Source organism: Tachypleus tridentatus, chromosome 7, assembly GCF_004210375.1.
Source record: "Tachypleus tridentatus isolate NWPU-2018 chromosome 7, ASM421037v1, whole genome shotgun sequence".
Lineage (NCBI taxonomy): Eukaryota > Metazoa > Arthropoda > Merostomata > Xiphosura > Limulidae > Tachypleus > Tachypleus tridentatus.
This window is the reverse complement of record NC_134831.1, coordinates 182,673,192-182,961,549: the sequence shown is the minus strand read 5'-3', so window position 1 is coordinate 182,961,549 and position 288,358 is coordinate 182,673,192. Positions and strand designations below refer to the sequence as shown.

The 288,358-nt window shown below is 33.5% G+C and overlaps 7 protein-coding genes across 29 annotated transcripts; 3 read left to right on the top strand and 4 right to left on the bottom strand.

Moving 5' to 3' along the window:
- The first annotated feature begins 33,041 nt into the window (after positions 1–33,041).
- On the top strand, positions 33,042–40,063 carry LOC143257420 (protein TRC8 homolog). The gene is made up of 3 exons (XM_076516074.1): positions 33,042–33,489; positions 36,528–36,757; positions 37,545–40,063. The coding sequence occupies exons 2-3, from the start codon at positions 36,541–36,543 to the stop codon at positions 39,230–39,232; spliced, it is 1,905 nt and encodes a 634-aa protein (XP_076372189.1). The 5' UTR covers positions 33,042–33,489; positions 36,528–36,540; the 3' UTR covers positions 39,233–40,063.
- A 3,635-nt stretch (positions 40,064–43,698) lies between these two features.
- On the bottom strand, positions 43,699–48,011 carry SNRPG (small nuclear ribonucleoprotein G). The gene is made up of 4 exons (XM_076516075.1): positions 47,869–48,011; positions 47,186–47,208; positions 45,143–45,267; positions 43,699–43,865 (listed from the first exon to the last, which is right to left on the bottom strand). The coding sequence occupies exons 1-4, from the start codon at positions 47,898–47,900 to the stop codon at positions 43,812–43,814; spliced, it is 234 nt and encodes a 77-aa protein (XP_076372190.1). The 5' UTR covers positions 47,901–48,011; the 3' UTR covers positions 43,699–43,811.
- Positions 48,012–55,342: 7,331 nt separating this feature from the next.
- LOC143257419 (C-terminal-binding protein-like) lies at positions 55,343–106,517 on the bottom strand. 7 transcript variants are annotated; one of them, XM_076516072.1, is made up of 10 exons: positions 106,165–106,500; positions 104,991–105,116; positions 66,473–66,620; positions 64,765–64,933; positions 64,279–64,436; positions 63,375–63,519; positions 61,288–61,494; positions 60,375–60,599; positions 58,704–58,835; positions 55,343–58,051 (listed from the first exon to the last, which is right to left on the bottom strand). In XM_076516072.1, the coding sequence occupies exons 4-10, from the start codon at positions 64,811–64,813 to the stop codon at positions 57,693–57,695; spliced, it is 1,275 nt and encodes a 424-aa protein (XP_076372187.1). In that variant the 5' UTR covers positions 64,814–64,933; positions 66,473–66,620; positions 104,991–105,116; positions 106,165–106,500; the 3' UTR covers positions 55,343–57,692. The 7 variants fall into 7 exon arrangements, with proteins under 7 accessions (XP_076372187.1, XP_076372181.1, XP_076372184.1 ...); XM_076516066.1 differs by lacking the exon at positions 104,991–105,116 and having other exon boundaries at positions 106,165–106,517; XM_076516069.1 differs by lacking the exons at positions 104,991–105,116; positions 106,165–106,500 and adding an exon at positions 91,845–92,181.
- A 14,825-nt stretch (positions 106,518–121,342) lies between these two features.
- LOC143257418 (dynactin subunit 1-like) lies at positions 121,343–175,292 on the bottom strand. 5 transcript variants are annotated; one of them, XM_076516064.1, is made up of 33 exons: positions 175,126–175,255; positions 170,006–170,062; positions 169,205–169,235; positions 164,913–165,139; positions 163,948–164,155; positions 161,954–162,051; positions 161,112–161,333; positions 160,128–160,199; positions 159,584–159,691; positions 158,651–158,747; positions 157,166–157,244; positions 155,013–155,172; positions 152,952–153,056; positions 150,207–150,308; positions 149,809–150,018; positions 148,337–148,436; positions 146,220–146,305; positions 145,178–145,305; positions 143,731–143,845; positions 143,230–143,283; positions 142,516–142,647; positions 141,998–142,081; positions 139,958–140,014; positions 139,040–139,239; positions 137,316–137,409; positions 132,695–132,823; positions 132,428–132,570; positions 131,834–131,979; positions 130,630–130,787; positions 129,736–129,909; positions 127,747–127,896; positions 125,603–125,698; positions 121,343–121,988 (listed from the first exon to the last, which is right to left on the bottom strand). In XM_076516064.1, exons 4-33 carry the CDS (start codon positions 165,126–165,128, stop codon positions 121,833–121,835), a joined length of 3,879 nt encoding a protein of 1,292 aa, XP_076372179.1. In that variant the 5' UTR covers positions 165,129–165,139; positions 169,205–169,235; positions 170,006–170,062; positions 175,126–175,255; the 3' UTR covers positions 121,343–121,832. The 5 variants fall into 5 exon arrangements, with proteins under 5 accessions (XP_076372179.1, XP_076372176.1, XP_076372177.1 ...); XM_076516061.1 differs by lacking the exon at positions 170,006–170,062 and having other exon boundaries at positions 175,126–175,264; XM_076516062.1 differs by lacking the exon at positions 169,205–169,235 and having other exon boundaries at positions 175,126–175,256.
- Positions 175,293–182,275: 6,983 nt separating this feature from the next.
- Positions 182,276–196,220, top strand: LOC143257412 (uncharacterized). The gene is made up of 2 exons (XM_076516051.1): positions 182,276–182,836; positions 193,600–196,220. The coding sequence occupies exons 1-2, from the start codon at positions 182,758–182,760 to the stop codon at positions 195,420–195,422; spliced, it is 1,902 nt and encodes a 633-aa protein (XP_076372166.1). The 5' UTR covers positions 182,276–182,757; the 3' UTR covers positions 195,423–196,220.
- A 786-nt stretch (positions 196,221–197,006) lies between these two features.
- LOC143257411 (protein D3-like) lies at positions 197,007–216,140 on the bottom strand. 2 transcript variants are annotated; one of them, XM_076516049.1, is made up of 5 exons: positions 215,910–216,140; positions 209,523–209,623; positions 204,154–204,277; positions 201,651–201,788; positions 197,007–199,019 (listed from the first exon to the last, which is right to left on the bottom strand). In XM_076516049.1, the coding sequence occupies exons 1-5, from the start codon at positions 215,968–215,970 to the stop codon at positions 198,805–198,807; spliced, it is 639 nt and encodes a 212-aa protein (XP_076372164.1). In that variant the 5' UTR covers positions 215,971–216,140; the 3' UTR covers positions 197,007–198,804. The 2 variants fall into 2 exon arrangements, with proteins under 2 accessions (XP_076372164.1, XP_076372165.1); XM_076516050.1 differs by lacking the exon at positions 215,910–216,140 and adding an exon at positions 210,371–210,648.
- HPS1 (Hermansky-Pudlak syndrome 1 protein) lies at positions 200,954–262,402 on the top strand. Of its 12 annotated transcripts, XM_076516040.1 has the most exons (18): positions 217,572–217,608; positions 219,614–220,041; positions 224,485–224,671; positions 227,116–227,310; positions 227,901–228,022; positions 229,523–229,628; positions 240,042–240,199; positions 240,778–240,946; positions 242,447–242,498; positions 245,259–245,284; positions 245,671–245,823; positions 248,837–248,989; positions 251,093–251,208; positions 252,135–252,341; positions 254,554–254,680; positions 255,232–255,345; positions 258,751–258,845; positions 260,358–262,402. In XM_076516040.1, exons 3-18 carry the CDS (start codon positions 224,555–224,557, stop codon positions 260,533–260,535), a joined length of 2,088 nt encoding a protein of 695 aa, XP_076372155.1. In that variant the 5' UTR covers positions 217,572–217,608; positions 219,614–220,041; positions 224,485–224,554; the 3' UTR covers positions 260,536–262,402. The 12 variants fall into 12 exon arrangements, with proteins under 12 accessions (XP_076372162.1, XP_076372159.1, XP_076372160.1 ...); XM_076516047.1 differs by lacking the exons at positions 217,572–217,608; positions 219,614–220,041 and adding an exon at positions 200,954–200,976; XM_076516044.1 differs by lacking the exons at positions 217,572–217,608; positions 219,614–220,041 and adding an exon at positions 216,231–216,367.
- Positions 262,403–288,358: the final 25,956 nt, after the last annotated feature.

Here is a 288,358-nt window from a genome sequence, read left to right as displayed (position 1 = left end):
CGGTGGGTGGTGATGACTAGCTGCCTTGCTTCTAGTCTTACACTGCTCAATTAGGGTAGCTTTGCTTTGCGAAATTCAAAACAAATCAAACTTTAAATAAAAAAAAGGAATCCTTCATGTAAATACATGTAAGTACACACGGCATTGGTAACAGGAGTTTTGAGCTGTAACAAGGACTGGTACTTTACTCATTAATTGTTACAAAATGCCAGATATGTAAATGCAGTTGATAAAACCATAAAATATTTTAAAACACAACAATTTGTTTTGAAAGCGAAAAGTTTTAAGAATGTTTTAGAGCTAGCGGAAATCCTTGAAAGACTGATTATTGAAAGACTGATTAAAACCTACACTAAATTATTTCAAAGACAAATTAATTAAAAAGAAGTAGAGACTGAGTTTTTTGAGATAAACTAATCTAATTTATCTTCTGTTGATAACCTCTCATTACAACTATGAGGAATTCCTCAAAGAACCTCTTACGAATCGAGCGAAACAAAGGGAAAATCAGGATTGTTCGGTTTGTTTTGAATTTCATGCAAAGCTACATGAGGATTATCTGCGCAAGCCGTCCCTAATTGTGCAGTGTAGGACTTGAGGGAAGGCAGCTAGTCATCACCACCCACCGCCAACTCTTGGGCCACTCTTTTACCAACGGATAGTGGGATTGACCGTTCCATTACAACGCTCCCACGGCTGAAATGGCAAGCATGTTGTCATTAATCTGACAACAATAGTAACGTTAAAAATAATGTTGCTTCTTTAGGAGAGTCAGTAGATAGCTGATGTGGCTTTGTTATAAGAAAACACACACACGCACACTCTAGAAGAGTCAGTAGATAGCCCGATGTGACTTTGTTATAAGAAAACACACACACGCACACTCTAGGAGAGTCAGTAGATAGCCCGATGTGGCTTTGTGCACACTCTAGGAGAGTCAATAGATAGCCCGATGTGGCTTTGTGCACACTCTAGGAGAGTCAGTAGATAGCCCGATGTAGCTTTGTGCACACTCTAGGAGAGTCAGTAGATAGCCCGATGTGGCTTTGTGCACACGCTAGGAGAGTCAGTAGATAGCCCGATGTGGCTTTGTTATGAGAAATCACACACACGCACACTCTATGAGAGTCAGTAGATAGCCTGATGTGGCTTTGTTATAAGAAAACACACACACCCACACTCTAGGAGAGTCAGAAGATAACCCAATGTGGCTTTGTTATGAGAAAACACATACACGCACACTCTAGGAGAGTCAGAAGATAACCTGATGTGGCTTTGTTATGAGAAAAAACACACACGCACACTCTAGGAGAGTCAGTAGATAGCCCGATGTGGCTTTGTTATGAGAAAACACATACACGCACACTCTAGGAGAGTCAGAAGATAACCCGATGTGGCTTTGTTATGAGAAAACACACACACACACACTCTAGGAGAGTCAGTAGATAGCCCGATGTGGCTTTGTTATAAGAAAACACACACACGCACACTCTTAGAGAGTCACTAGATAGCCCGATGTGGCTTTGCTATAAGAAAACACACACGCACACACTCTATGAGAGTCACTAGATAGCCCGATGTGGCTTTGTGCACACTCTAGGAGAGTCAGTAGATAGCCCGATGTGGCTTTGCTATAAGAAAACACACACACGCACACTCTATGAGAGTCACTAGATAGCCCGATGTGGCTTTGTGCACACTCTAGGAGAGTCAGTAGATAGCCCGATGTGGCTTTGCTATAAGAAAACACACATACGTACTCTCTAGGAGAGTCAGTAGATAGCCCGATGTGGCTTTGCTGTAAGAAAACACACACACGCACTCTCTAGGAGAGTCAGTAGATAGCCCGATGTGGCTTTGCTATAAGAAAACACACACACGCACACTCTAGGAGAGAGGCTTGGGAACCGAACACTTTAACAAATTTAACGAATCATCCAATTGCAGATAAGAGCAGGCATAATTTGTCTTGTATGATTTTAATAGAAACGCAAAAGAGAAGATTCTAGCTCGTAGGCAAGACTAAAAATTAATCTAAGTTAAACAGAGAAATATTACAACATTTTTAAGCTGTTAACTCTAACAGAATGACAAGGAAGGTAATTTAATGTGTATCTTTTTAACCTGTACAAGTCTTTTCTTCGTATTTCTATTGTATCTTTCTTTATTAACTTTTTATCTTTGACATCATTAATTTTTCTGGTTTTATAAGCAAACCATACGCAAGTGAAAACAGTTTGGTAACACGATATTAAAGAAAAACATATGTAAAAAATTAAATTATTCCAACAGTAGCTTTCCATTGCGACATTATGGCTAAAACTATCCATCCTCACAAAACTGACGAACACCTGCTCATCGTAACAGTGACCCTCCATTGTGATATCATGGCTAAAACTATCCATCCTCACAAAACTGACGAACACCTGCTCATTTTAACAGTAACCTTCCATTGTGATATCATGCCTAAGTTCATCCATTTCCACTTAATAGACAAACACCAATTCGTTTTACCAGTAACCATCCATTAAATCAATATGGCTAAGGCCATCCATCTTCTCTTAATAGACGAATACCGACGCACATCCGGGTTTTACGAAAACTTATTTGAAAATATTGATTTTTAAAACAAACACCAAAAACACAATTGAGAGAAAGTTATAATCCTGCTATTTCTACAAACACGTCGTGATGCAGAGAAATTGTTTGAGCTGAAAAACTTCAGCAACATTAAACGAGGAAGTAGAAACGTAATTAATTATGTTTTTTTTCTCATTTTCACATATTTTTAATTTACCAGCCATGAATGAATACAGATCTAGGCAAATATACACTGCACCGAGAGAGTTTAACCCTGAAATATCAGCGTGGTTGAGTTTTGTTTAACAGTTTTCTGAAATTTAAAAACATTTACATATATATATATATATAAAACAATATAAGCTTTGCACTTAACAACAACAAAGGAAACTGTGAGTTAGGCCTTTATGTAATAGCGTGGTACAACACTGCAGTGTCTAGTGTGATTTCAATAATCTTATAAGAAACTGATCATTTTTAGCGTTAGATAAACAACAGTTTTTTAAATATTTTGTTTAATGTTTTGTTTTTATTGCATTATCAATGTGAAAATGTCTCCGCTGGTACAACACTAAAATCAGGAGTTCGATTCCCCTCGGTAAACTCCCCAGATAACGTGATGTGGCTTTGGTGTAAGGAAACACACACACTATGTGGAAATAATAGTATGAAAACTCATTTTTAAAATAATTTTTACTAAATATTTGAACGTTTTTAAAGTCTGATGTAGAACATAATGTTGTACATTATTTGTGCTGTTCATTGCAGGGATTGAAACTCAAACCTTAGCCTTATAATTTCCCAGACTTACTGTTGAACCACCGGTGTTGTTAGACATTTAATAAAACATGTTACAAATACACTTTTTTTTCTTCCAAGGTGAACATATCTAAAGAAACGTTCATAAATAATGTTATTTCCCTAATTATTTTCAGCATAACTTCTGAAATAAATAAATTCCTAGGCCCGGCATGGCCTAGCGCGTAAGGCGTGCGACTCGTAATCCGAGGGTTCGCGCCCGCGTCGCGCTAAACATACTCGCCCTCCCAGCCGTGGGGGCGTTATAATGTGACGGTCAATCCCACTTTTCGTTGGTAAAAGAGTAGCCCAAGAGTTGGCGGTGGGTGGTGATGACTAGCTGCCTTCCCTCTAGTCTTACACTGCTAAATTAGGGACGGCTAGCACAGATAGCCCTCGAGTAGCTTTGTGCGAAATTCCCAAACAAACAAAATAAATTCCTAAATCGAATGTGCTAAATAACCACCTAGTATAATACACAACTGTTTTTTTTAAATTAATTAACAGTAACTGATTATTTGTTAACGAAACAAAGAGTATATTTTAAGTGATTATGATTTGCTGGAGATATTCTTAAGTAATTACGATTGGTTAGCCGGTCCAATAATTTTATCCAACTTCCGTGAGAGGATGGAAGAAGATTTACAATTATGAGATGGTTGTTGTTATTGTTGTTTTAAGTGAAAAAAGTTTAGTTTAATTTGTTTGTTTTGAATTTCGTGCGAAGTTACATGGGGCTATCGGCGTTAGCCATCCCTAATGCAACAGTGATAGAATAGAAGTAATTAGCATGAGCACCTACAGAAATTTCTAGAGAAGGAGGAGCAAAGTCTAAATCAATGATATATATATATATAGTGAAATTAATAAATACATTTAAATGAAGTTAAATAAGTTAATAAAATCATGAGAAAGGACTGCGTTAGAAACAGTAAATCCCAACCTCTGATTAATTATATTATAAACATAATTTCTGAGCCAAAACAAAACAAATCATGGTTATTATATATATATATATATATATAAAAACCATAAATGTTTAAGACATAAATAAAACACATTAAAGTTAAACAAAATACGCTGCATATTTTTAAAAAGGTCCCAGGGTACAAGTTACAACGTGTGATTACAAAATATGTCCTAGGTTTTGGTGACTTCTCAGTCACCTCCAAAACCTATGATACATTTTTAAAAATATGCAGCGTATTTTGTTTAATTTTAATATGTTTTGTTTATGGCTTAAACATTTATGGTTTCATATGTTTATTATAATCATAATGTGTTTTGTTTATGGCTCAAAAATTTATGGTTATAATGTAATTAATCAGAGGTTGGGATTTTCTGTTTTTACGCAGTCCTTTCTCATAATTGTATTTACTTATTTGGCTTCATTTGGATGTAATTATTTACTGTCACCAATATATATATTGAATTAATAAAAAATATATTTGTCATTTTTCCAGGAGGGGCAACCCCCTGCGAATGCCCATGACAAATAGTCTACACCACTCACTGCCAACTCTTAGACTACTCTTTTATCAACGAATAGTGGAAATGATGGTGACATCATAATGACCTCACGACTGAAAGAACGAACGTGTTCAGTGACGGGGACTCAAACCCACGACGTCATACTCATAAGGGAAAAAACACGGTAGTTAATGATTCGGTGAAACTAACAATCCAATCTATGTTTGGTCCAAAACATTGAAACTCTGTTTTAACAAACTATAGTGCCATTTTTGTTTTACCTACTCACAAAAAGTAGACATCTGTCTTTGCAGTCAATGCAATGACATTATATAATGATAGCATTATTCTACAGGTTTTATCGAAATAATGTTTGTTTGTTTTGTTTTTGAATATCGTGCAAAGTTACTCGAGGGCTATCTGCGCTAGCCCTCCCTAATTTAGCAGTGTAAGACTAAAGGGAAGGCAGCTAGTCATCACCACCCCTCACAAGTAGCCCAAGAGTTGGCGGTGGGTGGTGATGACTAGCTGCCTTCCCTTTAGTCGTACACTGCTAAATTAAGGACGGCTAGCGCAAATAGCCCTCGAGTAGCTTTGCGCAAAATTCAAAACAAACTTTACGCGAAATTCATAAGTTGTCGGTGGGTGGTGTGGATTAGCTGCTTTCTCTCTAGTAGATCGGTGTATACTTCAAACGAATAGTGGGATTGGAATGCACCCGTTCTTCTCCATCTCCGAAAAAATAAGTAAGTAAAAATTTGAGAAAAGTTTGTTTGTTTTTCTCCCTTAAACATTGGTAGCAGGTGTGAACACATCTACTTTCAAAATATAAATACAAATCTTTTCAGGCAACATTTTTCGCTAAGAAAAATACTGACATCATTTACACTCTCAAACCCATGCCGTTTAATGTTCCAAAATAAAGTACTTCGAATAATTAATTTAAAATAGATTCGTTTTTTATCTTATTTCAAGCACTTTCTGTAAATTATATCAAAAAGACACTTCCTTTAACTGCATTGATCAATTCAATGAAACATACGTGCACACAAAGACCGTTTTAAGGATAAAATTAAATCATGTGACAGCGTATACATTACTCTTATTGGCTTGGGTGTTTCAATGCTATTATAACTAAGCGTTAGGTTTGACACATCCGAAACCACTCAATTTTATCGTTCAGTATATGCTAGATATTGTTGTTTTGGTTTTGTTTTTTAATGCAGAGTTGACATGAATTCTGCATAACAGTCTTCACAATGATTTGTGGTGATTCGAATCTTGTTTCAGCTTTTTCTTTTCGTTCAATTTTTTTTACTAGTTCCATAGATTATAAAAACTCGTCTTTCTATAAGTGAAGATTAAAACATTGAAGTTGTCATGGTCTTCCTAAACATTTGTTGATACTTCACTTTCTTCATGAAAATATGTATGGAAAATGGATAATTTTATAGATTTTTTCTTCTTTCAAATCTACCAACGAAAAGTGATAGTTATACAGAATTGATTGCTGCACGGCACGCGATTTTTTGAAACGTTGAGTTCAATCTTCCATCTCCAACTTTCAGTATATTTCTTTAAAAAAAAAAAAACACATTGTGGAATGGAAATAAACGTAAGAGTCGAGGCTACAAAATCGATATCGTTTTCTGTATACTAGGGAGGTAATAAACAATGTTGTAAATATTTATGTATACGAAAAGTGAAACCAGATACCTAAGCGTATATTAAGAGTGATTATTTATAATATTATTCGGTTTACTTTGTACTTAAAAAAGATGTAAAAATAACCTGTACATCCGAAAGTAATACAAATGAAGTAACTAGTTATTTCCCCGAAAAATAACCAAAGGTTGTCTGGGGGTGTTACTTGTTTTAACAGCTATACAGTAGTGTGTTTCTGTCAGTCAGTCAGTAGACACTAAAATATCAATATAGAGACGTTTAATGTTAAAATTTGTACTGTTGTGACGTCAGTAAAACATGCGCATGCCATGAATCATAAGAAGAATTATGCACTCCATAGACTACAATACAACAATACATACGAAATTTAAAAGCAAGAAATAAAAATATTTGTTACATTTAAGTTGGGTTTTATTTACTCTTGAAATACCAATTTTAGGGATCCGACGGAATCATATCTAGTAGATATCGTCATCAAAGTTATTCGGTTAACGCGTCATTGAAAAAATAATGGAAGTGGAAATTATTTGCATTGTTTGAAAAAAATGAAAAATCAGTTACACCTGTCATTCAACATTAGTATTAGGCCCATTTTTTTCTAGCTCTACATTGTTTATTTAGTCTTTAGGGGTTTTAAAGAAGAAAAGTGATAGTAACATTTTAATTATATTATATCTGCTTAATATTGTATCGTATCTTCGTTTGTCTTAACGTTCTAAGTCTGTAGATTTACCTCTCTCCATTGGGGGAGCTGTTTCATATGACGAGCATAATTAATTATAGCCATGCTTCACCACCTTGTAAAAGGCGCTCACACCATAACAGCTGTTGTTGTAACAAATGGCTTATATAATTAGTGTTTTATATTTGACGTGTTCTAAGCCGGTCTAGTGAGCTCTGTATTGAGCGAAACGCGTCGTCGGCAATGGCCATAAACAAAGTATGACTGAAATATAATTATATTCTCTTCGTCTTTTTTAAAAAATCTAAGGGACTGGATAAAGAATGTGTTGTTTACAAATAAAGTAGGCCTAATGATAATGTCGTATGACAAGTATAATTTAATTCTAAACTGAATTTATCCATTTTAAGAAAGGAATATCATGTGAGAATATTATTGTTTTTTTTATTCACTCTATTCCTTTATTATAAAAGAATGTTACATGTTTCAATTACTGTTAGAGAACACAGCCAACTTTCTGTTGTAACATATTTTAGGCATGTGACTGTGTTCGTGAACAGAGATTTTGTCTAAAATAGAAGTAATGCATCACTTTAACATATATACATATTACGTATATAAAATTATAATTAAATAAGTTAAGCAAAATATCATCTAAAAGTAAAACATTTCCAAGAATCTTCTAAGTTAAACCATTTGAACATATTCGTCTTACTTTATTAATTCAAACAGCTGAAATGTCTTAAAACATTTAATTTGATTGGTTTAAACAATAAGAGAAAAAAACGATAGAAAATGCCTAGCCTAATAAATAAATGAATAAAATGTATGATTTTACATTTGTAATGAATTAACTTCAACGGAAAATACATTGTTGTTTTTTCTTTTTAAAACAAGAGGATTATCTGAAGCAAGACTTTAAAGTTATTTTCGTCTGAGGTATAATCAAACTACACTCATTTTCTTTCAACTAACACAAACTTGTTTCTGCAGATCATGAATAAAACATCACATTTAAAAACCATCGTAACGTAACTGCATTTGATATCCATCAGTTACGTTTTAGAAATACTGAACTTAATTTAAGCAGTGTGCTTAAGTAACAGCAACATAAACTTTCATCTACAAGAAGAAGAAAATAAAGCAATGTCTGATTTGATTACTTTCTTTATAAATATAATTTTGACAGTTTTCTGGATATACGTTAAGTGCAGAATCTGAAATTGTTCAAATTAAGTCCAACATAAATTGATTTAGGCTTAATAAAACTAACCATCGATTTCAGGCCTAAAATATGAATACCAAAATATCTTAGGCTTAAATATGGGTGGCATTTGAGATTTTGTTCATTTATATATTCTTTTTACACCGTTAAATATTGTATTATTTCCTAATAAAAGAATAATTCTTCTTTTCAATTGTATAACTATATTTCGAGACCTACAAACATTTTCAGAAAGTCTTCTTAAAAAGAAATGAAAGGTAATTTTAATATATTTAATAATAGCGTCGCACTTCAATTATTTATCACAGGCCTATAGAATGTTTGCGTACAGTTTTCGCAATTGTGCAAAAAAAAAAAGAGATCATTTTGCACTGAATTGACAGTACCCTAAAACCGATGAATAGTTTTATTAAGCCTAAATCAATTAATGCTGGATTTAAATACAGAATCTGAAATAATTCAATTGTCAAAATTATATTTATAAAGAAAGCCATCAAATCAGCTGTTGCTTTTTTTTCCTGGGTGAAACTTTTTGTTGTTGCTACTTTCATCAAAGCACGTGGATGACATTTGTTCTCAATTGTGATAACACAGACAGATCCAAGACATTTGTGTTATAGTTCAAAATAAAATTAGGCAAAAAAGAGATTAACAACTGGAGAGCCATTCGACAGATATAAGTAGTAGTTGTTATTGTTTTTATTCGCCTGCTACACGTACACAACAGTCTGGCCCATGCTAGACCTGCTAACGATGTATTATAAACAAGTAGTAGCTCTTTTTGTGTGTCACGCCCTATCAATAAGATGGTGGTGACAGAAAACAAGCAATCTCTCGGTTCGAAGGATAAAAATAACTTAGGTGTTGGCTCATCTCCAAACGACCATTATCTCCTGATTTCATAAATTACTTGCTTTAATAAAAATCAAACACCGTAAGTTATAAGAAATATATATATGTATGTATAAATGTCCTACGCTGGTTTTGATGTTAACGTGGACATTATGTATTTTAAAAGTAAAATTAAATAGCCAAAAATGTGACGTTACATTCAATAGCCAATAAAATAAATCACCGTGGTTTAATTGATTTGTTCAGATACATCTCAAAATATAACACATTTAGCAACTTAATATACATTATTTTAACTTCTGGCTTTCATAGTGTCAATGCCATATGATAAAAGATGGATAATAATAATATTGTTGCTCATGCTAAAGACGATATAATTATTGACTATTAAATATTTACCGTTAATTGTTCAATAAAGCCATATTTTTTTCTTAGTCTATTTCTGTGCTTGAGTAAGTGTCACTTGACAAGTAGTCTCTGTTTATATTATCGATGGTTCTGTTACTACATAATAAAAAACTTGTACGTATAACATTAGTTCTTAACTGAAGTCAGAAAGGTTTTAGCTTGTGGAAAAACAAACTTACATTTGAAAATCTTACATTTGATATAATTACTTAATACGTTATTATGAATAAACAAGTGTGATATAACTTAATATTTATTTAACAGGAGCTGGTTGGTTGTTATTATAAAACGTCAAAGAGAGGATATGTGAAAAATCACAGTAGTTCCATATATTTTCACCAGAAGCTAGTTCACTTGCCTCAAATGTTGCAAATGTGAATATAAAAAGGATATGTGGGTATTTAATTGTTTTTAAGTACCAACGACCCACATCCATACCATCTTTTATTGTCTGTAGCTGTTGTGGGCAGATGGCTGTTTAAAAACAAAGTAAATCAAGAAAGTCACCAAGTAATTATATTTTTCCACACTTGTAACTTGGCATGTTTATTGTTTTGTACTGTGTGTGTTTATTTGTTTTTAGTTTACTGAACTAATACCTGTCACAGGTTTGAAAGTGCTATTTTCAAACTTTCCTCCTTATGTCTTTTTAAAGTTTGTTTTTTTTTTGCTTTCTTTATATGTGTATTTTTATAAATTATACCTACATAATCTTTTGTTCTCAAAATTTAGTTTATCGAAAGGATTTGCTGCTAATCAAAATACTTTGAAAGTTATAACTGTGTTATTGATTATTGTATTTAAAGATATTCTATTTTTAGCGAATATTTTATTTTAGTTTGCTTCTTAAATCACTTTTAAAAGCAGGTTCTGGTTAATTCTTTATATATTTAACTGTATCTTTCATACAGCAGCATTGATACAAAGTTAACCTAACTACAAATTTCAATGACACAAAAATAAATAATTTATCATTTTTAAAAACGTCAGATCTCTTCGTTATTTAAAAATAAGACTAAAATTAACATTTCGAAAATGTCAAATTGTAATAACGCTATGTTCAAGTCGACTACAGGTAGGCAAAACCAGATTGAGCATAAGACAAAGTAAGCAGTTGCACATTTGACCTTGGTATCAAGAAGTCCACGATGTCTGTTTTTTTTAATACCAATTTAAAACTGATATATGAGGGTAAGTCCCTCCCTGTTCCTCTCCAAACTAACCAAAAATGAGTTCATAATAGCCTTCCCAGATAATTTTTCGGTTATAAACTATATTATTTTAAAAGTATAATATTTATAAAAGAGTAAACTTTCAATGAAAAAAAAAAGAGCTCGTGGAAAATAAAGTGACGCAGAAATGAAATTTCCTATTGGCCAACTGTGATCTTAATGTGGTCCTGCTGGTAGATTAGAGGTACGACTGAGGTCTTATAACGTTAACATTTTGGATTCGATCTTTGCAATGGGCAGAGCACAGATAGCCTATTGTACACTCTGTACTTAATGACTAACAAGTAATATCAAAATTTTCTTACTATACATAAGGTCTCTTTCACTCTATATCAAACGAAACTTCACTCATTTTATATTAAAGTCAACTAATTATTCTTTAAACTACTTGCTTCACAGTACAAACCGACAGAGGGCGCATTCTTAACTCACTTTATCAAACTTTCCCAGTGCACGTAGACGTACAAGGTCTGTTCAAAAAATACGCGGACTGTTTGAATTGCGCGGCTCCAATTGATTCCAGGGGAATCCGCTTGGTGTCGCTAGGTTTGCACAGATCAGCTGATTACGACGCCATTTCTCGATTGCAGATATCTTCATTTGTGTATGAGCTACGCGATTTTAAGTGAAGTGCGATTTTTTCGTTTGGCGGATTTCAGAATGAATGACCTGAAGGAGCAACGACGTGCTGTGAAATTTTGTGTTAAACTTGGAAAATCTGCGACTGAAACTTTGCTATGCTTAACACGGCTTACGGTGATGTTGCTATGAATCGTACGGCATGTTTCAAGTGGCATGAACGTTTTAAGGGTGGTCGACAGTCCATTGAAGATGATGAGCATCCTGGACGTCCTTCCACGTCAACTGACGACCCACACGTCGACAAAATCAACACCCTGGTGCGGGCAAATCGACGTCTGACTGTCAGGGAGCTTGCTGCAGAGTGTGGGATATCAGTTGGATCTTGTTACGAGATTTTGACCGAAAAATTGAAGATGCACCGCGTTGCTGCGAAATTTGTGCCTCAGCACTCGTGAGTTTTTGGCCAAACACTCGATCACTGTTCTTCCCCACCCCCCACCCCTACTCACCTGACCTTGCTCCTTGCGATTTTTCTTGTTCCCCAAACTCAAAAGACCCTTGAAAGAAAGAAGATTTGAGACGATTCCCGAGATTAAGGCAAATGCGACGAAGGAGCTGGAGGACATTACAAAAGAAGCGTACCAGGACGGTTCCAACAAGTGGAAACACCGTTGGGATAAGTGTGTGCGTTGGGGAGGAGAGTACTTTGAAGGGGTCCCAGACCTGTAACTTCTAAATAAAGTACATTTTGTTTTATGACGTCAGTCCGCGTATTTTTTGAACAGCCCTCGTACTTCAATTGATATGTCGTGTATTTATTGGCAGTTTTCCTAATTTATTAATTAAAGAAGGCTTTTAATACCTATTTTAGTCACGGCTCAAAAGAAAATTAGATTTTTGGTTTTTATTTCTATTTGTGTATATGTATGTGGGTGACACGTTGCTACTAGTTTAATATCTCACAGACTTTGGTCATTAGACTGTTGACTAAGATAGGTCTATAACTTCGTTGAATGGCCTGGCATGACCAGGTGGTTAAGGCACTAGACCCGTAATCTGAGGGTCGCGGGTTCGAATCCCCGTCACACCAAACATGCTCGTCCTTTCAGCCGTGGGGGCGTTATGATGTGACGGTCAATCCCACTATTCGTTGGTAAAAGAGTAGCCCAAGAGTTGGCGGTGAGTGGTGATGACTGTCTGCCTTTCTTCTAGTCTTACACTGCTAAATTAGGGACGGCTAGCGCAAATAGCCCTCGAGTAGCTTTGCGCGAAATTCAAAACAAACAAACAATACTTCGTTTAATATTATTTCAGAGAAGATAAATATTGACGTTACTTCTTGTTATTCGTGTACACTGTCTATTATCTGCAACTTCTGAAATATGTCATTTTTTCTGTACCTGATGCTTTGACAAGACCATGCTTGAAAGAATAACGAAATCTATAATTTTATAGTTAGGGTTAGGTGAAAATCAGTGTAACAAAATAGTATACAATTATCTTCGGATAACGTGTATCTGACTATTAGTCACGTGAAATGAAAAGCCAATTGTTGGTCATTCGACCCAAAATCGTAAATGAATATTTGGCGGATGTGGTTTCACGTATTTTCAGTTCTTGGTATTTCACTGTGTGATCACTTCAAATAATCAACTTTATACGTTGATTATAAATTAATAATCAACACCTGTGATCTTAATGTGGTCCTGCTGGTAGATTAGAGGTACGACTGAGGTCTTATAACGTTAACATTTTGGATTCGATCTTTGCAATGGGCACAGCACAGATAGCCTATTGTACAGCTCTGTACTTAATGACAGATCCTTAATTGTTCTTTACAGTCTGACATTCCCTTTCGTCACAGCTATAATTTATGAAGTTACGATTTTCGTTTAACTGTTTTGAGCAGCATGTGTCACGCATGAGTCAAAAGTCACACATTCTCCAGAATTGTCATTAAAAAACATTGTGATACTAAAAAACGAACTATTATTTCAAAGTTTGTTAACTTTGAACAAAATATTTTCCAACACGTATAACGACCCATGGTTCGACACTGGTTATTGTGACACACGTGAATTAAACGTGATATACCTTCTAAGCCTTCCCTAAAATTTAATATCAACCAATCTGTATGATGAAATTTTGTGTTTGAGATCATGTAATTTTTTTTACCAAATTTGTGCGTTCTTTAGCGAAGATAGAAAATGTGTAACCAGGAAATATAAAACACTAAACATAAAATGAAAATGTTTCCCTCGATTTATCGTGAAAAATTCTTTGTTAAAATATTCATATCGATTATTTCAACCTGACTACTTGGTTGGTTTAATGAATTAACTCGGTACAATAAAATCCTGGTTTGATCTGTTTGTTGTAAAGCTCAAGTTACACAATGGGATATCTGTACTCTGCACACCACGGTTATCGAAACCCGATTTTTAATGTCATAAACCTGAAGATGTGCTGCTGAGCCACTGTGAGGCGTGGAAATCTATCAATTATATTTTCGTGCAGGCTTTCTTACTGATAATTAAATTATTTGTCTTAAGACCATTCGATAATAGGAGGTTGACATGCACAAGAGAAAGATTGTATACTTTTAAATGTTTTTAGAAAAGCCTTTACTTTAATTAACAGGAAATTAATTTAAAATATGTACTTTTTCATTGAATTTAGAAAATAGTTTGCTTTTACTGAAAGGAAATTAGTTTAAAATATATGTAGTAGATACTGGTGAGAGTGGTTAGAACTGTGTATCAAGATGTTAGATTAACAGTTTTTGAATGATAGCTTATGATGATGTCATGTGTGTCCCATCTGACAAATGAGACAAGTCTGTATAAATTCATCCAGCGGGTTTGCATCCCCCTCAAACCAAACATGCTCGCCTTTTCAGCCGTGGGTGTGTTATGCTATAACGGTCAATCCCACTATTCGTTGATAAAAGAGTAGCCCAAGAGTTGGCGGTGGGTAGCGATGACTAGCTGCCTTCTCTATAGTCTTACACAGCTAAATTAGGGACAGCTGGCACAGATAGCTCTCGTGCAGCTTTGTGCGAAATTCAAAATAAACCAAACTTTCATCCAACGGTAGTTTAGCGGGAAGCTTGAGAACTAATAATGACTCTAAAATCAGAATTCAATACCCGTTGTGGAAACGGCGCAGATATCCAATTTTTGTAGCTTTGTAGAAAAGATAAGTTGTTTTTAATATATTTATCAGAGCAAGTAGATATTAAATGAAACCATGCATAATGGGAAAATTATAAGAATGTTATCATATGCGACTGATTTAGCTTCTTTTTTCTCATTGATTTGAAACAGAAATACTAGTGTTTCATCAACACAATACAAGACTTTAACAGAAGGAGATTACCGAAGGTTACAAACAAACACATCTTATTCCATGTGCAAACGCCATATTTATTAGTTTATGCCTGAAGTCATAAATAGTGCACCACGTTTCGTGGAATACATGACGTGCTTTGGTGTCATATAAAAACCGCTGTGAGTTTGCTCTCTGAAAAGTATTTAGTTTAAAAGTTACAGTAGTTGAAACATATGGCTACGTACGAATTACAATTTTTCATAGTTTTTATGAAGACCCGTTTTCAAACTCTCTTATCAAAACAAATTATCAGGTTGGTACGGAAAAATATATTCCAAATGATGCCGATATTAGCTAGTTGAAAAGGAATTAGAATATAACTTCAGCAGTTGTCATATGTGAAATAAAAGTTTGTAGACACTATTCGTATTAACTGCTTAGAATTTTAATTCACAATAATGACAAGTACAAACAATCTGAGTTCCTTACTCGGTTAATTAAAGAAGCTGCTAAGAAAGACAATTCAATTGAAGTGCATCTTTCGGTGGGGAAAGATCGATAAAATGACGGAATTTACACAGCGCCATCTGTCGAACACTATATATATTTAGTTAGTTAGTTAATTAATTAAATGTAATGTGCAGAGTTAGATCGACAGATTCCGACCGAATGGATCTGGACATTGAATCAACTCTACATGTAGTTAGTGAATCTTAATGTATAGCTAGTGAAATATGATAAATAGAATTTATCTGAATATCATATGAATTGACGAGTAGTTAAATATATGCAACGCATATTAAGTGAGCCACGTGATTTTTCGAACATCTAATCATAGGCCTCTCTGAAGTACTATCCGCCCCGTGGCAGATACGCTAAGTCCCAGAGTAAAGAAAAACCAATGGCGCCGAAACTGGAGGATGGGGTATGCACCTACTAGTGATGTTTTAAAATAATAATATTCCTTTTAGATTGTCTAGTTTTAAAATTTCATGGTAAACCTCATATAAACATTGTTACAAGAAATGTGGCTGAAACCATTTTATACTTAAATTGATAAACATTTATGGACCAGGACTTTGATAAATCTTATTCGACACTAAGAGTAAGTGTGTTGTAGCAAAAACCACAGAGGGCTATTTGTTGTGTCAACTAAGGAGAATCGAACCACTGACTTTAATATAGTAAATCCGAAGATTTACTGCTGTCCCACCGAGGGACCACACAAGAAGTAATCGAAACATTAAGAATAGAATTCTTTAAAGCTAAACAGTGTTTATTAAAACAAAGTATCCGCTATTCAAAAACCTCTAGTCTGATTTTCACAAACAATGCGTTTAGACCTAAAAACAACAACAAACAAAAAAAGATTTCTAACTGGACAATATAGTTTTGATACAAGTTAGGAAAACAAACCAGATTTCCTACGACACCACTAGATTACAGCTTATCACGAGACGGTTGTTGACAAAACATCTGATCAATGCATTTACATGAAGTGAAACGTTAGTTATACACATGCGGTCAAGTTTTGTAGTTAACGCGACAAAATCCTCAGCGTCACCCAGTGGCAGTAATTTTGTATCAATGTGAAAATAATATTAATTTGGTGACTCTAGCCCTCCCTAGTGGCACAGTGGCATGTCTGCAGACTCGCACCGCTGTAAACAGGGCATCGATACCCATGGTGAGCACAGCACAAATAGCCCATTGTGTAGCTTTGTGATTAATTCCAATCAGTTGTCGGCTCTAACGGTATAAGAGTCGTCAATACACACTAACAATCTCAAACTAAAACTTAACGAAACAATAGGAGAAAGAATTACGTAAATATGAACATAATAATAATTAACAAAAATGAAATAATACGTCGTCACAACTTCGTTTTATTAACACGTTTTAACATTAATAATCTAGGGTGAACCGACAGATGTTTTGTTGTATGGTTTTCTCAAAATCCACAAGATGGCAGTGTTGATGATGAATGCCAATTTGTGTTACAGAAAATTACTACTATTATAGTTTGTTAACACGATATGAGTTTTTACATCATCTTTAGAGTCAACCGGCCAGTTTCACTTCAGTAGTAATAACAAAGTTTTTGAATAGTAAAATTAGTATGTTTTGTTTATGTTTTACAGTTTGAATAATTTTGTATATAGTTCGTGGATATTCATATACTATACTCTTCAAAAAGAGAAACGCAAAAGGGATATTTTTGTTATTTTAAAGAGAAATATATATAATAACGTTACAAGCTCAGAGTATGTGATGTTACACGTGTTAAGGCACTGATTGTCAGACCAAAATGACAATAAAAGTTGTGCACTTTGAAAACGCATTCGTGTCCAATAAATTTGTTTGAGAGATCTGCATGTTCTCCAAGTGCAACATGTGCAAAATCCCTATAAAAGTAACGGGTTCTCTGTTTCCATAGCTCAGTGTTAAGCCACCGACACGCAATACAGTTATGCCAAGACTGACTGAAGCACAACGCAACAACGCTATTGGTCGCTTAGAAGCAGGCGAATCTCGATCAGATGTTGGACAGAGCTGTGAATGTCCACCCAAGCACCATCACAAGGCTATGGAATCATCACCAACAACATGGATCAACTTGTGACCGTCCACGATCTAGCAGACCTCGTGTGACCACGCCCGCACAAGATCGCTACATCCGGTTACGTCACCTTCGGGATAGGACCACCACTGCGACGTCTATTGCCTCAACCATACCAGGGCTGCGTAGGATTTCCGATCAGACCGTACGCAACCGTCGACGAGATTCTTAGGCCCCATGTGCAACCCATCATGGTGAACGTCAACGACGTTTTTCAACATGACAACGCCCGTCCTCACACAGCCCGACTCACCACTGTCTTCTTGAGACACCACAACATCAACGTTCTTCCTGGCCCTCCAGATTACCAGATTTAAACCCCATCAAACATCTTTGGGACGAGTTGGACCGACGTCTGCGACGGCGACAACCTCAACCACAGACTCTACCTCAGCTTGCAGCAGCTTTGCAGGCTGAGTGGACAGCCATTCCACAGGATGTGATTCGTCATCTCATCGCTTCCATGGACAGGAGATGCCAAGCAGTTATTGATGTTCACGGGGGGCATACTCGTTATTGACGTTGATTGACGTTAAACTTCAACTAGTGAGCGTGGACTTCGCCTTTGCAGACTTTGGATGTTCAGCAGTGAATGTACAAAGTTTCACACATGTCATACAGAACTACCCGGAATAAACTTGTTAACAATATGTCTCAAATTTTTCCTTTTGCGTTTATTTTTTTGAAGAGTATATCTTAACTAACTTACAATCTATAGATGCCTGTTTCCATATTAACAAAAGAACATCCAAACCCTATATATGTATTCTATACATCATAATCACATCTATAATTAACTTAGCCTATAATTTACGTATTCCTAAAACTATAAGCCCGTCATAGCCAGGTGGTTAAGGCACCCGACTCGTAATCTGAGGGATGCGAGTTCGAATTCCCGTCACATTAAACATGCTCTCCCTTGCAGTCGTGAGGGCGTTATATTGTACGGTCAATCCCACTATTCGTTGGTGAAAGAGTAGCCTAAACGTTGGCGATGGATGGTGATGACTAGCTGCCTTCCCTCTAGTCTTAAACTGCTAAATTATGGACGGCTAACACAAATAGCCCTCGAGTAGCTTTGCGCGAAATTCAAAACAAACCAAAACCTAAAACTGTTTCATGTCATGTTATAAAGTGAACTGTTCAAACACGACGTAACTATAATATGTATTACATTAAGTAATTGTAACATAGTACACTTTGAATATATGGTTTACGTAAATGACAATATCTACTGTCAATCATTACGTAGTCTTAAAATGTACTATTTTACTGTTAATCTATAGTGTTAAAAAATTATATATTGTCGTGCCTGGATGATAAGATAGACAGAACGTCTGTATTCATTTCAATATAGCCTATACAGACACCTTTTTTCACTCCTCAGTGGCTCAGAGATAAATATGTAGACTTGTTATGCGAAAAATTGGGTTTCGATACCTTTGGTGAGCACCTTTATGTAGCTTTGTGCTTAACGACAACCAGTCAGCTTCGCCTTCTTTTTCATTCTTAAGTCATGTTCTGCCCACAACCTATTAAACTCTTGAAAAATAATTATGTTCCATTTAAATATAATGAAAATGATATTATAACTTGCTAAATGGTTTTCTAACTGAATAATTCACTGCAAACTTATTCCAATCACCTCCGTAAACTTTTCAAAAAAGAAATATAGTGTTACGAAACACTTAACATTATATGGCTTCTTGTAACATAAGTAGTGTATCACAACTGTAGAACTTCTGAGGTACAAACACTAAATCACTTAGATAATCATCAAATGTTACACCTCTGTATTAACCATTAAGCAAAGTAAGCACGTGATTAAGGCAACAAGGGAAGGGGGGGCACCACAAGAGTTTTCCCCCTAGCTATCATGCTTTCAACTCTTTCACTGCTACACTCAGCTTTAGTCGATTGTTTTGTAATTGTTCTTATCTGCCGTGTTCGACTTTACTCTTCATTGTTAAAAAAAAAAAAACTTTTCTTTGGCTCGGTTAGTGACTAAAGTTTCGAGAATCTACTAAACTATGTATCTGAAGTAAGAAGTAATTAATTTGCGAAAGATTACTGTAAAGAGCAGTACAAAATGTTGATAAAACTTCAGGTAAAAGATGATCGCATGTTATGATGTCTAACCTTGCAGATGAAATATTTTCTCAATCATTCCTTCTGTTGTGGGTATTTTATAACAAATTATAGGCAGTGGAACTGTTTTGTTTTACCTTTTACAGCTTTATTCAGTCACATCTACAGAAAAATAAAACTATAATACCACAGAAACATAAGTCAAACGAAAGGGTGACAGATGTGTACAGAGACGTGTTTTATGTTGTTTTCGGCTTCTGTTTTCCTACATTATATTTGGGTTATTGTTTGTTTTAGTTTTATTTGTTAGTATTGAATTATTCATGTGTGTTTTGTAATATTTTTATAAGTGTGTTCCCACTGAAGCTTTTCTGAGCCATAATTTTTTTAGCTTCAAACAACTTGCTGTTAAAAAACCTCCTTTGTGTGTGAGTACATATTTTTAAATTTATGATATCAAGAAAAAAATTAGAAAGGAATACCACCGTTCATAGATTACGCGTAACCTATAAGAGTATTTAGTCATGTATATATATGACTAAATTATGTGTTTATGTAATAATATAAACAGATCTGAAGCTGAGGTTTACTTTGGGGATAAAAAACAAGGGTATTCGGTCTTAAATCACATTGATAAATAGCCAACAAAATTTTGTCAAGTATGCCATTTTTAGACCCAAAAATGAAGATCACAATTATATTCTCCTTACTTCTTCCTTGATCCTATCTTGACGTCATAATGCCCTGACCCGGCCCTGCCCTCTGATGATATTTTTATGAGACGAACGAACGATCCGAGACAGAAACACAGAGACAACGACGACAAACTTTTAGGTGTAATTAAACTATTTCGCGACTATAAATTCAGATCATTATGTGTTCTATTACATTTCTGAAAAAACTCAATTTAAGGATTGTCTGAAAAAGTGCATGAATTGAACAAGTTCACGTGACCAAGGTTAGCACTGAGCATCAGGCTTAATGTCAGTGGCCTGGGGTCTGAGCTGCAAGAAAACTGAAGAAGGGTTATAAATTTTCAAACTTTCATTTTACTTTCAGCATTTATTGAATCTTAATGTCTTATCAATTAAGCAATGGAGGGGCCGAGGGGGGCACCATTGTTGGGCTGTGTTTAGAGCAACAGTTGCCCTTAATCCGACCCTGAGAACTGTACAACCAATGAACAAAGGTCAATAAGAGGATCTAAATTAGTACAAAGTATACAATAATTGTACACTAACTGAAAACTGTTAGAAAGTTAATTTAATCTTGACCTGTTTCAGTTTGTGTTATTCCTATAAGTGGAATTTTCCCCTCGGATAAATTTGAAAAATAACCAAAATCGTAAGGTGGGCATTACTCATTTTCTTCTACACCCTGAAGGAGTTAAACTATACACAGTTCATGGTGAGTTATGTAGCTGTTTAAACTACAAACATGTGAGTTATTTTCCAGATCAAAACACACAAAATAGCTTTCTAATTTACTCTCAACTCTTGAGAATGTCGTCAATGTACATTTATGTTTGTGTGTCGTCATGTAAAATGGAAGAATAGATAAATTTAACTTTTTATTGAATGTCAAGTTTAGTGACATATCTCCTCCATTTTTAGATTAACATACACTTATTTTGGTTGTAAAGTATATTTTGTAATTATAAAAAGTAAGTGTAAAAGAGTTGCCTTCATTTGTAGACCATATCTTTTATCGTAAGAAGCAACAATTTTACTGCAATTTATTAAAATATGATAAATTCAGTGTTTTTACGTAATGTTACTGAATAAAAAATATAGACTAATTGAAAAAGTAAAAGAAAGTAATGGGACAAAAATTGTGTGAAAACTATTTCAATATTTTACTAATTAAGATGTTAATGTAAATAGTATATTATTGTATCTTGAAGTTTTGTTAATAAATGTTTCGGTATGGTTGCAAAGTCTATGATTTTACATTGCTTTTGTAAAGTTTATTCTCTAGTGATAATGGCCTAGCGCGTAAGGCGTGCGACTCGTAATTCGCGGGTTCGCACCCGCATCGCGCCAAACATTCTCGCCCTCCCAGCCGTTGGGGCGGTATAATGTGACGGTCAATCCCACTATTCGTTGGTAAAAGAGTAACCTAAGAGTTGGCGGTGGGTGGTGATGACTAGCTGCCTTCCCTCTAGTCTTACACTGCTAAATTATGGACGGCTAGCACAGATAGCCCTCGAGTAGCTTTGTGCGAAAAAAACAAACTCTAGTGATAAACAGTAAATATAATGTATTCATACAACGTAAAAGAATAGTCACTTGATATGTAATTAAAGGTCCTTTTAGGATTACGGTTATCAACTCTGTTTTTTTCGGGCATAAATTATGTTCATTTGTGGAAAATGTATTTGATGCTTTGGTGAACTATTAAAATTTAATATTATAGTATAAGGTAATTTCTGATTTTTTTAACAGATTATTAATAGATATACGTTTAAATTATTATAGTGGCATGAATTTACAAACTAGAAATAGCATATTTTACCCCCACCCCCAAACGTTTATAATTACAGTTCTTTTATTCTTCCAGTTTTAAGAGTGGACTGGTTACCTGGCTACGTGACGACCTTTCATGTCCATGACCTTTCGTATTTCATAAAGGTCAAAGTTTATCGACGTCATTTGAGGTGAACCTCTTAGACAGTATTAACGTGAGTCAGCAATATGTGAAAGTTTATCATTGTAAATATATTAAATTACGCATAAAGAAAATTCGTTTGTAAGCTGTACTCTAAAACCAAAATGTTTTATAAATATTAATTGTATAATATGTTTTGTACTACAATTGAACGTTTGATATAAATTCATAAAGGTGTATGTGTTGATATTTTAAATAGCAGAATAATTGGCTAAACAATAAGTCATATGTTTCTCACATTTACTTGTAACAAAATGATTTATCATCGAGTTTATTAACCATTGATTAAAACTAGAAATACGACTGAATAGTGAATTTTCACATAGAAAAAGAACATGTTTTAAGACAAGCGTTCTAACCAGTGAAACATGTTGTATGCGTTAGGTTTAGTTATAAAGTGAATGAGTAGTCTTGAATATTAAATTATTTTATATTATTTACACATCTAAATAATTATCCTATGATGAAAAATCCTTACTTTTCAGGGTAATAATTGTAAAAACTATGTTATGCACATTAAACGTAGAAGCAAAAATATTACATTCAATGTGTACCAAATCGAAACTTAGAAAGTGTCTCATTCAGTATTGATAAAAATGAAACATTAATTATAATGAAATTATTTCAGGACAGATAAATGTATATTTATGTAAAGTAGATTACTGACTATAATATTTGTCTCTTTCAAATAATGGATAAGTTAAGATAGGATGTGTAATAAAACTTACATACACAATACACTATGTTATAATAGTTGACTCATTGAGTCTCCCGTTAGAACTGCGGAAAGTCTACGAATTTACAACGCTAAAATCAAGGGTTCGATTTCCCCTCGGTAGACACGGCAAACAACCAGATGAGAGTTTGCTATAAAAAAACGCACAAACTCGTTGAAATAATGTTTTTTACTTTTAGCTTTTCAGAAAAGATAATTAAATTTAGAAAATTAGCTCACAATGTTAATTAACTATCTGTTTATAGCCTTTTGATTTACAATGCTGAAATCAGGTGTTCAATTTCTGCGGGTGGGCACAGCAGATAGCCCAAAGTGGCTTTGCAATAAAAAAACATACACACACACTATTCTGTTTATAGAGACACCATCCGCTCTAGCAAAACTATCTTAGTAAAACAACCTCCTAGGTGATACCATCCGCTGATAAAACCTTGCTAATACAGTCCATCTAATAACACCATCTGCCTTTATAAAACGCATGTAATACAGTTAAATATACAAATGAAAACTATAAACATAAGTTGAGACAACTTGAAATCAGTCCTATGGAAGTATAGCAATGCTGTTTTCCTACATAAACACCACAGTGAGACAATCCACGACACTATTCTTAGTTAGATCATCCACCATCCATCTGCAGAACCTAAGTAACACCTTCCGTCAATAGAACATTGGTAACACCGTCTGCCTGTATAGCCTTAGTAACAGCATCACCTTATAGACTCTTGATAACAGCATCCGCCTCTAGCAAAGCGCTTTCTGTTTCCGCTTTGTGAAACTTTGACTCCTACCATCGTGCCCTCTGTTAAGTAACACCTGAACTACATTACTTATGATATCTAACAAAACACTCTCTTGCAACAGACAACTTTCTGTCGTCAAGTGTCATGGTGGCAGAACAACTTCCGTTTCTCTATTACGTCACTTCCACCACATCTATTACATAATAATTGAGTGATCCCAGACGGTGACATCCTTTAGACGCTGAACAGGCCCGGTAACTGTTAACATTGATTTAAATGCACTGAAGTTGTTCATGAAGAAACGAACTTAGGATACAGCTTGAAGCTCAGGAAACACAAACTTAACTTGAAAAAGAAATCTAATACTGATTTACAGAACTTCTTAACAAGTCAATGTTGTAATTCATCGTCTTGACGTCCGTGATGCTCTGTAGGAAGGCTGAGCAGGACGCCATCATGACGTCAACGTTACATCACTTTGTTCTTGTACCAATAAGTGCAGTGATAAACCTTTAGAACGTCCAGTTATAATTATTTAAAAAAACCTATGTCAAGTCTTACCCACAAGGAAACTTTATCATCCGATTGATGTCATGAAAATTTTACTATTTGCACGGAAGAACGATTTTCGCTACCAACTTTAGCGGTTCGATGAAGAAGGAGCTTTTATTAGAACCTGGGTGAAAATAATATACTTGTAAGTATTTTCAACCTTTTCAAAGGACATATAGGTATATGTTTTGAATATTAAACAGGAAGGTTCAGGATGGCTGAGCACTGAAAGACACCAGAATCAAAACAATAAACTCCATACTGAAAAAGAAAGTCCTGAAATAAGTGTTTCTAAACTGGCTCCAAAATGAGTTTAGGTACAAAAGTCATCTGACGTGTGTGTCATCTGTAGAAGAGTATTATACGTTAATGTCTGGTTCTTCTAAGATTATTACAAATCTAACCTTAATAAACAACGAAGTCATTGCTTTCCACTGGAAACACAGACTTAATCATCTTCCTCAGCAAGATGAGAGGAATATATTTTTGGTTAATTTCATTATCATTTACGCTCTCCCGAAGATGTTTATTCTTCACTCGGTTGTCTTAGTTACTCTTGGAAAAAAAAAAACACAAATACTTTGTGAACATAAAGATGATAAATGACTAAGTTTATCTCGAGCGCGTGACGTTCACAAATTATGATGCGATACCTACTCACGTGAAATCAATAAGAAAAGGACAGCTTGGTCCGATTCTTATATGAAAATTTATACATCTGTAAACCCTGATTCAGTCCTTTTGATTATGAAAGATAAAATCAATTCGTTCTTTTTCTCATCTTCACAAGTTCTATATAATAGATTAGGCAAGCATTTGAGCATACTTACACTTGATAAAAAAAAGAAACAATTCTAACCAAACAGTTCAGGAGTCGATATCTATTTGTTGGACTCCTAAATGTGAAGGTTTTGTTAAGTTGTAGTAAAGTCCCCCGCTGGTACAGCGGTAAGTCTACGGATTTACAACGCTAAAATCAGCAGTTCAATTCTCCTCGGTGGACTCAGCAGATAGCCCGATGTGGCTTTGCTATAAGAAAACACACACACTTATCATAACAGAAGATCAGAAAACGATGCGTAGAAAGACACACTCACAAACATGCATATATAATTAAATCTAGACAGATATATGTGTATCTGTTGTGGTCGAGTTGAAATAATAAAACATTAACAAGAGAATTACTGAAATCCATTTACAGATGCATGTTCTCACAATCAAGCAGTTAACAGTTTATTGGGTTTTTCTTTTTGTTAACAAGAAGTATTTCCCCCACCCGTTTCTCTTCAATTCAAACACTGTTTGTGATATTAAGATCATACGTCAATACACAGGTATTGCAAAAACTCGAAATGAAAACAGAAACGAATAGAGAAAGTGTGAAAAATAAGGGAAAAAGTAAATATCGAATTAACGTCTAACAAAACCAAAACAGCCTCTCAGTGGCACAGCGGCATGTCTGCGGACTTACACCGCTAAATATCGAGTTTTGATACCCGTGGTGGGCAGAGCACAGATAGCCCATTGAGTTGCTTTATGCTTAATTACAAACAAACGTTATGTCGTCTAATGATAAAATATTGGCAAAGTCAACACCACCTGTCAATCCAGTGCTATAAAAATCGTGTCACCATCTTCCCCTACCGCTAAGATTTGAAACGGTGTTGTTGCAAATACAAGTTGGATTCACCTTAGCAACCTCTTAAAAGCAAAATAGTGAGAGGGCTAAACTATGTTGATTACAACTGTTATGATTGGCTACAGGGATCAATAAATGACAGAAAACTAATTTCATTGAATCAATTCTTACCTTTTTTATACCTTCATCTTTTCAGCAAGGATCATCTCCATATTTTTGTCTGAATTTTAATTTAATAACCATCATATTCTTCCATCCCATAATTCAATTGATATTATAAAAAGTTAACATATTTTTATAGAAAATGATGGCACCCTATTCTTAAAGAATGAAAGGTTTAGGCAATAATACACACACACGTACGCAGATAAACAGAAGGTAGTGTATATTATATCGCAAGGATTTTGATTACGCAAGTCAACTAATTACATAACAACCACGCCCAATATAAATCTGTGGGTTTGTTTTGGAACTTCGCACAAAGCTACTCGAGGGCTATCTGTGCTAGCCGTCCCTAATTTAGCATTGTAAGACTAGAGGGAAGGCAGCTAGTCATCACCACCCACCGCCAACTCTTGGGCTACTCTTTTACCAACGAATAGTGGGATTGACCGTCACATTATACGCCCCCACGGCTGGGAGGGCGAGCATATTTAGCGCGACGCGGGCGCGAACCCGCGACCCTCGGATTACGAGTCGCACGCCTTACGTGCTTGGCCATGCCAGGCCATAAATCTGTGAGGGGTAGGATGTATCAGAACTACATGTCGTCACCGAAAATCGATCGTATTGAGGAATGGTGCGTAACAGCCACTTCAATATTCATACACTCAGACAGATAAAGAAGATGTATTCAGATTGGGAATGACAAAATTTCAAGAGAGATGTTTCTTACACTTAACTGCATTAGAAAACATTGGTATGTAGATCAACTTCGGGTTCCAGAACCATTAAGAAAGTGACCTCCAGCAAATTATACTAAAGCAGTAGTAAACAAAGTGCAGCTCCTTGAAATAGGTAAGAATCCACTAATATAATAGTCGGTGACAAAATCCGCTCATGTGTCCTAGGCAATACAGTCAAGAAGGATCTACGTCTGGAAAAACGATACAAGTCATGTGCACGTAAGCCACTTTTCTGACTTCTCTGGAAAAGGAAGACCAATTGTAGAAAAGTATGTGATTGCTATCTAGTTGGAGAGGCGTGGAGGAAAAAGAATGGCAGCACGTGATGAAATTCGATGAAATATATTTGTTTCTTAATAACCGTACCGTGTCTCCTGCCTTATTTTTACCTAAACTGCATTAAGGACAGGTTAAGGATCAGGAGGGTAGATACAAAGGTCAAAATAAACTATCTTTGTTTCTAAGACTGTAACGTAGGTAAATTAGTATGTTAAATCATACACGGGCCGTTACCTACGTTAACTTTTTATTAGTCTATGAGTTTTCAGTATTCTTGCTGAAGCCTTCATGCGGCAACAACATACTGAGCCATGAACAAAAATACAAATACGTTTATCTGTGGAACACTGCTTTAATACAGGTTTCCGGGCAACAATCTGGTGTTTGAAAGCAGCATTTTACAAATGAATACGAATTTATATCACTCAGTCTACTGCTGCCCTATAAAGTCTTCGGTAAGAGGGTCAAATGTTCATAAGTGAAAGAAAAATATTTTAACACAGAGAAAAGTCCTTATACTCTCCTTCCTATCAGACTAATACTTTGGACCACATAAATACACTGACTTTGCACGGATACAAAGCAAACAGGATTTGGGCTTACCAAGATAAGGCATTTAGTCATAGAGCCCATTCAACTGTCGCATGCCCCCAGCAGCTGGAGATCGAAACGGGTATTCTCGCTATTCCATAAGACATTCCAGTCAAGCATATGAATCTCTGTATGATCAGACTGTTGAAATGGGCGTTGGGAAACAATTGATCTTGTCCATTATAAGGATTATGGATAGCAAGCAGAGAACAGTGATGTGCTTCGGATAAGTCAACCTTATGACAAAGCCTTTTGCAATAGAACTGCGCTGGAGAGCTGTTGTCAAGATGCACGGTCGTCAGAAACAGCATGACCAGACGTGATGACAAGGACCGTAGCGATGTGGCGAGTCTTTAAAATATTTTAAATAGATGATGAAACCCTAACTATTTACTTTTCTCACAAAACTTTAAACTACAGCTTAAGTCCATTTATATTAATTTCGTCTAGTACATTCTTCTTGTTGAAATTCATTATATTTCAAAATCAGTTTCTTACACTCGACTACGTCACTTGAGACTCAAAAATGTTAACTCGATATATTCGAACAATAAAAAGTGAAGGTTTTGTTATAGTTAAAACAGATCTATTGCTTAGTGGTATGCCTTGAGGTCTTATAACGTTCACAACTTTGCAAATAAACTGGTTGTGTGCTAAAACAAACTTAGAACTTGGTAACAATCGCATGTAACTCACTCAAAATCTCATTTTATGAAGAAAAAAATCGAAAAACAATAAAAAGAACGAATTGGGTACATTTAGGTTGAAACAAATCCTTTGAGAAATCAGCTGGTAAGTAAGCAAAAAATCATATTGAGAATTAATACTGGTGAAAAAATAAAAACCGATGTTTCCAGTTATGTAATCTTCTGGAAATAAACAAAAACTACCTCATTTCTAGTGCACCAAGTAGAACAGGCCACAGATGTGAAATACATTCCACTAAGAAGAGGTAACGTAATGAAGGCACAGGAGATGAGATGACCCTGATAAAATGATGGTCACAAGAGATGATCCTCGTGTAATGATGGCCACAAGATATGATCCTGATGTAATGATAGCCACAAGAGATGATCGTGATTTAATAATAGCCAGAAGAGATGACCCTGATGTAACAATGACCACAAGATACTGTTCTGATGTAATGATGACTACAAGAAATGACCCTCTTACAGAACGTTGTTTCTACTAAAACTCCTTACACTATGCACACTATAGTTGAATCTTAAAGAACAGCCAAGGAAGTTCAAGTTTTCTACAACCAGTAAATGAAATATTTCGAAATTTGCCATCGATTAATTTTCAACACTATAGAAGAAGAAAAATACAAAATTAGTTACATGTTAGGCTTAATAAGAAGTGTTTCCTACATTATAGCTTGGAGAAACATTTGAATAAAGCGAGTTTCATAAATATTTATCACAAGAAGATGAATAAGAGCCTTCAGTAATAGATATTAAACGGGCCGGCATGGCGTGTTAAGGCGTTCTACTCGTAATCTGAGGGTCGCGGGTTCGAATCCCCGTCGCACCAAACATGCTCGCCCTTTCAGCCGTGGGGGCGTTATAATATTATGATCAATCCCACTATTTGTTGGTAGCCCAAAAATTGGCGGTGGGTGGTAATGACTAGGTGCTTTCCCTCCACTCTTACACTGCTAAATTAGGGACGGGTAGCGCAGATAGCCCTCGTGTAGCTTTGCGCGAAATTAAAAAAAAACAAAAACAATTATTAGATGTTTATTCTTGTTAATGAAAAAATCAAAGTTTGACTTCAATTTCGCGTAAAGCTTCTTTCGTGTTATTTGTGCTCGCCGTTCCTCATTTAACGGGGAAGGCTGTTAGTTAGTCAACCCCACCTACCGCTAACTAGAGGGTTAATCTTTTACTAACGAAATAGTGGGATCGACAAGTTTCCGGTAAGCGCATATAATAATAATAATAATGTATTAACTATATAGTTATTTAATTTCGTGTGACAGGCTCACCAGCAGATTTGAAGACTTATAACACTAAAAAACCGAATTTCGATACCCGTGACGGGCACAGCACGAAGAGCCAATTGTGTCAATTCGTGCTTAACAACGAACAAACAGATAACCAATATAGGCAAGTTTTTGTGTTAAAAATTACTGTTATTTTGAATTTTTAAATAATTATTCATTTCAGTAAAGTTATTAAGGCTCAATAAACATTACTATTATGAGTATTTTGATGATGCGATAAGGTTTTAGGCTTAAAACAAGGTATTTAAACAAAAGATACGACAGTGGTTACCTGAATCGACGATGAATTTACGTTTGTCATTGAGCACAAAGCTATCCAATGAGTTATCTGCGTCACGGGTGTTGGCCGTTGAACCACCAGGGGGCCTTACTGTTCGTAGCTATGTAGTTATCATACGTAGCATCAAACACATCTACATAGCTAACTTTCTTGTTTTCTTATTTAATATGTAAGAAAAAAAAGAATAAAACGTGATTAGTGTTAACGTATTTTGAAACTATATTACATATAAATGAAATACAAGTATTTCCAACCATACATGAGCTAGTAGGTATAGTGATGTCATCAGCAAATCATACAAGTGAAGAATCAAACCTTCATCTGGTAATGTGTCCAGAACTTTCAAAGATGAAACTTTGTCATAACATTAACGTTGATCTTTATATAGAAACCGGAAACAACGTCTGCTACGCGACATTATTGGTTTGTCTTGTTTGGAACTAAGCGTAATATTGGGATTGACCGTCACATTATAACGTTTCCTCAGCGAGTATGCTCAGTAACAGGGAAATAAACTTGCGACCCACAGAATCGAACGCCCTGCCTAACAGGCCACGACGTTTCGTTATTCATATACTTTGGAGACTTATCCCAAATTATGATATTTGAAATACCTTCATATGTTATCTTAGCAAATATTCCCCCCCCCTTCCCAGAAAAAAACACTTTAATTACACCGTAATTAGTTTGTCTGAAATACTTAGTAACTGGGAGAAACCAAAACTCGTTTCTCACAAAGGATAGGATTTGCTTGTTTTGTTTGTTTTGGATTTCGCACAAAGCTACACAAGGGCTATCCACTCTAGCCGTCCCTAACTTAGCAGTGTAAGACTAGAGGGAAGGCAGCTCGTCATCACCACCCACCGCCAACTCTTTGGCTACTCTTTTACCATCAAATAGTGTGATTGACCGTAGAATTATAATGCCCCCACAATCTTCAGATTGCGAGTCGAGCGCTCTAACCACCTGGCCATGCTGGACTCGTTAATTAGGGAATATAATGTATTCCACATTTGTTTTTCTACTTTTAATACTATTTTACCCATCATTGTAATTTTAGCTGACTGGCACACCTACTCTATCATGTAATGTTTGCTACATGCTACACAGTGATCACGTTATTCAAAGCGTTCGAATTTTTGCTGTGTATGTTATTTTAAATGATCGATAATAAAATGATTTTCATACAAAGAAAAACTAGCAAGAATTTAAATTCCTTTTGAGACCCGAATTGTTTAAGTAAAATTCCCTAAAACTACACTGATTTGATGTATTTCGTATTATAGAAATGTGGTTGTAAGGTTAATGTGGTTAATAGAAAGTCCCTGATAAACATATTCTCGAATAACGAAATTTCTTGGATTTAAGGCCTAACAAAGGAATTTTCTTTTATGGAGAAAATTGTTTTAATGGTTAAATACAAGCAGATTCGTAAAACAAAGTTTCAAGTAATGTGGCTACTATATTTCTGTCTTGAGCTATCGATAATGAACTATTTTCACTGGTATTCTTTTCCGAAACTCAATTTTCTGCATGTTTGTTATGTACTTTTATACCTAAGAATTTGTATAGTTAAATAGTAGCTCTTTAACATAAACAATCTTTTCTGCAAAGATACAAGTGATAGAAATAATACGTCTTTATCGACTATTACAATGGTACATTTGACACACATATCTTTAATGTTTACCGATTCCTTTGTTTAAAATACACCTATCGTATTATGTCAAAATTTCTTCTAGATAAACAATAATATAAATATCTAAATTTAAACAAAAACACAACAGAAATTTTTTTAAATACCTCGGTAATTAACATATAAATACAATAAGTTCTGTATTTCTTAATATTTGGAAAGAATACATACAGTTTAATCCCAAGCTAAACAGTAAAACTTGTCTAAGGCGGAATCGCACGGGAGCGAGTAAAATTTCCGGCTTAGACAGTGAACATATATTTCCTTAATTATTTATAATATTTTAGCGGAACGTTGTACTTGATTGACTCAAGAGAAGTAAGACGTTTGTGAATAAAGTTATTGTACTGTTTATACTATATTTATTAAAATAAGAACAAAACTAGACATTCAATATATACATAGATACACAAAATCTTAATCACATTTATTTGAAGAAAGTATCCTATTTCAACTGTTTCGGTTTTTTAATGGGCTTTCTCACGTGGTTAAAAGAGAACACCAAGTCTGCGGCCTTTTCATGAAGTTCATTTTTCCTCTTCATTTTTGCATACAATTTGATGACATTAATATGACTTAATTTCTAATAATGATATATGGTCATCTGCAAAACACAAAAATTCTAGAATTAATTCTTTCCAAAATTTTATATGTATTGAATAATTGAGTGGGTACCTAAAGAAAATCTTTAGACTCTGTTGTGTATATAACTTGTTTTGCTTAAGGTAATTTAAACTAATTGTGTATATTTTAATATTTCAATCTTATAATGTGTTTTAAGAGTTGATTCAGACAGTTGTTTAGTAGATACGAGTTAAAGCTCTTTTTCTTTCAGCATGTCATTTGAAATATTCGTTGATGTAGGTAATCTATAGATTATATAATGTCACAGTATAACCCTTTGTTTGTCTTGAAAATTTGGTAAGGATTATTATCCTGGCCTTTGGCCTATGTGAACATGTTTGGAAATCTTTCTCCGACTCTAGCAATTCCATGAGTGGAAACTAACAAGAACATGGCTAGCTTTATGTGAATATTTTTTTTTTACATCTGTGTTTGTTTTTCCTTTGTTTTCTTTATGCAATTAATTCTTTTACTGACGTTTCTTGTACCTATATTTTTGCAGAAATTTCTGGCTACCTGTTTGATATCAGTGTGCTTAAATACCACACATCCATGTTTATTCTAGGTCGTCTGATTTTTATATAGTTCACTAATAATGAAAAGACGAATATAACATAACTTAATTTATCGTTTTAGTCTTATTTAATGGGACTATAAAGTTATTTAAATTAAAATTTAGATTTGGGGCGTATTTTGTCTTTGATTTTATGTTTTAAATGTGTTCTTATTACTCATTTTAATGCTAATTTTAAAATCGTCAAAAGGTGTCTCTAACGTAGCGTAAAATATTCCGGAAGTAGGGAAACGGATAATAGCGGTTACTTAACAATAATTAATTACTGAATTAGACTCTTCCAAAGCTATTTAAACTTAAGTGTTTCTGTATTAGACTTGAAAAATCGTTTTATTGTATCTATTTGTTCGAACTTAGACAATAAAAATTAAAACTAGTTTATAGGTTTATTGTTAAACTCCTACTAGTAGTGTAGTATAATTTATAAGCCTAGGGCACTGTAGTCGGCAGAAAGTGAAGTTGAAAAAGCACCTAACTTAGACTGTGTTGATGCTTTAACGTCTGCAATTTATTGTATTTTAAGAATTAAAAACTTAAAAAGATATATTAATAGGTTTATAGCTACTCATCGTGTTAGTTAGACGTCACCAGCTGGGTGTCGTCGGCTACACACGCTGTTAGACGTCGTCGCTTTTACAGTTTCTGGTAAGTTGTTGGCAATATAATTCAATTATCTGATAGTATTAGAATTGAACTTCTAAATCTTTATTTTGAAGTTGAAATATATTACTTACCTATCGTTTAAACCCAGCTAACTAATATTTCTGTATGGCCTACTAAATGACAATTAACTAAGCTTGAGAATGTGTCAGTACATTTATTTTAAAGAAGTGACTGCTGTTAGGGACATTTTTTTCCTTAAAAAAGTAAATTACATTGTTGATTAGAAAATTCTTAAATTCTATGTGAGAATGTAAATTAAACTTGTAATACTTTAATGCAGTTTTAAATACGTATGATTCTTGAGTGTAATACAGTTTAAAACAAATAATAGTTACTATAGCAGAAATAATTACACTGACATGCCACTAACACTAAATTAGATTTTTTTGTTTTCTGTGTTAATATTCTGGACTTGAGGTATCGTAGACTCTACATTACGTAAGGGAGTATCTTGTTCATTCAAATTTGAAAGCCTGTTCCTGTAATATTATGGACTGCAGTTTGTTCACATTTGATGTAAGATGAACTTAATCATAAATTAATGTTCAAGTTTGTTTCAAATATATTTAATCAAATTGTGTGTTAGCTAAAGAAGATTGTACAAAGGCCATGAGCATTTTCTTCAAACAACTCTGAACAAGATGTATGGTGAATTGTTGCATTACTATCTTCAAAGTCTTTATTTCTCACATGGACACAATTAGTAGGGAATGTACTGTTTTGTATAATGTTAATATTAAATAAGTCTATTCCACAAAATGAGTTAAAATATGCAGGTTTATGTAATGGATTCATTCTTTGTAATGAGTGTATTTTAGTTATAGATCAACTGCATAACAAGTGGAGATGCATACTAGTAGTCATTTGCTTTGCAATAGGAATCAGTTTACTGGCAAAAACAAGTCCCCTCGCTATTATATCACTTTTGTATTTTTTATTTTCAGTTCACAAAATGTGAAATGTAATTCATGAGATGACGGGTTTGTGTATTTCTTATTCAGTGTCGGTATGAGTTACCATACATAATATGGCATGTTTTTAAAGGAAACGCTCAACCATGATGTAGTCTGTCACTTGTAGGTGCCTTCCTTATAACTCGATCCATTTAACTTTTTCCATGGTCAGTTACCAGTAGTTGTCAGACACTGTTTTTCCTAATAGCTGACTTAATTTTTTTTAAATTGCCAGACTTGATGATGGATGTCATTGAACAGCTGGTCAAAAATAAACTTTATTACAGTGCTCCTCATAGCCAGGTTTTATATATATATGTAAAAACAGCTGGTATGGGTTGAAAGTTTTGTGCAGAGGAGTAAACAATGTTTCAACCGTATCCAAGAAACATTCTTCGCTCCTCTACATAGAGCTTTCTCTGACCGCACCAGCTGTTTTTACATGTATTTTTTTTCTACAAGTGGATTTTCTCATCATCACAGATGGGTTTTACTTATCAAGCTCTCTCTGAAGGTAGATATCCTTGTTCTGAATGTGGAAAGGGTTGTAAAAAGTGGCCAGTTAGTGTATAGCTAAGTATAATATTTCAGTGTTACAAGAAAAATGTATTAAGTGTTATCCAATGAATTGGTAATAATGATATGTGATATTAATAATTTAAATTACTTTTGCTAATACCATCAGACAGCATGCCATTAAAACTTGAACATAATTGGCTAAAATCTCAAGTTGTTTGTTAGATTATATCAAAAAAGTTCTAAATATTAAAGGTAAGATCTCAAAGAAATTTTCCAATAAACTTTAAAGTTAGTTATATTATGTGCTAGGCTACAAAATAACTAGAAGTCATTATTATATATTTGTCTTAAGTCATATTGTAAGAAATTGCATGGAATTACCCATTTAAAATTTTCATTGACTGATCAGATATGCAGAACCCCTGTTTAATAATAATGTTATTGCTTATTATATAAGAAAAGACATGAAACTTGGAGTTGTAATAGAGAAAATAATTACTTCGTAACTAAACATGGTATCTTTAGTATTATAATAAATGGTAAAACATTTTTGGGATCTGACAAGTTTTGAATTACTTTTACACATAGCACCACAATATTACTCGGTCATCAAAATTTGGAATGCTAAATTTTGATAACAGATTTCTTAAATATAAAATGACCTATTTCAATTTTTTTGCATTTTTTTTTTTTTTTTAATATGAAACTAAATATTAAATTTAAGTGTCACTGGGGTGTAATTTCAATTTTATCATAAAAACAAATGGGATATTTACTACTGTTTCAAAATAGTTTCATAATGCTTAAATTGCTTCCATTTTACTTTAGCTGAATATCAGTAACATAACAATAGCATATGTTAATCAAAAGAATATAAAACATATACTGTTCATCTTGCATTTTGTTTGTTGTATTGAAAAACAATTGTTTAGAAATCAGTAATCTTTCTGGCAATATATTATTTCCGTATTGAGAATATTAGTAAAATGTAGCTACATGCTTTTAATGGTCCATTTATTCAAGCTCAGTACTATATCTAAAAAATATTGGTTATGGTTTTAACCTTCCATAACAGATCTGTGAAGTGTGAGCAGTTCTTAGAAAAGACTGTATTGGTTTTATTAGTTTAAAATATTTTTTTAATTGACACAAATATACTATAGTACTAATTACTTTAAATTAAGACGATGTTTCTATAAATTTACTGACTGCTTTTTATCCAGAAAATGCTTATTGTGTGGGTCCTTTATGAATTTTATCCAGAAAAATGAATGATTTCAAATACTTGTGTCGATCTTCAATAAATTTTACACAGGAAATGAGTTATTTTGAATACTTATTGTGTGGGTTCTCATTGGATTTCAGACAGAAAACGAGTGATTTAGAAAACTGAGTGTTCTAACTATTGGAATCATGACATTTATTAATGCATGGATCCCATTAGTAGTAACCAGTAAAGGGTGTATAGATAAGTCAGTAAATTGAATGTTAATATTTATTTTTCAAATTTAATATTTTAACGTACATGGAATGTCTGTACTATTTTAGTTTTTGTATCGTCATGTCCCTACAATCAAAAGTCTGGTCTTTGCTGAATGTCGTGCTCAGAGTTCCTCCAGTATTTATCATGGATGCCTTATTGAATGCTCGCTTGGGACTTTCACCGTACAAACCTGAAAAAGATGACTACCAGGCAGTGGTATCTAACTCGACAGAAGATCAAGATACCATTGATGTTGATGGATCTGTATTGACTTGGTTTTCTCTTTATTCTTCAGGTGACTAGCAAACGCACGTTGTGTGTGTGTGTGTGTGTGTATACTATGTTTTAAAAGATCCTTAAAAATGTATTTCTATAAATATTTGTGCAGTAATTATTAGTGCTTCATAATTCATTTCTATCAGTTTCATTTGGAATTGATTTCTAAGAAACATTTGATATTTTCTGTACTTCATATTCATACTTGCATCGCTTATAGAATTAATATAATGTATGTGAAATTTTAAGAATTATAAAAACAGTATGCATTCAGTTCTTGTAACAAAGACAAAAGGAAAATAATTATGAAAATAAAAACCTGTATGGCTATTTTTGTGTTTTGTTTTTAAAGCTAAAACAGAAATACTTAATAGATTATCTGAAATTTCTGATACAAAGTTAAAATTATCTTATCCTTTCCCTATGTGACATGTTATTGTTTATTCTACTTGTGTGTGCATGTATATTGAACTATGAATGCTTTCTGTAACAGTACTTTCAAGTAAATATAAGAAATTAGTGGCTTTCAAAGTTCTTTAACTGTACTTTTAATCTTGAATCTCTAACTGAGCAAATGTATCAGTTTTTTATGGCTTTATTATTGAAATATTTAGTTGATTACAAACAATATATTGGCTTATTTGGACTACATTAAGGTTGAAAATAAAACTTTCTGTATAATTTTTATATATTTTTAATGAATATAAGTATTTCTTTGACTGATGTGAAAATCTAGTTTAATAAACATTAGTTTGAAATCAGAGCTTTAGTATTATATTCCTAAAAACATTTTTCACATTTTGTAGGTTTCTGTGCTGCATTTTTCGTGTTTCTTCTGAACACCAAGCAATTGCTCTCAGTTTACTTATGGTTAGCATCAACTGGAGTCATCTTGTGGTCGTACATTGGTAATGAAGAGTACATGAAGTATGCAATTGGTCTCGGAGAAAAAAATAGTAATGTTGGTTATGAACTTTTGAACATAAACCTTCAGGCTTTTCTGAAGTTTGGTGGAAACTACCTGCTGCAAGTTTTCTTGGCCATGGTATTCTGTTTTTCTAATAACTCTTTTCAGAATATCCCACCTAAGAGAATAGTTGGACTATCCTTCATAGGACCTACAATAATCAGTCTTTTACCTTTCCCTGCTTCTGTTCTCCAATGCACACCACTGTTATCATCTGCTGTAGCATTTTTATACATTTTCATATCATTGTTAAGTCATGGAAGACTAATTGTGGAAACTCTTATAAGCGAGTTTCAGTGGTGTAATGATGTAATCAAACATTATGGCTTATACATGTTGCTTGAAAACCAGTGGTTAAGACTGCAAGTTCCACAGGTTTTAAGAGTCTTCTGGCTAACTAGAGTAATAGAACAAGCAGTGTTACTCCTGGCAGACACTTTCCATGGAACTAATGCCACTGGTAGTGTGTTTAGCATGTTATTTGACAATTCCTACATCATTACAAAAGAACTGCTGATTCGAGGCTGTGAAACTCTTGTGGCAGTCCTCGGAATGACAAGTGTGGTTTCTTCTATCTCTCACTATATTGGATACAGCATGCAATGTTTTCTACATCTAGAAGACCCAGAAGATAGGAGTATTGGAACTGTCTCTGCCATTCTCTTTTTTATTCTTGCTTTACAAACAGGCCTAACAGGAATGGAACCTGAAAAGAGATTCCAGCGGCTTTACCGGAACATATGCCTTCTCTTTACTGCAATTATGCACTTTGTTCACAATATGGTTAACCCTCTTCTACTCTCGTTGAGTGCCTCCAAAAATACATCTTACAACAAGCATGGTCGTGCTCTCACTGTTTGTGCCTTCCTGATTGTTTTCCCCTGCTGGTTTCTTGCTTATCTGTGGAGCAAACACACCATAAGCACGTGGCTCCTTGCTGTCTCTGCATTTAGTATTGAAGTCGTGATTAAAGTAGTCATTTCTCTCCTGGTCTATTTACTCTTCATGATCGATGCTTACCGCAATACATTCTGGGAAAAACTAGACGACTATGTGTACTATATACGTGCAACCGGCAACACCATAGAGTTCATCTTTGGTATATTTCTTTTCTTCAATGGTGCATGGATACTACTGTTTGAGTCAGGTGGAACAATCAGAGCTTTTATGATGTGCATTCATGCTTATTTCAATATATGGCTGCAGGCAAAATCTGGGTGGAAGGTTTTCATGAAACGGCAATCTGCTGTGAAGAAGATTAATTCCTTGCCGGAAGCCTCAGAAGACCAATTGAGAAACTTTGATGATGTTTGTGCTATCTGTTACCAGGAGCTAAATAATGCTAGAATTACTCGGTGTAACCACTACTTCCATGGTGTTTGCTTACGAAAATGGCTGTACTTACAGGACATATGTCCACTGTGTCATAAGACCTTGTATAATCTAGAGTTTGAAGAATCTCACCCAGAAAATGCGAATGAAAATTCTGTTGTAGAAAATGAAATATTACACGAACACCAAGATTAATTAAGGCTAAATTTATAACACCTAAGAAGATATTTATTAAAAATTTGGTAATTTATAATTTTTAAAAAAGTAATTACTCTTCATCCAATCTGTGTGTAATACTTTTCAAACATTGATAAAATATAACTCTGTATGGAGCATCATTCTTGTTTTAGTGTGCATTTTTGTGGCTCTGTCGTTTTATGAAAACATAAGTGTGCAAGTATCTATCTCTAGGGGTTACTGATCAACCTCAATGAAAATGTGCATGGCCACAAATCATAATGTGGCCAGTTTTTCCTTGGTCATTCTAAGAAATTATTGTTATTGGTGTTGTTGTACAGCTGTTGTGACTTGGAAATATGATTTTTATTACTTAGTGTTTATTGTACTTCTAGTGAATTTTGTCTTTGTAATATTAGTAATTATTAAGTTACTACTTTGAATATCTAAGGTATTACACCAGAAAGTATAAATGTTGTATTTATCATTATTTTAAAACATTAACTAGAATCATCCTTCTGGCAGACTTTGCATTAAACCTAATGCAAGATATAAAAATGTTTTAGTTGTTTGTATTCAAAGTTTTCAGAATTTTATGTTCTATACACATGTTGAAAGTTTAGTGTCAAAGGTCTATTTAACAAGTTTAACTCAGTAATTGAAAAAAAAAAACATTTTTTCACTATCATATTTTTGTTTAAATTTTCAGGATTTTTATAACATACAGCTGTAGCTACACTAATTTGTATGGGTATCTGGCTTAGTTTGTATTAGTGGTATTACTTTCTTGAACCAAATAAACATCTTAAACTTAATGTCTTAATAAATTTTGTTACAGTACTGCTCCTTTCATCAGTTTTTGTTGTCATTTCTGTACTTAATGGAAGGGAAAAATGTTAAAATTAGTGCTTAGCAAGGTAACTTAGTTTTTCATTTCCTTCTGAAAAACAAATTTTGTATTTTGTGTAACTTATCATAGAACACTTTCTTGACTTAGGTGTACAAAATATTAATCTTGAAGAAATTGTTCATTGGTAAGGAAAAGTTGGCTGGATGTTACCTGGGGACACTCTAAATTCAGTGAGGTTCTTTTACATCTATTTAATGGTCTAAATTGGGAATGCAGTGGTGACTTGTTTTCTTGATTTGACTAGTTTACATAAATGTAAACTTATCTGGTTATACAGAGCTGTTAGTCCCCACTGCGACTTTAATGGAAGTGGTTGTGATGTTTCAGCAGTATGTGATACCCTTATTTCCTAGTATATATTCCTTAAAAACTGTGCAACACCTAATGATCTGTTTAGAAAGCAGCTTCTTTGGATGTGCTTACACCTGTTTGATTCAGTGGTTAAAGTTGGGCAGTGTGTACTGACAAGAAACGAAATTGCAAAACAAAAGATACTGCTACAAAATGTATGCCTCAGTTCACAAATAACTTTCACTTTAACAAATTTATTCACTGATTTATACTATGATTAATATACAAAACGTTGTACAATTTCATGCTAAGTAGCTAAACATTCACCACATCTTCCATTAATCCAAATACTTCACTCTGCTAACTGAAAACTTGACTCAGTGCTTCACTAATTTTCATATTTATAATAGTCTTGTCTCTAGACACTTCACAAAATCTCTTGATCATTAATGCTACAAACATTCTAGGATTATCTTCATAAACTTACTTGATCGTAGCATTGCATCCTTTAATTAATACCTAAATTAAAATACTGAAAATATAGCTTGCAACCAAGTTGTATTCTTTAGTAAACCTTTGATTTGTTAGTTATTTCCTTGAATTAGATGATTTATACAACACTGTTCAGTACATCCACAATGGTACCCGAAAATTTCGAGAACTGCCTTTTCAACCTAAGTTTTAAAGGAAACGTGATTGTTATCCACTAGACTTAACTTTTAGAACTTGGCTGGACTGTACACTGTATTCTCAACCAATTACTGTGTAAATGATATGCTTAATTTCCTTCATTTGATACCTGTTGTTTGTAGGTGAATGTCCAATTTTATTTAGGTTATAACTGATTAAGGGCAAGAGAATTTTTTTACATTTTAGTTTGTAGTTTATGATCATTTATAGCTACTGGTTCATGTAATAAATGGATATATACAGCCAGTGCTTCAGCTTACAACTGGAGTCAGTGTTGTTGTTACAAGCCAGGTTGTATGCTAATGTCACAGTTACTTTAATCTGTAAATAAATATTAATCAAATTTTGTATAGTTAGCCTTCTGCAGTTTATAAGTGATACCTAGCCAGATTATATGGCTTCTTTCTTCATTAGTTCATGAATACTTCAGGGCCAAGTTGTTTTAGTTGATAACTGATTAATGGCCAGCTGTATTAAAACTTTATGTAAGTAATAAACAAATGGCCACATTGTGTTGGTCTACATTCTTCCTTAGTTACATATTGTGTTAGTCGATAAACAGTTACTGCTCAAGTTTTCTGATGAAGATTATTGTCTGAGATGTATCCTTATTTTTCTTTTGAGTATGTTATATTTAAATTATTTAAAACATTCAACTAATGCCAACCATAGCTAACAAACTATTCCATTGAATAATGTACATCAAAAACACGTTTTGAAATTGTTTGGTATTCATGAGTAGTTGGATAACAGTAATTTTTCACTATATATTCAAATCACAGGACTGGAATCTCTCTCTCAGTTAATCTTACTGAGAATCAAAGAAACATGAATGACACCTGTACTATATGCCTCATCCCTGGTATGTTGAGAGTTCAGTAACAAAAGGTTTCTACATGTCTTGAGCAGTAGTAGAAGGATCATATACCACAATAAGATACAAGAATGACTTTAAATGTTTCACTTAACATTTGAGCAATACATGTGCAATTTCACACATGATACATTTGGAATTAGGGAGTGAGAAGGTGCAAAATAGTTTGCCAGTTTAAACTACCACATCCTAGGCATACCTCACACAGTCCACCTGCTTCCATGCTCCTAAACTATGCAAAAAATGTGTGGACACTAACGTAACAGGCATTAATATAATATATTGCTGTATAACATAGGCCTTTTTATGCAATAGTTGGTGCTCCTTAGAAGTCCAATGACTTGTTTGTTTCTAAGTACAGTTAAACCTCTAATAAAAATTGAGTTTTAAGGATCATATTAGAGTTAAGTTGTTAATAAATGTACTGTAACATCCTCAAACCCAGCCAGTAAAGCTGTTAATGGAAGATGTTCTCTTATTCATGGGGGTGAATGTTAACACCAGTACAAACAAACTATAGCATTAATGTTGTTGACTAACAGAGCTTTTACTGAAGTGAAATATTCCAAAACAGTTTTCATAGGATTGTGGAATAAATTAATACAGTTCTACCAGGGGACCTAAGTTTAATTATGATCTGAAGTTATTCTGTAAGGAGCTGTTGACTAAAATAATGTGTATTATATTTTGAATTTTAAAAGATATTAGCTGTACTGTAGTACACATGTTCTGATATTAACTAAGGGTGAATAGACTTAGCTTATTTGGTAAAAGTTTAGTCAAGTCACTTAAGTATTTAAAGTGAAAGAACATAAGTATACATGTAACAAAACTAGTAGTTTGTTGTTTTATTCTTATACAAATAAAAACTTGCCATTCATCTTCATTATGTGACAGAAATAACAGTTGATTGTAAATAAACTCATTATCATCATGTTCTGTTTAGTGTTGTCTTTTAACATGTCTGAACAAAATAACAATTTGATACCAATCAGTCTTAACACAATACCCATCCACGTTTAACATTTCTTCTCCTGGAGTGTGATTGACTTTATAAAAAAAATTATGTTACTTTATTTCAATTCACTTTTCACAAATCTAAATGACAGATGTACTTTTGTCCATTCTGTAGATCTTAACCACTTTATCCCCAGTTTTCTCAAAATTTTGATATACAAATTTATTTAAGGTTGAAACTTGTGTATAAAAAAAGTTCCTGGTGGCAAGCAAAAGAACTAGTTACATATACACATCCTTAATGTGTAGTACCTATTAAACTGTTTCAGCAAAATGTTAGGTTTTAGCAGTTTTGAAGTTAGAAAGTCATGTTTATTGGGTAATACACTATAAAACTTTTCTATTAAGTTGTGGGAGTGTGCTCCATTAAGTGTTAGATACTATTGTTAGTAATTAAACTATCTTAAAAGCTAACCCTAATGGGCTCTGGTATTGAGCAAAAGACAGTGCTATTTAAAATGCCATTAACATTGCACTAATTTTATACAACAATTTAAAAAAATTCTAAAAATCCAGACTTTAATTATGTGTACAGTATTAAAACTAATGCAACGACGTAAATTTTAAATGAGACTCCATATTATATACTCGTACAAAATAAACTGCATTATGACAGTTAAGCACGCATTGGTTAACACAGCTACAGCCATAATGTCAATTTCAGACATGATTAGTACTTATACTAACAGACAGAGAAACTAATTTCCACACAAAATTTTATTGGTATATAAAAACAAGATGAAATATTTAAACATATTGATCAAAACTTAAAAGACTATGATATAATCCATGATATACTGCAATATCCTTTCCTGTCAGCCAACCCGATCTAAGGCTTCTAGTAAAACAATACTGTTACCCCGAACAACCTATAATAGGTAATGTTATTAAAAATTCTCAATAATTATGTTGACATTAGTTCACCCAGAATGACAATAAACTCAATAGAAAACATCTCTTTGCACATATTACTTTGAAATATTAAAGGGGGAAAAAAACCAACATGTTACATATTAGCAGCTCATAAGTACATCAAGGTAGGACTATACCTTAATTCTAAAAAATGTAAGGACTTTTTACATGTGATAAAATCTACATTAATCTGCTAATAGAGATCAATACTGTTTGTGCTACACCTATTCACAAGATAAACTACTGTTCTTAATTCTAACCTGTACAAGTAGCTCCCTCTAATTTAAAATTAGTGATTAAAAAATAAAAATTTCAAATAAACCTAGTTACAGTAATTTCAACAAAATATACACCTTTCCTCCCTGATAAATTTGTTTTTAATCTTATGAAGATATATGAATGTATCATTACAAGATTTTATAAATACAGAATTATTTATCTCATTACTTATATTTATTAATTTTATTAAAGAGAAACTTTCTATCAGTCATGAATTAAAATATGAAGAAAAATACTAGGATTTTACAAAAGCTCTCTGTATCTAAAGATTTCAAATTAAAAAACTTTCATAAATGCCAAAAAAAGCATTTATTAATTTAAATAAAAAATGCTTGTTACACTACACCATGTTTAAGTTTTCTGCTCACTGCACTTATTGGATAAAATCTATTAACAGTAATTATAGGCTTCTAATTTTCATGCTACCTTCTAAAAATAACACAACCTTATGATTTCAAAATGTCAAGCTAAACTTGAGTTGTACCATTTATTTAAGTGGGTGATGGTTTATGGAATAAGCTATCTACAAGTAATGAGGTCTGGAGTTTAAAAGAGAACACTTATCTCCTTAAAAATAAAGGGTTAGTTTCCATATTTATTTTTTTAAACAGTGGGTGTACAAGAAACAACTATAAGGATTAATTACATTGTCGTTGTCCATATGCACGCTATCTTCCAATAAGGTCCTGATATCTAGTTCTTTATATATATACAATCCAAGTTTATTGTCACCACATGTACCTTATTACTCTGTAATATGGCACTTTGTTTACATAAAATACACCTCATATCATGTACAGCTTACAATTAAAGCCTTTTGTCATTAAAACAGTGCTACACATATTTTTTTAATCTGAGAGTGGCCTCAATGGTTGTGTTTATTTTCTATCACCTTGTACTTTCTTATTATATAACTGAAGTAACTGAAGACATATCTCACCAGATATCTACTTACAATCATTCCAATGTTATGCTTTTCTCCACCTTTAGTTTCTTCAACAGCTTCATCAATAACTAGATTCATGAAAGGATCAAACCCTCGTAGAATACCAGTCACAGTTCTGGCTCCGTTAAGTCTCACTAAACGTGAAAACTTTTAGCTATACACAAACTTTATTCAATAGAAATTGTTTACAATATTTTGTACTTTCATCACTTAGCTATAAAATTTATTTTTAAAAAGTCTCATCTTTTCTAACAAAAACATTCACTACCATCTTACTTTTCTGTATTACTGGTTCTTCCTTCCTTATGAACTCAAGTTAATGTTACAGTATGACCACAGAAACTAAAATACTGTGAACACAGTTTTACAGATAGCCGTTTAGTTTTAGTTCTATTAACAATACATACAATATATCCTGAATCATTTTGTACAGTTTAACACTATCCATGACAGACTTGGTTTTAACAATATGAAAAGCATATTTCACTTTAGTCCAAGGGATTATATCTCTTCTATGTAAAAAAGAATTATATAATAATGATGTAATTTTGGTTATACAAAGTCCTTTCATGTCTAATATACCCAAAGTTGTATGGCCGAGCTGTTAAATTTAACACAAAGCTTCTCTTAACCTTTCATTTCTTACTTATACCAAACAGAAACAGCAGTTATTAACTTTTCAGTTCACCCTATACAATGTTTTATAAAGGACAACCTTGAAAACATTGTGGCCTTTGGTTGTTCACGTCATGGAATTTATTCAATGTGTGATATTGTTGTTAAATTATTAGCATGTTCACATATTTAAATACTTTAAATCTTTACAAATGTGCCAACCTCCTCGTAAGACTGCTATACTAACAAAACATTACTAACCCTAACTGATGACTGAAGTTCTTATCTAAACACACTACTTCCTGTTACAACTTCGATGAGTGTCAATGTCCCTATGTGAATTTTTTAAGTTTTGATTTTAACATTTTAACAACATTTGTCACGGTGAGTAAAAATGGTTGGTGTACTTGTAAAAATCAAAGGAAAACTAATAAATTACAGCAATAGATCTAAACGTTGGAGTGTATTATTATGCATCCAGATTTCTGTGTTAAAAGTACTTGTCAGATTAATTTGCTAATTTAAAAGTTTAAAACACAAAAGTACTGGGTTGGTCACAAAATAATTTAATAGATGCAATAAAATTACCATTTTATAGAAACATGAGTGATGCCTTGAAGAACAAAATCTTTTCCAACCATTTTCCATATTCACCTAATTCAAATTACTTTCCGCCATCATTTTAAAATAGATATTTTTATAGAAGTTTTGCATTGTACTTTAAATTTTATTTTCAGAATATTACTGAATATTTTGCCTGTTTCTCTCCAAATGGCTCAAATGTAGCATAAGAGCAGGTAATGCTTAAGTTTGAGATTCAATACCTGTACTAGGTACAGTTCCTATAGCCCCTCATGTAACACTGTGCTTAACAAACCAATGAAAAATATGCTAAGCTCTTACTGTAATTCCTGTAATACAATGAAAAAGAAAGTCTCGAGAGATAAACGTGTCAGTAATTTCTCGAACTAAATACTACCCAATACTGAAGTAGTGATACATAATTAGTAACTTAATAATAAAATCTCCCATACTTAAGATTTACAGAAACAATTTATACATTATTACAACATAACCATAGTACTTTTTGTCAGTGCTACCATATTTCAGTTAATCATTCAAAAACTGGTTGCATAAAGTAATTTTGAAACTCTATCACCCCTCCATAAAAAACAAAAGATTCAGTGATTGTTTAACAAATTACAAAAAGAATCTCTAATATCAGGAACTGTTTGAGTAAAATATTCAAGACTGACTGATGGATTAGGTGGCTGTTAAATTTCTGGAGATATAACAAACATTTGAGTTGATTAATAATCATTACAGACAAATCACAAACCCTTCATGGCTCGAACATCAACAAATTTCCAGTAGAAAACACCTACTTCTTAAATAACAACTGTCTCTGCAGTATTAACCATGGATAAAAATACTTACACGACAATTTCTTGTCCATGTACCTGAAAAATAAAAAGGTTTGAAATCTATATTTGATGACACTGACAAGGTTAAACAAAATGAATATTTCTGAACTAATAGCATTGCTTTTATTATTTATTTCTAAAATACATGTTCCTTCTAAATCTAATATTTTTATAGATATGAAAAAAAAACAATTTGGGAATTTCCAAATGTTTCAACAGAATATTCAATAGCATATACATGTAACATTCTAAGTTACTCCAGTTATTACACATATTTACAATTACTTAAAGCAGTGAAAAAACAGTCAACAGTTCTACAGAAAAATGCAAATTCTAAAATAAAAATATTTCTTTGCTACGTATACACGTGTATATGCAGTCATTAAAAGAAACGAAACTTATTCAAGGGAATTTGCAAATATTATGCATCATTTTGTAAAGATAATTTATAGATTTACCATTCAACTATGTACATACAAATTAGTATGGAAGAACGCTTGCTTTATGAAAGGAAAGCGTCTTCCAAAAACACAAAACACCCATTCACCTTTGTACAATTATAGTAACGTTATTTGTACTATAAGATTAGGCCTAGCACTGCACAAGAAAATTTAAAATATTACTGTAATTCGCGTGGTGGATGTGTGTCATAAATATATATCAAGTATTTAAAATAAAAAAAACTATATAACTTACCTTTTGAGTTCTGGTGGATGAGCTTTACTCATTGTGAAAGTATTAAGACTATTGTTTTACACCTTTTAATACTTTTCAACCAAAGAATGCTTTCAACTTAGAAGCGGCAGAAATAATGAGTGATACCCGCGACCTCTGCCGTTTTACAACATTATAATTTATGTTATTATTATTTTCAACAATGCGAATCACTAATTAATAATTAAACAAATAACTAAGGATCAATACAATAAGTCAATATTTTTAACTTATGTTTTCCTAACACCAATTAGCAAATTGCAAGCAAATTCGTATTAATGATTGGGAAAATGGCATCCCTCTATACAGAAATATCTTCTCAGCAAATGCATTACTGATAATCCCCCAAAAAATAATATTAATTTCCTCCAATTATCAAATATGTTTTACAGACTCCGTAATGAAAGAGATTCTTTCTAGACAGCTGTTTTTTTTTAAATCTGACACATGCTTCAGACTCTGACGCGATAGATTTTACGGATTGTTGTTAGATTGTTAACTGCAAACAAATAGACTAGTAATAATAACTGAATTTATAAACTTGTCGTCTTGAATAATAATTTTTAACAGAAAACAAACTCAAGCTAAATGTTAAAATTGATAAATTACTTTTATAAGTAAGTAAAACCTACTCACTAGTACCAAGTCAAGATAACAACTTAAAATAGATATTAAGGTTTACTTTAAAAAATGTGTTACTAGGCTTAAAATTACTATGTATAAATATACTATCACGCCACGCATTTTCTACCTTATTATTCATTTAATATCATTTTGAGTATGGATAGTTTTCATAAAACGCGCAGTCCAAAAAGATGTTAATTAATTTCTTGTTACCTTTATTCTTTTGAATATCGCGCAAAGCTACACGAGAGCTCTCTGCGTCAGCAGTTCATAACTTAGCAGTTTAAGACTAGAGGGAAGGCAGCTAATCGTCGCCACCCACAGTTTACTCTTACCATCACAATAATCACATTAACTAACGTCATATTATAACGCCTTTACGACTTAAAACGTAAAATGTCTGGTGCCACTGCGATTCGAACCTATGACCCTCAGATTACAAGTCGAGTGCTTTAACCATCTGGCCTTTAGTTTCTCTGTTGAAGTCACTTATGTTCTTCCCACAAAACAAAGGTGTAATGCTACAAGTTGAGCTCTTATGTAGACGTAAATATCCTTCAATGCTAATTCAGGTAGTATATCGAGATTACGTCTCTGCTGTGTTTGAATAAGAATTACCGTTCCTGTGATAGTCACACTTGGTACGTCTGACGTTACCTATGAATTTAGGAAACAAGTACACGATCTGTGTTAATGTAATATTTTATAATAAAAATGACGTTTATTTTCTATTTTACAAAATCAAGCGTTCATAGAAACTAGTATTACTTTTTAATATACACGTAATCAATCGGTCCTTCTGTTTTTCAGCATGTCTATTCAAATATAGACATAATAGATATAGAAATAATTAATTTTTACATGAGTATATAACATACAAAGTACTACTAGAATGAAATATAATACTTCACAATGTAAAACAGTTAGTGGACATAAAGATGTAACGATTAGACTATGCTAATCCATGATTTGAACACTACTTTTTAAACATAATACTATTAATATTTCAAAGCACTTGTTCATAATACGTTTGGATTAGGTTCAAAATTTCTAAAATAAAGAATTGTGCAAAGCACTTAGTAACCAAACTAAATGCATACATGATTATTTAATTCATTTGAAAATTCAACAAAAATGGTAAATTCAAAGCACGAAAGCTACACTGATCATCTCTTTATAAGCACAAAACCTTCTAATACACATAAAATCAACACATTTAATCACTGTGACTTTACAATTGTGATGCCAGTTTCGTAAATGAAAACATGTATGATGGAAATTAAATAGTTTTCATCGAACTATATTGTTATTTGGCACTTGTTAAATTAATGTTAGATTAGGAATTTATCATACACTCTGCTTTGTAGATGGGGATGGCATAGCTTACTGGTTAGGATTACAGGTCCAAGGTTAAAACTGCGACGTACTTTCGGTTGTTTTGGGGGTCATAGCTGTTACATCAATCCTACCATTCGATTATAAGTAGTCGAATTAGTTGGAGTTTTGCTAATTGATATCTCCCTTCGTTTTTAGTAGTTCTAAATTAGGTATAGCTATGCTTGAAGCTTAAGTGTCTCAACATTTAGCTCGAGCACTCCGTAAATTGCCGTTCAAATTTAAAATGTTATATGTATAATTTAGCTGTAGTTAGATACGTTAGGAAGGTATTACTGTTTGCTTTATATGGTAAGCGTCCCAGACAGGAAAAATCTCTAGAAGATAGCTATGGTGGATGCTTCGTGTTTCATTTTTTTTTGTGCGTATTTTGTTGTTGGGTTTTTGGTTTTTAACTTTTTTTTCTGTTTATTTACAAGTCCATGATCTTGCCAGGTAAAAAACCTGCTTTGCGAAAGAATCTTGTTTTATGCAGTTGCAGTTATAAATGTTATGTTTTTAATGAAGAAGAGATACGCCAAAACCTGCCTATGTTATCCAACTTGATCCGTTATAAAAACAAACAAACGAAGATAATATAACCAAGCAATAACTAGTGACCCCATATAAAAATTGTATCATGGAACTCGTTGCAAATGAATTAAATAGCTCATAAAGATAATTTAATTTTAAATAAATACATCAGTTGTGCTATTTACAAAGCCATTTTAATGTCAACAAATATACCAGTTGTGATACTTACAAAACCTGATTTAATGTCAAATAAACAGGGGTTTTCCTTGATTAGAAATTGTGCACCTTTAAGAATATTTGTGCATTTGAAAGTTTACCTATACAAGTAAATTGAATTAAACAAATATTTAAAAAACATATTTAGTATTATAAAATTGTATTCCAGAGTTGATAAATAACTGTATTTACTAAAATATTCCCATTTTTTACTGAGCCTGTATGTGTGTGGTGCAATGGGGAGCTATGTACTAAAATATGATGAAGTTAAAATATAATTGTTTAATAGAAAAACAGAATCATTAGGAAAAACTGTGCAAAGAAATGCACAATTTGTGCCATTTACAAAACTTTTTTTAATGTCAATAAGCGCTTTCTCTACCGTGGGGATTCATATCCCAACTTTTAGCATTTTAAGTCCGTAAACTTACCGCTGACTCATCAGAGGATATTTTAATAATTACAATCGTCTCTTAACATTTCCTTCAATAACAGTGAAGAAGAAGTAATAGTTGTTAATTACTTTAATAAACAATAATCTATATAGTACTTAATGGTAATAGACTGGAATAAGTGCAAAAAACATTTATTCGAATCTGTTACTATTACGTTCTATATAGATTAGAATTAAAAATTGGCACAATAATTAATATAGCTGGACTAAATTTCTTTTTATGACTTGGTTTTGTTAAATGCAAAGCCAAAGAATGGGCTACCTGGGCGCTGTCCACCATGGGTATTGAAACTCGATTTTTATCGCCGTAATGGGGGTACTTATGGCAAAGCTAACGTCTAATTTTTAATCGACCACTGGCCAGAGATAAAATAGCCAGTCAGCAGTATTCTACCATACATGTGTGCTTTCTTATCGTAAAGCCACATTGGGCTATCTTCCTAGTGCTCCGAGGGGAATCGAATCCCTGATTTTAAGGTTACAAATCCGGAGACTTACCGCTGTACCAGCGGAAGACACTCCACCATATCTTCTAAGAGATGCAGTCATTCTTATAACGAACTCGTATCTTAAGGTAAGGAAAATATTTAGTAATATTGAAAGCTATCCAGTGCCTGTAGTTAATTTTATATACGTCTAAGTACATGTGTACACGAGGTGTAACATTGTAAGCTATTTCTTCGTCAGACGAAACGTGCTTTCAAAGTGAACCTGCGTGCTCCGTTCCACTAGGTTCACGATTCTGGTGAAATGCTTGAGAGGCCGAAAACAAGTTCTCCTGTATCTACGTGGATGCAGCAATTTCACTGGCAGAATGGGTGGTTTTTAGGTCACATTTGCAACAGAAAAACTCAAAACAGACTTTCGTACTCTTTTAGAGACCCAGTATACATTTGTACTGTCTGTCTGGCGTATTGTACAAATTCTTGTGTGGAAAGTGCACAGAATAGAACCTGACCCTATATCAACGATGTATTGGGAAAAATAAGTACTACAGAACTAGTACTAATAAGTTATAAATGCAACTGTGCAAAGGTTAAATGCGCCGAATCCACGATAATGTCTCACATTCATGATCACCGACTTTCGCTTGAAAACAGACTTTTGATGTTGCATTCCTAAATACCGAGTTTTTTTGCGAAATTTGGAGTTGCTTCGATAAAGCATAAGATGCATACATTATGCACAATTATAGCTATAAGACTTGAATGCGATAACCAAACGACGTTAAGCACCAGTTTCTCTAATTTATAAATATTCAAGACGTTTTTTTTAACAGTGTTTCAATTGCTCTAAGAGTTTCTTTACATGAATTGAATTGTCATATTTTTTGTTTTGTGTTCAAACAAAACTGTTTTTCTTGCATATCTTTTGTACTTTACAATCATTATTTTGAAAAATATTAGTATCCTGTATTCGACTAAAAATGTGTTTGAGAGTTGTTTTATTGAAATAGAACATTTCTTTCTAATAAGATGCTAATTTTATGTAACAATGTACCGAAGCTTTTGCAACAATGTGTAATTTCTTATCTTCAAAAATATAAGTCATAATTACCATATTTCTTACCTAGTTATATTCTCACTTTGAAACAAATAAACTTGAAATGTTTTAGAAAAACAAAATGTAATTAAAAAAGTAGACTATAATAAAATATTTGGGTGAGACACTTTCCGTATACTAAATGCGCTATCTCATGCTTTTAAATTGAATAATATAAATTAAATGAAGAATCTAAATGATACAAAACTACATTTTTACAAATAAGATATAAAATAAAAATAAAATAAAAACAAAGATTCACTGCCGTTAACATGGTATTATCAGGTACTTAGTGTAACTAAACACGACAATTAAATGTACTAATTGACACTGTTGACGTTAGAAACATAACCTTGAGCTATTTAGTTTTTGGTTGTTTTTTTATTTGCGCCAAGCTACACGAGGGTTATCTGCGCTAGCCATCCCTAATTTAGTAGTGTAAGATTATAAGGAAGGCAGATAGTCATCACCAACTACCGCTAACTCTTTTACCAGCGAATAGTGGGATTGATCGTTACACTGTACGCCCCCACGGCTGAAAGGGGCGAGCATATATGGTGTGACGAGGATTCGAATCCGCGACCCTCAGATTACGAATCGAGTGCCTTAACCAACTGGCGATGCCGGGCTCCACTTTGTCGAAACGTTATAATACTTCTTTCACTACCCATTCAAGCTGTTTCCAGATATGTAAAGTTAAATGTGTTTCTAAGGTGTTTGTGTCTCTTATAAAACTTTTACGATATCCATTACGTTCATACACGATTTAGATTTTATTACTTGAGGTTCTAAACGTGTGAGGTACACATGCAATATATCTTAATTACATCATACTGTTTTTTGATTTACACTACTAACAAACAAAGAATACAAGAAACAAAAATAATTGGTCATTTGGCTTTTCACGGTTTATCCTTCACACCCACCCTCCAGAAAAGGAAAAATTTAAACCCACCTTTTACTTATAATTGATTACACTTTTTAAAACTGATAAAATGCCTGCCCCCTCTGACGCTGACGGAAACTCATACCAAAATTCAATATTTTTGTTAAGGAAATAAAATTGCCTTAACCGGATCATAGCCTGTCTTTTCCAAACCTAAGACTTGTGCCCTGCTGTTTTATTCCTAAGAATATAATGAGTAATTGATGGATTTCTGTCGTCAAAAAGATATACTTAGCGACGAACCTAACGCATTCACATGCCGCAGATTTATGGACAACCAACAAGAACATGCTTTCGATATAACACTTATGAAAGTTAACAAATGTTTAATTTTAATAATTAATTTTACAACATTTTAACCGTAATTGTGAACTTATTTTCACTGATGCACTATATTTTTAATTTAACAGCACGTTTTACAATACACAGTAATAAAATAGTTAACTTTCTTAAGAATAATTTGAGAAATTAATATTGAAAAGCAAACGCCATTGATATGTGTTTAATGTTCACAAATTTGTCGCATTTTTCACAAATAGGTACTATTATAATTTATTGAAACAAAATGTTTACTATAAGTTTTAACAAAGTACTACAAAAACATTTCCAACTGAAACATACAATGAAATACATATTTTATGTTGAACTTTTTTACCACAAAATTAAATTTTATTTGTTTATTAAGCACTCCATAGATTTTATGCTCGGTAGTCAACACGAATATTAAAATCACGTTTTGAGCGGTGTGAAGCCTAAGACTTTCCGACGAGCTTCTGTGGTCAAAAGTTTAGGAAGGGCAGATGAAACTCAATAGACCAATATGGAACTAAATCATATGGTATTTATGCTCTATCGTATTATCATTCTGAAAAACACTAGAAATGTTACTGCTACACAGTTTTAGGTTATTTCTCTTCAAACTTTAAAATGACTTAATCCATCAGCATGTAATCTAGTTTCCCGTTTCTAACAAGTAATCTTATAAAAAGATAATTTAAGGTAAAGCAAAACTATGTTTGTATTGCTATTAAATTAACAGTGAGCCCTTCAAGTTTAACTTCAATATTCAAAAATAAATACACAACTAATTTAAAATTATTATTAGTAAAATATTCTGAGTGAAAGTGAAGAACATAACATGCCAAACACTATATCTGCTTCATCCAGCGTTGATAAGGCCTTTCGCACAATATTAGGGATAATCAATCAGCCCGGCTGGTATACCAGAGAGATAGATAGTAGTGGTTGATATTCTGTTTACATTTGGAAATTCCCCGAGAACAGCTATTATCACATGAACCGATTAAAACTGAAGTGTAACTAGATTGTTCAAACTTCAAAGAACCTTCAAAATTAAAATGATTATTAAAGTACCACTTAGTTGTAGTCTATCATGTGATGAAATAAAGTTGTGGACTGAAGATTTCAAAATCTTCAAAATAACTTAACATCGACGTCTTTCTTTATTTCTTAAAAGCATGTACATACGAGTTTCTTTATTCAATACACAATTTCACACCGCTTTACCCGCCATGACTTTTTAAACACAAGTTGATCTTCCCATATGTACTGGGAAATTGTGTTCAGACAAATTATTATTGTAACATATGGCTTACGTCAGAAACTCCAAGAAACACTTATAAGTTGTTATTTTTCAGTTGCAAGACAGAGTAGTTGGTTTTTTTAATGAAATAATTTTGCTAATAGAACACACGGTTATTTAATTTCTATCGACATATTTCAATAATAAAAAAGACAAAAATCAATCAGGAATGTAAAAGTGCTAAATTTATTATTTACTTCCACCAAATTGTTTGATTAATTCACACATGACAATGATAAAAGATTAGGTGACACAGGGAAAAAGGCCAGTCACTACACAACTATACTAAAATCTAAATTTTTCCATCCAAATAAACATTCATTGTTACAACTAACAAGGAAAGCTTGTCACAAAAAGCAAAAACTTTCTTTATGCAAAAACAATAAACCAAAAAAATTAAACAAAAACTGAAACCATAACGCTGTTCTGTGGCCATATGAAAGCATATGACATAAAAACATCAACTACCAAACAGTTAAGTAAAAACACGCATATATTGACACTAATTGTAAATCTAAACTCAAATATTTAAAATTACCTAAAATAAAATAATTCTAAAAAGAGGCACTGTGGAAAAAATAATGAAACCACATCAAAGGGAAGCTCCTAGTAGTTTTTATTTTCAATTCTTAATTACACCATGTGGACCAATACCCAGCCTCAACAACAAAGTTAGACGTAAAACTGCAAAGTTATTAATAACAGTCAATATTACTACTATCCTAGATGAAAACATCATACATTATGTACCTATATCCCTTGCCAAAACCTGGAACGGTGAACTAGATTGGAATGATACTCTCACGATATGTAGAACTTGCGGTACAAGGCAAGGAAACGATACATAAGAAAAAGATGTACAAAAGGTTATTCTCTGTCCTGGAAGAAACAAGTGACACAATGTCATCTTTCAAAGATTTTTATAAAAAAAACTTACCCTTTCCTTGGATAACAAACAGTATGAATAACCAAAGTTAATATTCTTTAAACTTAAATGAAATGACAGAATATAGAACAAAGTCGGTGTCTTATAGTCTCCATCCTTTTTAAACAGATTTTATCAAAATAAATAGCTTAAAAAATTATACTTACAATTCTTAACTCTGATAAATTTACTATAATACTATTAAAGAGCTGTAACAAATAGAAACTAGAAACACGACCACCACTCTTTAGTCTCTGCACTATAGAACCTACATGGAAATCTGCTTGTTAATTAAGTTAAGAAAACTCGAAAAATCAAGTTCGTATTTCTCATATATTGATGCTACTTTAACAAGTTTTTAAAATTCGTTACCTAACGCCTGAAAAAGTTGCAGCAAGATAAAAGTTTTGATTTTAAAACAAGCATGACAACACTCTTGAAGTCAAATTTCTTATCTTTAAAAAACGTTTTCAAGTCAAGCAGCAGACCAATAAACACAGATGATTGACTGACTGTCACACTATACAAACAACAGAAGGAAGAAATACAAATAACAGAATTTTGTAACACAAAAAGAAATAACCATTCATCTTCGTTTCCTACAGTAAACCATCACTAAATCTTAAAATCATGCATGTTTCTTAAACCCCTTATTTGGCAGATGGTAGCTACTGGCTACGGGTTTAATGTTTCGTCAACTGTTCAAGGAACTATTTACAAAGAACACTAAAGCTTCGTGACTATGACAACAAGATTTAAAATATTTGTGATGTCAGTATGATATAGAAACGAAGAGGAAAGAAAAGAGACGGACCAGCATAACCTGAACATTAAAAATTCAGTTTGCATTTCATGAAAGAAAAATTCTGTTTTGTCTTCTTTTTCTAAACATACGCACGCACGCACACACACACACACACACACAGTCTGGGCAAATGCCAAATGAAAACACAGTACAACTGATGAGGCAGAGATGTCTTCAATCATAATTCTATCCCTAGGTATAGATAACAAGTAGTAACCTCATTCAATTATCATATGCAGAGAGAACTTGACTTATATTATTCACTCTATTAATGCTTTAGGACTTTTCCATTTCAGCTTTCAAATTTTATTATCACATACAATAGGTACTCTATTCTGACCAAAAGCTGAATGAAAATTTGGGCAACTGACATGAGGTAATAGTTTTTTCTGTAAGCTCTTCATGTGTCTCTTAACTTTTTTTAAATAGTTTTATTAAACAATGGAAAATTTTTATATTAAAAGAATTTAGACAATATACCCTCTTACTTAACAATTGACAAACAGAGGCTTAACAAGAAAAAAAATGTTTGGTGTGAAACATTAATGAAACGAAGTGCAACAATCTAGACCACATGTATTATATCCACACATTCACATAAATGCACTTGCACGCACACACACACACTCTAAAAAGGGCAATGCTTTTCTATGGCCACAGCACTGGAGGGTTTCCGACATTTTTGGCATTACCAGAAAAAGGGAGGTTTCATTTTGTTCGTTTTTTTTTTTTTTCAACTCTCCCAAGGTCTATACATGCATCAGAAGTGGTGGTTTGATGGCACTAGTGAACTTCAGAGCTCTCTGGCTTCACAGGTAGGTGGTTAGGTGTGTCTTGGAGGGTGGAGTGGGGTGCTGAATGAGAGGTGGGGATGGCAGAGGTGGATAAGGGCTCTAGAGTAGTTGAGTGGGCCACACTCAGAGGGTTGTAGTTGTAACCTGTGGCTCCATTTATAGTTTCTCCAAACCCACTGCTACCAAAGTATCCTTTGTTGACACAGTTACGTAAAGATTCAGGAATGCGACCCACAATGGCTCTTCTTATCTCGGAAGCTGCCATCTCTCGAAGCTCAGTGGAACTTGCATCACTATACCATGCAGCATGTGGTGTACAAATGAGATTTGGTGCATCCTTCAGAGGACCTGATGAGAAAAAGTCAAGTTAAAAAGTAACAAAACAGATGTGAAAACAAAAAGTTAAAAAATTAATTTACACCAAGCTTACCAGAAATGCAACTAAATGCCTTAAAATAGGACAAAAGAACGTTTTTAAAATATAACAAGGATTTTTCCACCTTAATTATATATATAATTTTTTTTATAAAATTGGTTTCCAGTTGTTTTCTTCACACTTCAAAAAATAGTTATCTGTGAAGCATGATGGTTGTTAACTAAGTGAATAGCCACACACACACACAACAACAAAAAATCAGTAGAAACAGAAATATTAAAACCACCAAGAATCCAACCATTACAAATATCAATAAAAGAATGCTTAGAGACTGGTAGTTGAGAAGCAATGGCCTAAAATTGGCAATCTTGCAGAGTCATGCATCTTTGCAAAAACAAACGAAGAAAAGAAACTGGGAAAATGTTCGTACATAAGATGCAATTGTTTTTCATCACACTTGCATTTTTGTGGTCTGCAACCATTTAGGTATGCAGCAAGCAAGTCATTATTGTTAAAAAAAAGTTGCAGAAAAACTATTTTAAACAATATCTTTTCATACTTTGATGTTTATTAAATACTGAATTATCACATAAAACATGCTTTACTTAACTTAATTAAACCTACCACTAACTGCACTGAAAGGCTCGTTTTCATGAACATCTAAAGCAGCAGCTCGAATCCGACCATCTTTTAAAGCAGAAGCAAGTGCAGCTTCATCTACAAGCCCTCCTCTTGCTGTGTTAACTAGAAAGGCACCTACAAATATCCAAGCATTATCTCATTATAAAAATCAATCTATATTGTAAACAGATAGAATTAAAACAACAAGCTCTATGGCAATATTAAACATTACTCGCCGATAATTGTAAACAGCCATAAATAGATACGCAGAAATACAGACTATTTCAAATGACTGAGCGTAATGATTGCAGACAGAGCCCTTTATCATTTGCTGCTACTAGGCCTGACCAATGTCTCTAAGCTGTTTATTATTATAACTATTATTATTCATTACTGCTATAGATTGCTCATTTATTAGCCATATTTTTTCGCTATATCACAGTCTGGGAACATTTTTCTGAATAGGTGTCCTGCATGATTGGCTACAGCTAGGGGTAAATTATGAGCAACGACAAATTGTATGAACATCACTTCTGCATTTATGGTTTCATATTCTGAATTCTTACACATAAATGTCATTATCTGCATTGTTTTTGTCTTTGCCTCAGCCTTTTGTTGGCAAGATGCTGATTTTGTATCTTTGGAACAATTGCTTATCCTGCCATGCGCCACAGAAAAATCGATGTGACAAACTGTACAAAATGCATGACTGCCACTGACTTTTGATGCAATGACTGGATATTTTGCACTATACTCTTTCCTAAATTTTTGATTCACAGTTTTAGTCCTTTTAGATTTGTCGAGGCCTCTTTTTTCCATCTTGTGAGTGATCGCATTGGTGTTTCTATGCCTCTTAGAAAACGAGAAATACCCATCTACACGAGCGCCGATTGGCTGACAAGCACTGATGATGTAACTATAGATTCCCCCAAGTACCCAGTTTGTAAAAGCACCACACTCAAACTATTGGTAGACGTCGGAGATACAAATATTTTTTATTATTTCAAGCACAAACATGATTATCGCAAGTAGCCATTTGGACTGTCTTTTATTTATTATTAAAATTTATTTGTATCTCACTAGAAATTTACTTTTCACCCCTTTCAAGCTCTGGGGGAACAATTTATCACTTTATTGTACAGGCCTATATAATATGTAATAATTTGAGAGTTGCAACAAGTCGTAATATTTGTCTGTATGACCGTATAGTCGTAATGTATACACCAAAATAATAATGGTTTGCATCTCTGGATAAGTGACCAAACAAGTTGTTTTTTTTTCATTGATTTTACTGCAACCTGGACATCTTTTATCTGTACATTTTTAATATTAAGAATAAAATTGCCCAATCTTGTATCTATCTTCATTCTATTTTTAGCTATGAATTTTTAATCGACACCTGAAATAAGATCTTAGCATAATCTTTGAGATTTTATTGATTTAGTAAAAAAGCCACCATTATAAAAGCTTGTGAATGGGAAAATCAACTACTATCAAATGCATAAAAACTATATTAAAAACATTTCTAAAGTTAGTTACCCTTATTTTACTTATTTCTAGAACTTTATCATTTCATAAAACAATTAAGAAATAACATTTCCAATAAGTTTCACCTTTTACAAGATGGTACAAAAATGACAAATTAAATAATAGGAACGTCTCAAAGCACCTTACCTGGCCTCATTTGTTTTATAGTGTACTCATTAATCAAGTGGTGGTTGTGCTCATTTAAAGTGCAGTGAAGTGAAACACAGTCGCTTTGAAACAGGAGATCCTGGAGGGTGTAAACTCTGCTTAAACCGTAGGATCGTTCTATGCCATCAGGAAGATATGGATCATAGAAAGTGACGTTAAACCCAAATGCTTTGGCTCGTAATGCTACAGCCGTACCAACTCGACCTAGGATGACAAACATAGAATATATTAGAATTCAAGTATAGTGTACAGCAAATTTAATAATCAAATAACAAACTAAGCAATAGTAAGTCCAAAATCTTGAAATAAATAGAAACTTTGCCAATGAAACTGCTTATATTTTTTCAACAACAACAAAAATGTACAAAAAACCCTCATATATCTACATCAAAATAAAAACCTGAAAATATTTCACACCCGTAGATACTGGTAGTATAATAATTTTAGTTCATAAATATATAAATAATTTTGAGGAAAATACTTCTTTTTCAGTTATTATACAATGCTCTGCAATGCATTTTAGTTTGTTTTTTTCACACAAACCATGCAAATAATAACTTTTTGAACTATTTTAAATAATTGAACTGACTTGTTTTCACACACTGTTTATAAGATTAAGAATTTAATGTTTAAATAAATGATCAAGTATTTTTTTACTTTACAAATTTTGTATGAAAACAAAGCATGTATTTCTGTATTAATACGTTAAAGAAAGGTTGTAATTTAAGACCCTCGAGGAAAGTTGTAAGATAGGTCCCAAATTAGTTTGATGAAAGACTAAAAATGCATTGAAAATGTTTAGTTTATTTTAAATCCTATAAAAAAAAAAAAAGGGAGATACAGTTTTACAGAAGCTTCCATGCAGAAAAGTCTTATACTGTAGTGCTCCTACCTAACCCTACAATGCCCAGTGTGTCTCCTCTGATTCGTGCACAGCCTTGTGCTGCCTCTCGAACCTGTTCAGGTCCTTGAAACTTCTTTCCTTCTCTCAACATATTAGCCAACCAATACGTTCGCCTGTAAAGATTGAGTATCAGGCACAATGTTGTGTCAGCAACTTCTTCTACTCCGTAACCAGGAACGTTACTCACTGCTATGCCTAAAATTGAAAGAAAAATAATTATACACACACACACACACTCAAACCTAAAAAACAATTTAAAAAAAGAATGATAACAAATAAATTGGAATAAAGATTATACATTTGACAGATGAATTAGGCAGTCTTCATGGTGAAAAAAGAACACATTATGGACTTAAATAAATATGAAAGCACTTAATCTTCCAGAGTAAAGTCACTGGGCAATCATGCCATAACCAAGATCTCATAGGACTCCATGAGACAGGTTATGGATGTTACTTGAAACTTAATTACCTTTTGCCTCATACAGAGGATTCAGCACTTCCATGGCTGTTAAAGTCCACTTTAGTTTCCTTATTCCATGCATAAAAAAGATATAATCTGCACTTTTGCAGGTCCTTGGAGTTTTTACTCAAAAACACATACATAAATACCTAATCATATAAAAGTCTCAGACTGGCTACCTTTCTTGCTATGGAATAGTATATAAGGCAGGTACAACACTTGGGAAAAGTTATACCTTGAAAATCACTACTTGCAACATACACAAACAAGTGTTTCCAAGCTGCACAAAAGTGTAGATCACTAGTTCCAAATTATTAATATCTTTTACCATAGTTGGATTTATACACTATACTGCTGGGTCCTATTTGTATTTGTACAAGCTTTTTACATACCACCTGAAGGTAACCCATGGAATGCTGGAGATCCACTGACCACACACTAAGAACTGTTGGTGTATGTTATTTTAAAATCACTCTAAGCTAGATAAACATTGTTCTAAGACTTCTATCAGTATCAAGATTATCTAATTCTCTCCTCTCCTTGTAATGCTGTATACAAAGTTAGTTAGGTACTGCTGAAAACAAGTTGATTTATAGTTTATTCACAGCACAGATAGCTTATTTATTAGTGAAATATTTACAGGTAATAATTTCTTATGATACGTTTGAAATAACGTAACACAAAGATAGTTAAAGTAAACCCATATTCCGCTGGTGGCAAATAATGTTAATTACGAGAAGGATATAGCCTTACAATGTATACCAGTTTTTGCTTTGTTTTGAATTTTGCACAAAGCTCCACAAGGGTTATCTACACTACCTCTCACTAATTTAGCAGTGAAAGACTAAAAGGAAGGCAGCTTATCATCATCACTCACTGCCAACTCTTGGACTACCATTTTACTAATGGATAGCAGGATTAACTGTAATACTATAATGACCCCATGGCTGAAACTGGAAAGCATGTTTGGTGGGATGGGAATTCAAATCCCCAGATTGTGTGTTGAGTGCCTTAACCACTTGGCCATGCAAGACCTCAGTATATACTAACTAGTAACACTGAATGCTTTACAGAAATGTACTTACTTCTTTATTGTTTTTATTTAAATTAAAAGCAACCCTTTAAATAATTCTTCAGTTTCGAGACAAACTGATAATTCTTTTGTATCAATTAATGTTTATCAAGTCTATGAAAATGAAAATATTACTCTGTGGATATTGACCCTTAATTAATTATAAATACCATTTTTTTTCTCAATTTTAAAATGACACTTAGAAAATGATGGTACAATTAAATGGTTATTGAAAGGCTGAAGCTCAGATTTAAAATCATTTCACTGAAATTTCAAATAGGCCAAGTTACAAGGCTGAATATATTATAGCTTACCTATTTCTTTGTATACATGTTAATTAGACTTGCAAGATACCTTAATTTGATATAGTGTATACAAGGTGAGCCTAATATCTTGATTCATTTCTTGCAAATTAACAAAGTTTAATAATTTCTTTTACTTAATAGATTGACCTATTAAGATTACTGGCAAGTTAATGATACAAAATATTTGAAACTAAGTTACTAAAAATAAAATCTTTATCACAAGCTAATTTACTTACCAAGTTCCCCTGCTGCCTTGATGTCAATATTATCTACACCAGAACCAATACGAACTATAATGCGCAAAGCTTTGAATTTTTCCAGATCTTCTTTAGCTAGTGTGATAGTATGCCACATGAGGGCACCCACTGCTTCATTCAGAACCTGTAACAAAATAATTCCTAAACTCTTAAGACATATAATTATTTAATTTACAAGCATTTCAACATGACTTGTATAAACAAGAAATGTCACTTCTAATTTGAATTTTGAAATGTGTTGAAGAGAAGCATTGTTGGTATAACTGTAAAAATACCACCAGTGAAGTTAGAACACAAATTGAAAATCATTTTATTCTTGTGCTTAAACGTTTAGATAAAACACTAATGTTAGCTACAAATGGCATATTCTATTGCAACAGAAAAGGTCAGTTTCAGTAGGTGAATAAAAAGATGACAAAATAATCTGGGGAAGAATACAAGTATTCACTAAAAATTAGACAGTCTTCCACTTGGATCTGCTTGTGTTTCCAATGGGGGTAGGAGGAATTATGCACTATTCAAATTAAGCAAACTGTTTAGCTTTCAAGTTTTTACTTAGTTCCTAAAAACACATCTGTCAAGAGCAACATTCATGGACATTAGGATTTGTAACCTATTAAAAAATTTGAAGAATATGGTTTCTCTAGAATGGTACACAACTGTGCGTATCTATCAGTCAACATGAGATTATTACAATGTAAAATAAGAACACTCCAATGATCAACCTTACTTGTACATTAGATGAAACATTCAACCTATCAATTACAACTAAAACACCAATAATCACACCTTTTATGCTCTTTCTAACAGAACATCTCTAACTGTTTATGCAAGATTTAGTAAATGGTTCATTCTATAAACTAAGAGTTGCTAAACTTTGTACCTTTTCATGAATCTCCTGAGTGGACTGAGCATCACAAAATGCCACTGTTGCCACATCCTTCAAGATGGGCATCTCGACAGAACAGTCTCGGCCATCCAAAAGTGCCACAAGAGGCCTGGTGTGCAAAGGGCCATTGGCTATAGGACCACGTGCACCTACTGAAAAGCCACACAAGTAGACATGAAACTTAAGAATATACAAGAACTACAAATTATGCTTTTAAAGCTTTATTTAAATTAAACTCGTTCATTAAACTAAGTTAGTATCTTCTTATATAAAAGTATTTAGTAACTTTTCTAACTCTGAACAAAATAAAACAAAAAAGTATTAAATATAATACACACAGAAGATCTTTTAACATATAAAACAAATTGTTGAATGAAAGTTTTCATTTCAAAACAGTACAACAATTGCTTTCCAAATTTTCAATTACTCATATTTTCTTGTGCAGTTGGGTTAAGAGTCAAATGAGTGAAAAATACTGACTTGGAGGATTATCCATACGTGGCCTTTTAAGAGGTTTCTTTTTATCCATATGTGGGGACCAGGCGTTGGCAGGCGGGCCACCCTGCGGCGAGATTCCCAGTTGCAAATCAATGGTTGCGGTTTGGTTTGGCCTCTTTCCTTATCAAATACTGTCACAACGAACAGATACCTGAAGCAGGATTCACGAAATATTAAACTAAAATCAACCAATTCATAAGAACTTGCACAGCTATTTCATTCAACCCATGTTTTATATATTCTGAAGAAGAGCAAAATATTCTTCTGAACAAGGGTTGAAAGGGTAGGGTTACAATTTTAAGATTGTGAACATTTTGGATGAGAGAAAAAGGAGAGAGAGAGAGAACCAAAAATTGTAAAGGAGATGGAAAAAGTGCATTATACTTATTAATTTCTGTGACTGAAACTATGTCCTAGCACTGTTGTCAACATAGAAATGGTGAAAAATGTGGAAAGAATTTTATGGGCCTTAATTAATGTTAAAAAATTCCAAAAATATCTACTCCCCATAATTCAAATACATGCAAAAATTTTTAATCTATAGTACATATAGTAAAATCAGAAAGACTAAGATACCATAAAGTTATTTTTTATGAAAGATTTTCAAGAATTATTTGTCTCTTCAATTAATAAACTAGAAACCAGACCAAGTTACAGTTTGGAAAATAAATTTCCAAGACTACTTGATATTAAGTTAACAGTATATAAATAGTTTTAGTAGTGTGAATATCATATTAGGATGTAAATGTTATTATTCATGGGGCTTACTGAGATTCTTTCTCACTGTTTGACTTGTCTACTTCTATTATAAGTGTAATTTTTTTAAAGTACTTTTAAAATACAGTGTAAATTAGGTTAGCATTTTCCAGTTTCTCTTTACACTACCAAACAAGTAAAGATTACCTGGCTTACAAACCAAGAATTGATCAAAACTTCACTGCAGATTTTATATACATTTTTTTTTTTTTTTTATAATTTTACTGCTCTAAATCTAATCTTATTTCACTGTAAATAAATTATACAACAAAAAGATATAGTTTGATGTGAATATTTTTATTCCAATTAAGGAAGAAGACTGGTCACTTGTTTTAAAAATACATAATTAATATTCCTCCAAAAATGTTTTTATAATAAACATGCAGAAGAAAATCTCGACTGTTGTAGACCATACATGTAGAAACAGAACATAAACTTTCAAAATAACATGTTATAAAAAGATCGCGTTTCAATCACAACAAGTTGCTCTTTAGTTATTGTTTACATAGAAAAGAGACTTAGATAAACTTTCTGAATTTATAAATGTACATGAAATCTACAGTATATAGTTTAAGTGATAAGTTGCTCAGATTTAGAAAAGTTAATATCCTATTTAACATTTTAATACAATAATCTGTCAAACAACCTGAATTTTGATGAGGAAAATGTATATTATACATATATAATCTGATTTAATTAAGATAACCATTTGTTTATGCAATGTATGGATTTATAACCCTGAAGAAATAAAAATACTTTTTACCCTGTATTTAATATAAAATTAATTAGTTTAATAAATAAAAGATGAAGTGTAGGAAAAAAACAATTTTTAATGAGAAAATATATATTTTGTTCTTTTTCACTTAATTATAATTTGTCACACAACTTGTAAAAATAACTAAAACCACCAATCAAAAGCCACGTTTTTGCTTACCTGTTATACACTACCAAGTTTGTTAGTAACTTGGGAACCACAGTTGTTTATTGTTTTGATGCTTGTAACTCAAAGATGTGAAAAAACGTGTCAAGAAAGAACTATTGTATGATCATAATGCATTTCTAAATTGGATGAAATTCTTCCCCTGGAAGAGAAAAACAGATGGCAAAATAATAAATGTCTTCTGCATGAACAATAAAAGAATTAACACACATTTGTTTCATTCCTAAGGAGAAAGAAAATAATTTCACAAAATTATTATTTTTCCATAATCTAAACTACTTCCCAATTTTTCACCAAGTTTGTCTTAACAGCAGAGTAATAGAACAGAACAGTCAGAGTAATAAAATTCAGTACTGTCAATATACAGTTTCTCCTCATCAGTGACCAAAAACTTCACAAATTTTCAAAATCTCAAATTATTCCAATTCCTTCAAAACAGCTACTCTTATGCTACATCAAAAGTCCAACACAATTTCTTCACTACTTCACTCTAGATATTAAAAGACAATAATTCTTATGATGAAAACACATACCAAGAACCACGTTTAATTTTTACCGAATGAAATCTTACCTACAAAGAAGAAAATTATCAATAACTTTACTTTTTTTACCAACAAATCAGTGATCGTAACGATCTTTCGTTTTTTCACAATTTTTTAAAAATTATTTTTCAAGGACAACCATAATTAGACCTTCTGAAATGACAAACACTTTGCAATAAAAATGACAACCTATACTTTTAGTTTTTTTACGTGTTTACCAAATGTATATGTTAAATCTAAACTTTCTTGTAAAACTGTTTTCTAGCCTCTTCACTACAGACCCATTCCCTCCTTGCACACGCTAAACAAGATAGACTCGCAGAATAGCTCAACTTTATACAGTACTAGATGAAAACATCTAAAATAGTTATTTTAATTTTCATATATGTATGATGACTTAAAAGTATGATAACTTTGCAAAAAAAGGTAAAATACAACATCAATAATTTCAGTTTAATTATAAAAGAATAACTAAATTAGATTGAAGAAATCAGTACATTTACTAAAGTTCACATTTCAAGTCTGAAAAAGTCATTCAACAGGATATGACTTTAACGTTAAATAACACTGTCTCAAAGCAATTAAATGTACACACAGATGTAAAAATGTATTGAGTTCTTTTAAACCCCCTTTTCTGTGTGCATGTACTTACAAGTGCTACTAAGGCTACCCACCACAATCCCTAATTTGGAACTACTGATTAAAGGAAACGAAATCAAACAGCAACTACATATCACTCACCATCCCTGTCACCCTTATAAAATACCCACATCTTAGTGCAGGAAATTTATCATCCATGGCAAAACCTGGCCCTCCTGTTCCAACATCGACTAGTACACAAAAGAGCCAACCCACCCATTTTTCTTCAATCCTCAGAAAAAAAAATCCTTATAGTTAAAGTGCATAAAAGTTCATAATTTATCTCGTTTTCCCATATTCTTAACATTTAATAGACATACACAAATCAGGTATAGACAGTATTATGCACATCAGAAAAGACCTTGAAATGAGGAAAAAGGTACGGATATCACTATATATGATAAAACTACAAAAATGAACAATGATTCTAAACTCCATGAATCAGAGTTTAGTTTAAAAGCATATTAAAAATTGCTCTAAAATCTACAAAATACTTCTATGTTTCTTTACGACGCTGTGTATACATTATGTTTTGTGTTTGCTAAGCCGCTGTGATTGTGGTTTCGTAGTTTTAAAACTTTCCCTTTAATAATATAACAGGGAATACTCTCAAAACTATTGGCGACAAATCCAGTCATATTTTCATTATTAATTAAAAGTTGAAACCTTGCTTAATTAACGTGATATTCATCAACAAATAAAACAAACCTAACTTAAAACAAGGAAAAAAAAGTCTCAATCAAACAATTACTACTACTGCTTAGTAATACTAAACAGTTTTTCTTTACCTAATAACTAATTATTACCTAAAAGTTACAGAAGTCAGAAAAACGAGCGTTTCTGTAGGCATTCTTGCAATCCGTTTTTATTGATATCAATAGCTAGGAAATCCCAAGACTCCTGCAGCATTACTCACCATTATTAAAATATGTTCTCCCGGTAGCCATTCAACGTGAACGGTATATAAGAATAAAATAACACACGCCTTTTCTATAGGCTGCCAGGATGTACAGCCTTATGCTTCAGCTATGACGATCAATAAGTATTCCTTCAAAGCACAAGTTTTGTTCCTTAGCGTCCGCTATTGTAGCGTCTATCAATATTCAGTTCTATTTCACTTCCAGCTCAAGCAACAGTAACGGTTTGGCTTGCTCAGTGCTAGCCTCATGCAGCACTGAACAAAGAACGTCAAGGCGACTACAGCATGGTGTGGCGGCAATGTCACGAACGGAGTGGGGAGGGTTGGGGGATAAGGGAGAGAATCGCATGGACGTCGTTGCGTTGGTCTGTCACTTGGCGCTTCTCTAAGTGTAAAGCCCACTCACTACTAAATAAAAAAACCTTCAAAGCATCAGAGCTACTCAACGAAAACGCCAACTCAGCGAGAGTATCTCGATCCGACTTCATAACTAAATAATATTTGTCGACTTCAAAAATAATGATGTTCAACGTAAAATATAACTTGAAACAAAACACCGAAATAAAAACTTTGATATATTTACTTAAAAATTAGTTTTCACGAGAAATGTCTTTAAACTGTTGGAAAAAAACAACAACAACATCTAAAGCAGTGCCGATTTTAAAATTTCAAATAGTTTCGTCTTAAAAACGCACTTTAAGAAACACGTCAAGTTTGGCTTACAACTTGCTTAGATTGGCCATAGACGATGTTTGAGGTTACTCGAAACATTGTCCATCTTAAAAGCAATAATAAATAGATATTACATAAGCATCGTACATATTGTCCTTTAAAATCTTTTAAATTTTTATGTGTAAAATACATCGTATGGTAGTGTTGTTACTCATACGAAACAAACAAAATAGAAAAACCTAAATCTACATTATGAATTCCAGGAATAGACATCGTCAACTCATTTATGACAACATCTAAATACCCGACAGCTTATTTATAGAACACACACGACTGCATTTACAAATCGGAGCCCTCATAACTTCCTTCAAGTTTTTATCAATTTCAGTACCTTGGAAGTGCCTATAATCAAATTTGTATATGTAATCAATTTCGCACAACTAAACATGTTCCACAGGAATTCTATACGCCCTCTCTTACAGTTACACGTAGAAGTAACACTGTGTCGTGTATAAATCCAGTACATACGTTACAGATTCATAGTTTTTGTAATTTATTTACTTTTGCTTAGGGCCATATAATTATAATGAATAGACAGTCTGGGGTGGTACAAACCATAAGCCAGGGTTTTAAGGAGCTAATTATGACCCAAGGGCTACCACTTGGGTAAAACGTAGAAAAGTAATCAAATAACCCACAAAACACTTGAAAAATATCAGAAATAGAAATATATATATATATTTGTTTTATTTATTTTACAACAATATTAATGTAAAACAAGGGGAGAAATATTACAAGATTCAGACAAAATACCACGTAGCAGTCGTTATACACTTTACTTTGGTGAGAGGAACTACGTTTAAATTTCAAATTTATTAACAGAACCTCGTTAACGAAATAGCTATTTAATTCAACAGGAATAGATTATTTATTATAGAATTCACATTAAGAAAATAACACGCCAAGTCAAGAATTATATTAAATGCAAGCGAGATAAAGCAACACAGTATTAATTAATTCATAACAAATATTTATATTGAGAAAATTGTTGTATTAAAATATATTATTAAAATTAAAAAAATCTACAAAAGAAATGAATATTAAATTGGAACATTTCAAATATCGTGTGTTCAGTTTTTCAGCTCTCTTCAGTAAAGCTCCTGGAAATACGATATCTCCATTCATTATAAATAATTTTGACGGTCAAGTAATTAGCGACAATTTTTAGCTCGTGAGCTCCGATATTCGATTGCATGTAATCAACACAAATTGTTTTATATTAATTTTACATAAGCGAAAAACCTACCTTAGAACTGGCATTTGCTTTACTTTTTTCTGGAATTTAATTATGTGTTTGTTTGTTTGTTGTTTTGTTACATGTAACTCCAGTAAGTTAATATAAATCATACTTGTATACCACTCAATTCCGCATATTTCTAATTTTTCACGACTATCAAATAATTGTTTCTTTTGTCAAAAGGATTTTTTTTTTCAAAACTAACAGTTTGAAAGCCGATAAACTTCATTTAAAACAACGTAAAATAACAACAGTGAAATCATCAAACTTTGACATTCGTTAATTCAAAAGTGAAAACAACCTTGCTCCCAAGCGTGCGTTCAAACTCAACCGGATCTGAACACGCCAGAACGTGCATACCAAAATATATTTATTCTCAGTCTGTCTGGTTAGCCAGCTTTACTTAGTTTAAATATGACGTCACAGCTAAATTGATACACGTATAACCTATGGTGGCTATACTTGACACACTAGATGAAACAAGCTTTACCCGTCCACTCCCCTTCTATATACAAGAGCAGGTGAGACTGTCGGCTGCTTTCTTCATTTTACGTATGACTGCAGCTTCGCCGAATGATTTGCGCACCTTTTACTCTCTACAGAGTTAGCCATGACTGTATAAGGCTTAGAAGGTCAATGGACTATGGAACCGTCGATGGTGGTGATGCGATAAGTACACTGGCAAAGAAAACAAGTAGACTTCTCTATCTGCATCTGATCACCAAATAGCGAGCACACAAATAATATCAAGTGTTTTTAAGGCCTATGAACCATACACTTATATATATGTGCTCTTATATTCACATCTGTTTCATACAAGTGAAACATTAAAAGTTTATGCTGGATTTAATACCGTTTTATACTGGAAGAAGTAACCAGTTTACATTATGCTGGTATCTACGTTTTGCTTTCTCGTTTTAAAAGAACTGAGTTTCAAAAAACAAACAAACATAATATGTGTATGTATTATTTACTTATAGCAAAGCCACATCAGACTATTCGCTGAGCCCACCGAGGGAAATCGAACCCCTTATTTTAGCATTGTAAATCCGTATACTTACCGCTGTACTAGCGGGGGGCGACAAACATAATTAAAAGTTTAATATTTGGTTTACAGGAACTATGGCGTTTATTTATCAAACCCGAATTTAAAATTGGGTTTAGAGGTGAACTTGGATTATAAATTGAAGGCTGTTCTTATCCTGCGATATATTGAAACACAAGTTACCGTGTTCATAAGATAGCTTTTCTGAACATTCAACAACACAAGTAGGCCTAACACCAACTCAAGGTCATCACATAAATAATTAAAACATTATAATGCAAAGTGTCAAAAAATCTGTTGCTATTCTGGTATATAATAAAATGGATCTACAATCTTCAACATTTATACAGGAGAGTACTAGGTTTACTAAATACATATATTTTTAAAACTATCAATCTATCTGTAGTATTCAACTTTGATTTGTATTACTTTTTATTATTAATAATGTCTCATTTATTTCAAACAAATTACAACATTTAATCAATACTTGACATCTATATACTTTTTTTTCTGTTGGTAAATATGTTGTTAAAGAACGTATCTCAGAACAGCTGGTATGGGTATTAACACTTTAACTGATAAAGCATAGAACAACGTTGCGACCTGAAGATGACTTAGGAAGGTAGAAACGCAGCTCTCTGCTTTATTAGTAAAAGTGATATCCATACCAACCGTTCCAAGAAACATTTTTACTTCAGGTGGATTTCTCGTCCTCAAGTATGTTCAAAAATGTTGTATTTTGCACTTAAACACGCGTTTTAACTTAACTGTTCAATAAAAATAATGTAAACGTTCAGTCCACTTAATGCATAAAAAGCGTTTTATTTCTTTAACTGAAAATTGTACGACTTAACAGTTTCATGATAATAAAGCGATAGGCTTAACTCAAAAACAAAATAGTCACTTGTTACAATTTCTTCTCGTATTTACGACAGAAACTCAAAAAATGTAAAACACACGCTAACTCAGTAACCGATCAATAATTTTGACAGACTTACCTCAAAGACTTACTAATTTCGTGCCTGATCAAAGTATCAACAACTTAGTCTTATACGCGCACGCACACACACAATACCCTTTCCTAAAACAATGTTTAAAATATCTTAAACGTCACAGATCATTAGGAAACTCTAAATTACAATTTTAAAAACACAGCTTACAACCAATTTTAACCGGTTTATCATTTCTTGGTGTGTATGAATTACGAGTCTAAATAAATTAGATTTTTTGTTTTTTGGTAAATCCAACCAGTTAAACTTTTGGAGATGTGTACGAATTTATCGTACACGTGTATTGTGTATTAAAACTGATATCGCTGTTTCAATGTTACCCTGCTTCTCCGATCGGATCAGGTTTGGTCAAGGATAGCAGCGTTTGTTTGCTTTTTGAAAACGTACTTAGACGTCATGAGTGAAAAGAAGTGAATATGCTGTTGTAATTTATTTCGCATAATTGCAGTATTATTCAAGTAATTATCTGCAAAAATGCAAACCATAACAATACGTATAAACATTCACAAATTAAATTATCAAAAATGGTTCAAAAAACTTTTCAGTTGGAGGTGTTAGGCCTTGTAATGTAAAAAACTCGTAATATTTTGTCATTTTAAATTCTGTTTTGTTATTAAATACAATAAACCGAAACATTTTACCCTACTGATAGAGGTTAATACATTTAATAAAAAATATGCTACCCAGACATTTTCCTGAAATAAAAAATAAAATCTTATAATGCTATAAAGGAAGTCTATTAACACGAAATGACTAAATAAATCCTATTGTTTAAATTCAAAAATCACCTTATTAAATAATACTGTCAAATCAAAAGCGCCAAAATTATATTCTACTTACGGACAAGACTAGGCTTAGAAAAATCGGTTTTAGAGCAATCACAAGAGTGGACGAGATACACTTACAACAAGGAAGTTTAAAATCAGTACAACATTGTAACAGAACTTTTTTTTAATTTTGACAGCAAGTATATGCAAAACGTTATTTCTAACGATACGTTTATTCAGTTCTGTAGATGTCGCACCTGAAAACGTACAGATACAATTTTTTCGTCCAATGTACTTATATAACTATATTTACATTTAAAACAGGTGGTTTATTCTCGAACGAAGAAAACGGTGCGGTATGAGTATGTCCGTGAAATGAACAAAAAGATATATGTTACGGTTCCAGACATTTGACGTTACTTTCATAAATAAAACACGTTTCATGAAAGTAAACAGAGTATGATTCATATAAAAAAGTATATATTACGCAAGTAACGTTATATATTATATATATACCTTCAGATCAACTCACGCTACGTAAGTCGATCATAAAAAATATCAACATGGATAAGCACAGCTAATTAACTGTATGTTGATTACTTATACATTTAAATACATTGTTCTCAACGAGTCTTTAGACTATCCGTTCTATGTACAACGAGAGGTTAAATTTGTTATTTTTAACAGAAACCTCTTTTCAATTATGAAATCGGAAAAAAACTCAGTTTTACTGTTAAAATAATTTAAATGCATTAATGAGAAACTGTTTGCGTTTTATGTAAGAAATGTACTAAATGTGGTCAACATAATAAGTATTACACCCACATTTTTAGCGTTATAAGCTATCAAGTTTAGCGGTAACCCAACGGAGGGCCAACAAGTTATCAAAAAGTTTAAAAAATGGTAATTTTAATCCCATTATCAAAATGTATTTTCAAAAAGATGTAAAAACGCTAAAATCTTGCGAGATTAAGAAAAACAAATGTTTATCAAATTAGAAAAAACAACAATGTATTTTCAACTGTTGTCATATTAATGCTTTTTGCTAGTGAAGCGCGATTATAACCAACTATATTTTTCCTGACACAATACCATTTGGTTTAACGTTCTTATAAAAACAATTGTTTATTCGGTCACATTTTGTTTTTTAATGTGTGTAACACTATTCCAACCACTCATTTTCTAAGAAAACCGCTGAAAGACCGTTTAAATAAAGTATTATTTATAAATAGAATAAGCCGAATATCAATACCCGTCTTATGACAAATATAACCAATTATAATCAAGCTTCGCTCCCAAGAGGCAGTTCTTACCGTAACAATTCTTATCCTAACATGTATGACGAGCGTCCAGAACACTTGTGTTTTTTTATATCTCAGCCAAGAAAAAAAAAAGTAATGGACGAAACACCTCGTCGGTAATAGATACGGCGAACATAGTATAGTGTAACACTATTTTACGTTATTTTTCTTTGTGAAGAATCAAAGAGAACAACTGATTAAAGAATGTATCATTCAAAAATGCAATAAAGCTCATATTATTGTCTTAATGACAATTTATATTTTTACCCACTTCGAACAGTCTTAAAACAAAACCAACAACTTCAAAAAGATGAAAATTTCCTGAACTAAACTGTATTTTAGAAGAGAAAATTGCTAATTAATGTCAAATATTAGAAGAAAAAATTATTCGAGAGCGTTCTAAAATATTCCAGTACAGAAGCCGTGATGCAAATACTAGAAATAATTTTGTTTGTTTGTATCAGATGAAAAACTGTACACTGTACATCTAGAGTGCAGCTAACCGTAAAAGTTTACGCATATAACTAAATATATACCAATGGTTGGCAAAGTCTGTTCAGTTTTTTTGTTTTTTTTTCTTTGGCGGAAAATTCTGTCCCTAGTCATTACACATGACAACATCATGGTGGAATCAATGTTGTAGAAAGAGGGACAGCGTGTAGTCTCACCTCTACATCCCTGAAGTTATTTAAAATTCACACTAGATGATGTGCACAGTCAACAATCAGAAAAAATACAAGGCCTTCCGGAAATGACAGTTGTGGATGAGGTATAAATACAAACATCGACTCTCGTATAATACTCTCGGAGGATCAGTCTTAAAGGTGCATGTTAAGTTTGATGAAAATCAGTTGTAAGCAAACACACATACACAGACTTTTGTCAAACAATAGTTTTAAATTGATAACTCAAAGGCCACGTTTACAAAGTGGTACAATTTTATCATATCATGGCACTATATTCCAGTCAGCTAATAACCCATAAAAAAATACGTATTAACTACATATTTTCCTTTTTAAAGAAGCACATAATTCTGTGAAATTGGTTTTTTATATTGCAAGCATGCTTGCAATACAGATTTTTTTCTCCCCGTAGGGTAAGAACATTAAACTACACGCGTTAATTATTATATTTTAATAATATGAATAATAACAAAACGAGTTTTGTATTATCAACAGTGTAAAGTAGTTGCGTATCTGGAAGGCATTGTTAAGTCATAGCCCTCTAGTGACAAGTAGATACAACCAACAAATATTCTTTTAAAACATCTGGAGCTTGCAACAATAATAATTTTAAAAAATAGCAAAAACAAACTTGGATCGTCTGCTGCGATTATATTAACATCTCGCAAGGCGAAAGGAAGTTCCATCTAAGTCTATATAAAGTTACCGGAAAAAGCTAAATAATGTACGTGTGTACACAAACATACGAATTTAATTATATTAGAAAACATTAAACATTAAAGCGTTTATTTTGGTATAAATCCTATATATGACCAGGTTTAGTATTAAGAGGCGCTTCTTGCTATAATTATTGGATTTATTTTTTAACAACGCAAAAGGTATTTCAATAAACGAAGATTGTAGTATCAAATGAAATGAAACAGTCAAAGCGTGGGGAAGTGACACGGATTAAAGACAATTCACAATCACCTACTGAAGCAAGTTGTTTGTTCAAAATTTATTGTTGAAAAAGAAATTAAAAACTATAACCGGGTCTGTATTTTTAAGGGTTGTATAATATTCCGAGTTTTTTTTAATAACCGTGACAATATTAATATCAGATTTCTTGAGAAAATGAAATAAAAAAATTAAAAAGGTATTAAACTTGTTATAATACAGGAATAATATACAAGGAGAACATGATTCATCGGTATCATTGTCCTCACTTTTGTTTGTTTTTGAAATTCGCGCAAAGCTACACGAGGGTTATCTGTGCTAGTCGTCTCTAACTTAGCACGAGGGCTATCTATGCTAACCATCCCTAACTTAGCAGCGTAAGACTAGAGAGAGAGCAGCTAGTCATCACCATCCACCATCGACTCTTAGGCTACTCTTTTATAAACGAATAGTGGGATTGACCGTCACACTATAACGTCCCCACGGCTGAAAGGGCAAGCATGTTTGGTGTGACGGAGGTTCGCACCCGCAACCTTCGGATTACGAGTTGAATGCCTTAACCACCGGGCTATGCCGGGCCTCCTCACTTTTCAACAGCTTACGTATTTGAGTCACAGGATGTCTTCCAGACCCCCTTACACAGACACGCACACACAAAAGAAATAAAAGTTATTACGCCCCTGTGAAGCTAGTACAGAAAAAATAGGCTTCTGGAAAATTTCTTTGGTATTTTACCATCCTTATTAGCGGATGAAAGTTAATTTAATAATAATAATAATAATAATAGTAATAATAGCTACAATAAGAATAGTGTTTTGAAAGTTAGTTTATTTAACATAGTAGAAAGGCGACAAAACAATCTTTGAAAAAAACGTAATTCAACGAAATCGGGGTTAAAATGGCACGCGCTTAGCAATAACACCGTCACGGAACATATATAATTTATAAGTTCTGATGTCTCCAGAGTTTGAAGTTTACTTATTTATTTAACCTGTTAAAAAAAACAAAGGCATTAAGGAAGGAGTTTTATACATAAATAAAAGCGTTACATAACAAATAAAAATGGCACAAACTAAACAATGAAAAGTATTATTTTCTCAAATGATAACAAGATGTCCACGCGGGCGTCTAACAAAAGTTCAAATTACCGTAACGTACACATATAGTTAATTGCTAGAAATCGACTTATCTCAATGTCTTATAAAGGGGTGTCTGAATTGATGTAAAAATTTTAATTTATGGTAAGATTTTATAGCTAAACTATACGTTATTAGGGGTGCGCAAGGGAAAGCAAAAGGTTTATCAGTTAGTTGTACAGAGATACAAGTGTTAGAGGTGAAGGTAACTTATCGTTTTTCTTGTAATTTTTCGGATATTAATACGTTCGTTATGAAGCACAAAGCTATGTAATGGATTACGTGTGCTTACCGATTACTAGAGGGCTACGGGGTTAGAGAGAAGCGTCGATAAAATCGCATTGTGCCAAGATATTTGGACTTTCTGAATCAGTGTTCCCATATCGTCAAACGTGTGCCAATGAACACCACAACTTTATCTACTGAACTATATTATTTAATCAGACCACGTGATATACAAGGTAAAATAAAAAGGACGGTAACGATGGGTCATCCGTGTTGTACCCACACCACTGGTATCTAAACCCCCTTTTTAACACTAAGCTGCCAGAATTACAGTTGAAGTACCGTAGGGGGTGGAGAGGCCGCCGATAATATATATCCGTTCGAATTCCTCCTTGAAACAGCCGATTCCGGCTCTTAACGGATACAAAAAAGTATGACAAAACTGTGTCGACGATATCAAGTGGAGAAGTACTCAAATCAACCTTTGAACGACCCCAATTAAACAAGCACGCACACACATACCAGCTTGTATATTATTTACAATATTTTTTTTCGTCCAAAGTTGCTAGGGTTATCCGGGTATTTCACATACTGAAATTTATCATTCATAAACCTGGTACGCTTTGCTTCAATCTGTGCATCCGTTTATTTAATTTTTAATCGTTTTTGTTTTATTCCGAAGAGAGAGGAGAGATGGCGCTTATTTAGTAAAATTTTTTAAACAGCTTAAGCTCAGTGTACAAATTCTTTATCTCTAAGTTTTGTTACCGATTTATCACAACGTCACACCGTGAATTCTTTACTGGGGGAGTTCATTCACATGTAAAGACTGAACCAACAGATAAGTAACAACAATGGGAGATTCGAAATCAAATTGTACTTGAATAAAATAGTTGTTTACGCCTAAAAATCGTTTAACTCCTAAATGTAGAGTAACCGTTCAATAACAACACTACAGACTGTTAGGTTTCTTCACTATCTAAGAACAAAGGCGATTCTGATTATGTAAGCCTTGTTCGAGACGTTTCTACGCGTACATTTTTTTATTTATTTTTGTTTTCTTGTGCTAGTTTCTTCTTACCGTCTTCTTTCTTCGATCACACATAAACAAAGTTGGCGATTTTTACAATCCAGATTTGAAAGTGAAATAAATTTAATTTTTGCCTGCAACTTATATTATTATTAAACAGGTTTTAGTTAAATATCAGTTGTTACAGCTGACACTACAAACGAGGAAAATGAAATATTATATGAATAAGAATGAAAAAACAACAACAAATTTTTATCACGTGACCATTCACAACAGTTAAGCCTAACCCTTGATAACGTTTGTTCAACTAAATTAAACATTGCCGTAATGTTACTCGGTTTTAGTCGGGTTTTTTTTTTAGCTCTTCTTTGACGAAAGATTTGCCTCTTACAGTCCCAGAAGGCCTTTATTGTTCACGTTAGATATCAACCACTACATCTCCCGGTTTTTTCCCCAGTTATTGTTGTTTTTTCTCACGCATCTACTATATTGATAAAGCTATACATGACCCGCGAGCCGGCTGGCTAGCCCCAAACAATAGAAGGATCACTCAAAATAAAACAAAAAAACTCAAGACACCTACCTGCTAAATAACCCCCAACAGCAGGATTAAGGTAAGCTAAGCTCCACTCACATGGGCGCTAAGTAGAATGAAAAACTTAAAAAAGGTATGGAAAAGTTTCTTGAAATATTTTTTTATTTAAATGATACGAAAAGGGTAAAACTATAATAGCTTTTACCTTTAACATAGGGAAGGAGAAGCAACAGTGTACAATGTATTTTATAATTTCTGAGAAGGAAGATCATATTTCTCTCACACTGCCCACTTCTCTGTCCGTATTAAAAACGTTAAATGGACTTCAAAGTTTGGAATTCAACGCATTTTAGATTTTTGTACAAGTCAATGGAAATGTGTAGTTGAGGAGAGGAGGGGCGGAGGTGTCTAACCTACTAAGTCATTCCTCTTAGAAAATTATATAAAATCAACCGTCCAGTATGTAACCAGGAGAAGCGTCGTGGGGAATTTTTAGCTGAGAGGGATGAACCTCCCTGGACCAAATCTCACTTCAAATCACTGCTTATAGAATTTCCTCACCTTAAATCAGCAGCGAAGATAAGAAAAATGTAGGTAATGCGTGTTTTATAAGCAAGGGCACCCCCAAAGGAAATCGAGCCCTCCGAGTCAAGCGTTGTAAAATCTGTAGACTCGCCGCTGGCTCACTGGGGAACAAAGTGGATTTTGGCTGTTGGTGCTGACAAGCTGATACTCGTAAATAAAATTTGGTGTTCACACGTCTTGTCTGTTCGTTTAATATTAATTTTTGTTGTTTCATAAAAGCTAAGACCTGTAAATAACAAACATGGCGTTTCTCCTGTTTCGTTGCACATTTGTACGCTTTAAGAAAAAAGTACATATTTTTTACAATAAAACATATCAACAAAATATGTCGAATATTTTATCTGTTCTGATTATAGAAATACTATCTCTTGTTTACAGTTAACGTGTCGCTAGTTTCAGCATCCTTATTTGCGACGCCTTCCTCGTAAAATGTCATATTTACCCCTTTCCTTTTAAAGGCAAATCTATATATCTCTAGTTGGATACCTGTCAAAATAGCCTTTTAGGCTCAGGATTCTATTTGTTTCTCGTAGTAACGAATTACTTTCCACTTAAAAGTTGAAAAAGTTTGAAATTTATTTATTCAGAATAATTGTTAGACCGGGAAGAGTGGACTGCCTAGACTTTGAATTAGAGAGTTTGTTGGTTCCCACTAATATGCGCTATCAGAATGATCGTAAACTCCCACTATTCGATAAGAGAAAAGTAGCCCAGGAGTTAGCCCTCCAGTGTGCAAGGTCAAATTTAGAGTAGATATAAGCAGATGGTCCATGTCGGAGGAAATAATCATGGAATACCTTCGTGACAACAGGCTAAGTGAAACTTCAAGCAACAAGACAAGTTTTCTTTTAAAAACTATTGGAGAAATATTCAATCTTTGGGTTTAACACGGCCATTCGCCTTTTCTGCGAGTACTTTTTTGTCGCATTAATGTTATTCGCCATTACTCTACGACGCTAACAAAGCGAACCACTAACCTTTCATATATTCGTGTTTTATTGTTCGTTTGAAGCGAGGCATAAAGCTACACAATGGGCTGTCTATGCTCTGCCCATCACGGGTATCGAAATCCGGTTCCTAACGTCATAAATCTTCAGACATACCGCTGCGCCACTGTGTGTGCGTGTGTGAGCGAGGCTCGTTTTATTATACCAGTCAACTTTTAAACCAACAGTGACGTATGACATATTTCCTTCGAATAGTTATATTTCCGAAAATTTCGAAGTTAAGGTACTGACGCGAGGAACCGAGAGTTAATTATGTAGTTATGGTAACTACAGACTGAACATGTACTTCAATAGAAAATTCAGAATACGTCAAATTTAAACCGCCACCAGTTTTAAGCACATTTCAAACTGTAATTATCTAATTGAATTAATTTTCCACTCAATTTTCATAACATTAGGGATTCACACACTTTCAGTTGTGAAATCTTTGTTGTCTATCGGCATTTGTTAAGAGTTGAACCACTGTAATAGTTTGAAAGGGGCCTTTACGTTATTCATTTATCGCTAGTTAAACTTCAGATGTTTATTACGCACATAACAGGGTTTGCTAGAAATTAGATACGTAATCCTATGTCAACAACAGTCGAGGCAATCTTTCATACTTCAATGCCATAACCACTGGGGCTCAAACCCCGGGGACGTAAGTCCTCGTTTATACGTTGTTCCATCACTGAAATATGTTTGTCGATTATTATTTTAAAGCTAAAATCTTTTTTTTTTTTAATTTCCAAAGACAATAACCTTCTACACGCACCATTTTCAGGTTTGTTTGTTTTTAAACAGTTTGCACATAATCTACTGCTTCTATCGGATTAGCCGAGATGTGCACTTATAAAACACTATTGCGAATTTTTCACGTTTTTAATGATAAAGCACACTAGACTGTTTTAAATAAATTAAGAGAAAATATTAAAACAGTAGATAAACAGTATGATTAGCTATTTGTTAGCTGGAATTAGAATTTTGTTATCCTAAGACCCTTCGAAACTCAAATCAACCTAGCCTTTTGTAAGCTACTTCAGTATTTTCATTTTTTCTGCAAAACGTAACAGCATAAAATGTTATGCAAAAGGAATAAGCAAACATATACAAACCGATTGTTATTACAACCAATATTTTGTAGAGCTTTCTGTCGCGGATTCGAATCCCGTCGCACCAAACATGTTCGCTCTTTCAGCCGTGGGGGCGTTATAATGTCACGGTCAATCCCACTATTCGTAGGTAAAAGAGTAAACCAAGAGTTGTCGATGGGTGGCGATGACTAGCTGCTTTCCCTCTAGTCTTACACTACTAAATTAGGAACGGCTAGCGCAGATAGCCCTCGTGTAGCTTTGAGCGAAATTCAAAACAAACCAAACCTTATTTTTTTGTGTTAAATATACAGAATAAACTTCGAAGGGTGAAATGTAGATAATAATGCCGGAATCTATATTAGAGATAATATTAGTGTCGACAGAAACATAATTACACGCGCTATAGAGACTAGGTCACGTTATCCTGTTACCCCGTGAAAGCCTTAAAGTACGTGTGTTTAATAGCTACTCCAGGAAAGCAGAAAGCACGTTTCATGTTAAATCCCACCGATAGAGGGAGATGTATTTATTTACCTAAACACTGTTTCAAATAGTTAACTTCTGTATGCAATCACTGTTTAATACACGGAATTTTCAGGAGAAAATAAAATACTGATACTCCATCTACCGGTTTAACGAGACAGTAGAAAAGTTAATGATACAAGTTTCCCAATTTTAATTTTTTCAATGCTTTGTAAAACAGTTTGGTTTCTTAATATTTATTTATATCGAATATGTATTTGCATGTACATTCATTTAATACTTATTTGTTAACTATATAAAAATGTGAATTACCCCTTCCCCCTTTAGTAGCTGTCACGCCAGATACAAACCTAGATTTTCTTATCAATTGCTAGGCCCCAAATAGAAAGCTAGCGTCCCTCCTTCCCCAAACCGTCGAGGAACAAACAACAACAAGACTGGATCGTCGTAAAAGTAAGTAACATTCCTGACAGACCCCATTTATAACCCGCAGTCCCACTGTATCTAAAAACTTGTTGCAGTTATAACTCCCCCCCCTCACTTCCAAACCCATCCCTGTTTTTCTAGTCTCGCATAAACGAACAAGTTCACAAAAACGAACAAATGGCCCCGAAAGGCACCAATACGCGGTGTACACACGGACGACATCCTATACCCCTAGGTGGCACGTCATGCGTTACTCCAAATGGACGGAATTTCTGAAGGCTAGTATCTAGTAACTTTTATACACATAAATTATTCAGTTTTCTGTTTTGCAAGTAGTTCTTCAGAGTAAAGCAGTCCGAGATTAGCGCGTGTATATTAAACCAGTTCCAGAGGCAGATCGTCTGGTGGGTCACATAATAATAGAGGCTCCCTACAGTCGGGAATACGAGACCACGGCAAGAATTGTCGATTTACATTCATTGCTCTGATCACAGAACGTGCTTTGATAGAACAAAGAAGAAACCAGGTTGCAACTGGTTGCACTGAGTTTAATACGTATCTATATATCATTATCTTCAATTTATAGTTCATTATTTATTATTTGTACACAATATTTTACTTCTAATTTTTCCCCGATGACCTTAACTTCTATTGTACGATCTTCACAAATATTAAAACACGTCTAATATATTGTTATTAAAAACTGTAAATTATTATAAGTCTGTTCACTGCTGTCCCCGAATGAACAATTTGTGAAATAAGTTACATAGTACAAACACTAGATTAATATATTTCAACATGTACTAAAAACGTGTTCACAAATAAACGTTAAGTTAAATATAGTAATTAACTATAATTAACGAAAACGGAAGTTAAAACGTGAGCAAAATATTGTGAGGTAACATCGCTATTCTAACTATAAGCGACTCAACAGAAGTGTTTTATTAACCTTTTATCTTGCTTTTAAGATGTGTGTACGCCCTCTGGCTACATGCATAGATATCATACACAGATTGAGGTCCGTAGTAGCTTAGCCTTTTTATTAATCTCCACCAAGAGATTATGACACAAGCTGTAACTCGCCCATCACATGAATAACATTTTAAAACCACATTTCATGTTTATCACAATACTCTATTTCTTACAACTTTTTCTTTTGAAACGTTTACTGGTAACTTCCGGAAACGCGCGGGGGAAGGAAATTACGAGATACATAGGAGACTTCACCTTTAGTTAGTAGAAAACAAAAACGTCCGAGTAATTAGAATTATTACGTTGATGAACGTTTTTTTCAGCTGCGGCATAAAGGCTCGGAGAATGGTTCCGAGTTTTTTTGTTGTTTGTTTTTTTAACTTTTAGTTGATGTCTCGACCGATTTGATATCCGCTTACAGCTTTGGACTTGGGAGGTTAAACCCTTTCTAATGATGAATTTGACAACACCCAATGAATCGTAGATTAATTTACTCTAACCCTGCCCGAAAAAAGAACTTTAATTTGAGGGCAGGCTGGTAGAGATCCTGATGAGTAATAAAATAAAGTCGGTTATACACACGTCCTATGTTTAGTATTGTTAGCGCACAAAAAATAGTGCTAATTAAAAAAGGAAACATAGATCTCTTAAGTGAATTTACTCTAATCCTGTGCCGCGGCTACTGATGATTCCCGTTTGTTAGACTGCAAAAACTAATGGCACGTGTATTAAAAATGATCAAAAATAAACTGACGGATGCATCTTTCGTTCCTCTATTTTCTATAGTGCACAGACACACACTCCTGTACGTCACAGTACAGACCGGAAAGATGGGCACACCTATAATCTAGGAACTCTCGAAAATAAGTCTTGATTTGTTTTTAATACTTCTTTAAAAAAAAAGAAAACAACCATACATGGTGAACATTGGTAACGCATGGTATAGAATATTAAAGCAGATTCAAACCGAAATGCTAATAATGATGTAAACTATACGCATCCTGCAAACTAACCGACATCCATACTGTTCGTAACGCCTGCAATTGCTGACAAAGCGTACAATACGTTGAGACAAACTCAAGAATTCTGTCGTGAGAACGTATATGATTACATAATATGCCTTAATACGAAAAAAGCAACTGACGACGAACAATAGCTGAATCAATCGTTTGTCTATTCCAAATATTCACATCCCCCCCACTCAGTGGCACAGTTGCGTGCCTGCGAACTTATAATAAAGTGGAACCCCTCTAAAGCAGCCACCTTCGGGACTGAAACAAACTGGCCTGATTAGAGTGGTTCTACTGTACATAATTCGGGATTATGTAAACAAAAAAGGGACTGTGATTGAATGACCGCTTTCAAGGGGTGACCGAATCTGAGGGTGGCCGCTTAGAGGGGTTCCACTGTACTTGAAACCGTGTTTCGATGCTAGTGGTGGGCAGAGCACAGATAGCCCATTGTGTAGCTTTGCGCTTAGTTACAAACAAAATCGGATATTCGCAAAACGATATACAAGTGTTGTACGCACTAGACGTTCCTGACTTTGATTATGTTATATATATTTACATGTACAATATATACACATAAACCTGATTTTTTTTATTCTTTTAAATGTCTTGTAAACCTTAATATTTGTATAATAGTTCTTGTCCGCAGCCGAACATCCCAAATTTGGAACACAATTTGGGTTAGTCGAAAGTGTAATATTTTAAATAATAGTAAAATCATGTATTATCGGTCAGCTTAGCGAAGATTACGACACTGTTAATCTAAAAGTTTCCAAAACTCAATAATTTCAAGGCTTAAGTCTAATGAAGGTTGGTCATTACATGGCCTTGAACTTTTAAAAAAAAAGCACGTGTAAGGCAGAATTTGATGTCTTCTTGATACGAGAAACAGAAATAAAAACAACGCCAAATCGTGTTTTTGTAAGCGCGCGCGTGTTGGATGTTTTAAGAACAAAATTCAAAAGCAAACGTGAGGCTCGTGATTATAGAAGACAGTCTTTTTTTATAATTATACATGAAGTGCAATCAAAGAAAGACAAGCCAAAATATCTATCTGTATTTTTTTACTGACGATTAAAAAAAATTCAACCGCGCATATTTCATCACGTCGCAAGATTCCAGCCGGTGACGAACCATGCGAGCTGTATTCGACAAACATTCCTAATATAACACAATTCACATTCCTACCTTAGCCCTCCAGAAATAAGTCAGTGACGCACGCGCTTGTCTTTATGACCTAAGTAGGAAAGTTTAGCTAAGTTTATGTCCAGTGGAAAGACAGAAACTACTGCACACTTACTTAATGTTGAAGTACACCAGAAAACAAACGCACGTGTTTTACAATTCCCTTGCGGCCATTTTAAAACTTATTCAAAATACAATTGGTACTGAACACAATTAAGCTCAATTTCGATACATGATCTCACGGTTAAAAGTAAAATTTGATACATACCATGCAAAAACACGCACATGCGTACATGTACACATGAGCGTTCTGCTGGATTCTCCGACGCAGAAGGAATACAAGAAAAATTTCAAGTAAAACGATTTAACACACCGTAGGTAAAACTTTTGGTTTTGTAGAACAGGCACAACTCCTCCATCACGAGTGTATTTGAAAATAATCGCATAATTGGTCGAAATGTCGAACCTAATAACAAATTTTACCATCAAAACTGGAAACTGTAATATTATTAATTAGCGAAGAAAGTCAAAACGAAAGTTTATATCTTTGTTCTCCTTAACACATCACACGTATCTTATGTTCATCAACATTTTACAGAAAAACAACTAAAATTTGAGTTTCTTTGATAAGTTAACAAAGAGAGATAGAAAACAAAAACACCTCTGGCCTAGCGATATCTACACTGGATGTATGAAATATACACAGAATAGAGTTCAAATACTTCTAGTAGTCTTTCACTAATGACCAAACTATGGATGAAATTTGGACAGAATCCAGCACAGTTTTCGTTACAAAATTTACATTGCATTGTAAGACACGTGCAAAAATACATAAAGAAGTTAATACACGATTTATCTGTATTTATCTATATTCTTGTCCACTCAACAACAGAGAGGGTCAGGAACCCGCGGCGTACAGACAATAAACAGATGGGGAGTTTTTTTTATTTGTCCAATTCTGCCGGTACAGTTTGAAAAACATCAGATAAAACTAAAGGTTTAGAATGCTGCGACTCCACGTACACGTAAAGACGTCACTTGGGTAACACTGTATAATTTTATGTACACAGGAGCGCTATTTATATAACTTTATATACACATACACAAACGTAGGTTTCAGTGTCTTTGGTTGACTAAGGTGAAATAACGGAATATCTTCCGGAATGGATACCCTAATTTCGAACATCCAAGAAAGTACACGACCACTGTAGAAGTGTCACCATTATTGGCGGTGTGTCGATTTACAGTGAAGTACATGATGGACTCTGGTAGCATTGTTCACTTGAAGTAAAAATGTATTCTCAAGACGGCTGGTATGGGTGTTAGTACTTTTTAATTACGATAAAATACAGAACAACGCTTCGACCTTGTTAACCTGAAGATGACCTAAGAAGGTCGAAACGTTGTACTGTATACCCATACCAGCCGTCTTAAGAATACATTTCTACTTCGAGTTTCTCGTTATCACGCATTATTATTAGCTTGCTAAACGACGCAACTTATGAACACAATACGTTAACTACAGCCTACAACTTTTTTTTTTTTCAATACATTTATCAAAATTCTTTGTACGAATGGAAAAAGAGAAATGAATATTATTTATGATTGGAGTACAGGTACTTTCTCCAGTATACACTCCTGTATTTTCACTCTGATCTATACATACTTCCATCCATGTGGCTGCTGCGGCTGCATTCACGTGTTTTATGGCGTTCCTTCTTCCACCGTTTACTTGCATTTTCTCTTGTGCGGCGCACGTGTTCATGCTAGCGCGTGGTTTCTTTTATCTTCTAGTATTCCCTCATATGGTTGACCACTTGTGTTGTAATATTGAAAGCTGATGTTGTGAACAAACTAGTCTGTCAGTGGAATAGTAGACGAATTTAAATAATTTTTCCAAACATCCAAACTGAAAGCGCGTGAGAAAACGTGTACTCCAAGAGAAATGGAAGAACTGTATTATCTTAGTAGAATACACAACAACGGTCAGAAAAACCGCTTATCCCGATTACGTAAAACTCGAGCGCAGCACTGGAAAGTAAAAGTAAGCCTTTTCTTCGAAATTATGTGCATCGTGGATCCCTTCTTCGTAACGAGGAATTTGTAACTGAGAAGCTCGGTTTTCGACGTAATAATACCATAATTCATTACAAACCCTCTTCTTCTACGTTGAAAGCGTGTAACTGACGACCCCAAGGCTTCGAAATGGTGATTATATACCAGAATGGCGAATACATGGCAACACTTGCTGCATCATTGTTTTCTCCAGTAACGGTTTTCTATTTGTATATATTGTACTGCTATATACAGCAGTATATTGGATTTGGTACTTCGGTGGTCTACCGCTGCTCATATAAGGGTGGTGACGCCATGACCTCTCCCTCTCTGTGTGTGCGTGTGGTTTATGGTGAAATCCTGATCAGTCAAAATTACAGTAGCTCTTGGATAACCAGTGGCTGGAGAAATGCGCCATAAACACGTTTTGAGGAAGTTTCAATGTTTCTTTAAAAGTGGAAAACACACATATAGAAAAGAGAATACGACTGTAGCGGGTTTCAAAAACATCCAAGCCACGAAATGCTGTGGTCACGAAAGAGAACATTTCAACCCAAAGAACAACTGGGTATGTCCCCTGGTACTGTTAACAAAACAAACAAGGGTGCTTCCATGAGAAAGATGGCAAAAGAACCTAGAATCACAGTTATCCAGTAAATATTTGTTAAGTCTCCAATGAATTTCCAAAAGATTTTTTGTGCCTCTGATGGCCCTGGGAGACAACTTTTCTGTATAACTTTTTTTTTTTTTACCAACTGTAAAGCTCTTCACTGGGTTATATGTACTGTGCCCACCGAGTGTATATAAACCCGATATTTAGTGTTTTACTTTCCTCAGACTTACCACTGAGACACCAGGAGACACTCGTATAATGTACAGACTGAAAAGTTATAAAGATGCAGAGCCTAATATTATCTTTCAGACGAGCTTGTTATAATTGAAACTTCGGTGTCGGATAATACTTCATAACTTCAAATATCAGATGAAGCGATAATGGGCAAAAGTAATTCTAAGGTAACATCGTCGTTACACAGTCTCATATTGCGATGCCCTTGATATCATTCCTTTTTAAAATTTCAATATCACACTGACTTTCTACCATTTTAAAACTTAATACCATGCTGTGATATCTAAAACTTTAATCTTGTAATTTATCAAAGATTAATACAAATTCCACGACTTGGTTAAGTACATAACTGGCCACTTAAACATTATGATCTTTAAAATATCTCACTTTGCTAGATGACATGAATTTAAAAATACATCCGTATTCCCACTAACCTGCTAGGCCTGAGTGACCTGGAAATTGACCAGTTCAAATGTTATCGAAGGGACAAGTTTTACCTAACTGGTGGCGCTAGTACAGGTTGCGCTTTTTGTTTTGTTTCGACAGATGGCGTCATTGAAGTTCGCCTGTCTCTTGCGAGACTTTTATAACTGAATTATCTCGCAATACTTGAAAATATGGTTAAGAACAAGTTGACAAAATTACTCACTAAATTACGATGTGCTGTGGATCGGAACAGAGAATGCAACGACAGCTCCACGAAACCAAACAGCTGCATATTGTAGTCCAAGTTCCGTTTATGTCACATTTACGTAGCAAAGCTGATTCGACACAAGAATCGACCCATAACTTTAGGAACATAGATAGCAATTTTCAACCCCGAAGGAAGTAAACACGAAAAATAATTAATTTGAAACCACTCCCTTAACTCCAGGCGATGGGAGAAATCGCTAAATATCCACATTAACAACGTTGAATTTAAAATTACATTAATATATTTAGACATATTTTGATGATGTCTCTAATCGATACAACAAATTGCATGATATTAACTGTTCAACGTACTATTATAGCCATGATATATTAAACACGTTCTTAGGCTCCCGTTTCCTATAGAGTGTAATTACCCAACTGCTCAATGATTTAAGATACAGCTTCGTGATTGTATGAATAACAATGGCATGACAGCATACTTTAAATTATTTGTAATGTCAATATGACATGGAAACGAAGAGGGAAAAAACAAAACAAAACCAGACGGACCAGCATGACTCGAACATTAAAAAATCAGTTTGGTTTTATGCAAGTAACTCCTGTACTTTCATTTTTTAAAATTGCGCACACACGCACAGATAGTTTGGGCACAATTCTAGTGCAACCCGCAAAACAGACTTGATTAACGATTCGCGAAATTTCCTCATAATTATTATCCAAAATAAAGAACGTCAAACCTGCCACCAGGGGGTGTTATTATAGCACAATTATATATACTTGCATAGTTTAAGAACTTGTCAGTGAAAAATACGGAATAATATATTACAATATGTCGATCATACTACATCTGCCATATTCAGTGCCGAAGAAGTCTTTCTTACAAAGCCAAAACTCATCATATTGGCAGGGATACAACTTGAATAATAGCTTTCTAAGCGCTACTTTTATAATTAACGTTCATGAAAAACGACTAACGATGTGAATGATATTAAGTATGTAAGCATGGGCGTTCGCAAGGGGAGCAGGGTACTTGCCCCTCTCGATTATCAACTATTCTATTCCCTAATCAGAGCCTTGATATTTTGTCATCTTATCCACCTCTGTAATATATCCTGCAAACGCCCACGTACGTAAGTTCTAATTATTAAATTTTAGATAATTCACAACTCAGATTTTTAGGGTAAGAATTAATGACACGATATGTTTTAACACCGATTATTTATTTGAAATTACTACACATTCTGAAGAGCTGAAGAACCACTAGGCTTAGTGTTGCTGCAGTGTCTACAGATTCAACGATATCGATGACACATTAATGTCATTTAAGTTTTAAATAGAAAGGGCATTTGAGCTAAAACACTAACAAACATTTTAACATTTTTTTTTCTTAACAAGGCTATTTAGGGGGCGACACTGTTGTCAAACTGCAAAACAGAAAAGTCCGTTAACAGCTCCCCTTCGAGCACACTTGAGGATATTTATGTTGACAATGCAATAACGCTTATATTCATCAGTAATTGTTTATAGATAAGAGCTTCCAATAAACCGACATCGTCATAATTGTGATAGAACCAGAACCATTGATTAAGAATTACAGCCACACGGTTACATACCAGCTATTCTGCCCCAGTCCAGGTATCGATTTTTCATGACATTTTGACGTAGTGAGTAGAACAATTATACAGACGAAATTTCTCATTGGAACGTCCTCGCGCAGTTATTATGAAGTAACGTAAGAAATCTCGTCACTCTTAGTCGGGGGAAGGGGGAGACAAAGACAACCGCCATTATGTTCTCACAAACAACAATGAAGATAGTTATAGTGTCTCGAATAATATGCGTCAAGAGGCGAAATATTTACAGATTTATTAACGTTTCTTATTTTAAAAAATCATAACCCCACCATTTTTCTTAAATGCAGAACTATCAGTTGATGTATTTTACGCAAGAAATCGGATATTTTTTAATTTTTTTAAAGAGACGTGTGTATGTTTTCTTATAGCAAAGACATATCGATGGGAATCAAGCCCTTGATTTCAGCGTTCTAAATCCGAAAACCTACAGTGTTGTCGCTAATAATTCTTAAAAGAAAAACAACAAACCGAAACCGCACTTGAGCCAAGGATACTTGAACCAAGACATAACTGGTTTTCAATAAGCAGACTTACTGAGCCCTGTTGTTGGTTGTCGCATTATCGGTTTTAACACAAAAACTGATTTTTGTCACGTCAGTGTAGGGAAAAATAAGACTAGCTTGCATGTTATTTCAAATAATAAGTGTTATTAGAAAGAAATAATATTTCATTATTAATACCTGTCATAATTCACTTACTTAATGTAGTCCAAAACAACAACAGGTGCTGTCCATGATATTTATCATGAAAACAGCGTCTCGACTGCTATTTATTACCACATCTCTCGTATCCTAGCCAGTCCGATGAACCGTAGTAGCAAACAAAAGGCCTCGTCGGCACTGGATATGGCAGATAAAGTATGGTTGACGTATTGTTACACAGTTTATATTAAACTTTTACTCACGAGTTCCTAGAATTAACAGTGTAATTCAACAAGTCGGGTAGAATTTCTTGTGCTACTGAGAACTGGACGTATGCCTGTAATATAATAAAATGTCACACTAACGTTACTGCAAAACTCAATAACACGTCCCTGTTATGGCATTTACCCAAGAAGACAATCTTCTAATTGCGCATACCGGGGCGGCTAGTAGTGATAAATGTCTCGAATGTTTCGTAACCGATACTGCATATCGTACATTGGTAAACGTATTAGTTCTACCAGTTATATCAGCGTTTTGGTTGTTTTTGTTTTTTTCGCATAAGAGTCAAACCCTAATTTCTACAAAGTTACACGAATTGTTGACGACGAAACACATTTCCGAGTTCAGACATCAACTATTAATAACGAAAAACCAGAGACTTATGAGAAACAAACAAACAAACAAAAAACAACCAGAAATTTCAACTTCATATTTTGTACATCTTATTAATATCATTTCATAAACATATCCCATTAACCAGACAATTTTGTTGTTTTTCTGAGAAATGTAAAGGCTTGGGTGAGGCAGGGTCTCCCTACCATTACAAAAAACAAATTGGCGCCATTCACTGCTATGAAGATTTGTTATTGATAAGGTATCTAATGGTACAAGTTATGGATTGATCGAGAAAAGTGTGACGTAGGATTATATAGGCAGTTTTGTTGTTTTTTTTTGTCTGCGCGAGGGAGCAGGTAGTAGAAAGGATATCCTCACCAATTACAACTAAAGGGGGAATCGTCCGAGGGGAAGGAGGGCACCTCTCAATATTCCTATCAAATTTAAACCAAGGGAAACTACAAGCATGATTGTAATTGAGGTCACATGACTCCCCAAAGAAAAATGTGCTTATAAATTATAATCCCAGAAGCCTCATACGCTTGCATACTTCCAAACAGTTATTTCACACACACACAAATAAAGCCAACTTGTATCACAACACACCACCACAAAAGATAACTACTACGTGTACAAACAAAAATCAACTTATTACAGTTTGAAACGGTTTGGTTTCTTATGAATTGTTCGCTACACCAAGGTTAGCCATCCGTGATTTAGCAGTGTTAAAAATAGTAGGAAGACAACTAGTCATCACCACCCACCGCTAACTCATGGGCTACTCTTTTACCAACGAATAGTAAAAATGATTTTCACATTGTAATGCCCCCACGGCTAAAGGGGCGAGCTTGTCTGGCGGGACGGAGATTTGAACCTACGATCCGCAGGTTGCGAGTCGAGCGCACTAAACGCCTAACCATGCCGAGATGTTTGAAACGGATATATTATTATATAAAAGTTATATAAATATACGAATTCAAATATGTTTGTTTGTCTTAGAGCAAAGTTACGTTAAACTATGTGCTGTGTCTACCGCGGGGAACTGAACCCCATATCATAGATTACCTTACCACTAACTCACAAGGGGACATGAATAAAAAATTTGGACAAACCCATGTACTCTCTCTAGTGACTTAAAAAAAAATTCCAATCTATATCGAAGCTTTATTTCAGATAAATGCGTCAGAATAGATAGTTAAGTCGTGATACGTCAATACTTTAACAAGAGAATAAAGTGTTAACATACAATCGCGTTGAAAAGGTGTTTGTATTTCTTAATATTTAACAACAACACATTCATGTCAGTATTTAGAATTCGTTAAACATGCCTTTCGATTGTTTCGCAGCAAGTTTGTAAAATACCATAATTCACGGTTCGATTTTATATTCAATTTAGGTCAACGCAAATAGCCCATTGTGTAGCTTTGAAACCAACCATACAATATAGTTTTTTAAAAACATTATTTCCAATTCATAAAAAATATATTTAAAAATTCAGTCAGCATTAAGATATAAAAAATTCCAAATATATTGGATATATTATAGTTTCGTTTTCAAATACGCCCCCTTTTAATGTTTTAAACTTTAAAACATCACCCATCAATTAATGTTGCTACCTACAACATTCCCACTGTTTAAGGGTTAAACCATCATTGGAAATATTGTAGAAAGTCTGTAATTCATTATATTAAATCAAAATCCTTTCAAATTCTTACCATTCTAAATTATTGAATAATATATTTATGAAGTACACCGTTTCAATTAAAAAGAACACCACTCAAGCGTTCACATTTGTTTTCTCGAATACTTCTAAAACTGCTTTTTCGAGCAGTTTAATATCTCTGTAAAAACGAATCCCGTAACAATCCTATTCAAAGCACGATTCATTTTTAAAACATTTTTACAATTCGTTAATGGTATTTTTATTCCGATATTTTTATTTTCTCTGGTACTCGTTGCTTCAGAGTAGACTCGGTTAATTTTGTTTTTCGGTATTATCATTTCTTCGATTGTTTATACGTGACTGAAGTCCAAACGGTTTTAATATCTGCATGGAAAGCGACATCTGAAAGTGAATTTGAGTATTACCATGAAGCTTGGAGTTCCGTGTCTCCCCAAGGAAGAGTAGGATAGTACTGCGAGGATGACTGTTGACTCCAATACCTGTAACGTTGGTGTAAGCACTTTCTGAATTATTCATGGAAGCTTCGAGGTTGGAAAGTAACAGTTCCGTTTGCACACACCTAGGGGACCCTGATGTTAGCTGGACATTTACTTCGTTTGGTTTGTTTTGAATTCCGCACAAAGCTATACGAGGGCTATTTGCGCTAGACGTCCCTAATTTAGCAGTGTAAGACAAGAAGGAAGGCAGCTAGCTAGTCATCACCGCCCACCGCCAACTCTTGGGCTACTCTTTTACCAACGAATAAATGGGATTGACCGTTAATTATAATACCCCCACGATTGAAAGAGCGAGCATATATGGTGCGACGGGGGATTCGAACCCGCGACCCTGAGATTACGAGTCGAGTGCCTTAATCACCTGGCCATGCCAGTCCATTTATTTCGTAAAAATTTAACCCACAAAGAAATCGCTCCGATTTTCAGTTGCCACACAGCATCTGCTCAAAATAACAACTTGAGCAATCCAGTGAGATCTAGATATTCAAGCTGATTACTCGTTTTCAACGTATACAGTAATTTGTTTTCTTCTAAATTTAACATTCACGACGTTTAACGATTTGTTTGTTGTTGTTTTTCTTTTATGCGCAAAGCTACACAATGCGTTACATGCATTCTATCCACAGCGAAGAATCGAATTCCGGATATTAGAGTTGCTTGCCCAGAGACTTACCATTGATCCAATGACTAGACAATCTTATACAGGGGTTGAGTGGTAATGACCTCCAATGTTCAGGAGGAAAACTGAGCATGGTAACCTTTAGACTGGTATCAAAAACTAACAATGGATAAAATAAACCTGACCAGGACAGACTGGTGTAAAAATTAGCAATGGAATCTGACCACGACAAGTCTCGTCTAATTTTAATTTTCCTTCTGACTGGGTCTACAATTTATAAACCTCAAGTAACTCAGTTCCTTGATGGAACAGCAGAGAGTTTACGAACTTCAAAACGCTAAAATCCGGAGCTTGATTCTCCGTAGTGGACACAGGAAAGAACCTAAAGAAGTTTTGCTCTAAAAACAAATAGTTACATTCGGCAGTGGCTTCGTTGAAAGGTAAGCTGGCTGCGAATTTGAATATTTTCTAAGAGAAATAATATGACTGAAACAATTTGTGTTGTTTTACGGATTTTGTTACTAATTACAAACATATTGTCGCATGTAGACGAATTCGAGAACAATACGTTATTTTCAAGAGACACCCGTAACTCTCATTGTATTTAATTTCACTCGAGAAGTACACAGAGTCAGTTATTAAAGGCCTAAATATAGTATACTTCCACGACAAAACACACTTTACACAGCTGCTCTTGTATACAACAATTGTATTCAAGTTTGTTTTTTTTTCTAACTGGGAGCACTCAACGTTTCTCTTTATAGTTTCTTCGAGAGTTCAACTAAAGTAGAGTTAGTATCCGTTTTCAATCACACAACAATCTTATTTGATTGAAAACGATACAACCGAAAATAGAACAACATTCTAAATTATATTTTAAGTGTAGGAATAATAATAAAAACGGTTTCCACACAGAAACATGTCTGTCATCCATGGATGATATGAAGGAAGATTACACTACTTATCTTCTTACCGCAAGTAACAGAAATTAGTGTGTGTGTTTTCTTACAGCAAAGCCACAAAGGGCTATCTGCTCAGCCCATCGAGGGGAATCAAACCCCTGATTTTAGCGTTGTAAATCCGGAGACATACCGCTGTACTAGCGGGGGGCTAGAAATTAGTCATTCATGTTATATAGGTTGGATTACTCTATTACTAACATTTAAAGTCGTGCCTTTCCATACATGTAAACACAGCCTGTAAAAACATACAAGTTCAACAGCTCAGCAATTATTATTAATTATTATTCACACGTTTGTTTCAATCATTTTATTCGTACGTAGCAAGCACAGCCCTACAGTTCTTACTTCAGACATCAAAAGTGTGCGTTTGTTTATCATCAATATTTATCAAAATATATTCTGACAGTAGTTTGTATACATCTGGACTATGACCATCTTAGAACTGATTAGCTTTCAGAGGGTCAAGGCCACAGCAAGGTAAAGAAAAAAAATCCCTACATGATAACGTGGAGACAAAATTTTCACACTAAGTGTGGTCCAAGAGCCGGTTAAATAACGAATATTATCCCCTCATTGTCCTACCAAAAACGGTTAAGTAAATTAATACCAATGCAAGAGTAAAATATCCGACAACATCACCCCTTGTGCTAATTTTCGAGTACTAATTATCAAATGTTAATCCTATCTTCCTGCTGCGTTTTTCCCCCTTTGTTGCAAAGCTCTCGCTCTGTCCACCACAAAATATCGAAACCCGGATCTGAACGTTATTAATTCCGTGAAATAACTACCGCCCCAGTGGATAAGCGAAAGAATTAGTATTATAATCACCTAACCCATAGAAATGATAATATATACATTGGTTATGTCTCAGGATATTATCTTATTTTCAGAATATTTGTTGGAAATCTGATGATTTCCGCACGAAGTTAGTTAACAATATTTATTTTAAAGGGTTGAGACCCTTTAAACGGTGTTTTGTTTCCCAGTTAAACAAAACAAGATCAGGTAGTCATGGATGGAAAGACCGAGACCAATTTTGTATAAAAACAGTAAAATTCGGTTCTTGGAAAACAAATTAGCATTTGTTTCACATTTCAAATTTTTCGTATGCACACCGCAATAAAACAAAAGAAAGAAGCAGTAAACGAAAAAAAGAACCACCATGAAAAAGAAACGGTAAAGAGAAATCTACTCGTTTTCAGTTTCTTTATCATTTCTGAAAAAAACCCCCCAAAAAAACAGGCATATTGATTGTTTTGTTTGTTTTTCAATTTCGCACGAAGCTACACGAGGGCTATCTGCGCTAGCTGTCCCTAATTTAACAATGAAAGACTACAAGGAAGGCTGCTAGTCAATCGCATCCCGTCGCAAACTCTTGGGCTCCTCTTTACTGTCACATTAAAATCCCCCGCGACTTGAAGAGCAAGCATGTTTGGTGTAACGGAATTCGAACACGCAACCCTCAGATTGCAAAAATTAGAAGTTACTGAAAATTATATATTTAAAAACGGATTTGTTCGTCATCACGGATTAGAAGTTACCGAGCTCGTCGCTGGTTTTGTTTAGTTACACTTGTGTTTTTTCTTTTCTAATCACAACACTAGATGCATTTCTGTATGGTCTCCCAAAAAATTATGTTTCTAGGGTACATAAAACCCAAATTTGGAGTTTAAATTTTTATTATTATTATTATTTCCTACTTTTGAAGTTCATATGTTATACTATATTGTAGTCCACCAAATGCATAGTTCTCAATTTTACTGGTGTCATTTTAGTGTCTACTTACTGACTGACTGATTGACAGACAAAAACACATTACTATATAGAGAAGAGAGTCGTAACAACAGACTACGCCTCCTTCGACCCCCTTTTCGGGAAAACAAAAAATTCCATAAACCTGATCAAACCACTCGGGTTGTTCAAGTTAAGCCTCGCTTCAAGATCTCTACAACACACAAAGTAACAACACTGTTGCTGCTCTGTCTTCTGACAAGGAACCCCAAAGAAAAATGAAATCGTAGCTTAGCATGTCCGACAAGCGGTATGACTACTTCACGTGTCTCGTGGGTTAGTATTAAGCAGAAGAATACGAGGGAATTACGTCTTTCTTCTAGGAAAGGCGATAAGCACTGCCATTTTCAACAAACATCCTAATTTAAACGGAAACGTACACCTCGTAATCAAATTCTACATTTACCATTTACCCTTGCGTGGATTACAACACGACGGCCTGGATAATATTTGTATCTATTACACGCAGCGTAAACTTCCATTGCTAACATTTTGGTTCATCTTCCGGTTGGACACGTGGACTATATTATATGTTCATAGCAGTTGAACTGGCTAAATGATTTGTACAAGTTAATCTCGAGTGTCATGATCATGAATATTCACGTATATCAATGATTCACAGAAAAACTATCTCACTCTTCTGCTGACTTAGCGACCACGTGAAATTGATGTAAATCTGTCGTAAAAATAAATAAATAAAGGGAACTAGCACGTGAAACGGTGCTTCTCTGCGGCCAACTCAATCTGTTATACATGCAGGACAGTAAGAGCACAAAAACATAGTTCAAAAACCATACAGGTGTTGTTTGTTTCATCTGATCAATATCAGTTTGCTTGGAGGAGAACAAGAAAAAACAAAACGCAATGGACCAATATAAGCGACACTTTAATAACTCGCGTATGAAGTTCATACAGGCTGGAAATTAGAACGCGAAACGTGACGTTCTCGGCACTTTTAATAGATCTTTAATGGCTATCGAACAAGTTGTTGATGTAATTTTTCATACGAAATGATAATTACATCGAATGCCAAGGGCCTCCGGCACGTGACTGGGCAGTCATAGTTACAAAGGGACTTTGCTTCGCTTTTATTTTTGGTATGTTACAAGCATTATGAAAATATATAGTGGGGGGAAAAACAGTTTTTCTTTTAATTTCTTACTGAAGTAGATCTGTACCTCCAACCACCCTCAAAAATATACGTTTCTGTGAAATTGTGTTTTGGTAAGTTAATAAATTGGTATGTTACCATGAAGTTAAATTGTTCAGTTGAAGAAACAACAAAAATAACACCATAATTTAATTACACTGGTACCTGGAACTAAAAGCACCTACAAATCTGAATTATTTGTATTAAGCAACAAAGATTTGTTACACGTACGCTACAATACGCAGCGCAGGGTTAGCACATTTTGTTAAACACCGAATTATATTTAAACAAAAAAACTACTAGAATGTCTTAAACCTGATTTTTTTCATTTTTTATTTAATTTTCGCTTTTATTCAACAGCTTTAGAAAATAGTAACAGGAAACGAGAGGCTGATACTTTAATTTGTCATAAATTAAATAGACCCATGCCATTAAACACTATTGTGTCACTTATCACGGATTCAAATTATACAATGTATTTTGGCCTATCGACCCGGATCACGTGCATGCACATATTAACGAACAAGTTTTACGGGACTCGGTGATAGGATCTTTGATTGAAGTCATTGCGTTTTTAAATTTCGATTACGCCAATCCCAGATTTTGCGAAATCATCGCCGAAATGTATTGTGTGTATCATTAAATTACCAGACATCTTTGACGTGAATTCTCAAGAAATATTTATAGTAAAAACACCTTTAACTAGCATAAAGTAGATACAAAATCAAAACAATTACCATCAATTTGGATACATGAAGGTTAACTTCATAAATATACAATATCTCACATTAAAGTGTCTGACTTTCAACCGGTATTTCCTACAGAAGTTTAATTAAGTCTGTGTATGTCTTCTGACACTTTCACTAAAAGCAAAAGTTGTATACAATATTATAAAAGTGAATATTTGAAATGCAGATATTTGAGAATTGTAACTGTTAGAACAAGTTTAATGATATTACACAGATGTTCCATGTCAGAAAGTGACTCCTAAAACGTAAAATAAAATCTAGAAACGCAAATTCAAACAATCTGAAAATATTCAAACTTTAACGTCTATCATGTGGTATGTTTGTTTTGAATTAAGCATAATGGGCTATTTGTGCTCCACGGGTACCGAAACTCGGTTTCTTGCAGTGCGAGTCCGCAGTTGTACCGATGCGCCACAGAGGGGCAGCCGCTATATCACTAGGGGGCTCCAATTATATGAAATGCGCGTCCACCCCGACTACGAGTTTTATATGTTTACAATAAATATTGTAAACAAAAAAACAATCGGGCCAATTCGTGCAGCAGTTTTCTACACACAATTTTCAAAAAAATCAAAATTTCCCTCTAAGCGTTTTTAACGAAGTATTGAATATCTTGTGATAAATTAACCACTAATCCTCCGTGTAATGTCTTACGAGTTGATTATGAGGAAACAATACAACCTAAACACTATGTAACAACAGCATGTTAGCTGTGTTCATTATGAGAAACAGTACATTCTAAACACTGCCAATAGGAACAGTACGTTAATTATATTAATTATCTAAAGTCTGAACACAAAGAAACAAGAGTATATTAGTTGTATTCGTTGTTAGATTGATTTTTGGTCTTAATTTACGTCGATAGATTGCTTTGTTTATTTTTAAGCACAAGGCTACAACATGAGCTATTGTGTTTACACTTAAATAAGTCCCAAGGTTCTTCTATTAACACTAAACCTTTTCTTTCTTTGCCTTTGACCACGATGTACCTGCTTGTTACAATGATATATGTAATAATATCAAGTAACAAGTTTCAGCCTCATTATTTGATAACGTGTTTTCTACCACTGTACCAGTTGGTTTACGGTGTACTTCGTTCGATATAATTCTTTTGTTGAGGGGGTGAAAAACACTACTCTGTTTTGTGTCACCTGTTCTTATATAAAGTAGTGAATTTCAAATTTGAAAAACGTAAAATTCTTCAGGATTGTGTTTTGTTAGAAACCATGAGATAGTTGTTTTGTGTTGTTTTTTAATCAGTAAAATCAAAACCATCAAAATATTGTTCCATCATTTGCAAAAAAGCAAACTCAACATCCCTTCAAAAATGTATCGTCCTAGCGTGAAGATCAACAACCTTTATTTGTTACGTTAATCTGTTTTCGCTCACTATTACCTATAAAATATTTCACCCCCATAATCTAACCCATACAGTTATACTGTGTTTAAGTAATCATACATTGAGTAATAATAATAAAGACGTCAGTGAAATGAACAATTGTTCCTCCCGTCAAAGCGTTAGCTTTTGTTTGGTTCGTTAATAGATATAGCGTGTGCATTTTAAAAGCTATGTATCTCCTGCACAAAAACGAAATTTTAATTATTTTAAAATTACGACCTTGACCTTTTGACCTCAAAGCCAAAAGATTTCATCCTTTGCCGTATGGAATGTGTGACCCGTGAAAAGTTTGATTAAAATCTGCTGTTTGAAATTATTTGTCATGACTCAAGGGGGCTGGCATGGGCAGGTGGTTAAGGCACTCGACTTGTAATTTGAGGGTCGCGGGTTCGAATACCCGTCACACCAAACATGCTCGCCCTTTCACTCATGGAAGTGTTATAGTGTTAATTCCACCATTTGTTGGTAAAAGAGTAGCCCAATAGTTGGCGGTGGGTGGTGATGACTAACTGCCTTCCCTCTAGTCTTACACTACTAAATTAGGGATGGCTAGCGCAGATATCCCTCGTGTAGCATTGCGCGAAATTCTAAACAAACATCGTGCTCAAAGTTGAAGTCCACAAACGAACGGACACGATCGTTGGAATATCCTGTGGGCTCATAGAGAATGTTCCACGTCTTTGGGAAGGCCACAATCAACAAAATTGAAGATAACCAAATCATATCTGTCCAAAATGCCAAAACGTCATCGGGGGCTTATAGAACAGTTTGAAATTCGTTTAACAATCGAAATGGAGAAATAAAAATTTGATTATTTTGATGGCAAATGATGATAAAAATTTTCTTTCTTATGAGACCCGATTTAATGCTGTAGTTACCTCAAACTTACTGGCAGATATCCAGACACTTGGATTCAAACATTTTCCGACATCGCAGTAAAACCCAACAGTACTTCTATGACTGGCATTTCCACTGATAGACATACAGTAAAACCAAACAGTACCTCTGACGCTGGCGTTGACATTGCTGTACATTTAACAACATCAGTATTGTGATATATGTACAATTTAGCTTGCATCATAACAATTGTAACTTGATGAAAGACCAGCAATCACTACCAGCTAGTTAATTAAAACCACTGTAGGGTGTTCTTTCCATTACAGGTCTTGAAGGAAATCAAAACTGTTGAAATAAGTGACCCTTTATTATGATTTTGTAGTTTTTTTACAATAGAAATCAGTTTCGTATTCAATGAACTTGATAATATCACAACCCACTAGAAGTGAGATAGACATTCATACATCTAATATAATGTTCATACTAATGAAATATTAAACACAGCGTCCTAACTGTTGGCACAGATAGCCTAGCTGCTTTGTGCCATAAATCACTAAACCTAACTGTTGGAGGGGACTAAATTTTATCCAGTTCAATACTTTAGCTGTTGTTAATAATTAACATAATATTGGTGGCGAGTTATGACTGTTAATGATCCAAACCTAACCTCTATAGTAGCAGGCTTAGATGTTATAAAGAAAATTAATTAGAGGATTATAATTTATCCAACAGATGTCGACCGACTTCCGGAACGTTTCGGAGCAGAGTAGCTCCAAACGAGAGAGAGTTCGTTAAAACCATTCACAAAACACGTACAAGTTGAATTTAGGCTTAGGGAGACGATTACCATTTGTTACATTACTTCAGAAAACATAAAATATTAACTAAATGGGGGACCCTTGAATTTAAAAATATAAAAATAATATAACAGATAATGGTTATGTGCCAGGTAGTATGAAATGAGAGAAAACTAAATAAATTATAGCAAAATTATTAACTTTATATAAAAGTCTTCACTCTTATTAGTCTTGCTTTAACAAACATTAGAAAGTAATAATTCTCCCAAAACGTATTTACGCTAACAAATAATCAGTTATCTACATTTCATATACAACACAATGTCAGAGGTATGTATTAAAGACCACTATATTATGTACACGTAAACGACCACATTCGTCAAGCTGTGTTGAAACAGTAATTTTTCTCCAACTGTTCTACTTTATGGTACTAAGTTCGTATGTTTTTATCTTGTTTCCTGAACAGATACACTTGTTTTAATATTGGTCCAATCGTCAAAGCATTAACGATCAAAAGTTATCATTTCTCGCAAATTTTCACTATATACGAGATATCAAATGGAACATATCCACCATCTGTATTTCTTGTCAGTTTCCCTTATATGCGGTTTTTCTTTTTATCATAAAAATTTACGAAATACTTAACGGCACAGAGGTAATGTACAGCAACGCTTACATGAGAATCGAGTGCCATCATTACCAGCGTAAGCGTGATAATCGATTTTGTAATGGCCTCAAGCTATTCTAGCAGAACGGGTACATCAGGTATTCTTGTGAGGCTCACAGTGAAACATTGTATACTACAGAATGTACGTTCACAAAAAGCCCAGAGAGTTTCTTATTAAAGCTCCGAGGTATGTAAACAAACACAGCTTGGAACTTTAGCAACATTTATATTTTTCAGGCTTTTGTTGAAACACTAACTATTCACCATTAGTTTGTCAATACACGAGTAAATTATATATATATATATCCAAGTTTATTGTACAAACTGGCTTATTTGCAGTGTGGACGGTAATAGTTTTAACTGGCGATAACTAGTGTTAAACGACTAAGTTTGAAATATTGATAAAATATCAAATCAATGAATTAAACTCAGGCAAGTCTGAAATGGATATGATTGGTTTATGAACAGTTTTTCACATTATTTTGTGCTAATACCGTTGTTTACGTAAACAATAAGGTTATATAAATTACCAGCAAGACTTAATCACATTTCAATAAAAAGGAATTATTAACTTATGAACATAAATAAGAAAGTAAAAATTTAAACCGAAATAAGTTAAAATAAAACCATGCACGAATAACAGATTTCGTAACAGTTAACAATCCAAAACTATTGGTTATTACAGTACATTAACTGAAAATACGACAAAAACAATTATTTTAATACTATGTACAATGTAAAGTAGTTAGAGTTCTAGAAAACCCACCGAATTATCACATATGTATTTTACAACAATGTTGTTATTCAACAGCAATGCCACACAGAGTAGAACACAAAGGGTTACAGCAGTTACCAATCTAGTCCGCCGCTAGAACTTTGGCACCGAACAAACTGTCGTTTCAGCAAAAACGTAACAACAAACATGATATAATTGAAATACTTTTATCTATCTTTATTGGAAACCCTGTTTAATTTTTAAGGCAGTAAACACAACGTGACTTAAATTGTTAACACTGTCAGATGTGTATTAACAATATGAACAGCGCTGACCTTTTACACGGAATTGTTAGTTACATAGTTATAATAATATGTTAACGTAATATTCCAAAATGAACTCCTACAATAAGCATAATTCCAACCATTAATGTTTATAAAATGTCAAAAATGCTTAACATTGCTGAATACAAGTAGCAGAATATATTTTTAATTATACTTGTCATATGACATTAGGGTTAGGCCTATTACATTTTTAAATATTGAATTTTTTATCTTATCCCTTAAGATTTATTAAAGTGTATAACCGTATTCTAATAACATCACATTTGTCACAACCACTGTCGACGACGCGTTTTCTTCAATCCAGAACTCTTCAGGCCAGCTGGTATACGACAATTACAAGTGTTTGAAATACTATTATAGTAAGTCATTATTACCGTTTGTAGAATCCCATCAAAACTTGCACAGCTTTGGATTGAGCGAAACTCGTTGTCGACAAAGGATATGAAAAATATCGTGGGGTGTAAAACAATTACCTCACACTGCTCTAATTCTTGAAAGTCCTTCATAAAATACATAAAGAATGCAGTATTTAAAAATATAATAGGCTTAATAACTAATATCTTATGATAAGCATAATTCTTCTTCTTCGACAAAAAAACAACAACAAAACACACACCGTAATAACTGCCGGATCTTACAATTCTGTACAAATTCGAAATCCACCTCTTTAAATACACAACAAATTTGTATAGACCATTTTTGTTCTCTAAAATATCTGTATTTTGCTAGGTTCTACATAACTTATGCAAAACGGTTAAGAATATTTTATATTAGCATTTTGAAACAAAATAGTTTTAATACCATAAATTTGACGAATAAATAAATATATTATAAACATAATTATAATAAAACAAGCATTAATTGTTTACATACGATATAATGGCTATTGAATGATAATACTTAAAATAATATGCCCTTGTTAAATTAGTTACTAATCGTTTGAAAATTAACAATAGTCTTGTATTTTACTACTCTATTACACGTTTAATATTTGTCAACAGCACAAACGACTCCATCTCAGCATTATAAACAATACGGTATCCCATTTTTAATAGTTCGAATTATATATATAAAGCTTAGTTTTTCTACAAAAATGCACTCAATTGTAAATAAATGCCAGCAAGAGTGGAGTAGTATATTGTATCTGCTAATACAAATTGCTACACGTCACCTGTAATTACGAATAACAGTATTACACTATAAATTATACAAACGCAATAAAACACGAGCTTCAAACTCAAGACGGAGCTGGTAACACGTGTCAAATAAAAGTATTGTTATCGTATTAATTGTTTATACCATTTCACTTTCAGATTATTAATATTGTTTCTTTTTCGCTTTTATTGTTACAGGAACATATTGTTAGCATAATAAGAACAACAATACAAATTTACGAAACGTGACAAACAATACTCAATGGTATAAAATAAAAATGTAAATAAATTTCACAAACGTAAGACCCAATAAGCGCAACCTGCATATTATTATATAATTGTAGTCATAAGTGAATTTTTAAGGTAGAATATAAGGAAAACGTCTACAACTTACCTTTGCTTTATAGCTTAAAACAGTTGCCTCCGCGTTTAAACAAAGTTGGCTTTTGTGACCACTTAGACTGCACTGTCGGGACAACAAACCCACTGAACGACTAGCTAACACAGTGCCGATCTTTCAAACCAGTACACAGACTAGAGCTACAAAACATGGAGACGTTGGGGAAGGGAACTAAACCCCTTGATCTTTTCTCCTTGTTGTCTCTCTCTCTGGCGTTTCAGTCGCCAGCTAGCATTCTTCCTGTCTATGAATGTATGTGCACAAGCGGTAACACTAATACATTCCCTTCTACCCCACAGCGTCGTGCTCAAGCTTCAAGGTCATCCAACAGTGGTGGCGGCCATGCGCTTGCTCTGTAATAAACAATGGCGGCAGAGATGGTGTTATGTGGGGAAAATAACATAATTAATGCACGTGACTGCGATAGATGAGAAGAAAAGTGGTAGTCACTTGCTTTTCAAACGCAACATAGCTATATGATGACGATTCATGATCAAAAGTAGCAATCAGGATACGTTATTATTTTTAACGGTTTCTCAAAAACCTTTTTGCATTTTTTTATTTACGGAAAACGTGATAAACGTCTAAAATAATAGATGTTTTAACCATGTTGTCGTTTCAGGACTGATTATTGAATTTTGCTATTTGAGTGAATAAAAATTACGATTTATCAATAACAATAACATGCTCTCAGGATCAAGTTACGTCAACAATTTATTACACATCCAACTCTTGAACATCATATATAAAAAATAAATTTTTACATTGTTACCGCTGCTAAGCTTTGTTGAGTAACAAGAATAATAAATAAAACTATTGTTTCTGTTACATCAAAGTAGTACTGTTGAGTTATAAATTACTATCATGAATAATGACAATTTGAAATACGATTTCACACATCTTTAAAACTCTCAGTTCGACATGCAACCATGTTGCACATTGCATTTACAAATTGTTTCGTAATTTAAATTTCGTAGAAAGCGAACAGTATTCTAAATGCAGCGCTATCTAGTGACATTTTTCTGACACCTACTCCATTTTTTTTATATTGGCTTTGATTTCAGTAACGTCTAACTAATCCGTCTCTGATACGACAACTTTTATAACATGCCATTGTTTACTAATGTGGAGATTTAACCGCACGTAATAAATCGGATTAAAACGAAGAATTCGGAGTACTTTTAACTTGTAAAAAAATAAAATAAAATATACAAATTTTAGGTATGTAGCGACATCTGTTAGCAGTTCATTGAAATTAAGTTACATTTTTATTTTGTTTTGTTTTTTTATGTATACACATTTTAGTAACACAGCTTCTAAACCCAAAAGTAAGAGTTAATAATGTTAATTAAATCATTAAGATTAGGCCTTATTAATGTTAGTAAATTGCAATGTAAATATAATTTTCAGGATAGTTATTAAGATGTATTATCCAGTGATCATATTTTTTATTTTAATATTGAAGAACTGTTTGTTTTTGGAATTTCGCACAAAGCTACTCGAGGGCTATCTGTGCTAGCCGTCCCTAATTTAGCAGTGTAAGACTAGAGAGAAGGCAGTTAGTCATCACCACCCACCGCCAACTCTTGGGCTACTCTTTTACCGACGAAAAGTGGGATTGATCGTATCATTATAACGCCCCTACGGCTGGGAGGGCGAGCATGTTTGGCACGACTCGGGCGCGAACCCGCGACCCTCAAATTACGAAGCGCACGCCTTAACGCGCTAGGCCATGCCAGGCCCTATGTTGAAGAACTAACTCTCTCTGTGTGCGTGCGTGCGTGCGTTTTCATATAGCAAAGCCATATCAGACTATCTGCTGTATCCACCGAGGGTCATCAAGCCCCTGAATATAGGGTCGTAATCCGTAGACTTACCTTTGTCCCAGCGGGGAACAGGAACTAATTAAACGACTTCTTAAGTCTGGTTAATTATTATGCAAATTCATCATATATTGAAACATCTTTTTTTATGCTTTTATGAAAGTTTTGCTTTATTCAGTACTTTTAGTCAGTACGAGAAGCTCGTGTTTGGATTTTGTTTTTTAAAATATATTTTTACTTGTATAATACATTAAAATTTTAAAATAATAAATATTTCAGTAAAAATGAGTTAGAAAACAAAAAGGCAATTCTTTTCTATACTATACTCATGCATATTAATATTTTAAATCTCTAAATAATTTTGTGTTTTTTAAATGAACTTAAAACAGGTTCCCAGCATTGTTTAATACGTTTATATTTCATTGTAATATAATGTTTCAAAGGTTGAACAAATGAAGTTGTTAGTTACTTACAAAATTTGTTAGACATGAATTTATTATTCTAGAACTACACTCCAGAATATTAACGTGGGGCTACACTTCAGTTCATTACTTTAGGTTTATGTATTAATTTGCTATTCTATGCATTAATTCATTATTCTAGATCTATTAACCAATTTACCATCTTATGGTTACGCATCTAATTATTCTAAGGCTACGCATTCATTTATTGCTTTAGGAGCAGAGAAGTTTATTAATCTATTACTAAGTGCACAACTTACTGTTCTATGGCCTAGTGTCATGTTTTTATCCTAGGAAAAAGTAATAACTTTTCATCTGATGACTAAGAAACAGATTATTTTATAGAAGTAAGAACAATTTATTGCTCAAAGTTAAACCATTAATTAATTCTTATATTCCTAGGACTAAGGATCATCTGCTTTTTGTTCTAACACTAAAAATTAATTACTTATTTTATGACCAAGCGTCAACTATTCGTCGTACTCTTAGAACTAAGCATCAACTTGTTTTCGTTTGATATCGCGCAAAACTACTCGAATAATTAAAAAAAGCAGTTAATTAGCTCTACCTGCCACCGTCTGTTGGGTTATTCTTGTTAAAACCAAACAATGGAATTTGACCGCTACTGTTATAATACAGCTACCAAGTACTTTTTTTTTTTTTTCCAGCGACAGGACGTGAACCACAGCTACATATTTAATCGTTGAGCAGAGCTCGGATCACTAATTTATGATATAGGACTACACATCAGATCATTGTCTCTGGTTAAAAACATTTATTTTACAACAAGAAATGTGCTAAGAACCGGGTTTCGATACCCGTGGTGGGCGGAACACAGACAATCCATTGTGTAAGTGTGTGTTTAATTATAAACAAACAAACAAGAAATGTGAAGTACGAAGATTTGAGAAACCACATATAAAACACATATAAATGGTTTCAATATATTATATTGTTACATAATTTTTTTCAGGTAAATATTCTCACGAAAAGACGATATAATTGCTAAAATTTATTATTGGTATTTTAATTCTGTGTTGTTTTTTAGTGCAAAGCTACTCAGTTCGGCGTCTGCACTTTTTTCAACGAGGGGAATCGAACTCTACAATTTAACGTTTTGAGTCTGTAAACTTACTGTAGACCCACACAGGATGGCAGTTCTGTGCGTTCTTCCACTTTTATGGTCGGGAAAAATATTGATTTTTAATTTTTTGTTTGTTTGTTATTAGAATTAATTCATGGAGACAAGGATAACTGTCATTTTATTTGTTTTGTCCATTCTAAAATAATAAGGACAAACGCACAGCATTTATAATTATTACTATATTTCTTTTATATATAAAAAATATGAAATTCATCAAAATTTGGCTTAAAAGTATCACGGATGTACTTTGTGTCACATTATATATATATAATTGAGTGTTCTTGTTTTTTTTGTAATTATTATATCGAATGTGGGCCTGGCATAGCCTGCTAGTGAGAACGCTCAACTCGCAATCTGTGGGTAGTTGGTTCGAATTCAATCACCGAACATCTCGCCATTTCAGTTGTAAAGGCTTTGTACTGTAACGGTCAATCCCACTAATTGATTAGCATAACCAGTGAGTTGGCGTTTGGTGGTGTTAATTAGCTGCCTTCTCTCTAGTTTAACTTTACTTGTAAAGTAAGGAGAGCGAGCGAAGTAGTTCTTGTCTAGTTTTGCAAGCTACACAATAAACAAACAATTATTTAAGACGTCGTCACTTAGAAATGTTTCAAATTATCAAATACGCATTAATATTTTTAAAACAATCTGTATTATATATTATCAGTACAATGGAACATAATTCCTGAACTTTTTTAAGTTATGTAATTAAAAACAGTATACCAGTAGTATTATTTTCTTACTAAAAGCTTAAGTAACTTTTCAGGCATATTTTAATACGTAGCATATATAATTTAATAATAATGTAATGGTTTGGTTTGGTTTGAATTTCGCGCAAATATACTCAAGGGCTATCAACGCTAGTCGTCCCTAAATTAGTAATGTAAAACTAAAGGGAAGGCTGTTAGTCATCGTCATTTACCGCCAACTCTGCGCTACTCTTTTACCCACCAGTAGTGAGAGTGACTGTTACATTATAATGCCCCCACAGCTTAAAGGGCTAATATATTCTGGTGTGAGGGAGATTCAAACCCGTGACTCTCACATTAAGAGTCAAGTGCTTTAACCACCTTGTCCATGGACCTAGATTTATAGTGAAACATGTTTCTTGATCAAAAACTTTTATTACAGCTATTAGTTGTTTGTTTAGGATCAAACATGGCTTAGATTATAAATTATACACTTCGATGTTACTAGGAATATTTTTGGTTCACCCTGTAGCCATATACTTTTTCTGAAGCAAAGAAAGTCAGTTATTCGAGCAAGTAATTATCAAAACAAGGCGTGGTCGTGTTTCCGTTAACACGAGCTTTGAAAAAACAAAACAAACATATTATAGTTAGTTTTATAACGGTAAACATGCTTGTGACGAAAGGGTTTCCATGGAAACAAGCCACACACACACACACAAAAGCTAGCTGTCCTGTAACGAACAAATCTCGACACAAAGATTAACGTATAGCTTATAAGCTCGTTGTGTGAGAAAAATGTTATAATTATAGACAGTGAAACAATTTGTTCGCTTCGAACACAAAACATGTGCATGAGACAGAAAGAACTAAACTGTAAAATTGAAATAACCAATTAAAATGATAAAAAATACTGAAATAAAAAAATAAAACAAAAATATATGAATTACATTTAAACAACTCAAGAAAATAAAAATGGTTTGCATATAATAACAATTACATTCATAATTAAATTAATAGAACAGTGATGTTACGGTTGAATCATAATGCTGCTGTCCGTCTTATACATTTAAAACATGGGTCTTACATGACCTAGCAGTTTAGAACGCTCGAATCGCTATCTGCCACACGCGAGATAGAAACTCGTCATTGAACGTGTTTGCTCTTTCAGTCATGTGAGCGTTATAATGTGATGGTCAATGTCACTATTTGTTGGTAAAGAGCAATGGCGTCGCAAGGTACTTAAAAGATTTGTGGCTCGAGTCCATAGGTGCGAGATTTGTTCGGCATTTGAGCATGATATCAATCATGGTTTTCTATTCTGATTTTTTTCAGGACATCGGCTGGGAATTCGGGACAGTGCCCAATAAAAATCGAGGCACAAGCGCCTTGTATCAGTGTCTAGAGACGATAAGTCTGTTTCTTCTAAATTAGGGACATCTAGGGCAGAAAAGCTTTGCTCAAACTGAAATAAAACAACATGCATTAGAATAGCTTTTAATGTACTTTCACTGGCTTAACAACACAAAATAAGATAACAGCCAGTAACTTTATGTATGAGTTTGTGTTTGGCGTTTATATATATAATTAATATTTACACTGATAACTAGTTCAATCAAAGACAGACAAGTGGAAATGCTCTACACAGGGTAATCTATCCAATTAAGAGGTGCATTGAATTACCTAATTTTTCTATTATATTTTTAATAATTCGTTTGTGATTGAGGACAATGCTACCCAACTGGCTGGCTGTGCTCAGTATACAATACATAAATGGCAAGTCTTTAAAAACAAAAACAGACCTATTTCAATTTAACATAAAACATTCATGTAAATATTATGACAATGTGTATACGAAGTAAAGATGCCATGGTTCGAAGGTAATATTTATAACAGGGTATTTTAGAACAACTGAAATAGATAACACTAACGTGTTAGTACCAAGAGCCGAAAACAGCAAAATATCGACCAAGTCCTAGCATCCACACTGTGAAGCATCACAGAGACATTTATAACACTTTCTCCTTGCGATGAAAAATTGAACTTGCAGTCTCTTTCAATACAGTGATTTTTGTTCGTTTGTCCCCATCAGTCGATGGCGTTATGATAAATAGACTTTTACTTGAATGGAGGTGGAACTTAAATATATATACAATTGGGATTCTTTCTGATTGCTCTTTCTAATTGAAATAATAAAAAAACCTTTTTAACTTCAATCTTGCACTGTAGAAAAACAAAACTCAGATATTTACACAGGGACACATGAGTGGAAGTTAATTTAAAAATCGAGAGTAGAGTATTTAAATCAGTAGTTCTTACGATTGATATATTTTTAGAGATACAATATAGGGTTAACGATTCATATTGCTGGCGGGTCATCGACCTTTACACTAAGTGAAAATTACGAGTGTATAGGTGGGGCCTATGTTATAGTTACTCATGGTATGAAGAAATTTAATTCCCTATGTCATATAAATAGTGCTTTATAACGTGATAAAATTACCGAAGTACAACAAAAATGTAGATTAAACATTTTATCACAATTTGAGCTTAAAAACTACAGCCGTTCATGAATACAAATAGGAAATACAATAAGAGTAAAAACCTCTCCAAATTAAGTAATATATGAATTTCTCTCGCCAACGCAATTCTTTTACTACAAGTTATGGTGGACAAGATTGACTGGAAAATAATCAATCAACATGCATCACGTGAGTGTAGACGTGAAAACAGAAGTGTCTTAAAGACTTCGAAAAATGTTGAAATGTTGGACACAAAACACAGAAAAACGTATTTTGGTCTTATACTGCTAATATACGGACGACTGGCGCAGATAGTCCTCGTGTAGCTTTGCGCGAAATTAAAAAAAACAACAAAACTAAGACATTCATTAAATTATTACTTCCCGTTATTAAAAATTATAATAATAAACAATATGGAAATAGCCCTTGGGGTCATATCTATAATTACGGACCTACACCTCTAATATCAGGAGTATTCGATTTCTTGCAGTGGTCAGAGCAGTAACTTTGCGCTATAAGAAATAAACCATTAACTGTCCTCCTTCCCCAGTGCTAAACACATAAAAACATGGTTTCGAAGCCCATGGTGGACACGGTACAAATAGCCCATTGTGTAAGTTTGAGTTTAACAACAAACAGATAAAGTATGCTCTATTTTAAAAAGCGGCTGGCGGTTTAAAATGTAACAGTTAACATCACTTGTTTATTGCGAGACCTGAACCCAAGTTTACAATTAAATGACACGAAGTAAGAACCATTACAAACAACGATCAGTCTTCTGTAAATCCGGCTGTGACACTGATGTCGGTATATTATCAATTTTTAAACTTCATCATATCGTTAAGTTCAAAGCCGTTCACGATCTATCTGACGACTGTGCATCTTCACTATAGTGCTGAAGCGTAGTTTCCATTGTAAAAGGTTCCGTCGTAAAGTTATCATGCCAAAAGTACATACTGCTCCTTGAATGCTTTCCATAAGCCATACAGCAACGGTTTCTCAACGGTCGTTTCAGCTGTTCGATCACACGGTATGTCTTCGTATGAAACAGCGTGAATCCAAGTTTCATTCTCCAGCTGCTCACGGTATGCGACGGTTGAACAGACAAGTCGTGGAAGCAACACGTATACATGTGACTTATGTCTTCTTTTCTACATTGAGAATCTTCTCGATTAGTTTTCGTAGAATTAACAAGGACATATAGGCAGCTTTTACTAGTGACCTCTATGTTCATGTATTCTTAACTGTTTGATAACGTCACACTGTGCGCAACAATAACTGGGGTAATACTTGTTGCGCGTATTATCCATACATCTTTGAATTCCAGTACACAATCCACATTACTACAGAGGCCCAGCATGGCCAGGGCGCCCGACTCGTAATCTGCAAGTCACGGGTTCGAATCCCCGTCTCACCAAACAGGCTCGCCTTTTCAGTTGTGGGGGGTGTTATAATGTTATGGAGTAAAATAGTCCAAGAGTTGGCGGTTGGTGGTGGTGGCTAACTTTTCTCTTTAGTCTTACACTGCTAAATTAGGGACGGCTAGGATAGATAGCCCTCGTGCAGCTTTGCGCAAAATTCAAAACAAACAAACGTTACTACAGGACGTAAGACTTCAACCATTAGTGTCATCAGGGTGTTAAATTACAAGTATTACCTGTTTGTAACGTCATGTATTATCCTGTTGTCATCAATTATATGGAAGGGTTCGTCGGTTCGTGGCGATTTTTGGTTTTGCTTTCGAAACACACGTTGTTTGTCTGGAATATCACGTAAAAGATAATTCTCTTTTATTTATTTTATTATAAAATTTCCATTAATTGTCCGTTAAAGTTAATGATTTTGCGATTTGTTTTAAGAATCTTTTTAGGCTGTCAGGCTTTTGTGACTGCTTAAATAATTTATTAATATTGTAATTCACTCTTCTGATATGTTACGTTTTACATGGTGGTATCACTACAGCACGTGCTCAACGAGAAACGGTGCCAAGTGTTTGGCATGACGTAATAGCGTGTATCTCAACTCACATGAGAGTACTTACTACTAACCACATACGACAACTTTGTCACGCATAAGCAAGGAAGATCAAATTATTTCACATTGTGTGAGTGTGCAAATTAGTACACACGTAAATTAAATTTTGCCCACCGTATCAAAATGTCAAAACGCATATAAAAATGCTCCAACATAACTGTAAGCACTTATCAACCAAATAACATTTTCTGTTTGTCCCCTACGGACTGAAACGCGTAGACACGGGTCAACGAGAAGTATTATTGAAAACGTTAATAGCCACGTAGGCTTATGACGTCATACTTTGTTGATCCAGGTTATTTTAAGAAGTGTCACGTGAAAGGCTTAAAGTGAAAAAATGTAATGTAAACTAACCAGTCAGGGCGGGCGTTTTGTTCGCTACAATTTGTTCACACCAACGTGGAAAACAAACAAAAAATACATTCGTCGGGCGTGGCCTACTTGTTTTCGGGGTTCGGACTCGTAATCCGAGGATTCACGGTCCGCGGCCTACTGCCGCAAAAAAAAACAAACAAGCAAAAACAAATTCTAGTATTTTATTGTACAGAGTGCTATAAGAGTAGCAGTTAATTCTTAGTCTTCAGACAACAGTATAATCTAGGAGTTAACAGTAGGCGATGTTATTTTTCCCTCTAACCCTATCAGCTCAAAATTGGTGAGGGCTAGTTCAAATAACCTTTGTGTAGTTTTGCACGAAAACCTTAAACAAACAAATAAACGAATATCATATTTAGTCATTATTCTGAATCTCAAAGAGGGCGACACTGTTTTTATAATGATACATTTCGCACAAACAAGGTAAACTATTAAATGCTACAATAACAGTTATACTAGGGGCAGACACTAGCGTGGAGTGGGAGACAATCTAATGCGTTCGTTATTTATCTAACTTTATATCAAGTGTCTCAATGCCTCCTACCCCAGTTTAGAAAAAGCCCGGGATTGTTTTGAAAACGTACAACCCTTTCTTAAACCACGCGATTTTCCCTGTATAACGTCTTCATGGCATGACTGATACGCTGAACAGTATCTGAGGGTACACATCAGTTAAACGACCAGGTCAAAGGATAACTCCCGCCTTCCCTAATTTTTACCTATGGACCAGAAGGTAATTTTTGTGTGAAACTCATTTTCTTTTTAGTTAAAAGACAGACTAAATTTATGGTTAGAATATAAATTTTTAAGCCATAAACAAAACACATTAAAATTAAACAAAATATGCTGCATATTTTTGTAAAAAAATCCTAGGGTACAAGCTACAACATGGGATTATAAAATTTATCCTAGATTTTGGAAGTGATTGCAGAAGTAGGACCCACATTGCGGTGGGGATACAACATTTTCATTCTTGGCTGTGATTTCGTTAGATAGTAAATAGGGACAGTGGGAATCTTGTTAATCGATTCATGCGCTTCACTAATTAGATGACGAGGCATTTGGCTACCGTAAGAGATTCATACGTGACAAGAGAGAAAGGAGCCAGTCAGAAGCAATCTAACACCCGTGCTAAGGAATTGACTGTCACCCTTATAACGCATCCACAGCTTAACAAATGTGTGGAATATTTTGTGGTATTTCATAGATTCGCCCATTCTTAAATCAGAGCTCTTAATTTCACGGGTCCAAATCGCGCCCTTGCGCTATATTCAGAATATACCAAATGCGATCAGTGGTAATAACCTCAGATTATTTTTTTAATCTGTGAAGAAACAAATCCACTTAGAACATATACAAGGAACTACTTTATCGATAGCAGTGGTTGTTACACTTGAAAACAAATTGTTTGTTGTAAATTTTGAGCAAAGCTACACGATGGCTATCTGCACTAGCTGTCCCTAATTTAGCAGTGTAAGATTAGAGGGAAGGCAGCTACTCATCATCACCCACCGCCAACTATTGTGCTACTATTTTACCAGCGAATAGTGGGGTTGACCGTCATATAATAGCTTCCCCACGGCTGAAAGGACGAGTAAATTTGATGGAACGGGGATTCGAACCCGCAACCCTAATATTACTGCTCGAGCGCCCTCGCCAATCTGGACCAAGTACAAAGCGAGACAATGCTGTGTCCACAATTGTTATCGAAACATTATTTGTTACATTATAAGCTCTCGGAATTACCAGTAATGCAGCCAGGGAGTTACCTTTACTTCATTTTTGTTGAATTTCACGCAAAATGACGAAAGGACTGCAATATTTGTGAAACACATGAGGGGAAAGCAGCTAGCAACTATCATCAACCGCCAATTCTTGAGCTACTTTGATCAAATAATGGGATAAACCGTCACATTATAACCCCCCCCCCAAGGTTGAAAGGAAGAGCACTTTCAGTGAGGAGATTCAAACCTACAACCCTCGACGAGTTTTAAGATCTCACCACCAGGTCCAGTTCCTATTAAGAGAAAGAAACTACATTTTTTAAACGTCACCTTGTGAGCATATAGGCCAAAACAGTCAGGTCAGATATTCCCTAAGATCCAAGCATAGTCGTCCCTAATTTTGAACAACTGACCGAAATGGATTTGTCTTTTATTTTTTAAATCGGAAAATAAAACTTTCATTACGAGCCCACAACGGAGAACGATATAACATTCTCTACAGCAGCCCAAAACGTCGTCCACGAAACCACGTTCTGTTCATTCAGAGAAAGCCACTTTCATTGTGTACCCTTTCGACTTCTGAATTTACGAAGGCTCTTCTTTTCACACTCATGACAGTCGTGGTAAATTACAGTGGCGGCGCCAGGATATTTTCGTTGGGGGGGAGGGGCTGAGGTAAACTGTAGATGGGCTTTCCAAAATGACATCAATATGAAGTATAGATGGTAAATTATAATAATGTAAATACCAAGGTACATTTCAGAAAGGTGTGCTATTTTGAACTGCGTTTTCAATGTAATTTTCATTGGAAACTCATACTCTGATTAATAATTCATTATTACAAATTAGAAATAATCTGTTTATGAAAATATGCATATATATAAAAGAGGAAGCTCACCTAAATTCCACCCAGAATTTAGAAAATCAAGATAAGCTTAGATTGAACATTTAATATACCATTAAGAGTAAAGCTACAAATCAAAAGAAATATAACATAAAGACATAGTTTACATAGCAGAAACGAATTATCCCATGTGAAATTAATACACTCTGAGGAAAAGTAAAGTCACTATCAGGTTAACTATCTTTCATCATGTTGTGTTTATAATCAATATTACTTCAAAACAATGCACCTGTTCTGTTGTAACTTAAAATCAACGTTGTTGTCTAATCTTCGCCAAAGCTCAAGATAGAATGGCATTACACAAGGAACGGCAATACAGCGCATGAGTTTCAGTGCATTCAGTATGTTGCTATGGGACGCATGACACATACTTCCGTCTTAATGAAGACGTTGAGTTCTACAGATCTATGTCTCTTTGGTGTTAATTGTTAAGCAACAACGACAATTGTGTTTTCCATATTTTATGAATATATGTAGGTAACAATATTGGGGGGTGGACTTGGCTCATTTTGGGGGCTCAAGAACCCCCTGGTGCCGCCACTGGTAAATTTAGATTAGCTCCTAACAAAAATTCGCTATTAGTACTATTAAGTTGACTGTGATAATTCAGTTAAAATTAACAAAAATTATCAAGTAAATTCTGGGTTGATGACAAAAGCAAGTTCGTAAATTAATTATAATTTTTATAAAGCTCTCTTCTGTATACAAGGGCTTGGTGTAGCTACCACAAGATTAAAGGTCAAAGATTTACTAAAGTTTTGTTTTTTAAATTTCGTGCATGGTTCTAATCACAAAAGATAGCCGTTCCTCGTTTTGAAATGATAGGCTGAAGAGAAGGAACCTAGTTAACAGCACGCACCGCCAACTCTAGGCTTACTCTTATTGGGTAATGGGATTTGGCCACTATTTTTATAAACCACTCACGGCTTCGAAGTGCGGAGCGCTTTTTTTGTTTTTGGCAATGGAAAGTGAACCATAGAATCACAAATTCATAAACAGTCTGGTACGACAACTACAGGGTCATGCCTGATCTAATTAGCTTGTTTATTTATTGTTGTTAAGTTAAAAGGTATACAACGACGAGCTATTTGTGCTGTGTCTCCTGTGGATATTGAAACACGTTTTTAATGTTATAAACTCTGTAATAAAGTTCGCCACGCGGTACCAATGGTAACACTCAGAATAAGTATGTAGACCTTGTATTTTTATTCTTTTAAACACACATGTGAAGAAAATGAACAAAATTTTAATCAGTTTTACACGTTAAACCTCGGAAGAGTTGTCGAGTACTAGAACACTGGACTCGTCCTCCGAATCCCCAGTTGGTGTCTTTAAAATCAGAATAGAAAACCACGATCGATATCGCACTGAAACACGAAAAGCTCCGAATCTTTTAAAGGACCCAGCGACACCGCTGGTGAGCTTCAGTATATCCCCCCCTACTAAATAGGATATTCTGTAGCAGAAAAAAACATACTAGCGGATATGATTTTATTCAGAACTTATGGATGTAATAGCGTTGTGACTGAACCTACACGAGGGCTATCTGCGCTAGCCGTCCCTAATTTAGCAGTGTATAACTATAGGGAAGTCATCACCACCCACCGCCAATTCTTACTAACAAATAGTGGGATTGACCGTAACATTATAATGCCCCCACGGCTGAAAGGACGATCATGTTTAATGTGATGGGGATTCGAACACGCGATCCTCAAATTACGAGTCAAGTGCCTTCACCAACTGGCCACGATAAGCCCTAAGCGATCCTTGTATTCGTTTTAAAGGTTTGTTTAGAATTAAGTACAAAGCTACACAATGAGCTATCTGTGTTCTGCCCACCGCGAATATAGAAACCCGATTTCTGACAGTGCGAGTCCGTAAACATACCTCTGTGCCTCTGCGGGAAGCAATTTTAAAGAAATAAGCACAAATAGTTTTTATCTACCATCCAATGTATTTTTTTATGGAAAATGACCGAGTGAAATCACACAGTTAAGAGAAAATATTTGTATACATATACAAATACACACATATACATACACCCGAAAATATGATTGTAACGAAAATGTCCCATGTTCTCGTGTTGTTTAACGTTCAGTAACAAAACGAACACTGTCTCGATTAAGCCAACTTCAACAGGTCAAGTAATGGTACACCAACACGGTGATTTATTGACTTCCATATATCGTCACGTCATACACGACTTGTGTGGTCTCGTATGATAAATTCATGACCACAATTCTTACATTCTTGATGACGAGAGACCCACTTGAAATAAAAACGTATCTCAGAACGGCTGGTATGGGTATTAACATTTTTACTGATAGAGCAGAGAACAACGTCGACCTTTTTAGGTCATCTTCAGGTTAAGAAAAACTTGGAAGCAGCTTTCCCCAACATTTGTTTCTTGCATATGAAAAACGATTTTTTCAAAGTAGAAATTAAAGTCTTTTAATGTTTTTTTTTTCAATTTAAAGATAAAATCGCTGTTTATTAGTTAACAAAAGATTACATATTTTATATACGATTTCTTAAGCGTGGACTTCCAGATGCCGATTATAATAATGCTTGAGAAGGCGTGTTTGACTGTGTTGTCCTCAAACGTGGTCAAAACCAGTTTCTAACTTTTAATTTTATGTCCCAAAACCAAGGTGTTGTTGGAGTTGCTCTCAAGTCTAGGTTTGACATTACACATGGAGTAATTTTCAATTCGTAATTAAAAGTTATGATTTTGCAAGCTACAAGTCATTTGTCATAAAACACACGACAATAAAATAACGAAAGTTGGTCCTATAGTTATGCGGTGTTGCTTACATTACAATGATGCGTTACCTCAATAATCTACATACCGCATTCAAATTTATGTGATGAAAATATCCTCTGAAACTAAAATAAAATAAACGGTGCCATAAAAGTTAATGCGATATATCATCCTGAATACAGTTCAGTGTCATGAAAATTAAAAATAGAAAAACATATATAACCTCAGTTGTCACTAAACGTTTCTTTTTGTAAAGTTTGAGATGACCAAGACATTAAAGCTCGTGAATATTCAGAAGGCAGAAGATAAAGCTTCCTTTGAATACAGACATACAGATATAAAAATACTATCTACAGCCCTAAACAGTTAACACTTAAATGTTTTAGTTCTTTACTATTCTCATGTTTCAACTTTGGATAATATTACCTAGACTGTCATGTTTCAACACAGGATAATACTTGAGGAAGTGTCATGTTTAGATTTACTGAAGCGTTATGTTTCAACTGAGATAATGACTGCTTGGAAGGTCATGCTTCCATAAACACACTTCTTTCTAAAATATCACATATAGTACCAGAATATGTTCATCCTTCTTCATAGCTTCTTAGAAGCTTTAAGTAACTAGATTACTTCATAACTTTCCAACTCAAGCATTTACTATTCTTTTCACATAGAAGTGTGTGAAAGTTAGTACCAGTAAATATGTTTACACAAATAAAAACACCAAACGGGTGATAAACTGTAAAGTTCTTTTACCATTAGAATCTTTATTTATCATTTATGCTGTGAAATCCAAGAACAAAATATTAAGAATTTTATTAACAATATTATTGTATTAATACATAGTTGACATTCTTGTGAACCAACAAAGATACTTCAAAATATCCAGTACACCCAAAACATCACAAAACTTGAAGGCAAAACAATTATATTATTGGTAAGACTAGCTAAGAACAACAGATGTGTTTCACAGATACATTACTATAGACGTGTCTGTGTTTTACAGATACATTACTATAGATGTGTTTGTGTGATGTGGTTTAGGGATATGTTACAAGCCTATCAGAAGTATTTAGAGTTAAACTTTAGCATCCATACCTCCAACTGGTTATGGTTAAAAGTGACAAACACGTACAGATAGTTATAGGTAATGAACAATAAATATGCCCAACAACTAGAAGCTTCTGCACAGCTCAAGTATCTCTTCTTTTTAAAGAAAGGTGCATCAACTTATCATCTTTGAATGAAGCTGACGAAGTTCTTGAACGGTCAACATAACTGCAACAGTCTGTTCCGATTTGCTACTCTGGCTCCCACCAACCATTCCCTTACATGGAATTCTTAGCCTTGCTATAAGCTCTCCATCTTTTTCTGCCAAAGCCTTAGGATGAAAACAAACAATGCATAAGCACTCCTGATGACAATTTGGTTCTACTATACATCTTTCTGAAAGACTAGATGTAAATATTAAATAAACCAAGATGTTTCAATTAGCTTGCAAAATGACATTAACAACAAGTAAGTTTCTAGATAACAGTTATAAGTTTCAAGATCAGTCTTGTAGGTTTCTAGATTACAGCTGTAGGTTTCTAGATTAGAATTCTAGGTTTGAAGATCAACCTGGTACATTTCTAGTTTAAATGTGTAGGTTTCAACCTGGTAGATTTTTAGATTATAGATTTCAAGATCTGTCTAATAGGTTTCTATATTATATATAGAGATGTATGTTTCAAGATAAACCTGGCAAGTGTCTAGATTAAAGTGGTAGGTTTTGATATTAGAATGGTAAGTTTCAAGCCATACTTGTAGGTGTTTAGGATATTATAATTAAAAAGGTAAAAAAGAAAAAATATTTGAAGCTAGATAATTCAAATAATCTAAGTTGTAGAAACCTTTCTTATAGTAAAAGAAATATGGTTAAACATGTAACCAACTTAGAGAAATATAGTTTTTACTTTATTGACCGATAACATACCGAGTAGTAAAACTGAATCAAAGAAACAAGTGAAAATGTCATTACATTCACTAGAACTAAACATAAATCTATCTTTTGAGCTCCAAAACTGTTTAATTGAATTAGATCAAACCTAGAGCAACTAAATCTCTTATGGTTTTAAAAACCATACACAGGTAAGTCAAGCCCACAGAAAATTGTTTTAACACAGGATTTTAATACATATTGTTAATGGTAATAAAATTGTATTATTTTAATAAAACTGCTCTTAATAAATCCTCAGCATTTAAAAATTATCTTTGCTATGAAAACAATAAGATATTTTACTGTATAACAACGTTTCACACAGTGTTTCACCAGGTTTACTTGGCATCATTACGTAAGATACAAGACTTAAGAGAATCTAATATTAAAAAGGATCACAAAAGTCTATAGCAAATACTAATGTTATTAAGGAATTGTAACAAATAGAGTAATTTAACAATTAACTGTAAAATTTAGGTATAATAAATAAAACGTTTAGGCCTGAATCTAAGTGTGGAAATTCATTTTGTATAGGAGAGTTGGGAATTAAAACAGATATAAATAAACTGTTTTGTATTTGTTCAGAATAGGGTTATATATATATATATTTGGTAATAGGGTTTCCTTTCATTTTTATCATATTCATCTTGTCTTTTCTGGTCAGGATTTTTACTGTAGAAAAATCAAAACAATGTTTCAAGATCTGTGTTCTAAAACATGAGATGGATATTTTAAAATGTTACTGCAAAAGAGTAGAAAGTTTTCTGTTTGTCTCACTGATACAACAGCATTTGCAATCTGTACGTTCAATTGTATAAAATTTACTGAAGTATCATTATCATATATTTTTTTACGGATAGCAGTTGACCTAGCTTTTTTGCATGTAAAAATATAAGTTGTACTTCAATATTATATTTGTATTCTCTGAAGTTTTTAACCAGGATTTTTTTATAGCATAAGTTTGGTAAGAATAGTAAACAACAGGTGACAAAGACATCTATAGAAGAATAATTTTATGTTAGTTTGTAGGTTATTTTCAAAAAGGGAAATTACTTTATTAACAGTAGTGGAAGGGAAAATGTTTAGTTTATAAAAGAGAAATAAAAGGTTTTCCTTTTCTTTTTAAAACAGTGTTGTAACGTGTGAATTTACCTGCATGAATAACATCTTTTAGTATGCCTAACTTTTGATATTGGTCAAAAGAGAATTCCAAGGAACATGAGGTCAAGTATGAGTGTTCTTGGAAAATATGGTCGTTTGGAAGCCTGGGTTTATCTTTTTAATATGAACACTGAAATAACAAGCTGCCATTAGATGCTTTTTCCATCATGAATTCTATGTCTGATTAAACCTGGTTTGGATGAGAGAAAAACTTGTTAATAATATTAAGATTCTCAAAGGCCAAAAAATGTCAACAGTGTATTGAAACCAACAAAATTGGTTTCAATAAAATGAATTTTAGATAGCAATGTCTTCAATTCTTATATAAATAAGTGCTGGAACTACAGAGTTTCTCAAACTCAAGCCTTTAATTTGGATATAATTCATACCTTTAAACTGGAAGGAAAATTTGATATGAAGGAGAAACTACTTTCACATAATTTCTATGTTTAGGTAACATTCCTGGGTAGCATTTATTGCTTCAAGAAGGGGAACATGAGTGAACAGATTTAGTTACATGAAATGTGACTAACTAAACAAAGTGACTCAAATTCTCAAATATTTGGATAAGCATTTCAAAATATTTTTTGCTCACAAAAAGCAGTTTTCAAGTCTAAAGTGAAAGCAGTTTTTGTGGACTATGTTTATTGACCAAAAGCAGTTTTCAAGCCTAAAGTGAAAGTGGTTGTTGTGGATCGCATTTATTGACCAAAAACATATCTCAAGCCTAAAGTGAAAGTGGTTGTTGTGGATCGCATTTATTGACCAAAAACATATCTCAAGCCTAAAGTGGAAGTGGTTGTTGTGTCCATTACCAAAAGCAGTTTTTAAGCCTTAATTTTTTTTATGGAGGAAGAAGCACAAGAAACATATATATTGAAAACATTCAAGTGAAAAATTTGTCTACAGTGTAAATGTAAGCTTTGTATGCTGAAACAATGACACACAAGGAGAAACCAAGTCATGAGTTTTGTGGATCTCGTAAATTTGAGAAGTACGGGAAACTGAGGGATGAAGAAATTGATATAAACCAGCAGAAAAGTTGAATAGTTCTTTCTAATTGTAAAATAAATTTTAATTCCTCTTTTTGGGGAGGGTTAAGTTAGTTTCCATTTTTTTTGGAAATAAGATGAATTATCAAGGAGTGTGGGCATCTTTTTGGTATGCCACATGATCCACGATGATGATAGTTTTACCTTTGTGAGATTTCAGTAAATTTTATTTTTGACACTTTTTAATATTTTCAGTGCTTTACGTTCCTTTGAATAAAGGTTTGATTGTAGGAGTCTTGGAGGTGAAAACACATGAATGGAAAGCACTAAAGAACAAGTAGAATTTGAGTGGTTTCTTGAATTTTGGAACAAGACAGAATGGGTACCTGTACACTTTCAGAAAGAGTGCTTTGGTTGTTTAACAAACAATTTTCATTACGTGTACTTCTGCGAGTGATGTCAGAACTTCTATCACAAATATTTCAACCTGAAGTGACATGAGAAGACGTAGGTTTATTTAATTAAGTAAAACAATCCTGAAAAGGTATTTTGCCAGTAAAGTCTTCAAATCCTGTCTAGAATTCAGGTGTAAGGACAGTCCTGGGTGCAACACAATAACTGAAACCTATTTCTAAGAACTGAATTTCATCAATGCTGACTCCAGGTAAACATGGTGAAATGTTGTGTGTAAAAATAAACAAATAGATGCAATCAACAAAATATATGTGAATATTAAAAATGTCGTTTCTTCTCAGATTTAGTTTCAGAACAAAGTCACATTGGGCTACCTGCTGTGTCTACCACAGGGAACTGTAAATTTACTGCTGTCCTATCAGTATAATATCAATAAAAAAAATACTGTACCTTGGAGAATGAAGGAGATGGAAAGTCAGTAAAGTCTGATGAAACATGGCCACCCTGTTTCTGTGCTGCTACTAAATTGGTAACTTCAAACCGCAGCTATAAAAGAGTAATAATTATTTTCTAAGTGAATGTTTTCCTAGACAAGGAAAAGAACAGATGTAATTAAGTTTTTCTGAACAATTATAACACAACGTTGTGTTTCTCACCCATTTACTGAAAACTTGCTGGTACTATTATTGAACACATTTTCTATATAAAAAACAACTTCATACAGTTTATTTCTAAAGATACGAAACTCAACAATAGTTGACTTCTAATGAAGAATTTGCTTTGAGAACTATTTTGATAACCACAATCATTCTCATTAAAATTTTAACAGCTCATGAAGAGTTTCACGTAAGAGAAAAACTGTGTAACAGGAATTTAATTATACTTTATACCAATAAGGCTTTTTTTTTGTCTAGTGCTCGAGTACATCAGGTTAATCAGATTGTATCACACAAAAATATCTTGCACCAGCTGTGTAAGAGACTTCACATGTTAAGGTGTATAACACATAGCATTATCTTTACTAGGCAAAAACCTAAAAATTCACAAGAGAAATTGGAGAAAATGTCAACCGTAATTCACATCAAGTGCCAATAACTTCTGCTAAACATCAAAGCTCTTCACACTGGCTGGTATATGAAAGATATAGCACTGGTCTATGTGATATATATATATAAATTTTCATAAACAATGACTCTTATGGTGTAAACCAGTTTAAGAGTTGTAATTATCAGCTTTATTTAAGATTTTTCAAACTATATTGTCATGACAACAATTAATAACACAACATTAGTTTAATTTCAACAATGATTATTTATACTTATTATTATTATTATTATTACAATATTGTTTGAGAACACAATTTTATGTCCTTCACTGGACTACCAAAAATTTCGAGTAGTAAGAGTGTATAACAGAATTTCAACTATGCTTCTCAAGTGTCCTATGCTTTTCCTCTTGTGGAAAATACTTAAGGGTCTACATACATAAAATTTATATTCTTAAATCTAAAACAGTAAGTAGAATAAAAACATTGCTCAGAAATGTACAAAAATAGTATTCGTTTTGTTTGTTTGTTTTTGAAATTTCCACAAAGCTACTCAAGGGCTATCTGCACTAGCTGTCCCTAATTTAGCAGTGTTAGACTAAAGGGGAAGGCAGCTAGTCATCATCACCCACTGCAAACTCTTGGGCTATTCCTTTACCAACGAATAGTGGAATTTACCATCACATTATAATGCCTCCGCAGCTGAAAGGGTGATCATGTTTGGTGTGATGGGGATTCAAATCTGCAATCCTCAGATTATGAGTCAAGTGCCTTAAAAGGTAGTGAAAAGAATAAAATTATGTTCCACAGCTGTCTTAACAAATCCATACTAATGACCATTTTTTACCATATTTGTATTAACAAATCCATACTAATGACCATTTTGTACCATATTTGTATTAACAAATCCATACTAATGACCATTTTTTACCATATTTGTATTAAACACTTGTAGACTAAAAAAACGTCAGTACATTATCAATTCAACCAAAACTTGAGCTTATAAAAAACTATAAATTACACAGGCCCACAAATTTAATCTTCATAAATGCTGTTTTCACTGAAATAATGCATTTTCAATAATTCAGCTGTGCAGATTTCTAAAATAATATTCATTTTTCTAGTACATAAGGATTTCTTTTAGAAATTGGGAAGAAAAAAAAAGAGCTATTAATTTGATCAAATTATTATTTTGTTTAGCACAATGAACATTGTTTATCAGTATTATGTTTGTTAACAAAAAATACAATCAAACCGAAGAAAGGGGAAGAACACTAATGTCAAATGATTATTCATCCTCATTCGTCCCAACTTTTTGCTTTTGAAATCCATGTCTTTTATTCTCAAAATTGTGTGCCGTGGTCTTTCATCTACTGTTTTATGACATTTTCTGAAAAATCTGTATGCAGTGGAGAAATGATGGACATCATTTTTTGATTCACCATACTGGAATTACTGTAGAACATGTGAATTTTAAAACAATAAAACTATTGCAGGCCTGTGTTATAAAAAAATAAAGATTCTACTTCTTACTCATCTGATCACTTACCTGTTGAGCTTCCTTTTGTAAATTCCTTAGCTTAGCTGTAGATTCCAGTAGAGAATTTATCGGCATAGATTTTCCAAGAACTGGCTCGCTTCCTGGCTTTCTGAGGCTAATGTCCACAACTTGTGGATTAGCACTTAATTTATACAGCTCCTATCACAAATGTAAGAAGAAAAAGTTTTAGTGTCTTGCTCTAACCAAATTTTTCCTTTTGTGCACCACAGTGTTATAGAAGTGAAAGATCTTGATGCAATAGTCAAAGTCTCTAAAGTCATTCAAACAGCATCACACAGACAAATAGTATTTCAGTTTATATCTACAAAAATATCAAACACAAGTATAAGGTTATAATTTCATTGCATATAGGTCATTCATTGTCAGATTACCTTTGGAATATTGTGTCAAGTCTCAGGCTCCTTACACTGAATTGCTGGACAGTTTAGAGGAGGGTTACTAGAATGGTGTCTGGGATGGAGGGGTTGTCCTTTTAGGATAGAATAACATCTCTGAAATTGTTTTTTCTTGACAAACAAAGAGTTAGAGGGGATTTGATTGAGATGTTTAAGTTTCTATAAAGAATTAAGTGTTGATTTATGAAATGTTTTCCATATTTAATGTCAGGCTATAAATTTTGGTATCTTCAGCTAACACTTATTTTTCTAACAGGGAGGTTTGTCCTTTGGAATTAGTTACCTTCAAATATAGTAGATGTTCAAGGGTATTTAACATAAAGCTTGATAAATACTTGAATGAAAGGAGCCTTGAGTACTTTCATTAGAGTTGAGTTTAGTAGATGGGATGGCCTAGATGGATCAACAGGTCCTTTTTTGTCTTTAAACTGTATGTAGTAGTAGAAGAGAACTAACAAAATCACTGGCCAGAAGTTAATTCTGCAGTTAGTATTCAAACGTTATCTCACTGAAATGTACCAATGTAAATCTTGACTGTTTAAGTTCTGTATTTGTGGACTTGTTTTATTCTTGTTGCATGTTATAAGACACACAAAATTAATTTCACCTCTGGATGTGTTAGGGTTACAAAGGTCCAAATTAACATCTTACATAATACCCACTTGTTGTGCTTCTTTATGGTCCCATGGTTTATTTGATCTTTGTCCCCCCTATATTTCAACTTCCATTACTTATATATTTTAAAGTGTTATGAAGTTTCCTATGAAAACGTTAAAATCAGAGATAGTATTAGGGGGGCTGCCCACCAAGTTCATTCTCCCAAAAATTTAAAAACCTTTTATCAATTAAAAAAATAGTACAACTTTTATATTACTAAATAAAGTTGACAAAACTACAGTGATTCTCCTTAAGGTGATGAGCTGGAGCCAGGCCTGGTTAAAATATGATTCAAACACTTAAACCTGTATGTCTAGTATCATGGCATGGCATTAAAGCTTTTGCCTTAAGCCAGTAGTTTATATAATTTTGTCTTGAGAAGGACAAAAATACAAAAATCTCAGGCTAGCTCTGAGTGTTCCTTATAATACCTTGCAAGATTCTGTTAAAGTTTATAAGTACTTTGTATACAGAGTAAGATGTTATTTTAATTAGTTTTTCTTATAAAAAAGTTATTTATTCACAGCAGTTATTTGCAATCTAGCTATTACAGTGTGAAGAGCTGAGGATAAAGGGACATACAAGTCTAGTTATTGCTAGTCTGAAGTTGGCCTTTAATCAATAGCATTTAACATGACCATCCTCTCTTAATCTTGTGGGCTATTTGTTGTTACATTACCTGATTATTCAGCTAACACAATACCTTAACAATATACACTTCAACTTTAAATCTCTTTCTCTGTATATCAATACTGTATCTTGCAGAATTGATGCAAATTAATACAAGTTATTGTAAATTTGTTTGTTGGTATTTTACTTTCATCTGTTAAATGTTAATAGATTTCATCTTTTCCTAATTAAAATTATTACAGTGATATCTATAACTGAACTCTAACTTTGATTTACTAACAAATACTCTACTTACATTGAGAAGAGTAGTGGCCCGTTTTCCCAAATGACTTATCTTTTCTCTACCCTGCATGGACTGTTTCCCATCTATTTGTTTCTCAAAGTCCACCATATTTTTCAAGCCTGTCAAGGAACCAAGTCCTGTAGGTTTTGTAGGAAGTACCAGTGGTGGAAGAGCTGCAAGTTGGTTCTGAGGGAAATTTACTGATATTAACTTTATAAACATGTTATACAAAAATTACCCTAATAATAAGAAATTAAAATACTGATACTGGGAACAATTAATTTTTACAGGCGTTTTGTTTTCAAGAAGGATAAAATGGACAGGAGAAGTCCAAAACTCTACTGTACATTACAGATTGTAATGTTTTCAAACAAGGTCCAAAACTCAAGTGCTTTTGAAAAGTTATTCTTCTTCTTCAAAAAAACAAAAAACAGTAAACTATTTGAAAGTGCTCAGATCTTGAATCTCATTTGATGACATTACAACTTTTGTATGTGATCTCATGTGAAAACTTCTCAAGTGACTTTACAGGTTTTCTGGCTAAAATACTTACCATACTTTTCTTTTTACCTTTTCACTGTTTATAAGTTTCTAATCTCAAAAAGTACATGTTTATTGACACATGCAGACTGGCATTAAAGCCACAGAAACATCACTATCAGAATCACAGCAATTTTTCACATACTGCATATTGTAACTTTTGAGAATGCATCAGCCTGCCAGGCAGTTGCCCAGTGTCCCTATGGTCCAATCTGCCCATTTATTGGAACTAAAGTGTGATGTAGTGATTAATAAACTCTAAGGAGAGTTATATGTCTTGTCAATATCTACAAAGAAGTAAAAATGATTTTAAACATGTGGGCAGATGAAAGCTTTGTTAACTACTTGCCAAGTATATCAGATTACCTGCATGAACTTTGTTTGAAGCCTGATATTTTTATTCTTTACATGCTTTAAAGCAGTTCGCAAGTCTTGGATCTGTTGGATAAGCATAGGAGATTCACTGGCACCAGTGCCACCAGATGAAGCTGTTCCAGATGAAGTGGGAATTGTGGGAGATGACACTACAGAAATAGTAAAACAATGATTTCTAGGATGCAATATTTTAAAAACAAAAACAGTAACATGAAATATAATTTAGGACAAAAATGAACCATTTGGTCTGTACAGGCTGTTCTGTCCTTGCACATCTACCCTTGATAAAATTAAAACTTAAAAAATTTTTTTTTAGTCTTAAACTTTCATAAATAGGGTAACTAACATCTACAAGAATAGGACAGTCACATTCTGTACAGACATTCAAAAAATGTCTTGGTAAAGGCTGGCAGAATATGTGGATGGCCTATTTTTCAGTTCTAACTTGTCACCCAAATTAAGCGTTAAGAAATCAAAGACTTATCTCTTTCAATATCGGGTCTATATGACTGACCATGTGACCTCTTTGCAGTTGTTTAAAGTCTTTGTGGATTTAATACTTTTAACTTTCAGAACAGTTTGTATATCTTCACAACATTTGGCAGTATTTCCCCTAATATTATAGGTCTTTAACGTACAAAAAATCTTTTGGTGAAATATTTCTAATAAAATAAAATAAAGAATTGTTCATAATAAAAAAATACAGCACCAAGAAATCAGAGGCTATTATCCTGTCATTCCTCCTGGATAACCTTGTGAACTTCTATAAATCTCTTTTACTATTTTCTTGAAATTATAGAGAAATCTTAACCTTTCTGCACAACGTAATCCTTACCTTCCTGGTTTGATATTTTCATCCTTTACAACTTAATTCCTGTAAAATTATAATAATTGGATAACTTTTTGAAAATTTTTTAAAACTTGCATTTCAACACAAATTATCATTACTAATTATTTAATGCAGTTCTACAAAACTTTTACCCAAACAATTAAGTGTGTAATACTGTACAGAAACTACCACAATATAAAAGTTTAAAACTAGCATAAAGAAACTTACTTATTAAGAAAATGTTGACTTATAATTATCTGAATAATATAACAGACATCAAATGACATAACACAAGTCTTATCCATGCTAGCTAGATCAAATGAATAATACAATACACACTAAGCTATGTACCAACTAAACTCTCACCAATGCTAGCTAGACCTGCAGACTTGGTCAGCCCCTCAAGAAGTGCTTTCTTGGATAACATTTTCAGTTTATCCTTCAGTTCTCCCCTCTCTGTTTCTAATGCATCAATGTCAGCCTGGAGATGGTCAAGTGTCTCTTCAAAATCCCTGAAGCAACAAATGACCAAAATGCAGAACGTTAGATACAGTAAGGTCACATGTAACTGAATTTGTTACATTCAAGTAGAAGTACACAAAACTCTATAATACATATAACTGCTGACTGTGTTTACTGAGCATTCTCATGAGCGTGTGCATCTTGATCTGCATAAACACACACACACTTTAGTACATTTTAATTTCATATCATATGTGTACCAGTAAAACTTATTTCATCTTTAATAAATGATAATAAATACTTTGATGTTTAAAGATACTGCTGTTTTAGCTTTTAATTAAAGACAACATGTTTAATCAGCCAACCATTTCATGATCAATAAAAAATAAATAAAGACTGAAAATCTTAATTTTTAATCTAATAACAATTAATGTTTTTATAGACCTTAGCCTGTACACAGTCAATGTTGTTGTTCCTCAGTTTAAGACTGTCACTTACTTTTCTTTCTTCTTGAGCACCATTTTGGTTTCATCTAACTGACGCTGTATTCTTTCCACCCTTTCATCACTGTCCCGAGAAGCAAGTTCCAGTTTTTTCTCAGCCATTTCTTTTCTCACATGCATCTCACTCACTTCCTCACTCTATTCAACAAATACAGCAAAATCAATTTGAAAAACACTCACCTGAACAAAACTTAAAAACATTAAATACATTTCATCACATTAATTGAAATTTTGTTTTAACAACAAATATTTACTTCCTTACCTTGATTTTCAGTGCTTTTTTCAGTTCAATAATATCAGTTTCTCGAGTTTCTAGTTTGAACTTATATGCCTCAAGGTCCTTAGCTTCTCCTTTAACTGCTTGAGATCGCACAGTAACAGGTGGACTAGGCTATTGGAGACAAGAAAAACATCATACAAAAGAAATTTCTGGCCAGGAACCAGCTCTTGGTTTACAGAATAGATACAACAAATGTACTTTATTTAGACATTTAATTTTTTCTAATCTTTCTAATCTTTTCTTAATTAGTAAAATGTAATTCATACACTTATTACTCTTTAAATTTATAGTTCAATGTTAAATTTTCACACTAAATGTTCAATGTTTATTCCACATCTGTCATTATGTGAGAAAATGCCTTGAAATTCTCATTCTTGGATCACAGTAAGTCGTAATTGTAACGTGTATAAACAACTTTAAATACTTATGGTTAAGATAACACATAAGACTACCACAGAGAGAGACATGGAAATGGGTAAAAGATATACAAGTATGAGATCACAGATGCTGGCTTAGCTTGATTAATTCTTGCTCTGTGTTTTTCCACAACAAACTGATAGGTAACATAGCCAATTCTTATATTATATAAGAACTTGAAGAAACAACAACAACACGACTGTAAATGCAGGAAGTAAGAATAAATTACATCTACATCAGAAATATGCTGGATGACATCAGACTGTGGTCATGTATAATCAGATACATCAGAAAATTTCAATGAATCCAAGTTAATTTAAGTGTTATAATCCAACCCATGTGATAAACAAAATTATAGTTCACCTATATCCAGGATTAAATGCAACTCTAACATACTGAGACTAATCTAATCTTATTTGTAAAAGTGAAAGTTGATTCTGGCATATACAACAGAAAATAAAACAAGAGCAGGATCCACGCCATACTCAAATATAAGAACAGAAAATGTAGTCCTCATGAATAGAAACAAACTTTCATAATGTATCAGTTCATCCCAAAAGTTATGTACGAAAATTTAATACAGAAAGTGAATCATCATTTCTATATTTGTAGAAGGCTTTGATAACTAAATTATGTTGTAGGACATGTATAAAAATGTTCAGACAAATAAAAGAAACTAACCCAACTCCACTTTTTCAGATCATTAATCAAATAAACCCTTATGAAGATGGATGTGTCTGAAGAGCACGTTAGGCATATAATGCTTTATGAGTTTAAAAAAATGCAATAGTGCAGCAGAAACTACATGAAACATTCAAGGTGTTTATGGTACAGAATCTCTCAATGAAAGAAAATGCTGAAGGTGGTTTCAGAAGTTCAGATCAGGTGACAACAGCTTAAGTGATGCATCACATTCAGATCATCCTGTTGAATTTAATGATGACTTGCTGCTGGCTGCACTTGATGAAGAGTGTGCTGTAACAGTTGAAGGACTAGCACAGAAACTTAATTTAACCCATTCAACAGTTCACTGACATCTGCAACAGTTTGAAAAGGTGTCAAAACTTGGAAAATGAATCCCCCATGATTTAACAGAAAACAACCTTAGACCAAGAGTGGACATTTGCACATCTCTGCACTCTCGTGAACCTAACTCACTTGTTTTGGACAGGTTAGTGACTGTATATGAAAAACTGATATTTTATAAAAATGTTAAGTGCTGCAGACAATGGCTCAGTGCAGGTAAACTGGCTAAATCACAGCCCAAAATGGATCTCCACCCTAGGAAAGTCTTGTTAAGCATTTGGTGGGATATTGTTGGTGTGATCCACTTTGAGTTGTTGCCACTCAGTGTAACGATTACATCAGACTTCTGTTGTCAACAGTTAGAGTGCTTGAATGTTGCACTGAAAGAAAAGAGGCCTGCTTTGATCAATCATAAAGGTGTTGTGTTGCACCAGGATAATGCACGGCCCCATACAGCAAGGATCACATCTGCAAAGACAAAAGAGCTAGAGTGGGAAAAACTTTCACATCTTCCTTATTCTCCGGATTTTGCTCCATTTGATCATCGTCTATTCCAATGTTTGTAGAACTATCTTGATAGAAAAGAGCTTGGAACATATGAAGATGTCAAAACTACCCTCTCTACATTCTTGTCCTCCAAACCTCAAGAATTTTATAGAAGTGGCATTCAGAAGCTTGTGAATCATGGGCTGGAAGTAATTAATACGAGGTCTGTTCAAAAAATACACGGACTCTTTGAATTGCGTGGCTCCAGTTGGTTCCAGGGGAATCCGCTTGGTGTCGCTAGCTTCGCACAGATCAGCTGATTACGACGTCATTTCTCGATTGCAGATATCTTCATTTGTGTATTAGCTAGGCGGTTTTAAGTGAAGTGTGATTTTTTCATTTGGCGGATTTCAGAATGAATGACCTGAAGGAGCAACGACTTGCTGTGAAATTTTGTGTTAAACTTGGAAAATCTGCGACTGAAACTTTTGCTATGCTTAACACGGCTTACGGTGATGTTGCTATAAGCGTACGGCATGTTTCAAGTGACATGAACGTTTTAAGGATGGTCGACAGTCCATTGAAGATGATGAGCGTCCTGGACACCCTTCCACGTCAACTGACGACCCACACGTCGACAAAATCAACACCCTGGTGTGGGCAAATCGACGTCTGACTGTCAGGGAGCTTGCTGAAGAGTGTAAGATATCAGTTGGATCTTGTTACGAGATTTTGACAGAAAAATTGAAGATGCATTGCGTTGCTGCGAAATTTGTGCCTCAGAACTCGTGAGTTTTTGGCCAAACACTCGATCACTGTTCTTCCCCACCACCTTACTCACCTGACCTTGCTCCTTGCGATTTGTTCTTGTTCCCCAAATTCAAAAGAAGAAGATTTGAGACGATTCCCAAGATTAAGGCAAATGTGACGAAGGAGCTGGAGGACATTACAAAAGAAGCGTACCAGAACTGTTTCAACAATTGGAAACACCGTTGGGATAAGTGTGTGCGTTGGGGAGGAGAGTACTTTGAAGGGGTCCCAGACCTGTAACTTCTAAATAAAGTACATTTTGTTTTATGACGTCAGTCCGCGTATTTTTTGAAAAGCCCTCGTAATAATGAAACATACACTATTGATTAAATAATATTAAAAGACATTTGAAATCCTCTCTCTTTTTTGCACCTAAAATCAGACATTACTTAAGGGATGACCTGTTATATAAGCACACAATATATTAGATTAAGTTAAAAATCTTTTATATATTTCTTTAATCCTGAAAATAAATAAGCTACTATACCAAATTTAATAAACCTATCACAAGTTCTCACTGGCTATCTGTATGAGTCCAACAAGAGGTTAAAAATAAAATCACACAGAAATTTTGCACTAAATTACAACCATAATGTTATACAGAATGTTATCAGCTTTGTATTCAACCAAATGGCAGCACATTTCAACTGCCACTGGAGAAAACATTTGAGAAATGAGCAGACTGACCAGTGAAGAATCAGAGTTGTCAGTGACTCAATGGTTGCAACAGCTAACTGACCAGTGAATAATCAGTATAGTTGTTGACGACTCAGTAGTTGAGTATAATGTACAAACTTCACTGGCATGAACACTAAAGTGTTACTTTTAATTCATGGACAAAGTGAGGAATGGACAGTACAATACAAGAAGTCAGAGGACAGCATGATATGAGTAGTCCAACATCATAGGAAGAGTCATGAAATCAGAAGGCAGTATAGAATAAGTAGAGTTATACAGCTACAGCTGAAGAGGATATACAACCTCACTTCCTTGATTAGTACTGTGTCATGAAATCAGACGGCAGTATAGAATAAGTAGAGTTATACAGCTACAGCTGAAGAGGATATTCAACCTCACTTCCTAAACAATAATGTATGGGGCTTTAGAAGAATAGGAAGAACTATGGAAGTGGAATTTAAATAAAGAGCCAAAATGGAAAGGACTGACAAAATAAAGATAACTTTCCATAAGAAACTGGACAGTGAAACTATATAGACAAAACTCCACTTATCTTGTCATTACATGAATATGATTAAATGCATACCTCTAAGTTTGTTTTATTACTGCTGAATATTTGGATGGTAACAAAATAAGCTACATTATATTCTATGGCCAGCGTTTTTTAGTTCTGGTTGTAAAACTATCTATCAAAAGTTTTTTTTACCTTCTTATTTCAAAAATGTCTAACTATGGAAAGCACTGATTTTTAAATTCATTTTCATTATTAAAATCATTTATGTGGCAATGAATACACAGGCAATAATAACAATATTAAAACATAAAGACTGTAATTCGAATAGAAATTGCCCATTGGACAAATTACCAAAAATACATAAAACTTGAAAAGGAAGCAAACAACATGATCATAGTTTTTTGATTCTTTAAAACTCCATTCTGAACACATTTGATTAGTAATATTAAAAAAAAAATCTTGCTGAGTAAAAGAACCTTTTTTTTATAATTTGACTTTCATTAAAATTTCAACAACTTTAAAACTTTAGAAAAAAAATAAATTCACAACTTAAAGAATTTGTAGACATTAAATCATATGTTCACTTTCTTTACTAAAGAAACTGAAGAATATTTGTGAAACAATTTATTTTGAATGATTATTCCAACTAATGAAAACAACTGAGAATTAAACCTTCTGATCCTGGCTGATGTTGTGGTCAAATTCACCTTCCTGCATAGCAGTGCTAATCTCGTTCATTGCCGCAACGACAACATTCATGGAATTCCTAGGGAGATAAAACAGTCTGTGTATAAGGTCAACACAGTAAGCCCTGTCATTAAAGAAACTATTTTCTGTACTCAGATAACAGGTCAGAAAGATCAGGCATAACACTAAAGCACACACACAGAGTCTACAGTTATTCTATAAAAACAAGGAAAGGTCAAATGTTGACACTATCAACATATGCTTGGCAATCCTATAGAGTGTACAATACATATTTTGATAAAGTTGATAAGAACACATAATTAGCCTCAAACTTTCATAATAACTACTGTAAAAAATCCTTGTATAAAAAACAATTGTTAACATTTACCAACTGACATCTTTTTGACTCAAATATTTTTAATACATTAACTTATTACTAAAATCTCGCTGATCACTTATAAAATTCTATTTACATTTGCACACGTTCTTTAGAGTACACTACATTTCAAAGTGTCTCGACTACAACATAGAAAGTTGTGGTGGTAGGGACATTTAAAAAATTTAATTTTGATGCCTGAGTAAAACAAAACATATCTAAACACGTAAACATTTAGTTTCTAAAATACATGAACAAAGTCAAAATTTACACAACTACGCTGACAGAACCAGCTTTTAGAATGGCTGTTTACACAAGTCTAAAACAACAGAAAGTGACATAACCAACTTACTATATATTAACACTTCTTTTAAAAGTCAAGGGCATGAACAAACAATGTTAAGTTCTATGAACCTGTTCACAAGGGCATTGCTTTCATTCTATTGATGTTTGAATTGAAAGTTCTCACATTTCAAAATCTCTCAATGTTTTTATTTTGCTGTCTGTTAGCGACTTTAGTAATAAAAGATTGTAACGTTCCAGAAGTATTCCTGTTTTCTGTGTGTACCTGTTATGTTACTAGTGGGTCTATAACCAAAAATGTTAGGGACCCCCAAGAAATTTTGGTACATACATTGTTTATAGCAATTTGTTTAAAAACATAAATGAAGCTACATGGATTTAAAGAAACAAACTTGTTTAAAAAGTGAATGAGGGAATATAGTCCTCATCTGTAACTCTATGGTTTATGATGAGTTCAATAATTGTATATGTTCCAACATTTGCACAGCCTATAATGAAAGTTTGTGAGAAAAACAGAAAAAAAATTCCTATTAAAGTTGAACAAGAAAATGAATAACTAAACAGGACATTATATGTTGGTCAAATGTGATGTCACCCTGGCACACATAGAACCTCATATTATACCTGAAAAGTAGGGTAAATGCAAAGTTACAACAATTCTGCACTTTGTACAGCATCTAACTATATTTTGCTGACCACATTGAACTTGTATTTATATATGTTTTATGGTGAGTAAATTACACCTAAAATCAATATACACATATACCGAAGTTCATGTTACATGTTGCTAAGCCTTGTTTTTTGATTTTCCATCACTTGGGGTGGAATTCTCTGAAATCAGTATAATTCAGTGATATATATTAACCAAATGGCAGACTGGATTTCATATTTACTTTCACACTGCCCAGTTTACTTTCTTAACTGTGTCTGTTATGAGAAACATGTTGTAATCAATAAACTGACCAGTGTCAGATCATGAAGTGTACAACTACAAAATAAAATTAATAATTCCGTAAAACATTTGAATTACTTTAAACAGTCAGGCCCACTATCTTCCTTTCCGTAAGCACGATCTGTAGCTTCATGGGCAAGTTCTTTCAATTTTTGAGCTTCAATGTGGCCAGCTTCGCCAGAGACAACAACTTGTTGGATGGCAGCTAAACGTAGCAGGTAAACAGCATGAATTACTCGAGAAAGGTGGGTTCCACTATCTATCAGATCTTCTTGGACCTAGAATTATGACTCAGATCACATTACTGATGACCTTTCTTATTTCTCTTCACTAAAATGTGTAATTTCAGTGACAAAAAAGAAGAAACAATCCATAAATAAAACAAAACTCTTTTAACCCTGGCTTTACACAGACCTCATCATTCCCAAATACTCCTACACATTTGACCAGTTACAGTAAATCTATTTTCTTCCTATAGTCTAATATCCAGTTTAGGATTTTATTTATGAGTTAATGTTAATTACTATTTGAAATATTGTACTTTATCAATGGAATACTTTTTTTTAAATAAGAAAAAATACAGTTCAATTGTTTCCAGTAAAAAAAACAACTGTTACAGAATTAAAAGTGGCTCTGAAGTGTATAGGACAGATAATAATAATAATAATAATAATAATAATAAAATAATAATAATAATAAAAGCACAAAATAGAAGAGCTTCTCAAAAGTTGGTCCTTGAAAACACAAAGAGACTATTTTTTATGTAATCAAAATCCTAATAAGCTACTTGTGACCTTATAAACCATATTAGTCTACTCAGAATTATCACATAATATACTTGAAAATGTATGTATAAGTAAACATGTAAATTCTGATATAACTTTCTGTGCCAATTTAACACACTTAACTGAATATTTCAATCTTAAAGTGGAGAGAAATGAGACTGATATAAATGTATGGGGTAATCATAAATATAAACATTATACGTTTGCCTACCTCTTCAGGAAACCGTAACTCTATGAGGCCTTTCTCTTGGGGAAGCCTTCGTTTAACCTAGATAACATGTACTTGTGTAACTATTGTGGTCAAACTTTAAATATAAAATCAAGTATGTATATAAATGTTTACAAAAGGTAGTCAAGCCATTTCAGAACTACAAATAATTTATTTAAAGAAACAAATACACTTCATTAACATTCTGCAGCATATTCACACTTTAACACAATCCTGCTTTAAGAGCAAAACTGTATCAATGAATAAAAACAAAAAACTTGTAGTCATTCTTACACAATCACACACAAACAAATACAAGTTCATAGTTGAAACTGATCTAATTTTATAGTTAAAAATTAAATAAACTGCAAATTGTTGATGAGTTGATTTCAGTATGCTCCAATAAAAACACCAGCATCTGTGAATTTTCTGAATTTTTCAACATAATACACCATTTTTTGGCCACTAGGAAGAATGTCACATTGCTTTTTAATAAAATAACACCAGCTTGAACTTGTATCTTCAATAAAACGTATAATTTTATCAGTTTTAAACAATCACTGTTAAAACCTTGTTGTATTTGAAAAGTCATAGAATAGTATTTTGAACATTTCTTTGTCCTTTTCTAATTGCAGAATCAATATGATTTCCAATTCAGTGGAATTTTATGGAGATTAGAGCAAAATGTTAAAGGCTTAGCTTTATGACACTATAATAAGAGATTAAGAGCAACATTCACAACAATTACAGTCCAGATTGTTTAAAGTTTGGAAACATCTTTATCTTTTTCTAATTCATTTGAATTATAATATTGTATATGATAGGAAAAGATGTTTTACAGAACTATCTGAAGTAGGCTTAGCTAAATCATTTCATACTTAACCCTAATCAACAGTCGTGTTAAGCCATTTTTACATTAGGTTTAATTAGAAATGAAATGTAAAAACAATATATACAAATAAATATAAAATGCATATAAATTTTACTGCATATGCTAAATCAAATCTTCTGATTAACAAAATAAGAAAATTTGACTTACTTAAAATATTTTGTTATATTGTAAATAAAAAAAAAGCAACCAGTGAATCTAAAAATACACAAAAAACTACAAGTAATGTTTCAGGTCAAAGATTGAAAACTTTAGAGGAAACGCTTAAAATGATGTAGACAGACATAATAAACGTTAGTAATTTGAACTTGTAAAAAAATAAACATTTTAAATTATTATAAAAAATATATATATCATAATGAAAATTTTCCAATTCTTAAAGTTGTGAATTCATTTCATATCGCATATAGAAATAAGATATAACTTCATAACCTGTAGAAAATTCTGAAGATTAAAACTATTTCTTCCAGTAATTTGTCTGAAAAGTAATAAATCAAACAATACAAAAAACTGTTTCAATTCAATGCATCCAGGGTACAAAGAAGTTACGTATCAAATAAGTCTCACTAAAGTTTGTAGACAAAAACAGAAATGTAAATATCATACATGAATACACATTAACTGCAAGCTCTTGAAAAACTTATTACATTATTTATACTAATCTTACTGTAATATTTTACATTGTTCCTATCAATAAAGGTTATTACAAAGCCCTTGGTATTTTTTTTAGGTGCAACTTTCACAGTAACCCTTCTATAAAGTTTCAGAGAAAATATTGTTAATTTTTCACTTTTTTATAATTATAAATTAAAACACATGGAATAATAATAAGAGTGTATCGTTCATCATACTCTTAAAGTAATCCACACTGAACACTGACTGATGCTCATTATTCAGGATGTCATTCACGTGAAAACAAAGCTTTAAAACTGAATATATTTGTCGTCACTAACAAGCCTCAGGAGAAAATGAAAGAAACATTTTTCAACTCTTCCCAATTAACCACTGAAGTTGCTTAGATTGCTGGTTACTTCTTTTGTGATTGTTCCAAATGAACAGTTTCCTAAAAACTAAAATTTTATGATAATTTGTACTGTTACAATCAAACATGCTGTCTACTTAAACTAGAAAGAAAGAAAGAATTTCAAGCTGACCTTTTTGATGAACTGCTTGATATCATCTGTGGATGTTCTCACTTCTTTTAGTAAAACTCCGACATCACTCTCTCTCTGGTTTGTCTAAGGCACAAAGAAATTTTTAGACTAACTTGGAACACACAAGAAAAAATTGCTATTTTCACACATTATTGTATAGAAGGTTTAAAAACTGAAACTCTTGCATATATACATAAACTACAGATCAATTAAAGGTTTACAACAGTGCATTTATTAGCTGATTTTAGTGCTTTCATCAACACTAGGTAAACTGTTCAGTATCTTAAACATAAGCAGTAAAATTAGCATCTATTAATTTATTAACTTTTTTAATACTTTATATATTTTTTGGAAAAAATGTAACAAAGTTTTCACCTTCAGGAAACAATTTAACCACAGTGAAAAAAACATTAGTTAAATTGTTCCCACTTGAGGATTCCAAATATATACTGAATGTCTTGCATTTCTGATTTCCTTGAAGCCACAAAGTGTTGTCTTATTTTCTAAAAGTAGCTGACCTGAAGAAGGGAACATATTGCTGAAACATCGGTATGAATAGCATCACTTGCTGCACCCATAAGTTGCATGGAGTCTGCCATCAGTGCTGTGCAGTCCACTTTTTCTGAAGCCAAGTGGACACTGTAAAGACTCTGAAAAGTTTAAACAAAATATATAATGTGAACTACTTCTTGAATACATATACTTAAATACAAACTCAGAGAAATAGTGAAAGCCGACCTTTATGACATTATAAAGTTCAGATTATAAACAAAATATTAATCCTTGTTTAGAAACAGAGCTCAGACAGTAAGTGTTTGTGAAAATGGAGCTATGTAAGCAAGCAAAACATTACTATTGCTAATGCATTCTAAGAATACAAAGCCAAAAATAAGTGAAAATGTGTTTTCTTATAGCAAAGCCACATCAGGCTATCTGCAGAGTTCACTGAGGGGAAACAAAAAGTGAAAATGTAACCCTCCTTTTAAACTACCTACAAATATAATCTGCATTTACTACAATGAATTGTTTTATTCTTTATTGGTTTAGATTCCTTACCTGTTCGTTTTGGACATTTTACTTCTAACTTTATCACACAAAATTTAAGATTACATTTTAGCTTATCAAAACTCAGGGAAAAATACTGTACCAATTTAGTTGCCCTAGACGTCACTTAAACCATAAATCATACATAGGTATATAATGCTAACACCATTAGTGATAAAAAAATGTACCTGAAAGTAGCTGACTGCCTTCTTTAAGGTTTCCAAAGGGATGTTTTCATCGAGCTGAAATGCAATTCAAAACAATCAAGCTGAATGCATGCAATAGAAAGTTTAAATTTTATAGCATAACTACTTGAAGGTATATGCTAAGGATACTCTTTAAAGTAAGAAAGAATAAAAAAAAACTGTTACAAAATGACACAATGCCAAAATAAGTCACCATTACAACTGTTTAGTGGAAATCAAAATCTAACATACTTAAACTGAAACCTTCCAAGTGTAATAGAATAGGCTAAACTATTGTATGTTGACCCCCCCCCCCTTTTGAGTTTTTGGAACCAAATAATAAACGAGAAAAATGCAAACATAATTTTAGACATCACATACATTTCACAAAACACAAATAACACATTTCTATACAGATACAACACAGTTCAAGTGTTAAAATGTTAATACTTCTCTCAAAGATGTGAATATTTCTGAAAATTTTTTAAAATACATAATAGTTACTTGATCTTTCCACAGTAACTCCACATAAAAGTCAATAGCTTTCTCCTGTTGAGCCATTTCAGGGTAGAGGGTAGCAATTTTCATATAGAGGTCGACCGAGCAATTGTTCAGAGCACTAAGAAGAATGAATAAAAGTCATTGTATAAGGTAACCTACATGTATCACAAAAGAGGTAAAATTCAGATTTACAGATGTTTCTTAGGACTAAAGTAAGAAAGCAAGTTTTGAAAGACAGAACCTGGGAATAAAACTACATTTCAGAGTTAACTGCACTTCATGAATTTATTTACTTTAAGCTTTCAAAATTGTTCTTAAATACTTCTTTAAGCAAGCAACATTTTTTGACATACTTGTATCAAACAAATCTTAAATAGAAAACAGAATGCTTGGGATAACTTCAAGTTAGCATCAATGCAAAATTTTACAAGAAGGAATATTTTACATCACTTTTAAATCAAGTAAAGGAATAATTTAGCTTCTACACAAAAACGTGTAGAAGTAAAACTAATAAAAATAATGTTTGTTAACTACAGGGATTCAAATTAATTAGTGTTTAAATAAATGTGTACAAAAAGAGACTTAAATCCATGAGGATAACAAAGAAGAATCCAAAACAAATCTTTTATTTTGTGCCAAATAAAACAGTATCAAGTTACTAAGATGTGATAACAAACAAAATAAATTTGAGATAAAAACAACATTAAGACTAGTCACTTGTTTCCTTATTACCTGAATAGGTTTTTCCTAACCTTGTTGATTGTATGAATAAGTATTTTTTAAAAATATTTTATTACTAATGATACTGTGCAATATACACGTTCCAACACTTCACATTCTAGTACAAAGGGGCTGATAAATTCCTGAAAGGGAAGGTGCAACTACAGACTACAAAATATGTAGTATAGTTATAATAGTAGGCTTCCATTGCATTAAATTCTTTGCTATGATCAACATTCTATGATATAAAACTATAACTTTCAAAAATGTTTTAATTTATACAAATCTTTTATGATGAATATTTACAATCATGCTTACATAGCATACTTGTATACCATCTGTACTGTTTTATTAGTTTCCCTAATTTATAAAGCATGTTTAATTTACCTTTAACGACATTGTGCTCTTAAACAAAAGCACCTATAAAACATGCACTAATGTATAGTGCATACAACTACCATAACAAGAACTGTTATTACTGGATAACCTCATACCTGATGGAGAAAAATCTTTTGTGTGACACAACTATGAACAATGTAAACTAAACTCTTGCCTCATTGTTTAATATGTACCAGAATAATAGTTATTACTAACCATGAGAAAAACTACAATTATAATTAATGTTACCTTTTATATCAACTGATAAAAATTGGTGTAATTTATCAATTATGTTTCCATACCTTATACATGAACAGTGTGTGTTTTCCATATATGAATCATTGGTTCATACCTCTTGTATTGGTTGAGTAGCTGCCGTAATTTAAAAAGCAAATGTAACAAACGACTTGCAAAACTGTGTTGTTCCACCTGGTGAGTTTTGAGAACAACACTTTTCGTTATTTCTTCTGGTGATGGGAACTGAAATGAAATTTAATGGAAGGTCAATAATTCACTTAGTATGTAGGAAAGCCTAAAACATTTGTAGTTTCTTGTTTTGTTTTCAGTTTATAATGTTATAAATTCACAGAAGTTCAGCTGTGCCACTAGGAGGTTGGGGTATTAAAAAGACAATCAATAATAAATATGACAGATGAAAAGCTATAAGTAATACAACTAAAAATTATTTTAATTTACTGGGTGTCTTTTTGAGAACACAATTTCTCATTCAATAGAAATTTAATGATCAACACTCTCTCACTATAAACACTGCTTTTCATTTAACTTTCATAAAACAAAGTGCACACGTTTATTTGGTCAAGAACCGTCTTCTCGTTCTAGCTCCACAGAACCTACATATTAGCTGGCATGATGAAAAGGTTATTGAACAAAAAATCTGTGCAGTAAATTAATTAAAAAGTTTATATATTTTTTAAATCAGTCATTTTCTATGATAACTTATGAAACTTCTGTGAATTAAAGCACTGGTGGATCTGGGGAGTAGTTGTAACCCCCCCTCTGACCTTTGACCCAATAAAGTTAATTTCTTCTGGTTGAACATGGCAGTTTACAAACAAAAACTAACATAAGTACCTCATTAATTATAAAAAAATACAGAAGTCTAATTCTAAAAACTATATCTTAAGACTGTCTTAAGGTAACACAAATCCACAGAATTTGATAAGTACTCTATGTATATGATGTCTAATCTTCCACTGCAAGTATTTTGACAACCAAATTATTAATACCATTTCTGGTGTATGACGTCACACACCTTTTATTTGTCGGGCAGGATTTTCTGCAACTTTTAGAACCAATGTTTTGTGATTTCAACCTCAAGAGTACTTGGGTAAGTATCTTTTCTGTACAATGAAACAGTTATTGGTACCTCTTACCTTCTCTCTTACTTGTGTGGCCAGAATTTCAGCTTTTGCTATAATTCTTGGAATCAGGAGAAGACTTAGCACACCATCATGATCTCCTGTGTAAATTTTAAAAATCAAATTTTCAGATTACAAGTCTACCATTTACAATACAATTATATTATAAAAAATTAAACAATAGTTAGTTGTTTAAATAACTTATAATACATCTTTAAACCTTTCCATACAGCAGGGTCAAAGTTACGTTCAAAAGTTTATTATCAATATGTTAATAAACTTGACAATAAAACGTAATTCAAATTTCTTATACAAGTTTTTACTTTAAAAAAGAAATATGAAAAAAATCTCAACCTTCACTTCTCTGTGTCATGTGATGTATCTTTAGTACTTTTATATTTTCTTTCTTTTGTATGCACTTCAGTGTCCAATTAATTTGAAATGCAAACTAAGTAACAGGCAGGGAAAAGTACAAACATTGAACCCTTTATCTTCTTTATTTACTACAATTTAATACATCTGAGAAACTCACTTCAGAGACTACTATCTTATCACAACTTTGAAGGAATTTGTCTCTATCACACATCCTTATTTGATGGACATGTTGATAACCAATAGAAAAAGCACTTTTTTCTACATTAATCTTACTATGGTTACTTCTTTTTGTCATGGACAAGTGTTGTTGTTCTTATCCAAGCAGCTAATGGAATTTATTTTAACCTATTTACAATGTAGTCTGAGAGCAGTTAATCTTTTCTAAACCCTTTAAATGGCTTTGTGCACAAGTCAGTGTGTTGCATTCAAAATGTAATTAAAACACCTTTCTATCAATGTAAATGAAAGAAATTAACATTAAAATATATATGTTATGATTTGAAGTTCTATTTTAGCTAAGTTTTAAGTCCTATACTTCAAAATAAATCTTTAAAAAAACTAGTTTGGTTCTCTGCATCTATCTTCAATAATACAATGGTAGTTGAGTAAATGTATGTTTAGACAATAAGTTGCTTATATAATATATTGACTCTTACATTTCAAAGTTCTTTGAATGAATGCAGTTAAAACATGTAATATGTTAACTCCTGACAGGTGCCATGTCCACCTTCATTGGATTTGTTTGAGTTTATAGCCAACACGTAAATTAGCTAATTGTCTGAATGCAAGTAAGTACAACAGAAAAACAACATTTTAGTGAAAAACAATTATAATGTCAATCTTTGTGTACAAGATATTTGTGATCTTTAACAAAAACTAAGATGGTAAAAGGGTTTTTCATGTTATTAATATTACAGGAGGGACCAAAGCTCCAGAACCCCTCTGTGATCTGTATCATTTTGATGGACTATAGTAAATAGTTGTAACTGTAATGAACTATCAAATTTTGTATAATAAATACTCAGGAAGTGGTTTAATCTTGTTAGAGACTGTTGACTGATACCATGTTAAACTTTGTATAGCCTATCTACAGGAAGTGATTTAACCTCACATAGATAATAAAAAACAAATGACAAATGTTAAAGACTGTTGATTGATGTCAGTTTCTTAGAATGATATTTTAAAGCATAGTTCTTTGTAAAATAAAAAAGTCATCAGTAACTAAGTCACTGGTAAAGGTTTAAATCAAGTCACGATCACCTCGACCCACCTATTAAACCCGTGTTTTTAAGTCTTGTACTTGATATCTAGCCCAAAGTTAAGTATATAGTACCTGATCAAATAAGTTCTATAGTTTTATTACTGTTAATGAAATTAGCATTTGACCAAACAAGTTTATTAGTTTTAGCACCATTATGTGAATATTATCTGACTAAAGAATTTGAATAATTCTAATAATTGAAATACAAAACATACTGCTTGTCTGTCTGTTTCTTTAGCAAAAAGTTATAATGGGGTATCTGAACCAAGTTTACCAAAGTAATCAGTACATGAATTTCAGCATTACAAGGTATCAAGTTTATCACCAAAAGAGTAAGAAAAATAATTTATTTAAGAAACTATCAGATCAGATCAGCCATGACAATTTTCTTGGTTCAAATATCACATATATAAACACTATAATAACTTGATTAAAGTATTAAATATACAAAATAAGTACTGTAAACGTAGACATATCAATATTCATTGTGACTGACCTCCACGACTGAAGAAGTCATCAGGCATAAAAGCGTACAGGTATGCAAGATGCTGTGTTGCTTGCTGAACTTCCAACTTTCGGAGTTCCATCTCAATAGTCTGGTTAGAAAAACAGCAGAAGTAATTTTATAAGAAGTTAAGAATTTTTCTAACACAGATCCCTGGAGGGATGGAAACCTTACAGCAAATAATGACCTACTGTTCTCTATAGAAAATTCACTATACAAATAAAACCAATTAAACTTTAAGTTTTTTTTTTTTTTTTTTTTATGAGATTCTTGGATACACAAATGAATAAACAAAAACCTTGAATCCTCATCATTTCAAGTAAAATCAGAGGATGCAACCAACTACATAAATAAACTAATATTAAATATTTAAAGGAAACAGACTGTTGTGGATAACAGGGAAAGAAATCTATTGAAAAAAATAAAGAATTATGTGAGGGCAAAATATTTCTGATAAAAATTTAATAGACAGCAAAATCTTTTTTTTTCCTAAATCACATTTGGTATTATTACAGATTTTATGATAGAAGTAAAAATAGCATTTATAATTTAACTCTTGTCTGCCACGTGCCTCTACTTAGGAGATCTTCAATTCAACTCCAGAACTTATAAGTTGGGCTGGACATAACTGTAGAAAAAAGCTATTCAAATCCAAAATACTATTTTATATGCAGCATGAAAGTCTTACTATTATGGAAGGAATCCAGTAGATGTAATCAAAAGTTATCTAGGTGGCTCATCAGTTCTATTGAATAATGAGTAACTTAGAGCAAATACTAATTAGTAATACCGTATTAAATAAACATATTTCTGACATGCTGCAAAATAAATAAAACTGATGAAAAATTACACTCCACCAACTTAATCTAATTTATATAATCACTGTCAATAAACTTGCTGATATAAATAATGTCTCAACTGCTACTATGCCTGTTGTTATACCTGGCTGGCCCAAAGAGCCTTATCAGCACTAGATATAGCAGATTTTTCTTTACTTTCACACAGTTCTTATAAGTATTTAATGATACAAAATCACAATAAATAGCAGTGACTTTTCATGTTAGTCTTAGTTATTATATTACTAATTTCAAATCAGCCACAAGCAAAAGTAGGATTTTAAATTCACATGCTTTCTGTAAAAATACATAAAAAGTACAAAATGACTATTTGATTTATTTGTTTTCATTGTTTTGATGACTTTCAGCATTTAAAACTACAACAACAGAGAAGTGTATCATAGAGAGCAAACACAGTAACATGATAAGTTAGAGTATAGAAACATGAAAAATTGGATATCATAAATGAAATCTTATTTTTGGAATACTATAATTTAGTGAGTTTGTGGAAATGGAAAGGATATTTTAAATTCAATATGTCACCTATAGGTATTATTATAAACCACAGATACTGAAACAAAAGTTTTACTTAAGCAAAACAATATATAATTAATAAAATGTACTTACCCTTGCAAATGCTTTAGTTTCAGCAAATTTAACTTTGAAGTCAAAACTTTCAGCAGGGGTTGCCATGGCAACCCGATCAGATTCTTTCTGCAACTGAGTCCTGAGGTCTTGATTGGCTTCACGTAACTGCTCAGTTAGATCACGGAATTTCTGAATAGTCTGTTCATAATCAGCTACTGTATAGTGCATGGCCTCCAACTTTCGATTAGCCTTGAGTACAAATAAACAAAAAAAACTGTGTGAAATATATTTATTTAATGTTTTAATGATATAAAAAGCTACTTGTGAGTACAAATAGAAGATACAGTTAAAGACAATTAAATGCGAACAAATGAGAGTTATGTTTGAACTGTATAGACAAAGTTAAATCATGAATGATGAGCACATTCCACACATACTTCTATAACTTTAGCATTAGCCAAGTCCACTTCTTCACGCAGTTCCAGCTCTGTTTCTCTAGCACTCTCCTGCAACTGGTCATTGATATCCTGCAGTTTCTCCTGATAACAAGAAAGGAAACAAAGCCAAGTTAGTCTCTTATAGTGGAGTGAGCATGATGTCTAAAGATATTCTTAAACAGTCCACTTTTAATCAATATGATAAGGTTTTCCAAGTATAACTCAATTTAAGCTAATTATTTTTTGTGGTAAGTCAAAGTTTTTTACTTCTTATTAGAGCTCACTATTACAATATCCAAATTTTACACCAAAAGCTACTCATGTAGGCCATCTAAATGTCTCAAGATGCTTATCTAACATAGCAAATTTGACAAACCATCACAGAATGACAGCTGATAATTTGGTATAAACCTTAAGTAGTACAGTACACAATTTAAGTAATTAAACAAAGAGAGAGAGAAAGAGAGAGAAAACAAATGGCATAGTAGCTTTATTATTTGTTTTATCACAAAGCTACACAGTTGACTATTTGTGTTCTGTCCACTGAAGAAAATTCAGCTTCAGATTTATTGTTGTAAGTTTGCAAACTAACCATTAACACACTGGGAGTCATTAATTAATGATATAATTAAAAACCTGCTCATACAATTTTTGTTTCAGTTAGCTGATACTCGTAAATGAACTTGCAAACCAATCTTTTATATTTATTAATTTTTAATGCATGTACATAAATAACAGGGTTGGTTTGTTTTGAATTTCGTATAAAGCTACTCGAGGGCTATCTGCGCTAGCTGTCCCTAATTTTACAGTGTAAAACTAGAGGAAAGGCAGCTAGTCATCACCACCCACTGCCAACTCTTAGACTACTTTTTTACCAACGATTAGAGAGATTGGCCATCACATTATAATGCCTCCATGGCTGAAAGGGCAAGCATGTTTGGTGCGACGGGGATTTGAACCTGCGACCCTCAGATTACAAGTCGAGTGCCTTAACCATGTGGCCACACTGGGCCCATAAATAATGGGGAAAAACATTTGAACTGATTTCAACCTTATTAGTATTTTGTTTCTAGAAACTGAGATCCTATAGATGATCATTTGAAGCCTGGTTTAAACAGGATGGTTAATTTCTCATTACTCATCAGGGTCAATCACATGTATCAGCAAACAATACACAATTTCTTTTAGTGATGGTTTTGGTAATATTTTTGGCAACATAGGGATCTTGTATGGATGGGATATTAGAATGTATTTCATTTTATTCTGATCACATTCTATAGTTGCTATGCTGAGAATTTTGTTCTAGTCAAACTGGCTGGGGTAGTAAGATTTCAATAAGCAAGTGATTGGAACACGTTCCTCATAGAGAGCTGTGTTTGATTGGGTCTTCCTCTGTGAGGTACCTGCTCCAATCCCTTGGACCAAATCACATCTGGAACATACTTTGACACATCTAATTATTACTGATGTCACACATGAAAACAGAGTTTTAGAACTGGATAATTAACTTAACTACCCATGAGCATCAGTCACAATCATTGCCATGTAAGATAACTAATTAATAAAAATTAGTGTTTCTAATTATTTCAATTATTTAAGCAATCTGAACACTGTCATTATGATTTTTCATTATCATTGTTGATTAAAGTTTGTTCAACTCAGCATCACAACTTACAAAAATAATCAAGGAATTGAAATTGGCGTTTCCTGTATTTGATCATTTGAGCTACTTAGTCTTATGTGAGGATAATTAATTAGCCAAATGTAAACGATGAATAGCTTCCACTAATTGCCCAGCTAAACTGAGTTTGAAGCTGAATAACTAATTTTATAGGGTTATTTTTGTAGGTTAATTTCTAGTACTAACATTGCACGTGTGTGAATTTTAATCATATTTTTTTGATGTATTTAGCTATTACAACTGTATGTTAACTAGATTAATGTATTTTTTGCTAAACAGAAAATAAGCTAGAAATTTATTAGAGGTAAACGAGATGAAAAATAAGTAGGTACATAATTAATTAATGGTCTCATTATCTAAACATTGAAACACTATTGAAAAAGTGAGCAACATGAGAGAAAGTAGTAACTTTTAAAACTAACTAATATACCAAACAATATTATATTACACATGTAGAGAAATCAAACTACTGCAGACCAAAATATCAAGTATGGTAACATAATTATTTTTCCTTTTTATATACACACACACACACACACATAATGACATAATCGTGTCATAAAGACAATCTTTCTTTACACTAATGACAAGTGAGCATAATTATCAAAATTAATACTTCAAACAATTTCTTTTTCAATAAAGATTTTCTTAATCTCAATGTTTATTTTAGTTAACTCTATTTGACACACATTATTAGCTGAACTTGCATGGCATATCCCAGCTTTAATGAGATTCACATGCAGAAGGAGCTATGGTACAAGGAAAACATCTAATGAACAAAGCAAAGGATGCATCAGAAAAATACATGGTTGTAAATCTGTCATTTCGTATCTATTCCTTAAACTTTCCCACAATTCTTGACCAATCAGACCAAACTTGACAGTGTTATAGGACGATGTGTTTAGCCAACCTCTCCAACAGAAGTACCACACCAGTGTTTAACCAAAGCACATGCTAAAACTTTTGCCTTCCAAAATATTGGGTTTTTGCAATGTTTACTTGTGTACAAAAGTATTAATTCTGTTAATTTTAATTGTACCATGATATTCAGCACTTTGTCTCACCAGATCATCAACAGTTTCTTGCAGTTCTCTGATTCTTTCTTCTAGCTCCAGGTTTTTCTCTGTCAACTGCTCAACCATCTCTTCTGCACCCAGAGCAGCATCAACCTATAACAACAATATACTGCAGCATAAAACAACAACTACAATAGTGGCACAGTGTAGACAACAATGTAGGTTTAAAGATATATGTCAGTTGAAAGAACATTACGGTTGTATAAGAATGGTAACACAATTTAAAACAAATTGAATAAACAGGCTCCATAACAAATACCTAGATTGCATCTATGGTGAAGAACAAGCATTTTGCAAGTTGAATAATACTACTTATGTAAATATACAATTCATATTTTCTGTAGGCACTTAAAACTACTACATCTGTCTTAAGTACTGGATCCAAAATTATATTGAACATTTTAAGCAGTTGTTTCATTTAACTTTTAGTGCCAAATTCAGCTGTTGTCAATCATACAACATTGTGCCACTTGCAAATACAGTTGAATTATTTTAGTCGTTATTCAATAGACAGCAGTACTTAGGCAAATGCAAAGCTCCCACTTAATATTCATCAGCTGCCTATGTATGTTCCAAACAAACTCTGAAAATTTCATGTTTATATGTTCATTTGCAGTGAAGTTATAAACTTTTTAATGCACCACTATTCAATACTAACAGGCAAAAAACTATGTGGCAATCAGCATTAGTTAAAAATAATAATTTGATGACAGAAGAGTTAAAAGATCATCTGGAAGTACAAGTGTTTTCACAGCATACTCTGATAGGTTTACATTGTCCTTGATCATGCATCTGTCTAGGATCATTACATGATTTTTAATATGCTATGTTACTTTAGTGCATGTCACAACTCTTTTAGAATTCTATTAAAAACTTGATCAAATAACTATATGTCAATGAACTTGGTATTAAAATGTAGTTTGTAGTTAAATGTTTTACAAGTAGAGAAAAAGTTTTCAACAATAACAAGACAAAATGGTGGCTGATGTCCATCCTTCAAAACAATGCAAACAAGACAGTATGGATGGCATTTGCATCATCCTTACATAATAGCACATGCACATAGTGTAGTAGAATGTCAACATACAAAATTAGGACAAATTAAACAGGTATGTTGAATCCTTACATATACTGCTCTATGTTAATCCTTGCTACGTTTTATGTGAAATCATATATCCACATTTATTTTTCTGTAACAACATCCAAAAGTTCAATACTAGTTACAACATATCTGCACTCTATTATTTTGGTTCTTTTAAAAAATAAAAAAAAGGGGTTGATACTAATGAAATTGATTTTTGTAATACATTTTTTGGAGATTGCTTCTGGTCACATCAGGAACAAATTAATTGTGTCACATATTAATGTTTCTTTCATTTTGACAAAGAACTATTCAGCCACGACTTCTAAAATGAATATTCCATTTTCTCGAAGTAGTTAGACCTGAAACGTAAAATAGTAAGCCAATAAAAGAACCTGTACATGCAGCCAAAAGTAGACAATCACATAACAAATTTGTTGGATATTTTACAGAGCTGCATGAGAGGCAGGTGCTCTGGCCATTCATAATTTTGAAATGATAAAGACAGAAGGAAGATGCTAAACAGCACCCACCACCAATACTTGAGACACTGTTGCCAATCCTTCACTCTTACAATAACTACCAAAGTACAGAGTAAAGTCTTATTCTTTATGATAAAAGGACCTGATCCAAGAAACCTTTGCTATACAGTTTGGCATCCTAACTACTAGGCAATTTCATATCAAAAGAAGTTCTAAGGCCAACATAAGCTACTCAAGTAGTTCCAAGCAACTAATCAGGTTACTAAGTTCTAAAGGTTCCTTTTCACTAAAGATCTGATGCTTTCTAGTCATACAATTTACAGTGTTTCATGAAAAAGTAATCCACAATTATCAAACTACATTTGGACTTTTAAGACAAATCGTGGAGATGACTTAAATAAAGTTTTATTTTATATCCTATATTTCAAACTAGAATCTCCTGATTAAAAAAACACCATAACTCAGACAAACAAGTTTAGTTTCTACCTGTTCTTTCAACTCTCTCATCTGCTTTTCATAACTTTCGACCACATTACTCAGCTTCTCTTTGGTGCGAGTTAACTCCGTGATTTCAGAGTTCAGGCGATCTAGTTCTTTCTGTACTCTTTGTTGTTCCTGTTTGTCATGGGCTGATAAATCTCTTAATCTGAAAATAAGTAAAAAGAACAAACTTTTAGAACTTTAAACAACATGGAACTACTTAATTATTATACTGATAAAATATTCCTAATTAAATGATATCTTATTAAAAACCTAGAATGTTAACATAAAAAATTAGAACAAATTAAACAGGTATGTTGAATTCTTACATATACTGCTATACGTTAATGCTTGCCACATTTCATGTGAAATCGTATATCCACACTTATTTTTCTGTAACAATATCTAAAAGTTCAATACCAGTTACAACATATCTGCACTCTATATTATTTTGGTTCTGTATTGCCCTTTGAACCATGTCTATCCATGCCATAAGCTGTAGATCACTCAGAGCATGTGCAGCTCATGTTATGCTATTGAATTACATCACCCACTAGCTACAACAAGCTGCTTGCATGTGTATGAAACATTTTAGTTACTTTTATAACTAGATATTAAAAATAAACAAGAAATACTTAAACATCTTCCTTGTTTTTGCTCTCAATTGTTGAAGACAGTTAACCTATATTTGTTATACTAATCATAATTTGAACTTTATAATTTTTACTTAAATAATGCACCAAACAGACTAATAACACGTAAAAAGTAGAAAAATACCAACTTCTCAAATTTTTCTAGGTTTCTAGCTATGCAACTATAATTGTTACAAATTCATCCACACTAGTTGTTCACCTTCCCAAGGGAATGATGTTCATACTGTGGGATAAATTAACATTTAACTATTCAGAATGTGACAATCTGATAGATGAAAAACCTTGATCTTCTGTTGTTTATTGACAATATATAATTAAATATAAGAGAGAACTATTAATGAGTTATGAGAGAGAGGTCAAAACAGTTAACTGTGGCAAGAAGGATCCGATTTTCTACTTGATAGCTCTGTCTCCAAAGTTGAAGACTAATAAATATGGTTTGGGTGAACAATGATGATTTTATAGAAAGTTTATGTTTAGTTTCATACTTTTTGAAGAAGTGGTAGATAAAATAGGGAATATAACAAGCAAAACCAAAATGCGTTACACTCAGGAAAATCAGGATTTTTTTAAAATATTGCCTTCTAGAATTAAGAACTTAAGGCTTGTATATTTCAAAATATGGATTATTAGCAAAAATTTTATTTTAATTGGTATAACATGAAAACGTAGTTTATTAAAATTTTGAATGCAAGACGCTTAAACCTTGTGTCATGCATAGTAAAGAATACCTTTAACGATAGGGATTTCTTGAGTTATACCCACTTTCTACATTAACTCCTGATGTTTCACCTTTGGTCTATAAGACACTAATGTGACCAATGACTGTTAATTAATTAGTCACAGAAAAAACTGTAGAAGGACAATAAAATCTGGGTGTTGAAATGAGGTAACAGAAATCACCCATACTGCCACTATTTTTTCTGCTACCTCTTGATACAAAGTCACCCTAAACATTGCACAGCTTGTATCTTGTTTTAAATACATGCATATTGAGCTCTTAAACCTTCCATAAAACTTCTGGATAGATAATAATGAATATTGTAATAATGTACATTATAAAAAATTGTGTGCAATTTTGGATTTATGTTATTTATAATATTTTATTAAGTTCATAACGTGAAAAAAGGTTGGATATCTCAGTTGGTGCTAGCACATTAGCAAACAATAATTTATAAACATACTAAAGTGGTTTATTTTTCACTACCTCTTTCAACAGAACATTGGTCTGTCAAAGTGTTTAGTATGGTCTCCAAAAAATAAATCCCATAGCAACACAAATGATGAAGGATGCCACTTTCAAAAACTCTTTCTGTACACAAACAGAACAAGTTCAAAATATGAGAAAAAGGGTGTCTCAGCAAACAAACACAAAACAAAATAACTTACACTAACTAATATACTGAAACCATTTCTCTAATTTTCCAAACTCTTCCAATAAACTCAAACATATAAAAGAAAAAGAATAAAAAAGACAAATACAGAAAAAAATGATTTTGAACTTACTTTACTAAAGCTTCCTTTAGCCTTTCATTCTGTTGTTCAAGTTGTTTTACTTGATAGTTTGAGACTGCACCTTCCGTTCCTATACAAACAAATCAAACGAGCAATTCAGACTTGTATAAATTCACTAGTTGAAGTAGATAGATGAGAGCACTTACTCTTATTTAGGTGAGTGGTTGTCACTTCATGTATACATACATTATTACTGAATGTGTGTCGTCACTTCGTGTGTGCATCGTTGCTGCACGTGTCGTTGCTTCATGCATATATCATTACTTCGTGCGTATATTGTCACTTTATGAACATTATGCCATTCTCATGAAGCTACTATTTTTTAACAACTTCTCTCATAAATTTAAACAAAAGTAAATGAGAATGACTAAAGCACTCAATGTGTCATGTACTGTTTAGTATCTAAGTAATACAACATAGGATTTAACTAAACAAATTACACAGTGCAAGATGTTTCAGGTCTAACTTCATAATCTTTCTTTACTGTCTTTTTGAATTAGTTAATATATAACCCTATACCTTGCTTGTTTATTAAAATGGATACAGTTACTGCAATGTCCCAAATTATAAAATCTGAACTCTCCCAAAACTGAATTAAGAAAAATCAAACAAATGAAACCAAAATACACAAGATCAAATCTGGAACTTAAGTGAACTATTTATAGAAATCAAACAACAAAACCAAATTAGTATGTACTTATCATTATAGTAAACATAGGAAGTGTATCACACTCAGTGATAATTCATCTCACTATTCCTTGTATGTTTTTGCCTCTCCTTGATATAGTTGTCTTACCAGAATTTCATTATGAAGATGTGTTAAGCTAAGTTCAAGTTATTTTGAGAATTAGAGGCTGAATTCATTAAGCTTTGGTGGCTCACAACAATACAAGGTATATACAACAACCTGAGATTTCCATCATGTATACGCTGCAACCTGAACTCAATTTCAGTAACGTATATGTTGCAACCTGAAGTTAATTTCTATCATGTTCCTACTTGTCCTAATATTTTTCTGTCACAATGGTTGAGGAACAATTTCTATTTGTAATAATCTTTCATCAAAATTATCAAGGCACGACTTCTACAGTATTTCTGCTAGTCCTAGTATTTCACAATGGTTAAGACATGACTCCCATACCAGATTCTCTAGTCTGATTGCTCTTCTGATATGCTGACTGTGGTGAAACATCTATCATGAATAATCTAATTCCTACACTTCACAATAGTTGTGGCATGGTTCCAACCATATAATCACTGGTCCTAATTCTCTTCTGCTAAACTGGTTGTGTTGTGACTTCTATCATGAATTTATTTATTCTATAAATGTTTTACAACACTGGTTGTGATATGGTTTTCATTCTTATACCGGCTCTAAAATGTTTCTCCCACACCCACTGACTGTGTGGCACAATATCTGTGGCTTTAGTACTTTTCTTGATACTTTAGTTATACAAATAAATTAAGTTTACAAACCTTTCTCAGCAATTTCATTTTGAATTATTTCCAGATCAAGTGTAAGTTCTTCAACTTTTTCTTTTAGCTGCACTATCTCTGCCTGCAAAGTCTCGCACTAGGGGGCAGAAACAGTGATTTATCCATAAGGGTCAAGCATCATGAGATGGCTCAAAAGTATTAACTACATGATATTAATCTGAAGTACAGTAATAGTGCAATACCTTACAAGTTAGAGAGCATAACAGTTGATGCTAAATATGAGATTATATTGCTTTCAAAATAAATGTAAACTAGTTTAAAATAATTAAATGACAAAACTGAAAATCTGAGCAACATTGATAATTTTGAAAAGATATCCTATAGTTATTTCCAACATCACTTCTCATGAATTTTTTGTAGTATGTTTTAAAACAATTCTTGTTCTATTGTGTTGAGGAGGAAGACAACTTGTTTAGAAAAAAATAGGAAGTTATTGTTTTGTATCCCATCTATCAGGAGTTAAGTATATATAATAGAATTATTTTAAAGAAATTTTCTACTGGGACATATACAACCACAATTTCAAATATATTTAATTCAGAGAAGTGATTAATAAAAATAAAACCATATTTTAAAAATTCTTAAATTAACAACGATAATAATAAAAACAAACATTGGTTTCATATCTTCCACGGCACTTTTTCAGTTTCTAAAATAAGGCTTTTTTTTTTTAACAATACATACATTGTTAAGTAGGTATTGTTATAGACAGCCTTATTTTGGAAAACTGAGGAGTATTGTGGAAGATATGAAACCAATGTTTGTGCTTCATACATATGGTTTTATATATATGTCTTAAATTAACAATAATAGAGTTAACAAAGATATTTTTTGTGATGTTTTATTTATATATGTATATATATTTAAAACAGCTTGCTAGAATGTCTTGTATTATTATAAACAATTTTCTACTTTTTCCTCTGCCATCTCTTTATCCAAGGTAGCCAGTTCCACTGTTTCAGCCAAATCTGACATTTCTTCTTCATGCTGCTCTTTGGCTTCTATTGCCTCTTGAGCATCCTTAAAGAGATCAATATTAAAGAAACAATAACGGGTGGATTTCCTTAAAAAAGCTTAAAATAACAGGTTCACAACACCATAACATTTTCATTTGTAAACAATTTCTTTCTGTCATGATTTTACAAATAGAAATTACTATTTAAAACATTTTAGTTCCTTAAAAGCTTTAGTCTTTTACAAAAGGACAACATTATTATATTATATTATTATTATTATATTATTCACAAATGGAAGTGAAAAAATGGGAAAGGATTCAATCTTAACTAGAACTTTTATGTACCGTAGAGAAATATCAACTTGATGTTATTAGAACAAACTACATTAGCATGACCAACAATGAATTACTACAATGCATTTAGTTTATAATTTTTGATCTTACTAAATAATGGAAGATTACCATAAAAATTGGCAGAGAGAAAATAAAACTGTAAATTACCTTCTTTGCTTGTGCAAGTTGTCTCTGTAGATCAGCCTGAGATTCTGATATCCTTGTTTTGAATTCTAAGAGCTGTAATGAAATTTGAAGATAACTAACAGTTGGATAACAGTAGAAAGCATAAAATGTTTATTATGTGGACAAAGTTCAAGACTGATCACAGTTATTGCCAAGAATAGCACAGAAAAATCTATAATGTTTTATAACATTCTGTTGTTTATTTTCATTGACACCTATAATTAATCTGGGGAAAAAAATCATAATTCACAAAACATATACAAATTACCAAGACACGTCTTTAAAAGGGTATGATTATTTTTTTTTTAAATTCAGGTAAGTCTCAATTATTTAAATAACATATAAAATATATTCAGCTTATTAATTAATCCAACTGAGACATTATAATATCATAAAACATGAATTAAGCCACCATTTTTAATACAAAATATTTGACCTGATTAAAAAGAGTTTTATTTCATAGTTTATATTGCTGATTTTATGTCTTAAGATTTATACATTTTTGTTTGAAACAGCCTGTATATTTACATGTATGAACTTACTGGTGCTTCAAAGGTCCTTAAAAATTAATATTTTGGTTAATTAATTGACAAAATGTCAAGTCAAAGACTAACTTAAGGCTATAGAATGTAGCTGTTTGCAGCACAGTCATTCAAGTTGTGTTAATAGAAATGATTTCCTTTATATATATATACAAACACCAGATGGTTTTAAACATGTGTGTTGATGTATTGTTTTACTGATGAATTGAACAAATTAAAACTCTTAAAAACTACTACCAGAAACACTTAGACTGAAATTATTGTATGACGATATGCTTACCATTTATAAAAAGTTAATGTTAACAATATGTGGACAACTTTTAGTAGTTCTAGATATATAATGCTGAAGATATATCTAACCCCAATAGATGCAGTCATACAACTTTATGCTGTTTAAACTACTAAAGAAAAAAGTATCAAGTACCTGTTGAAGCTGTATTTTTGTCTTTTCATATTCTTTCAGTTTGATCTTGTCTTCAGAACGTTTCAGTTTCAAAGTTTCTAGTTTCTCTTGCAAGTCTTTAACTTCACTTTTTAAATCACTTATTTCTTGATCCTTCTGAAGAAGTTGTATTTTATCATCTACTGAAGCAGCTACTCCTTGTATATCAGCAACAACTGAAGTGACAGACTTTGTAATGTCCATCTGGGATAATAAAGAAAGCTTACTTTAATAATGATATCTAGGATTAATTATTTTATCCAGCATTTGACAAAACACTTAAGCCTAGCCACACACAAAAGATTTATGTCACTTATAAGTTGTTCGATTATTTAACCAGATGTAACAGACAGATACAACAACCAAAAAAAAAAAAGTTAATTTATTAATAGTATTAAAACATTTAATCTTAAACACCATTACTATGGTCTATTGAAACTTCATGTATACATTTCCAAGGACTATCCATTTTTTCCTTTGTACTTAAATCCACAAAAGAACTACTTCATGTTTTCAGGCCTACAAAAAAAATGAGCATTTTCTATCCTGCTTGTCATTATAGTTTTTTTTTACTTTTAAACACCAACAAAGTTATTTATACATTTCTTCTATTTTTCATACATACTTAAGTGAACAAAAGGACCACCTTAACTTGAAGTTATATTAACAGGTAACAATCATATAACAACGTCATGTCATGTGCAGGACATCATTAACAACCTCGTGTTATATCCACAGTATCATCAACAATCTCAAATTTATAATCAGAGTATTATGAACAACCTTTAATGTTTTCATTAATCATCCTTTTTCTTTACCCTTACTTTTGCATGCGATGGTTGCTGAGAGTTCCGAGATTTATCTTCATCTCTCTCTGGGGTTGATTTTTTATTCATTTTCTCCTGTAATGCTGTGCTAACACCTAAACACAGTATAGTAAACTTACACCATACCAAAGTATTGAGGTACAAAACACATTAAATGTTAGTTAAGCCCTTCAACCATAAAATATAAAGGTTTAATAAAAACAACTCTAAATACTTGGTTTATTGAAAACAAAACGTGGATAATCATTTTAGATAATTTAACATAAAGACAAGAAAAAGTTTTCTGATTATTCACAATATCTATTGTCACATTAATAATGTAAATTTTTCACATTATTTTCCCATTAAATTTAATTGTATGGTAAATAATAAACAACTTTCAAATTGGTTAAACAACAGCTATGAATAAAATCATCCCTACAAAAATAGAAAAAAACGTAAGCTCCAGTACTTTAGAGTTTAATTTTTAGGATGGTGGAATTTTAAGCAAGCTAAGACTATTCATTTTTTTAAAAAAAAAGATACATATATTTAGCATTTTGTTTAGTCATACACAAAAAGTAAGTATTTAGACATGTAAGTGAAATGCCAATAATACCACACAGAAGATTGAGATATAAACAAATGTATGAAGAGATTTTAAATTATGCCTTTCAATGTGTAAGCTTCATGTTCAAGAGACCGATTCTACAGCTAACTGGTGGCTGTAAGAGTTCATAGGTATCACAGATATGTATCAAATTTATCCATTAGATATGTATAAATCATGAATATAGACCACTAAGTAAATTGTAGAAACTTTCAACACCATACTGAATTTTATTTTATTACTAAATGGAAATGGTAATCATGCCCCATTTTGATTTACCCAAGCATATTCTGATAGTTCAACCTATGTACTTAGCATGGTCTTAAGTATTTACATCATATGCATGAAGATTATTTTGCTCTATCAGATTATGATAAAATTATAGTACTAAGTAAGGTGCTAGGCCTGTTGAAGAGAGATGCTGAGCAAAAAGAAATCTTGCTTTTGGCTATTCACCGAGTTTAAACTAGGATGCTCTGAATAGCTGAAAAATGGCATATATACTGGAAGTAGAGCAAATATGCCAGGTGGCTCTTCATATCTACTAGCTTCTGATGACCTGTAGAGAAGAAAATCTAGATATCTTTTGAATTACTTTAATACACACATCCTTGTTATCCTCACACAGAGAAAGTGTTACCACACTCTTCAATAATTTACTCAAAACCACATGAGCAACTGCATACTCTGTGTGTGAACTTTTAGACCAATTACAGTTACTGTTACCAAATTTATAACTTCTGATTTAGTTTGTTTCATGTTACTTGGAAAGAGGAATCTGCTAGTTAGGCCTGATTAATAGCTCATCAAAATACCTCTAAAGTTTGAAATGTGTTTGTTTGTTGTTGTTAAATTGGTGTTGACAGTGGAATTGTAAGTTATATTTAACATCTTCTTGAATATTATTAGTTTAAGCTGTTTTTACTTTAGGTAACAGCTGCATAATTTTATATTTTGATACAATCAATGCATAATTTTTCTTTCTGTATAATCAGCAATTTATAGTGCATAATTTCAATTGTTTAACAAAGATTGAGGCCCTGCTAAATGAGAAATAATGCCAACTATAATATTTTAGCCAGTACAAAATTCCATCTCACAACATAAAAGTTAAACCAACTGCTGGAATTAAAATAACAATGTGAAATCATTTAATTGGCTTGACAATTTACCCTTAAAGTGATGCAGGCATGCACACACATATATGAAATTATAGGTTAATTCATTTTTACACAAATAATGCATGGTGAATGTTGCTTAATTTAAAAAATTAATTTGTGTGTAAAATTTCTAAATCTTTTTGTAGAGGTGGGGTGGGGAGTACTTGTGTTTTTCCCAACTCTTATTTTATTTGATAAAATTTTCTGAACTGTTTTATATCTAACTTCAAACAATAATTTACTTTTGTTTTCATCCCGTGGGGTGCTTCCTGGAGTGATGAGGTTAAATGAACTAGACGAAGGTGAAGGGGTTCCACCCATTGACCTTCGCATGCTCTCATCTTGAGGAGTGGTTGCAGCAAGATTGGGTGAACTAGTTGAGGGTGAAGGAGAGGGTGAAGGAGTACCACCCACTGATCTTCGGTTGTAACCATCATCAAATACCTTTAACTAAAAAAAATAAAAATAATATATCAAAAGATCAAAAGCAACCCAGAAAACTGTAAATAAATAAGAAAGACTAGATTTTGAGTTTTCTTATTTGTAAGACAAATATATCTAACCCTTGGCTTTGGATAGATCTACCGATGTCACTGAAAACTGCCTTGTTCTTGTTAATAAATATTTTCTTCTTAACATTTTAATTGTTTTAATAGTCACTGAATCATTTGAAGTTTGTAAAGAAAAGAACAAAAGATCTATGTTCGTAGCTTTATTTGACCAAAAGTAATTGATAATTTACACAACTGTTTCATTCACAAATTTTGTTTTTGTAAATTTTGGAAGAAATGTCATAGTAAATTTGTGTGATATACTAATATCTTTGTATTTATTAAGATGAATTGAACAACAGGAGGAAAGTTTTTGTTTTGAATTTTGCACAAACATGTCTATAATTTAGCAGTGACAGACTAGAGGGAAGGCAACTAGTCAACATCACTGCCTACTCTTGAGCTACTCTCTTTTACCAATGAATAGTAAGATTGACCATGACATTATAATGCTTTAAAGGCTGAAAGATTGAGCACTTTTGGTAACAGAGATTCAAACCTATAAATATCACATTGTATATTAAGTAACTTAACAATCAGGAGAAAAATCAATTGAAACAATAGATTTTTTCTGGGTTTATGAACTTCCAGTTCCTAATGTTTATAACTGAAATTTAACATGATTACAAGAGTTTAAAAGAAAAGTAAATAATAACCTGTGACTGTCGTACAAAGATCCCATGACTATCAGGGCACTGGAAGTAACTCTTTCCCTGCACACTTCCATTGTTCTTTCCTTTAGATTCATCCAGAATAACACCCACCCACTTTCCTGGTGAAAAATGGGTAGTGCCAATAAATGCTACCTTTCCTTTCACATCTTTTCCAACAACTTCGACCCTGTTACCAACTTTGAGTGGTTTATCAGCCATCTTACTCTTTCCTAGAGCAAAATATGACAAGTCAACTTCATTAAAATGATGAAAAAAAAGAAAAAGAAGCTGATTTCAAATTTCATTAATTAATGAAATCCAGGTTAACAGGTTAAACCTAACATGTCTACAAAATGTAGTTTTAGACCAGCAGCTGATTGTATTATTTTACAAAATATATATATCACTCAAATACATTAGATTAAATAAAAATATACTTTACTAAATATTTTATTGCTTGAGAGCTGACTGAGAAAACCTGCAACTCTGAAGTATTTGATGATAGATACAAAGCAAAAATTCTATGTTTATCTGTATTGCTTTTTGCAGTGCAACAATTTTTTCATCAATATTATTCATTTATTTTTAAAGTTATTAGGGAAAAACAGAGGACAAGTTATCTCAAGAGCTGTTTACTACTTAACACAGAAACCGGTAATCACATCCCAACATGAAAAGAAGATAAAAACATTGAGGAATATTTAAAACTATCATTGATGAAAAATATGAACTGTTTGCAGATTTTATGATAATTCTTAAATAAATTTTTGAAAACAAGAACTTAATACATATAAAATGCAAATTATTCATGAAGTTTATATAAAAACAAACAATATGAAAGATAATTGCTCCACTGGAAGCATCTGCAGCTACAAATTTTTGTAACAAAAATTTATTTGAAATCCTTGTGTAAATAATTATTACATACTGGTAAATTTAGATAATATGTTTAAAAGATTAATGTGCCTAGCTTTCAAACTGTTTTGATTGAGAAGTATTTATTATTCATCAATAATGCATGTTAAGTTTGGGATAAAATTTCACATTTATCGTGAAAAAAAAAAAACAAACAAACAAAAGTTGATGTTATTATACACTGACTTTTTTGTTAAAGAAGTTAAAAGGTTATAGGTATAAACCTTTTTTTTCCTTTACAAAAAATTTACAAAGACCCAAAATTCCTAAAAATATTGTAACAAATAATATAATTTAAGAGTAGCTGATGCTTCCAGTGTTTAGCCACAAACTCCATAACATGAATCTACTAACTATCAAATGTCAAAACATTTTCAGCATGCACAGAATATTAGTCATCTAGTTAACCTTTAATGACTACACTAAGACATGCAGTCCATTTTAGCAGGAACTCTTTTATTGTACCAACATGCAGCAGGAGAAAAGACAATGTGAAGAAAATTGATGCCAAACTTCAAGCCATGCATGCACTCTGATGATTAGGGACAAATCTAGGAACACTATGCACCCTTTTTTCTATCTATACCCTAACACATGTTTATGTTTTACCTTTTATTAGCATTTTATGAATCTTAAAATATATGTGTAGAAAAATCAAGGTCCCCTCCAATTTTTCTTCTATACATGGTGACTTTTGTACATGATAAATTCGGAATTATTCAATAGTTGAGGAACTGTTGCTAAAAATCCATCTCTACTCTTTACTGTGGACATGTAGAGAGGTGATGAAACTGACATCCTTATTAATCTAGATATTAATATCATTTACCTGAAATCTATTTAAAGTTGAGTTAAATAATTCACCTCCAAACTATAAAGACTAATTCATTTCACATTAGACACAAATGCTTAAAAACCTATAAAATTATGATAATTTCTATAGATGTTTACCTATCTTATCAGTATAAACGTGTGATTTCAAGTTTTAAGACAAAAAATTACTTTTTAAAATGTATTTTGTTACTTATGGATAACTTGGAGTTCAATAAGCTTAATGGTTGTGATAAAAATCATTTAAACTAGATTTTGTACCCTCAGATTCTTCTTAGACATTTTACAGCAGTGTCACAATGAAAATTATTGACACCGGGTGTATTTAGGAATAAATATGTGGCTTAATGAACAGTTGCTAAAGTACTGATGAAAAAAAGAAAAAGAAAAGAGGCCTAGTTTATTCTTTGATTGGCCACAAGTCACAAAGTCAGATCAGCTGCAAGGAATTTCACCCTCTCATAAATAACTTTACTTGGAGTTATTTCAAGGCAAAGAAAAAAAAATCAGACTCCTTCCAATAGCATTCTGTGGCTTATGAAAAATTTCATTTCTCAAAATGCTGTGATGATACCATGACCCAAGAGAAGTTCACAAAACCTGATAGTTTTGGAGATGTGACCTTTAAGAACAAAATGGTTAAACAAATACATAATTATGTTTGTATGTGTGTGTACGTATGAATGTTCACACAATATGTTCAAAACATATTTATTCATGTTTAGTTTTGGCTTCTTTATTATTTTTTAACACGTGATATCAATCCAGATATTGCACAATTAGTTGCAATTTTTTTCACCAGTCACCTAGAAAGTGACTAGAAATGGGTGGCACCTGAGCTCTGAAAAGGAGGCCACTAATAAACAACACATTAAAATTTTATCACAAAGATTTTGATGCTTTAGAGATGTTCATGTCAGTTCATAATTGAATTAATATTTTTAACCTTCCACTTCTTGAAAGGACATTTTTTTACTAACATTGTAGTGTTGTACATTTTGGAAGGTTTTCTATTAACATGGCAGGACTGGATGTTTAGGGAGGCGTGCCATTAACATGGGAGGACTGGAAACATTTGTATTATGATGTTAGCTCTAACATTTTTATAACAAACTATACAACACAAATTCTATGGTATGTATACACATGGGGTAAAAGTCTCTATTCAAATTAAGAGTTTTGTGGGGCACTGATAAAAAAATAAACTCTCTCTGCTTCCATACAAATATCCATATTGTTTATTATACAACTTGAAGACTAGGTATCATTTGGAATTTCAAGATATTCCTTGCACATTCACCCTTGAGAAAAAGTGAAAACTTATAACCACCTTTTACTTTTCAGGAAACTATAAATTTGTCTCTTAATATCTTATCAGGTTTCAACCTTTCTCCCCTCATCAACATTAACTTTTTTCCAACCAACGTATTAAAATTGTTTATCTGAAATCTAAGTTCATTTCCAATGTTACTTCCAGAGTACTCTTATCACCAACCCATTTCATAAAGTAGCATTAGTAACTCCCTAAATACTCAGAAACCTATCCTTTGTCTATTGACAATGCAAAAATTAAAGAGATATTCACACATCTTATGTGTGACTATTTTAAAACCTGGGTGCTTTATTTTTAAATATTTCTTTGTACCATAAAGGGACTTGTATTTATATAATTCAGGCTAATCTTAATATTTCCCTTAACATGCTTATGCATATCAATAAAATCCTTGGCTGTAAAAACTTTAAAAATTTATTAAATAAATTCTACTTTCACAATACTTGGATCTTCTTCAGACTGAGCAAGTTTCATATTTACAATGATTTTAAATTGCCAAAACTTTCTAATTTTCTGTTCTTCACAAAATTATTTGCATTTATGGTGTTACTGATAAGTTGATTCCTTTATAAATAATTATGCTACATTTTCTTTGTTTTCCAGGCTGAATTTTTATACACACATTTTTAATATTTTAGTATAAACAAGACTGATTGTGTGTAGAATAACATTGAAAAATAATCAATAGTAATTTTCTCACCTGTCCATCTAGTAACAGTGATCCTTCATTTATTAAAAATTCTCATAGAATTAAATAGTATTAATGCCTTGCTACACTGACTCAACAATACAGCTAAATTTCTTTAAGCCTAGATTTGTCCCGCTTAGTTACATTTATCCATCTTACTAGCTAATATACTGTTGTATAATCCAGTATTATGATCAAGAGACATATTCACACCATTCTGAATGTAACCATTTCACCTTTAGTTATTTTTCTGTTCCAACAGTAAAATATTACAAGTTACTATTAAAAAAAAAAACTTGTGTTGTACAATAAGTAAACAGAAAAAACAAAACAAAACAAGCTTATGTGAAAAAAAAAAATTCATCTCTTTATCAAACACAAGATTACCTTAAAGACATTCATATCAAAATACTTTTAAATACAGTTCCATAACCCAACCTAGCCACGAACAGGAAGCAGGCAAACAAGCAGTCCTACGAGTTCCCACACTAGATCTACTTGACTAAAAGTCCTGATGTTATGTCCTACCTTGTTCTTGACCCCCCGAGGCATAAGGTTTCTTCATGTGAAGAAGGGCAAAAATAGTTTTAGTACAAAAGAAATATTCAATGCAAGTGCATCACACACTAATTTTATAATAAGTTAGAATACTACATATTACTCTGGCAGTTAAAACTACACACACTAAAGTACAAAAATTCCAAAAACATAACATTAAATTACATTGTATTGGTTACCTTCCAAACAAAATGTAGAATGGTATAATACTAATGTGAAAGGTGAAAATGACTATCTCCAAAAACAAATTACTTATACAATAATTAGTCGCATACATTTTTCCTCATTACCAAAAATCAGAAATTATAGTGGTAAGTTGACAAATGTTAAACATCGCAAATGTAATAAAATACAAATAATTTTTAGAAATAAAGCTGCACATTTAGTTAGAACACTACATTGTAAATCACACTGACAGTGACACAAGTTGGATTAAGTGCCAACATTTCTCCAAGTTAATAACAACTTGTGAACTTAAATTAACAAAGACTGCAAAGTATTTACCACATAACTGACCTGAAAAACAAAAGTCAAGAATTCCATCATACAACATTTATGTCAAATATTATTAAACTTTGTAACCGAGGAAAAATCCACCAATGTAGAATTAATGTAAAGTTAAACACTTTATGTCCAGATGTGCAGTGACAGAGTATATATATAGCCAAATAAAAGCACTGAAGTTACTCAGTAAATATAAGAAATTAAAAAAAACGTTTTGACCATTTCTTACAGATAAAATGTTAACCCATCACACTCAACTTGTATTACCTCCCCCTTCGTTCATATTTTATGATGACTTATCTCTTACTTGATCCACTCAAAACTCTAAGAATAAAAAAATTGTAATTTGAAGTTCTTTCATGGGTAGACATTAAAACAAAAAATAACATTACCAACAGCAATCTGGAAGCATTTTCTAATTCAGCTACCATATTTCTTAACCCCATTTGGTGTCTGTTCATTGTTATTACCACCAAAATCCATTATGTTTAAGTTACTCACAACTTGGTTTGGATAAGATTCTTAAAGTTTTTAATTACCAAATCTGAAATTTTCATTAGTAGACAATGCATACTTTATTTCAATACTAGACATATACTGAATTACTTTAAATGGTCTCTAAGAACAAATATTTAGTAAAATTAACAAATGTTGTTACCCCTAATTTCAAAACATACCACATTTCTATCTACTTTTTTCTGGATGGTTGGTTGTTTAGCATTTACTGGTGCAAAGGTAACTAGGCTATCTGCGCCAAACAACAAGTAAAATTAAAAGTTATTAAAATATATAAAAAGGAAAAAAAAATCTAATTTTCAAATTAAAAACTTAGAGTTAAAACAGCCAAAGGCCCTTAAAAATTTAAAAACACAATGGTGACATTGTACAGCATCAAAGATGAACCCACAGTAAAAATATGTTTAAAACGTTGCCATTGCTCTCAGTCGTAATGACGGCACAATAGTAAAATGTGGACTGTTGCGATTTAAGGGTCACACAGACTACACATTGGTGTATCAGTACCAGATAAAAGAAAGCAATGAGTTACTAAACTGTGACCAATGCATAGCCTAGCCAGAACAACTTTTGATCCTTTCAGAAGCATGACGGCCAAACAGCAGTAAAAGGTATAATCTGGAAAAGCTTATTATCATGTTGCTCATTGAAAGTAGACGGCCAACTGGTGCAGAACTGAGCACTGAATACAGGATCATAGTCCATGTATGGGATAGGCCTGGCCATGATAGCACCAGAGCAGGATTGTAGTCTGTTTATTGGACAGGCATGGCCATAATAGCACCAGAGCAGACAGGCTTAGCTGCAATGTGAGCGAACACGTTGCTGCAAATACTGACGTGGCCTGATATCCAGAAAAACTGTATAAAAGTAGATGATAGAGAGAAATGGGCCAGTTGGTTTTGAATATCCATGATAACAGGGTGAGATCTAACATGAATTAATTCCACAGCCAGTAGACAGCCAAGCAAATCAGTATAAATAGTACAGTTTGTGTACTGCATAGCTTCTATGTGATCCAGGACAAGAGAAATGGTGTACAATTTGGCAGTGAATGAAGAAACTGTAGAGTGGATTCTGTTTGTAACTACCCAACCACAACAAACCATGGCAGAGACCAAAGAGTCATCTGATTTTGAACCATCTGTATGAATGGGAATGAAAGGATGGTTTGAAAGGTGCTTGGCAAATAGAAAGAGGTACTTCCAATTGGGAGTATCTGTCTTCTTCAGATGACTCAAATAAAGATCACATTTGGGAATAGTAATTAGCCATGGTGGGATGGTCTGATCAGTGGACACAGCACTGTAATCCAAGGACATACTCAATTCATCCAACTGCACCTGGATACAAAGGAGAAAAGGAACAATAGCAGACCATCTATTCTGAAAAAGCATGGCTCACTGAGGAAAAAACACAACCTTTGGTAGGATGCAACTCTTTGGTAAGAGTTCAAGTTTTCAAGCATGCAGTAAAGACGGTCACAAACAGCAAAGGTGCAGCAGAGGTTCATGAGACTCAAAGCACAAACTATGGACTGGAGAAGTGCAGAAAGCCCCTGTGCAGAGCCAAGGCCCCTGATGGTGGATAGGGTCCAACATATTCAAGGCCGAGATCCTAGCAGAGCCATAGACCAGAGACCCATGGTCCAGTTTTGATCTAATAAGGTCCTAATACTGAGCCCTGAGGTAACCCAAATGTGACAATCTAGTTTTGACTGAACTTCTTTTGTAACAACCTTCTGCTTTCTAACATCAAATCACTTTTCTGTCCAATTTGCTATCCCACACACCTACAGAGATTATTTTTGTAAGCCTTTTATGTGGCACCTTGTCAAATGCTTTCTGAAAATACAGATACATCAAATCTACACCCTTATCCTCATCTCCACAAACAGTGACCTTTTCAAAGAGTGTTAAAAGATATGTAAGGCAAGATTTTCTCTCAGTGAAACCATGTTGACTACCCAATAAATTTCTATCCTTTGTTAAACAACTTTACAAAGCATCTTTATACTGACTTTCCACAATGTTTTCCACAACTGATATAAGATTAATGTATCTATAAGTACTGGGACAATTTTTACCAATTCCCTTGAAACAAGGAGTTACATTAGTTAACTTCCAATCCTAAAGAAATATCCTATTAATCCAGATATATTCCAAGTAAGGAAAACTATGTGTGTGCACGTGTGTGTGTAAAATATAAATGATTTACTGCATTCACAATTAAATTAGAAGATTATACAACTAATGATCCATAATATGGACATGTTCCAGTAGACCATTACCATAACATTCAAATAAGAATGACAATAAATCTGAGAAAAAAGTTGTGCTTTCATGAATACTATTCCAAAACATTGTTTTGTTTTAGCCATGTTTATGATGTGATAATTGAGAGATATGCCTTAAAAATAAAATGTGGTTAAAACTTAACTGTGTGTAATTAGTAAAAATCATTTTCACAGATGACTTGGAATAATACAAGGAAACTAAATGAAGTTTGCATTTCTGAGTAGAATTTGTGTTTGGTTTTAACTTTACCACACCCATATGTGTCGACTGATTGCACCCATTTTAAGTTTTTATTGCATTGACTAAACAACAACAAGTGAAGCATTCTGAAACTCCACAAGAACTTTATACAGATATGGCTTCTGCATGTACCTATTTTTAAATATTTGTTTGAATTTGCAAATAAGAAAATTTCTAAAATGCACAGTATTCAAGATACACTTAAATACAGATTAATTTGCATTAACTGCTCATATCAATTAACCATACCAATATATCATTTACATGTGTGCATATATGCCATTTAAAAAAAACAAAACTGTACTGGTGGTAAAACAAACAGAGCATGGGTGATAATTTTCACTTTAGAGTGATTGCCATGTTACAAGGTGTTTCAAATAATTTGATGGAAAGCCCTACTTTGAACCCTTTTCAACATCTTAATGCCTTTTTTAAAGAAAGTCCAACACTAAACACAATACTACAAGATTTTTGTGCAGCACTTTGTTAAATGTTTTCTGAAAACCCAGATATGCAAAATCTACATCCCTTCCTTAAACTCATTTACATAAACAGTAATCTCTTCAAAGATAATTAAAATATCAAGAAAAGATTTTCCCCCAGTGAAATCATGTTTAGTATCCAACAAAATTTTAAACCTTTTTAAATTAATTTGTAAAGCAATTTTTAAATTAGACTTAAAAACATTTTCCACCAATGACATAAGACAAAAATGCCAATAATTACTTGGACAATTTTTATCACCTCTCTTAGAAAGAGTGACATAAATTAACTTCCAGTCTTTTGGATTATACTGAGCCCAGTTAATCCACCTTGTCTTTTTCTATTTTTTAAAAAATATTCCCTAAATATCCTACAAAATTATAATTGAAGTATATAATAATAAACCAAATTTAAAAAAAATTAGGGCTGTAATTGTGATTGTTCACAAGTTGTTTTTTTTGTAGAAACATATGGACAAGCTACATTTTTACAACTTTGTTCCAAAGTTTATATGGTTCTCTGATGAAATTGAAGTCATAATGGTTTGTACAGTAAAAAAGGGCAGAAACAAGATTTTGGGCAAGGTTTAGACCACTAGCCTGCAACTTCTCTTAACTGAAAAACATTTAAAACATCATCTGGTCCTGCTACATTCTCTTTCCCATCATAAGATTAAAACCTTAATATAATTAAGGTCAGTATCAATATTTTCCATACAATGCTCAGGGTCATATATATTGCCAATATCTTCTGTAAGCAAAAGAGAACACCTAAAAGCTCAAGCAGTCAATTTTTTTAACACAAATCCTTGAAATATAAATTTCTTAATGTCTTTGATTTATTGTTAACAAGTTTAGAAGCCAAATATTTAAATATGAAGTAGCATAGGTTACTGAATTTCCCCTCTTGCTCAAGTTCTATACTACTTTGATAAATATTTATGATTATTATAAATCAGTAGCACCACAGGAACAATTTTATTTTATCACTAACAGCTGTATTTACTGACTCTAAGACTAATGTACTCGACTCAGTTGGTTCCTTCTTGCTAGCTATCATAGTAATTCTAATTACACATGAATGAAATCAAATGAGAATATATTAATCCCACAATAACGTTAGCCATAAGGCCTTTCACCTAATACCACAGTTTATCAGAAAGGCTGGGATATGGCAAAGTATATACGTGTTACATATTTCATCAATTTTCACGAATGAATAATAAATACTGGTATGGTTACACTTTGAAACACTTTAGTTTTCTTTTGCATAACGACAACCTTGAATTAAAAATGAATTCTGTAGACTAGAAATTATAATAAGTAATTACGAAATTATTCTGAGCTCAATGCACTTTTTAGCATTCATCATGAAAGCATGGGTCACTCCAAGGATTGAAGCCAGAACAACTGACAAAGTGACATTAATTTCATAATTATAACACTGAAGCCTGAAGAAAACAGCCAAATGTAGAAAACAAGTACATTAGTCTTCAAGTCCAAAAAAATGTTAAAATTTTAATTGTAATTGTTATAAAACTGAACTAATGAGTAATAAACTAACAATGCAGTTACTTTTAACAATCGAATTTTAAAAATTAGTCAGGACGCTCTATGTAATGTGTTCAGTCTAATTCATTGTATTCAGTAAGTTGATAGCAGCAATAATAACATGTAAATTTAATCTACTACACACGTAGTTATATTATTACACTCGGTTTCACGAAACTTAAATTATTACATGTCACGCCTATTGTTACAATTACACAAAAAATAAACTTCTAATTCTGTAAAATGTTATTGGTATTGATACTAACTAATGACATTAACGGAAAATATCTAATGGAATTACCTGTTTTAATCCCTTATTTCGACCTTTCATATGGAGAGAAACACAAACACTTTATTTCCGAAATATGTCAAATTTTTCTCTGTAAGTTACAATTTCAGTGTAACTACACTTACGTTATGAACATTGATCATTCTTATGACTCATAGTGTTTAACAGCGCTACCTTCTGTTTAAAATAAAATAAAAACAAATTTTGAAACTTTAAATATTAAATTTAGCTATTTGTCTTTTGTTAGAATACTTTACTAAATACCGTTACTAAACTTTAAAAAAATGTTAATTCAGTGTGAGTCTTAATTCAGGCATTTCTACACAGAACGTAGTTGTACAATAATATTGTTCAGTAAACATGGTAACTGGTAGCCATATATGTTAATCTAGTTGAAATATGAAATGGAAAAATAAAAGAAATATATTTTTTTTTTCAAAATTGTTTTGAAATTTATTATCATCATATCATGATGAAAATTTTTGTTTATTCTCCACATTTACATATTAATACGTTATTATCAGATTAACTTTTATATTCAATTCTTTCACCTTTAAAACAAAGGGAAAAATGTTAATCCAACTCTTCTTACTTTAACAAGAAATATTGAATTTATTTACAAACATTAGTATAATCCACATGATTGGTCTTTCTCATACAACACGTGAAACTCGTAATCCAGTGTCATGCACAGGAGGTGGCTGAGTGGACTCGAGCTTCCGCCTTTCTGTTTTTATGCTCCTAAAGTACCCTTTTTCTTAGCCCTCAAAATTGTTCACAACTACTAAAAGACAAGGCTGATACAACACTTTATTAGTAAAGAATCATTACGAAAAAATTTAAAAATCCAACTTTCAGATTAATTGCACAAAGAGTCTTGCAGGTCTTTACAGTAAAAAACATAATTGTAATACGTTATTAAATTTTAATAATGAAGAATTCACATATTAGTGTTAGATTCTAAAAGTATTTATAAGACCGACTAAAGAAAAACAGAATTAAATCTGATTGTTTCACGTGGCTTTCTACTTTATGTGTAACAGAGGCAAATCACAGTTCTTATAGCATTCTCTACCACCACCCAACGAAGGCTTGCTTTTGTCTTGCAATGCTTGAGAAGTGACTTGTTTCGTTAACAATTCCCGGCTCTTTCTATGTCCTCTACACATTAATGTCATGAACTCTAGATATAATCTAATTGACTAATGGAAGACACTGTTATCGTTGACTTTTTTGTATAATGGTGAAATTTCAGTAAAATACCAGTGGGCGGAACAGACGTTATCTACAACAGAAAAGCAAAAGCTACTAAAATGAAGCTGACTCAATGGTTTTATGGACCATAAGTTTTTGCAAAAATGACAAAGGATAAGACGAAGCAAAAAAAATTAAAATATTCTATATTGAAATAAAAAGGTATAAAATATATAGCATGCCTGCATTAATGACATTAATTTTATTCGATAAAATCAATGTTTGTATGATTTAACTTACCAAATATATATATATATATAGTTTCACAATTTTATTGGTTATTAGATTTTGAAATTATTTTTTCCTGTAAATCATTATCTAGCATTGTCATTTAACTAAATGAGCTAAAATAAATTAAATAATTTGGAAAATTCGGTTTTGGTTCGAATTTCACGCAAAGCTATCCAAGGGCTATCTGCGCTAGCCGTCCATAATTTAACAGTGTAAGACTAGAGGGAAGGCAGCTAGTCGGATTGGCTGCCACATTATAACCCGCTCACAGTTTAAAGGGCGAGCATGTTTAGTGCAACGGGGACTCGAACCCGCGACCCTCAAATTATGAGTCGTGCGCCGTAATCATCTGGCTGTGCCGGGCCTTCAAAATACGGAAACAATACATATAATTGTTTCTTTTTCAGCTACCCTATCAGTGGCTCAGTTATAAATCCGGGAGCTCACATTGTTAAAAAACTGCTCTTCAATACTTGTGGTGTTCTTAACATCAAATAATTAATAAACATATTTTAACGCCCACCCCCTTTCAGTAGCACAACAGTACCTCTGCAAACTTAAGCGTTAGAAACCGTGTTTCGACACTCATTGTGACCATGGCAGAGTAAGATCATTGTGTAGCTTTGCGTTTAACTACAAACAAAAACCTTTTTAAAAACATATTTTATATTAGATATAATATTTATAAAACACAATTCGGAATTGTAAATAAAAAAACAACAACAATGCTAAGAATGAACAGCCAACCATTCCTTTAACTAAATTACTTTACTTGAAACTATTATGATGCTTTGGTGTGTGTTTGTGTGTGTTTTCTTATAGCAAAGCCACAAAGGGCTATCTGCTCAGCCCACCGAGGGGAATCGAACCCCTGATTTTAGCGTTGTAAATCCGGAGACAATAATGCTTTGGATATACCTGTATTAAGTTATATGTTATGAATAACAATCAAATTCACATGTTGTATCAGTTAGTACCTTGTTTCGTGTCTCAAGTAATTGAATTAAACTTTTTTTTTAAATAACAGTGGAAACTTCGTAAGTTGCATCACTGAGCAATATTCATAAAATACAATTCAAATGTTGTATGATGTATAATAAAGCAATACGTATGAGAAGAAAAACTGTTTGTTTGTTATTACGCACAAAGCTACAAAAAGAGTTATTTGTGCTATGCCTACCACGGGTACCGAAATACGGTTTCTAACAGTACAAGTCCACAGACATACCAAAGTGCCTCCAAATAAAAAAAGCAAAAACATTTTGAATGCAAAACTTATCAGCGATGGGATTTTTAATACGTCCTATATGTTTCGAATTTACTGCGTCATTCAAATAGACGTTTGATGTTGGGCAATACATAAAATGATTGATATTACAATTTATTTTACTCATAACTAGCTTGAGTACTCGTTACCTAGATGAACGTTATGTAAATATATGAATAATGAAAGATTATCTAAGGACATGAAAACTTGCTTCCAATTTATGTAATTGTAAAACACTCCAAAACACCAATGAAAACTATAAAATACAAAATGTGAAAGTGCAGCTTTGGATATATATATCCGCATGGACCCAACAAACCTTCATACTAAATTTGTTTGTTTGTTTATTTTTAAATTTCGCGCACAGCTGCACAATGGGTATCTGCGCTAGCCGTCCTTAATTTCGCAGTGCAAGACAAGAGGGAAGGCAGCTAGTCATCACCACCACCACCAACTCTTGGGCCACTCGTTTACCAACGAATAGTGGGATTATTAATCACATTATAATGTCTCCACGGCTTAAAGGGCGAGCATATTTGGTGCAACCGGAATTCGAACCCGCGACCCTCGGATTAGCAGTCGAGTTCCTTAACCATGTGGTCATGCCCGGCCAGCGACAACAAACCGTACTTGTTATATTTACATAGATGAACCAAATAATCTTTGTAAAACTCGTAAGTTGTTTAAAAAACAAACACCAATTACAAAAAAAACATATTTATGAAAATTATTCTGGCATGAAATTTTATTTCTAAAATTATTTCGAAGTCGGAATTTAGTTAAAGAAAGTTAATGCTTCACAATTACAAATCTGTGAAGTTATTTTGTTCTAACCCCTTGGTGGCTCAGTGATAAGTATAGATTTATGCATTAAAAACTAGGTTTTGATAACTGCAGTGAGCAGAGCACAGATATTTCACTGTGCTATTTCGTATTCCAAAGCAACATAGACACTTTTTTTTCTTTGAAGATTTAATATATCGTGGCAAAAACAAACTTTTCAAGTTATGTAACAAGTTATTAAGTTTTTTTTAAAAAGTATAGAGCTCGTCTTTTCTCTAGCTAATTTCGAATATGATGTCTCTATGCAACGTGAATTGTGAAAATTGTTTAGCTGGATTATTTGGTGTTTGTTTGTTTATTGTTAAGTTCAAAGCTACACAACTGGGTATCTATGCTCTTCTCAAAACAGATATCGTAACCTGGTGTCTAATGTCGCATAAGCCTACAAACTTTCTGCTATACTACTTGGGATAGATTTATTAAGGAGGGACTGTAAATAGTTCGAAGGCTTGTTGGAAAACGCAAGTACTCGTTTTATTCAAAAATGATAAATTTAATTTCAGTGTTTTATTTGAACAAATTTTCTATAGCTCAACTAGACGGTTCCTTGACATTTTACTCTTTCCTAACGATAAAAAAAAAAAATGTGTGTGTTTTTCTTATAGCAAAGCCATATTGTGCTATCTGCCGAGCCCACCGAGGGAAATCGAACCCCTGATTTTAACTTGTAAATCCGTAGGCTTACTGCTGTACTAGCAGGGGGCGAAATAATGAAACCAGATAACAACTATACTCCGATTTTAATCCTAAGTTACGTATACCGTCAAGGTATACGTAATTATAATCCCTCAAAAGTTAAACCTTAACTTCTATGTCACTGTAAACCTAAGTGTTACTTCGCCAAACTTACGGATTTTATTCCTACACTAGTCATAGTACCGGACCTCTGGAGGGAAGTTATGTAAATTCACGATTAATTAAATGTTATTTTAGAACATGTAAAGTTGGTTCCCTTATATATAATTGTAAAAAAAAATAAAAAAATGAGACAACAAATTTGTATGTATCTCCACATGGACCAAACAAACCTTTATGCAAGATATGGTGGAGGTCCATCAACAGGGGGCGAAGCAGTGAGTAAACAACACATACATACACATACAAAACAGAAAAACGCGAAGTGCAAAACAGAAAATTTGTGTCTTTCTCCTCATTGACCTAATGAACATCCATACCAATTTCACTGAAGGTCCATTCACACCTAGCGAAGTAATTATATGAACATACAACAGACAATACTATCATGTGTATATAGATACACACGTTCTTCTATTTACTTTACACAATCTAGCATTGATCAAAGTATTATCGCTTTCTCCTATGGGTATTTGTGTTTGTATACCCGGGAAGGTCAGGTTTGGTCGACCTTTTCTTCTGCCTTTGCATTGATTTTAGCGACTGTCAAGTGTATTTATAAATTTTATACGAGGGCCAGAGTAACCCGCACTTGCTCAGGTTCATATCAGGGCAATGCCCATGCACTATTTACATATACACTTGGTGCAAATGTATCATTCCTCTTAACAATTCAATAACAACTTGCACTATCATTAGATAGGTATTAACCATAAAAAATTCACATAAAACCCTTTCAATGTTTATTAGTTAATCCTAAAACTAATGTGGAGTCCAATTTATAGGTGGCCCTTTTGCTTTATTTGAATATATATATTTACAGTTGAAAGGTGTATAGGACTATCCTCATCATGTATGCAGTATCTGTCTACTTCGCTTACCAGTTTTGTTTTTTTTCAATTTTTGTCAAAATAATTTATTGTACTATGTAGAAGTCTATCTCCTATTGTTGCTATGTGTGCGTATTTTTGCATGAATTCTGATGATGTACTTCTGTGTACTTTATAAGTTGTTGTGAGTAGTGTATTTTGTATTGTTCGTAGTAGTTTTTTATTTACATTTATCCATGCAGGGGATGCATAGTCAATTACGGGTCTTATGTATGTTTTATATACTTTTAAAATATTGTCTGCTGTTGCTCCAGTATTTTTATCAGTTGGACTCCTTGTATAGTTTGTTCTTCACCAAATTTTTGTTTTTATATTATTATGTGGTTTATTCATGTTAATTTAGAGTCGATTGTTAGTCCTAAGAACTTTTCAGATGTAACAGTCTGAAGGAGTGCTCCATTCATATAGATCTCTGGTTGTGTTTTTTTTGTGTTTAGTTAACTTTGTGAATACTACTGGTTGTGTTTATTTTTATTCTATATTTTTGACAGTATCACCATCCACCCCAATTCTTGGGCTACTCTTTTACCAACGAATAATGGGATTGATCGTAACATTATAACGTCCCCACGGCTGAAAGGACGAGCATGTTTGGTGTAACGGGGATTCGAAACCTGTGACCCTCAGATTACGAGTAGAGTGTCCTAGCCACCTGGCCCTGACGGGCTTGTCTTGTAACTAATGAAACAATAATTAAACATATTGTTTTCAATATTTAAACAGTAAGTTAATAAATTTATATTGAATTATCAAATTATGTTTTCTTCCTTATAAATATACATGTGCGTCGAGTAGGATGCGAATTAACCTACTAAAAAGTACTTGGCACAGTTTTTTTTTTGTGTGGGAAATAACACCTCCCAACAACAACAAAAAAGCTCTACTAAGAAACTACAATAACAGATCAACTACCAATGTATTGCACGGTCAATGACCAAATTCATATGGATTTGACCCTAAAGCTGGGTAAGGAATGAAACAAGGTCATGGAAAGTCTTCATTCAACTGCTGTTCTAAATAAAGAAAAATACAACACTTCAAAATATTTTTTGTTTAAAACATGCGATAACTTACTGTTTTGTAAGAATATTTCTCGCAACGTAATTTAACTGTAGAATTTTTTTACTCTATTAGTTCTGTTTCATTATCCATGTCACGTCTAAATTATTTCACAATTTACGTAGGTGAAATGGTTACAAATCACTTGTTTTAGCGATGAATGGTTGAATTTTAGAAGTATAACAAAGACAGAGTGTTTTCTGCAAGAATAAATAGTCATTTCACCTTTTTTTTACAAGAAATAGTAAAAAACATACATTAGTTATCGAGGTGATACCATATGAAAAAACATATCTAACTTCCATTGGGTAATAATTAACGCCTTTTTAACTTACTAACCTAAAATGTACAAGTATATTTGGTTGGTTTGTTTTTGGAATTTCGCGCAAAGCTACTCGAGCGTTATCTGCGCTAACCGTCCCTAATTTAGCAGTGTAAAACTAGAGAGAAGGCAACTAGTCATCAATACCCACCACCAACTCTAGAGCTACTCTTTTACCAACAAATAGTTGGATTGACCGTCATATTATAACGCCCTCACGGCTGAAAGGGTAAGTTGGGTTTGACTGGGATTTGAACTCACAACCCTCGGATTACGAGTCGAACGCCTTAACACACCTGGCCATACCGGGCCAGTGCACTTGGATGACGATTTACGAGACAATTAACGGTCAATGAAGAAATTATGAAGGTTCCTTTACTAATTTAATACGATTTATTTATTTTTTCCTTACCAATACAAAAAGGGTGTCAATATCAGAATTTGACCTATAATTCACATACTTATTATGGTACCAGCTTAAAGAAAAACAAGCCTTGAAGTTCCGTCACTATGCACAGTGAAAAGACGTTAGTTAGGCTTGCTGGTGGAGCTAGTTACGGCAAAGCTGCGAAGGAAGGAAACCTCTTCATGTTAATATAATCCTTTTCGTTCGCATTCTCCACGTGCTATCACAGTTCAGTACCCTGAGCTAAGTCCATCGACACCCAGAAGACGCTTTTTGAATGGTTCACTTCACGAAATCGTCAGCATACACTTGCAGGAAAGCCGTTAGGTGGCGTCTCTAAATTATTTCATCGAGGTGAAATATTCAGTTATAACGGAGTTTCATGATGCCATAAGACGCGAGAAATTCTTAAAACCTAGTACCCGCATATTAAACCGCTTTACAAAAATCAGTATTTGAAAACAAAAAGTTACTAAGTACCTACATATCCCTCCGAAAACTGGAAGAGAGCCCGAATATGCGCTACTGTGCGATTTTTGTGTTCCTGTTTGGATCTTTCTTCATACAAATACTTGGTATTTCCGCTGCATCACTACGTAAGTGTTTAATTTAAGATCATTTTCTCATTCTAAATATTTCTATTTTTAATTGAAAATCTCCCAGAGAAAATTATAGGAATGGTTTCCGAAAATAAAACAGTTATGAATTAAATTCTCTATTCAAATGTACTTTAAATTACAGAAAATAGTAAAATAACCACTGGTGTTATTTTCGCATGTTTGTATACATAATATTTTTGGATGTGTGCGTGTTGGGGGAGGTTTTTACACATCACCCTTACGGTATAGAATCTTCATACGAGTACGGTGTTCAGTCGATTTAATATAAAACATTGTCAAACTCTTCTTATGTTTAGTGCGGAGTTTGAAAAAATAATTTTAAAAATATATTTAATAAATGTACGAGTATATAACTTTTTCATTAACGTTTTACCCCACTGACTGTGACGATTGAAATAAGTTGTATCATTTTTTTCACGTCGCCTCCGGTTTTCCACCAAAAACAGGTGATCATGGTGGTACTCCAGTAGGCCCGGCATGGACAGGTGGTTAGTGCGTTCGATTCGTAAGTTGAGGGTTGCGTATTCGATTCCTCGTCCCACTAAAGATATTTCAGCCGCAAGGACGTTATAAAGTAACGGTAAATCCCACTCTTCGTAGCCCAAGAGTTGGCGGTGGGTGGTGATGACTAGTTTTTCACTGCTAAATTAGGGACAGCTAGCGCAGATAGCTCTCGTGTATTTGTGTGCGAAATGCAAACTAAACCGAACTATTACTGTATAAAAATAATATAGTATTAGACTGTTGTGTGATCTGACAGTGCCCGAAAGGAAAACAAAGTTGGATCAACTCACTATTCAGAGATATTGTAAATATTGATATATACAAAAATAGACGAGGATTCCTTTTCGTTCAAGACAACTTTATCGACTTGTTTCTAAAAATAGCTATCTTACACTTTTATTTTCTTGGCTAACGAGTGTTTAAAGTTTATCTAGATTTTACAAATAACATTAAACCAAAACGCACATCTTCGTTGGTAAACGCAATAGGAAGAAAGTTTTTTTTTCTTTTTTCAGTTATGTATTTTTTGTCATAAAGAGAATTATCCGTGAATATAAATATTTGTTCAATGGAGTGAAAGCATGTGAAGGATAGCATTTTAATTTCGTTTGCCATTAAACTAAATACCAGGATCATTTAGATTTGTTCAGGTTTTTAGAACAGAATTATAAAGCTTCGACCACTTCAAATGATTCTTAAAATGACTAGCACTAACCATTTAGCAAATTATATTACACCATTTATCACACTTTTAGGGTTATGAAATGTGCATGTTTTATGTGTCAAATTTATACTTTTTTATGCGCATAAATGACAAAACCAAGTTATACTCATTGTATGCTGTATCTATCTCTTTATGTTTCCGCTCGTCTCTCCACCTATATGTCTTTAGACTGTTTTACCTGTTTACTCCTTACTTTAAAAAATCAAACACGAATATAATTTAACCATTTCCTCATGTTATATAACTTTAAAATACTATCTAAGTTAAACATGTTTTTAGAATGTTATATTAAACGATATTACAGTGATTCGCCAAAGGAGAAATATATTTTTTAAAGTTTTAAGTATTTGTTTGTTTGTTTTTGAATTTCGCGCAAAGCCATACGAGGGCTATATGCGCTAGCCGTCCGTAATTTAGCAGTGTAAGACTAGAGGGAAGGCAGCTAGTCATCATCACACACCGCCAACTCTTGAGCTACTCTTTTACCAGTGAATACTGGGATTGACCATCAAATTATAATGCTCCCACAGCTGAAAGAGCGGGGATTCGAACCCACGACCCTCGGATTACGAGTCGAGTCCCTTAACCACCTGGCCATGCCGGGCTTAGTTTTAATAACTTGGGTCTTTTAGTTTTGAATTTCTTGTTTCAATATTTTTTGTAGAGTTAAAAATTTACATATTAGTATAGTTAGTTATGTTATGCATATATATATATCGATCCCTAATGTCTTTATAAAATTTAAAATTATGTTATTATACTCGTTTTATGTGCCTCAGCAATAAGTTTGAAGGCTTATAATGCCAAAAACTGGGATTAGATATCCGTGGTTAGCACAACATTGATAACCTATTGCATAAAAATTTGTGCTTAACGACAAACAAATGAAAAATTTCAAACATACGAGAGGTATTTGTTTCTCTATTATCTATCGTTGTTTTTTTATACCAGCTCACTTAACTCTGTCAAAATTGTACTAAATAAATTATCGCTTACAGAAATTACATACTCGAAAACCTGACAAGCAGGTTACATCTCGAGCGAATGATAATAAACTAAGACAGAAATAGAAACTCCAAAGTCGTGGGATGTTCTGTATTACACTTCTTTTAATCTAGGTCAATAACACGCTCAACAGGTAAAGTCTGAAAGTAGCAAATACGTCATAGCCGATACTCTGACCTGTACTGTGATTAATTGCGAAGAAAAGATTGTTTGTTTGTTTGTTTTGGAATTTCGCACAAAGCTACACAAGGGCTATCTGTGCTAGCCGTCCCTAATTTAGCAGTGTAAGACTAGAGGGAAAGCACCTAGTCATCACCACCCACCGCCAACTCTTGGGCTACTCTTTTACCAACGTAAAGTGGGATTGACCGTTACATATACACCCCCTCGGCTGGGAGGGCGAGCATATTTAGCGCAACGCGGGCGCGAACCCGCGACCTTCGGATTACGAGTCGCACGCCTTACGCGCTTGGCCATGCCAGGCCTCCGAAGAGAAGAAGGGCACACGAGAAATATAAAAACATAATGGGCTGTGGGACAAAATCGCAATTAATATACTTATTGTTTATAGCATTAACGGTAAGCAATAAAAAATATTTATTGGTTTTCCTTATGCAACAAAACAAAGTCTATGAGTCCCTTAAATCCGTAGTACTTAGTCCACAAACACCAGAGTGTGCTGAATTTTTCACAATGGTACGCGAGGGCTACCAACACTGGTAATTCTTAATTTAGAAGAGAAAGACAGAAGGAAGGTGGATGGACAGTCAGCTACAATACACCGCCAACTCGTGGTCTGTTCTTATCAGACCGAATAGCAGAATTTGAACGTTATGGTGCTAAAGTAGGAACTGCGAGATTTACTTATTTTTAATCAATTAGACAACAAGAATCACGGAAACTTAGTTCTACAAGCCGGTACATTAACCATATGATAATCTACTCTAAAGGGAAAATCCACTGCAAGAAAAAAAAAAAAAAGATTAATATTTGGATCAAATAGTATATATATATATATATGTATGTATATATGTAATGTATGGTGGCTGTATCAGAGCAGTTTGCAAATTATTGGTAATACAGTTAATTCTGTACTCGTATTTTTCTAATTGTCTAAATTTAGGCTTAATCTATTAAAAAACATATGCTTATTAAGTCAGCTGTAGATGTTATTAATCGTGTTGTATGCTCCTTTTATGCACGTAATTTCAACAAAATTAATTTAGGCACTGAATATCATTAAGGCACCTATTACGTAAATGCTATAACCCCTTCGAACTGTTGTAAACACAAAGGTAAATAATAGGCTATCCGTGCTATATCCGCTACAAGGATTGAACCCCATATCGTAGAGTTACAAGTTCCTATTTACTGCTGATCTCTCAAGGGGGCCTCCTTCATGAGATACCGTATTGATTTTGAACTTTTGTTTGTTAATATTATGCTGTTGTTGTGTTTTGTGTTTAATTCATGCATGCGCAGCCCGTAACAGTGAGGATAATGTTCGGCTGAAGAAATTCGCCTGCTTGGTCATTTATTTAGGCTAATACAGTAAACTAAAACATCTCAACTCTCACCATCCAACTATAATTTCTGATTCTTGTGATCATGAATTGTATTCTTTGTTTGTTTGTTTTTTAATTTTGCGCGAAGTTACACGAGGGCTATCTGCGGTAGCCGTCCCTAATTTATCAGTGTAAGACTAGAGGGAAGGCAGGTAGTCATTACCACCCACTGCAAACTCTTGGGCTACTTTTTATCAACGAATAATGGGATTGACCGTCACATTTTAACGCCGTCAAGGTGTGACAAGGATTCAAACCCGCGACCCTCGGATTACGAGTCGCACGCCTTAACACGCTTGGCCATGCTGGGCCTTGCATTAAATGAATTACGTCTGTTGGTAAGTGTGTAAACTATAGTTTCAGTAGTTTGTTTGTAATTTCGCGCAAAGCTACTCGAGGGATATCTGCGCTAGCCGTCCCTAATTTAGAAGTGTAAGACGAGACGATTGTATGTTACCCGGTGGGTGAGCAGTAAGCTTCACGGCTTACAACTTCTGAACTCAGGGTTCGATCCCTGAGGCGCATAAGCATAGTTAGTTCATTGTACAGATTGGGGTTCAAACAAAAACACCTATTAGACAGTAATCAGTGGTTCGGTATTTAGCGTGCTAAAGTACTGGACGCTTTGAGACTCAAGAACATTGCACGGTGCGCGTGCACTATGAAACGAGGTTAAGATCTTCTAAAGTGGCTCGGCATGAGTAGGTGGTTAGGGCGCTCGACTCGAAATGTCAGGGTCGCGGGTTGGAATCCCTGTCACACCAAACATTCTCGCCTTTTCAGCCGGGGGTTGTTATAATATGACTGTCAATCCCACTATTCGTTGGTAAAAGAGTAGCCCAAGAGTTGGTGGTGGGTGGTGATGACCAGCTGCCTTCCCTCTATTCTTACACTGCTAAATTAGAGACGGGTAGTGCAGATAGCCCTCGTGTAGCTTTGCGCGAAATTCAAAATAAACAAACACACAATCTCCCAAAGTTCAACTATAGCTGTCCCTAATTTAGAGCTGCTGCAGAGAGAAAGGGGAACCAGTCACAAATACTCGCCATCTAAGCCGCTACCTTTAAACGAATAGCGTAATTGGCTAACACAATTATAACACCAGTTCTCACACCTGAAACTGTGACATGTTCAGTAGCATATCGCAGTTCCAAGCTTCAGACTTTTGGGTTTTTCTGCTTGTAAACAAGAAAACAAATCGTGTAAAGCTTTCTATAAACTTATTAAATTTGTAAAGGCGCTGCCATTCACAGTGTTGTGGCACAAGGTAAAAACTATTGGATACAGACAGACTATGCTCTGTGAATTTTAGGCCTATCAGGATAAAAGGTTGCATTAATGTTACAATGACGAGTAGGTTTATCAGATGCTAAGATTTATACATGTCTCTGGTATAGGAAAAATACATAATAATTCCTCTACTCGAAACGTAGGCACGTAAAAAATAAACGACATGTAATCCATTTCGTTTCTATGGCTTTATGGTTAGGGCGCTCATCTCACAATCTGATGGTCGTGCGTTTGAACCCTTGTCACCGAACATTCTCGCTCTTTTAATTGTGAGAGCATTATAATGTAAGGATGAATCCCACTATTAATTGGTCAAAGACTAGTCCAAGAGTTGGCGGTGGGTAGTGATGACTAGCTGCATTCCCTCTTGGCTTTTACTACTAAATTAGGGACGGCTAGCGCAGATAGCCTTCGCGTAGCTTTGCGCGAAATTCAAAACAGACCAAAACTGGATTGAGACAAAAAATTATTAAACGAGTTATTCCAAAACAAAACAAAACATGATAACAATGCTGGTCGCTATCTTTGGATTAATTAAAGACTGTTGCTTGTCAGGAGTGAAGCGTGTGTCAAGAATAGCTCGTTTAGAGTTCTTTCTTTCTCTGCTAAATCATCACATATATAGTTCGAAAAATCTTGAAAATTTAAACTGCTTTTGTTCTGCCAGCTATTTCACGCTCTATTTAATCTTTGTGTGAAGAGAAAACGTGTACCAGCAAACGTCAGTCAGAAACAACAATCTACGTAATCAACAGTTGTTATCACGACACCGTCTTCTTTGTGTTACTGATATAAGAAAACGATTATAACCGATAACCGATAACATGGACTATGATTTTTCTCTAACGTACGTGATTAAAAAAAGTGATTATGAAAACACACATGTGTATTCTCACATACAGTATAACTATATATTTAGGTCAAGACGCTATTAGACTGAAGTTTCTAAAACCGTGTAATTGTGAGCCTAAAGTTTTTCGAAGATGTCCTACTTTGTTCGCGAATGTCTTTGACGGTTCCTGATTCAACGTGAAAGGTAACGCTGGAGTCGAAGTACTTGTTCGACTGTTCCAAATAGTTCTTAAAAAATGTCTAAATAAAATAAACCAAAGAAGTGAAAATCAAATTCTCTCTTAGCCTTCCTTCCCCCATTCACTGATAGGATCGAGATCTGTGCCATGGTACCACATGGAGAAGACATTTTATAATAGTTTATTATTTTCAGGAATTTTTAGGTGATGCTTCAGTTATTTTATCCCATTAGAAAATGAACTTTTAAGATAGATAAATATCTGGTGTATGGATAATTTCGCTCACTTACCCGTTCTGCACCAAACATTTTAGTCATTTTTAAAGCAAACACTCAATTACCGTGCCTCGTCCAAACTGAATACTTCTACGTTTGGCTGAGCTGTCGTGGGCAGACGCGTTGCTAAATGATTAAGTGATTTGGGGCTCGACTCGCAATCTGAGGGTCGCGGGTTCGAATCCCCGTCACACCAAAACATGCTCGCCCTTTCAGCCGTGGGAGCATTATAATATGACGGTGAATCCCACTATTCTATGGTAAAAGAGTAGCTCAAAAGTTGGTGTTAAGTGATGACGTCTAGGTGCCTTCCCTCTAGTCTTACACTGCTAAATTAGGGATGGCTAGCGCAAACAACCCTCGTGTGGCTTTGCGTGAAATTCAAAACAAACAAACATTCAAACTTTAAATTACTCAGAGAAGTCTCGAAGGAATTTTCTCCCACTTTATATCGTGGCTGTTTTATTTAAATAGTAGAGACAGCTGATAGGGATACTAAAATCATTTATTTAACACATAAGTTTGTTTTTTTAATTTTGTGCAAAGCTACTGGAGGGCTATCTGCGCTAGCTGTCCCTAATTTAGCAGTCTAAGATTAGAGGGAAGGCAGCTAGTAATCACCACCCATCGCCAACTCTTTGGTTACACTTTTACCGTAACATTATAATGCCCCCACGATTGAAAGGGCGAACATGTTTGGTGCGACGGTGGTTCGAACACGCGACCATCAGATCACGAGCCGAGTGCCTTAACCACCTGGTCATGCCGGGCCTCATAAAACAACTAACCACAAGTTACTGTGTTTTAAATAAAAATTTTAATTCTCATATCAGCCATCTCTCATTTTTATATTTACTTCAATTGGTCATGCCGGACCAGGTGAAACTTAAAAATGTTTGAATAAGTGACTTCAATGGCATTGCTCGAAAATCTAAAAATAGTACAGTCTGTCTCGTAACTCACTGAATTACTTATTACCATAAATAAAACATTGTTTTTAATAACAAAACAAATATCACATTAAAGTATCAAAATTTATTATTTATTTCTCCATCAATAAGTAATAAGAGAGCTTTATACAGGATAGTCCAAAATTATATGGTTAACATCAGGGTGTTATGTAAGTGTGTTTATTGAAAATACTTACAGAGAAAGAAAGAGTAATTTACGATACACGTGGTAAGTTTATTTTTTGTTCCGTAGCCCCATTAGTTAGCACGGATCCACGAGCGTTCTCCAGTTGCCACAAAAATGCATTCCGCACTTTGGGGCGTTTGTAAAATATAACCTTGATTGCCATACCTTACTATTTGATGAAGCAAAAGTAGCCTCAAAATTGGCGTTGGGTGTTGTTATCTAGTCGTTTTCCCTCTGAAATGGCCCGGCATGGCCAGGTGGTTAAGACACTCGACTCGTAATCCGAGGGTCGCTGGTTGGAATCCCCGTCGCACCAAAAATGCTCGCCTTTTCTCCAGTAGGGGCGTTATAATATGGCGGTCAATTTTACTATTTGTTGGTAAAAGAGTAGCGGAAGAGTTGGCGGTGAGTGGTGATGACTAGCAGCCTTCCCTCTTGTCTTACACTGCTAAACTAGGGACGGGTGGTGCAGATAGCCCTCGTGTAGCTTTGCACGAAATTAAAAACAAACTAAACAAAACCCTCTGAAAGAAAATACGAGCTTATTTTTAAATTTGGTATAACGCTTAAACAACTCTGTTAAACTTGTTTGAAACTTTATTCGCCCTCGTGACGATTCATTGAACTAAATACTTAATTGTTTTTTGTTTTTGAATTTCGCGCAAAACTACTCGAGAGCTATCTGCTCTTGCTGTCCCAAATTTAACAGTGTAAAACAAGAGGGAAGGCAGCTAGTCACCACCGCCAACTCATAAGCTACTCTTTTACCACTAAATAGTGGTATTGACCGTAACTTTTTATTATGCCACCACGCCTGAAAGAACGAACATGTTTGGTGCGACAGGGGTTCGACCCCACAACCCTCAGATTACGAGTCGAACGCGTTAGCCGACTGGTTATGCCAGGCCGAATTAAATGCTTAAAGCAGAGTGGGTATTTACATTTACGACAGAAAGTGTTCGTACCCCTGCGTCCTGAGTTTTTTTTTCTCATAACGTAAAACGTATCACAATCAGGATAATGAAAGTATGGTATAATATAAATATTATACTAACACACATCTACATCAATTGTTATGTAAATTAAATCACAAATAAGCTGTTTATAAACAAACAACCAAACATAGGAGGGGCAGAAAGTGTTCGTGCGTCTACTTTAATAGTCAGTTGTGTTGCCTTTCAGGTGAATTACTTAGCGCAATATCTCCTCATAGCCCTCCATGATAGCTTGACAGTACTCGACTAGTATTTTCTTCCATTCTTCTTTAAAGAAGGCCTCCAACTCTTGCAAGTTTCTCGGATGACGCTGATGAACCTTGGTCTTCAACTCATGCCAAACGTTTTCAATTGGGTTGAGATCGGGTGACTGCGATGGCCATTTCAGGATTGCATATATTTTGATGTGTGCTTTGAGTCATTGTCGTGCTGGAGGATCCAATGACGTCCAAGCCGCAAGTTTCGAGCATCATTATTGATATAAGTGCCTAATATATCAACGTACTCTTCTTTTTTCATGATTCCATTGACACAGTGAAGGCTACCTACACCAGAAGAGCTGAAGGAACCCCATAGGATGATAGAGCTACCTCCGTGTTTCACTGTAGGGACAGTGATCTTTGGAAGATTTCGTTTCCCCTTCTTATGGAAAATATAGCGAACATCATTGTGGCCGAAAAGCTCGATTTTAGTCTCGTCTGACCAAAGAATACTCTTCCAATAGGTAAAGGGTTTTTCTACATGCTTTCTTGCATACCTCAATAGTGCTTCTAAATGAACAGGCTTTAAATATGGAGTTCTACGAGGACGGCATGCTTTGAACCCAGAAGAGCGTAACATGTTCGTAACTGTAGAGGTGCTTACTTCAACCCCAGTTTCCCCTTACCAGTTTATGTATGTCATTACGTGTTAAACGAGGGTTTCTACTAACTTCTCCGAGAACCTTGGTTTTCTCTGGAATTTTGGTGGGGCGTCCGGAATGAGGGAGGTTAGCAGTTGATCCTGTAACCTTAAACTTTGCAATTATGCTTTGAACAGTAGATTTCGGCACATTAAGTTGTGTAGCAATACCGGAAAGAGACACACGAGACTTGTATTTTACAATAATTCGTTTTTTTTTAAATCACTGGACAGTTGTTTCCTGTTCGCCATGATGACCAAGCAGATAATGACGGAGACGGCGCTAAATTGCCGGAAGTACATTTTTTGCTGGCTAAATTCCAATAATTATGAACCCAGAGTCTAGTTCTGGAATGGTATAATGTAGTTTATTCGCCAAACTAAACAAAATTTTTACAGGAATATCAGTTTTTGCATACGTTCTGAAATGTATGAACACTTTCTGCTCTTCCTATTTTTGGTTATTTGCTTATAAACAGTTTATTTGTCGTTTAATTTACATAAAAATTATGTAGATGTGTGTTAGTGTAATATTTATAATATACTATACGTCTATTAGCCTAATCGTGATACTTTTTAAGTTGTGAGGAAAAAAAACCATTTGAGACGCAGTTTAGGAACATTTTCTGTCGTAACTGTATATTCTTGCAGGATTTCTTTACTAAATATATCAAACATTCTATTTCATTCCTGGTTTTGGAGGATCTTAGTATCATGTTCTGTTATTCTTCACTAATTACATTTACGTATACTCCTTTATTTGTTTGCGGTTAAGCACAAAGTTATACCGTGGGCTATCCGTATACTGTCCACCAAGATGGGGAGTTTATATAGCAAAGCCATACTGGACTATCTGCTGAGTCCACCGATGGGAATCGAACCCCTGATTTTAGCGTTGTAAATCCATGGACTTACCACTGTACTAGCGGAGGATCCCGCCAATAGTTTGGGGTTTCTTGCATTCTTAGTCGGTAGGCGTACCATTGTGCCAATGGAAGCAACAATAATAAATCTTTTATTTGTTCGTTAATTTGACTTAGGCAAAAGCCAGATTGGACTATCTGCTGTGCTCACAGCGGGGAATCGAACCTCGGATTATAGCGTTATAAGGGGACTGCTTCTTTGATTATTGGCTAATTTGTAGACTAATTATACTCCAGTGTTTATTTTTAACTTTTGTGTTTCCATAATCCCATTTTTTATTTACGTTTCTTTTTATCAACTATTATGAACTATTTATTCTCTCACCGCTTTGGTTTTTTTATTTAGAGTTTATTATGACGTGTATTTATTCATTTATTTTTTCTTATCAGAAAAACAGCAGACGACTTACGATGTAGAGAAGAGCAATCATCCCGATATTCCCTTTGAGGAAAGCAACCAACAAACTGAATATCGAATTAATGCACTATTACCACGGTCCCAGTCCTACACTGGGAAACAAAGTATTTACCTTCAGAAAAAACTGTCGCATAAAAATCAAAAAGAGGAAAAGTGTAAACGTTGCACTTTGTCTAATTCTGGGCCAAACGCCAAGGGGCCAGCAGAGAATCTGGATGAAGTCTTACACTCACTGAATACTGGAAGATACGACGGTGGTAATCACACCCCTCGGAGACCCACTGATTTTCAAGACAACCCGAATTACACGAGCACAACTATCAAATTATTCCAACCTTGGGTAGAAAGACTGGTTTCGCCCTCTATTGCCACTGTTCCTAATCAGAACATGACGAAAGGTGTCTCACAAGATCCATCTTATATCAAATTTTACAGCGATATATTTCCACAAGCTTTCTATAAAAATCTAGACCTTTCTGATAACAGTAGACTCAACAAGACTGCAATAAGCAAGAGTGATGACGTTTCGTTGAAGAGAGTGGTTCCACTTTATAGAAAAGGAACAAAAAAAGGAAAAAAATATCTTAGACAACCAAATGAGAGAATCCTTTATCTTGAAGAACCAAACACTTTTATTTATCCCTCTAACTCGAAGCTTAAATCAAATTCAAATACTCAGAAAATACCACTGAAAGGAATAAAACCCGCTGGAACAGCCAGAAGTTCTAGAACTAAAAACTTGATGAAATCACTGACCTCTTCGGAAGTAAAAAACAGCAGTAAGAGCAAGAACAAGGTACTCCAGAATTTAAAACAGTATTTCACCAATGTCCCTTACGTCTTCTATCCTAGAGATCAGCTTGCTTTATTTATCACGAAAAGAGGCACAAGTCCTGGAATTGTCGAAAAAATATCATCTTCTGTTTTGAAACGGTTACCAAACGAACGTCCAAAATCTATTAGGAAAAAACGTTCCTATCAAAATCGTTCATTTAATCAGGTAACTGAAAGCAAATCTAGCATCCCTGATGGTACTGAAATACTACTTGACTATTTAATTTCAGTGAAGCGAGTAAAACGAGCAACGAGTACGTCAGTTAATGTTTCTCAAACCAATCCTTCCAAAAATGAGAGCCACTTTTACAGTGCCCTTAACAAAAGTTCAATGTCAAATCCAAGAAGCGCGTTTCAATTATTTAAGATAACTGATGACAAACAAGATGAAGCAGAAACGACGTTTATTCCTTCCCCTGGTCCATTTGGCCACCAAGGGTTTTTAGGATTTCAGAATTATCCACATTTTGGTGGCTTCAATGGCCGAGGAACACCTCAACCACCATTTAACGACCAACAGCCCTTTTTTGGTGGTTTTCAAGGAAGATCATTTTTTCCAGAGTCACGCAGAGAAGCTAGAGGACCACCGTTTCCAAGCTCAAATAGGTACCATTCTTTGCCATTTTTCCGTAATTCGGAACCACGAAGTTTCGATCATAGCCCTCTTGGAAGCGGAAATTTTGAAGTCATCCGTGGTGGTATATTTAATGAACAAGAACTTTCTTCTAATTATTTACCTTATTCTTCACATCAGTCTCAAAGCCTTGGTTTTGAAAATAGTAGATTCCCCATAAGAAATTCTGATTCATATTTTGATCAAGATTCTATATTGGGCTTCCAAGGATTTGATAATTTCCCACACTTTTTGAATAACGCCCTCTCTGAGCAACATAATATAACTGTAAGTTCAGCTTCCCAGCAGTTCACAGTAACGGTTGATGATCTCATAGCAGAAGACTAACCAGTTTAAAAGCTAGAGAGGGCCCTAGATAATACAAAGTTAATACATTTGTATCAGAAGCTGGTCTTAAGAGAACTGACTAACTCCTTCGAACTTTGGCTCATCCATTGGTAACAAACAAGACCGTAATATTTTCATTGGAAACAAGCTACTACAAAAACTCGCAATTTTTGAGTTTCGACATTGTACTTACAAACAATCAGCTTATAAGTAATTAGTAATTATACATTAACTTAAGCTTGAAAGAAAATAAATGCTAAGTTTTTGTTAGAAATAATCTATTGTTGATATTAGGTAAAATTACATTACTTATTATTGGGACGATTTCGGGCATCCCCTAGCGTCTTTAGTACGAATTACACAATTACAAAATATGTTAAAATATGAGAATGGTATAGATGTTGGAATAGGGTGGACAGTGAATCTTTTAGAATTAATAAATTACACAGAGAACCAAAACGAACTGAAATTTTCAAACGTCGTTGAATGGCCAGGTCAGCCAGATAACAGGTTTGGTTTACAAGAATTTGTGTTTTACAGGTCTTCGTAACGAAAATAAACGATATTTGTGAAAAAAAATTCACGTCAAATTTAAGGTTTTGGAAAATGTGATAGTAATAACTCTGAAAAACAAAATCGGCATATACAGAAATGAATTTGATGTGATGCTTAGATTTCATGTTTCTTCTAATCAACTCATTCTCCTGATTTGAAGTTCAGTATCAAGTGGCTAATATTTATTTTATTTTTGAAAGAAGAGCCACATATTGCTTTTGTAAAACTTATAACAGTAGTCAACGAGCTTGGGCAAAAAGCATTATTTTGGAATAAAAACTTTGGATATTTGTTTTACCATTTCTGAAGTACCTCAAATATAAATTTTTATCTAATAATGTATTATTACAGAAAAACAACAAACTTTGATCGGTGGCCTGGCATGGCCAGGTGGGTTAAGACGTTCGACTCGTAATCTGAGGGTCGCGGTATCGAATCCCCCGTCACACAAAACATGCTCACCTTTTCAGCCGTGGGGTCGTTATAATGTGACAGTCAATCAATCACATTATTCGTTGGTAGAAGAGTAGCCCAAAAGTTGGCGGTGGGTGGTGATGACTAGCTTCTTTCCCTCTTGTCTTACATTGTAAAATTAGGGACGGATAGCGCAGATAGCCCTCGTGAAGCTCTGCGCGAAATAAAAAAAACAAACAAACAAACTCTGATAAACTGAAGACAAAAGGCGGAAGACTTTCGAAACGTCGTCCTCTACACTTGTGCCTTCACAACAGGCAGTTGCCGTCCATTCTACAAAGTTCCAACAACAAATTGTTTAACACAAAGTTGTGTACAAAAAAACAATATAATTTAAGTTATTGCACAACGTTTCACGTTGTTTCTCCACAACTACACTTCTTTTTTTTTTTTTTTTTTGGAAGCATAGTTAAATTGTTTCATAAACTGATAGTTAATTTGATAATCTGAAGACCATATAACAAGTGTTCTATATGAGACATGTAATGTGAAGTATCAGTATGGGAAAAAAGCGACCATACAACAGTTTCATTTAGAAGATAATTTAATCTCTCGTTGTCACTCCGAAACATACAGTGATCAAACTGATATTAGCTGTCTTCATATGTGTAGTTTTACTTCCAACCATATAACAGTAAAAGTAAAGAACAAACTGTTATGATACATCATATAGACACACGAACAAAATCCATACATGTGCCACTAAACTGATTACAGTTTACTTGCTATCAGATTTCAGGTGATGTATTGGGCTTTTATTAAACAATTACGTTTTATATACATTTCTTTCAAATAGCTTTATTGCCATGAGGTAAAAACACAATGAACACTCTTACAAACAATGACTGAAATATATTTATCACTTGAAGTTGTCTAGAGCAGTTAAGTTATACATATAAGATCAATCATTTGAGTTGTTTATATATGTATTAGCATATTTATCATAAACAAATACATGTTCAAATTTATTTTAAACATTCGCCATTGAAACTGAGATAAAAAACTATTGTGGAAGAAGGGAATCAAACTCAACATAGATAACCCGGGAGGGGGGGGGAGTCTAATGGGTTCGGCTCACCTAAAAACTCTAGGCATACTGATCACATATTATTTTCCAATTTTTATATATAATAAACTCGTTTTGTGTAATTTAATAATAAAACTTCTATAAGCATTATTATATTTGATTTGTTTTAATGACCATTGTATTAAAATTTATATAAATTTCAATTTTTTTTAATTTATTGGCTTCCCTTTAAAAGAGTGGAATACATGGCTACGTCACTGAAACTCAAGTATCCTAACTTTCCCGATTTTGGTTCTTGGGCTCTGTACATTTGTACTTTGTTATTTTAATGACCAGTTTAGTACTCCAGGACTTTTACAATTTGTTTGATAATATTTTGCACAAGTAAGATGGACATTTTGAAACAAACAACGTTTTGAATGTGTGTTGACCCACGTGTTATTACCAATCATTAGAACCCGCACCATTTGCAAGTATCTACTCACATCAAACAACTAGCTTCTATTTGTATGCTAATGATATACTAATAAGACTAATTCTTCTTCCACTTAGACATCAGGAAGATGTTTATAAAATGTTCATCCTTTGACTTCACTATTTCTCACATAATATTCAGTTAAGATGAAAAATCCAAGAGAACCCTTTTCAGGTTCTTAGAACTTAGCCAATTAGCCATCATTTACAATAACTGACACAAAGCAGAAAAAAAACCATTTTGGCATTATTGTGCAGTGATTCAAGATCATTCTAACTATAATACTGTATTAAATATATTCTACAGTTTCCTTAGTTTTCACCTTTAAATAAAGTTGAAACGGATCAACAACTCGACATGCTATTCAGTATAATGTACAATATTTTGTGGTACACTTACCAACTGATATAAAAAAATGATTTACCACAATCAGTATTTATGTCCATAATGAAACTGATTGTTTGACTTCTTATAATTTATATCTATAGGTGGTACTTACGAGATTATCTTGTTTTTTATCACTAACATACACCCTTAAACGCAAAAACATTGACGGAAATTAAAACACAATTTATCAGACACAATTCTATTATTTTTATCCTATGTAAGTAACTTGCAAAGAGAAAATAAATACTTTTACAATTTACTTTACTCACAGACAGTTGAATACAATAATAACAGCATGAAATACTAGGACGATAAATTTTGTACATTTCTTTAGTTAAAAAATTTATTGGATGTTTCAACACATGAAAATGAAACCTTTCATAACGAGCAACTACGAAAATATAGTAATATAAATTATCTTTTATTTGAACAACACTAATTCCAAGATGAAAATTATGTGATAGTTAGTTACTCAGCTGTTCATATAGTTTGGGAACATAACTGTCCCACTGAGCCTGGTAAAAATTCCCTGCCCATGGTTCACCCAACTCATATTTGGCAGCAAAGTCTCTAATTCGGAAGAGACTTCTGTGCTTCCCTGATGTATTAGTGAGCCTTTTCTCTGTAGGGATCAAGTATTCGAGTTGTTTGTAGACCAGAAAAATATAACGATGGAGTCCTGAAAAAGGATGAAGGTGAACAAATTGAAAACAATAAAAAAAATTGACGAAAGTGATTCGTGATGATGGTTTAAAAAACTGTCTTTAATAATTATATTCATCAAAATGTTGTTTCATAAGAGTGTTCAAACTAAGGGTATGGATTATCTGAACTTGTTTAAAAACACACATAATCACTGCACACTGAAAAAGGCTTTTTGTTGTTGATATATCGCTCATCAGTGGCACAGCGGTATGTCTGCGGATTCACACCAGTAACAAGCGGGTTTCGATAGCACAGATAGCCCAGTCTAAACAAACAAACGAATAAGCTATTAATATAAGCTAAACATTTTGCAGGTTTTTGTATGAGCCGGATTCATTACAATAGATGTTTGTGACTTGCTGGTGATAAATTTTAATAATAAACAAGCAGCGCACAGTCGAACTGTTTTTTGTTTTGTTTTAAAACCTAAAACAAGTCAAACTTATAGACAGGTGTTGGTTACACTCTTGGTTATCACAGTTTTATTTGGATTAGTTCGGTTACTTTAGAACAAAATTTGACAAGACAAATTAACAGTGGCAGATTTAAGGTTGTGTGAACCCATGAGCGAATAATTTTTGTGAGCCCTACATTCCACGTAATTTTACATAGAATAAAATTATCAATGGACTCCCATTAAGACCATAGGCCCTAGGGCTGAGCCCCTCTAACCCTACCTAAATACGCCGCTGCAAATTCTTTTATAATTTGTTATTATAATGAAATGTGTGATAATTTCATTTCAAAAATTCGCCATTATACACTGTTTATGGCGAAGCTCACAACCACGCAGTCTATATCTATTTTCGAACTAAATTTGTGACGCGTATTTATACCTCGGCAGAGATCTAGAACGTTCCACACACTACTAGATATTACAATGTAATAATACTCAATTAAAACAATGAAAAATTAAGAAAGTTCGAACAAAATGACACAGCAATATAACAAGCGTCAGTTTACAATGATTAAGCTATACAATGTGTGGTTCGTAAGGTTGCGTAAACAATTCTTTGATAAACTACCACTTATAAAACTTATTGGCCCGGCATGGCCAAGCGCGTAAGGCGTGCGACTCGTAATCCGAGGGTCGCGGGTTCGCGCCTGCGTCGCGCTAAACATGCTCGCCCTCCCAGCCGTGGGGGCGTATAATGTGACGGTCAATCCCACTATTCGTTGGTAAAAGAGTAGCCCAAGAGTTGGCGGTGGGTGGTGATGACTAGCTGCCTTCCCTCTAGTCTTACACTGCTAAATTAGGGACGGCTAGCACAGATAGCCCTCGAGTAGCTTTGTGCGAAATTCCAAAACAAACAAACAAACAATAAAACTAATTAATTTTAACACTCGTGCTGTATTACTATCTAAATCATAACTCTCGAATTAAACTTCAACAGAAAAAGTAGTTACGAGTATACGGTTGTTCACAATTTCTGAAATGTAAAGAAAATTACTTCTGGGTTTTATTAACATCTTTATAATTGATTACCAAGGAAAATTCTGTACAGTTTATATAAAATTTACCGCTTGTATACAGAATAATTTACAATACAAACTTGGTATCCTACATCCAGTTAATGACAAAAACAAAATATCTAAACAAAATGTTTATTGCTTCACGTTTAATATGACGAATACACAAACGACTCATTCTTCTAGATGAAAACCAGTTTAATGCTGAAACTTCCACCTTATGTCTTCTTCAGAAGATATTTACAAACAATTCTGACGAAGCAGCAAGTTGAAACAAGTTTTTATCTGAAGAATGAAACAATGAATACACAATCAACTTCTAAGATAACAAGTAACAAAGTCCAGTTAGCATGCTATAGAACTAAGAATATTTGAGGTAAAGCTACTAGATATTTACTAGGAAAGAAAGAAAAAACATAAAAAAGACACCCTGAAGTTAAATTCATAGTCCACAAAGCAAGGTAATAATTTCCATTTTTAGTTACAAATTTATCACGTAAGTATTTTTATCTTCTGTTTATTAGTTCAGCTACGTTTATATTTCCCTAAAATTAAAGTTAACCCACCTATCTCCTGGTAATATTAAATATTAGCCATTTTTATACTAAGACACCAACGTGTGGTTTCTCTGGTGGTAATCAGTGGACACTACGATTCATGTATCGATATGTGATTAATACAAATGCAAAGTTGTTAGTCAAACAATTTTTAACCTCATATCTAACCAATACTGCTGATAGGAATTAGGCTAGAGAGTTGTGATATGAGAGAAACGTTTGATCTGTTTGTTTTTAGTAGATTTTTCTTTTACAAATACTTGTTTGACCTTTATTTGCGATTTAACTTTATTTTTTGAAAAGTACCAAATACTGCTCTCTAGTGTAACCCTAACGAACTAGGTTTTTATTCCCCCCCCAATTCTTTAATATTATTATTCGGTAAGAAGTTAGGTTAACAACAGTTTTTTTCTAAATATTTGTATCTGTGGTATTTAGTTCTGAAGTTCTGGTTAGGTTCTCGATTATTGACAGCTTCTAAGGGTTGTATCATATTTCACGAATTGGTAATTTATCATAATCTAGGGGTAATATAGTCATCACTTGAGTGATACTTTACATGAATATGCTTAACTAACCTGTTCCTTTTGGTGGTCCCGAGCCGACGTATTCTGACAACACATCTCCTTCACTGATGTTATTACCTGGGATGTTAACAACCAGCCAATGGTGCCATTCACGAAACTTGGGATTATGTCTACTCGGTGCATCAGGATCTTTCAACAACAACAACAGATGACATAATTTATAACTCAACTTGGTGAACCTGTATAGCCGGACTAATTAGGACAAATTTCTAATTGATGTACAGGATGTTCACAAATTTGGTGAAATTTATTTCTGAATGTATCGAAACCCCTACGAATGCCATGACCATGATACTCCATGGATAATGCAAGGCATCTTCATTTATCTAATGGAATTATGTTGTATGGTAACAGAGGTTCAAAACGTTTGTCTCTGAAGATTGAGCAAACAATTTCGTGATATCCTCTACAATAAAATTGTTTAGAGTATAGTAATGTTTTTTTTTTTTTTATCCAGAGCTTTTAGTGTACTTTCACTGGTTCTACATGGACGTATAAATGCTATAACTATCTTTCTTAGTGTGATAACTTACTCCATTCAAAACACATTCAACAAGTGCGAGAGACTTTTTAAATTATCTGGAAATATTTATTTATTTATAAGATCCGTCATAACGACACTTCATCCACACTGGTCAAGTGATGTTAACTTGCTGACCAATGAAGTCAATAACGTTACCAAGTGAGAATTTCAGAAAGTTTGCTTTGTTTTTATTTGAATTTCGCGCAAAGCTACACGATGGCTATCTGTGCTAGCCGTCTCTAATTTTACAGTGTAAGACTAGAGGGAAGGCAGCTAGTCATCACCACTCACTGCCAACTCTTGGGGTACTCTTTTACCACTGAATAGTGGTATTGACCGTCACATTATAAAGACCCCACGGCTGAAAGGGCGAGCATGTTTGGTGTGGCAGGGATTCGAACACGTTACCCTCAAATTACGAGTCGAGTACTTTAACCACCTGGCCACGCCGGGCCTAGTTCAGAGAGGCCAGGGCGTGTGTCACATTTTGGATGAAGTGTCGTTATGACTCCACAAGATGTAGGTAACAAATATCATTAGTTTTTAACGTGCAAGTTGTGTATGTTATTAGAGTCAATCCAAGTGGGACTAAGGGGGCTATCTAGCCCAAGCCTCAAGCTCAGGGAGGTTCCAAACGTAGACACTTTTTTTTGCATTTGTTAAGTTTCGCGACTTGTTTTAATGTACCTCCCAGTTAGACCAAAATGTGACACACGTCCTGACCTCTCTGAACTAGGCCCGGCGTGGGCAGGTGGTTAAAACGCTTAACTCGTATTCTAAGGGTAGAGGATTTGAATCCCTGTCACACCAAACATGCTCGCCCTTTCAGCCATGGGGTCGTTATAATGTGACGTTCAATCCCACTATTCGTTGGTAAAAGAATAGCCCAAGAGTTGACGGTGCGTGGTGATGACTAGCTGCCTTCCCTTTAGTCTTACACTGCTAAATTAAGGACGGCTAGCACAGATAGCCCTCGTGTAGCTTTGCGCGAAATTCAAATAAAAACAAAGCAAACTCTCTGAACCTCTCACTTGGTATGGTAAGCAAGATATACTAAATAGCATACGTCATGTTACAGGTACATAACAAGTATTTATCTACAGGCAATCCTCACAATATAAACATGCAAAGAAAATAACGTATTAGCACTTTACAGTTCCTGTTATTATAGATGTAACAGAATATGCTATTTTTTTCCGTGTTAGGAGAACGTGCTAAGTTTAAAAAACGTATTTTCGAGACAGCTGGTATGGGTATTAGCACTTTAATTAAAATAAAGTACAAAACAACGTTTTGACCTTCTTAAGTCATCTTCAGGTTAACAAAGAGAGAGTTTGCAAATGACCGTTGCCAGGCACATACATGTCTTAGGGACGAGAGTGTAAAAGGGTACGTGATTATAGGGGGCGTTGCTGTTAGATGTTAGGTTATTAATTTGTATATAGGTGTTCCTTTATATTGGTTTAATTTTGGTTTGAGTTGTTGTATAAGTAGGGCTTCTTTAATTTTTCGTTTGTTTATATCTGTTTCCCTACTTAGCACTTGGGTGTTTTCCATGGCTATGTTATGTTTATTTAATTTGCAGTCTTCAGAAACGTGTGAAGATGTTGTTTTTTTATGTGTTCTTTGAATGTGGTTTCCATTTTTCTACTTATTTCCCAATATAGAGGTCGTGGAAGTTGTTGCATTGTAATTTATAAATCATGTTGGTTTACCTTGAAGTTACATTCTGCATTCCATATTTCTATGATATTGTAACTAATTTATTTTATTCTTCTGGGTATTTTGAGGTAATCTTAAAGGAAACATTTCACACATATATTAATTCAAAACATTATTGAAACTGCATTTCAAGGCAGTTACTTCTCACTTATTTTAATTAAGTATGTTTATAGCACTGGTGTTTAATTTTACACACACATACAAAGTAAATTTAAAAGTTGTGTGAAAATGTACTTGCTAGAAACTTACCCGTCATACATAAAGTGTAAAAAGTATCGTCCTCAGTAGGGTAGTCTATAAACGTCGGGGGGTCTTTAACTTGGGTGGGGGTAAGCTCATTGCCGAGATCAACCTTATAATCACCATAATGCACCTGCAATGGAAAAGATTAAAAACAAACGCAGCTAATAGTGAGTGTTGACAACTCACAGAATATTTCAGACTAAGATAATAGCTTTACTAAGATCAAGATGGGGAGTTTATGCACGCGAACATTTAAAAATAATAAATTTCATTGATAATTTTAATCCTAAAAAAAACAAACTTTGGTAAAACTACATAAGTACTAATAAAATATTTAACAAACTACGATCTGAGATTAGGCACTGAAACTAACTATCGACAAAATTATGCACGTGAAGAGTCCAGTTAGTCTAGATTTTGTGGTAAAAATATTTTTGTGGCACTCAGCTCTTTCTTTCTTTTTATATCAAAATGTAACCAAAGAGGCCTGTTAATGAGTAAAGAAAGATCTTTCTCTCTTACACATACGTAATTACTACATACATGTATTTAACTTAGGGTTACAAGTTAATAATCAAAGTGCAAAGCTTTAGTTGCCAGTTGGACTTCTAGAACTGTAAAAACAGACAGACGTTTGCCGAGCACCAGTGTTGAGGCTATAAAAAACAACGATATTTCGAAACTGTAAGTTTTTAAAATATTTATATGTATCTATTACGCTAAAGAAGATCACACCCTTATAAATATATTTCATATATATTTCTGTGTGTGTGCACGCATCTTTGATGCTTTGCAAGGACCGTTCTTGTAGATGCATAAATGTCGTTGATTAGTTTACGTTATGAAGATACAAAGAACATCTTCGTACAGTTTTATTATAACATGTCTTATTTATAACGTACGCTTTGTGCTTAATTCAAAACAATAAAAACCTAATAATAACATACACAGAGTCTACTGGAATTAGCTAATGGATTACTTGTCGAATTCAGTAACTGACTACATTTAACTAATAAATTACTCTGATCTGATTGGATAGTTGGAGAAATATAAAAAATAGATTATTTTAAACATAATTTCAACCGATAATTTTCGCTAATCATGATCGTAATCGGTTAGCTTAAACAACCTTGAGTTCGTCAAAAACAGTAAGTCATAATGCCATATTTTAATAATGGTTGAAATAAGTCATAATGCCTTATTTTAATAATGGTTTAAATGACTAAGAAGAGTTTTAATAATAAATACCAATTTCCGATTAAATAAATTTATATCACGAAAATAATCACAATTACAGTGAAACTCTATAAGCTGGTGTAATCAGTACTCATAAATAATTCATTGATTAAGTTAATTACTTGGCTCTAAAAGTTACATTTACTGTATGTGTGTCAACTGATATATGGATCTATGGAATTATTTTTTTGTAAATAAATTTGCATATATTAACCAAATGCACAAGAGGCTAACCCAGTGCAATGGCCCCTAAGTGAGAAAGGAACCTTGACTGTAATTCTGAATTTATTCTGTGTATCTAGAAAATATGGCTTTTAGAAACCTGTACACATTAGATGTGTTACAAACGTATTGTACACAACATAAGTGTTACTAACGTAGTGTACACAATAGAAGTGTTACAAATGTATTGTTCACATTAGATGTGTTACAAATGTACTATACATATTAAATGCGTCACAAATGTACTGTTCACATTAGATGTGTTACAAATGTACTGTACACATTAAATGTGTTACAGATGTATTGTACACATTAAATGTGTTACAAATGTACTGTACACATGAAATGTGTTACAGATGTATTGTACACATTAAATGTGTTACAAATGTACTGTACATATGAAATGTATTACAGATGTATTGTACACATTAAATGTGTTACAAATGTACTGTACACATGAAATGTGTTATAAAGATACTGTATTTAGGATATTTCTGTGAACTGATGAAGGTAGTACAAGTTAAAGTGCGTAGTGACGTTAGTGTTAATAATAAACAAACTTTCATCCATTGTATAATTTACATTTTGCACATTTAGGAACTATTAAATGTAAACCGACAGTAGTCTACCTATATATCGTGTCTTGTACTAACCATGAACTGTCGCTAATTTAGATACATTGGGTAAAAATGAGTAGTTGATAACTGACGCCAAATATATATGATATCAAGTTGAATAGCACTGTAAAAGTTATGACGCGTACTCTGACTATTGGTTCAATCTTATGTACATTTAGTTAGACAAGACTGATTTTCAGTATATGTCCAAACCAGTTATAATTTTTGCTTTTTACATCGCTTAATAAATCAAAATGTTATTTTCATATTTATTTAATTTTTAATTCACAATTTGAAACTTTAAAAATTAAAAATATTGATCAGATGTTAAAGCATCGAACAATTTTCGCATGCATGCCATTGATTTTTGTTATTACTTGTTACCCTAGTGATCTTACATTACTATTACTCTTATATTTTATTCTTTCTTGTTCTCTCTCTCTTTTTGTTAATAGTATAAATGATACAGAAAAAACGTCCATTCGTGGTCGCATAAAATTTTATTAAGCCTAATTCAAACTTTGATACGTACATAAGGGTTTTGTTTACTTGTTTCTATGGTGACGGTAGCCATTATCTGATAGTTAAATAACAATCAATATTTGCACCGGTGTCTGTTGACAACAATCCAGAAATATCCAGTTTAAGAGAGCTCTAGAAGGTGAAGTAACGAACCAAAGAGGAAATAATTATGTTTATGTCTCTCAAGTTTAGGAGCCAAGAACAAATATACGTGAAAAGTATTTGCCTGTTTATGGGTGGAGTGCAGGTACTGGCAAATACTGGCTGCGGCCAGTTCAATCAAGTAATTGTGTGCATCTAGAGCTCAACTTAATAATATTACCACGTTTGTGATGTGTATATTACAGAAAAACAAAACTGACTAGAAAAATGGTTGAACTTTTGAAATTACCTGAACAGTTGCTGTTCTTTATTTTCATAATAATAATAATAAAAAATACAAAATAATAATCTTTTAGTTATTCAGCGCTCGATAGGAAGGAAAGACAGAAATCCAATAAATTAACCTACAATACATTGTTTCCCTATACGCTTTACACTTTTTGTAACTGAAGTCAAACAAAGAATTTCTCGAAATCTTTAGATAAAAACATATACAACCTTAACTATGAATGTTACGAAGAAGGAAAGTCCAGATAGTCCAACTAGCAAACTGTTATTTACCATTATATCTCTTCCTTTGCCAGAAATCAAACAGGAAGTATTTCCATGCATGAGCAGATCAAGCCAAAGGAAGCTGCAAGGGCTTTTGGTTAGAAGTTATTGACTTTCTTTTCATTTGATAATTTCCAGTTGCATGCACGTGGATCCTAAATGCCCAAACTACTGTGTCACTTTTAACGCATACAATATTTAACCAAAGATTAATGGATGGAGGTTACGTAGTCCTGTAGTTTAGTTTGCAAGATGAGAGTCGCGCCAAACATGCTCGCCCTCCCAGCCGTGGGGGCGTTATAATGTTACGGTCAATCCCACTATTCGTTGGTAAAAGAGTAGCCCAAGAGTTGGCGGTGGGTGTTGATGACCAGCTGTCTTCCCTCTAGTCTTACACTGCTAAATTAGGGACGTCTAGCACAGATAGCCCTCGAGTAGCTTTGTGCGAAATTCAAAAACAAACAAACAAAACAAAAAGCAAGATGAGGTTACAGGAAGCAACAGTAAGAGAAAATGGTAAGACACAATTTTTCAATACACCAATTTCTAGAGGGTACATATGATAAAATTTTTCCAATGTATATTCTAATGGCTACTGAGTGGACAGCAAAAATAGTATTTCTCATTGTTTAAAGTAGTTTATGTTACAACTATGCATTGACCTATCTGAATTTGATTTTTACGAGGTCGAATAACTTTCAATGGGCTAAGGCAGAGGGCTCAAGCCCCCAAAGCCCTCGTTTAGCTTTGTGCGAAATTCAAAAAAGACAAACAATTGTCGTTCCTCGCCCCTGTTTTGATACATTCAACTGTACTTATAATTTCTTCCTATGTATTCATGAGCACAATGAAGGAGATGATTTTGGGGGCTTGAGCCAACTCTTTGGCTACATTTTTATAAACGAATAGTGGGATTGACCGTCATATTATAACGCCACCACGGCTGAAAGGGCGAACATGTTTGGTGCGAAGGGAATTCAAACCCACGACCCTAAAATAACGAGTCGAGCGCCTTTACCACCTGGCCATGCCGGTCCGAAAAATAAGAAAAAGTTACACACAAAACGTCGACTCAGTGCAATTAAGAACCCTTTACTGAACGATTACATACCTAGCAATGGCTGAAAGTTGCAAAGCCAACTACAATTTGTAGGCGGATGGTGTAAGAATTCACGAAACTTCACAATAAATGTACAACGTTTCGACAATATTATGTCACCATCACCATTCCTTGTCATGAAATATCCTGAAAAAAATGCCATCATTGATAAAACAATGTGTGTGTGGGGGACTATCACTATTACTATTTCTTCCTTAAAGATACAACTAAAATACTATAAACTTCTAAATGCTTTTTTCAGACTGCATTATTACTGAAGCCGTAATTTCACGCACAGTATTATTTGCCATCATAACAATTATAACTAATCAGTACCGGGGGTTCGAATCTCCGTTACTCTAAAACATTCTCGCTCCTTCAGCCGTTGGGACGTTATAATGTTATGGTCAATCTCACTATTCGTTAGCAAAAGTGTAGCCCAAGGGTTAGCGGTGGGTGGTGATGACTAACTGTCTTCCTTCTAGTCTTACACTGCTAAATTAGAAATGACTAGCGCAGATGGCATTCGTGTAGCTTTGTGCGAAATTCAAAAACAAACAAACAAACTGATAAGTACAGATAAATATAACTAAACATCGACTCAGCATTCATTTTGGTGTCTAGTTGTTATTTTAATCTTTAGATGCGCTTTTTTGGGGTCCCACGCTGGCACAGCAGTAAGTTTACAGATTTACAACGCTAAAATCAGGAATTTGATTTCCCTCGGTGGACTCAGTAAATAGCCCGATGTGGCTTGGCTATAAGAAAACACACTAACACACAATATTAATGAACTATAAATTAACAAATCAACTGAGACTTTAGAAAAACAAACTTTACTAAATGCTATCTCACAGTTTTAATTTATTACGATTTTACGTTTAGCTTATTTCGTACATAAAACATGACTACAGATAAATATTTTATTCAAAACTGTCAGTGTCTCACTTGAACCTGGGCTGGTGGAAACTATTCCAGACAAAGAGTATACCAATAATATTAATAAGTAGAGTTTTTATTTTTACCGTCATAACATGAACAGGGATCGTGTCAATAACATCTGGAACTATATCGTTTCCGTCCATATCTTCTGCAGATGAAGAACACAGCTTGAAGCAGTTTCTTGCTGTGAACACATAAGACTTTTCATAAATTTCAGAAATGCCAGTGTTTTGCCAAAACAAAATAATGATAAATATATCCTTAATTTTTACAATAAAACCACTAATTTAGTCTTAGCTGCTTAACCTATATTGTCTAAACTTTGAAAGATCTTGTAAAAATCTGAAACCTCTCTTTCATGATTTGCTGGCCGTTGCTCTAACTCTAAGACGAATATTTTATAATGAATTAACATACAAAATTAAATCTTCTTACAGAGTTAAAACTTGTATTCAGGTTTAAACAGTTGTTTTTTTTAAACCCTTGTCACTTTTGTGTCAGATTTATTTCAACGGAATAATATAAAATATAGATAAATTATTTCAGAACATCGTGCAAACCTGCACTGAGGCTATATGTGCCAGACGACTTTAATTTTAAAATCTTACTGTTAAACTAGAAATACATAGTAAAATGCGCTATTAAAATACAAACTTTTAATTAAAAAAATATTTTTATGGCATCATCAATAACAACTTCCTGTGTCTTCAGGAGCCGAAATTCGCTGCAAACGCGCCAAAGTACACCGCTTTGTTTGTTTATTTGTTTCACAGCTTTCGTAACTCGTATTTTGCAGGAAAACAATGTGTTGTACTACACGATCCTACAGTTTGTATTACAATGTGTTATATTACATGGCCCTACAGTTTGTCTTGAGATATCTTAGTGGTAAATTTGTGAAAAAAATTCATCTCACATAAATTATTCTTACAATTTTAGCACTCTGAATCTGAGTCTCGGATAATCGATAAGCCTACGTACACCGTTACAGTTCGGCTTCCAGGCAGAACGTGAGTAGAAAGTTTGTTACCGTTTGCGACGTACGAAACTTGAACACGACAGTTGACTCATGTAATTTTACACACACAGTTTTCCTTAAATAATATGTTCCCTGGCACGATAGGGTGTGGCAGTAAGAACGGATTGCAACCTTTTTTATCGGCGATAATGTTCCACGTGAGCAACACTGAAAGAAATGTCATGCCCTTCCCCTTCATCCATTCGAATGGAGTGGAAAGGTCCGTCAGCATTTACAATACACGACATTATATTTATTGATACATTTATCAGCCAATTAGGAAACAGTATTGTGACATGAAACACTGATCACTTGCTAAAATACACTTACAGTTTCAGTGTTAAAAGCAAAGATATATTACATTATTTATTTATTTTTGTTTGGTTTTGGAATTTCGCACAAAGCTACTCGAGGGCTATCGGTGCTAGCCGTCCCTAATTTAGCAGTGTAAGACTAGAGGGAAGGCAGCTAGTCATCACCACCCACCGCCAACTCTTGGGCTACTCTTTTACCAACGAATAGTGGGATTGACCGTCACATTATAACGCCCCCACGGCTGGGAGGGCGAGCATGTTTAGCGCGACGCGGGCGCGAACCCGCGACCCTCGGATTACGAGTCGCACGCCTTACGCGCTCGGCCATGCCAGGCTCTACATGATTCTACAGTTTGTATTATAATGTGTCATACTACATGATTCTACAATTTGTATTATAATATGTTATGCTACATGATCCTACAGTTTGTATTATAATGTATTATACTATATGATTCTGCAGTTTGTATTATAATGTGTTGCACTACATGATCCTACAGTTTGTATTATAATGTGTTATGCTACATGATCTTACAGTTTGTATTATAATGTATTATACTACATGATCCTACAGTTTGTATTATACTACATGATTCTGCAGTTTGTATTATAATGTGTTGCACTACATGATCCTACAGTTTCCATTATAATGTGTTGCACTACATGATCCTACAGTTTGTATTATAATGTGTTGCACTACATGATCCTACAGTTTCCATTATAATGTGTTATACTACATGATCCTTCTATTCAATATATTCCAAGTAGTACAAGTATAGTAACATTAAACAATCAACCGATACTGGAAATCTAGCTTAGAAATTCTTAACAAACTTATAAAACGAATTTAATACATTTTTTCACTTATCATATGGTATTGTTTTCCTTTTTCTTTAGTATTATGTTTTATTTTGCAGGACTTTCCTCCATTTCCTTATTAATTTCTAATATAAAAAATACAAGAGAAAAGAGAAAAAAAAAAAAACGCAACCAATTTCCATGTGAAAGGTTGTATTTAATTATCACAGCATTTTCCGGCTCAGAATAGTAAGACATTGAGAAGACTATTACACCCAGGCAGCCAAACGCATACAATAAAAAACGAAAGAGCATGTGTTTGTGAAAATCGTGGATTCGTTAAATTAGCCAGAGAAGAATGAAGATACCTTTAATAGTGTTTTTTAACTTCTCCCTCCTTTATAAGCTACATTAAAATTAAAAGCAACAAATTAAAAACATTTCAAGAGTCGAATGAATCAGATAAAATAAGATGAAATTTGGGGGAATGTGAATAAAAGTTGAGATGGTGGAAAGGGTTACAAACGAGAATCACCATATCTGAAGAGTCCAATAACAGATTCACTGAAAACAAAATGTACTTTGTTGAAATATTGACCTTCCTTTCAGGACTGGCATGACCACATGGCTAGAGCTCTCGATTCGCAATCCGTAGGTTTCAGGTTTGAATCTCCGTCCCACCAGCTCATCCTTTCAGCCATTGGAACGTTATAAAATTACCATCAATCACACTATTCGTTGTTGAAAGAGTAGCCCAAGAGTTGACGGTGAGTATTTTAAATTATGGTGCTACTTATTGACTGAATCCCTTTCTTCTGGTCTTTCACTGTTAAATTAAGGACGACTAGTGCAGATGTTCCTCGTTTAGTTTTGGTTGAAATTCAAAACTCTCCTTTTATTTTTGGTTTATTTCAATAAATGTTAGTCCGGCATGGCCAGGTGGTTACGGCGCTAGACTCTTAACGTGAGGGTCGCGAGTTCGAATTCCCGTCGCACCAAAGATGCACGCTCTTTCAGCCATGGGGGGCGTTAAAAGTTACAGTCAATCCCACTATTCATTGGTAAAAGATTTGCTTAAGAGTTGGCGGTGGGTGGTGATCACTAACTGTCTTCCCTCAAGTCTTACGCTGCGAAATTAGGGACGGTTAGCGCCGAAAGCCATCGTGTAGCTTTGCACGAAATTCAAAAACGAATTCCTCCGCTAGTACAGCAGTAATTCTACGAATTTACAACGTTAAAATCAGGAATTCGATTCCCATCGATGAACTCAGCAGATAGCTCGATGTGGTTTTGCTATAAGAAAACACACACACACTCAAAAACAAACAAACAATAAATATTAGTTGTGATAATCTAAACTCAACTGATTTTTGATTTTTAATTTTATTAAGTAACCTTTCAACTTATCATTGTTGGCATGACTGTTAATTTCACCGTTCTATAATAAAGTAATATCTGTGATAAAATATTTGAGATCATCCAATATTAATTCAAATTGTGTACTTGTTTGTTTGCATAATCTTCCCACTGTTTGGGAGCTTGTTGGACTAAACATGGCAGATAGATTCGAGATGTCCTTGTGTGTATAAGGATTTTAAAAAAAGGAGCAAAAATGAACCAATAAGAGTAGGCTTTCAAGGGCTCTGAACCCGAATGTGACAACAGAGTTTGTAGTATCCCAAGATCGTCATGTTTTGAACTGACATGCTGACAAGATCAGCTGGTCAGGTGAACTCAGGGTGACATAGGGGTATTGTTATGTTTACAGCGTAGCCCGACACTTAGGGTAATCAAGATGGGACTGAAACATATCTGAATAGCCACCCAGTCACGATTGGGGTCTAACATTAAGTTTTCAGGGTCACTGAACCAAAATTTGGTATTAGGAACCTGGAGTCCTATTTATGAAACTGTGTTTATACCCCTTTCACAAGGGAGCAGGACCAAAAATGGCGCGTCTGATCGGGTGCCAGGATGGGTATCCTGAAAATATTTGTTTTCAGGTACAGACCCTCTCTTGGAGTAGCTATAGAAGCAATTGGAGGTAAAGACGACTGTGGTTGGTGAATCGTAAGGAGAGCATTGAACGTCTCCAACAGGGCATAAATGTTCTATGCAACTTTTTACGATTTTTTGACATTTAACTTACAAGAGTGTCATAACTAAATACAGAAAACCTGATGAAAAATTTAGAAAAATATCTGAATATAACCAAATAAAGATATATTTTATATTATTATGGAAAGTAAAATTACTAATTATTTGAGCTACAACAACCCACGCAACTTTTCTTATTTCAGGATATTTCTAGACTCAAATATTAAAATTCGTATTTACTGGCCAAGTAGTAAATTACCAACAGGTCTTAAGATGTAGTAGGCCTGGGCATGGCCTACTGACTAGGGTGTTTGATTCGCAATTGGAGATCGTGCTTGTCCTTTCAGCCGTGAGGTGTTATAATGTGATGCTCAATCATTTGATATACGTTGGTAAAAGAGTAGTCCAAGAGTTTACGGTGGGTGGTGTTGACTAGGTACCTCCCCTCTAGGTTTTTTTTTCTCTAGCATAGTTTTGCTTTGGAGCATTACATCAGTCACAGTGTCTATACCATTGAATAATGTATTTATTAAAATACGAGTGCAAAAACAACTTTTGAATGCTCACTATAATGTGTGGCACTTTCTAGTACCTTCTAGTTCTTGCAATATTCAAAATATAGTGAACTCCGATTATCATGGTGGGATTATTTGTGTTGCGGATTATGCGTGCAAAAAATTCACACAAAGAATATTTATTTATCATCATTTCATCCTACACAATGATGACAATGCTTTATTGCATCAAGGTTAAGACGTGTCCGACAGTTCTCAAGTTTTCGTGTAGCATAATTGGTAAGGATGTGTTATTGTATTGCGATAGGCCTTAGTTAAAATGGCTGAAAAACGAAAGAAAGTTATATTGATGATAAAATAAAAATTTAAGTTAATCAATAAATTAGAGAAAGTGGAATCTGCAGGTGGATTAACTTACGACTGTTAGATTGTTGTACAAACCGTTTAAGACAAAAATCAAAGCAAAAGTGATTGAATTTGCAACAAGATGTGATGGCGACGAGGGACCTTCTAATTGAAAGTCCATGAAAATGTCAACGTATTAAAAATTAGATGTAGCTATGCTTCAGTGGTCAAAGCAAAACGATCAGAAGGTACCTTGATTTCTAGACCTATTTGTGATGCTACACAGGAAACATTAAGATTGAAAGAGAATTTAACATGTCTTCTGGGTGACTTACAAGATTGAAACAAAAATATGATATTCATAAAGACGCCATTTAAGGTAAACGAATTTGAACGTGTTTTACGGTAGAGATATTAAAAAAAAAGGTTTCTTGTTTATTTGTGTTTTTCGATTACTCGTGCATTCTGCTTCCTCAATTACCCTCAATCATTGAGATTTGACTTAACAGTAGTTCCTGTCTTTCAGCTGTGGGAGTTATTAGTGCTATGCTTCAAGTTGGATACTACATCTGATGGTTTATAACAATTGTCATCATACACTTCTAACTGACCATATAAGTGCCAGGTATTGCCCACATCAATATTTTATTTACCATTTAATGATGGACATATAATATCTTAAAGCATGGCAAGTTATGCTAGCTAAGTCTTCAATTTTTTTTCTAATGTTTCTTATTGGCCATATTTTGTGTCCATACAAATGTACAGTTTTCACTTGTCATATAGTCCATTGTTACTGCATCTACAATGCCTTTAACTCTGCATGTTGTCCAGGATCTGAATATTCAATGAATGGATGTGATCCCATGAGTTTACAAAATAATTTAGTAATTTTCTATTGTTGTTGGTCTGGATAGTATTGTGCAATAACAATATAATCTTACAGTATTGTTATCCAAGATATAATCATGTCCTCTGGGTTTTTGAAGCTCATTAATCATTTCATACAATGCAAACGTGTTCCTGCAGTATTTTTATTCAATATGTAAGTTCATTGTTATTTTAGTGATGTTTGGCTCATTTTAATAGTGATCATATAAGAAGTAGTAACACTCATTAAATACTGCAAACGCAAGCAGTTCTTTCTTTGATGTAGAGTATCAATACTCAGTATATGACTGGCGTATACGATCATACACTCTATGATATCCTGCCCATGTGACGATACTTTGTCAATTACACCATTGTTTGTATTCGTATCCAGGTTAAACAAACAAACTTGAAAATAATTTTAAGTTGTGTAAGAAGTAAAAAGATTGGACAAGTTTAAGTGAAAGTGGAAACAATATTTATTAATATGCAGCACAATACCAACATACATACCTGAGAAGATAAGTGAACGATCGTCTCTATTGAGTCTGTGAATAGCAAGCCAGTTTTCCATCTGTGAAGACTAATTTGCCGAACTTATTATATTGAAATCCAAGTAGAACCGAACGAAGAAACCTACGTCTGTATTTAGCGCGTCAATTTTCTTGTTTTCGTTCGCTGGACTGCGTTACTTCGTGAACTGTGCTTCTTGATAGCATTGGTCGACTGCCAGCTTCAGGTAACGCCACAGTCTGCTAGCAAATGATATTTCAGTATTAACCTACTTAATCTGAATTTTATATATAATACATAAATACTCCTTCGAGTAGAAGAGACATCACCAACTAGAAAACATCGGGCGGAGCAACTTGAAAAGATAATATTAGCAACTGTGGACCAAGTGCTACTACCATGACGGTACTTAAACTAAATCATCAACAATATGGTATTATTCTATGCTCCTGTGGAAGGTAAGAAACCCATGATATGCTCGCGTGTCGTAAGTGTATCAATACCACAAACTTCTCCCATGAATTCGTCTAAGAGTATTAATGTATTTGAGTTCAAATTCATTGCAAGAATTATCGAAATGTAATATGAATTATGCCTGCATAAAACTCTAAAATGCTGGGACTGTGTTAAAAGAATTATTGAAAACCGCCCAGTCATTTCGTTTGTTTGTTTGAAGTTAGATTACAAAACTACACAAATGAGCATTTGTGCTATCCCCACCATGGGTATCGAAACCCTGTTTCTAACGTTGTAAGTCTGCAGACATAGTCAATATGTTAAAGGGGACCCAGTCATTTTGAGCGACGAGGTTTAAACCAGAATCACTTATAATTATCATTAATTTACCTGCTTTATGAATTAAAAGTATATTATTTGTGTTTGTTAAAATGCATCACAAAAGTTACCTTTTAGTTTTTTGTTTTTGTTTTTAATAGGCATTGCATCCTCTATTTTGTAATACTCTCTCAAGGCAAAATCGTGTGAGGTTTAACAAATACGCTACAGAACCAAATTAATGAATAATAATCCAAGCGTTTTTAAAACGCTCACTATGCAAATAAAACAATCGAAAGTTTATATAATAACAACTGAACCCATAACAGAAATTTATAATTTTGTTCTGGTTCGAATCCCTGTCGCACCATACATGTTCGCCCTTTCAGTCGTGGGGGTGTAATAATTTGAAGGTCAATCCCATTATTCGTTGGTAAAAGAGTAGCCCAAGAGTTGGCGGTGGGTGGTGATGACTAGCTGCCTTCCCTCTAGTCTTACACTGCTAAATTAGTGACGGCTAGCGCAGATAGCTCTCGTGTAGCATTGCGCGAAATTCAAACCAAACCAGACAAACCATAATTTTATTATAGCCAACAAAAAGAATACGTAAATTTTAGTACGGATGGGAGAGTAATTGGTGAAATTTGTCCCTCAAACTTGAAATTCATATAAGCTAGAAAGTTTGATTTCATAAACTAATTATGTAACAAAAATCTTCTGGTATAAAATGTAAGAGTATCATGACTGTGCTCTTAGGTGAAACTGTAAGATAGATTTCTAAAAGTAATTCTTACTGCTTTTTATTTTACTTTTCAGGAAATTGATAAATGTGAATGGTAACTAATAAAACATAAAAGAGACATTGGTTTGGTTTAAAATATATCGGTTGGAGCCTCGTATTTAAAGATGGCTGCGAGTAGAAGAGGTTGTTATTACACTGTTACTTATTAATAGTATATGATCTAAGCGTAACGTTGATTACGTTACGAAGGAACGGAAATTAACTTACAATACTCAATTTGATAAAGAAGAGGACGAATGTAAGATTAGAGTAATGAGCTTTTAAAATTAACGTACAAGTCTACATTTGGCAAAACTGTCAAATAATAAATAGCAATTTTGTTTTTGTCAGGTATTCACTGTTACAATACGTAATAATTTAGACTTAATGTAGATATAGAAACTGTTATTTGTTAGGGCACGTTTGAAGATGATTCTAGTTTAATGAAAAACTTAAAATTTAAAAGACACTGTTTCAAAGCAAAATGAAAAAGATCGTTAATACAACAAAGAAAAAAATTTAAATATACTGTAATTTCCAAAATGCAAGAAGAAAAACAAATAAGAAAAGGGTAAAGTGATGTTTTAATTTTCGTTTACTTACAGTTGATGCCAGTTATTATAAATAATGCTTTTAAAGTAATAAAGTACAAAATACAATTACATAACATTCTGGGAGCAATTATAATTGGAATGAAATACTGTTCAACAATTAAAACTAGTACAAGTATAACCTAAATGTTTGGAATTCGCAACGTATCAGGTTATTATAATTTACTGAACAAAAATGCAGATAAATCATTTATCAAAAAATTATGCTTTAGTGAATCATTAAACTGGTAATGATAATAGTATCTATTTATATCGCATATCTACCTTTGCAGACTGCATGCTATAGTAGCACCATTATAAGCTTATACTATGCTTTGCCTGATGTGATGTTTAGTGTTAGTTGGAGTTTTGTGGTTTTGATACTTTGGTTAGTTGTGGTGAGGAAAGACTTAAAAGGCCAAATATCCTTTTATCCCTTGATTTTCTCAAGCAGCGAATAATAAGTTTATGTAACGTATGAATGAAGGTAGGGACCATTTAGTCAATCGAGGCTGTTCCTATATACTCACCCTTCAGAAAAATAAAAACATAAACACTTTATTTTTTAGGATACTGTAATTTCCCTGTTTCAACTTTTTATAAAGTGTCAGCCTTCACAAATGCCATCAGCAGGTTCTTCATTAAGGAGATAATACTTTTAACTGGAGCTTAAGCTGTCTCTTTCCACATTTTCAATATTATTGATTGTTATTGCTTATAATAATTTTGAATATTTAAATCTCTACTCTCTCTTTTTTTTTTTTTAATTGTATTGTTTAGTTAGTGCATTAAGTTAGGACTAACCTGTTTCTTCTGACGTGACTAAACCTCATGGCCCATCACACTAGGATTACAGTAATAGGTAAAGGTGTGGATTTTATAGTAGTAATTGATATGATGTGTATCTAAATATTGGTGCTTGTTGTAGCAACAGTTCATTACAAAGTTTGACAGCTTTGTCTCTAATTTGTTATTTTTGTTACTAACATTGTCTTATTTAAGTATTTCATACTTTACAGTGCTTTTTTAGATTGTTAGGTTTGATCAACTAAACAAACTGGCAAGAGAAATAAAACAAAGTTAATAACTATCCATTTCATTGTTCTTAATATATGTTACTTTGCATGTAATGTTTCAGATAAAATAAATACATCATGTAGTACTAATTACTCATCTTTCTTTATTAAATCATTAATAGTTAGTAAAAATAATTAATTAGAAAATATTATTTTTACTGTTTACTGAAACTGTCATATTTCATAAAGATAACATAAATTGTAGCGTACTGAATCAGATGATACCTCAATATTATTATATCATTACACCTTAAGAAATAAAACAATTTAGTAATTAGCAGTTTATTTTCAAGCATTATCATTTTTGTTTCCTTTATAATTGGAGAATGACAGAGTTTATTGTTAGTTTATTATGTTGGATCAGCTTTATTAATGTCTTGTTTTATGTTATTCTGGTCTTTTTTAGTGTGTTTTTTATCAGTTCATTATAATATGTCATGAAGAAGCTGGGTGCATAGTTTTTGTTTACCTGATATTTTATAGGTGCATTGAAGAATGATTAGAAATTTGTGAAATTATAGAAGGATAAAAAAGGAACTTGTTAGTCAATTAAGGATGTCCTTTCCAGCTGTCAACTGTAACCACCCTTTGGTACTTGTGTATTCATCCACTCATTTTGTTGGACTCAGTTAAATTTTCTTCCTCCACCACTATAGAAGACAGCTCACTCCAAAAGCCAATCATCCTGTTCAAAGAGTAATACTGTCTAAATGGTAGACAACTCCCACACTACCAAAAGTTGAATTTGTGACCAGTTTTCCTGTTGTTTTCACTGCTAAACACCAAGAAGTTTTATGGATCTATATTATTTACACCCATAATAATCTTAAACACCTCGATCAAATACCCTCTCCAGAGAAAACAAGTTTAGAGATTTTAGTCTCTCTTATAGGACAAGCCCAGCATCCCAGGTATCATACTAGTGGCTCTTTTTTGAACTTTCTCTAGCAATTAAATGTCCTTCTTGAGGAAAGAAATTCAAAAATATATACAGTACTCTAAATGGGACCTTACAAGTGATCTGTACAGTGAAACAATAATATCCCTTGTCATGCATATTCAGTATTCCTATAGATACTACCCATTAACCCTATTGCTAGCTACTGTACACTGTTTAGATGAGTTAAGTAAGTTTTCAACCACAACACCAAGATCTTTTTCTTTAACTGCAATATTTATGTAATTTTATTCAATCTTATTGCCATGGGATACCTTTTACTGGCCATGACAAGGTTTTAGTGTCTTCTATTTCATGTTATTAGTTTATCATCTTTGATGTATTGTTGAAAAGTAAAAATTATTTAATATAATTAAATACTGTTAGTATAAAAAATAGAGTTAACTTTCATTGACAAGTGACAGCAAGGAAAACAAATATTAAGTTATGTACTTCTTGTTTTTCATGTTTATTCTTTATTGTTATTATGAAAGTAACTAAAATGTAAAAATAAGGATATTTTTAGGTTAGCCAAGATTAAATTAGGTAAAATAAATAATTATAATAAAAATGTTTCAAGAGTCATACATGTGAACTGCTTGTAATATATTCTGTGTAATGTAATTTGAAGATCCAGGACAATGTCTCACCTTCATTATTGCTGACTCTTTCTTTAAAATAAACTAACTTTTGATGTTGCATTCCTATTCATAAATACTGAGTTTTGCAAGTATTTGGTACTTTGTTGAAACAATTTGGCCTTACTTTGATAAAGCATAAGGTGCGTACTTCGTGAAAAATTGTAACTATGAGACTTCAATGTGTTAATCAAATGAAGTTGACCACCTAAATTTCTGTAATTTTTATAAATATTCAGGATGTGTTTTTGAACAAAGTTTGGATTATGGCAAATTGCTTTAAGTTTTTCATTACATGAATTGAATCATCATATTTTTTGTTTTGTCTTCAGACAATTTTTTTTTGTATGTCTTTTGCATTTCTTGTATTCGACTGAAAAATGGGTTTGACAATTGTTTTATTGAAATAGAACCATAACATGCTAATTTTAAGGTGTTGAAGATTTTACAACAATGTATAATTTTTAATCTGGAAAAATACAAACTGTAATTACCAAATTACCTACATAATTAGATTCTCACTTGGAATGAAACAAATCTAAAATTAAAAGCAAACAAACTTTCAAGATGTCTTCCAAAGATTGATAAAGGTAAATAAAATGGTAGACTATGTGAAAAATGTTTGGGTGAGGTATTGTTCATACTCCATAATTTGATATTGTAATATGAGATGTGCATTCCCCAAATGATTTACAACTTGTACTGACACAGATAGTAGTTAGACATGATTCAGAGGGCAAAAACATTTAATTATAAATCATTGCATATTGTTACAAGTTTAAAGCCACATATGGTAAATGAATGTAGTTTTGTGCTACATTACAAGTCATTCTAGAGAGAAAAAATAGTAATTCAAATTTATTTTGATGTGTTTTTTGAAAGGGGGTTACAAGATCAGTCAAATTGACCAACCTTGTCTAGAGTTAGAGTATATAAAATAACAGATAAAGGTTTACTAAAAACAAATATTTTAAATATATTTAGGAAGTTTTGAAGATTACACAAGTGAAACTAAGATTTTTGAAATGAAGAAAAGTACATTTAATCTTAACGTGAAAAATCACTTTGTACATGATTTATTGAAAACATACTCAATACATTAGTGGACAAATCTTTAGTTTATTAAAACTATTCACTAAAAATATTTTCTGTATGTGAAAGACTTGTAATGTTAACTGAAAGGTTGCCATATTTTGTAGATATACTATATTGAAAGTTAGTAGTATTAAATCTATAAAGACTTTAAATGAGTACAGAGTTAAACATCATCTGTCGTGTTTTGTCCTAAAGCATCAAATAATCTAAATCTCCCTGTAAGTCTGCAGCCTCTTTTATATAATTAGCTACCCTAAAAATATATTTTCATCTGAAAACTATAAAATTTGGTTAGTCATTCCAGAGTTAATATCATTAATATATGTTGCACACAGCAAAGGACCCAGCACAGAGTTCTGAGGAACTTGTAGCTGTGATCAAGTCAGATCTAAATCCATTATTATAACTGTCTGTTTTATATGCCCTGGTCAACTTTCTATCCAATTTAATAACATTTTTCCTACACTTGCAGATTTAATTTTTGTAACAAGTCTTTAAGTGAGACACTTTATAAAACACTTTCTGAAAGTCAAGGTAAAGCTAAATCTACAAAACACCCTTCATCAAATTTTGCAGTAATATCCTCAAAGAATGTCAAAATATTTGTTAAACAAGACTTTTCTTTAGCGAAACCATGCTGGCTCTTTGACACTGTATCAAACTGTAGTCATGATGTAGTATAAATTCATTTTAAGTGTTCTAAATTGTTAAGTTTATTTTGTAGGTTAGAGAAAGAGCTTGAGAACAATTAACAATAAAAGCCTGTATTAATTGATCTGACTAAAAATTATTATAAATCTGTTGTTGGTGTTTTAGAAAACCATGATAAAACACTGGATACCATTGTAAGAGATGTACGTGTAGTGCCAAATTGGTATTTTGATAAGTAACGTAGATGAATTTAGCCACTCAATCCTTCAACTATTAAAATTTATAAATATGTAATTATGGTTGATTTATGTACCTGGGAACTCCCTGGTTTTGACTTTGAGCATTTTTAAAATTCCTTTTAGGTGATCTTTGGTTAAAGTAGCTTTTCCTGCAGTGAACATGTTGTTTGTGAAAGTTCTTTAGCATCTAACAAAATTGAAAAAAAAAATTTATTTCATCACTAAAATATCCATTTTACTCCTTGTAAAAACAACCTTTTAAAAAAATATGAAGTAAAAATATAATTGCAGTTTTTCTTGTTGTGTACAGTAAAAGAGCACTTCTGTTTCACATCTTCAGCTTATTAAAATTGTTTACTGGTAAAAGTAATATCTGCTTTAAAATGATTGAACAAGGAGGTCGAGGTAAAAAAAATCAGTAAATTTCATAGTATTACTGAAGATTATATGATCAAGTATTGCAATTTATTAAATTACTATTGATGAAGTAAAATTGACTTAAAACCCCTTAGATATTAATAACAGGCCTAATGGTGCTTTTTTGGTTTGCAGACCCAAGCTGTATTGATGAGTCTTGAATTGGCAAAACAACAGTTCACAGCAAGACTGTACAGCCAATCAAAGAATTTATTGGGCTGCTACATCCCATGTTTTTTTGTTAATTCCATTTCTGTTGAAAAAGAAGAGAAAAATATTTAACACTGCAATGTACTATGTATTTTTAAGAAAATCTCAAGGTCACTGAAATCCAAAAGCTCCTAGATGTATTGATGTGTCTTTAATAGGTTTTAAATACTAAAACAAAAATAATTACCTTTCTTAAATTTGGGGCTTGATTCTCAAATGAAATAAATTATCCCTGTTTTTTTTCTCTCTCTCATTTTCTTTTGTTATATTGCTATGATAAACTAATTATTTATTTATTTCATCAAAGTAACAATTTTCTAGTCCTTTGAATTTTTGCAGTTGTATGAGTTAAGTGTACAGGGTGTCCAAAAAGTGTGGAACCACAGGTACTTCAACAAAGTTTACAGAATGTGTTCTACGTGCTGTCCTCATAATTCAAAACAATTAACGGCAGGATTGACTTGACCATATACTTTGATAACACTATAATTAGTTATGTATCTAAAATTGAGAAAAATTGCAAATAATCTATGGTTTTAGTTTTTTTTTGGACACCCTGTATAGGGTTTTTGTTTGTGTGTGTTTGATTGTTTATGCATATTACTGGATTATTTTATTGTGTTGGCATTGATTATTTATATTTTCCCATTATGATGGTACACATTAGTATCAAGTGGTATTTGTAGTTTATCTTATTGTAAGTAGAATTAGAGAGATTTGTTAAATTTGAATTGAAGGTGACTCTTACCTGCATTTAACTTTATTTTCATCTTAAATAAAAGGTCATTGCTCTGTATCTTGAACTACTTTATCTCAATCACTTGCATTTTATGAGGTTGTTTTAATCATTGGCAGTGTCATCAGTACTGTGATGTAATAGTTATGTTGTTGTCATTGAAGGTTAAATAAATGCTTTAAAGTAACAAATATTTGTACATCAACTTTAGATTTTATATATGTATTTACTTGTTGTATTCATATTAAACAACTTAAAAGTGCAGCTTTTATCTTCAAAATAAGTATCCAGAATAGAAATGAAATTGATTTTATGTATTAACCCTATTCAGTAAAGTGTATATATTTTTTCAGGAATGCTAATTACTGTACAAATACTTGAATATCTGAAAACACATGTAGAATGTCACTAATAAAAAATTTTGTTTTCAGTTTCAGCATTTACTGTTTGCTAGTGTGATTTGAATTCAACAATTGAAAGGATTTCTGTTCAACTCTCACAATGAAAGGATATTTAATTTTTGATAATCTGAATGATTTGATCTTCATAAAAACTGATCATTCAATGAAGAAGCATCTACAGAGAGCTGCAGCTCAGAATGGCTTGGTTGAAACCAATGTAAGTGTTTTTTCATGGTAGAAAATAAGTAGCAATGGTTTTTGATGTACATATCTCAGGATGACTAGTATTGGTATTAGCACTTTTACTATTAAAGCAGAGATTAATCTTAACCTAAAGATGACCCAAGAAGGTCAAAACATTGTTCTCTGCTTTATTAGTAAAAGTGTTAATACCTATACCAGCTATTCTGAGATATATTTTTACTTCAAGTAGGTTTCTCATCATCATGAAGCAGTAGTTTTGGTTCCACCTGTCAAGTTATCCTCTCTACTTTGATTGCTTAAAGCATTGTCACAACATTTGAAAATGCAAATTATAGATTGACAGTTCTACAGTGTAACTTTGTTCCAGGCAGAAAAGAATGTTGGATATTGATAGTAAATGACACAATTTTTATTCATTCAATAATCTAGGAATGCTTTATTTAAAACAAAAACTCTTTGCCTTTCTATGTACATATTTTTTTTGTACTTCCTAAACTAGTGGATTCTAAAGTGTGTGTCAAAATACATTAATACACAAGAGGTTATGTGAGAGTTTTATCATGTGAATAATAATTAAGAATACAAAGAAAAATGTTTTATGTGACAGAAGGGTTGTTGTCAATGGAAAAAGTTTAGGAATCATTATTGTAAATATTTATAGCACAAAAAATAGATTTATATTCAAGGAGACTGTAAAAGTAAGCTAGCTGGTTAAGACTGCTTCACAACAAATATACACACACACTGCTGGCCAAAATCTTAAGGCCAATGAACAAAGAAAAAATATGCATTTTGTGTTGTTAGACTCAACCACTTTTTTGAGTAGAGCTTCAAAAGATGAAAATAAGAGAAGGGAAAATAAAAATAAAAACCTTTTTTAGCATATAATAAGGAAAATGTGAACACTATGAAATTAGCATAAGTACTAGCTGGTCAAAAGTTTAAGACCACACCAAAAAGAAGTCCTAAACAGGAAAGGAAATGCCTAGTAAGAGGACTCAGTAGTGAGTTGCACTGCCATCATTGCAAATAACTTCAAACATTTGATATAAGCATTTGCATAAGGCTAGCTGGAATGTTTATTCCAAGTGGTGAAGATGGCTTCATGAAGATCATGCACTGTTTGGAATTGACGTCCATTTCTATAGACTTCCCTTGCCATCCACCCCTAAACATATTCAATGGGGTTCAGTTCGGGCGAACATGCTGGATGGTCCAAAAGAATCACGTTATTTGCCATGAAAAAGTCCTTTGTCCTGTGGGCATTGTGGATTGCAGCATCATCCTGCTGAAAGATCCAGTCATTTCCACACAAGCGAGGGCCTTCAGTCAATAAGGATGCCCTCTCAGACATGCCAGTATAGTCTGCCACTGTTTGACGCTTCTGTATAATCTGAAGCTTCATTGTTCCATGGAAGGAGAAAGCACCCCAGATTGTGATGGAATCTCCTCTACTGTGTCGTGTAGAAAATGTCTCCGGTGGGATATCCTTATCGTACCAGTAATGTTGGAAGCCATCTGGACCATCCAGGTTACATTTTTTTCTCATCAGAGAACAAAATCTTCATCCACTTTTCTATGTCCCATGTTTGGTGCTTCTCAGCAAAGCTTAACGGAGCTGTTTCGTGGTGTGGAAGGAGGTGTAGCTTTGAAGATGTTTATGGTTTTTAAACCTTTCTCTCATAGATGCCATCTTATTGTTCTTGAGCTGCATTCTGCATCTGTAGGGCCTTAATCTGGTTCGACAATCAACTGGTGTCTTGTCTGATAAACCATTGAATCCTCCTGCTCAACGCTGGCGAAATTTTCTCGGGCCAACCACTTGAAATTCTCGCTCTGTATCCCTCAGGGTCTTTTAAGAAATTTGCAACAGCAGTTTGACTATGCCTAATCTCACCAGCAATGGAATGTTGAGAGAGACCTTGCTTTTGCAGCTCAACAATTCTACCATGTTCAAAATCTGTCAACTTTTAAGCTTTTGCCATGCTTTTACCCAATGTAACACAGGAGATGTCAGTGGGAGATGTTGACAATGCTAATGCTTGAACACGTGTTTACCGATTGATGCTTTATTTCAGTATGGTCTTAAATTTTTGACCAACTTGTATTTTGGCTAATTTCATAGTGTTCACATTTTCCCTATTAAATGCTAAAACGTTTTTTATTTTTATTTTTCCTTTTCTTATTTTACATCTTTTGAAACTTTACTCAAATAAATGATTGAGTCTAACAATGCAAAATGCATATTTTTCTTTATGTTCATTGGCCTTAATATTTTGGCCAGCAGTATGCGTGTGTGTATATATTAAATGCCTAAAAGTTCTTAAAAAAGGTTTAATTTTTGTGGTAATTTATTTAATTTTTTAGGATGTCATAGGAACCAATAAGTTTTGTAATTATCATTTTCCCAAGTATTTATTGTTGGAATTGTTCAATAAAGTACTTATCTATTTTTAGGACGATTCTGGATCATTTGATTACGTATGTGACGAGACAGGTGAGGACACTCAAGGAGATGTAGACATTAGCCGAAACGTTATCGTGCAGCTGTTTTCTCCACTCGTCACCTCTCAACGTGTCATGCTTGGCCAGTTCATGAACCTTTATACTTTAGTAGAATGTAGTGATGGTATACTAATGGCATTTAAAGAGGTAGATTAGTTTATGTTGATGTGCTGCATACATAATGACATGTTGCTACTTCTAACAAGTAGAATATTTGATATGTAAAAATTAAGATGCCAGTGTTTCTATATTACAACATTAATAAGTAGGAAGGTTTAAAAAATACTACTAGCTCTTCTGAGTAACTGACTATATGTTGTAAGGTGGGGAAGAGTGTAAACAGTTGTTTGGAAGAATACATTTTTTTGTCATTGTCAATTTTTTAAAAATTAGTCTTATTTGTTGATTTTTTATTATTATTATTTACTACTAAGATCCTAAGAATGTACTCTGTACTTTCTGTGAAAAGATAAATTGTTTTAAATAAAAAATTCTGGTGTTGAACTAAAACATTGAAAGGAACTTTAGTAAAATTTAAAACTTAAAAGACAGAACACGAATTTGGAACAGAAACATCATACTTTAACTTTCTACAGTCTTTTTAATATAAGTATATTCATTTTTTCAACTCGTATTATTAAAGATTAAAATGTTTTTTCCACCTTCACCCTTCCAGCAATGTTATTTTATATAAAAGATTGTTTTTGTTTGAGAGTTTGAAATATTGTTTCTTTTAGTACTTGGGATTCTTGTTCATTTGTGTGGGAACTCTGAAAGAAGATACGAAGTTGATATTGGAGAGAAGATTACACATATTTTTGGTATCTGTTAAACTGTTGTATGGACCTGCTGTTCACCTGTGAGTAGAGTATTTTTACATGAATTAACAACATTGATATGAATCATTAGAACGTTGGGTTGTTAATGTGTGTGAGGTTATACCATTAACTTAATTGTATGTGCTGAAATATTTCTTTTTATTCCTGCATGTAAGCCACATGAGTATTGGTTACTTTTGCATATGTGCATAAAACAAAATTGTCTTTAAAATGTGGAATGAAATTTTGTTCATAATTTTCATCTCATTTGAATGTAGTTTTATATCCCACCTTCCATTAGGATTTTGTCAACAGTGAAACACATTCAGTAAAAAAGCTAGATGATTTAACTGATCACATGTGAGGTTTAATTATATCAATTAATGTCACATAATATGTTAATAAAAACTGAAAGTAAATTGATTAATATCATAAAAATGACCAACTATAAAAATTCTAAATTGACCAGTTCTATTTAGTAATGTGATAGTGGAATTGATCATGTTATAACTAGGAAACCTCAAGGTAAAAAATGTAATATATTTTAACTTCAAAGCCACCAAATATTAGTTTGTTTGGTACTCCAATATTTTATAATAAATGAATTTTGGAAGGGAAAAGTTAGAACTCCACAAACAACACTCATTGTCAAGATTTGATCAGAGATGATAAAATGTGTCAAATTGTTAAAAGGTAAAAATTTGTATCTCCGATAGTGGCAGCTATAGCTAGTAATAATAAGTAGTATAAAAATTGCTGATGGTATGATATAGTACACAGTTTTATGTACTTTCTAAAAACACACAAACTGGATCATACATGTACATTTACATTTAAATAAAAAAATGTACACACTGACAACCATTCATATATTTTTATTATGGTTTTGGGAAAATAGTCAAGAGCTTTATTACGTTTTATTGTAAGATTTTAGCTATTCATTTGAGTAAAAATACACTAAAAAAGAAGTTTTTCGTGGAAGGATGTAATTGGTTCAGTTTGGTTCTATATTTATAAAACTAACCTCTCAGTAAGCATGCTTGAAATAAGAACAAAAATTTAATAAAATAATCCAAGCTTGTGGTAAGATGTATCTATCATGAAGAACAAGCACAAGTCTACAGAAGGTTGATCCCCTGTTGGCTCAGGAATAAACCTGAAAGGTTACGATACTGAAATCCTGTTTTTATGTTCATGGTCAACACAACACAGATAGCTCATTGTGTAGTTTATAACTGACAACAAACAAAAAGTCATAAAACTGAAATTAAGTACTTGGTAAACTTAGAAGAAACTCTTACATGGTCTTATGAGCAATATAAAAATGTCTATTGCATAGTTATCTTAAGAAAAGGAAGTTGCAAACATCGCACATTTTAGATTTTCCAAATATTAAACTTAATATGAAATAACGACTCTTCCTTTTTTTTTCTTAAAAAGATGGCAGAATATTTTGAATAGAACAATGATAATTACTGCCTAATGTCAGTGTGGTTGTAATTTGGTTCATGTAGTTTTAAATATTTGTTTGTTTTTTGAAGTCTTAGGGATGACTATGTGGGGAGCAGTAGAAAGGTTATGATCCTTACAGAGATCTTTGATAAGTGGGATGAGCTGAGATTATGCGAGCAGTCCTTTCTTGTGGAGGTAAGTATAAGATATTCCTAACTTCTGTTAACTTATCTTAGGTACAAGTTATCAAAAAAACAACTTCTGATACGGTCTTATCACACAAACTTATCTTGATTTTCTTTCTGCCCTCTAAGCATTGTTAAAAAGAATTTTGTGCTCAGTGCACCAGTCTTTATACCCCATCACTTTTGTACCACTACTGAATATGTAAACATCATATGGTTATTCTCTGCCAACAGTATTATGCCACCTACATTCGCACAGCTAACTCCCTCTGCTGGCCTTGCTCAGTCCTTAGTTTTGCAGTTGGCACAGCTTCATTTAGATGTTTGTTTTGCATTTAGCCATCATTTATAATTGTGCTTCTTTGCCAGTTCAATTTTTTTCAAAAATTTTGTTTTACTTTGTCTGCATTCAGTTGTTTCATTTTTTTTTTCATTTGTCTCTTGTTACTAAATTATATGATAACTTTTAATTTGCAATTCAGTTACAATTGACAATGCAACTGGTACCAGTTTTTAAGAATCATGTTTGGCTTTATCTGTAGAGAAGGTATAGGCCTTAATTTGTTGAGAGCTAGATTATATATGGTTGACAGTTTTTAACTTGACAATATTGTTGAGGAAGAAGACAATTTGTATTCTCTTGTTATGGTACTTTATTATTTTGGTCTGCCACACTGTACATCTCTTCAGAAGAAAACTTTACTTTTCATGTTCATTTCTACAGTTGGCTACTCAGGTCGATGCATATTCAGTTTTCATCATGCGTATGAGATGCGAGTGATTTTGCTATTACTCTTTTTCCTTCTGCAGTTGTTGTGCATCCACATCTTTCAATTTGGTACAGGTTTGTTGTTTTCCTATTTTATTCCTGTTGCTTCAAGATCTCCTGGTGGATTGATTTTTTTTTTATAACTTTTACACTTTGCAACTTATTGCAATACCTATCATAGGCATAGCTCAAATGCCTTTTGTGTGGCATTATCCTTGTTTACACTTGGGAGGTTTAAATATTTCACATCATCAGTACTCTGACTTTTGTAAGTTAGACATTTATGTGTTCTTTGTTGTCTAAGTTAATATAGATTTATTGTAAGCTAGAGATTGATAATTACTTTGTTTTCTAGGTCATTTTTGTCATTTTATACATTCATAATTATTATGTGCATTGTAGACTAGGTCAATTTCAATGGTTTCTATATGTTTAAACAGTTTGTACTTTACATATCATTTCCTAGTAGTAACATCTAATTCATGGTTCTGTCTGAATATACATGTGTCTGTGTGTGTATATATATAGACTTCATTGTTGACAAGTATGTGCCTTATGATCCTCATGTTTGTCAGTGTAAGACTTACATTTTTTTTATTTGATATATTTATGACATGTCCATTTCTTTCTAATTCATAGGGCTGAGCTTTGCTTTGGCTACATTTACCATGTTCTTGATACGAGACACCAATTTTTTTTCTCATACTGTACAATTCAAAATATATTCCCACAGTACCCAGTAAATACCTGTTTATAGCTAGAAATTCAGTGTTTCAGGCCTTACTGTTTGGACTAACCTTGACTCCTTGTAAGTTTAGGTAGGTTGTATCTTTTGCTTAAAATCTTCACTTGATGGATTTTTGTACTCATTATAAAATGGACTATTTGGGTCCTGCTTACTTCTTTTCATTCACAGTCCAGACATCATTCTCATCTGTTTCTACAAGCAGTAGCATAGGTGGGATTTCTGGTAAAGGTGGAGAAATCTGTTCTTACTCCTTCTCACTATCTTGTTCATTTGGGGATTTTCATCAGTTCTGATATTAGTTGGCACAGTCTTTTTATTTTTGGGATATGGTGCAAGCAGTTCACAAGGCCCTTGCCTACATCTTACAGCTCAAGAGGTTTTGTTTCGTTTGGGAATGTGGGCTTTCTTGGAAGCTCTCATTCCTATGGGTCAAGCTCATACGTACTCCCTTCAGTGGACACTTTTTGAACAGAAGAACTTTTGTCTGACCTGCATTGATGGCTAGATAGGGACCAAACCAAGATGAAGGTTCCACTTTTTTCACCTGTTTGGATTTACATCTGTTTACGAATACATTTTTATAGGTTGGGGTGCTCACCTTGAATCTCAGGAGATTTCCAGTTTTGAGTCATTTGTAGAGTCTCTTCTCCATATCAACTTTTTCAAACTTATGGTGGTTCATCAAGCTTTGTCCTACTTCTTTACTGTCCTGTGGGGAAGGGTGATTATGGTGCATTTTGACAACTCCACAGTGGTCAATTATATCATCAAACAAGAAGGTACCAAATCCAGGTCTCTTTTCTCTCAGACCTTGAATCTCTTTTTTTTGGGCCAATAATCACCATGGTGGTCTTAATTTGCCAGGTTCCAAGTTTCATAAATCTGGTTGTAGATTGTTTATCTTAATCCAACAAGGTTCAATCCACAGAGTAGTTCCTCTATTCACAGATGTTTTGGTAGTTGTGTTCTCAGCTGAGAGTACCTCATATTGGTGTTTTTGCCACCCAATGGAGCTTAAAACTTCCTTCCTTCTTGGTCTCTTGTTTCACACCCACTTGCACTGGAAGTAGACAAATTCAGACAAGATTGAATAGTTTGTCACATTTATACTTACCCATCTGCTAAACTTCTCCCCAGAAGTATATCCTTAATCCAAACCCAGAGATGCCAACCATTATTATTTGAGCGTAATCATTATGATTTTGATGTATACATTACGACTATATGCTCATACAGACAAATATTACAACTTGTTACAATTCCCAAATTATTATATATTATATAAGCCTCTATAATAAAGTAATAAATTGTTCCCCCAGGGTTTGAAAGGGGTGAAAAGAAAATTTCTAGTGAGATACAAGTAAATTTTGATAATAAATAAAAGACATAGTCCAAATGGCTACTTGCGATAATTATGTTTGTGGTTGAAATAATAAAAAATATTTGTATCTTCGACATCTACCAGTAGTTTGAGTGCAGTGCTTCTCCATACTGGGTACGTGGGGGAATCCATAGTTATGTCATCAGCACTTGTCAGCCAATCAGCACTTTCATAGATGGGTATTTATCATTTTCTAAGACGCATGGAAACACCAATGCGATAGTTCACAAGATAGGAAAAAAAGAGGCCTCGTTCACCAGATTGTCTTGTTTCTGGCAAATCTAAAAGGACTAAAACTGTGAATCAAAAATTTAGGAAAGAGTATAGTGCAAAACATCCAGTCATTGCATGAAAAGTCAGTGCCATCATGCATTTTGTACAGTTTGTCACATCGATATTTCTGTGGCGCATGGCAAGATAAACGATTGTTCCAGACATACAAAATCAGCATCTCACCAACAAAAGGCTAAGGCAAAACGATGCAGATAACGACATTTGTGAGTAAGAATTCAGAATATGAAACCATGAATACAGAAGTGATGTTCATGCAATTTGTCATTACTCATAATTTACCCCTAGCTGTAGCCGGTCATGCAGGACATCTATTCAGAAAAATGTTCCCAGACTCTGATATAGCGAAAAAATATGGCTGTGCTAGAACCAAAACTACAGCCATTGTACAAATGTTGTGTTGTGAAGATGACAAAATGATTTCAAGCATACTTACTAACAGTGTTTACAGTTTAGGCACAGATGGATCCACAGACATGGATGACCCAAGACTGTATCTAGTGGTTGTACGATATTTTGACCCTTTGCTTGGAAAAATTGTTTGTTCTCTTTTGACAATGGTGGAATGGAAAGAAGCTTCAATGGGAGAGAATATTTTCAAGCTTTTGAACCATGACCTGACAAAGGAAAATTTCATGGGAAAACTGTCTCAGTTTTTCTTCAGACAATGTCTCAGTTATGTCTGGTATAGGTAAAGGTGTGATGGGACACATCTCAAGACGACAGCCTAGCATTTACTTCGTGGGCTGTGCATGTCACCTCATGAATATTGCTGCCCAGAAAGCTTCCAGAGAACTGCCCTGCTTTTTTTCTTATATATTGATAGATACCTACTATTTTCTGGACAAAAGTGCTAGCAGAAAACAACATTTCAAAGAGTTTCAAGGATTGTATGACAAAGAAACAAGAAGAATTCTACAACTTGTAAACACAAGATGGCTATCACTTGGGGTGTGACTCAACAGAATATTGGACATTTGGAAGCCATTGAAGAAGTATTTTCACTGTGAAAAGGAAAAACTAGATTCAAAAGGATCTAAACGTGCAGCTCAGTCAGGCAGTAAGACTTTAACAGTCAGGATATCCTCTTAGTCACACAGAGACACAGTCAACACGGTCTCTCAGCCACACAGGGACACAAGACAAAAGTCTCCAAAAGCAGACAAAGAATCATTTGATATAACTCAATGTATGTTTAGGCAGTCTGACCTTGAACTAAAGAAGAGACAATCAATGAAAAAATGAGAAGAAAACGAAAGCTAGCAAGGAAGTAACCAAGAAAAGTTATGTGCTGAGCAAGTTAGATAAGTTAACAGTTTTCTTGGACAACAAAATGAATTTGTTATTTTGTCTTTTTCTTCAGTCTGCAATTCCTCTATTTGAGCCAGCCAATTTGATATTGCAAAGAGAAGAACCTTGCATACACATTATGCATAGAACTCTGATTATAGAAGTTAAAAATATACTTGTCAGATAAATCAAGCCAGAATATCTTGAATGCAACATCAAGATAATTGACTACAACAATGAATTCTTACACAAATTTCTGATGGAAATGCTGCCAAGGAATACATTGTTAAATATGAAAAGTACCTGGACCTGGTCAGCTTCTACACCAGTGTCAAGAAATACTATATTGCAGCTACAAATTACATGATGAAACATTTCCCTCTAAATGATGAACTTCTGATTCACACAGAGGGTGCTAATCCAAAACTGAAAGTCAGCAAAGATTTCTCTTCTATACGCTTCTTCACAGACAGGTATCTTGTCCTCAATACACATGAGCACGACACTATTGACAAGTTGGAAGGGCAATATTTGAAGTACCAAATTGATACTTTCTCAGAAACTGTCTTTCAGTTGAATGTTGGCAAGTTTTGGGTTCAGCTGTCTACAGTTAAGGATGGAAATGGCAACCAGAAGTATGACATTCTGTGTAGGGTTATGCTTGGAATTCTTGCAATCTTCCATTCTAATGCTGACAGTGAATGTATATTTAGTTTAGTGACTAAAAACAAAAGCAAGTTCAGACCAAACTTGAGCTTCTCAGTTTCGAGCAGTATTATAACACACAAGATGTGTATGGACAATGTTGTTATAACTTTCAACCATCCAGAGACATTCTCATGAAAGCAAAGGCTGCAACAGCTGCAAAACTATTACAATAAGTGTCATAAACATGATATAAACTAGTCCTTACACAAAGGCTTTTTCTGCTTACTGTTTGTGCATGTTCAATGTTGTTTTACCAGTATGTTTGTTACTCTGAACTAAATAAAAGACATAATTTCAAAAGAATTTTTTAAAATTTATGTATTAAATACACAAAACACAGTCATAAATGAGCAATTTATAGCAGTAATAAATAATAATATAATAATAAACAACTTAGAGACATTGGTCAGGCCTAGTAGCCACAAATGATAAAGGGCTCTGTCTACAATCATTACGCTCAGTCATTTGAAATAGTTGGCATCTCTGCAAACGACTCCATCTCTGTTTCTCCAGGTGACTTCATATTGGCTAGCACAGCCATGATACATATTGATCTGACCTTTACTTGTACAATTTATCTTTTCTTCTGTCTCAGGCTGTACTTGGTTATTCTAAGTTGAACATTCATTGTACATACAGACATCACTACCCTCTCTCATCACACATGGCTTTTGTCAGCTCTGTTGCCTCAGTCGAAGGAGTATTTCCACATGTTGTATTTTTCTTTTCTAGATCCGTAAGACCTTCCATGTCCATTTACCAAAGGCAATTTATACCTTCCACCTTTGATCTCTTTGACATGATTTCCATCCATCCCACCCTTCCATTTATCATCTTTCCTTATTCTTCACCTAGTTGTTTAGTAAAAGCTTGACTGTGTATAGTTATCAGGTGACCTTGCCAAACACCTTTTCTTTCTCTATTTTTCTTAAGGTTTTTTATTCCCCTGTCATTTTCTCCTTTTTTCCAATCCATTTCTGGTTATGCATTCTCCATGTTTCTTTTATTTGTGTGATTTGGATTTCAGTGTGCTCTTGTATGCCCTTTCCCACCTTTTTTTTGAATCTCTGTTGACCAGTAGATGTCATTAATCAAATATTTATGCCATTTTGTTACCAAAATCCTACATCTTGTGTCATTCTGTATTCATATTGATCCTTCCTTCCTAAGACTTATGCTGTTTGGCTTTCATACCAATTTCCAAACCTTTCATCTGGCACTTGTACTACCATTCTGATCCAGATTGGCCTTTTTGTCCAGTTAACTCCTTATGGTGTTATGTGGTGCATACTGCCTGTTTTCAGAGTTCATGTTGCCAACTTTTTCTTTCCTGGAATACATCTGTTTCCCATGATTTATCCTCTGTCATACTAATTTGTTGAGTTTGTAAACTCATTAGGCGACTGTATTCTGATTTATCCATGGTAGAATGCTATCTCCATAATATTTCTTTTAATCAGTTTGGTCACATCATCATGTCTTTGGCTACTTTCTTTTGCTTCTGTTGGAGGAGATTGTTCAGGTTAGATCATAGACTGTTCTCAATACTTTTGTTAGATCTGTCTGTATCTTTCACATGTGGATATTGTTTCCCTTCCTTTGCTGTTCTTCACAATATCATTTGTCTTTGTTTTCTTTTAAGAGACCCCTTTTTTTACCACTGCTAATAAGATTCCACTTTGTGGTGGGTGGTGCCTCAAATATGCACTATTTACAGATTGCACTATGATATAACCAGTAGCATATATGTTGGTTTCTCAATATCTATAAGCTTCTCTCTATTGTGGATCATCACTCATGGCCTGCTTTTCAAAATAATGGATGACATTCATCCAGACTCTCCATAGCACGTACTTACCTCCTGTTTTCTCTAAGTGGAGTAAGGGAATCTTTACCATTTCCTAGTTCCCAATTGCTAGGGTGGTGGACCATGGAGGCTTCCTGTGGAGTACATTGTAGCCTTTTAACTTACCACATATCTTATCATTGAGAATATGGAAAAGCTGTGTTTCTCTCTTTCCATTTCTCCTGGATTCTTATTTCCTGGTGGTCAATTGTGAGTTGGAGCAGGAACAGCCTACATTAGGTCATATTTGTATCACCAGATTTGGGGTGATACTACCCTGTTTTATGGTTGTGTGCAGTAGAGGCCATTCTTGTTAATTCTGGTTTTGGTTGGTTTCCTTCCTACTCCTATGTTTGGATTTAGGGACTTCTTTTGTCTCATAATATTGACAACAGGAAGTTTGTACACTGCTCCTATGTTTGAATGGATGCTCCATATCCTCACAATTCTGGATGCAGGATGTCTTTTTCCTTGCATTTGTCATTGGGTGTGTTAATTCCAGTTACAAATATTGCCCTATTCTTATGATTGATTTGAGATGATGTTACGACCATGTAATACTGAGTTAAGGTTGTTTTACTTCTTGTTCCTACATTAATTTTGAGAGTTTGTCCAGTTTTGACCACATGCAAATTTCCTTTTCCTAATTCAGGTTGCTTGATGTACAACATCGTTTACTTATGGTTGGGGTTCCTATATCTGTGTGGTGTGGTCCACATACCCTTGCCACAGTGTTTATATATTACTTTATGTGTGATTAATTCTCAACCATCTAATGCTGAGGACAATTTGTGGAACCTTCCCTGTCTAGTTTAGGTTGGTGTATGTGTAGCTAAGTCAGGTTTGTTGTTTTTATACTATGGATTGCATGTGTACACATCCTTCTCTCTGCCCATATCAGGTCCATTTTCTTCTTTGATAATGAAGGGCATACCTGTTCCAGAAGTAGTATGCTGCTCCACATGTATTCTTCTGTTCATCTCAGAACATGCCCTTTCATTCTGGGCTTGTATTTTCCACTTGGTTTCAATATTGTGCACTTACACAGGCCCATCCCACTTTCACTGTGGGATTATAGCTTTATATGATAAGATGTTATAGCATATAACAAATAGACATTTTTCTTGGACTCAGAATGTATTCCTGTAGGTATATGTCTCTTCTCACACACTTCCCACCCTTTCTTCCCACTGCTTGTGTTAATAGTTTAGATTTTGCAAATTTCAAAAGTGAAGATTGAGTTTGAATAGCAGAGAGAGTTAGCTCTGCCAATATAGGTGACACAATTCTATTGGTGGAAAGTAGTCACATGGTATGTACATGTTTATTGTGGCATGAAAACAATGGGGTATATATAGTTTAATTTAGACCAATTATACAAAATGTGTAGGTTTTTAACTCAGTTTACTGGCAGAAATAGAATAGTAACAGATTGTATCTTATAAGGGTTAACAGATATAATAACTAGACAGTAAAGGCTAACGTTATGTTTCCAATTTCCTTGTTCAACATGATATTTTTTTGTGAGTCTCACAATCATGTATGGTTATTTTACATTGAAGATAATTATTATTCTTAAAAAAACAGTTTTTAATAGTAAAGCATTTCTGACAAGATTTTAACAAATATACTGATTCAGATTTGTTATGTAGATGAGAGTAAGAGTGTAGGTTTGGTGTATCTGAATTTTCAGAAAGCATTTGACAAGGTTCCATATGAAAGGCTCGTGAACAGAGTTATCTCTGTAGGTTTAGGGGATAAATTAGCAAACTGGACAGAATAGTGATTGTATGTAAGAAAGCAGAAGGTTGTTACAGATGGAGTTCAGTCAGACTAGATTAATGTCACATTTGGGGTACTTCAGGGGTTAGTATTAGGACCTTTGCTGTTTTTGATTTACATCAGTGACTCAGATGAAAGAACACTCAATACATTTGTCACATTTGCAGATTGTATAAAGGTCTCAGATGTTGCTAGCTGTGAAGAGGATGCTGCTGATTTACAAAAGCATTTAAGTTATTTAGTGAGTTAGGTAAACAAATGGCAGATGGATTTTAATTATATTGAATGTAAGATGATGCATGTGAGTTATCATAATATGAATTATAAGTATACTTTTGATGGAAATAATATTAACTGTATCAAGAAAGAAAATTAACTTGGTCTAGTGGTCAGTCAGTCTCTGAAGCTAACCAAGCAGTGTGCTGTTGATAATGGTTGGGCAAATATGATTTTAGGTTTAATCTACAGAAATATTGAATACAACTCTAAAGAGGTTATAATTTTATTGTACAGACCAGAAGAGGGCTGCTAGTATGGTGTCTGGGATAGAGGGGTTTTTGTCCAATGATAGATTAAGATCTCTGAGATTGTTTTAGAGTTAGAGGGTATTTGATTGAGGTGTTTAAGGTCATTAAAAAGAAATGATAGTGTTGAGGCATCATCTTTTTTCATAATTAACACTGAGAGTAGTAGGACTAGTGAACACAAATATAAAGTTTAACCAGGTAGGAGTCATCGTTAACTAAGACTTTTATTTTTTCTACCAGGTGGTTAGTCTTTGGATGTTGTGGAGACAGTAAGGTTAATTGAGGTTAACAGTAAGCTTGATAATGATAGGAATGAAAATAACTAACTTTGGTTTTTTTCATTTAATAATTTTAGTCTAATTTAGAGGATGGAACTCGTGAGATGACTTGTAGCTCCCTTGTTGTCGTCCCTAAAGATTGTTATGTTAAAATTACGCGTATTCAGATATAGTTAAGATGATTATGTTTAATTAAGTTTGTTTAAATTTGATTAATATAGCCACAGCAAACAAAAATATAGTGATTTTTTGTTGTTGCACAGTTAAATGTTATGTGTGTATGCTGCTTGGATGATTGATACTTTGTTTTTTAACCACAGTTTGTGTTTCAGTATTAAGTATGGGATGGAAATTAATGTATAGTTTAGATATCAATGGCCAGAGGTTGTACCAATTTAGTAAACAAAATGTTTGTATTTTAACCTATTCTTATTCAGATATAGTTAAGATGATTATGTGTAATTAAGTTTGTTTAAATTTGATTAATATAGCCACAGCAAACAAAAATATAGTGATTTTTTGTTGTTGCACAGTTAAATGTTATGTGTGTATGCTGCTTGGATGATTGATACTTTGTTTTTTAACCACAGTTTGTGTTTCAGTATTAAGTATGGGATGGAAATTAATGTATAGTTTAGATATCAATGGCCAGAGGTTGTACCAATTTAGTAAACAAAATGTTTGTATTTTAACCTATTCTTATGAGAAGTAAGGTTTGGTTTTACTGAGAAGGCACTTTTATTGAATGTGTGTGATTTAAATTTCTATTTGAATTTTTTTTAGTAAAGTTTATCTTTTTCCAGGCTGTTGAAAAGTTAAAAGTCAGTCACAGTTTAAATGCATCATCTGTTAAGTTATTACAAACTGTGTTGGAGAAAGTTCGAAAGAATTGTCGTGTTCAAGAGTCTGCATGCCATGCCTTTTTATTGGTTGACTGCAAGATACTAGCACTATACTCGAGGTGTGTATGCACAATGGAATGTGGTCTTAATGTGTGTTTCTATTAACAATTTATTTAAATTCACACTTATTTTTGTAGCATGTTTCTAGTGAGAAGATTTTGTTTTTTAAGCATACTCATTGTTTTCTAATTGTTTAATGCATTCTGGGATTGAATCTGGTGTCTCTTGACTATTGGCCAAGTGCTCTGTTTAGTAAACTAAGGTGTTGACTCCCCAGTGATTGTTAATATAATGCAGTTTAGCAACTTAAACTACTATGTGTATATAGAAATGTTTTTTATTGTGTATTTTTGTTAACATATTTAAAATTGTATGTGTAGTATGAACTTCATAGAATTAAATTATTATTCATACTTTTTGACATGGGTTAACATTACAATAGTAAATGCTTCAGTCAAACCATACTTATTTATGAAAGTATTAAGGATAATATTTATTGATATTTTAGGAAACAAATATTGTGAAATTATTAAGTAAATAAACCATTTGCATTGTTTTAACAAAATTAATTTTAAGTACATATATATTTGTAAATATACTGCTCTTAAAAGCCTTTATTTTCTATTTTGGGCATTAGTCGAAATGCCAGTGAACTTGACAAAAGTGACATCTTCTTACTGATCTTGTTGACACAAGTGCTTCAACTAGATAAACTAAAGGAATTCAGTAGCAATACAGGAGAACAGAAGGTGTCTACGGACAGTGCCAGTAGTTTCCAGTCGTACTCAGAGAATGAAAGTGACAAGGTTGAAAGTGCTTTTAATATTTCTTTCCACATTAGAAAATGAGAATTTATTTAAAACACAGTGTAAACTAGAAGTGGAACATTACTGATAATGAAAGGCCTTACTTTGTTTTCTTTTGCATGGCTTTTTAGGTTTATTAATATTGTTGCCTGTTGAGCATGAACCAAAGTACATGCCAAGTACTTTAATTCATTGTAATCTAAATAATTTTTTGGTAAACAGTTTTTTTCAAATTGTTTCACTATGTCTGATACATATTCACCACATTTTAATTAGTTGATCCCAATGGGACACTCAGTCTCAGATAAATGTTTTAGTTATAGTGTTTATGCACACACACACACACACACACATGTAGGAATGACCACAAAACCCTATTGTTTGATAGAAATATTATTTTTAAGCAGTAAGTGTAAGTACACAACACATGCTACTTACTCATCATAGTTTGGAGGTTTTCTGACAGAAGGCTAGGCATATCTGTTGTGTTGTCCAAGTTCTGTTGTATTCAGAGCATACCTTAGAGTAAATAAAATACATTAATAAACATTTTGAGACTTATTTCTTAACTCTTATATTCTTTGTTGCTCATAAACAGACTGATTTTAGTAGAACTTATCCAGAATTATTGTGAACTTAAGTCTATAGTTAGATATTAAACCAGCATAAACCTGTTACTTACTGTTCTATTAAGTTAGATATTAAACTTACATAAGACTCTTACTAACTATTCTATTAAGTTAAATATTAAACTGACATAAGGCTGTCACTTACTATTCTATTATGTTAGAAATTAAACTTGCATGAGGCTGACACTAACTTTTCTATTATGTTAGATATTAAACTAACATAAAGCTGTCACTAACTATTCTAATGACACAAAACTTAGCTTGCTTCAAATCTTGTTAGTGTTTTTGATCTGTTAGGTTAATCTAAAACTGTAGTTGTGTTTCTTCAAATCTTTTCTGAAGTTACACGTCAGCCTCTGCACTTGCATATTAATCAAAACTTAAACATGTTTGTAGGATAAACACAAGGTTTAAGAAAGGTACTTTCCAAACTGATTCAGAATTCAAAAGTTTTATTACAATCATAACTTTTGTATTTTACAGTGTAACTTCATGATTTGAATAGAAATTTAAGTTTAAACAACAATATTTATATTTTCACTTAGGAATATGTATTATTTCATACTGTTATCTGTTAATGTTATGTAATTTCTTTTAAGTTATACATATGTGTTAAGAATATTTTTCTACTGTTATGAATGGTGCTGTTTTGATCCATGGTATTATATATGTACATTTTTATTACTGTATTAAACTTACTGATGATATTCACAGATAATCCATGTTTTCACCCTTAGAATCTCATAGCAAGAAATTATTTTGGGTTTTAAATCTTCATCTGTTATCCTGCACATAGCATAGAACTTGTTAAACGTAAACATTTTAATTTTTTGTATTTGTTGTTAATTCTGCCATTTTCATACATTTCCAGAAAACATCTGTTTCTGATAAATCTGAATCCCAAGTTCCAGTAGAGGATTTGGGTAAGAAATTACTTATTATCAGCTGGAATACAGTGTAGAGGATTTGGGTAAGAAACTAATTATTATCAGCTGGGATATAGTGTAGAGGATTTGGGTAAGGAACTTAATTATTATCAGCTGGAATATAGTGCAGGGGATTTGGGTAAGAAACTTATTATTACCAGCTGGGATGTAGTGTAGAGGATTTGAGTAAGAAACTGATTAATTTCAGCTGGGATATAGTGCAGAGAATTTGGGTAAGAAACATTATTATCAGCTGGGATATAGTGCAGAGGATTTGGGTAAGAAACTAATTATTATCAGCTGGGATATAGTGCAGAGGATTTGGGTAAGAAACTAATTATTATCAGCTGGGATATAGTGCAGAGGATTTGGGTAAGAAACTGATTATTATCAGCTGGGATATAGTGCAGAGGATTTGGGTAAGAAACTACTTATTAGCAGCTGAAATATAGTGCAGAGGATTTGGGTAAGAAACTGATTGTCAACTGGGATACAGTGCAGAGGATTTGGGTAAGAAACTGATTATTATCAGGTGGGATGTATTACAATGAAAAGTGGTAACATTTAATAATAGTAGCAAAAGAGATGAAACAAAGTACAACCACAAACAAAGTTCTAAAATCATTTTTGCACGGACTAGCATAGCCCAGTGATTAGCATGCCAAACTGTGGACTTGCAGATCTGTAACGTGTCCCATTATTGAACACAAACTTGTGCTCCACATTTTGGGTTCATGATGCATCATGAGGGTGGCAGTGAGATCCCACTGTTTGGTCAGACAAGAGTAACTTAAAAGTTGGTGGTGGGTGCTGCTAACTTCCATCTAATCTGTCTGTTAAAAATTAAAATATAATATCTGAAAACAAGTAATCCTGTCTGATGTTATTGAATTTGTATATATGTAGATGTTGAAAGTAATCCACAAAAGTTTAAGTTCAAATCTAAACAGATTATTTAGAAACAGGTAAATCAAAAGTGTTTTTTTATTTTTCTTCAAGACTTGAAAAGTGGTCACAAAAAAAACAACATCTATTATATATCTGTGAAATATTACAGGTGTGTTATAGTTCCTAATGTTTCTTTTAGAAACATTGCACTTGATGTTAAAAGATTTGTTTTAAGGTTTTGCAAATATTTTGGAGTAATTATTTTTTACTAAAAAAAATATATGCAGTTATACACAAAGAAAATGCTAGACTCAGCATGAAAAGAGTGGTAATAAAAGAAGGTTTTGCCAGTATTAACATGGCATTGTTAAGTTTGTTTTACAGGGAACAATACATTTCAGTGTACTTTGTATTGGACATCACGTAAATGCCCTGACCATCTTAAAAGAAATACAAATGAAGTATTTCTTTTATACTCATATTGCTTCTGTCATATAACTAAAATACTTTTATTTGTTTCTATATACTTAAATTACATTAATAACCAGAAATGTTCCCTGTTTATTTACTGTTCTATTTTCTTTACAGTGTTCTATATCTTTAAAATATTGATCAAGGTGGCCTGGCATGGTCAGCTTGTTAGGACACTTGATTAGCAGTCTGTGGATTATGGGTTCAAATCCATATCCAACCAAGCATACTTGCTCTTTAACCCATAGAGGTATTATAAAGTAATGGTTAATCCCACTATTCATTGATGAAACAGCATCTAAAGAGGTGGTAGTGAGTTGGGCAGTGATAACAAAATGCCTTCCCTATAGTCTATCACTGCTAAATTAGGAACAACTTATGCAGAAAAGATAGCTTTTTGCAGCTTTGCATAAAATTCAGATCAAACTGATAAACGTGATAGAATTTATCCATGTTCTTCACATAGTTGTTTTTACTGTGGTGTTCACGGTTCTTTGAATTGCTGATAAATACATGATTGTATGTACTGTATCAATGTTTTTCTTGTAATCTCACAATAGTTAATTTCTTTGGCATTAAAAATATTTGTTTTTGGAGCCTTTTTAATTTAATGGAAAACTTGTTTGACAGAATGTGCATGAGGTCTGCTAAATAGACCAACACTCATATTGGATAAGAAATGCCAAATATATAATTTTAAATTTACTTCGTCTAGCTGGCAGACTTTCAGTAAAATGCACAAGTCTGTTATAGATAAAAACAAAATCCATGAATTATAAAATATATGTACTCAAGAAACACCTGTAAATTTATGATGCCAACATGACTCGGGTGTTTGCCAAGTGATGTTTGTGTGATAAGTGAAAATAGTTTTGTTCACTGTAAAGTTTGCATACCCTCTACAACCTCCAAAATATATATTTGTTTATATATCATATATGTATGTATATATTTTTTACTATCTGCACATATTGTATTTATTATTTACTTTCTTCTACCAAAAACTGTTTCTTAATCAAAAATTTAAGATTTAGATCAGTAGTTAATAACTCTGACATCAAGTATGTAATGCTATATTAAATGGCATTCTATGAAAGGTCACAGTTTGCATACTTTGAACCAACCCATTCACTTGGGGGTTAGTATCTACTTTGACGTGACCTAAGCCAGTAACATTAAGAAAATTAAGTAGATAAATGAATAAAACGATTTTGAAACATTATGTCCTTGTTAAAAAAAGATATGTTTCGTGAAAAGTATATTAAGCAAGTATACAGTAACCCAAAGTTTGGATTTAATTGTTAAATGGGTTCTTTTTTGTTATATTCTGTAGGTAATGTGTTGCCTACATTTTGTCATAAATTATATAGTGTTTTTATAACAAAATTTTCTTTCCAGGAAATGTTCCTTGTGGAATTGAAGTGGTGAGTGTAAATCTGTGGTTGATAATTGCTGTTAACATTTTACATATTTAATTTTTTTTTGTATTCCTTAACACATTATTAGGCTACAGTTTTGGTTTATTTATCTGTTCTTCTGGCCCTGTATTTCTTTTATGTATATATATTTTGTAAATAGCAGTCAGAAAAAAAATTTAAAAAATTCATTTTCATGATCCCTTTCAGTGATTGTCCAGCAAAAACATTAATTTATCTGTTTTTTTAGTTTAAATATTGCTTTTAATCAAAGTGGTAATACTTTTGACTGTGTATTAGCATAATTATTGACATCTGTGATGCATGTTGAGAGTCTGTGTATTGTTAATACAGAATCCAAATAGCTATATATCTGTTTATATATTTTATTTTAGACAGAAGAAATTTGCACGAGCAGCATTTTTACTACTGTCACAGAAGTACGACACGTACTTGTTTTCTTGAAATCTCATTTTGATACAGCTATCCCACACATGGTTCATACTGTCCCTGTATTGGATCATCTTGTATTAGTGATTGTTGGAGAGGTAAAGTGAACAGTTAGTGTAACAGATCATTAGAGCAGTAAGGATTGTTAATCAGATTGTAGTTGTGAGAGAGGAAATTATTGTTACTGGTTACTTTGTATTAGTGATGATTAGGGCTGGAAGGATTGTTAACCAGATTGTAGTTGTGAAAGAGAGAAAGTTATTGTTATTGGTTACCTTGTATTAGTGATAGTGGAGTAAGGAATGTTAATCAGATCATAGTTGTGAAAGAATAAATTTAAATTATCGTTATTGATTACCTTATATTAGTGATAGCTAGAGCAGTAACTTGTAACTACTTGTAGAAGATGAAATTATAACACCACCTTTTTTAAATGGTGAAGCACAGAAAGATACTGTACATCAGTGTGACACTTTAGGAACAAGGATGAGGTAGGCTGTAAGTGTTGTAGTTTTGTTTTTAATTTTATATCACAAGTGCAGATGTATGTGAGTAGTTTTTTTCTGTATTAGCTTTTTCTGAAGCAACTGTATATGAAATTAAAGCTTTTCTGTTTTCTTAACAGTAAATATAGATATTTGCTCTGGTGTTACACAACAACATTTGTGTTTTCAACAGTAGGTATACATATAAGCTGTTGTTGAACTGTGACACAGGATGTTTACAGTCAGGTGAAATATGAATAAGTCATGGGAAAAAGTCTAAAGTCAGGGGAATGTTTTGTGTTTTTTGTGCCAGTATTCTCAAACATAACTGTATTGGCGAACTACTTCATCTAGTATATAAACTCAATGCCTTGTATAGTTAATGTAGAGTTTCCAAGTACACTTTCCTTTATATTTGTTTGTATAATGTGAATGGTCAGGAAAACTTAGAGAAAAGTTAGATAATTTATTTTTCAAAGTACACTGTACATTCTGTACCATCGTAAGTGTCATTCTGATGCCAATTTTTTAAAATTATGTTGATTCTCGAGTTATATTTGATCATTATGCATCCACTTTGATTCTAGTTTTTAGAATCGACATTAATTAAATAACCCTTAAAAGTAATTGAGTTTCCTAGATCATAATAGTGAATCGTAAAAGGATATTTAGATATACTGTGCCAGTTCTGTAGCCATAATAAAAGTTCCTTGTGTTCAGCCTATCGTATAGTAACTCTAAAATGATTATGAACAACACCGTTGACATAATTTTTTACTGAGTTGGATAAATTGAGAATAGTTATTTTATTTAATTTAAAATGTTTCAGCAATCATTGTGTAAGTATGTGTGATGCATAATATTTTTAATATTTATCCATAACTTTCTTTCAAATGTACCTCCAAAACTTGCTCTTCTGTTATTGTGTACATGAAAAGTGGTGGGTTTTGCTTCAAAGATTCCCATGTACGGGTCTTGACCACCTGTTATTTTTTATTAAATAAATACATATAAAATAAGATGCAAGACTTTTAATCATATAATCATTCAGCATGTAGTTTGCGAAAAGTAACTGTTTATACTAGGAAGCAAGTGTGGTATTGTTACTGAAACTAAAGTGCAGATGTCATATTGTTACTGAAACTAAAGTGCAGATGTCATATTGTTACTGAAACTAAAGTGCAGATGTCATATTGTTACTGAAACTAAAGTGCAGATGTCATATTGTTACTGAAACTAATGAACAAGTGTCTTTTGTTACTTATACTCGTGAACAAGTGTCTTTTGTTACTTATACTCGTGAACAAGTGTCTTTTGTTTCTTATACTCGTGAACAAGTGTCTTTCGTTACTTATACTCGTGAACAAGTGTCTTTCGTTACTTATACTCATGAACAAGTGTCTCGTTACTTATACTCGTGAACAAGTGTCTTTCGTTACTTATACTCGTGAACAAGTGTCTTTCGTTACTTATACTCGTGAACAAGTGTCTTTCGTTACTTATACTTGTGAACAAATGTCTTTCGTTACTTATACTCATGAACGAGTGTCTTTCATCACTTATACTCGTGAACGAGTATCTTTTATTACTTATACTCGTGAACGAGTGTCTTTCGTTACTTATACTCGTGAACAAGTCTTTCATTACTTATGCTCTTGAACGAGTATCTTTTGTTACTTATACTCGTGAACGAGTGTCTTTCGTTACTTATACTCGTGAACAAGTCTTTCATTACTTATGCTCTTGAACAACTGTTTTGTTACTCATGAACAAGGTTCTTTTGTTGCTTATAAGCAAGTGTCTTTCGTAACTGATACTCAAGGACAAGTCTTTCATTACTGATACTTAAGGACAAGTGTGTTTTGTTACTGATACTCATGAACAAGTGTCTTTCGTTACTTATACTCGTGAACAAGTGTCTTTCATTACTTATACTAGTGAACAAATGTTTTTCATTACTTATATTCATGAACGAGTGTCTTTCATTAGTTATATTCGTGAACGAGTGTCTTTCGTTACTTATACTCGTGAACGAGTGTCTTTTGTTACTTATACTCGTGAACAAGTTTTTCATTACTTATGCTCTTGAGCAACTGTTTTGTTGTTACTAATATTTAAGAACAATTATCTTTCGTTACTGATACTCATGAGCAAGTGTCTTCCGTTATTGATACTTATAAACAAGTGTCTTTCGTTAATGATACTTATGAGAAAGTGTCTTTCGTTAATGATACTCATGAACAAGTGTTTTGTTGTTACTAAAACCTGATATCTTTTGTTTTAATAACACTTTTTTCTCTCTAAAGTCCTTTGGTAGGACAGCAATGTCTTTAGACCTACAATAGTAAAATTTAGTGTTCATTTCCCTGAAGTGGACAAAGCATGTAGCTCAGTATGGCTTTACTCTATAAAAACAAACTTTATATGAAAGTAAACTTAACATTTGACGTAACACCTTAAAATGCATATCAGAATAATATTACAATAATTTTCTTTAAGATCTAGGCGTATTTTGTAAATAAATTGGGCAAGAGTATTATTTGGTACTTTTTTTTTTCTCATTTATTGTTTCTGAAAAGAAGATTTCTTTGTACAGTACTAATCTTTGATGTCTTCACTCAAACAGATCAAGAAAAGCACATTATCACATGGTGTAACGAAGTTACTTTTATCACTACACAGCCTACAGGTTCGACCTTTGGAAAGCAAAGGGTGTTTTACCATGGAGAAACTTGAGAGCAGCATTGTTCGTATCATCGACAGTATCAGAAAGATGAGAGTGAGAAGCTTTATTTTTATTGAATCACCAACTAGAATCCTGAGATGTGTATATAATCATGTACAAATATAACACACTTCATTTATGGCCCAGCATAGCCAGGTGGTTAGGGTATTTAACCTGTAATCTAAGGGTTGGAAGCTCAGATCCCCTTCACACCAAACGTGTTTGCCCTTTCACCCATAAAGGTGTTATAATATGATGGTTAATTCTACTGTTCTTTGTTAAATAAGTAGCCCAAGAGATGGAGATGGGTGGTGGTGACTAGTTGATTTCCCTCTAGTCTTACATTGCTATATTAGGGAGAACTAGTGTAGGTAGCCCTCCTGTAGCTTTGCATGAATTTCAAAAAACACAGACTCTTCATTTAGAGTATTTCTTGAATTTCTAGTAAATAAAAATATCTTAAGATTAAAAACTTAGTTAAACCTTCTCATGGGAAAGGGGAGGATTTGCAATAGCCAGAGTTTGTTGAGGAAGGTTATCTTAGGAAAAAATAATTCATAAGCAATACTGTGTAATGCACTAATTAGAATTATCCATTTGTTGTTTAAAAATTATAGCTGTGTTCAACTCAAGATGGAAAATATACCAAGTCCGATTTATATTTATCATTAATTTTCAATCAAAACAAGCAGCCTATAAGATAAGAAATTAATCTAGTAATGCATACGGTTAATTTAATATACTCTTCTCACCTATTAGAATGCATTGGTTCATCAGTGGGCAACCTTACTCTTAACAATATTTTTGGCCATAACTCTAACAGTGTCTCATGAGATTTAGGCTTGTGTTTAGTCCATATACTCAGCTAAAAAAATTTGTAACACTTATAATGTGAAATAATCATAATAAAAGTTTTGAAATGTTTATATATTTATACAAATTAACCAATAATTTTAATAAATCAATATTAAAGTAGGACTTGCAAAACACGAAAGCTAGTTATTTATTTCATGTACCATCACACATTCAATATTTCACAAAAAAGTAACACCATTGTATGCAAATCTTTATATAGTTTTTTTACAGCAATGTACAGTGATCAATGTTAACTTGTTTTCTTTAATAATTTTTACAAAATGTTATTCAACAAGTTTTTTGGCTCTGGACATAGAATAAGGAATATTCTTTGTGGTAATGAAGAAATGCCAAGATATCAAAACTGAAATTCTATATGGTTTTTATGACATTCTGTAAAAAACAAATCCAATACATAGCATGACATTTTAAGAATTTACAAACAGTCCTTTAAGCTGAAACAATTGGCTGTTGGTAACAGATAACTTAAATCTCTTAAAACTTCTACAACCTAAAATTAACAGCTGTCAGATTGTTTGGACACATAGTTACGAATTTGTTCCTGTCTAACCGGCTAAGGAAAAATAATTTTCTTTCTTTTGTTACACCTGTTCATGCTTAACAGGTTAAAACCTTTTATTTTTTTACAAGACACTGGAAATATAAACAAAAACTTTATTGTATTTTATACTTATTTCATATTGTTCAATACACCATCTAATGTTATCAATGTTCAGCTTCGGAAAAAAAAATTTTTTAAATGGTGCATATGATGATGTAGTTTGAGATGCCTAGGTGTCGTTTTTACATGAGAACTTTTTTGTGATTGTGGCAGTTGATTTTGTTTTCAAATTATTTATTTAGTAATTGAAATGTAAGTTATTAAAAAACACATTAAAGGTATTTGCTGATTAGGTTATTTCACCTTTAGGAAACATCAAGGAGATTTTACTTACTATGATAGTGAAAATACTGCTTTCATATCTTTTTTTATAATGTGGTACAACAAAAATATGAATGTATGTGAGTGTACATTCAGTCAGTCTGTAATAGTAGTAAGAAGTCTAAACTTTGTAACATTCTGATTAGTTCTGGTTTTCTAACTCTTGTCGAGACTGTGTGTCTACTCTAGTCAAAGTTGTTTTTCTTAAAATTTAGGTTATTTTTGCAACTGTGGTATAAAATTAAACAGGCTGTCATTTATGTTAATTTGTTATTGTTCTGATTATAAGTACATTTTTCATTATGAAAAAATGGATTTAATTTTTGTGTGCGTGCGTGCGTTTGTGTTTGATCTTTCAGCTAACAGGTGAACAGGATTTTTGTGTCCGGAGTTTTCTCAGCCGATGGGAACATGTGAAAAAGAATGACTTAATGAACTATATGAATCACTCTGATGAAAAACATTTGCCAGCAAGGTATGAATTATTTTTTGAATGCCATGGAAATTAAAAAAAAACATATTTGTGAACTATATTATTTTCAAGTTAATTTCTTTGCTATTTTTATTTTACTTTAAAAGGATAAGCAGTTTTTTTGTAATTAAATAAAGAAGTATTTATACAAAGTTTTTAATATATTTTTAAAATGTTTATTTGACATAATTAAAGTAAACATAGTACTGAGGGTTAACAAATATATTGTGTTTTTATCTGTGAATTAAGGGCAGTATATAGTATGGTTTATGTATGATCAAATCATGTTAGTTCTCTTGCGTGTTTTATGAATGTTGTAGAGGGAAACACTCAATACAGTTTCTTTCTCATTTCAACTGTTCTTACTCTGATTAGACATTCCTCTTCAGTAAATAACATATCTCATTATCAAATGAAGAATTTCTTTACTTTTCAATTTTTTTCCTCTTTAAAACGTATTTCTATGAGTTGATATAAAACATTTGCTCATTGTTACATTGTTTTCATGTACTTTCCTCTTATGTACTTTCTCAGCCCATTTGTCTTGATATTTTGACATTGAAACAGTTCTTACATTGCTGTTGTAATTTGGGTTAATTCAGTTGCATCATACGGTGTAATTCTATGTTGTTTAAAGTTCTTTTCTTGTTACAATGAAAGATATGAAAAAATACTTAATAAAAACAAACTGCAAGTTTTATAATTCCATACAGTTCTTTATTCTATACAGATACAACATTTCAAATCTTTTAATGGTGACCAATAACTTTATCAATTGGTAATTTATTTGATAATCTGTAGTTACACAATTATCATGTTTTGCTTTTTGTACCACAGGTGTACAGCAGAAACATGTCTTTTTGTTTTTTGCAATAATGGAATATCAATATTTTTTTGTTAACAAATATTTTTTATCCCTGTTACAATAGGCTAGATTGTGCATTGTCTGCTCTGTGCAACAGTTTGCAGGAAATGTTTGTGGAATTCATATTCAAGTCAGAAGTCATTCATGAAAATGATCCGAGTCCCGCTTTGATGTTGGCTCTTCAAACTGTACAGGAACTAGTGAGGTCTAAGCTGCATCACTATGCAGAATATTTAGAAGTAAAAACAAGAAGAAATTTGGGCATGACTGCGTATCTTTTTACTTCAGACACACAATAAGACGAAAGGGAAAAAAATTAAGACTTGTGTAAAATAATGTGACATTAACTATAAAAGCTGTAAATATAAGGTTTAAAATAATTGCTATTTGGTTGTGCTGTTATCTAATAACAAATATAGCACCAGATTCTCTATAGATTTTTTAAAACTTAAAATAGCCTAAAGTTGTCAAAAATAATGGGAAAGTACTATTGCCCTACCCCACAGTATACCCTAACTTCTCATTTCATAGCTAACAGAAATAAATAAATGTTGCTGAATCAAGCTTTACCAACAAAGAAACAGAAAAGTTCAGTAAAGATGGTCAAATGTCAGGAAATTACTTTGTAACCAATCAAAGTTAAGATTATTCATGAAATGAATTAGTGGTGTGTTCATAGAATTATTATTGATTAAAATCAGTTAGTTTAACGATTTCTAATATAGAGAAAAGCCAGTGGATTTTGGTAAATTATGTTACAATAATGGCTTTTATGTCATGTTGCTTAGCAACAAAAATATAACTTAATATTGTTGTTAGTCTATGTATTGTAAGTATAAAATGAAGTGTCTGAAAAAAACAAAACAACTGGAAAAGTATCTGTTGATTTCTTAATTTATTGTCTCCATTGATTAAAAAGGTTTGTTTTATTATTTAAAATATTAATAACAGATAATACTTTAATTCAGAGATGATTTAGGTTTAAAATTGAGTCAATATTTTCACTTTTGCATTAAATTGTATGCACTTGGCTCTAGGCTAGGTGATCCCACACTGAGTCTTTACTTGAGGCTTATTATACCAACACTTTTAAGGTTTCACAGTCCCCTTGAATCCCCATCACTAAAACCATAGTGGCCAAACAGTGATTGAACTGTTCTGTCTGGATAAATGCATTTTGATGTTATGAGTTCTCCTATTTCACAAAATCAAGTGTGAAGTGGCACAAACTTGCTGGTCAGTACTGACCTCAATCAATGATTGCTGTTGACAGTTTCGTGCTTTTTTCTTTAATCTCATTTGCTAAGTAAGTAAATTCACAAGTACTTTCTTTTACCTGTATAACTTTCCAATTTGTTTATCTTCATTCTCAATCTACTAGAACATTTTTCAGACACAGGTACACTGAACAAACTTATGTGTGTCATGTTATTAATGTAACCTCATCAGTGTTTAATTGTTATCTGTTTGGTCGTGTACTTTTTAGTTTAGTATGAAGGGCCCATAGGGACAAGATAAGCTGTGTTGTCAAAGCTTTTAATACATTAAAATTAAAGAATAGGTTAAACAGTGGCCAAATTGTTATATTTTGATTTAAAGAAAAGGTGATGTTTCAAGCTTCCATTCTTAGTCGGCTCCTTCAGCTTCAATACGTTTATTATATCCAAACTTATGAACACACAATCTAGATCTATATGACAATATCTCTCATCAACTTTATTTCACTTGAACTACATTTTGGATGCGTATTTATAAAAAACAACTTAGGTCTAAAACGTTCCATATTCTGCAAGGTACTATGATATCTTAAAACTTAAGACAAAACTTAGTAGGTTCAAAAATGTGACTCAGTAGTACAACGATTTCCAGTTTACGACATGTCAGCTACACAATATATGAGTTGCAAAGTAAAACTACACTTAAGTTAAAATTGTCACATATGTTCAACAATATTCTGACTAGAATGGTGAAGAAAATTTTGAAGTTAGAAAATTTTGTTAGATGGTTTGACACATCTGCAGAAATTGGTAAAAATAATAATTTCCAAGATCATGATGCCAGAAAAATCAGTTGGCCTCAAGTCCAAGTGGTCGGTTGCATTACACCCAGCACACATTTTTAAGTCTAGTCTGAGTAGCAAACACAAGTATAAACAATCCCCCAGCCGGAGCCCCAACCAGCAGACAATATGATGCACCCACACGTAGAGAGATCAGTGGCTTGTTGTATTATCTCTGTATTTTTACCTTAATTTAGCTAATTTATTGATGCAATAACATCAAGTGTAGGTGTTTCTTGTATATTATAATGCATAATATAGCAAAAATCTACCTGTAAGTTATGATAGTTTTTAATGAAGAAATGACACTGATTGGGGCTGATCAAGAAATTTCATTACTAGATAAAAGGGTTAATATAAGAATGATTTAGTCCACATGCACAGAAATTGTTAACTTAAATATTATTCTTTAGTCAAACACTAGCTATCTTCAAGAATTCCCAGATCTGTTGCACTTCCTGTTTTTGGACAGAGCTAATAACTATCTCTTGACTCCCTCCTTGGAAACTGATCAAGAAAACCTGTCTGGAGATGGAGTTTCTCGAGAAGTTGTAAGTTTCGTACCATTCTTAATGAGAAGCTAATTAATTTAAATTAGGAAGTACTTTGAAAATTACTGTATTGATGTTGTTAATGCTTGAAGTTTAAAGTTGAGATTGATTTTGATAAATTAAGAAATATAAGCTTTATTTTACTCATTTATAATCTCTGTATAGGAGCATCAGAAGACTGGAAAAATGATTAAAAGCTTTTTTAACACTGTGAATGTAGTTTTATTATCTCTTGATATCATTCAGGCTTATAAATTTTCTTAAGTGTTAAACAAAAGTATGTGAGTGAATTGTTAGGGTTTTGTTTCGTATTCTACAAGTTTTATAATAAATAAAATTGGTGAGTAAGGAAGAGTTATTTTTAGTTTATATCCTGTACTTGAACAAGTAGATTTTATGCAATTTCTTTAAGGATATATTGAAGTACATTTCAAATAATTGCATAAAGAAAAACAGTATTTAATAAGGGGCTGCAAAACTAATGATTTGGATGCTGGAATTAGAATTCTGTCTCCTTGACTAAACAAGTTTAATATGTGTTATTCTGTTAGATTTGGAACATGGTGGATTTTGCTTATCAATATCTATACAAGGGTAATACATCTGTCAGTTGGAGAGATGACAAGTATTTCTACTTCTTTCTTCTTTGGTTTGAAGACCCAAGGGTAAGTCATGCTTCTCAGGGCACTTCTCTCGATGTGAGCTAATTAAATTAATTATTTTGTGGTCACTTCTTTTTGGCTGCAAAATTAAAATATCCTGTGATATGCAGATAAATTCTTCAAGTTCAGGGTTAAGAACCAGGCTAATAAAAGTTATAATGGTATATTACATTATTTATATTTATTTCTAGGCTAATTTTTAGTTAAGGTCCATGTAGGCAGCTTGCTTTGTACAGAAATGAATGATACACTATACATTATTGCATTTATGAATTAAGTAAATCCAATTTTTTAAGGAGTTACTTAGAATAAAAAATTTTGAAACATCGTGGATCCAAGTTTGTACAAAATATTTGCCTTGTAGTCTCATTGATTCGCAGTTTTGAATTTGAAAGTTGAATAACTATATTTAAATAAGTATTAAAATACAGTATTATGTAGTTATATTCTGTATATTCATACAATCAAAAGTACTAGTTAAAATGAATAGCTTTTGTACAACTTTCCCTAGGACTGTACATGAGGGTTTGATTATATCTTCAGAGATGCCAACCATTATGATTTTGGTGTATACATGAAGACTATACGCTCATACAGACAAATATTATGACTTGTTGCAACACCCAAATTATTATATATTATATAGGCCTATATAATAAAGTGATAAATTGTTCCCCCAGGGCTGGAAAGGAGTGAAAAGAAAATTTCTAGTGAGATACAAATAAATTTTGATAATAAATAAAAGACATAGTCCAAATGGCTACTTGCGATAATTATGTTTGTGGTTGAAATAATAAAAAATATTTGTATCTTCGACATCTACCAGTAGTTTGAGTGCAGTGCTTCTCCATACTGGGTATGTGGGAGAATCCATAGTTATGTCATCAGTGCTTGTCAGCCAATCAGCACTTTCATAGATAGGTATTTCTCATTTTATAAGACACATAGAAACACCAATGCGATAGTTCACAAGATAGGAGAAAAAGAGGCCTCATTCACCAGATTGTCTTGTTTCTGGCAAATCTAAAAGGACTAAAACTGTGAATCAAAAATTTAGGAAAGAGTATAGTGCAAAACATCCAGTCATTGCATGAAAAGTCAGTGACAGTCATGCATTTTGTACAGTTTGTCACATCGATTTTTTCTGTGGCGCATGGCAGGATAAACGATTGTTCCAGACATACACAATCAGCATCTCACCAACAAAAGGCTGAGGCAAAGGCAAAAGCGATGCAGATAACGACATTTATGAGTAAGAATTCAGAATATGAAACCATGAATGCAGAAGTGATGTTCACGCAATTTGTCATTGCTCATAATTTACCCCTAGCTGTAGCCGATCATGCAGGACATCTATTCAGAAAAATGTTCCCAGACTCTGATATAGCGAAAAAATATGGCTGTGCTAGAACCAAAACTACAGCCATTGTACAGATGTTGTGTTGTGAAGATGACAAAATGATTTCAAGCATACTTACTAACAGTGTTTACAGTTTAGACACAGATGGATCCACAGACATGGATGACCCAAGACTGTATCTAGTGGTTGTATGATATTTTGACCCTTTGCTTGGAAAAATTGTTTGTTCTCTTTTGACAATGGTGGAATGGAAAGAAGCTTCAATGGGAGAGAATATTTTCAAGCTTTTGAGCCATGAACTGACAAAGAGGAAAATTTCATGGGAAAACTGCCTCAGTTTTCCTTCAGACAATGCCTCAGTTATGTCTGATATAGGTAAAGGTGTGATGGGACACATCTCAAGACGACAGCCTAGCATTTACTTCGTGGGCTGTGCATGTCACCTCATGAATATTGCTGCCCAGAAAGCTTCCAGAGAACTGCCCTGCTCTTTTTCTTATATATTGATAGATACCTACTATTTTCTGGACAAAAGTGCTAGCAGAAAACAACATTTCAAAGAGTTTCAAGGATTGTATGACAAAGAAACAAGAAAAATTCTACAACTTGTTAACACAAGATGGCTATCACTTGGGGTGTGACTCAACAGAATATTGGACATTTGGAAGCCATTGAAGAGGTATTTTCACTGTGAAAAGGAAAAACTAGATTCAAAAAGGATCTAAACATGCAGCTCAGTCAGGCAGTAAGACTTTAACAGTCATGATATCCTCTCAGTCACACAGAGACAGTCAACACACTCTCTCAGCCACACAGGGACACAAGACAAAAGTCTCCAAAAGCAGACAAAGAATCATTTGATATAACTCAATATATGTTTAGGCAGTCTGACCTTGAACTGAAGAAGAGACAATCAATGAAAAAAGAGAAGAAAACGAAAGTTAGCAAGGAGGTAACCAAGAAAAGTTATGTGCAAAGCAAGTTAGATAAGTTAACAGTTTTCTTGGACAACAAAATGAATTTGTTATTTTGTCTTTTTCTTCAGTCTGCAATTCCTCTATTTGAGCCAGCCAATTCGATATTGCAAAGAGAAGAACCTTGCATACACATTATGCATAGAACTCTGATTACACAAGTTAAAAAATATACTTGTCAGATACATCAAGCCAGAATATTTTGAATGAAACATCACTGAACTTGACTGCAACAGTGAATCCTCACACAAATCTGATGAGGCAGTTTCTGTTGGAAATGCTGCCAAGGAATACATTGTTAAATATGAAAAGTACCTGGACCTGATCAGCATCTACACCAGTGCCAAGAAATACTATATTGCAGCTACAAATTACATGATGAAACATTTCCCTCTAAATGATGAACTTCTGATTCATGCAGAAGCTGCATAGAGATGTTGGTTAGTCCTAGTAGCTGCAAATGATAAAGGGCTCTGTCTACAATCATTACGCTCAGTCATTTGAAATATTTGGCATCTCTGTATCTTTATTGATATAATTTGTGGATGTAGTACCGTAAAGATGTAGTTATTGAAAAAAGTTATTTTTTTCAACAAAGGTAACCACATTTAATATGTTTAAAAACATTACATTTGATGTCAGCACAATCAAAACACTTTTCTTGTGCAGTACTTCTCAGAAAAATCCTTTTCTTAGAAAATGTTCACTTTATAAAAAATATTTTCAATGAGATATGAATGCTATGAGTAGTAATTAGTAGCGCAAATAGCTGTCCATAGGGCAGCGCTTCTGCTAATATTTTGTAAGGGTCAAAGTGTGACAAAGGATACACTTCTCTGTAAAAGATCACGTACAAATAGAGCTCAAGTTCTTTGTTAAAATAGTTTAAAGCCACATACTTCTGAGTTTTATTCCATTTAACCTAGTTTATGAAAGCTTTGTATCAGTGAATTGCAATTTGTAAAAGATTGTGCAGTGAATTTTGTGGAAACACTGAATGTTTATATAACTTTCATTCCTGTTCAACAATTGGTTTGCTAGACACATGTGCCACTAAGTCTTGTATTTCTTTAGGGGAAGGAACTGAAACCTAAACCTAAAGTAATTCCACCTCTTTTCAACCTTAAGAAACTTCCTCTACCTGGAATAGTGTGTGGAGATTTTTACAGGTAAATAACCACTTCCCTGCACATGTGTTGGTTAATGTGCACTTTTTGTTTTCTTTAAATAACAACAGCAGTTTTGGTCAAGTTAAAACAAATATATTTGTTGTGGTTTTCTGATTGATTATTTTGTAGTGTATTTGTATAGACAATTGAAACTAAACTCAAATGCATCCAATAACATGAGTGCATTTGGAGCTTGGCCTTCCTTCTATGTTGTTCAGACTTTGAATCCAACTGTTCATGGTTCATCTCCTTTTGGTGTCATGTACGAGTGATGGTCAAATCCTATTATTTGGTGAGACAAGAGTAGCCATTAGACCCAACGTTGAGTAGTTATCGGTCTATAAACTTAAAATTAGGGATATTCATGTGCAGATAACATCATGTGTAGCTTTCAGGAACAATCTGATAATCAGGCAGATTTCTGCCTTTAGCTACAACTCTTCTTTTAACATTGGTGAATTTCAGGTATCATGAGCTTATTTTCAACCATAGCATTGCAAGCTAATTAAGCCCTGTTTTCCTGTGAAGATAAATAGCATGCTAATATTTTGTTCATAACAACTTGTGAGACCAGGGAAACAACTTAAGCATGGTTCTTCTTACTTAAATTATTCTGTAAAATGTCACTGGATTAATGTTTTTATAGTTAGAATAAAGTAGTGAACAAGGTTTGTAACATCAAAATTTTAATATGTAACTGGTCATGACCTGTGTGCCACCATGTTGTCATCAGTTTCACTCCTTATGCTACAGATATTGTTGTACTGTTTATGTGATCTACTTTTTAGATCTTATATAAGGTTTAATGTTATTACAATAATAACATGAGACTTTCTTTTCTTGTTTTTTTAAAAAGGTTCAAATGATTAATTTGTCCAATGAAGGTTTTTTTGATGTATGTCCTAAAAATTATTTTTGTGTTTGTTTTTTTTAATTTTGCGCAAAGTTACACGAGGGCTATTTGCACTAGCTGTCTCTAATTTTGCAGTGTAAGACAAGAGGGAAAGCAGCTGGTCATCACCACCCAATGCTAATTCATGGGTTACTCTTTTACCAACAAATGGTAGAGTTGACCATTACATTATAATGCCTCCATGGCTGAAAGGGTGAGCATGTGAGCATGTTTGGTGCAATGGGGATTTGAACCCACAACCCTCAGATTATGAGTTAAGTGCCTTAACCACCTGGCCATGCTGGGCCAAAAGTTATTTTCATTTTTATTTTTAAGGTATAATACATGAATAGTGAATGTTGAAATTTTTAGTTTCTGTAAGCAGTTCCAAAACGCTTGTTTCTTACAAGTTCAGTCACTTAATCCCCCCCCATACACACACACACACACACACATATTTATGTACAAGTATTAAGAAACTTTTTTTGCAAAACCATTTATTCCTGTTTGCTTATAAGAATTGATTCCTGTTCAACACTTGTATTTTATTGGGGGAGCAAAATAAATGCATCATTTTAAAGTACCAGTATATTTTTGTAACTAATGATTTTATTTTCCAGAATTCTCATGAAAGAATGCTTTCCATGTGCTGATATTGAAGATATTCATTGTTATGAGATATTTTGTCTGTATCCTAATACTGTATCTAATTCGTATGTCAACCTGCAAGCTCGTCGACTAGCAGTATCCATGTGGGAGATGTCAGGCGGTGCTGTCACACCTCTTGATTTTCTGTAACATCATCAGTTATTGACTTCAAACACTTATGTGGGAGATGTCAAGCAGTGGTTTTTACAACTCTTGAATTTCTAAACATCATCAGTCATCAACTTCAAGCACCCATTTCAGAGATATCAGGTAGTGTTGTCACACATCATGAATTTCTGTAGCATCATCAGGCATCAACTTTGAGCACCCATTTGAGACATGTCAGGTAGTGTTGTCACACATCATGAATTTCTGTAGCATCATCAGGCATCAACTTTGAGCACCCATTTGAGACATGTCAGGTAGTGTTGTCACATATCTTTAATTTCTGTAGCATCATCAGGTATCAACTTCAAGCACTCATTTGTAGTAAATCAGGCAATGTTGTTACAGCTTTGATTTTCAGCAATATCATTGTAGCTCTTAAAGACAGTTAATCAACAAGTTTGTCAAGAACCTAATCATTGGAAATGTTTTGGAAGGTTGAAGTGTTTTCTCTTAATGGGATAACGTCAAGAAAGTTTGTTTTGCTTTTCAAAAACTGTCCTTTTATAAACTCTGTTGTAACTTTTCATTCCTGTAGCATGCATTATGTATTTTTGTACCTGTTTTGGAGTTCCAACCTGCATTGAAAATATGTTGTAAAATGTAAACCCATAGTAAGAAAAGCAACTATGTTTTATTATTAAAGTTTGTGTAGTGATACCCCTATAAAAGTGGAAAAGTCACAAAGTTTGTTTACATTGGTGAAGTACCTCAGTTAATGAGGAAAAAATCTCAGATATCGTTTTACATTTCTGATTTTAAAAAAGTTATTCATTGTTTCTTTTCCAAGTGGGTTAATTTTAATTTTTATTCCCATTTTTAATTTTATGTTTAAAAGAGCAACAAAAATGCATTATTAGAGGACGAACCATGTTGTAAAACGTGTTTGATAGAATATTATATTTCAAAAATGAAATAAACTTCAAGAACACTGTTTTTAAGGGGGTGAATTGAAAAGGATAATTTACTTTTTGAAAGTGTCACTTGTATGTTTTTCTTTTAATTGTGACTTACCTTCTTTTATTCCAAGTGCTATTGGACCTGGGATGGGCAGGTGGCTAGGGTGCTTCACTTGGAACCTGAGGGTTGTGGGTTTAAATCCCTGTCTCTCCAAACACGATCTCACTTTCATCCATAGGGTGTTATGTGACAATTAATACTGCTTTTTCTTGGTAAAAATGTAGCCCAAGAGCTGGTAGTGGGTAGTGATGACTTGCAGTCTTCCCTCAAGTCTTTCACTGCTAAATTACAGATGGCTAGTGCAGCTGGCCCTTGTGTAGGATTGCATGAAATTCTAAAGAAACAAAAACAAGTGCCATCAATCTCTCTATACCAGAGTATGAGCTTGTGTATAGAATATCTTATGTTGTTTATTGATGTGTATATCAGTAATAATAGCCATAGCAATGAAATGAAGATGTTAACTGACATTCTAATGAATGTGTAATATATATATTATTTCATACTGTGTACATTATATGTTTCCCAATGGGCCAGAGGTAAGTTTAAATACACAGTGTTAAAATCCAGGGTTTAATTACATGCAAATGACTTGCTGTGTTATCTTTGCATCAAAAAACAAACAAAAACGATTACTGTGAGTGAATAACGCCAGTAAAATTCGAGACTGGTTTATCAAGACAGAGTTCTTTGTTACCTAAAATTATTTTAAAAATTATATCTGGAGGATATCGACTGTCATTTGTAGCAAGATCAAACAAGTTTTTAGTAACTTTTGTAGTTTTTTAAGGTGTGTAACATAAATGGATATTTCTTGTTTGGAGTAAGTTTATTTTTTGTGATGTGTTTACTGGACTTTAGTTATTTGAAAAATAAAATCATTGCCTGACTAGTTTGAATCTTCTTCTTGGGACCTAGCATGACCAGATCATAATCAGTAGAAGTTCTTGTTCAGTTCCCACAAACACATGCACTGACCTTTAGGACTGCAAGTGTGCTTCAAGAGTGGCAGGCAGTAATTGGTTGCAGGTGCTGTTAACTAGCCACTTTCTCTCTTGTCATCAGTTCAAAATTAGGGAGAAATGTGCACAGGATAACACTTGTTTCTGGATAGTTATACATTATCATTTACATTTTCCATGTATTGTAAAAGTACGTGCATTTAGGTCTGTTTATTATTTTTTTACTTTTTTTTATAATATGTTTCTTCAAAGTTAACTTGATGTCAAAGCAGGCAGGCGTTAATACAATAAAGTAAATGTATGTTAGGGGTACAATGTTGTTTATATATTCCTGAGATGAACTAAACAGAATTTCATTCTCCATTCCTCTGGTATGTTACATAGAATTTCACTTCCCATTCTTAAAATTTACTACACAGAATTTTACCCACTATTTCTATGATGAACTATGCTTAACTTCACCCACTTTTTCCAGATTTACTACACAGAATTTCATCCTCTATTTCTACAATGAACGATACAGAATTTCACACCCTGTTTCTGAGGTGTTCTACGTGCTCTTATGTTTTCATGATTCCGTTGACGCGGTGAAGGCTGCCTACACCAGAAGAGCTGAAGGAACCCCATAGCATGATCGAGCCACCTCCGTGTTTAACTGTAGGGACGGAGTTTTTTGGAAGATTTCGTTCCCCCTTCTTACGGAAAATATTGCGAATATCATTGTGGACGAAAAGCTCGATTTTAATCTCGTCTGACCAAAGAATACTCTTCCAATAGGTAAAGAGTTTATCTACATGCTTTCTTGCATACCTCAATCGTACTTCTAAATGAACAGCTTTAAATATGGAGTTCTACGAGAACGGCATGCTTTGAACCCAGAAGAGCGTAACATGTTCGTAACTGTAGAGGTGCTTACTTCAACCCCAGTTTCCCTTACCAGTTTCAGTATGTCATAACGTGTTAAACGAGGGTTCCTACTAACTTCTCTGAGAACCTTCCTCTTGGTTCTCTGTGGAATTTTGTTGGGGCGTCCGGAACGAGGGAGGTTAGCAGTTGATCCTGTAAGCTTAAATTTGGCAATTATGCTTTGAATAGTAGATTTCGGCACATTAAGTTGTGTAGCAATACCGGAAAAAGACACACGAGATTTGTATTTTACAATAATTCGTTTTTTTTTAAATATTGGACAGTTGTTTCCTGTTTGCCATGATGACCAAGCAGATAATGACGGAGATAGCGCTAAATTGCCAGAAGTAAATTTTTTGCTGGCTAAATTCCAATAAATATGAACCCAGAGTCTAGTTCTGGAATGGTATAATGTAGTTTATTCGCCAAACTAAACAAAATTTTTACAGGAATATCAGTTTTTGCATACGTTCTGAAATGTACGAACACTTTCTGCTCTTCCTATTTTTGGTTATTTGTTTATAAACAGTTTGTTTGTCGTTTAATTTACATAAACATTTATGTAGATGTGTGTTAGTATAATATTTATAATGCACCATATGTTTATTAGCCTAATCGTGATATTTTAAATTATGAGCAAAAAACTACGCAGGACGCAAGGGTACGAACACTTTCTGTCGTAACTGTAAATTATGGACGGCTAAGACAGGTATCTCTCGTGTAACTTTGCTCGAAATTAAAAAAACAAACAAACCTATACACACACACACACAGCTAGCAGCACTAACTCTCAAGATCCATAGGAAATAAACAACTATAAAGTTTATACAAACAAAATCACATGTTGAAGTCATCACATTTGTAAAACACAAACAAATCACAGAGGACAAAGTAACTGACATTTTCAAAAAGGGAACTTGAATAATATTCTACCTTTTAAGAGCGGTGTTTACTTTATCTCTAAGCTCAAGTTATATCCCAAGCTCTTGGAAGCAATCATTTTTTATTTTTTTTTTGTTCCTGAAAGCAGGTAAACCAAAAAGTTAACGTCCAATCAGCCTTTCTAGCTACGCAGGCAAAATTTGGGAAAGAATTATAAGCAAAAGACTTTTTCCACTTACCTAGAAGCTCCATCAGACTTACCAGAAATCCAAAAATGGTTTCAGAAAATTTCAGCAGACTAGAGATCATTCAGTGAGGTGAACTGAAACTATATACTCGTATAGTAGACAGCTTTAATAAAAACGAATGCGCTGTCGCTTGCTTTCTCTACGTCGAAAAACATTCGACTGTGTATGGCACAAAGAACTACGATACCCGATGAAGCGAATAAAATTACCGACTGGCGGTATTCTCTGCTTTCTGGAAAATAGAAAATATTCAGAGTGTTTCCCTAATGAAGGAGGAGTAGTTAGCCCTATCGTTTGTAACCGACACGCCCTTAATAAATCTATCCTATAGTTTACGTCTCAAATCGCAAACGACGTGGTAGTATGGAAGAGTTTCTCTACACAAATCAGTACTAAACCAAACAGTTGAATACTCTTAAAAACAGTGAATTAAAATAAATGTTCCTGAAACAAAACTGGTGCTCGTCTCGACATTTATCAAAACACGTAGATTACCATCGGATTTCAACTGACGTAACTCGTCCACATACTTCGACACTGGCGAAGTTATTAGATTTCAAACTAACACGGATATATCATATCGTTCAAATCAAGCCAAACACAGGAACAGCACAAAGAAATATTCGAATTTATAAATTGTACACGGAGTTTGTCTTTTCAACGTGGATTAACGCATATCAAGAAATTACAAACTTCACAAAACTTAATATTTATCAGAGTACCTACAATACCAAATATAGTGTTTTTACACTAATACACAGCCAATCCATCTCAAACTCAGATCGCTCCTTCAGATTGTTCGAGAAAACTTAATAAAAATGATTTATTAACCTTCATACGTCACTACATCATGAATGATAATAATAGCCCTAAATATACGTGTATATATATATATTTCCAGTCAGTATCTGTCACAAGAAAAAGGCCAGCCATAACTAACATAAAAATATAATTTAGATTAAGATGTTAAAAGCGTATTTCTTTAAAACACGCGTTTAGTAACTTAATCAAGTGAAAAAGTGGTGAACTGCTTGTGAAGTGTGGGACTGTTACACAACCAATTTAATAGCAGTATATGAAAAAAACAAAAACCGTTTTAAGTGCTACAAGTTTTGCATTTATGGATATGGCCTTGAAAAGGAAAGAAGGTTCAGTATAATGTATGAACCCTGACTTCATGGTGTAAACTATTTAGCATTTAACCAGACTATAAATATAAAGTCCCATCAAGAAGAGAGAAAGAAGTATTTGCTAGTACCTGATTACCAGGTCGTTCAAAGGTCTTTACTGGTACTTTACTACCAGGTCGCTCAGATCTCTTTACTAGCACATGACTACCACGTTGCTTAAAGATCTTTACTGGCACTTGACTACTAGGTCACTCAAAGGTCTTTACTGGTACCTGACTCTCACAGGTTGTTCAAAGGTCTTTATTAGCACCTGACTCCCAAGTCAAAGGTCTTTGATAGTACTTAACTACTAAGTCACTCAAAGGTCTTTACTGGTATCTGACTCTCACAGTTTTTTCTCTATCCCTTGACCCTGATCCTACGAGTTTTTTGGGAGTATGACTTCCTACTCAACTCGGGTGTATTTTGGATATAATTCTCCTCCTCACCCTTTGAAACTTTTGAGTGTAATTTGCCCCCTCAGATTTTTGTGTATTTCTAACACTTTGTTTTTAATTACCGTGAGCTAATATATTCCCTGTGAACTTGAAATATATTAGTCACCTGTGGAAGAAATAAGGTTATTATCATCCCAGTTGTTCCAGGTCATGTTTGAGAGAAGACAATAGTAACCAGTCGCTATTTCTTACTTTGGTAAAGCTTCATAGCTTAATATATCAAAAGCAGAATTAATTTGTCTTATAAGATATAAATCTTTTGTTTTGGTTTTACTGTTGCATGAAATATTTGCATCTGTGATTTTCAATAACTATATTATACTAGAACCTTTATGAAACAAAAAACAATAACTGAAAATCCGGGGGTCGGGATTAAAGCTTCTGTAGATTTAATTTATGGTGTTTTTCTAGATGTAATTAAAAAAAAAACTCGCTGTAAAATTGTGTCTATGGAAACCAACATCTGTGAGTTTAAGATTTGTGTACCAGCAATAGTAATTTCCGAAAATTACTGGTATTTCTTACGAAACCTTACAAACCGAGAAGCACCTTTACGTACTCAAGATGGCGTAAAAAGGAGCTCATTTATTACAGTTATAATAGGACATTAGTATTCAGCCTATTACCCTATATAACAAAATTTTTACTTTATTTTGTTCCTGAGCAGAAAGTGTTATGCTTAAAGTAAATGGAAAAGACCTATTTTTCTCTTCAAACTTTGCTTTTGTGACCTGGGTAATGAAATTTTCAAATGTACCCATTTTCCACAACATTTGGCCCGGCATGGCCGAGCGCGTAAGGCGTGCGACTCGTAGTCCGAGGGTCGCGGGTTCGCGCCCGCGTCGCGCTAAACATGCTCGCCCTCCCAGCCGTGGGGGTGTATAATGTTACGGTCAATCCCACTATTCGTTGGTAAAAGAGTAGCCCAAGAGTTGGCGGTGGGTGGTGATGACTAGCTGCCTTCCCTCTAGTCTTACACTGCTAAATTAGGGACGGCTAGCACAGATAGCCCTCGAGTAGCTTTGTGCGAAATTCCAAAACAAACAAACAAACCACAACATTCTAGATAGATTCAGTGCTAAGTAGCTAATAAAGAATTTTCAAGAACTTTCTAGAATGTTGGAGAAGAGGAGATAGACGTTGAAGATCCAGATTACAATTTCAGGGGTGCAGCTGGTGAGAGAAACCCACACTACCCCAACCAAAGAGACCTCAATAATTTGATCAGAGAACTTGGTCTAACAAAATCGAATGCCGAGCTTTTGACATCTAGGCTCAAGGAGTGGGATTTGTTAGATGAAAGTGTGCAAGTTGTAAGTCAGAGGAAGCGTCACCGACATTTTGCAAGCTTCTTCACTCGTTAAGATGGGCTCTGCTTCTGTTACAATGTATCCGGTCTGTGCGAGGCAATTGGAATTGCCTGTAACCCGAACTAGTGGCGCCTTTTCATTGATAGCCCATCCAGAAGCCTCAGAGCTGTGCTGCTCCATAATGGGAATAATTATCCGTCTCTTCTTCTGGCTCATTAGGTGCACCTCAAAGAGGAATACAACAGTGTCAAGACCTTGCTAGAAGTCTTTAAGTATGATGAGTATGGCTGGGAGGTTATCGGAGACTTCAAAATGGTGGCATTCCTGATGGGTCTCCAAGGAGGCTTTAGCAAGTTTCCCTGTTATCTTTGCCTTTGGGACAGCAAGGACACTGCAATGCACCACAACAGAAAGCACTGGCCACAACGGACCGAGTTCTCTGTGAAGAGGCACAATGCCACGTGTGAGTCACTACTGGACTACCAGAAGGTGTTGTTCCCACCATTGCACGTAAAATTGTGTCATATGAAACAATTTGCCACAGCTCTTGATGAGGAGTCTGCAGCCTTCAAGTACCTTCGAGACTTCTTCCCTAAGTTGTCTGAAGCAAAGGTCAAAGCTGGTGTCTTCGTTGAACTACAAATAAAGTAGATCCTGGAGTGCACAAAATTCCCCAAGAAACTCATTAGGAAGGAAAAAAAGCTTGGGGCAGCTTTGTCGCAGTGGTTCGGGGCTTCTTGGGCAATCACTTGGCCGAAAAATTATGAGGAACTGGTTGAGGCTCTGGTGAAGAATTACGGCAAAATGGGCTGCAGGATGCCCCTGAAAGTCCATATCCTTGACGTTCATCTAGATAAATTAAAGGAGAACATGGGAGCATACTAAGAGGAGCAAGGCGAGCGCTTCCACCAAGATATACTGCACTTTAAACGCCGCTACCAAGGAGCGTATAACGAAAACATGATGGGAGACTATATTTGGGGGCTAATACGTGAAAGTGATTTACATTACAGTCGAAAATCGCGAAAAACTACTCACTTCTAAACATTTTTGTTCATTTTTGTATAACTTTAATATAAATACATGTAAATCTTGATTCATATATTGTTTTATTCAGACCTCATGTAGGCCCGACATGGCCAGGTGGGTTAAGGCGTTCGACTCGTAATCTGAGGGTCGCGGGTTCGACCAAACAAGCTCGTCCTTTCAGCCGTGGGGGCGTTATAATGTTACGGTCAATCCCACTATTCATTGGAAAAAAGAGTAGCCCAAGAGTTGGCGGTGGGTGGTGATGACTAGCTGCCTTCCCTCTAGTCTTGCACTGCTAAATTAGGGACGGCTAGCACAGATAGCCCTCGAATAGCTTTGTGCGAAATTAAAAAAACAAACAAAACAATCAGACCTTATGTAAATGAAAACGTTCCAATTTGCCCGCTTTTAACAGAGAAAATAGGTTAATTTCTAAATTTCACTATCCAGGTCACAAAAGCAAAGTTTGAAGGGAATAATGGTCATTTTATATACTTTTACAGCATAAGCAATTAAGAAATAACACATACTATCCAGGAACAAAATATGTGTTATATAGTGTTATAGTTTTAACACTACATTCACTTTTTAACAAATAGAGAAGCTATACTTTCCTCCACTGTTGACGGTCTGGCATGTCCAGGTGGTTAGGGCTCTCTATTTACAATCTGAGGGGCGTGGGTTCGAATCCCAGTTTTACCAAATACGCTCGTCCTTACAATCGTGGGGCGTTTTAATGTTATGGCCTGTCACACTATTCGTTGGTATAAGAACAGCTTTCCCTCCAGCATTTTAATAAGAACGGTGAGTGCAGATAGCTCTCGTATAGCTTTACACGAAATCCTAAACAAACCACTGTTGACACTAGAGGGTAGGGGGGTATAACGTTTCAGTCGATTACTATTTGTTTAAAACTTATGCATACGTCATCAAGACGTAATTTTTAAGTCTGTGCACAACAATAATTAGGGTTAGCATCTACCAGAACTGGGGCTAACTGAAAATGTTTGTTTTTGAATTTTGCGTAAAGCTACACGAGGGCTACCTGCACTAGCCGCCCTTAATTTAGCAATGTAAGACTAGAGAGAATATCTAAAACAGCAGTAATAAAAAAAAAAAAGACGTAATAAATCGACTGAAATTCCACGCTTAATTTCTGATCCTTTAGTTGTTTTTGTGTCTTCTATTGTATTTCAGATTATAAGATCAGATCAGAGGGAGGATAATGAGTTAGAAGTACGATATATCACGTTCAAAGCCCTAACTCACAACGCAAGGACCTGGGGTTCGATTCCTCGTGTTGGACACAGCATATAGTATACTGTGGTTTTGCTCTAAGACAAACAAACCAACAGCTAAAAGCTCAGATGCATTCAGTGACATATCATACTCAAACCTAAATATTAAACCTTCGAGTTCTGATAGTTAACCCGGTAAGCTACTTACTAGGCAGCCCGGCATGGCCAGTTGGTTAGGGGCGCTCGACTCCTAATCTGAGGGTCGTGGGCTCGAGTCCCCGTCGCATAAAACATTCTCTCCCTTTTAGCAATGGGGGGCGTTATAATGAAACGGGAAATCTTATTATTCGTTGGTAAAAAAGTAGCCAAAGAGTTGGCGGTGGGTGGTGATGACTAGTTACCTTCCCTCTAGTTTTACACTGCTAAATTAGGGACGGCTAGCGCAGATAGCCATCGTGTAGCTTTGCGCAAAATTAAAAAGCAAACAAACTTACTCGGCCAAACTTGGCTCGCAGGAAATAATACATACAAGAGTCAAAGATAACATTTGTCTCATACATAACAACAAAAAAACAAAACTTGGTTTGATTTCCTGTATTCAAGTATCATGACTAATTTGTTTCGTAAGCTCTCAGAGTAATATATTTGGTTATTTTTATTCAAATATCTGTAATATTCGTCTTTCCTCAACGCGTTAAATTGTCAATTGTTTTTAGTTGGATAGTTTCTGAACAATTAAACTGTTTTGACAAATCATGGTGATAAACAATACTACTTATTTTTTCACAATATATAAGCTCCTGCACAGATATTTATTTATATAAGCCAGTTTTGGTTGGTTTGTTTTGGAACTGATTTTCGCGCATGCCCGGACAAAGAGCTATAGGCACGTAGGCTTGATCCCTAATTTTGAGCTGACAGATTAGCGTAACTCTCAAATCTTTAGGGCTGTCTAAGATTGAGTACAAATTCGAGTTCTCCCATGATACTCGTACTGAAAATAAATACAAATACTCAGTAATAAAACTTATTTTGAGTGTGTGTGTGTTTTGGTTTGTGTATTCAAGTTGTTATAATTAACGCTGGTGGTAGCTAATAACACTATAAGCTCCGGTACATACAACATTACAATTATTATTAAATTACAACAACAAAAATAAAATCGTCCGTTTTTTTTTTTCTGTTTTGTTTTCCTTTTGAAAGCCTTGAGACTATGCTTACAACTGTTAAAGAATAATGAATTAATTGAAGACAGCCAACAACACCCACCGCCGACAGTTGGACTATTCTTGTCTGACCATCGAGTGGGATTTGATCATCAATCTAGGCTATGGAAAATTGCTCGAAACATCATGAGAAATAATAAGTAAGCTCCCTGTAGTTTTGTACCTTTGGTTTCATTGACAGTAACAGAGACGTGGTGTCACAAGTGCACGTGCACTCCCAACAAACTCAATAAACTGTGTGCTGTGTACTACCAATATTTTTTTTTCTATTCAAAAACTGTTCTTTTGTTTTAATGCTGTCTTGGCATATATTCACTCCAAGAATCGAATCGTTGTAATAATAAAAGTCCGTCATCTTTACACGTTGCTACTAGTCACGCAATGCTTCTCATCATTGGCTGATGAGTTAGTTAGTTTGCGTTTGGATAAATACAGATAAATTTAAGTTTCATACGTTTAATCTCTCGTCAGAAAGTGTTTTTTAATCATGCACGAACTTTTAAAATTCTACATTCATAACAACATTTTTAAAAAAATATTTTGATATTTGTATTATGTTTGGCGATTATTATTAATAATTCATATTTTAATATATGTAGAATTTAGACGAGTGTACAGTTTTTCAAGTTTTCAGAAAGGACTTATAGTTGTTATTATCCGTTCCGACTCGTATAAGGTTTCACTTTTTATCAAAAAGAGTTTGTTTTAACTTTCAGTATTTTTCTGAACAATATAGAAACATGTAAAGGTAAAAATATTAGTTTCATTTAAACACGTTGTGTAAAAAGTGTTTTTCTTACGGCTAAGCTACATTGGGCTATCTGCTGAGTCCACTAAGGGGAATCGAATCCTTCATTCTGGCGTTATAAATCAGTAAACTTAGCGCTGTACCAGTGGGGGACTGTGTAAAACGTTCCCTCAAATGTTATTTTTAAACGTTCTCCAGTGTTTAGGATCTAAGTCCCTGAACCCAGGTTACTGACACAGCGTAACCATATACAAGTAGGCTTCGGGGCCTTTAGAATAAGGTTTGTCATAAACTTGTAATGGTTTTTATTGTTAGACAAGTTCTTTTGGATTATTCGACAAAATATAAGAAGAGATCAGTCAATTTAATGACAGCGAAAGTGTTTTATTTTTTCGACTAGATATTCTACACTTGGATGGTTTCCCGAACTAACGATAGGCCTAGTTTCAAAAATAACTTTAAGTACTCACTTATTATTTTTCTCGTATCTGCGGTACTTCTCGTATCTCTAAAACCTTGTCGAAACACAAACTCAATATCAACGGAATTGGAGTAAGAGACTTACGAATCAATCTACAATCTTTTCTAACTCGTGTTTTATATCGTTCAAATCATTTCCTGAAATATCATAAAGGTTCTAGCCACTAAGCCAATCACATGTCCTGAATACTTTCTCATGAAAATCTTTAACAAAACTTAAATAAAAAACTTAGCCTACAACAATACATTCTTGAAACACTTCTTTCGTATTCGATCTCGTAGTTTTACGTTACTATTGCCCTAAAAATGATCTAAGCCTAATCATTGCTTTTGCTCTGTGCCTAGTTAAATGCTTTTGTGAAAGGATCTTAAGTTATGGTAGTTACAAATTAACGTTAATTTGAATTTACTGAGAATCTTAGAGATGTTACATACTAAAGAAAAGAGATACAACTTTTTTTTTCGAGTGTGAGGACACGTAATTAGTTACTGGTGCTGTATCAATAGCGAGGTCTTCAAACTTAGTGTTGATCCACTAGGGAACAACACTGAATAAATCTAGTGATCTTAAAATTCTGTTACCAATTTTCATTTTGTAACTACATTAAAGAAAGACACAAAAACTATAGAAAATTGTTAATTTGACACATCATGTGAAATAATGAGTAAGTTTCCTGTATCTTTGGTTTCATTGACGGTTTCACTGGTTCAGAGACAAAGCGTCACAAGTGCACGTGCACCACCAATAAACTTAATAAACGATGCGCTGTATACTACCAGTATTTTTGTTCCTGTTTAAAAATTGTTCTGTTGTTTCAATGCTGTGTTAGAATATTTTCACTCCAACAATCGAATCGTTGTAATAATGAAAATCTGTTGCTACTTAACACTTCATTCAGACTCGATCTCGTAGTTTTACGTTACTGTTACTTTAAAAAAATCTAGACTTAATCATCACTTTTGCTTCATGTCTAGATGAATGCTTTTGTGAAAGAATCTTAAGAGCAAAGATGTTCGATGGTGGGATTTGAACCCCCCACGCGCAGATCGCGAGTCTATTGCTTTAACCACCAGGCAAGACCAGATCGTCCACGCCATAAGTAAGAACATTCGAGACTCGTATCTTAGCACTATATTTCTCCAGGCATGAAAATAAATGACAGTTTACAGTTTGTATTAACTCCTTGATTGGATTGGCATAAAAGAAGCAGGCTTAAGTATAAAATTCTTTCCTTTCACTCTTTTTACCTAAGCACCTTTTTTAAAATCTGAGATTAGCGTGGACAGCACACGCCAAATTGAACGATTTGGTCTTGATAGAAATATTTCGATTTTTGTCATCCCTTGTGGTTATGTATTGTTGGAACTATCATTAAGCCTAACCAGCAAGCATTTTTCTCTTAACCCTTTGTGAATAATGGAGAGACAGGAACTGTGTCACTATGATTGATTTGAATTCGCTACTTCTTTGTCATAACTTTCACGACATATGTTAGCCCTGCTTTCCTTCTGTTTTTCGATTTGCGAATAATACAAAAAATTCTGGGTGAGAAAGAAAATAATCGTTTTCAATGAAGACGAGGGAAGCGCTCAGAAAAGAAGGTAAGGGGGAGTCACTTCTTGCGTGTCGCGCGTGAGAAGAGCTTGTTTGATGCCCTCCTTTTCGTTCCCACCTTCCCTTTTCTCCACCATCATTATGCTACATGTCCAGTACTTTAAATTCTCTATAGGCTAAGAAGATGATTGCAAATAAACCAAAATGGCCGGTATATAAAGGTTGAATAAATTCATGATTATGTCTCGCACATTTCCTCTGAGATTTAAAACCTTTTATCTTATCCACTAAAATACTCGACATCAATTTGAATTTTTGATCCACGAGATGGAGTAGTTTGATGGCAATAACCTAGAAATAATTGCGCATGATGGTGTTCGGGAAGGGGAGAAGGGGGACAAGTGTAAGAGAAAACAGGAAAACGTTAAATTTGGCTAAACTGAAACATCTGCTTGAGTAACATGAAAGAAAAAATATAGTCTATTCCTGTGATGACCAGGCTGAAATCAACGATTTTTTCTTACATCTGTTATTCTGTTAAATTATTTGACATCAGCGTATCATTATGTTGGGAGTAACCACTTAAATTGAATAGTTTACTTGCAGCAAAGATACAGGGAGTTGGATGCGCAAAATTTGCATTCAAATAGACACCCGACAATTTCCAGAAGAGTTTAAAAGTAGATTGTATACGCATCAGATAACTCCGGTTTAACCTCGACTCACAACACGAGGATCGCTTGTTCGAATCACCATCCTATCAAACATGCTCGTTCTTTCAGCCGTGAGGGCGTTATGATATTATGGTTAATTCCACTATTCGTTTCTAAAAGAGTAGCCCAATAGTTGGCGGTGAGTGATGATAATGATATATCATAAACGTGCAGATATAAAAAAAGAAACATTTTAAGCCAAAAATTACCGAAATTTCTAATGAAGAACGTATATATCGTGTCACAGAAGGTTGTACCTGATCATTGCAAAGGATGTTAAACAAACCTAGATTTGAGGTGAAAGGTCAGAATTTTTTATAAGCAGGTCATCATTTGTTTGAAAGGTCAGAAATGTTAAAAAAGTATTAAAAGAAACTCTAACTATATAAGGTACTATAAACTCGTTGTGCTGTGGTCATTTCTGCATATTGTAAAAAATGGTACTTTACTTAATTGGAGAGCAGTTTAACAGAGCCTATTGCATGAAGAGTGTTACCACGATATGTCCAGGTTGCATTTAGGTTATACGTTGAACGGTTCTCTAACGAATGTCATATTTCTCGTCAAATAATATATGTTAGCGGCTGTGCACTACAGAATCATTTTTGCATAGACACCGTAAAGGTAGATGAAGAACAGTAATAATTTTGACAATGAAGCCACCATTATAGCGTTTATCGCTTCCAACACAAATGTTGGATTATTTAACTCATTTATAACATGCTATTGTGAAATAATTTCCACAACATCTGTTTTGAAATATTTCAGTTGTGATTGTTTATATCTTTCTATTTCAGATTTCAGGAGTACGACACACATTGATAAACATTTTTAAATTATACGATCGTAGATTATTGTAATGATAGTGTCAAGAGATAAATCAAAAACTCATTTCCTAAATAACCTCCCCTCCTACACAGTGGTTCAACGATCAGTTTGAAGGCTTATAAAATTACAATTCTCGTTTCATTACCCGTATCCGCTTGTGGAACAGCCGTAAATTTACAGACTTACAACGCTGATATCCGGGTTTCTGTGGTGAACACAGCAGATAGTCCAGTGTGGCTTTGCTTTAATACAAAAAATAAAATCTACGAGCATTCAACACCACTAATTTTTTCCTGTATTTTTTAATTTTTGAACTAACTGAATTACCTAAAATGTCAGCAACATTTACGTCAGTTATATGTAATTTCTAACAGGTTCTATACTTTTATTTAGTAGAATACACTATACTCTGGAATAGAAGGAATTCATTTGCTTCGAATGGATAGAAATCTACCCTTGAGCACTCGACTCGTAATCCGATGGTCGCGGGTTCGAATCCCCGCATCAAACACGCTCATCCTTTCAGTCGTGGGGGCCTTATAATGTAACGGTCAATTCCACTATTCTTTGGTAAAAGAGTAGCCCAAGAGTTGACGGTGGGTGGTGATGACTAGCTGTCTTCCCTCTAGTTTTACACTGCTGAATTAGGGACAACTATAGCCCTCGTGTAGCTTTGCGCAAAATATAAAAACAAACAAATAGTTCTTCGTCATCCATTTTGCTTGTCCCGCCGGCCATGTTTATGTTGGTGGGTTAGAATTTTATTTTCTATATTTTAACTAATCCAGGGCGCTGGATGATCCATTTGGCACAGCTCTGTATTTTAGAGTTGGTGAACGATAAAATAAAATAAACCGTCTTCCCTGAAACCGCGGTTTCAATTGCAACAAATTGCAGACTGCATCTCAAAGACACTTCGCTGAACATGCGCGTTTGTTCCAAAAAACAACAACATTGGAGCTACACTGGGGGTTTGAAAGGAGTGTCGTCGAATGTAATTGCTATAATTTCAGCTTCTTTGGTCTTTTTTCTCGTGAAAACAGTCGAAGATTTTAGAGGTGTCGCTGGAATATTGTGAAACTTAGCCCACGTCAAATCCTTTATCATTTATATACGTTAACAGTAGTTATGCCTAGCTTCATCGAAACAATGTTTTGTTTTGGTCTTATGGTATTACAGTACTCTTATATATCAGTAATCTTCCTGTTACAGGTGAGTGTGTTAACACGAATTTACCAAAGTGTTATTTTGTTTTCCTAAACACTCTACTGTTCGATTTTTTTTTTAACTTTTAAGAAAACATAAAAAGTTCCTTTATAGAACTGCTCTGCGTTTAAAAAAATTCGAATAACCTATATTTTTCTTTGGAATGGACTGTGATATATCATACATACACAGGTCTCTCCAAGGCAGCACTGACTTCCATGTATGGAGTTAGTGCTAAACACATCACCCATAGCGCCACGGATTGTACTCGTGGCAATATATCAATGTATTAGCACAACGAATCATTTATCTCCCAGTGATACAGCGGTATGTCTGCGGAGTTACAATGAGAGAAACATGGATTCGATATTCGTGATGGGCAGAGAACAGACAGCCGCTTGTGTAGCTCTGTGTTTAACTACAGAGAAACAAAGTACAAAATAAATCATTTTTTGTTTAGTGTAGGTAGACCAGAAAAAGAAGTGATTTCGTGGTAAAACTCTGTATTTTGGAGCTGCGAGCCTTGTTCGATTCGTGTAATGCTGCAAAGTACTACCCGCACTTTAAGTTGCGGGTGCGTTATAAATGTGACAGTTAACCTCTTAGCATGGATGGTGGGTAGTGAAGTGCTGCCGACTGGCTAATTTCCTATTGGTCAATAGGTTAAAAGGAGGTGAGGAATAGCGGGATAAACAAACAACACTGATGATTACTCAAGCAGAGGAATGTTTGTTTGTTTGTTTACTTATCGTTAAGCGTAAAACAATACAATCTATTCTTTATCTGATGTAAAACAATACAATCTATTCTTTATGTGATGTAAACGCCCCCCGCTAGTACAGCGGTAAGTCTATGGATTTACAACGCTAAAATCAGGGGTTCGATTCCCCTCGGTGGGCTCAGCAGATGGTCTGTTGTGGCTTTGCTAAAAGAAAAAAAAACTGATGTAAACAATACAATCTATTCTTTATCTGATGTAAAACAATACAATCTATTCTTTATCTGATGTAAACAATACAATATTCTTTATTTGATGTAAAACAATACAATTTATTCTTTATCTGATGCAAGTATTGAAACCTAAGTTTTAGTGCTATAAACCCTCAAACTTACTGCTGAGCCATCGAGAGGACTAACATTCCTGCAGTAAGGGGTTGCGAACCTTCAACCTTTGGATTCATATTTTGAACATGCTAACCAATAGGAAGGAAGAATTATTGTTGGTATAAAATGTAATTTCTAAACAATCACTTTTAAAAGATTATGATCCCTTTTTTCTTAAAAAATTAATTTTCCTTCCTAAAAAAAATTGTTTGTGTAACTTTCAAACAACAGAGTAACCTAGTGGGTCAGCGTTAAATCGACGAACTTGCAACACTAAAACCCGGAGTTTGATTCCTTGTAGTAGTTGGTTTTTGGTATTATACTCAAAGCTACACAAAGGGATATTTGTGCTCTGTTCAGAAAGGGCATTGAAATCCGGTTTCTAGTAATATAACTTCGCAAACTTGCCACTTGGGGCGTGGTAGACAGACTGTAACTTTGTACTAGCAAAGTAACAATATATCGAACTCTAAACTCTGGGCTGTTTTGAAGAAAACGAAACAACACGTGGTTTGATTTGTAACGAAAATCTTTCAATGTCAAAATGTAAAGATAATGACTTCATACCGTTTGATACTATTATATATATATCTATATGATAGCAGTTCTTGTTGGTATAATAACTTTAAGAAATTGTTTAATTCTTTCCACTTGAGAAGTTCTGTAGCTCGATATGATTTTATGGTCTCAGAAGCCAACAATTTGGGTTTTTCTCAGAAGCCCTCTATACTTTATTAACCAGAAAAGTAGTTTCGTGACGTAATTGGGCGTCTTTTTTCGCTAGACATTACAGAATCGAAATCAGAACAAAAGCGATAAAACTCTTCACGCCACACTTACGTTTGATTCCACTTTGACAACCTTTGTACTACTGGGTAAAATTTTAAATCGTATACACCAATGAACGTGATTTAAAAATTGAAAAAAAAACAACGTTAAATGTTTCCGCGTTAAGAGGCTTTATGAACACGCAGGTAATGTATGTTGCTTCAATTTTAAAACGAAATATTGACTTAGAAAACAAAATTAAAAATGTTTCAGTAAATGTTTTTTTTTTTTTTAAAGTTAAGCACAAAGCAACACAAGGGGCTATCTGTGCTCTGCTCACCAAGGGTATCGAAGTCAGAATTCTAGCGTTTAAGTTCACAAACATACCGCTATGCTACTGGAGGGAGGGGCACTGTTTAGTTACGTATAGATTACAGAAGAACGATATACAACAAAAAAGTACAAAAGAACAAACAATTCTATAGTTATCCATACTGTCTGTTTGTACAATTTATGATCTATCACCATAAAGAGAGAAAAGAAAAAAAGGCGTACATTGTCAGAACAATGTTTTGGACGGTGTGTTAAAGTACAGTTCCTTTCACTCTATAAAGCAATCAATAGAGTGAAATTTCGACTTCATGTCATTACATAATCTGTATTTGCTTTGAACTATACTTCCATGAACCAATCGAAAAAAAAAACCAAAACTGACACAAATAGTTCACATGTGAATTTAAAATGAAATGTTTGACTCCCGACTTTGACAATTTTCACAGAAAAAGCGATAATTAATGATCCAGTAATAACTTCCTGTTATGGGTATGTAAGATCACCTAACGTCTAAAAGAATCAAATATCTCACAAATATTGTCATTTCTAATTACGTCAGATCTATGAGTCGATAAAACTGTCAGAATTCAAAAGAGTTTTTTTTTCCAATATCATTCTTATTGGAAAGCATCAAAATAGTTTTGTAAGATTCCAAGACCTGAAGTGCTGTTTAAGCCTATTTAATGTCAGTGACATTAATTCCACCTGATACATTGTTTAGTATACATGTTTATTGAATAATTATTTAGATTTCTTATCATATATTCATGTTACGAAAATGTTAATTGCTGTAATCGTACGCATAGTCTATGAATTTAAGACTTACCTACATCGTCTAAAATGGTCGACCTTCGTCAAAATTATAGGATTACGGCCAAACATATTGCCAGCAACAAGAATATTTAACAAATGGATTAATTTATTCTTATGTTAATAAGTAAGAACAGCATATTAACTTAACCATATTCAATGTTAAGTAAGAACAACATATTAACTTAACCATATTCAATGTTCAGTAAGAACAACATATTAACTTAACCATATTCAATGTTGAGTAAGAACAACATATTAACTTAACCATATTCAATGCTGAGTAAGAACAGCATATTAACTTAGCCATATTCAATGCTGAGTAGGAACAGCATATTAACTTAACCATATTCAATGCTGAGTAAGAACAGCATATTAACTTAACCATATTCAATGTTAAGTAAGAACAACATATTAACTTAACCATATTCAATGCTGAGTAGGAACAGCATATTAACTTAACCATATTCAATGCTGAGTAGGAACAGCATATTAACTTAGCCATATTCAATGCTGAGTTAATTTTTGTCTGTTTCTTCGATCAAAAGTTAATGATAAATATCACTTTAAACGAGTTAGAGATTTAAGTATCAGTAGGTAAATAACACAAACTATTGTTCAGATGATAAAAAAAGCGATAAAGAAACTCAAAACCTCTCAAGTTGATTGTATTTGCATCGAGAGAGGGCTTCTTTTCCATTTTTAAAGAAACGCTTGAACTTTTTGGTTGTACTTAAACATTTTTAAAGAGCTGTAGTTAGGGTTAGTTCGAAACAGCAACTCTTCGCTCCGTCTTCTGCGGAGATTTTGAAACCCCAGGTTTTATCATTGTGAGTGCCAAAGAGGTGGCCCTGACTAACCGGGAAACATTTTCAACCTATTACATTTCAATTTCTTACATCAAAGATGGCATATTTGGAAATACATTTTCTATATCAGAAATATTTCAATTAGTTTTCTTAACATCCATGTTTCATTTTTTCTCCTTTAATTTGTGTTTTCAGCAAGAAATATTTTAAACTTTCGTATGACATGTCTTTTCATTTGTTTGAGTGAAAAGTCGAACTCTTTCGAAAAAAATAGGCGGGCCAATGAGTTCTTCATATTTAGAAGTTGCGATCTTAGACTTTTTGCGCAAAGTTGCACAAAAGGCCGCCTATCTATATCTACCGAAATGATAAACTTGGGAGAAGGCAGCTAGACTACTGACCAAGTAGTGGGATTTGACAGTCACTCATATTAACAATCTATTTTTTAGTATTTAAAGTATTAGGAAACATAACACTATTAGACAATTGTGACAGATTAATAATCCGTTTCTTTTAGTGTTTAAAATACCTAGGAAACATCACGTTGTTAGACAGATGTGACAGATTAATGATCCGTTTATTTTAGTGTTTAAAATGCTAGGAAACATAACATTGTTAGACAGTTGTGATAGATTAAGGATACGTTTATTTTAATGTTTAAAATACTTGGAAACATAATATTGTTAGACAGTCATGACAGATTAATGATCCGTTTATTTCAGTGTTTAGAATGCTAGGAAACATAACATTGTTAGACAGTCGTGACAGATAAATGATTTATGTATTTTAGTGTTTAGAATGCTAGGAAACATAGCATTGTTAGACAGTTGTGAAAGATTAATGATTCATTTATTTTAGTGTTTAGAATGCTAGAAAACATAACATTGTTAAATAGTTGTGACACTTTAATAATCCGTTTCTTTTCGAATTCATAATGCTGGAAAATAGCTTGTTTCAAGTCATATAAAATCAATAAGTTTTGGAATTTAAGTATTAGAACACCAAGAAACGTTATATCATTAGAAAACCTTTTGTGTATACATTTTCTTTGTGGATTAAAATTTTCAGTTTTCGTAAAAACCGTCATGTCATAAACTTTCACAATTTGCTGTTGTGAAAAGTATATCTTGAATTAACTAGTTTGGCCGAACTTTGTCAGAACTTTATTATTAGGACCTTTACACAACAAAGTGTAGACATCTTATTAACAATGATATTATTCATTTCCTTTCCATATGACAGAAATGTATAAAACACGGCTTTATCCTATACTTTAAACGAATTTACTGTAAAATTAAGCTTTATTATCGGTTATTAAGTGAGTTAACAAATAGAGTAACTTTTAGTGGTTTATGATCTCTGATTAAAGACCTTAACATTTTGTGGCCGGTCTCTCTCTTGTTCTGTAATTTCTTTTTCATTGTTCTAGTAACGATGTACCTCGATTTGCCGATAGGAAGAGACGTGCATAAACAATGTTTAACGTTTCGCTTTACTAGAAGAGGAAATTAGATTAAGAAATATGTATCTCGTTGAGTTAGTGTGGTGTGGACACACTTGTTCTAACTAAGCAATTAATTATATTCTCTGGCAATCATATAAGTTTAGCAGAATTCACTAGCAATAACACATGATTTTATTGTGCATTGAATTACAACAAGACATCGACCTAATAACTTTCGCTTTATCATTTACTTTAATGCCAATTAACGAAACAAACAAAGCGAGTTTTCTTTGTCGTTAGAGTAAGCGTAATGGGGATGTACTTGTTTTAACTAAGAAATTAATATATTCTCTGTCAAATATGTACGTTTGGTAAAATTAAGTAGCAGTATCACATGATTTTATTATGAACTACAACAAAACATCGACCTAATATTTCATTTTATTGTTATTTACTTTAATTCTAATTAAAGGAACAAAAAAAGCGATATTTTCTTTTCGCTAATGCTAGTTTTCTTGTAATTGAAATTTCAGATAGTAAGTAATTTTGATCAGGGGAAAATAACTGACTAAATAGACATTCCAACGGTGGGATAGCGGTAAGTCTACGGACATAAAACACTAAAAATTGGGGCTCGATTCTCCACGGAAAACACAGCAGATACCCTAAAGTTGCTCTGTTGAGAAACAAAGAAACATACAAATTTTCACTGAACAATGATATTTATATTTAGCTGTGTTTGTTTGTAGATAAGCACAGAGCCGCACAATGGAAGATGTAAGTCAACGGACATACAGTTTTGTCCCTGTGGTCTTATTTCGGAGTATAATTAAACCTATACGTAAAAAAAATAAGAAAATACGACTTCAATGGATTCTTTCATGAACAAAGTGAGCAAATTACTAACTAGTATTAATATCACATATGAGTTAAAACGTCTCTATAGTTTCCTTTCCACATCATCGGTAACTTCAGGTCAAAGCAAATTCCGTACAAACACCAGATTAAAAAAAAACAAAAAAACTAGCAAATATAGCTATCTTAATATACGGTTCTTACTTATCGTTCTTACTGTGCATCGATTCACTTGTTGAGTATCCTTGTCCTTAGAGGTATTTTCGGTCGTAATCCCAATAATATCTCACAAGGTTTAGCCAAGTCAGGTTATTCTTAAATACATGTACTAAGCTAAAGATGCAAAATATTCATTGTAATTAATAATATACAGTAAAAATTAAATATATATATATTTGTATGTATTTATGATTCCTCTCTGTATCATCCCTATATGTGATGACCTCTCCATTTCTTTTCTGAGGGCCCGTGTGGAACCACTGAGACGTTAAAGAGAGGGTAGGAGGGAAGAAAACATCTAATTCGTTTCGATCTTGCACCCACGAATCGCAATGAATCTTAGAATTTTGTAGTTAACGTTGTTATGTTTCAGTATAAAAATAAAACTATTCAAACGTGTAGAGAGTGATTGTTTACTTATATTTAAAACAAATCGTTTTCAAAGAAAAAATGTGTCTGTTTGATTTGAAGTTAAGCACACAGTTACACAAGGGGCTATCTGTGCTCTGCCAATCATGGGTATCGAAACCTGGTTTCTAGTGTTGTAAGTCTGCAGACATACCGCTGTGCCACTTGATGGGGAATAATAACAATGGTTTCAGTACTACTGAACATTTAACAAGACAGAACAGTGAGAGTCGCGCAGTGAACAGAGCGTGGCCTAGTCGTTTGCAAGAAACGACAACTTGGAAAGTCCAAAGCTCGAGTTACGATGTATTATTCAACACGCTCTATAATTTCGGTTGTAATGACAACCAATCTATCCATTTTGTTAAGGTGGCTGGTTGTGCTGCTGGATAGTTTTCGACTATATCTCAAGACAACTGGTGTGGGTATTAAAACTTTTATTAAAATAAAGTAGAGAACAACGTTTCGACCTTCTTATATCATCTTCGGGTTAACAAAGAGAGAGTTTGCATCTGACCGTTGAGTTTTCGACGGTGCTGTAAGCAGTTAGAGACGGCTGTGTCTGATCCTAGGTGTCTTTGATCTGGTTCTTTAGCCCATGTGTCACAGAAATTGTCGAGGATGTTTCAAATAATTATTATAGGAGATAAAAAATTATAATTTTCATCAGGTTGTTTTTATATTACCCCTCGTTGATAAATCAAAGAGAAAATCTTATTTTATATTTATTATGATGTATTTGTTTTATATTTCTGTTTTTGATATCAAAACTAAATGCTAACTGTTCAGTGAAATGTTTAAAAAACATCAAACGTCAGAATGGCTTGATAGGAGTTTTATTACACCATGTGAAACCAATGTTTTGACAATACTTTTTCAATGGGAATTTTTTTAAGTGACAGCCATTTTGAATAAAACAAGAGTTCTCGAAAATGACTTACGTTTGGTAGAGATATGTGCAAGTCATACACTGGACTAAAGGAATGAGAAAGGTTGTACATTTATTGTGTATCTAGTTTTTTATTTCGTTAGTCCTAGAAGAGAGGCGGTTGACGTAACGTAGAACTTTCTCAATGAAATCGATTATTACTGATGCTATTTTATGGATTGTCTTTTCAAGTATTTTACGACGACAGATTTGGGCTTGGAATCGAGGACACGAGAATAGACGAAAAGGACGTATTACTGAGTAACAAAAAAGGTTTGATGGAATATTTCAACGGAAAATGAGGCTCAAACACTTGGAATTTTTCAAACCAGAAAAAGTTTTTGAAGTACTTCTCCTTCCTTCTTCGTGTGTTTGGGTAGGTGAGAGGGAGGTCATATGAAAAAAACAGACGATCACTCGAAAGAAAGCATCACTAGAGACCGTTTTCTTATTTATTTATTATGGATCTTTCAGATCAATTGATGATCTCGCGAAATAATACATGGTTCCCTCTCGATCACGGAACTATTTTCTTTCCTTTTTTCTTGGTAGTTGTTTAGGAAATTTAGAAAAACCTTATCTGAAGATTTTTCTACACTGGGAGAGTCAGAGAGTCGTGTCCCTCTTTGTCCCACTCGTGGCTTGTGGGGATAAAAAACAAAGATGCTTGAAAATCTGTTTTAACATCGTGTTTTATTTGTGTTGCTTGGGGGTGTGTTAATATTTATTGTGTTTGTGGATGAAAGTTACGTGATGGCTATAATTACGCCATATTGACTGACACCACAACTTATATTTTAATATGTTGCTACAAAGGCTGAAGACTTCACTTAAGACTTCACAGCTTTTGAGTCTTTGCTAACTAACTAACATTCAGTTCTTGTTCAGAATGTTGTTGACGGCAACTGGAGACGGTTAAAGTTTTGTCGAAATGACTTGAGACTAAAGGCTCTTTCGTGACTGTAGCCTTCACATTATGGATAAGAAAGTTGTTCTGGATTGGCTTGAGTGTGGTTTTGGCGGCTGTTGCTGTCATGTATATATTAACGTTTTTATTTCTGTTTCTGATACAAAAATTAAAAGCTTTTTCTTCGAAATGATGTGTTTTTTTTCGCTCTACGTAGTTTAACAAACTTGTTTCCAAATATTTTGTATCATAAAAGGGTTTAAAATCTAGTGACACTTGTTTACTCATGGTAGCACTACACTATCAAATGAACAGAAATTCTCTGTACACCAGTGTTCCATATATCAGGATATTCACAACAAATATCATTTGTAAATCATACCTTTAAAGTGTGACAGATTAATAGTCTGTTTCTTTTAGTCTTTTGTTTTTGTTTGTTTTGAATTTCGCGCAAAGCTACTCAAGGGCTCTCTGCGCTAGCCGTCCCTAATTTAGCAGTGTAAGACTAGAGGGAAGGCAGCTAGTCATCACTACCCACCGCCAACTCTTGGGCTACTCTTTTACCAACGAATAGTGGGATTGGCCGTAACGTTATAACGCCCCCACGGCTGAAAGGGCGAGCATGTTTGGTGCAACCCTCGGATTACAAGTCGAACGCCTTAACACGCTTGGCCATGCTGGGCCCTCTTTTTTTAGTCTTTAAAACGTTAACAAACATTGTTAAACAGTTGTGACACACTAATAATCCGTTTCTTTTACTGTTTAAAATGCTAGAAAAGATAACATTGTTAGACAGTTGTGACAGATTAATAATCCGTTTCTTTTAGTGTTTAACACGTTAAGATACATAACATTGTTAGACAGTTGCGACACATTAATAATCCGTTTCTTTTATTAAAATGCTAGGAAACATAACATTATTAGACAGTTGTGACACATTAATAATTCGTTTTTTTTAGTGTTTAAAATCTTAGGAAACATAACATTGTTAGACAGTTGTGACACATTAATAATTCGTTTTTTTTTTTAGTGTTTAAATCTTAGGAAACATAACATTGTTAGATCGTTGTGACACATTAATAATCCGTTTCTTTTAAGAAGACACACACACTGATCACTCTGTTAATTTTCCATAAACTATGGTAATTCATATTCTTAACCATGCAAATACCAGCAGGGTCCAGAAACCCCATCGATTTTTTTACACTCGTTTAACAATTAAAACGTCCCCTGCTGGGACAGATTAAGTCTGCGGATTTACGACGCTAAAATCAAAGGTTCGATTTTTCTCGCTGAACACAGTAGATAGTCCGATGTGGCTTTTCTATAAGAGGAACACGTACTCCATTAAAACTCTTTACGCACCAGATTACATATAGGTTTATGACTTTGTTAGTTACTGAGTATATGATAAGCTGTATAAGTTCCGCTGAAAAATCAAACTAATGAAAACAATAGCAGTGTTAAAATTAATTTTATTTTAATTACCGCTAATGTTCTTTATTTACCGTATTTTACGCCTTGTAAGACGCACTTCGTTTCTTTAGAAATACCTTGAAAAATCCTCGTGCATCTTTCAAGACAAAAGTAATGGGTTAAGGCAAAAGGTTAGCTTAGGGTCTACTTAAAACGGCTTCCCATACAGGTTTGGTTTGTTTTGAATTTCGCGCAAAGCTAAACGAGGGCTATCTGTGCTAGCTGTTCCTAATTTTGCAGTGTAAGACTAGAAAGAAGACAGCTAGCTAGTGATCACCATTCTTCACAAACTTTTGGGCTACTCTTTTACCAACGAATAGTGGGATTGATCATCACTTATAACGCCTCAAAGGCTGAAAGAGTGAGCATATTTGGTGTAACAGGGATTCGAACCCGCGACCTTCCGATTACTAGTCGAGTACCTTAAACACCTGGCCATGCCGGGTCTCTCCCCTATAGATCATAATCTCATTACTCACTAATTACAAGAATTTTCAATAACATAAAACATTCAGTTTAACTAATATTGTGGATATACTGAGAAGAACATGATGTATTTATCTGTATATACTTAGTGGGTTGAAAAAACGCTAAGGTTAGATCAAGGCGTTGGTTGGTGAGTCAAAATATTTTTCTTAGAATTGTCTTTCCAAAATTCGGGTGAATCTTCCACGATGTAGCATCTTACAAGGCGTAAAATACGGTATCTTATATAAGAGCTTATTGGTTTCTTTCTGTCGTTTTGGTCAATTCTTTAGTTTGATTGTTAAAACATGTACACACGTAAAATTAGTCGACACTACAAACTCTCTGATGTTGAATTCTATTAAAAATAAGACAGTAAACTTAGGGTTAACAGGTACACCTGTAATTTTTTGAACTACCAGATGCCAGGTGAAAATGACATGACAGGATGAACTATACTTTTCAAACAGTGAATGTTACTATCCAGATAGTCGATAATAAATAGCTCGTGAGCATGCGTGGATATCGTACTCTGCTTGAAACTTCTACTGCTAAAGGTTTGTCTACAAATAAATAAAAGTAGAGAAATGAACAGTGACGTATTCCCTTTCAGGTAACTTTCCACGAACTCTGCATAATTCTGAAGTAAGAAAAGAGCAATAAATTAAGCCAGTTGAACCACGTTGTTGAGTCCAAACGTGAAATCGACTGCTTTGGACAAGAAGTGACTCAATTCTGCGACGTCTGTCTGTTCTTTTTTTAAAATTGTGTTTGTTTTCCTCGTTTTCAAGAAAAAAGAGACGGGAGGGGGACAGACCCTTAAAACAACCAGAAAACTTTAAAGTTAAGACATTTAAAGTGTGTTACAAGAGCTTCGAAAACATTAGGGACTGAGGGTTAACTTTAACTTGTGATCTTTCATCGAATTTATTGGATATTCACCAAAGACAGAGTTGGGTATGCAACCAGTCACTCAAGTATTAGTAATATTACATAATTACTACGTGATTTTATATATATGTGTGTGTGTACATATATAATATTAATATAATTTGGAAAAACGGATGTCTGTCAGCCGGGGTTAGGCTTAGTAAAGCCTCTTGCTTCTAACCCTCAGCTCTATACAACTCTACTCAGAGTGTGATCATTCATTGGGTTAAACATTCCTGCCCCTGAACGTGAAAATATTTATAATGTTGTTTACACGTAAGCTTTGGAAATAACTTTTCTAATGTGAGTTCGATAGTCCTTAGTCCAAGACAGTGGCTTGAAAAACCACAACTCTCTCTATATATTTTGTCGAATTTCGACATGTTATACTGACAAAATAATATTATTTGGAAAAACTGATGTCGATTGTGAAT

Excerpts from the sequence above, each read along its gene's own strand:
- HPS1 (XM_076516047.1), top strand. The coding sequence starts at position 224,555 with ATGAAAGGATATTTAATTTTTGATAATCTGAATGATTTGATCTTCATA. Across the intron at positions 227,311-227,900 it reads TACTAATGGCATTTAAAGAG|TACTTGGGATTCTTGTTCAT; the intron begins GTAGATTAGTTT and ends TGTTTCTTTTAG. Across the intron at positions 245,285-245,670 it reads TTCCTTGTGGAATTGAAGTG|ACAGAAGAAATTTGCACGAG; the intron begins GTGAGTGTAAAT and ends ATTTTATTTTAG.
- LOC143257412 (XM_076516051.1), top strand. The coding sequence starts at position 182,758 with ATGCGCTACTGTGCGATTTTTGTGTTCCTGTTTGGATCTTTCTTCATA. Across the intron at positions 182,837-193,599 it reads TATTTCCGCTGCATCACTAC|AAAAACAGCAGACGACTTAC; the intron begins GTAAGTGTTTAA and ends TTTTCTTATCAG.
- SNRPG (XM_076516075.1), bottom strand. The coding sequence starts at position 47,900 with ATGAGTAAAGCTCATCCACCAGAACTCAAAAG. Across the intron at positions 45,268-47,185 it reads CATGGACAAGAAATTGTCGT|TGAGACTTAACGGAGCCAGA; the intron begins GTAAGTATTTTT and ends TTTCACGTTTAG. Across the intron at positions 43,866-45,142 it reads AGCATAACATTGGAATGATT|GTTGTTCGGGGTAACAGTAT; the intron begins GTAAGTAGATAT and ends TACCTATTATAG.
- LOC143257411 (XM_076516049.1), bottom strand. The coding sequence starts at position 215,970 with ATGGAAAACTGGCTTGCTATTCACAGACTCAATAGAGACGATCGTTCA. Across the intron at positions 209,624-215,909 it reads TCGTTCACTTATCTTCTCAG|CAAGAAACTGCTTCAAGCTG; the intron begins GTATGTATGTTG and ends ATGTGTTCACAG. Across the intron at positions 204,278-209,522 it reads TCCCTGTTCATGTTATGACG|GTGCATTATGGTGATTATAA; the intron begins GTAAAAATAAAA and ends TTTCCATTGCAG.
- LOC143257418 (XM_076516061.1), bottom strand. The coding sequence starts at position 175,155 with ATGAAAGGTCGAAATAAGGGATTAAAACAG. Across the intron at positions 165,140-169,204 it reads CTCGGGGGGTCAAGAACAAG|GAAAGAGTAAGATGGCTGAT; the intron begins GTAGGACATAAC and ends ATTTTGCTCTAG. Across the intron at positions 139,240-139,957 it reads AGTTACGGTTTCCTGAAGAG|GTCCAAGAAGATCTGATAGA; the intron begins GTAGGCAAACGT and ends TCATAATTCTAG.
- LOC143257419 (XM_076516066.1), bottom strand. The coding sequence starts at position 64,813 with ATGGATAAAAAGAAACCTCTTAAAAGGCCACGTATGGATAATCCTCCA. Across the intron at positions 58,836-60,374 it reads TATAAAACAAATGAGGCCAG|GTGCCTTTCTAGTTAACACA; the intron begins GTAAGGTGCTTT and ends GGATATTTGTAG. Across the intron at positions 58,052-58,703 it reads GCCTTTCAGTGCAGTTAGTG|GTCCTCTGAAGGATGCACCA; the intron begins GTAGGTTTAATT and ends TTTTCTCATCAG.
- LOC143257420 (XM_076516074.1), top strand. The coding sequence starts at position 36,541 with ATGTCCCTACAATCAAAAGTCTGGTCTTTGCTGAATGTCGTGCTCAGA. Across the intron at positions 36,758-37,544 it reads GTTTTCTCTTTATTCTTCAG|GTTTCTGTGCTGCATTTTTC; the intron begins GTGACTAGCAAA and ends CACATTTTGTAG.